At 48.0% G+C, this 287653-nt stretch overlaps 4 protein-coding genes across 19 annotated transcripts in view; 2 read left to right on the top strand and 2 right to left on the bottom strand.

Moving 5' to 3' along the window:
* RAB27B (RAB27B, member RAS oncogene family) overlaps window positions 1–11934 on the top strand; it is an 18279-nt gene extending 6345 nt beyond the window's left edge. The window contains exons 2-6 of the mRNA XM_035560023.2: window positions 3276–3447; window positions 6355–6440; window positions 8659–8762; window positions 9907–10030; window positions 11528–11934. Coding sequence (XP_035415916.1) covers window positions 3295–3447; window positions 6355–6440; window positions 8659–8762; window positions 9907–10030; window positions 11528–11717 — 657 coding nt within the window. The 5' untranslated portion in view covers window positions 3276–3294 and the 3' untranslated portion in view covers window positions 11718–11934. The remainder of the gene's footprint in view (window positions 1–3275; window positions 3448–6354; window positions 6441–8658; window positions 8763–9906; window positions 10031–11527) is intronic.
* Window positions 11935–17593: 5659 nt separating this feature from the next.
* CCDC68 (coiled-coil domain containing 68) lies at window positions 17594–26345 on the bottom strand. 2 transcript variants are annotated; one of them, XM_035560020.2, is made up of 10 exons: window positions 26274–26345; window positions 23602–23744; window positions 21939–22082; window positions 21343–21468; window positions 20930–21058; window positions 20427–20509; window positions 19975–20080; window positions 19248–19331; window positions 18971–19047; window positions 17594–18574 (listed from the first exon to the last, which is right to left on the bottom strand). In XM_035560020.2, exons 1-10 carry the CDS (start codon window positions 26281–26283, stop codon window positions 18508–18510), a joined length of 969 nt encoding a protein of 322 aa, XP_035415913.1. In that variant the 5' UTR covers window positions 26284–26345; the 3' UTR covers window positions 17594–18507. The 2 variants fall into 2 exon arrangements, with proteins under 2 accessions (XP_035415913.1, XP_050572414.1); XM_050716457.1 differs by lacking the exon at window positions 26274–26345 and adding an exon at window positions 25187–25274.
* A 44466-nt stretch (window positions 26346–70811) lies between these two features.
* Window positions 70812–278872, bottom strand: TCF4 (transcription factor 4). 15 transcript variants are annotated; one of them, XM_035560062.2, is made up of 20 exons: window positions 278791–278872; window positions 276340–276431; window positions 274611–274683; window positions 213942–214003; window positions 211780–211876; window positions 174904–174968; window positions 153473–153602; window positions 152998–153047; window positions 109326–109431; window positions 107058–107191; window positions 103598–103730; window positions 94943–95010; window positions 93569–93647; window positions 90854–90930; window positions 88461–88664; window positions 75649–75784; window positions 74642–74804; window positions 72075–72304; window positions 71435–71577; window positions 70812–71163 (listed from the first exon to the last, which is right to left on the bottom strand). In XM_035560062.2, exons 2-19 carry the CDS (start codon window positions 276409–276411, stop codon window positions 71441–71443), a joined length of 2016 nt encoding a protein of 671 aa, XP_035415955.1. In that variant the 5' UTR covers window positions 276412–276431; window positions 278791–278872; the 3' UTR covers window positions 70812–71163; window positions 71435–71440. The 15 variants fall into 15 exon arrangements, with proteins under 15 accessions (XP_035415955.1, XP_050572563.1, XP_035415953.1 ...); XM_050716606.1 differs by lacking the exon at window positions 278791–278872 and adding an exon at window positions 278721–278740; XM_035560060.2 differs by lacking the exon at window positions 278791–278872 and adding an exon at window positions 278190–278514.
* On the top strand, window positions 80399–83882 carry LOC118254638 (translation initiation factor IF-2-like). Its single transcript, XM_035560084.2, has 2 exons — window positions 80399–82024; window positions 82143–83882. Exons 1-2 carry the CDS (start codon window positions 81312–81314, stop codon window positions 82624–82626), a joined length of 1197 nt encoding a protein of 398 aa, XP_035415977.1. The 5' UTR covers window positions 80399–81311; the 3' UTR covers window positions 82627–83882.
* Window positions 278873–287653: the final 8781 nt, after the last annotated feature.

Below are 287653 nucleotides of genomic sequence, written 5' to 3'. Positions count from 1 at the left end.
TTAGGCTGATTTATTTGAAGCCTTGTCTCTCTATTGAGAAAACGCTCTCTGGAGCATCTGCTGACAAGTGCCAGATTTTAAATGATCTCTTACCCTGTAGTTAGAGAACATTAAATAGGGATGGGAGAAAATAATCAGTCAAGAAACAGGATGCTGCTTCTGGTCTAGATGGGAATCTTGTCTGCCAAGAAAGCTGGGAAGTGTTGTTAAAATCAGGCGCTGTCTCGACGCACAGCCCGGGAGAACAGCAGCAAAATGGCACATTTATCATCCTCTGGCTATCGGCCACGTTGCCAGGAAGGCTGGGGAGGAACGGCTGGGAGCTCTGTTGGGGTTCCGAACGATAACGCCACCAGAGCGAGAGCGGGGCTTGGAATTGGAAGGTGAGGTGGGTGAGTCGAGTGGCAAGCTGCCTTTCGTCTGCCGTAGCTTCTAGTACAATTTCAGACCCGTGTGATGCTCTCAGGATGGTGAGGACTTGAAGGGTAAGATGCCAGGATCAGTTGGTGGTGGTGGTTTGGGCTGTTTTGTGTTTGTTTGTTGGGATACCATTATGGAAAACCATGAATTAAGTTGTGTTGTCTTAACTACATGAGACTTGTACATTACAGCCCGTGGGTATTTCTTTTCAGGAGCTCCATTTATCGAGCCATTTACAATTACAGTTGAATTAGAATGAAGAAAAGTACATTACACTTTTCTTAAAAAGGCCTTGCTAATTTCTTAGTGGAAAATTTTGATGTGTTTTTCAGATTTTCGCAAAAACCCTTGAAGTAAAGGCTTTTTTTTTTTTTTGTTATGAACCTCAGATATCATAGTTTGATTCTTATACTTCAGTTGTAGGTATTATCTAAGGTAACATTTGCCATGGAGCAAATCGAAACATTCAGAATTTTTAAACCCAGTTAAATCACAGACACAGTTAAGAGCAAGCTTAGATGTTTTACTTAATAGTAATTACTAGTAACCAGTAATAGTTTTCACATTTTCATTCTAAACGAAGCGAAAGTCTTCATGGTAAAATTTCCCGTGGAACGAGAACGCAGTTTGCTGTACTGCAGCATTTTGCGAGCATTAAGTCGGTGATGGAAATGGGATGGAAGAGGACGGGTCTGGTCCGTGAGCTCCCCCCCGGCAGCTTTTCGTGCAGCGTGCTCAGCCGGTCTCCATCAAAGAGCTCGCCAAGCTAGGAAGGGTTTCTTAGTGGCTTCAGGTTCCAGTCCGAGGGAATAAATAGGCTTCGTCCTACATGTTATGAACTTACTTTCCTAAGGAGTGAGGAGAATGAAGAGGGCGAAGCGAGGAAGAGGGTGAGGCCGCCAGGATGCCCTGGGTCTGGACGCGGAGAGGACCGTTCCTATTAACAGGCAAGCATCAGGGGGGGAAATCATCTTCCTTTTTTCTGGTTTTTTGAATGAATTACCCAAAGAAGAGTTACCGCGTTGACCAGAAATAGTTTGATTTTGATCATCCTTAAACATCTGGGCAGAAAGTAGTCTCACCCTGCTGGTAAACTTGAGATATTGTGGGAAAGATTAAAGGTACTGAATTAATTTTGGTGACGGTGCTGCGTTGGTGCTCTGACCTCCGAAGAGCACAGGACGGAGGCAGAGTAAGGCAGAGCAAAGCATGCAGGTGAGAGCCTTTTCCTCCGATTTCTTTAAACCCTTGTCATCTGCAGATGGATTTCTCACAAGCTTGTCCTGCCTCTCTGGGTGGCTCTATATCTGTCAGAGGTAGAAGGCTCATACAATGGAACGGCTTGGTACGCAGCCGGCTTTTTTTTATCCTTAAAGCTGTTGAAATACAGGGTAGTCAAAACGGGCTGAGATCTCTATTTCAGGCGAAGCAGGTCAGTGCTTGCTAATTTAAGTGCTCAGGAATGTAGGTTTTGTCCTGATGGAAATTAAGGGCTTGCACCGAAAGAAGGAGGAGGTTTTATGAATGGAGCGTGACCCCGGGTCTCCCGCTCCTGGTAGCACAGCAATTAATCTCAGCATAAAGATCCGAACGGAACGGATGTGTTCATCTGGGCTCAGGATTAACAAAACGTTGGAAAAGGCGAGGGGCTTAAATCACATTGAGGACAAGCGAAGAGGACGTAAACCAGCTGGTGTTTCGCGTAATTCCAGTTTTCTCCTCATCAAGGCATTTCAAGCAGGTGAATAAATATTTTATAGGCCAATTCCTTGCGTACGTCGTCCCCTTTCCTTCCTCTGCAGGGCAAAACTTGGCAAAGCCAATACAATAATGGGATTTTCCCTCCCATATATACCATGTCGCTTGACTCAGCAGGTTGGGAAAACTCAGGACGTGCTGTGTGGGGCCGTGAAAATCTCACGGGAATCGTTTCGGTGGCATACATTTAGCTCCGGGAGCTCTGCCTGGGCTGGGAGGCAGCCTGGCAAAGAGGAGGGAGATTTCCCCCTTCCTGGGAATTTGTCTTACCCTGTGATTTCCTGATGTATTTGTTTTACAAGTACCTAATAGGGCAGGCTTTGCTGGTCTTGTTTGCAGAAAATAGCCTAAACCAGGGGCTGTTTGTGGTTTCCTCAGGACATCGCCTAACCCGAAATGCTTCCTCCTGGCCTGCAGGAAATAAATCAAGCTGCAGTCAAAAAAGCAACTTCACTGTGGCAGAGCTGAGCCCACGCTGCGGGTTTGCCATCTGGTTTTCGTTCTTCTTCACTCCAATTAGCATCGGCAGCATTTGATTAGGGTTTTGTTGCGTGTGTCGCGGAGCGAGGCAGATGTGCGTGCCTCTGGTTGCGCTAGTGAATAAACTGAGCGGGAGAGCCCTGCCCTTATTAACAGTGACCCCGGGATGATTGCTTACTCTGCTGCTTAATTAGTTCTTTGAGGGAAAGACACGTTTCTGTCGAGATAAAAATACGTAGCCCTGATAACTTCATGCAATGCTGTTAGTAGCCTGAGCCCTGCAAGTCTCGTCCTCCAAGGCAAGTCTTTGCAAGTCTTATTTCGTCAGGCTGTGTGACACTGACCCACATCCACAGAGGAGCAGCAGCAGAACCTTTTCTAATGGATGAAAAGCTGCTCCTAAAGCTGTTGGATGGTTCCTGGTAAGAAGCCCACCGGGAGGAGTCAGCCGAAGGAACAGCCTCAGAAAGCCGTGCAGCTCCAGAGGACATAGTTTTCAACCATGCACACAGGCCAGCGGCATTTCAGTGACCAGAACTCTAAGTGAGGCGAAAACAAAGAGAAAGGGGTAGGGGTCGTTCTCTTTTTAAAACATTTTGTTTCTTCTTTTTACGTAGGTTCCTAAAAATTAGCACTATGACTGATGGAGACTATGATTATCTGATCAAACTCCTGGCCCTTGGAGACTCTGGGGTTGGAAAAACAACGTTCCTCTACAGATACACCGATAACAAATTTAATCCCAAATTCATCACGACAGTAGGGATAGATTTTCGGGAAAAACGAGTGGTAAGTTGTCTCGTACGAATGATAGCAGCTTCCTTTTATCTTTATTCGTTACTGCTGAGAACAAATTTGACGTAGAAGTGTGCTGCTTCTCTTGCTGTGGGATATGACATGTTGATAACGCTTTTCCTGGTCTAGCTCTTGGCTTAAGCAAATCATAATTAGGAACTGGATAAAGGAGAAAAATGCCACTATCTTTATCCCGATGCGGGACTGGTAAGTGGTTTATTGCATATTTCCAAGAACAGGTTTCCATAGTGCTAGTGAATGAGGTGTGCTTGCTTATGACTAGAAATAACTCTGGCCCCAAAACATAAAAATTTAAATAGAAAAGATGGAAACTTTCAGAAACGCAGCAGTTTCAGCTCGCTTCCAGATCAGACAGTAAACTAGCGAAAGGGCTTGCTGCTTCCCTGCTTCCCCGTCAGCAGCAAGGCTGGCAAATGAGTGCAACCAGTCTGTTATCAACAGTCCTTGTAGGATTGATGTAGTTCCTAATGCAAGGCGTGCAAGCCTCCTCCACAGTGCATTTATTTCTTTATCCTAAATAGAAGATGAGAGTCTTCTGTAGCGTCAGTCAGACTCTTCAGGAATATGAGAGCATGCTTGCTCTGTTTTAATTTCACATGACTAATATATCTGCTCGTACATCCTGATACCAGATACAAGCTAAATATAGGGGACAAATTCAACTTCCTAAGAGGAATCGTTCCAGCTTGCTTGAACAGTAAAACCATGATAAATACAAGACATTACACCCTGGAGGATGATTTTAGTTATTTATTTGATAAAAAAGATGTAAATACTTGCCCAGTTCACATATGGAGACCTCTTTAAATTTGCATTTTTTTAAATTTAAATACTTGAAGGATTTTGCATGCAAAGTCCTTGGAAGTCTTGACAATGCAGAGATGCTAAAGGGGCAGGAGAACCACTGCTTGTGGAGAGTTTTTCAGCCTGGAGAGGGGCAGACCCTTTTTCCTGAGAAGTCAAGTTCTGACAAAACTTCCCACTACTTACTTTCAACAAAGCCGTGTTTCTCAGCCCCATCAGGTCAATGTAAGAGTTAAAAAGCATTTAAAATATTTTTCTTAAAAGCTTTCCCAGTTTTGAAGTAGTTGAATGAGAATGAATGCGTTGGCAATATAAAGTTGTTCACGTATTGCCATTTCACGTGTTTTCCAGTCCCTATTACTGTGCAAAAAGGTGAGCTTCATTCCCCCAGACACCCAAAACTTCCCTAACAACTTTTTTTTTTTTTTTTATGGCTGAGAGCATTTGTGGCTGTGGTGTTGAGTTCGGTGGTGCCGTTGTGGAGGGTACATGCCAGCCCCACTGAAGAGAGGGCCCTGTATGGGTTTTAGGGGTAAAACACACGTTTCTTGGTCCCCTGCTTGAGCCATAGCAGCGCACGGGTTTATAGTGTGGTCAGGGCACACTAGGTGTATTTAGGTCCGTGGGGAACCAGGCAATTAGGAGGTAACTCTTGTAAATCAGCAGTACTAGAGAATTAATCATTAGGCCTGAGGTAGATTAAAAGAATCAGGGCTCTGGATTATGTCTTAAATTACTCCTAATCAGCACTCCAGCAGCTCAGACCGGTTAAGCACGATGCACAGGTCGGAGGGGAACCCCGGTGCCTCCACCGCACCGCTGGATTCCCCTGATAGAACGAGAGGAAAATATTAAAAGCAGTTTTATTGCAAGGAAATGTCTGAACACGCAAATTGCTGGCGTGCTCTTTCCCTGCCTGGTCAGACGCTCGTTAGCGTGTTTTGAACACGGGTGCTGGCTTCCTTCCAGGGGGCTGAACTTTTCTGCGAAAGGTTGCAGACAGATTTCTTCTGTAATTTTCCACTGCCGTACATTTTGGGGTGAGATGGTTTTATAAGGATGGAAGAAACTACGCCTTACGTGCAGTTACGAGCTTGAAAACATCTGGAAGGTCCGTCTGAATAAAACGTCCTTTTAAGAAGGAGATCCAAAAGGTTCAATACGTGTGTTCTTCTGGTGCGCAAAAGTCATATTAAAAAATGACCCTGTGAAATTCCCTGTTTATAATGCTGGGTATTGCAGGAACATGCTTCAGTGAGCCTATTTAATTCGCAAAGCGTGGTGTGTGGTTGATCCTGCTGGTTCTTCTCAGATTCTCAGGTCTGGCACCTGCCACAAAGGAAAGAAAAGCGTGTTCTGGTTAGAAGCTACATGTTGAAATTACAGCAGTTTAAATAAATCTGTGGAATCACAGAATAATCTAGGTTGTAGTGGGCCTCCCGAGGTCATTTAGGCCAACCCCCAATTAATATTAACTGGGTTGCGCAGGAAAGCTGAACGCTGTATTTTACAGCCCAGAGAGAGCAGGTGAAGAAGTATTCCTCTTCCTCGAATAAGGTCAGTGGAGCATCTGGATAAAGACATGCCCAAAAAGTCCATATCTTCTTGCTGTAAATGCAGGGGCAACATTTCCCTGCTTTTAAAATTGCTGAGAGTCTGCTGAGCAAGTTCAGAGAACAGAAATGGCTCGTATTTGTTTTTTTTCCTTCTGTCTTTTACTGTAACGGTTAGTGTACACATTGTTTTTGTTCAATAAGGAACTGAGCCCCAGGAAAAGGTCACGGTGCTTTCTTTAAGCGCCACAAGGTTACGGGTGCAGTTGGTAAGGAAGTCATTGATGTCTAACAGGACTTAACGAATCAAAAATAGTTTTAGTAATAGTGGCTAACGCTGTCAGCCAGCTGCAAATTTTGCAAGAACAGCAACGAAACAGAGCGCAGAAAGCTTGCTCAGCACAGAGCTATACCAAGTTTTACAGAATTGGGATCTAATTTGAAGTACTAAATGTGACCAAATAACCTTCCAAATGAAGGTTTCGTGTGATTCATGTGTTTACTGATTGCACTCTCTCGTTAGGTATACAATAGCAGAGGACCAAATGGATCTCCAGGAAAAGTCTTCAAGGTGCATCTCCAGCTTTGGGACACCGCTGGACAGGAAAGGTAAGAGTTCAGCTCGTTAGAAATCAAGTCTGAGTTTTTCCACATTTGTGGGTAAACCATTAGCCCATACATGTGAAGAATCTCAAAAATCCTCTTAATTTGGGACAAGAAAAGTATTTTCCAGAAGTAAAGCTTTTTCTGACACTTTATCTAGCACTTCTGAGGCCACATCTGGAGTACTGTTCCCATTTTTGGGCCCCCCAGGATGAGGTACTTTATACTGATAACTAAAGTCCAGTGGAGTGCCCTTAAAACAGGTCAGGAGGCAGCGGCACATGAGGCAGACCAGATTCTTTTCAGCTTCACGGCTGGAGGACCAGAGGCGACAGCTCAAGCTGCAGCAAGGCAAATGCCTACAAGGTAGAAGGAAAAAAAAGCGCTGACAGCACGAGCGGTTAAGCACTGGAGCAGCTTGCTCACACAGGCTGTGCAGTCTGCATTCGTGCCGGTGTTCACAGCTCCGATGGACGAGGTCCAGAACAGTGTGATGCCTTCCTTAAGTCCTCTCCAGTTTAAGTGCCCCTGACTTGCTCAAGCTTTCCGTTAGGAGCAAGTTCTCTTCTGTATTGCCCTGGACTGATGTCCCTTTCATCACCAGGATGCAACGGGGTGGAGAGTTCTGGTTCAAGTCTTACCAACGCTGACTACTTGCATGGTTTTGGTCGTGTTTGCCCTCTTTGCAGTAGCACACTGTAGTTGATGGATGCTAAATTCGTGAGTGGCCCAAATCCTCCTTTGCAGAAGAGTTCCTTAACCGGTTATTCCCCGTCTTCTGTTTGCAGTGATGTTTGCTATTCCCAGAGATCTTTTCCACTTGGCACTATTGAACTTGATCCTGTTGGGGTTTTTTGAGAGGGAGAAGTGTGTGTACTGCTTTCTTAAGCTTCCCCTGGCTGGTTACACCGGGTTTTGTGTGTGAGGTTGCCCTCAGCATGATTGCTGATACCATCTGTTGACAAGGGAAGAAATTGCACGTCGCACCTCTAACAGCAGCTGAGGAGTAGTGGACGAAAGCGTTCGCCTACTGCAGAGGAAGCAGAGTAGTGATGAGGCAGATTTCAGGTTTCTAAATAAGCAGTGCCAGTACTGTGTGGGAGGGGTTATTGCCATGTGAAAAGCAGCAGAAAGCTGAAATTTTGTTTGCATCTCTCCTGCTTACCCCCAAACACCATCTACGTATTAAAAGTTAAACATTTCGAGGCTATTTCTTTTTGCTGAGAAGAAATACAAAGAACGTGTCAGGGTATCTGACAGATTTCTGTGGAGAGCTTTTGTTTTAATTTGCATGTATGTGTGTCATGAAATACCCGTTTCCGTTTCTGACACCGTTAGTTTCTGCAGGATTATGTAGCGCTGTTTTGGGATGGGATCGATCCCCGCCATACACAAAACACCAGAGTGCCGTTGCGTGGTTTGCCAGCACTCTGAAACATGTAATATCGTTTGGATTGTCCTCACGTTTCTGATTTGAACAGTGTTGTGACCTTCTGGTGACAAACGGCTGCAGTTTCATGGTTTGTACTTTCGGCCAGCTCCATGGCTTTGCGGGAAGCCTGTAGGGGAGTGTAAATGCACAGAGCACACGTGTGGCCAGAGGTCTGCAAAACCAGGTTACCTTTCCTTATTGCTGAGCTTACCAGTAGAAAATTGCATCGAACAATCAAAAGCATGTAAACAGCCAACTACTCTTATTTTCTTTAATATTTACTATACTAGGCAGTGCAAATCCATCAACTAAGTGCATGTAATCTCACCAGAAGCATCCGTGTCCCTGTGATCTGTGATGCACTAAATGCTTCTGTCTCAGCTTATTTACGTTAGCCAGCTCTTCTCTCTCTCTGTCTCCGTCCCAGGTTAAATCAGACAATTTGAGCTGATACATTAGTCACCGACAATGTTTATTTCTCACGTATAAGCTTCCTCTGGCCAGTTACTAACACACTGATTAATATGTGTTGACTGATGTGATGTATCATAGCTAAAATGAAAATCACATTTTATTTTTTTTACTTCCAAGGGAATGTACATCCTTTAAATCACGCAGACTTTTCTGACTGGGATTTTTTTAATAGTTTTTCGCAAGTGATTTGGAAAACCTTTCATTTACTTCATCTCTTTCTCCTTACTCAGTTCCGTTTTGCCAGAAACGTGCTTACCTCGAATCTTAGAGCTCACTTTGTAATAGAGCTATGCTCTCTTTTTTTTCTTCCTCCTTCAGATTTCGAAGCCTCACCACAGCATTTTTCAGAGATGCTATGGGCTTTTTACTGATGTTCGATCTCACCAGTCAACAGAGCTTCTTAAATGTCAGAAATTGGATGAGTAAGTAGAACTATATAGTTTGCATTTATTGGTTGACTTGAAGCTTTCCTGCTTGTATTTTATGCTTCTAGGCTTTATGTGTATCAGTGTTTGTGAACTGGAAAATTTTCAAAGGTATTTATGTCTAAAGCAGCCATATGTGAGGTACTCACAGCCTGTGTGCTCTAAAGCACCGCTGCTCCGGGTCAAGGTTTGAGGTGCACATGAGATGTCATCCTTGCATGCACCATTACAACTGAAGGTCTGTCAGAGGTAGGAGGACGTGGATTGTGATCCCGTGGAGCGTGGCACCCTGTTGTGACTTACTTTGGGCTACACTGACTTGCCTCGAGCAGGATATGCCCTTTGATTTGGGGTGAAAGTTTCATCAGATTTGAAAGATGCACGCTTTTCTTCTATTTTTTTTTTTTTTTTGCATGGTAGACTTCTGAACACATACTTGATAATCTTGTTTGGATTTGGTACAATCCAAACAAATCTGTCGCCTCTTGAAAATTTCTGGTATTTGACACTTCTTTGGCCAATCTCCTTATTTGAGGTGATACAAAGGAGCTTGGAAAATGCTGTTTAGTTTAATGGCGTGATTTGTATTAGCAAAACAGAATGAGATTCCTTCCTGTCTTTGAGGTTTTGATTAAAATTGGTCTTTGAAATTCTTGTTTGAAAGCAGATAGTATTTGCCTTAATAACTGAACAGCTGAATGTATTCTGACCCTTAACAAGGCAAATGGAATTACAGCTGGCACCTGTAGGTAGTTTTTATTGGGACAACCACCTGACTAAAAGTGAAAGAAAGGTTAAATTCTTAAAGTTTGTTTTTAATTGAGGGTCTTTAGAGTTCTGGAAGGACGGAGGCCACTGCTTTTCCAACTGGTAGCTTTCCAGCCAGTGAGCTGAAGTGGGGATAATGCAAGAATCCAGACAGATTTGTGAAAACAGCTCCATCAGATTTTATGTACTAGCTGAATTTCTTCAGAGATTCCTCCCACTAAAAGGTTGGTGTCATCACAATCTTCCACTGCTTACCAAGTTGAGTCCCTACTTTCTTCTGTGTTGCAGGCCTTTTGAATTGTTTTGTCAGCCGTCTGAGTCTCTAAGGCACTACCAGCATTCTCTTAACTCTCCTGTTTATTTTTCCTTCTAGGTCAGCTGCAAGCCAATGCGTATTGTGAGAATCCAGATATCGTGTTAATTGGTAATAAAGCTGATTTATCCGACCAACGGGAGGTAAATGAAAGGCAAGCAAAAGATCTGGCAGACAAATACGGGTAAGCACATCATGGCAGAAGCAAAATTTAGTGTTAAAATTGTTGGAAGTATAGCTAATGACTGGCTGGAGACTCTTGCAAGAAAGAGATACTCTAAGGTATGTAGTCAGTGCAGTATCACACGCCTTCTGTAGTGATCCTAGCTTGTCACACTTTCAGATCAACTTGTTTGAATAGGAAATAGCACGAAACACAAAAAACCATAAAACATCTAGATCATGATGATGTGATACAGGCGTCGCCTTTACAGGAAAAATAAGCGTCACTTTAAAATAGTGGACATAAATGCGTCTGTTGCCTACGTGGGCTTTTCAAATCGTGTTTTGGCAGAGGTTCTGTGTAGGAAGCAGCGTTCTGAGAGAGAAGGGAGGTGCTGGAGCTGGGTAGGTGCTCACGTATGAAAAAGGAACACAGGTTTGGTGTGTTTTCAGAACAGGCAAATGCCTGCATTTGCAGTAGATCGATTACAACCCAAGGTGTGAGTCAGAGATTTGCAGGAACTGTGGCATGCAGGCTGGTGTAGGAGGTACGTCTTCGCTCAGACACGTGGCTGGGTGCTGGGTGAGCTGGCGCTGGTGCCTGGCTGCGTTTTAGCTCTGCGCTGGAGCCAGCGCTCAGTGGGTTTAATGCTTGCTAAAGTTGGAAGGCGTAAAGACCGGGACAAAAGTGGCAGACAAAAGAGGGGCATCTCTGCGGTACTGTGCCAGTTCTGGGTTGGAAGGAAATTGGTAGGAATGGAAAGTTTATGTGAAAGGATTCGGCATCCAGAGAGCGTATGAGAAAGGTGTAGAAACTGTGCTTACCTCGGCATTAAAATAAGAAGGCCTCCGTTTTAAATCTGTTAAAGAAACTTGCCTATAGAAATTGTTCTCAAAGGGAGCGAAAATTAAGGACGTTTTTGATGTTTTCTTCAATACCTGGGGGAAAAAAAATCTCCACCTTAAATATGGGAAAGATCTCTCCCTGTTCTAAATTGGGAAACAGTTTTTGCCTTATCCATCCGCTGTGGGTCAGGAATTTCTGAACAACTGAAAGACATACTGTAATTTTTTCTAAATATTTTGATAAATATGCGTGTTAGAGAAACCACACAGCCTGCAGTGATACGCTATGTCGTACGGTCCCTGAAACTTTCTGTGACGCAGACCAAGGTTTCTCTTTAAAGCAGACATCCTGGTTACCTGCAGGACTTTCAGCTGAGGTTTGTGTTGACGTTCTTACTATTTGAAGTCAAAATGTCAGGACAGATTTTTTTTTTTTTAATTAATGATTCTGCTTTGTGTGCATATCATCATACCACCATGTGCTAGGAACAGGAGTTCGGGTTCTGGCGAGCAGGGAAATAGAGTCCAACAACCCCAAAAACCTCTCACGCTGTTTTCATTAACGCTAAACCCACCGCCGATAGCTGGGCCAGGAGTTTTATGAAGAGTTCAGTCTCCATTGCCTTAAAATGGAGTAAGTACTCTCCAGTAAACCTTTTCCTTTTTGCCCTAGCATCCCCTACTTTGAAACAAGTGCTGCTACCGGCCAGAATGTGGAGAAGGCCGTGGACACGCTGCTGGACTTGATAATGAAACGTATGGAGCAGTGCGTGGACAAGACGCAAGTCTCTGACACAGCCAACGGAGGAAGCTCGGGGAAGCTGGATTCAGCAAAGCCGGAGGAGAAGAAGTGTGCCTGCTAAACCTCGCCTCTAAACTGTGAGGACCAGCGAAAATATCGCATCAGAACATGGCTGACCTACCACCCAATTCAAACCTGCTCCGTCGAGCCGTGCACAGAAGCAAAGTTCCATCGTGTTAGTGGGATCGTGCATTTTTTTTCTCCAAAGAACTGGTTTCAAAACCTAAAACCTGTATTGCGGTGAGGCTCTTGTGCTGAAATAATTATTCCTGATACGGTGTCATCGTCCTGAATAATTCTCCCACCTGCTCTTCCCCGCTCTCCCATTCCCTCAGCCCTCATCTTTATTTGTTTTGTGATCGGGATACTGAACAGAGGAAAGTAGCTCTATTCAAAATATATATTTAAAAAAAAAAAGGGGGTGGGGGGGAGAATATATTGTCTACATCAGCTGGATATTGAAATTTAAATGGAGGTGGGTGGTTTTCTAGGTCTGTGCCATTTTTCCACGGAATCTTTTTTCTTTACGGTTCTTAACCTGCATCAGGGCCCGCGTGTTTTCGAAGGCAGAGATACGAAAGATTGTGTGTGGCCTCTTCAGAAAAACTTTCTCGCTTGCACGGAGTGCAGTGCTGTGAAGCTGTCCCAACCGAATCACTGAGAAGCTGCTTGGGGGTGGGGTGTGTGTCTGTGTGCGTGTGTTTTGGGCTTGGGGGCAGGAAGAAGGGCATTTAATTAAAATAAAAAATAAAAAAAAATTATCAGGGAATTGTGCAGCATTGCTGATGTTGCCAATAATCCAAGCAGGGATTGGAGCGTTACAGGAAAAAAATGTTGTATTGAGAGGGATTCTGGCACTGCAGGGACAGTTTATACAGATGGGAATGTAATGCATGGGAACAGATATCAACTATATTTTATGAAGCATCTTTTGAATCTTGCCATTAGCAAAAAATAATTGTCTCCCCCATTTGAGGAAACTGTCCCGTTTCTTCCTTTTTTTGGGGGGGGGCGGGGGGGGGGTGTATTAACTACATATCCCAGGTAGGATATGGGAACTTGTGAATGTGTTGCACTGCCTAAAAGGGAACTGCAAATCGTGCCACGCTGAGAGATCCTCGAGGTTATCGCTCAGGTTTGGTCAGGTCCTCTGTACACGTAGGTTTTCAGCAGGGGACGACAGGACAATTGTCTCATACTCTTAAATTCTGTACAGAATATGTGACTGGCTCCGGGTAAAGATGTGTTGCATAGCTTGCCAGATATTTTGGGACAGAAGTTGTTCTGCTGGTGTGCTGCAGCAGCGGGGTGGATTGCGAAGGATTTCTTCTAGGGGTGAAAACCACTTCTAGTGAAACAGCAAGCTGCTTGTCACGAGCAAAGATAAATACAGGAAAAAGTAAAGAAAAAAACCTATATTTATAAGCGAAGAGATCATTTTCTAAACCAGGTTACAGCATAGAGTTTATCCTGTCCTTTTTTATAGAATAACAGTTTGGGTTTTATACAGCTGGTAGTTAAAGGTCTATTTGTGGTTATTGCGCTTTAAGCTACTTAAAAATCATTCAGGGGAGGAAGGGGCAGATCTCTTTACAAGTCAGGCTTGGTTGGTTGGGTTGGCAGAACCGCAGCCTCTCATTTATGTAAATGTTTTCAGCTTTGATCGAGTCACAATTGCAAACTTTGTGAATAGCAAGCTCATAAAGTGTTTCAGCGCTTCCCAGAAACGGAGGATTTACCAGATTCACTGCTGAAAAAATGACAGGTTCTTCCACCCAGCTCATCAAATGATGTTTAGTGGATGATTTGGCGTGTCAGCGGGGGCAGATGGTACGTCCACAGGAGCAGATCCTTTGGGTGAGTAACCAAATCGCTGCAATTACCAGACCACGAATCCCACTTGGAGACTGTAAAGATTATTTAAGTGACAGGCTGTGCCTAAAGTACGGTGAATATATATGTGCATATATGGTGAATAATATACAGCCAGGTGTATGAAGCACTCCTGTGCTCGACTGAGTTAACTTACGGCCAGCTGTTGCACTGTTTATTACTCAAGGGATCCATATAGGAATGAAAGGGAAATGACTCTAGCAAAAGTTTTGTTCCTTGCTAATACAGGAAGCTAATTATTATTATTATGTGTTTTTTAAAAAGACGAAGCAAATGAAACTATTATTCCAAAAGGATTTTGCCATCCAAACTTTGTTTGCAGGAAAAGGGAGAGAAATGGAAGTTTCTTATCTGCTGCAGGTAGGTTTTGTGTGGTAGCTCTCAGGTATTAAAGTGAGGAAAGAGGAGCATAATAAGTGATTCTAAATGCCTGCCAACAGCTTTGTTGTTTATTAGGTTAACCCTCCTTGCAAAAAAACAGGTAACAGACTTATTAAAAACCCTGTCCTGTCCCCTCTCCATCTACATTTGGCTCTTGCTCCCTTTTTTTTTCCCCTGCTAAGCAGCTGCAGCCCTGCACGGACGCCTCAGAGCCACTCCTTGGCTCGGGAGCAGCTCAGACTGAAAGCGAGAGCAGCGTTAAAAGTTCCCAGGTTGTATGTATGTAATGTCCTGGAAACAATGGCAACCGCAGGGAAGAAAGGCCACACCTGAGTCATCCGTGTGATGGATGGTGCTGTCCCGCAGGAAGCCTATTGTGGAGGGCTGAAAGCCCAGCACGTTGGCACAGCACTTTATTTGCTGGTTCTGACCCTTCTGATTGCACTCTGAACTCCTGAATGTATCCCTCCCGGGTGCCAAACCCTGCCGTTTTCCCCCTTTTTGCGCTCCCGTTGGGTGAAGTGTTTCACTCTACCATGTTCTGCCCTAGAAGTGGCTCTGGGACAGTGGCCTTGGAAATGAAGTTGCTTTCATTTAATCTCGCTGGTTGGATATGGCCTTACCCCACCCCAGCAGATCTTGGATTTGAATCCTGCTGTTGCAGAACCTCCTTATAGGTATTTGAATTGGAAGTATTTGCTTCTGAGGACAAGTACAGCTTGTTTGCAAGCCTGCTAGGCATCCCACGCGAGGGTTGGAGAGGGAGAGAGGAGGTCCAGCGATGCTTTGTCCGGTTCGATGCTAGGAATTAAGTGCACGTATTCCGACCCTGTTGGCCTGTGTCTGGATTTCAGTCTAGACATAGTGCTTTTTCAAAGCGTCTTTTTGTGTCCCTTTAGAAGCATCTTCTCGCAGCTTTTCAGCAGCCATCCAGTAAGTGCTCTTGCTGCAGGCTTTATTGTGCTCTGTGTAGTAATTTCCTGACTCAGTAGCGCTGTGCGTCGACAGAGGTGACGGCAAGGCCAGTCCTTTAGCGGTCCAACCTGCAGGATCTCACAGAAAATAGAATTTTGTTTCCTTGTCTCTCTGTATAGTTGTTTTCCGTGTCGCTGGCAGCTGTCCAGGCTCTGGTGTTCACAGGACGGCTCAAGTTAGCAGACTTTATTGAATCTGTTCTGTTGGAAGGGGTCGGGTAGCTGGGGCAGCACAGGTATGAATGTTGTGGGTTGTTTTTTTTTTGTATTGTTGTTGTTTAATAGTGTCTAGCGATTTAAAAAAAGAAAATTAATCAGCTGAAGAATGCTAGGAGGGTACTACTGACTGTGCTTCAGCGCAGTTTTTAAGACACTTGAGCATACGCTCTCCAGAAGTCCTTACAAGTTGGATCTGTTGCTCGTGGTAGGGTTAGCTGCTGCGGGGGGTCCAGGCACTGCTTAAAGGCAGGCTACAGGGTATGGCAAATCATAGGGCTTAGGCTTTGCAGTCATTTAAGCTTCCGTATCCATTTTACGGAATATTTTTATCTGGGATTAGCTTTTAGCATGTTTTTCTCGTTCTGATGTGCCACGTCCCCATGAAGCAGGCTGGCACGGTCAGCAGGATTCCCTGCGGGTACCAGTGCCCCCAGCTGATGCGGTTTCCCCACTCCACATTTCCCTGTCCAGCTGGGGCCACTGCCCCTTCTCACCCCCAGCAGGCTCTGTGCCTGCTAAAGGTGGTGGGAAACCAGCAACAGGGGCTTAAGTAACTCATCTTCTCTATTGCCTTCGCTTTCAGGGGCTTTCTTGGGACGTTTGCAAGAGGGAAAAGCAGTTAAAATAAAAAATGGTGGGTGCTTGAAAGACGCTTTTTTTTTAAAAGCGGAAGGGAGGGACGGGGAAGTTGCTGGCTGCTCCTGCAGCTGCTTGTGGCCTCAGGAGGGTGTGATGTGGCAAAGGATGGAGCTGAGAGCAGGAGCTGAGAGCAGTGGCTGCGTTTGCTGGCTTGGTAACTTTATAAAAACCCATTGCCTTAAACTGGTTTCTGAAGGCTAAGCATTCCTTTTTCTGTGTAAAGGGTTGTCACACCTCCATTTACATTTTAGAGGCTGGGAGCCTGTAAGAAACTTTATTAAAAGTTGTACAAGATGTGATTTTGATACCTGCTCCATAGCAACTCCTTGGGACTATTTCAAGGTAAGAGGTTTTTATCTCCTAGATCTATTTCAGCTCCTGGATGTAACTAGTTTTTTTCAGCCTAAACGTAAAACAAGATGAAAAAAAAATTGAGCTGTTACTTTAAAATTTGTATTCCCGTCACTATAACCCTAGAAACGTAGGAGGTGTAAAAAAATAACCTCCAGTGACTGCTATTTTTACATGTGCAAATGCTGTAGGCGTTTCAGACCATGCTCTGATATTGCGCAAAGAGGAGGAAAGGGGGAAAAAAAAAAAAGCAATGTCTTGTAACTGACATGAAAATGTTGAAATGAGTATTTTTTTTTTTTACCTGACTGCTGTGAGACCTGGCTTGAGACATCTTTAAAGAGAGAGCCAAATTTTCACAGCTTCTTTTCTGTCTTTTATAATTCTTTTACATTAAAGAAATCAATCCCTGCCCCTCTTCCCCCGAAAGAAAACCAGAAGCGCACCCCCCATACAGGATGAGTTTTGGTTTTGTTCTTTTTTCCCCAAGAGGATGCTATCTGGCTTAGAATTATGCTCTTAGATGCTGGGCAGATCTGTTTCTAACTTATTATTATTTCTATCTAACCTCGTTAAAGGCAACAGAGGAAGTGATTCTTTGCTTTGTGCTTTTACAGTTACCTAGTGAAAACATAGCCTTAGAAAATAAACCCTAAAGTCGTCGCTCCTCATTGTGCGATAGGGCTTTGATGGACAAACTGTGTATCACAAAAAAAGCCTGGTGTTACCTTACCAGCTTCCTCATGGACGTCGAATTGCTCTTCGGTTTCGTTGAGGTATCTTTCATCTTCCAGACAAAAACACTAAGGAGCCTCTGTCAGTTCCTTTCCAAGTGGTTTCTTCTGTTGTGCTAGGGGGCAAGCATGTTTTACGGCCGGCTGCGGCAGATCTGTGCGACGCCTAGTGCCGTGAGCGTGGTTGACACTGGATCTCGAACACAAGTAGTATTTTTATTATAGCTGCCCCCTCGGTGGGACCGTGGCGCTTGCTTTTAACAATGTTACTGTCACTTTTTTGTGCCAAAGCACCTGTGGCTTCAAACCATGCTGGCAGCTGATCCCCCGGTGTGTGGGTCTGTGTAACACAGCTGAGGAATGTATTCCTGTGATCCAGTTTCTGCACTGTTATTTTCAGAATAAAAGTACATTTTTAAGCGGCTGGCTCAGTTGTCTGGGGGGAAAGCGGTTTTTTTTTTTCTTCCTGACCTGCAGTTGAGCTGAGTTTCTCCTGAAGGACCTGAACACCAGCTCACCACCTTCCCCCGTACCACGGGCACTGCGCGAAGCTCTGCAAAGCCAGCACTGGTGTCAGGATAACCCCAGCGGGCACTGCTGCTCACCTGCGCCTGGAGGCCCTGCAGCACCAGGCCTTTATCTGCACCTTAGCAGAGGTAATCCCCAAGCGACGCTACCTTTGAACAGCGCTTCTGAAGGGAGACAAGAAAAGAAACAGACAAACTGGGTATATTCAAGTCTTATTTAAGGATCAACACTTTTTTTTTTCTCCAAAATACTGCTATTTGTGACACAGGTGAGAAAAACTCCAGACTACGCAACGCTTCGGCTTTCCTTCCCCTAACGCGCGCAGGAGCCCGGTGCAGAGGTAAAGGTGCACGTGCACATAGTGTCACTCACCTGGGGGACACGAGTCACACCACGAGGTGACATCTCAAACAAGGGACAGCTGGTCCCCAGCACGCTTTGGTGTGAGAGCAGAGGGACCAGCCTGTCCTTGGCACAGGGTAGGATGGACGAGGTGTTACCTGCACCTGGGCACCAGTGCAGAGAGCAGGGGCTGCTCGTCACCCGTTGATGATGTTGGATTGAAACGAGGTCATAAATGCCAGAACCCATCCAGGAAACGAGGCCAATCCCACGCAAACGGGATTTCGGGTGAAGGGAAGGAGAGGCTAAACGCGGAGCTTCATCCTCGCACCGACTGGGGCGCAAAAGCCACCACTCACCGTGGAAAGTGTTCAGGAAAACAGCAGCTGGTTTAACACCGAGGGATCGGCTCCGTCCTCGCCTGAGGACAGCACAGCACCGTGCCCAGGGTGCTGAACGCCACGGGGGCAGCCTTGGGCACCGCTGCTGGGCTCGGCAGCTGCAGCACGGCACCGGGCAGCGACACGCTTACTGTGAACAGCCGCTGCTCCCGCTGGGTACAGGATTGATGCTCCGCTGCAGCCCGTGGAGGTGGGGGAGCCCCCGTGTGCAGCAGCCCCCGGGCTGTCTCGTCACCTCATGCCTTGTTTCCAGGTTTATCCTTCCAAGAGCAGCTCCGCGGCACCCCTTCTGCACCACGTCTCGGAGAAAAAGCAGCACGTGTCCAAGGTGCGGTGCAACACAAGAAGTCCTTCTGCCAAAGGCAGGAGATGCGCGCCCGGTAGTTCGTTTAGCTGTCCTGCTTCTTCATCCTGGTCAGCAGCAGGTAAGGGGATGCTCTGTAGTCCCGCAGGGGGCTGCGGAGTGAGGCAGAGAGAAGCAGGGATCGCTCAGAAACCTTCCCACACCTCTTGTTTTTCTTGAGAACCCATCGCAAACCCACCCCTCTCTACACACCCACGCTCACACCACCAGCGACGTAGAACTGCTGCCCTGCGCGTGGGGCAGCTGACCCCAAACCTTGGTTTCCCGCGGGCGGCTCTGCCCCCAGGCAGCCAGGACTCCCGTGAGCCCCAGCAGAGCCCCGTGCTGAGCCTGACCCCTGCCCAGGACACAGCGACCTGCCTCCGTCCCTCAGGCTCGTGCGTCCCCTTTCCTGCAAAAGGGAAGGATCCTCTGCAGGCTGTGGATCTGATTCCTTCCACCGAGGCCTGGATCAGTTTGCCCAAACCTCCGCGGGCAGAGGCACTCACTCTGCCAGGACGGCTTTTGAAACTTTCGTCTTGGGCTGGCCGGACCATAACGCCAGTCTGTCTTTTAGTTCTTTATTCTGCAGGGGGAACAAAAAAAAAAAGGATGTAATGCAAATAAATAACAGCCAGGCGCTGCCCCCAGCTCAGCAGCCTGCAGGGCCATCCCTGCTTTTTGCTCCCCTCTCTCCTGACGTTTCCCTACCTGAGAAACAAGAGGATTTCACGGGACCACTTCTGATCTCTCCCCTTAATGCCTCTTCCTCCTTCCTGACCTTACCTGAGTCTCAAGCGCCGTCACCTTTTCTGTCAGGTCTTCTATTTTTTTGTCCTGGATTTTGAGTTCTTCGTTCAATTCCTCCACCTAGGAGTTAGGAAGTTTGTAAGAGATCCGAAACACGAAAAACAAGCAAAACCACAGCGTTAAACGGCCTGCCACGCCAGGGGAATTGCAGCCACTTCTTTCACCAGAGGAAAAACTGGAGCTAAGTGATTGCCCAATGTATAAGAATTTCCCAACACACGGTGTCGCATTTTCCTTAGGCTGCCTCGCGTTGGTGTATGTGCAGAAAGGTGCTTGTGACAGCTAACTGGTGTGGGGACTTGCCTTAACTGGCTGGGAAAAGACAGGCCAGCACTCTGTGAGGAGCGTGCAGCGGGAACAAATATATTTTAAAAGTCAGCAAGTAAAAGCAGTTCGCGTTGTATAGTTACTTGGGGAAGGGGGCTGACTGCTTTTAATTTTGCTGGAGGCTTTCTAGGATCTAGGCCTGTTTTGGGGAGACGGACTTTACCAGGGAGCGACATGGCAAGGGGTAATGGCTTTGAACTAAAAGAGAGCCGACAGATTACACATTGGGAAGAAATTCGTGATGAGGGCTGTTCATGACAGCAGGTTTACAGCCCGAGCTTGCCCCATCCACCCCAATAATCCCAATTTTGGGGGCGATGCCTGCTCTGCATTAATCACAGGGCCAGGCCTCCGCTCCGCTGTCACACGGCCTTACCTCCTGGATGACGCGGCGCAGGCTCTGGTGCTGTGCCCCGATCAGGCGCTGCAGGTGGCCGATCTGCTCCCGCAGCGTGGCGATGTCCTGCTGCACGGCCAGGCACCTGGGGACAGGAGCACGGGGGGAGCGCGAGTATATACGCGTATAGAGGCTTCTCTGCTGAGCAGAGCAAATGAACCCATAAAATAAACCCCACAAAATAAAGCAGACTGTGGGGCAGGACCACCCACCAACCCGAATCCCTGTTGATCATTAAAATCATCAGTAACTCCACGGGCTGAAGTCGCCAACGAGTTCGTAAGCAATAAAGCATTATCTGGTATTAAAAAGAGTTGTAAGGGGGGGCTGCAGAGGCTCTGGGAGCCCCATGGGGCGGGTAGGTAGCGATACCCTACACCGAGTCACCCCCCAGAAACAAGGGGAGCACTGCACCATGTGCGTTTAATCACCGTTTGCTGTCTTCATTCCTTGACATCATCTGCAGAAGCATCTTCTCATAGGACATTTTCTTTTCTATCAGAGTTTTCTTTTCCTAAGGAAAAGGAGTTTTATGAGAATGGTATTAACACGCCCTGTCGTTTCATTACGAAGAGAGATTTGGCTTTAGGTCCGACCGCTCTAGCCGGTCTCCAAAAATTCAGCAAGTTACCCACACCAACCTCATCAGCTCCAGCTGTAGATACAGAACAGTCTGAGCTCTCTAAACCAACCCAGAAAGGGATGGCAGCGTACTGATTTACTGTGAGAAAATTCACTCAGTGAATTCACAACAGTTTTTGCCATTATTTAATTAGCAAAAATTTCACATCTTGAGAGTGGCCATGCTCAGCCGCCAGTGGGTACCACATAAGCGCTACAGCCAACTCTCCGTACAGGACGCCGTGTTACCAGAAGACCACAAATCCTTCAGAAACACTTTTTCCAACCGCCTGCCAAACCTTGCGGCGCCCACCTCCTCCATCCTCCGCACGCGCTGCTCCATGCCCGCGATGCGGGCGCACCTCTCCTCCACGTCGCCGGCGAGCCGCCTGGCGTTCTCCTCCTTCTGCTGGAGCTTCTCTTCCTGTTCCCGGCTGCGGGCCTGCGAGCGAGGAGGGCAGCTCAGGGTGTGCAGGTGCGTGGGCACCACTGCGATTTTGGGGGCTCCAAATACCTGCAGGCTTGACCCACAGTAGGAAACATCCCCCTCTGTGGGCAAAGAGCTGCTAAATTCACTCATTCCAAAAATCCATTTGTATCTGGGCCCCAGCTTTCCCACCCCACACCTCAGAGCAGCCGCAAGTTAACTGGACATAAGAAAGACCTTCCTGTAACAGCTTGGTATCTGAGCAGGACCGTCGTGCCCCCACACAGGGAGATCTGTACCTGTATTTGCTTCTTCTCATTCTCGTGAGCTTTTCGAAGTTCTTCTGACCGAGTCTGGTAGTTCTCGTAGAGTTTTTGGGAGGCAGCTCGGAGAGCCTGCACGCCCGCTTCTCTTGTGGCTTCCAGCTAGAAAGGGAATTTCACGGTAAGCATATATGGTGCTTTAAAAACAATGTTATAATCACATGTCAAAACACAAGCACTCTATAAGATCAATTTCCAGTATTTTCCCTTGTCAAAAAATAACAATCCTACCCACCTGCCAGTAACGTGCAACAGGCAGTTCAGTTTCTAGACAAAGGCAGATTTATTCAGCACTGAAGCACCCCTCCTTGACAAAGGACGATGGTTTAAGAGGAGCGAGGTGCTTCGAACTGCTCTTAAACACCTCTGCTGTCAGCTACCAGCAGCACTACATTGTCTCACCGCCCAAAAATTGCACGTGTGAAGCAGCTTTAACACAAATTTCATTGTCTGGTAGGACAGAGCAGCTCGCACCAGCTGGTGAAGCAAAGGCAGCTCTGCCTCTTCCCCAAAACCAGTTGTCCTCTGGGCCACGAGGCACAGGTGAAACCTCGGGAAGCCCCAGCACGCACCTTGATCTGTAGCACCTCGTTCTCCCTGCTGACCAGCAGCAGCTGCCTCTCCGTTTCCCTCATCTTCGCCGCCACGGGGCTGCAGCTCGAGCCCCAGCCGCTGCTCCTGGACTCTGGGCTACTGCCCGGCACCGGAGGGTGCTGCTAAAGGAAACACACGTGGAAAGCACGGTCAAAGGATCAGAAAAACAGCTTGAGCAGTTGATGCTGATGACTGAGCCCCTAAAACAGGCTGGTTTCTTGCAAGCACCCCTTTCCTTTCCCCGGGAGCCAGCTTTGCAGAGCAGCCAGCTCTTCCCGAGGGCCAGCAGAGCTCCCGGCTGTGCAGCTCTCCAGGGCTTCACGTTTTAAAGCCTTAGCACGTCAGTCCTTACAAATAGCTGCCTTCTGCTCCCTGCATTGTTACTCCGCAAGAATAATTAGCTTTTAGATGATCGCAGCACGCCTATGGCAGGTGAGGCTGCGTAAACACACGTTGGCAACTGCTGTCCAGCACTTCCCATCCAAAGAACTCCTTTGTTACTCCGTCTTTAAGCTGTTCAGACACAGCACCTCTAAACCTGTTTGCTTCCTAAGAGCCACCACCTCTTCGCTCAGAACCACTTGCTTGCAGTGCTTTCAACTTGCTGAAACTGCTCCCCTCCGCGAGGTGTTCACAAACGCGTGCTCACCGCTTCCAGCTCTCCGCTTTGAGACCCGGTTTGTGCAGGAAACGTGACCCGCAAGCGGTCAGATTTCTGCCAGAACGCGCTGGCATTTTTACACGGCCTTTCTTACTTTCCGCCGAGTTCGTTTGTTAAAAATAAACCCCTAAAAACAAAGGGCTGCCTGTACATTTCCAGGAGTTCAAACCATAAATCACTTTCTTTTCACTTCTTTTCTTCCACCTCCTTCCTCACCTGAGCAGAAAAAGGAATAAGCATTTTAAAGAACTTGTTGTGATCAATTATTTCTTAATGAGCACTGTTTCAGCCCAGTGATCCTTCCCCTTACTCATTCCTGTGCTCCTTCAGGCTCAGCTAGGATGCAGAAAAACAGCTTTCACATTTTATCACCACTGTGCTCTGTTGTTTGGAGCAAAGAACTAAGACATCAGATCTACTGGGCTGAGTCCCACTGCTCACAAGATCTCTTAGGGAAAAAAAAGAAGGAAAAAAAAGCATGTTCTAGCTATTTGTTGTGGTGTTGGCAGCAAGCAGAGCACCCCTTCACAGACCCTGCGTGAGTTGATGTCACCACCACAGAATATATCCTTTTCTGCAGTAAGGCTATATCCTTATATCCTTTTATGCTTTTATTTTCTAATGCATCAGCTCCCACCTTACTCTGCTGCTGTCACCTGTAAAGCACAAGGCGCCCATCCTAAACACCTTCTTATCGCAAAGCATCCCCAGCTGTGCCTCGCAAGAGCTGCGAGTTGGGTGGGGACAGCACAGAAGCGTCTCTTGCAACAACCCTAAATGAGGGGTGGAAAAACCTCACGAGTTTCAGAGTGGTTTAACCAAGACAGCGCACGCTATAATTAAAGCAGTGCTGCAGAGAAAATAGTATTTCTAGTAAACAACCGCATACAGTCAGGATTTTCTCTTTCAGCAGCTATCACAATTGCTCACCGTGTTACCAAGCAAAGAAAGGAACGAAACAACAGCAGCTTCACAAATACCTTTTTCACATATTCAGCTTCTTCGGTGATCTCGGCACAGGAGGACCCGTACAGGACGTAGCTCCCCTCCGAGCCCCGGTCTTCCCGCATTACTTCTTCAGTGAGCAGCAGGGTGGTGGTCACGATGCGCGCGTTCCTCTGCTCTGCACAAGGACAAGAAGAGGGGCTTGTCTCATTACACCAGGGCAGCGAGGCCATTTCTCCACCCCATTTAATTCCGTTTCAGCTTCAGGCATTGCAAGCGTAAAGAAGTAAAGACTGAGAACCACTTATAAAAACTTGTAAGAGCCACATAAAAATAAGTGTAGGCACTCCCTCTTTTTTTTTTTTTTTTTATAGATGGGAAAATAAATGCATTCACACGTTATTTTCATTGAAGATTTCACCGACTTCTCGCTAGCAACCTAAACCACCATCCTACATCATTTCAGAAAACACTTGGCCAGAGACTCCGGGCAGAAAACACGCAAATACCTCACACAAACCTGCAATTTAACAAAGGGCAAAACAAAACTTTTGCCACTCGTCTGAGAGGTTTATCCACCAAAACCAATTAGAGCCTGCAGAGCGGTCCCACTGCCAATTACAGCAAGTCCAGAGGACTGATAACCTGTCCTGCTCAGATGCAAGGAGCAGCACAAAGCCTGAATCATAGCACAACTCTCAGGAGAGGGGTTGGAGCAAAACTACCTAGGGGGAACGGATGGGAGACAGCAGATAAAGCTTGTTCTTCCCGTGTCACGCACTGAGAGGAAGGTCCCAGCCGCCTCGGTTCCATTTCTCTTGTACAATGGTGACATCCAGTGTCAGCTGCTTTACTCTGAAATGAGCCTGAATTTCTCCAGCTACCTGTTTCCAGCCTGTCCCAGGCGGGGTCAGCAAGCTTACAGGTGCCCATCAGGCAACCTGGTTTTTAACGAGCACGTTTGAAGCATCTGCAACTAATTAAAGCTAACACAGAAGATTAATAACACCACTTAGCATGGTGGTGGACAGGCTCAAAACAAAAAATGGTTGAGTTTTACAAACCTTGCAGATAATTTACAATAAAAGTTCACTTAAAAATGCATTTATTTAAAAACACTGGAGTTCAAGGTCTTAGTTCCTGCGGGTTAAGCTGGTGACAGCCATCCCTGCATGGGTTGCTGCAGGCAAACCCTCATGTTCATTGAGTCACCCCAGCACAGAGTGTTGCAGCACTACCAGGAAGATCACTCAGGCTAGCACATTTCTTAATTCACCCGTTTTCTAGTAAAATATAATTAGGCGACTCGAAATATTTATTGCTGCGGTGGAGGAGGAATCGCCTTCCCACAAAGAGCTGCGTGGAGCTGGTTGCATAACTGCCCCGCTGGAGCAGCGGCCCACGCCGCAGACCTTCCCCATGTTCTGTTAACCTGTGTCCCAGGCAGACAATACAGAAGACTAAATCATAAATCAGCCATAAATAAGCATTAAAAAAAACCAAAAACAATACACGAGCCCCACGGCTGTTACTCAGAACTCCAGTTCCTAGGTGATCTACAAATTCAAGAGCAATAAAACAAAGAAATAGCCTCCCTGCTTCCCATTTCACACTTCTTACCCACTTCTAAAAGTCGGGAGCGTCAGCAGATGTCACAGCCCCAGCCAGCACAGAGCTGCTCCACTTTGGATGTGGGAGATGGGAGGGAAAATCATGACGGGAAGGCTGTAAAACGAAGAGCTCCCTTTCTGCCCATAATTCTCATGTGACTGGCAAGGAGGAGCTGGAGATCCAGACACAACCCTCAGGGCTTTGACCTCAAGCAAGCACACAGGTTTCCATAGCTCCAGAGGACGGTTCCCTGCCGACACGAAGTCGGGTCTCGCTCTGGGGCTGCTGTTTTCCTCCTGCCTGCCCTCTGGCTGCCAGCTCGCCCAGCACAGAGGCACCCCGCACCAGTCTCCCTCCAGCCTGGGGAGATTCAGGCTGAAGCCTCCAGGCCCCGTCCCCTGGGGGCGGGTGGGATGGAAATGCCTTTTAGCCCTGAAGAAGCAGAGCCAAGAGAAATAAAGAGTGGGCACAGCTCTGCAAGGTGACCTGAAGGTCCCCAGCTGGGGTGGGAGGTGCTCAGGGCAGTCCTCGTCTGTCGGGGACTCGGGACAGGTTTTTACCATAAGCCCCAAACCTGGGTCTTTGCCATGAGCGTCTTTCCAGGTGGGGCAATGGGACCAGCAACAGAATGAAGCGAGGGCTGGAGCCCTTCTAATCGGAATTAATGCATTTAATTGCGACTATTGGGGATACTCGGATAAGAAACCCCGGGCCAGCCTCCAGCAGAGCGCTGTACCCCCACACCAGGTCTCTCCCTGCCCATGCTCCCCATGCACCCCCCAGGAGCCAGCTGCCAGGTAAACAACCACGGCGCTCGTCCCACAGCCGAGCAGGGACTTGGACAACCTTCCTCCCCCTTTCCATGCCTGCCCGAGCTGCTTGCTGAGGCTGTTCTCACAGCTGTTTGACAAACCCTTGTTAGAAAATACACACAAACACGATGCTTTCTCCCCAGGCAAAGGTGCCCCCCCGCCGCTTGGGCAGGCTGCGGTGCCCCCCAGGACCCACCCAGCCGGGTCCCCCTCTCTTCCTCCTCCTCCTCTTCCTCGGCCACCTGCCCCCCCAGCCCTTCTCCCCCCCGGCCCCTCAGCCTCACCTGCGGACATGGCTCAGCCCCGGCAGCCAGGGGCTTCCGCCCCGGGGAGCCCCGAACATGGCCCCGGGCCCCGCCCGGCCCCGCCCCGGCCCGGCCCAGCCGGCCCGGTGTGAGTAGGAGCCTCCTGCCCCCCGTCCCTCACAGCCCTCCCCCTGTAAAGTTCCCCCCTTGGCTGCGGGGACAGCGGGTGAAGTGGAAACGGGGGGAGAAAAACGTGCAATAAGCTGCTGCAAACACAAGAGCCCCGTCAGCAGGTCCGCCCCGCAGCAATCCCTCCACATCCGTAACTCCAAAATACATCACTTTGCACCCAGTTCTCTCTTTTCCAGCACCATTTTGAACCTGAGGCTGTGTGGGTCCAGGACAGGCGCAGCTGCTGGGCACCCACCCGCCACCATCGTGTCCCCACACGGTGCTGTCCCCCCATGGTGTCCCCCTGCCTGGCCCTGTACCCCCGCGCCGTTGGGGCCGCAGGACCCCAACATTGTGCTGGGCGGAGGACCAGGAGCTGCTGGCCCCTGCGAGCTGTCTATTCTGTGGACGGGCAAGGGGGTTGTCTTATTAATTATAATCAGAAATAACAATAATAATAAAACATTACTCCGCTTTTCTTCTGCTGCTCCTTTCTCGCCTGCCCTTGGACGTGGAGTGGCGCGGGGGCAAAGTCAGGCTGTTTCCAGCCCCGTTTGGAGAGCAAACAGTGGCACGGCAGCGCCCAGCTCCAAAGTCTGCTCTCACCAGCAAGGACGGGAGAGGCTGGGAGCACCCCAGAACCACCCTGAGCCCAGTTACCACGCAGCACATCCCCCAGGACTGCTTCTTCCTTAGCTCTGGAAACTCTCAAATCTCTAAAATGGGGTCACAAGAGGAGTCTTTTCTTCTTGTGATACCCGCCGAAGTAGCTAGCCACCCACCGGCGGTTAATCTTTAGTCCCCAGTGAGCCTTGCAGCTGGCTCCAGCTGCGCTCAGCAGCCCAGGAAGGCAGAGTCCAGGCTGGTGATTTCATTTCCATTTACTGCTTAAGGAAGGTGAGGCAAAATGCAGCTTGGTGTGTCTTTGAAGCTGTGTGTAAAATGGTTTGCAAACACCGCTGTGCTTTCCCCCAGGAAATCTCTGAGGGTGTAAGATTTAGCAATTTAGTGGCTAGCATTGACGCGGGTGATGCCTGAAGACCTCTTTTAATGGGGAAGACATTTTGAGGTGACTTACAAGATACTGCAGGAGCTGACGCCTCAGCTATCAGCGTACTGCAGTGCTCCATGCAATCTTGTGTAAACTTCAGCATCAGCCCCTCACTCCAACACAGCAATATTTCGGTAGGCAGTGTGGATTCCTGCCCAAATGCAAGAGGTAGGCTGGGTCTCTCAAACCAGTGATCGCTAGACAATTTGGACTAAGAGATTAACCAGTCCTCAACACATGTAGCACCCACGAGGCAGGGGAGGCTGATGAGCCATGGTAATTTAGGTTAGCGATTCGGACTTGCCCTGGGATTCATCATTCCTCCCTGCTGCATCCTGTTTTGATCCAGCTATTGCAACGCACACAGGTTTGTATGGGATGAGCAGGGAGCTGAGCCTATGAAGGGAAGGTCTTCCAGCCCCTGGAGCTTGTTCAGTTACTCATCTTCTTACTGTCATTATTCAAATATCTGAGTTTTACCTCCATAAAAACAATTATATCCACAAACTTATTAAAAAGAGAATGGAAAAATAATTATGTCACTATGGGTTTTCCCACCAAACTTCCATTATGTGCTTTGATGAGTAAAGCATTAAGCTTATTTGCAAATTTTGAGGTCTGGAGCAAAGCCTGTTGAATAACATGGAAAGAAACTTCATATGTCTGTGAAAGAGTATTACGTATTTTTATTTCTCTATTGAAAACACAAGCAGTAATTCAGCTGCATCACTCGTTCTCTGAAAGTATGATGGCTCTTTCATTCAAAGAGTACCAAAAACGTCACATTTTTATGTCTAAGCTGTGGCAACACTGGACAGGGGGACAGATTTAGCAGAACACCAGCGCTGGGGTACAGGGAAAGCCCTCGCCTTTGCTGTACCTCTGCAGCCGTGTCCAGAAAATTGCAGTGTGATGCAAGGGTGCTTCGGTCACGGTAACCTCCGTTCCTCCAGGGAAAAGGAAACAGAGCGTCTCTTTATTCAGCAAAATCTCATTTTACAGAACAGTGGGCTGTTAGGCATGTGATGTGAAACAGAAACGGCTGATGACTTTTGTGATGAGGATTTGTCTTCACGAAGGCGTGCGTAACACCAAATGTACAGAACGGGGCGAAACGTGTGATACTGAGCTCACTCCTGTGCTTCAGTTCTGCATTTTCAGGTGCTTTCAACTAGGAGAGAGCCAGAAAGGAGCAGAAAATATACAAATCACGTGCACGGATCTAAAACTATGTTTTAGAAAATGTGGGACGAGTTGTCCTAGCAGCTTGCAAGGACACAAGTGAACAGCGAGAGCTGTCACGGTGAGATGTGGGAGCCTGCGCTGCAGCAGGGCGCATGCAGGGCCAGGTGTCCAGAGCAAGGTGAATGCTTCCTTTCGCTTCCAACCAAAAAAGTAAAAGTAAAAGGCAGTGCTGCGAGCACAAGTGCCTGCAGTGCTGGTCTGCAGAAGTGCCATTTCGCGGAGCTGGCTCCTGAGCTGCCCGCGGAAATGCCATCCTCTCCTCGTCCCAGCTCCGGCCTCTCCTGCCCATGTACCCTGTGGGTGTAACCGCAGGTTTGCCATCAGTCACAGTGAGCACTCAGTCAGCAATTTCCTCGGTGGGAGGATCGCTGATTAGCGAGGCAAAGTGCATTCCTCGTTGGAAACCCATCCGATCCCACTCAGGTTTTTCCACTCACAGTGCAAGGCCGGCGGTCCCCGTGCTGCCCCCACTGATGCTCGGCCCCATAGCTTGCCTTGCCCTTGGCTGCTCGCAGCTCCTGCACTGCCTGCTCCCCAAATACCTTATCCGAAGCCAGCCTTCATGCCAAAGTTGAGGAAGATTAAAGATGAGGACTTAGAAATTTTAATAAAGATTCAAAGTTCCTTCAAGCTGAGCTCACCCTACAAAAACAGCCTTTTATTGATGGCTTTTGAACCACTTTCCACAGATAAACACGGTAAGAAGTTATTCAAACAAAGCTTTAATGCTGGGATTTCTAGATAAGAATGTCAGATTATGTTCTGGCTCTGACAGGCCCAGCAGCTCAACAAAAGCCGTGAGTCATCTGTCTGCTGCCTGCCGGGAATCACCCTGCGCTTGCAGGCAGCCAAGGTGTGTTCGAGCCATCTCGATGAGATGTCAAACACGATATGTGTCCCAGCACCATGCCCGTGTGTCCTGGCACACTGTCCGTGTGTCCCAGCGCAATGTCTGTGTGTCCCTTTATGCTGTCCGTGTGTCCTGGCAGAGGTATCGAGCACCCAGGCTGAGCCCCAGGGAGGGAGCCGTGAGCGAGGCTGGCCTGAGGTCACACCGAGATGACCCCAAAACTTCAGGGTGTGTTGCAGGACATCACGGCCATCGGGTTACATATCTGTTAGCAACACCGCTTCAGCAGCCTACGTGTCTGCAGGTAGGAAGCGTTTTGTGCCTGCACCAGGGAAAGTGCCCTAACTTAGACGTTGAAGCTAATGTTCAAACCAAACAGCAATAATCCTGCAACAAGGAGCAAAAGACGGCTCTTTTGCCTCAAGTGTTTAATAGTCACCAGGGAAGCCTGGTAATTAATTTATTGCTTTAATTATACAGTGTGTTAACTGTTCCTGTCAATGTCTTTTTAAGATAAGAGTTTTGTTGCATGAGTAGTTTGGGCAAGAAGAAAAAGAGTTCTTCTTATCTCGCCTGCGCTGAAAACATAACATTAGCAGGAAAATGAAGCCCTCACTCTTCCCCTAGTTTATAGAGACATTTTAAGAGCGTTTAACCAAGACTAGGCAATGCCTGCTTACTCCTGACTAAATAGGTCCCCTCGCAATATTTGTTATTTGCAAAGGAAATAAATATTTGTGCCTGGTCTACCCAACCACGAATTGGAATTAAGTAAATAGAAACTAAAGCTTGAAACGTGTTCCTTCCATTTCATATGTACGGAAGAGCTTGTGAACCAAAGAGCTTGTTTTTTTGTTTGTTTGTTTGTTTGTTTCCTAAATAGATCATTTGCTCTAAAAAAATCTCTCTCCCTATAAAACCCACTTCACTGGCATTATAATTGGGGGTGGTTGCTGACAAGATTTATATGCTCTGCTGCTACTGAAGAGTCCCTCCAGACTCGGCCTACCCACCTAGGCAGCCCTGGGTTATTATCCTACTGCACCTTGAAATCGTCTCTGTCGCTCCTCGGGGCAGGGGTGGGCCTGGGGGCTGCCATTTGGCACGGTGGCAGCGATGGGGACAGTGATGGGGACGGTGACAATGATAGTGACAGTGTTGGTGATGGTGATAGTGATAGTGACAGTGACGGTGATGGTGACGGTGATGCTGACGCGTGTGCTGCCCTAGGGCAGGGGCTGTAATTCAGACAATGGACTGTCTTCGCTCAAAGAAATTCACAGCAGGCGGGGAACGTCTGACACAGAGCACCATGGTGATGTTTAGGCAAGCTGCTGTAAAGCACTGGTGCTCATTTTCGGCGCCTGGTGATGAGGAAAGTAAGGCCTGGAAACCGTGACTCACTTACCTCCACCCTGATCTCTGTGCCACGCAGCCCATAGTTCCTGAACTAGGTCGCGTGGATATAGCCCTCAGAGACTCCTTTTCATACTGAACTGCTCTGCGAGAGGTTGGCATTAACAGTGGCTGGGCTTCCGCATGTATAGGACGGGACACCAGCCCTGTGGTGAGTGAGACGTTGGCACGGAGGGGGAGAAACCCCGACATGTTGAAGCCAACGCAGGATTATGGAGGGAATGGTTACTGCACGTACCTTAAGCCATCAGTATTGCTTCTGGTCAAAAGAAGTTAAAGGGCTGGCCCTTCCCATGTCAGTACGGACCCAAGGCTGATGCTCATGGACACCACTGTCCTGAAGGGTCTCTTTTTTGGCAGTTTTATGCTCAGCACTGATGGCAAATGGATCCTGTCCTAAGCACCCAGAGGTGAAGGCTCCCTTCGTTCCGTGGGAAGTTCCCTAGGGGATGTTTTTGCCTTCATACGTGATTGCTTTTAGAAAATAAAACTGTTTCCATGCTTTTAGAAAATAAAACTGTTTCCACGGTCTGGTGCTGAGGAAGACTATCCAAGACACGTTTTCTTGCCTACGTGAAGAAGATAAGTGACCCACTGATATTCCCTTACCTGCGTTTCTTAAAGCAGCAGATGAGACATCTCATTCTTTTCATAGCTGAGCCTTCAGGCATTTCCTGGCCTTGCATCACAGGAAAATACCAGTTATCCGAGCATTATTCAGTGTCTGAAAAGTGTGCCTGCAAGTGCTTTCTGGGCTGCAGCTGCTGTGTACAGACGGGTTTAGGAGTGCTGCTGTGTGGATGCGGCAGTTTTGGTTTCGGGAGGATGAAACCATCGACGTAACACCATGGCCCTTCTCTCACAGACCTGCAGTCCGACAGCACCCGCCTGGATCACGGTATTTCTTTGGGATCAGGGACAAGGGAGATCTCACCGAGTACTTACGGCACTTCATCTCACCAACAACCAACTTTTCCCACTGGCTTTCAAGCAATTATTTCACCAAGTGCTCAACCAAAAACACTGCAGAAGCAACATGACCATGATAGATTTGGACCCCTACTAACCCTCCTTGTCCGTGACAGGTTCGCTGAAGTCCACAGTTTGAGAACTACAGTATTTAAACACCATCACTGACGTTATTTCTCGCGTGGCGGTTCGCCTGTCACCATCTTTTTGCTGCTCGGAACTGATTTGCCTTTCGTACCTTGGCATTATGTTCAGGGCTCTCATGCCAGGAAAAACCGTGCCAGCAAATGTCAGATGGAAAATGAGAAAGCTACTCAAAAACCTTGCAAAGCACAGCGAAAAGCTGTTTAAAAATATAATTTCAGCGTGTTTTTATAGTACTTCCATTTATTTTGATAGGGTTGCAGTAGAGAGTGGAAATGACATGTGTACGAACATGTCGGTTTGACACCTCTGAAGCCATCTAGACACGAGTGTGAGAATCAACTCCCAAAGGGGGAAACCTCAGCGTCTCTCCATGCAGTGCCTTTGGCTCATGGCATGGGGTTAACGGCACTATCTGGGGTCCCATGGGGTCCGGGGTCCCATGGGGTGCGATGCTGCAGGTCTGGTGGCCGGGTGGGGGCTGTGCAGGGGACACTGGTGCTGGGTTGCTGGTACCTGCCACGATGCCACTGCCATGTCCCCAGTCTCAGCAGTCACTTTGTTGCTGGTGTTAATGGGGTGGGAGCTTTGCTGGTGATTTAGGGCCACGAGCACCGGCCCAGGGTCTGCAGCATCGCTCACACAAACCACCCCTGCCACGCAATGGGAGCACGTGCACGCATGGAAGCACCAAGTTTCAAAACAGAACAGCTCTTGGAGATTTAATTCTGCAAAGCCCATTATAATTGGAGTTCCTCTCCAAAGGTGTCTCTTCTCGCAACACACACATGAATAATGAAGCCTCCCAAACCAATCACTCAGCGCCGCCTTGCTCGAGCGGGTTCAGTGAATCGATCACTTGTGTTTGGAGGTAGTCATTTACGGTCCCTTCTGTTCCCCTGCTTCCCCCAGGACTGGTCTGCTCTCCCCGTCAATCTCCTTCTCCCCATCCTACAGCTGCTGCTCTGGGTCTTGATTTTGATAAACAATCTGTTGCCTGCAAACGGAGCCCCAAGTTACAGCAGCTAAATTAGAATTATCCTACTCCTCAGAAAACCCAGGCTTAGAAAGAAGCATATTGAAAAATGACAGCCGGTGATAAATTTGGGGTTTCTGTACTAACAGTTTTGAAGATGTGCCACTTCCATTCAACTCGGCGCTCGTGCGGTGACAGCGCCGCTCACGGCTCTTTACACGGTCCCAGATTTTATCTCCTAGCCACGGCGTCGCGGAAGCAACGCGATGAAATCGTCCTGGCTGGCTGGGAGAAGCCCCAGAGGTGTTTAATGCTCAGCCCGCACAGCACCACAGGGCCACATCCTGCCGGGGTGGATGTGCCAGCAGTATTTTCTTGTTTTCCTTAGTTTTCCTACTGATCAGGATCGTAAGGATGGGCCCACCGTGAAGGGCAGGAGATAAGGCTCAGGCCATACCCATGCTCAGGACATCCTAAAAGCTTCACTTTGATGGGGATGTAAATTTTATGAGCAGTGACAGTCCTGCAGCACTGGGACAGCACCGAGGGTCCCACGGGGAAGGGGCACAGCCCTCGCTCAGGCATGGGTACGGGGTGGGTGATGGCACAATGCATGCCTTTTAACTTGGGAGGCTACATGGCTGCATTCGCTGCCACTGAATTAAATGCAGCTAATTCATTTTAAATTCATCATTCTGGACCTCTGTGGCTGATAGTGTTTCGCATCTCAGCTGAAGTTGATCCTGGTTTTTGCTTTGCTAGGAAGTTTTTGCCTTGCTAGGAAGTTTTTGCCTGTTAGAAGGACTTTTAAGGCTCTTCGACTTCCTGCGGGGGAAGCTCTGAGACTCCGAGATTGCCCCATCCATCACCTCACTTCCCAGGAAACTGCAGAGATTTATTATTTATTTTTTTCTCGTTTGCAAAGGCAGAGGAAGAAGATTGAGAATTCAATCATGGAGGTTGTTAATTAAGCACTCGGAGCTCGATGAGCTGGTGCGGTTTCCAAGCCTGACAAGTTCAGAAGCTGCTGGAGCTGCTGCCCCGCTCCCAGCCAGCCGGCTGGCACAAGGCTTGTGCTTGTGCAAGCAGGTGGCAAGTGCTGCGAGGCAAGAGAAGAGCAGCCGAGGGGACAGCTTTGCTCTATTTTCTGTCTTACTTCAGGAAGAGGACAATTTCAGGCAGCTTTTCAGCACGCAGGGGCATGTGCATGCTTGCCTGAGGATGGGGGACCCCTCTCAACAAAATCTAATGTCTTTGTATAAATATGTGTGTATATATATATGTCAGTTATAGGGTTATATATACGTGATGGTATATTAGTACCATGCCATATATTAATCTATAGTATGTGGTGTTCCAGTGCAACATCCCAATGTGTTACACATGTGCAGTGTGGCAGAGAGCAAGCGCTGTGGGTGATGCAGGGGATGCGGGTGATGCAGGGGGTGTGGGTGATGCAGGAGGTGCAGGAGATGCGGGAGATGCAGGAGGTGCGGGTGGAGCAGTGGGAAGGCAGTGCCACCTAGTGCTGCCACCCAGCTCTGCCACCCAGCTCTGTCACCCAGCTCTGCCACCCAGCGCTGCCCGGGGGCAGACACGGCCCAGATTTGTAAAAACCAAAGCCACCCTGCGTGGTCCAGCAGGCCTGAAAATCTGATGGTCTGAAAATCAAAGAGTTTTGCTTTGTAGATTCTCACCAAAGGAAAAAAAATAATAATAAAAAGTTCATTTCTCATTCCTTCACTGTGGTTATTTATTTATTTATTTATTTATTTATTTTTAAGAGGAACTCAAGAACAGTTGCCCTTTCTCAAAGACAACTGTGACAGGCTAACGTGATAGGCAAAAGACTCTTTCCACGTATTGCTCAGTTGAAGCAAGAGACTCCAAAATGTGCCAAGAGAAGCCTAAAGCAGCACCAGCAAGGCTGCAGCATGAGGGTGTAAGGCCCGAAACACATTGCCGTGTGGGCATTCCTCTCTGCAACACACGCCTCTCATTCCAGCTGCCCTAATTGCGTTCAGTAACTTGTTCCACATATGCAGGAATGGAAACTTAGATCAATGCAAGTCGTTTATTTGATGGTAAAAGAAGCTTACGGGGCCGATGAAAGCGCACAGCATCACTCACAGCACAGAGGAGTTGCTGCAGGTGTCATAGGGCACGAGCACGTAGAGATCTGTTATACACCCTGCGTTTATTCTACGCTTGTGGAAGCTCAGTATAATGAATACAGGCAATCTGTTATCAGATTAATTTTTATTGGTGTATTTCTGGAGTAAATGTCTTGATTTCGATAAACTTCTCGGGTATTTGAGTCCCTGTAATCGGGAAACGGGGTCGAGTTTTGCAGTGCGGATCAGCCAGTACTGCTGTGCTGGGAAGGGGAAGGTGCCTGCTCTCATGCATTAGTCCCCAGTCTGAAAACATCCCACTTTGATTACTGCCTTTTTTTTTTTTTCTCCCCTCTTTTCAACTTAACGGTACTGCAAGTTTCTTCATTAGTAAAATCTCCGAGGGTAGACGGTCTTTTCTTTGTTCTACATCGCGACACCTCAAAGGCGGCTCTCTCCTTTCTAATGTATCAAGAACTGTATTTGTAACAGATGAGAGATTAGTAAAGTAGCCTTGAAACAGACCTAAATAAAGCAGGGAAGAGTAATAATGCTGCTCCTTTCCACCCCGGATTTCAGCAAATGTTCCTTCCCTCCTCAGAACAAATCTTGTGTGTGTGCCTGCCAGAACTCCTAAGGAAGACAACGCTACCTTAATACGAGAACAGAAGCTGGAGCCTCAGCAGGGGTAAATGAGTTTCCTGCAGGTTTAGAAAGATTTCTCTGATCCAAAGTGGGGTGCTTGAACAGTTCAGATAATGAAATGAAATGAATTTTCAACTGCTATAGAAATGCTGTTCAGTGGACCCAAACCCGGATCACAATTGCCACTTGCTGAGTAAAATAAGCCTGAGCACAGATGCTCATTTCTTAGGAGCGTCCCATCCCTTTGATTTTAAGGAGCGTGTGCTCCGTGAGCTCCCCGCGAGCGTGCTGGCATCCCTGAGGCCTGGACCCGACCCCGCTGAGCCGCAGGGGGAATTCGGCGGGCAGCGGGGCAGGGAGGGCAGCTCCCTGTTTTCCAGCTCAGCCGTTTTCCTGTAGCTAAACGCTAAGGACGCCCACGCGAGACCTCCTCTTTCCAAGCAGAGATGCTCCATCACCCCGCAGGCACCCAGGTGGCTCCTTTCTGAGGAGACACGCTGAACTTTGTCGGGAACCGAGCCCTCCAAATAGCAATGCCTTTCTCCCTCAAGAAATTCAGCATATTAGCAGTTATTATTATTATGATTCCTTCTTTTTCTAATCAAAAAGGAGCTAATAGGTTCTATGTGCAGGAGGCATACTTGATGGAAAAGAAAAACCCAGACGCGAACAATAAGCACTTCCCTTCAAGGACTGGCCCAGATTGTCCATTAATTGTTTTAATTTGTCTCATGTGGATTCACATCAAATCTGTATTGGAATCACTTAAAGGTAATTGAGGATAATGGACTTCATCGCTCAGTCGCGGCGGAGGCCGCTCGCCGAGGTGCGGCGGCGCTGCCCCCCACGGGGACACCCTGACCGGGGGCACCCCAGGAACAGCCCTGCCCGCACCCAAGGAGCACATTTTGGGGCCAATTTGGCTTTCCCAAGCATTGCTGCTTAAAATACAATGATCCGAAGTGTTGTCTTGTTCAGAAGTTTGGTTCAATTAAGATTACGTGCAAATATATTTTTTTTCTTAGTGAAACAACTGTGCTCATATAGATAAAGTTCCAATATTATTTCATGAAATAATTATTGTAATTAGCCTCACAACTTGAATTTAGAAACCATTTCCTTCCCCCAACCCTCCTTTATTTTTTTTCTTTTTCTTTGTCTTTTTGAAAAACTAAATTAATTCCCTGGGAAACTGATGAGAAATTTTCAAACTAGAAATAAATGTCTGCAATAAATCAAGAGATAAGGGAACACACAGAGATTATTCTGCAATTAAAGTTTACAGAATTAATTCTGCTTTCAATCCGTGGAGTTTAATGCGATAAAGTCCACGTCTTCCGTCTTCTTTTTGGAAAGGATCATCTCTGGAAATCTGGGAGGAAGGAGAGCCCAGCGGAGGCTGACAGAGCAATCATGATTCCTCCAGCCACCAACAGCCAAAGAGGTTTCAGCACTTCTTGCACATTTTGACATTCGAAAATATAAATAAACATAAGGCACAGCAAACACGGGCAAATTGATTGGAAATTTGGACAGGTGATTGGAAGTCGAATGTGAATATTTGTTTTTTACCCAAATGAATGTAAATTTCATTAGTTGATAATTAAAAGGAAATTATACAGACATTACAATTACTGCCAATGGCATAAATTATGAAGCTATATGGCAAAACAATTTAGGAATTCACATTGCAGTTCTTATTGTCAATTTGGTTACCAAAGAAACCAAGAATAAATAATATACTCAGTGACTATGCAAATGAAGCCTTGATGTGTTGCTAGGCTGTTAAAGCTAATGTCATTGTATAAAACAATAATGTTAAACATTATTAGTTTTTTAATTATGTCAGTTAATTAGAATTGTTCCTGTTAATTGCCTATGATTCATCTCTAGAAGAAAAATGTACAGCTAACAGCTTTGGGGTGTTTTTCCTCAACGTATCACCTCGAAAAAAGAACCAGAGGTTTGCAATATCGCACCAAAAAATAACAGTATCCCGTATTCAGCCTCAGTAGGCAGTGTGGCAGTAAAGGGATGTCAATGGAAGGTGAAGGAAGAGGAGGGATGATGACAGTGTGGGGACACCCGGCAGCAAGCACTGACCCTCGGATACAACCATTTGCTCGGCTCAGGTGGAGGGACAGGAGGAGATGCTGGGGACACCTGCCCAGGAGGAGCACCAGGGCCCTCAGCACCCAGGGCCCGAAGATGTTGCTCTGAGGGCAGTGTGGCTGCTGCAGCTTGGCTCCGAGCCTTTGGTTCGGTATTTTGGCATCGTGTCTGACCCTGTGTGTCAGCTCCCCGGGCACAGGAGGTGTCCTCAGCCCAGCCCCAGAAGGGTTTTCGGGCCCAGGAGGAGAAGCGCGGCCTTGCTCTCTGCCCTCACCCCACGCTGCCACTTCAGGCCCCACTTGCTGCAGGTGAAGCAGGTGAAGCCCTTCAGAGCAGTGGGAGAGGTGATACCTCTGTTGGTCCTGCCGCAACACTTCAGGCAGTCCGGTTCCTGCTGGTAGCAGGCCTTGGAAGCAGGCAGCCAATGTATTTGCAAAATAGGATGAGCTCTGTGAGCTTTGTTTATCGCTGCCGCCATTCCCTGGGCAACTAAGGGAAATGATTCGAAGCACCTACTCAGAGGGAGCAGGGGCTATTCAAAAATAAATCCTTGTTGCTCTCATTCTCCATCTAGAAAGATGGAGCCATGGCCACCAGAAGATGAAAGGGGCTCTGAACTTGTGGGCTAGGGCCGTAAGGCTGCCGTGCACCCCTCTGGGCAGGCAGGGAGAGCCGTGCCCGTCCTCTTCCCTCGCCTCATCCCTCCTTCCCGGTCTGGAGAGGATCCCAACAGCTCCAAGTGTATCCCCTCGTAAACAAAGCCGTCTCTCAGCGGAGTTAAAATCATCAAGAAAGAGGAAGCTTTAACAAACAAAACTGTCAGTAGTTGATATCACTTGCATTTTGTCTTCAATTTTAAGATTGCTATCGGAGTCTGCATCCCTCAGAGAGAAGTTCTCACGATCTCTGTGTACGTGCGAGTGAATGGATATTCACAGCAGAATTATCAGACTCTGGTCTCCTTCTTTCATTATTATTTTTTAGAGCAATTCTTTTTTTCTTTTACTCATTGTTCTTTTATCTTCTGGAACTGTTCCGGTAAGCATGCCTCATTCTGCCCCCGTCAGCACCACCTTCAGTTTCCCACTTTGCTTCCATCCATTGTCACAATCCTTGGAAAAAAAATGGGTGATTTACTTTGCTCTACATCTATGTTTCAGTTATAATGTGATGGAAAACGCTTACATCGCTTCTCCCCGGTTCTGGGCTCTAGAACTGGCTCACGGAGGGCAACCTCCAATTGTCACGCTGAAGTTGCAAATGCATCATCGTTGTTTAAACAAAGTTAATGCACATAAACGCATTGTATGGAAACAGAATGCAAATAGTATCTCACATTTACAGAAGACTACAACACAGCTTTCTTAACACCAGAAACGAAGGGCTTAATAAGTCTATCAAATTATAGCACCATCTTTCTGCTTTGTAATGCTGGATCTGGCTTGTTAATATTCCATTCCCCCTCTGACAGCCCCATTTCCAAATGTTGGATCTGCAATTTCTCTCTTTTTTTCTCCTCGTCTTTATACCTTTCAGTCTAAATACAAACAGAAACAAAGATCCTAATTATGATCCACAATCATTATTCTCTGAAGAAGTTCCCAGTAATTAAATTTTAAAGAAAAATATATTTAACGAGCTTTTTACAGTTTCATCCAAGCGATACGTATTCAAGTAGATAGTGATTAGAATGAAACAGCTCTAATTTGAATGACTTGATAAAAGCTCCTACTTCACTCCTATGTTTTTAATAATTGTGTAATTACATAGAGAAGTATTCCTGTAAATAGCACTTGTTTTGTACAGAATGGGTGACATAAAAATGTCAGGGGGTTATCTAAATCTTCAGTACTTTGAAATGGCATTTTCCAGTGTCAGCTAAAAAGTTAATGTGGGTATCTCAACGTTAAAAATATAGGGCAGCGTAGAAGCCTACGTGTGTATTTTTTGTTCAGAATTTCAAAAAAATAATTTCCAATTTCATTTTGATTTAAAAATTCCAGTCACGTCCATGTCCCAGCCACCAAGCACTCTCCGCAGTGGTGGAGGAGGGGGTGGAGGTGGGATGCTTCCCATTTCTTGGAGCCACCGGCAGCTCCCCAGTGCCCCGTGCCATGGGCTCGCCATGGGCGGGTGCAAGCAGAGGTCTTGTTATTGGCATTATCTAGGGCTGAAATCCTCCAAAACCCCCGTTAGACCCCAATGGAGGCTGCCCAGCAGGAGCACACCCCACACTCCCCCTGCCCACGCTGCGCTTCCCATGGCACGGGGTCCTCCCGCGCTGGGGTCAGCATCCCGAGCCTCCAGCCACAACCTGAAATACTTCAGCAGAAGAGATTTAGTAGAAAAAGCCGCAGTCGTATTAATCTGGGATACTTTATTTTTGAAGATGACTGAGAAGTAGATACGAAGAAGGTGTGAGATACATAAAGCTGTGAAGCATCAGAGGAGTTTGCAATTAAGAGGAGGTTGAAGAGCCTACGGTACATCGAGTTATCGAGCTCGATGCTACAATTCACCTTGTGAATGAGACATTAACAGATGAAAATGAAAGCAGGAAGCCTTCAGGTGAAAGATTTGTCAAGGGCTCATGATAGATGGTGCAGCTGTAATTTTAATTGCATTTTGGAAATACAAAAAAAAAGAAATACAAAAAAAATGCAACAAATAAAAAGAAATACAAAAAGAGAAATACAAAAAATCTGGTTGGAGCGTAAAACAAGCGATTCAAAAATACAGAACAGAATGAATGCGTAGCTCAGCCCATAGCTGAACCGAAATTAAGACCTCAGTGAGCCCTCTCTTGCGCTAAGCTGATGCTGTGCCGAGGGCTGCTGCAGGGCTGGCAGCAAGCGGGTATATATATATATATATATATATACACATGTATAAAATGACTTGTTAAACTTTGGAGAACAAATTTTTTATTTTCCATAACATTCTTCTGCATTTTCACACTCTCAAACACATGGTCTGATTTTTTGGGTGGTCCTTTGGGGACCCACGAGTTGGACTTGATGGGTCTCTTCCATATGATGGGATATTCTGTGATTCTAATCCCTGAGGGAAAATCAGAGGGACAAGAAAAGGGCCAATTTCTATCACTCGGGTGGCAGTCCAACAGAAAAGAGCCCGTGAACCCCGTGCAAGTGCTCCATGGATTTCCATTTACCTCTGTCCCACCAGGGTGTCAGCAGCTGAGAGCCAGCTCCCATGGGCTGAAGCCTGGCCGGGACCAACTGCACGATATTTTGCAAGTTTTCCCAACTTGGAGGAGCAATGCTAAATGGAAAAGCGATTTCTAAAGCGGTGTTAATTTGGATTCACTCATACTACATTTATCTACATCATAAAGATACTTCAGCTCATTTGAAAAAACCAAAGCACCACCTCTCCAGTTCTGTTCCTAGCACGTGCTAAGCCTCAAAGTGGTAGTTTTCGCTGATTGAGTTTCCTAAGTAGGTTTTAATAATGGTGGCACAACTAATTTGCTCAGATATGAAACTCAATCTAAGTGATATTATCTGTGAGATAATTAAATAGGAAAAAATTTAATGTAACTCGGAATTTTCAATCAAGGCTGCAGGTGACTCCCTAAACATCTCTTTTCCCGCTGTGTGGTTATGGTGGTTAGCAACTCCCTCGCCACCCTTTCACAGCGTATTGCTCTTTGAGATTATCTAGCAGCACCGACACCGGGTGATGCTTCGGGTTTATTTCAGCTGGAATTAAATCCCTGCCCCCGGGGCACGGGCTCACCTCGTGGTGGACCCACCTCTGCCCGTCGGGCAGACACAAACGGTGCCCAGGTGAGAGAGGCTGTGATAAACTGACAAAATACTTTTGTCTTTATTTGCAAACGTGCTGCTCTGCTAAGGAACACGCGGACAACACTGAAATCCAGAGCAGATGTGAGGCATTAGGGCAAATACAGTATGTTTAAATGCTGACATACCAACCTGGTGTCCAAGAGGTTTTTGCACCTTTGCCGGGCACCCGTCCCTCGCCCCGGGTCCCCGAGGGCACTGACCGGACCCCGCTGGCCCCTTGGGGACACTGCTGCAGGTGGCTGAGCCTCCCCGGCCCCAGCACAGCACATCACCGAGGGCAGAGCCCATAATCAAGCGCCACGAAGAGAGAACCGTGCCACGTGCTCGCGGGGCTTTCGTTTTTCATTAAATCACAATAAAACACCATTGGCCTACGGTCTCCTGCGAGACCGCTTTTAATGATTCATGCGTTCGTTTTCGCTCGACAGCCAGCCGTGAGAGCAGGCACCGCTGATCTAATAGATACAGATATAGGCCCGCTCACCGGAAAAGCAGTGAACTACAAAGAGAAAAGTCGGTGTGAGCAACAAAACCCAACGGAGAGCAGGACAAGCCCCCATGCTGCCTGGTCTCCCCCCGCAGGGCAGGCACCCCAGCACGGCTGGCAGGTGCCTTGGCTTTTATTGCACTTGGGGGACAGCCCTGGGGATGTGCAGGGTCCCCAGCAGCCAGGGGGGACCTCAGTGTCCCCAGCTGCTCCCAGGGGACGCAGGATGGCTCCCGGCAGCCCACTGCAGGGCCGGGGACACGAAGCCTGGCGCGTTGCACAAGAGCTCCTCTCTGAACTTAAGTCGTTAACCAAACCCAAAGCAGATTTTTTTTTTTAAGCTAATTCAAAACAAAACCAAACCAGATTTCTAAATGGACTAAAAATACATTTCCTCTCTTTTCTCAGTCACTTCTGATGTGTTTTTTTTTCTCCACTTTCCAGGGCCTTAGTGCTCGGATTTCTCTTTGCCCCAGGCGGAGAAGGCTGTTGTGCTGATACCCAGGGAACTGGTTCCAGCTTTTCCCCAGCCCCCTTCCCTTCTCGCCTGTTTTTTTTTTTTTTAATCTTCCTGGTCCCTTCTGACAAGGTGTCCCGGGATCTGCTGCTCGGGGACACTTTGCACCGTGCCGCAAAGGGGGGTAAGCGAACAGCGCTGGCACGGGCTGAGTTAATGGGGGGATAAGGGGGAGAATAAAACCTTTGCAACCTGCTGAGCGAACCCAAACTTGCTGAACTGCTGGAACATTAGTGAGCGAGAGATCTTAATTAAATTCTTTGTAATTAGCTCTCCCAGGAGTGAAAAGAAAAAAAAAAGAAAAATGCCAAACTAGTGACTGCAAACTACCTGTGGCGCTCAGCCAGGGCGCGCTCCTCCGGCAAACTCTGCTCCTGGATGCAGGGAGGGCTCGGGGTAGGCTTGAAGACTTTGGGTTGCTTTTAGGGTCACTTCTCTGCCCTGCTGCCACCTTGGTGGGCCGGAGGACTCGGGGATCTCCAGCCAGGATACTGGCTCGCTGGAGGAGCGCTTGGGCAGCGGGACGGCTGCCCAAGGGGGGAGCAGCGGCGGCACCCTCCCTCGCCCCGGCCGGGAGGAAGGAAGCTCTCCCCTTGCCTGAAGGGTGCCCTTTGATATTTTCATTTTTGTCATTTCCAACATATTTTTTTGGGGGGGAGTTCTTGTTCTTCTTCCCCGTTTCCTTCCTGGTGGGTGTCACAAGCCTTTTCTTCGGTCCTTTTTGCGGTTTTGCTTTCGACAGCTCGTCGGCTCATCCCCGTTGGTTTCGCTGCCTGCTGGCTGCTCCGGGACGCTGGAGCCGTGCCCGGCACAGCCCCGGGACACTGCTGACCTGCAGGCAGGGCCACCACCAGCCTGCAGCCACCCCAGGCCTTCAGACCACCCATTTTCCCCAGAAACCTCGTCCTCCCGCAGCCCAGATCCTTAGTTAGCAGTAGGGCCCCTTCTTGTTGCCTTCCAGTATCCACCCGTATAAACCCCACGGTCCTTCTCGCTCGGAGTGCTGAAGACAAATGCAGAGGGAGGTGAGGGGTGCTCAGTGCGAGGATTAGCACACGTCCTGAGAGCGCCGTGGTGGACATTTCGTTTCCGCGGGCATTGTTTTTTAACAAAATAATGTATTCCTACCGCCTCGTTAGCTGTCCCGGGCAGTTCCTTTCTAACAGAAATCCCATTTTTCATTCCAGATGTTCAAAGCTGGATGTCACAATACCTTTCAAGTTAATCAAAACCAGCTTTTGCAATTAGCTCTCCACATCAGACAGGGACGGGACACCCTTTAGAAACAGGTTCTGATAATAAAACCATTAGGCGGGTTCTGTTTCCAGTAACGAAGATGGCCTGCAATTAATTCCCCTCCTAACAGAAACAAGGTGAGCAGATGGCTCGACCCCAAAATAGAAGCACTATTTTTGCACAATAGGAGACCGTAACAGGCACCCTGGGCCGGGCTATCAGGCACAGTTAGGGCGCAAACATGTTTTCCCATACCTAACCCATTGAAGGCTGAGGATGGGATCAGGGTGATGGAGGCACCGGGTACGCACACGCGAGCACCGCAAGCTGGCACGGCCGCGTCTGCTGGTGTGTCACCTTCCTGGGGAGACCCCAACGTGGTGGCAGCCAGCCCTGCCCCTGCTGAGATTTCGAATCTCTTTCTGTCCTTGGTGGGTTTTGACTCAGTTTTGCCACGTTTTCCTGATGCGAAGATGTGCCAAAGTGCCAGGAGAAGGCTTGGGGAGAGGCGCTCCGGGGCTTTTTCAGGGGAGGGAGTTTAGAATGGAGCATTTTGTATGGGGATGGGGCCCATCCATGCAAACACCACGGTGTTATCTACCCATAAACCCAATTCCAGCCCCTCCTGCCCCTGTGTCCCCTTTGCAGTGGCAGCACGCCCCAGGTTGCCCAGTGCCCTGGCGTCCCGGGCTGCCAGCCTGCCTGCTGCAGCGGGGACAGGGCTTTCTGGTCTCCAGGGTGTGCAGCGTCACTGCCGCCCTCCAGCTCCCTGCAGCCCCTCACCATGCTGCAGCACCCCTCTGGGCTTCCCCTGCGCCCAGGTCAGCCTGTGCCCCGCTCCTGGCCTCAGGCTTTGAGGTCTGTCCCGAATCTCCGCGGATATATGTGACACCGGGAACAAAACGCCCATTTTCCGGCTCCCAGTGCAGCGGCGGGTGCGAGGAAACATTCCCGGCTCTCCGTCCTGCGCTGTCCTTCGGTGCAGCAGGGGGAGCTGGGGAACCTGAAAGCAAATAAAAATGCAGTCCAGGAAGCGCTGGTGGGGCGCGTTGCGGTAGGATTGCACGTTCACATTCCTCACCTGCTCCCAAAACAGACATCCGTGCGCATCCCCCAAACCCCAAACTTAAAATACACAGCCGCGAACACATCAGTGGGCATCTCCCACCAGTGAAAGGAAAAACAATGGGTGCGGACTAAAACACGCACAGTTCCACTTTAATTCTTTTTTTTTTTTTTTTCTATTTGTTTTTCCGAGGCTGGACGAGCCCTGGCACAGGCTGCCCGGCGAGGCTGCGGAGCTTCCGTCCCTGGAGGTACTCACAGCCGCCTGGCCGCGGTGCTGGGCAGCCGGCTCTGGTTTTATCCCCTGGAGCAGCGGAGTTGGACGCAGCGACCCCAGAGGTGCCAGCCCCGGCGACTCTGGCATTCTGCAGCTTCCATTTGGACATACATGCATTAAAAAGGACTGCGTGCATCTGGGGTAAAAAATTCGTGGTGTAAGCGTATGTGTGATTAAGAAACTGGTTTGCGGCTGCGGCCAGAGCCTGCTGTAGGTGGCCAGAGGGATATTCTTTTTTTTGCCGTTCTCTGAAGCTTCTGCACATGGCGTTATCTCAGCGCGCAGCAGCAGCAGCAGCTGCAGCCCCCCCAGGGCCGGGGCCGGGCACCGAGCAGCTCTGCTGGGGCCGCACGCAGCCCTGCCAGCTCCCAAGCAATGGGCTATGGGGCAGCCCTTCTCCTCCTGCTGGCCTGATTCTGCCCCTGTAAGCACGTAAACAGCTCCAGGAAAGTCGGGAGGGATTCGGAGAGGTGCTGGGGAGCTGCTCAGGGAGGCTGAAGCCACTGGACATGGCAGGCATGGGGACCGAGGGGTTTATTCACCACATTCCCTGCTCCAGAGCTTTCAAAGCTGCCTGCCTGGCACAGGTGAAGCCAGGGAAGCAAAGCACGGTGCAGGGCCCAGCACTGCTGCCCACGGGACGGACAGACAGCCCTGCCCTCTGCGTGGACACCCCACCGAGCCTGTGCAGGACAGACACGCTGTTATTTGCAGTGTCCCCCCTTCCTCATAAATCCTTCCATTAATCCCTTTTAGAAGTGCCTTTGAGCTTGTTCTCGGGTCGAGAGTAATGAAGGTAATTAGGGACGGATTCTGAGTTCTGACATAAAACAAAAACCCACCAGCAAGTAATCTGTCGATTACGCATTTCTATTTCCATCCTTTTTTCCACGTATCCCCCTTGCTAACCCGGTTATCAGAAGCCGAGTTCACCGGATTCAAGCGCGGCCAAAGCAAACAGGCCAAGAATTTGGAAAAGTCATTCATCTTAATCCAACAATCAGGCGATAATCCAATTTATTGGCCTCGAATGCTTTGAATTTTGTCAGCTAAGCGGGCCCTGCGAGGCGGCGCGGCGCTGCCTCGGCGCCAGCTGGAGCCCAGCGGGCAGCAAGCGCCACCCAGACCCCCCCGGCCCCGTGCTTTTTGGGGTGGCGGCAGCTTTCCTATTAACGGGGCTGACACCAGTGTGCACCCCCATAGCACCCTGTGTCCCAAATGTCCCCCAGGACGGATGCAGGTTAGCATCGCTCGTGTGTATGCATCCCCCACGCGGCTTCCTCTGGGCGAAGGGGCAGCGGCCGAGCCTGTAGGGGGGAATCGGGTTCAGGATTGACCTGGGTCTCTCGGGAGCTCTGCCCCGTTGGGCCTGCACCCCACCGCAGCCCGTCGGGAAGGAAAATGTCGGCGCCGTCACCGGCAGGCTGCGGCAGCTGACGGAGCGGTAGGTAAACAAATCCCCCCAGCACCCAAGTTGAGGCTCTAGTAATTAGCGGAGAAGTGCGGGGTAATAAGCACAGCAGGACGTCCCTCAAGGTACTTTGGGCTCCCACTGCGTTTATTTGCCAGTATCAGTATGGAAATGTCTGCCTGACTACGTTTATGGCGGCTCTGAGAACTGGAACGCCTCGGAGAGGTGGCAGCGACCCCGGAGAGGTGACAGAGACCCCAGAGAGGTGGCAGCGACCCCTAAGAGGTGGCGTAGACCTCAGAGAGGTGACGGAGACCCCAGAGAGGTGGCGGAGACTCCTGAGAGGTGGCAGAGACCCCAGAGAGGTGACGGAGACCCCAGAGAGGTGGCGGAGACCCTGGAGAGGTGATGGAGACCCCAGAGAGGTGATGGAGACCCCTGAGAGGTGGCAGAGACCCCACAGAAGTGGCGGCCCCTCTCCCTGGCAGCTCTCCTCCGGCCATGCCGCGCTAGGTGGCACTGTGGCCTGCTGGCTGTCCCCGCTCCGTGCCGAGCCGCGCTGCTGCTGGCGTCTGTCCCCAGCAGGATTCAGCCCCTCGTGCCCCCGCTTCGTGCTGCTGGATTTTTCCCTACCCCCTGCCAAAGGGCTGGGGCACCGCAAGCACAGCTGCCACGTCCCAGAGCGTCCCGAGAGCCTTTGAGCATCCTCGGGGTGTTCGGCATCCCGAGAGCAAAGAAGATGCCGTGAGGAGAAGGCAGAAGGTGGCAAGAAGAAAGGAAAAGGCCGCTAGTATGGTCATCGTGAGGCTGGGCCGCAAGTGTACGTAGGATTCCATCAAAAGCTCAGCACAAGAACTTTGTTTCACGGGGTGTGGGGTGCTGGGGGTCCCCAGCCCGCTGCCCGTGCTCAGCCCCTGACCCTGGGGCCGGGGGACCTGTGCCGCCCCCCCCGGGCCCTCGCCTCCCACATGGCTCCTCCGAGCTCAGCCCCAGGCCCCGCACCAGGCTCCTAATCGGTCACAGGTCGTAAATCAAGGCCGTAATAATGCGCTCTCGGAGGAAAAGTAGCATCATGTTGTGACTGCAGGCAGGAGCGCAGGGCGGGCGGCGCGTTTCCAAGGGCAACAGCAACAACAAATAAAACCAAAAGATAGAAGAAAGCACGCTGGAGTAAACGACCCATCCGTAATTGGTTTCTTATTGTGTTTGATCGCGGTGGAGACGGTCGCGAGGATTGATCGCTCCATATACTTAATACCTTTTATTTGTTTTGGGGGGCAAGGTAGGAGACGGATCCGCGCAAAGAGGGAATACAGAAATTTTAGCTGCAATGAATAAGCAGAACAAATGTATTTCCCCTGGTTCTCTCTTAATTTTATTTGTGTCAGTCTATTTGCCGTGGGAAGTCTGCCCGAATCCCAAATTATTTTAGTTAGTTAATCTGCCAGTTTATTCTGCAAACAGTCTCTGTAAGTCCCAAATAATTGCAGTTAATCTGGCCAGCGCCAGCCTATTCTGCGGGCAGCCTATGCAAATCCAGAGAGCCATCAGTTAAATTAGGTCAGGGCGTTTTAATAAGCCGAGGTCAGGCTCGGCTCCGGCTCCCGGCACAGCGGCAGCGCCTCTGCCCCCGCATGTCCCTGGGGCTGGGGTACTTTTCTGGGGCAGTCTCGCTGCATTTTGCTATTTTGCCATTCTTTCTTGCACGCCTGGACATGGCGGCTGCAGCAGGAGGATGCTGTCTGGGGACAGGCTGCAATGTTTTCTGTGGATGCAGTCCCCGTGGTGTGACTTTGTGCCCACAAACCACAGGTACCCAGGTCTTGTGCACATGCTGGCTGGATTTTAACTGTCCCAAGAGGATATAAGGCCAGGATAATTCTGGCAAAACAAGTGCGGGACTTGTTATTTTTTCAGAAATTTCACCTGAGGATTTAGTGAGTATTTACGCTCAAGAAATCTGGAAGTTCCTGGAACCCCCCCATTGGAGGTGGGATAGGAGAAATGATGCACTGTAACAAACGAGGTGAGAGCGTTCAAGCATCGATGCTTGCAGGATTTACAGAGCCATCCTCTAAGGCACATCACACTCTGGTGGAGATGCCCCTAAATGCTCAGGACCCGCTGGGCTGCATGATGTACTTTAGGCCAGCAGATTTAAAAACTCTCCCTTTTCTGACCTGCCCCTCTGGACGTGCTCACCGCCTGCAAAGTTCCAGCTCTGAGCCTCAATCAGGGCCAGGGCTGCTACCGCAAACCCGGGCAGAGCCTTCGCCTGGCTCAGAAATGAAGGAACATTTGAAGAACCGAACAAAGCAATATCATTTGCAAAATGACTTGGCAATTGGCATTAATCCCAACATCTCCGAAAGAACATGACCATGACAAGCCCTTTCGACTTGGCTGGATGGTCTGTTTACTTGTAATGAAACCAATTGGACTAAGGAGATATTGCAGAGCTGGAACATCTTCTTGTGCATAGGTAATTGGGCAAATCCAGCCCCACCAATTATTAAGGAAACGTTTGGTGCCATCTCTCCATATAATGCCACGGAAGTTTGCTTTGAGAAGTCGTAGGAAAATGCATGTTTATCTGCCCAAACCCACCTTCTGGGGCTAACAAAGACCCCAGAAGAGATGATGCAGGGACTCCGAAATGCAGGGAGCACAAGGGGCCGTTTGCTGAAGGGGGGCTTGGGGGCTGCGGGCGCAGGCACGAGGGAGCAGGAGGGCAGGGGCTGGCTCCAAGGCCAGGCAGATGAGGGAGGGCAGCGAGCCAAGGCCTGGAGCAGGAAGGAAGTGGGAGGAGGGAACCAGAATATTAGGAAGCATAACTGGAGCAGGAAGGGAAATGAAGGGTGAACGAGTTCAGCAGAGTCACATAAGGTTGAACCTGGCCCAACATAAATTAAGATGGAGCTTCGCTCCAGCTGCTACAAGCTCCAAATCTTGTATTTCCAGAGCTGTTAAATGAAAATACATAAAAACACTACTGGAGTCACTCTGTCCATAAATTATGGTTGTAATTCAAAAGCTATCTAAGGTGACTAGGATTTCCATTACAAAACCAAACCACAAGGCTCTTCTGGGAATGCTGTCACAACAAATTCAACCAGGCCTTCTTGGGAAACATTTTATAAGGTCCGAAATCTTTTGTTGTAACTGGAAGGAAAAGTGTTTGCCTTTTCCTGACACAGAACGAGCTTTTCAAACCCAAACTTCAGCAATTTCATCTGAGACTCGCTGCAAAACTCTTTTTTAATTTTAATGCTATTAAAAATCCATCCAAAAGCTTGCAGAATGCACCATCCCTACGGTGTCCACGTGCTGCGGGGCATCCACTGCATGCTTCGCATGGCTCATTGGCAGCTCTGCTCTTTTCCTGTTGAGGATTTTTGGGGGGACTGTGGAAGTAAATATTGCTTATCAAGAGAGGCAGCTACAATGAGGAGGTGAAGCTGGCACCAGCCCTAGCAAGCCCTATGAGGATGAGCCACAAAACTCACTAATAAAGGAAGAAGGCTGCAGCTCGTTCCAATGAGGAAAGCATTCTTCTTTTTAAAATTGTATTTGGATGGCAGGCAGGGTCCCTCTCTGGTCTAACTCAGAGAGACACTGGAATGAGAGCTGGGAAGAGCCCGGCCAGCGCTGCGCCTGCCTCCCCACGCTGCTCCCCCTTCTGCCTGGTTCCACCAGGCCCTATTTTGCCCCCATCCCCACTGGCCATGTCTCCTGACCCTCGGGACATGGCCTTCCTCTTGTTTTCCTCATTTCTTCTCCCATCCGCACTCGCCAGGGGCTGCCGGGGCGTCTCTGGTGGGTGCTGGCCGTGTCTCGCAGCACCAAGCCGTCGCTTTACCTATTTATTTGTTTATTCCTCCCCGGCTTCGACGAGGCCTCCCCTCCATATCTATAAGGAATTATCAAATAAAACACACTTCACATTAAATCAAAGGAACATTTCAACGGCCAGATTTAATAACATGAAATAAAGTCTTGTGGAAACCCACACACAGCTGTGGAAACCCCAAAATAAATCAATTTTCAAGTGGCTGTACAGGAGCCAGGGAGCAATTTTTTCAAATTGCTTTTTTTCTAATATAACAAACTCCTGCCCAAGGTTGTGCTGCAAATGGGAAAAGAACGTGCTCATTTTCTTATCAATACACTATTGTAAAAAATAATAATCAGCCACTCCGACATCACTATCACGGTTTTTACATCTATTCTTCTGCCTCCCCTAAGTAGAAGGCAAGTGGAAGAATTAATTAACACAAGATTGAATTAGGGCACATTGATTTACAATGTATTTCAGACAAGTATGTGTGATCAGAGAAGAAGAACATATTATAAATAAAAGTAGGGATGTGTCATTAAGGCATCTGATTTTCTTCTGAAGCTTTCCGTGTTAACCCTGAGTAGGCAGAGGCACTGCAGGCACAGCGAGCCGTATCCGCATGGCCACAGGTCCAAGGGCCATGAAACTATTTCATATGAAAATATTTGATGTTGGATCCTTGGGTTAGGATCAGACCCCATGCACCAGACCTGCTTGTTGTGGCCTACTGACACCTTCAATCGTAGGGAACTGGCCAGGGGGACGGGCTGGGAACAGGCGTCCTAGGTTCCCTGAAGTGCCAGCACACATCTTGGTCGGTCTCTCCAAGAATTCAAGTCGTAAGAACTGGAGACGTACCAAAAGTCTAGGAAATGGAAAACAGGGTCCCTAGCCTTAAAATAGACAAAAAGGAAAAGAAAAAGAAAAAAAAAAAAAGAAGAAGAAGAAGAAGAAGAAGAAGAAGAAGAACAGAGATGCTATGGAACTGTCAGCTTAGCATCAAGTCCCAGAAAAGTACTGGAGCAATTAATCAAAGAATTTTTAAGTATATGGAACAAGGAGATGAGTAACAACTAATACGGCTTTGTCAAGAATAAATCATGTCAAACCAATCTAATTTCATACTACAGCAGGGCAACAGGCTTTGTGTGTGTAGGAGAAGCTGTGGATGTCACATGTCTGAGCTCTGGCGAGGTTCCTGATTTAAGCATCGAAGGGAACTTAGTCTGGATGAGAATGCTACGAAGTAAACAAAGCCAGAACTGGAAGCCCGTACCCAAGGATGATTTCCAACATCGACCTGTCGGAATGGGAGCGTGTATTCAGCAGGGAGCCTGACTGTGGGGAGCCCAGAAGGTGGTGAAAATGCTGCTCACAGAGTGAGCTGAGTGATGGGCTGAATGAACCTGACTAGGCAAGGGGAAGGCGTGCTGCTTGCTTTCGTGTTTGTAGAAAGTCTGCAGAGAAAAAACAAGATTTCATCTCCACATGGCAAGAAAGAAAAAAAAAGAAGAAAAGAAAAAAGAAAAGAAAAGAAAAGAAAAGAAAAAAAAAGAAAAGAAAAGAAAAGAAAAGAAAAGAAAAGAAAAGAAAAGAAAAGAAAAGAAAAGAAGCCAGAGGCACAGGCTGCATTGGGGGAGACTGAGAACAGAGCTATTTACTCTGGGATCTGGTCTGTACAGCTCCCACCTATGTTTCCGTGCCTAAGGAAGCAGTCGTGCCTCCCAGTGAAGGGGGTGGATCACTGGGATATCCTCAAGGAGACCCTGTCTGCCACCAGTAACCCTCCGGGCCTGCACCGTCCCTCACGCTGAGCTCCGTGGGGTCGTGGTTTCCCTGCACCAGTCCCTTGCCACCCTCCTGTCCCGTCCCGCGAGGTGACAGCTCCCACTTTTTCCCTGCTGTCTCTTTAAAGGGCCGCAGTTTCTCTCCCACGCTGTTCTCCTCTAACCCAGCTTCCCAGGAAGTCTCCCTGCCGCCCAGCTGAGATTAATGAAGTCTGCCTCCTGCAAATCCCCTGGCTTTATTCCGCCTTCCCTCCCTCTTTCAAGGCACTGGAGCGCCGCTTTCACCCGCTCGCTTTCGCATCGGAGGCCGTGATGAGCCCCGTGCTGCCGGGCCGGGCACAGTGCAGGGACATTTCCCCTTCTCCGGCTCTCACCAAGCCTTGTGGAGCAGTCACCATGCTCAAGGCACCCGGTCCGTGCCGTGCCGTTTCCCCCGACCCACAGAAACCCACACGGACAAGGCCTGTGCTCCGGCCGACACCGCCAGGAGCTCACCAAAGCTCCATCCGCCTGCTTTGGCCAGCTATAGCAGAATCACAGCACCATCTACGTTGTAAGCACATGAGGAAAACTCCTCCACACCGTGCTTTGGACCTCCCCTGGCAGGCCTCAAACTCACATTTTCCTCCCGAGCGTCCCTGCCCGGGCCTGGTCCCTGCTGTGTGGCCACGGCCGCCTAAACCCCCTTACTCTGCACAATTCCCCGGAGCTGGAGCGCCGCACAGACATTTTTCTGCCCAGCTGAAGACCGTGGATCACATCCTGTGAGACTGCGGCTGGCACTGGGGGATGCCTCGCAGATGACATAATGTACGCCCAGACTTGTTTGTTCTTCAGACCTTTTTTTTTTTTTTTTTTTTTCTACATTCTCGGTTTGTCTCCCCTCGCACAGAATTTATGTATTTATTTTACACTGTTTTCTCAACCGTATTTTATTCTCTTGTTTCTTTCAACACCCATTGTCTCACTTGAACATGCAATTTCGTGTTGGGCAATCAGGCCTTTTGCACCACAGGGCTTGGGCAGACTTGGAAGGGAACCACAGCAACCCGGATAGCCTTACGCTGGGTCTGCAAGCACGGGCTGCTGGAGGAGAGCCCTGTGGGATGGACTGGTGGCTGGACCTCTGTTTTAAGGTCTCCTGGCATTCAGAGCCCCCATACCGGTGTTGTCACCAGGGTACGGTCCATACACCCATCAGCATCAGGTTTGGGCTCTGAGGACATCCAGGACTAACCCTCCTGCTCTGAAGGCACCTTCCAACCTTCATCCACGTTCCTTTGCGTTGTGGTACTTCACCATTTGGTTTTTCTTGTTGTTTGGTTGGTTTTGTTCTGTTTTGTTGGTTTATTTTTGGCAGTTGTCTGCAGTTGTCTTGCTGCGCCTCCTTCCAGCAGAAATGTCCCCATCCCCATGCCTGCACCCAGGGCTGGGGTGGGACCCGCAGTGTCCCCTCCTCGCCCCGTGGGCTCTTCCTGGGGTCCCCTCGCCCTGTCCCGGCTTCCTGCAGCAGGAACCCCCTGGCTCGGGACGAGCCTTTGCCTTTGCTTGGTTGGGTCTCTGAGGGCACGTCCCCAGGGGCTGTGCCGGAGCGGGGCCAGGGGCACGCAGCCACCTAATGCTTCTCATGTGTTCCTCCTCTCAGAAGGGAAAAAAAGGAGAAGAAAAATACATCGCGAAGCGCTTCATTATCCCCCTCCTCACACTCCCACCCCTGGAATTTGTGGTTTCTTTAACTAGGTCTTTTTTCTCTGCATAGCCCACATGGTCGCCAGTGCTGTGATACATCTGTATGGGAATGTGTTAGTCATATTCAGCTTTTAATTACATGATATGGTATAATGCTATTCACATCCCGAGAGAGTTGTTCTTTCTACTATAAATATAGTCTCTTAAATGTTTCATTTATGAAGCAATTTCTGGAGTAAAATGGTTGGAAATAGCCTTATTCATGATAACTTTTTCTGCCTACAAAGCCTTTGTGTGATGGCAGGAGCATCACGATTTGATGTGAAATGCTTTCAGTGCACGACTTTAAAAAAAACAGTGGGCTTTTCCAGCAAAGCCCCATGAGGTGAGTGGCTGTGGGAGCCCGCTCCTTGCCCTGACCCACGGCCTTAAGCCCAGGAGCCGTGCTTGAGTCTTAGCCCGCTGTAATGACCCTAATCCATGAGTGCTGACGACTGCCCAGGAGATGTTTTCTTTCCCATGTATTAGGCATGTGGTAGGCAATCTCTTTCACACAGGGAAGCACGACAAAACAGTGCCACCTTCGTCATTCAGTCCCTAAAATTCAGTGTTTCCACAGCCACTGTTAGATAAGAGACTTCATCTCCACAGCACCACACCTCTGCTTCAATTCAGCTGGTGAGAAGTTGAATGGAAACAGCAAGGTCAGGTCAAGCTCACTCCTGGTTTCTGTATCTCTAGAGGAATCAAGGGATTTGGCCCAGAGGTGGTTGCTCTGCAGACTGAGGATTACACAGGTTGAGTCCACCTGATAGGTCTGCAGGAATTGTGTATAGTGTGGCAGTAGCCACCATTCAAACCCTAATGAAAATTAACTTAAAAAAGAATTATATATGTATATATATATATAGAAATGGTGTGTTTTAATGTATTGTCTTTCAAATCTATCCCTGCACTTAAAATATACGCTGCCTTTGCATCCTGACCAGGTGAGTGCCTGGCTGCAGCAGGCGGTTTGAGGCCTCGGCCCATCCTGGGAACCTCCCCGGCCTCAGGCGGTGCTGGGAGGGGGAATTACAGCCCCAAACCTGGCTTCATCCCCTGCCTATGTTGTCAGTTTCTGACAAATATCGCCACTTTGCTGTTGTCTGTTAGCATGAGTGTATGGCCTGCACTCAGACAGCACGGGCTGCTGACGGTGTGCCCTCAAAGAAGGCCTGCAGGCAGACGTCAGTGCTTCACTTCAAGTGAGGTTCGATAATGGTTTGCATTCAAAACTCAACAAAATCAAGATTTGCAAGAAGATTTTTTCCAGGCCTGGTTGAAAATCTATAATAAATTGCCACTTTTTCAGGGTATTTTAGGCTTAGAAGACAAGAAAGGTACTCTTGACGTGCATTAAAAACTCCAGCAGTTCATCCAAAGCCACAGGGCCCTGGTACCTCAGCAGCCGGCATGGGGACGCTTGGTGTGGCAGGGATCAGTGTCCTCTTCCACTTCACCTTCGTGGCTGTGCCGAGAGATGTCCTTTTGCTTTACACAGGTGCCTGCGGGACAGTGACACACAGCTTTTCACCTTTTGGCCCTCTGAGGAACAGGGAAGGCATCAGGATGTGGCCCGAGCCAGACATGAAAGGGTTTCGCCGTGCACCAGACGAGGCACTTCTGCGAAAGCAAACGCACTGGGCGCGGGTTGGAGGGTGCCGGGGAAGCTTTGATTTCTTGCCGTGGACAGCCCACATGCTGGTGCTGCTCTTTGTGCATCCTTCGCGCTGTATTATGCATAGCGCTGCCGGAAGCCGACGCTAATTTGTACCAGACCCTAATGGCCATGGATGGCTGGGGCTGATGTGTCGGCAGCACGGCTCCTTGGGTCCTTTTCTTTACAGAGAGGGGACAACTGCGGGGACACGGCTGCCAGGACACTGTCACCAGCCACCAGACCAACCTGAGAGCCACCGGCCCCAGCTGAAGGCCGGTCGGTGCAGGTGCTCCACGTAGGTGAGACGGGAACCGAGCCCTAAGCTGGACAAATCCCAGAGCTCTAGGGACTAAGACCAGATTTAGATAAAATAGGAACAAGCTGGGGTGCAGAGCCAGGAGTTAAGACAAATGTGAGACAAACCCTTTGAATCCAATTCTGACTTCCTTGTAAAACTCCCACTGAAAGCCAGGGACGTTTGGGGCAGAGCATTTGTTTCCCATTAGGTGGAATTGTTGTCAGTGTCCCTGCGTGCCTCGACTCCAGCCAGGACGGGGCTCAGGAGCTGCTGGGGCTGCATGTGAAGCAGTCAGGATTGGGGCTGCCCACGTCAGAAACAAACCTGGTCAGGGCACAGACGCCTACGGACATGCTGGGCCGATGGGCACGTCACACCTATCTCTCTCTGCTTTCAATCAACCTACATGGGCTTTTTTTTGGCCGTTTTTAAAATCAATGCTGAGAAAATTAAGTATTTGGGATCAGGGATGAAAGGAGAAAGCTGCCAGATGGTTTAGGAGAGCCTCACCTCTAGGGCTGGGATATTTCCTCCTGGGATGGCAGCAGTGTTTGACAGGAGCAGGGTCTGTTAGCAGCTCTACTCCTTCTGAGCCCGAGTCCAGTCCCCGATTTTATCCTGCGGTGGCTCCTGGCTTCAAGAGCCCTCGCCTGAGCAAGCGGTGCTGGCAAGTGGCAGGGTCTGGCTCTGCTGTTAATGACTGCATTGGCCCTAAACCACAAGGACTTTTTAAAATTTCCTTTGAACCTCCCTCCAAATTAGCAGGATGTAACTAAAGGGCATTTTTTGTTCGTACTGATTGCCCAGAGACCCAGTCCCAGCACCACAGGGTGGCAGCGGCTGCTCCCCTTACCCCATGTGCCCACATCCCCCTGCCCGCCCTGCCCAGCCCCTGCTGCTGCCCCGCACCACCCCTGAGCCCCAAGCAAACTTCTGCCTGAGTGGCGATCTCCTGGCCTGATGTCTTCCCTCCTTTTCATTTCCTGAGCTGTTTTAAGAACTTGCACCTGTGCAATAACTGAATACCAGGTTAAAATTGATACCAGCCTTCCAGGAGGCTGCTTGACCCACCCGGGCTTTAACTGCGATCTCTGAATGGATAAATTTTAGACCTTAACACATAATTTCTCCCGTTGGAAGTACACCATGTGTTACTGACACGTATGAAAATATAGGGGAAAAAATCACCAAGGAATAAATGTGTGCCACCATCAGGCTTCCTTAACAGAGTATTTGCCAATAAGTAGCTGAAAAAGGGGGTGAGGAGAGGGTAAAGGGCTGGAGGAGGAGAAAGAAGAGACTGAAATGATACCGCACCAAACATCCACCACTAAATTTCACTGCGAAATCACACCAGAAGCGGTGCTGCAGGAACACAGGCTTGGGGGGGGCCTTCACCTGGCCGGAGCAGCCTGCACGCAGGTGGTCCTGAGGCCTCCTTGGTGTGAGGCCTCACGGGGAGCAGAGCTCGGACCACGATGAAGCTGGTGATCCATCCTGGTATGAGGATGTCCTGAGAGTGCTGCTGGGCTGGCTGAGCACCAATTGACAGGGATGAAACTGCTGGAGAGCTCAGGACCTCTCAACCCATAATAATACAAAAACTACTGCCTGAAAGAGAAAGACCACGGGATGGGGACAGACTGCCCCACCGAAGGAGAGGCATTTGTGAACGGGGGCAGCTCTCAGATGTTCTGGTGGCTTTGAGGTCCCTGCTGTGTGTCACGGTGACCAGCAGCAGGGACCTGGCACTGCAGCAGAAACCTGCACGGCCGGCAGGCGTGGGTCCGTGCCCAGCACCCAGCCGCGGGTGCAGGATGTGTGCCGGGAGCGGGGGGAGCTGCCCCCTCACCGCCACGAGCCCATTATAGGACCTTGATATCCCCAAAGGGAGGCGGATGAAGAAACTTCCTTATTTTTCAACTTTATTGTTTTTGTTGGTTTTTTGTTTCTTTTCCCCACGAGTTTTCCCAAAGAATGAGAACCGAAGGACGCGGGCGCTCTGCCGGGGCCGGCCAGCTCCAGCCGGTCAGAGCCACCGCCGAGACAATACCCGGGGCTGCGCGGGGCCAGCCCGGGGTGGGGGGGGTGGTCCGCAGCCGCCCCCGCACGGCTCCCAAAATAGCAGCCCCGTGGTGTGCAGCATCCCGGGCTGCCAGATCTCAGCCCCAAGGCACCGCCGGCCAGAGGCACAGCCCCATTCCTCCACAAAGGGGTCTTGGAGTTGTCACCCCCCCCCCCCCCAGCCCCGGCCACATATCTGGGCCGAGCCCCCGCCACCCAGAGCATGAGAGCACGAGGGCCTGGCAGGCGGTCTGCAGCTTTTTGGCGTGCCTCCATCACGCAGCCCCAGCTTGATTGGATAAGGCTATTTAAAAAGAGCTAGAATGACTAAACACAAATTAGAACGAGGATGATATAATTTCGCCTGCTAACAGTGCATCAGAGGGATGCGGGAAGATGCTTGCTCAATACATAGGAAGGAATGTCTATGAGAAATTAGTCAGCAGCAGCAAAATGAATACACAGTTTTCTCAATAAAAGCTGACTGCTTATTTACCCATCTGGGATGAATTTATATGCTTTGTGCAGAGGAATGAGCAGCAAGGGTCTGATTGGAGCCTGCATTCCTGTGCAATATGTCTAATTTAGCTTTCCATATTAGTTTGCCCTCATGGTCTGAGAAGGAGCTTGGAGGTAGAGCTACTGCGGCAGCGCAGCAGCGGGCTTCGCCCACAAATCAGGGGAATGGAGCGAGACAGAAAGGTCTGGGTGGGCCGAGCCCACCGCGCCGTGTCTCCGAGGGGACAGCTCGGCAGCCACAAGCTCAGCGGGGGTTGCGTGTGTCCTGGGGCAGACGTGGGGACGGGGACCTGCTGCCGGCAGCGTCCCCAGGTGCAGCAGGGGCCGGGGAGGGAGCTGCCTGAAGCAGCCGGTCCTCGCCGTGTGGGTGCCCCAGGTCTCCGTGCTGTCCTGTCCTCAGGCCCCGTGTGCCTCGCTCCCAGGGCCAGCCAGGCTTTGGCAATCCCCTCCCTTCATCTGGTTAGAGGCAAGTTTTCAGACGAGGGGGAGAGGTGGCGAACATCTAAGGCTACATTTCCGAGCAGACACAAGCCCAGTTGTGATGCTGCACAGTAAAAACACTTGCTCCTTCCCTTGGTGGAGCAGCATCCTCTGGCATCACTGCAGAGCCTGCAGGAACACAATAATCAGCAGTGCGGGGGAGAGATGAAAAGTCTCCGTGTTAGCTTTTTAAAAATTCTCTTAAAAAAAACAGTGAGATCTTTATTTTAAAAGTTAAAGCTGGTCTGTGACCAGGTGACTGTCATTTTTCACCTTTACGAACATGTTGGTTTGCTAATTAACCTCTATAATAAACAACAAATAACCAATAACCTCTATAATAAATAGCAAATAGCTATTTATTCAGCACTCCTGGTAACCCCCATCTCCGGGCCCTGCTGCTGAGTAACCCCTGCAGGAGATGCTGCATTTCGGTTTGCTTTTCCACTAGTGCTGTAGCATGCGATAATTTCCCTTCCCCTGTTTGATTTTCATACTCTCAACCCACGGTAATTATTTGGGATCCAATATTGGCTCCCAAGGTAGGGGAGCAGTATTTCTCACAGCATTTCTAACGCAGGGATTTGCCTGACCAGGCGAGGCCGATGGTTAGTGTTTGGGTTGTAAGAATGAATAACTGACTGTAAAAATCCAACAGTTGTTGGCAGATCCTCAGCTGGTGTACGTTATCATACCTCTATCGACTTCAAAGATTATCGACTTCAATGAGGCTAAGACAATTTACAGCGATGGCAGATCTGCCTCTAATTACGCCGGCTCTGATGCTGTAATATCCTGAGCTCCCTCCGATCCGACTGACTTCCGACTGACAGCATCAAACGCTGCTGGGGGCCGGGGCCGGGGCCGGGGCTGGGGCTGGGGCTGGGGCTGGTGCTGGGGCTGGTGCTGAGCAGGGACCACGGTCAGCACCGTCTCCTCCTGCGCCTTCCCGCATTGGGGCTGGGAATGGCGTTGTGCAAAGCCCTGCCCCACCGCCTGATTCAGCTCGTTCCCAAGTGCGTGGCTGTTCCCCTGTGATGTTTCAAAAGCAGTATTAATTTTTTATTTATTTTTGTTTAAGCCTAACTCTTTTAATCCGAACCACATTTTTGCAAACAAGCCGCTACATATTTGCTGTGTTTTTTCCTGAAATAAATCCTGCGTGCCAGACCCTCTTCGGATGTAACTCATTGTAGCTCTCTCGCAGCTGAAAGGAGCTGGCCCAGCTCGCACCGGCCCAGCAGGCAGCTTTTGTGCCTCACCCCCCGCCAAAACCCGGCCCCTTCCCCCAGGGAGCAGCACGCTTTTTGCTGACAGGCAATGTTTCTCCAAATATTATCCTTCCTCTGACAGCAGAGAAGTGGCAGGGGCGGCTGGGACAAGGGACCCCCAGGGTCCCAAGGCTGCCCAGGGTGGGGGCACAGACCTGTAGGAGGTCACGAAAGGGCTGGTGGCTCTGGACGGGGTCTCTCCAGAGACTGAAGAGATCTCATTTATCCTTATCATTCTGCTCCAAATCTGACAGTCTTATTTCTCAGCTAAAATAAGTTCAATTGACAGCAGATAACACTGGCTCAGCAGTCTCGCTTCAGTTAATCTCTGATTAATTTTAATGATCTTTCAGCCCCTTTTATTCTACATAATTCAGGAATTTCGCATAATCTTTGCATCTAAGTGTGTCTCTGCTGTCTTTAATCCACGCCGATATTTTTTTTCTCTTGGCTTTGCTCCACAATTCCACCAAAGGCTTTGGTTTTCACCTGTTCATTCTGTGTCATGCTGTTTAGGTTTTTTTTGTTTGTTTGTTTTTTACTATTATTAATTGGTGCTGCAAAGTTGTTACCAGACGGGGCAATTTGTGATGGTATAATCCTGTGCAGTTGCAGCAAGGTCAGGTGTTATTTACTAATTGCAGGTATTTAGCTTGCAGCAGTGTGGTGGTTTCAGCCCACAGGGCACAGGATCTCTGTGGGGCTCAGCCCCCGACCCCTCCATCCCCAGCGCCCTTCCTGCATCTGCAAAGCATCTGATCTGCTTCCTGGAGGGGCTCGTGTTGTGTTCATTCTTTTTCCTTTCCTTTCCTTTCCTTTCCTTTCCTTTCCTTTCCTTTCCTTTCCTTTCCTTTCCTTTCCTTTCCTTTCCTTTCCTTTCCTTTCCTTTCCTTTCCTTTCCTTTCCTTTCCTTTCCTTTCCTTTCCTTTCCTTTCCTTTCCTTTCCTTTCCTTTCCTTTCCTTTCCTTTCCTTTCCTTTCCTTTCCTTTCCTTTCCTTTCCTTTCCTTTCCTTTCCTTTCCTTTCCTTTCCTTTCCTTTCCTTTCCTTTCCTTTCCTTTCCTTTCCTTTCCTTTCCTTTCCTTTCCTTTCCTTTCCTTTCCTTTCCTTTCCTTTCCTTTCCTTTCCTTTCCTTTCCTTTCCTTTCCTTTCCTTTCCTTTCCTTTCCTTTCCTTTCCTTTCCTTTCCTTTCCTTTCCTTTCCTTTCCTTTCCTTTCCTTTCCTTTCCTTTCCTTTCCTTTCCTTTCCTTTCCTTTCCTTTCCTTTCCTTTCCTTTCCTTTCCTTTCCTTTCCTTTCCTTTCCTTTCCTTTCCTTTCCTTTCCTTTCCTTTCCTTTCCTTTCCTTTCCTTTCCTTTCCTTTCCTTTCCTTTCCTTTCCTTTCCTTTCCTTTCCTTTCCTTTCTTTTTTTTTTTTTTCCTATTTCAGCTTAATAATCTACACTGAAAGTGATTTTCCCTGCCGCTGCCCCATATCATTTGATTTACCCCCAAAACACCCATCAACTTCAGCCTCCCTTGAGCCCAGCCGCTGACCCAAGCACCGTCCGGCCCCGCGGGACCTGCCTCTTCTCCACTTCTCTCTCCTCCAGCTCCAGTTTCTAGGGCTAAATGCTAAGCAGAGGCCTTGCTGTTAAACACAGTGTATGAGTTGAGTGTGACAGCTCAGGTCACGGCTAAAGCCAAACCTTTAATCGCCCCCCTTGCTCATGCTGACAGGCTCCCTGTGAGGCCTGGTGAGCCCCCTGTGCCATGGGGATGCCCTGGGGGTCCGGCCCAAAGGACTGCACTGCCTTTTTGTATTGCCTAGACTGGCAATGGTCCCAAAACTCTGAGTGTTAAATACCTCTTCCTAGACCTACATGTGCAAAATTAAGGATTTGCCTTGATTTAACCCCAGCATTTCTATCACTTTTTATCCTGTGGTCCTGCTGGGTGCTGCACTCTCCTTAATTCAACCGAGGAAACAGGAGAAAGACTCAGGTGGTTCTTTATTCTTTGTGGTTTTGGTTTTAGGACAATGACTCCTCAAAGGATGAGGACACACAGCGTGAGGGGATGTTTCGGCCCCTCCATGTGCTTCTGTTTCAGTGACTTTGTCACCAAGGTCACTCGGCCTTGCTGGGGCTGAGCCTCTGCCTCTGCTGGTGGCACCAGAGCCGGCACAGGGCAAAAGCCCACATGAAATTCCCCACTTCAGCTTCAGCAGCAGTGGGCAGCCTGGGATCAACAGCTTGCAGGCTGCAGCGCAGTAGATGTTTTTTGTTTTCACAGGTTGATTTGTGTCTCTGGCTTAGAGTCCCCGGCCTGCCCACGCTGCGGGCAATGCTGCGGCTCCCGCCTGTGGCTCTGGGGCCTCTGGCGGCACCAGGAGCTCTCCGGCCTCCTTCTAGCCACTGCTGCCTGGACAAAGTTAAAAACTGACAACAACAAGGCAGTTCTGGCCTAGTTTGCACGATTTAATCCTCTTTCGACTCCTTTGAATCCCAGGCTTACAGTTACTTAGCGCGTTTCAGTGAGGAGCACATCTGTGTGGAGCCTGCGCGGCCTGCCCGGTCCCACCTCAGGGACCTTTCCCCTGGGCGTCCTTTCAGGGAAGAGCGAAATTTAATTCCGGCGCCACCTTCCAGATGCTCTTTCCTGAATATGTGAGAACAGAGAGTTGCTTCTATCAGCAAGAGGCTCTTACACGGTGGTGTCACGAAGGAACGCTGCTCCCGCTGGGCGCTGGCTGGGTTCAGCCCGTGTGGCGGAGCCGGGGCGACGCTCGCGGTGCTGAGCTGCTTCAGCACCCCGGGGCTGCACCTCCTCACCGCGAACCCATGCCTGCAAGGCCTGGGCCTCGATTAACATTTTGTTCTTTTAATCATTCTCACAGTAACAGAGGAGCACGAGGCTGGGCAGAGCTTTGTGCTCCACCACAAGCCTTACAACGCCCGCGATGGGCAACGTCCAGCCCAGATGCGCTGGGAGGATGGGTTTGGAAGGAGGCCGCCGGTTTTCTGTTATAAATAACAATATTGGCTTAGCAGAGTAAAGAAGATAAATGAGTTCTAGCTAAGGATATACCAAAGGTATTTAGCACTTCTGGAGGGATGCCAGGACTGCAAGTAGAAAGCCATAAAGCAGAGCCTGAGAGATGCTTCCTCCCCAGCACACACCAGCCCCGCTCGCTGCTCCCCTGTGCTGCTCCGTGCCCCGAGCAGCTCACCCCCGGCACACAGGATCTCGCACCCGGCCACTAAAACAGCCTCTTTGCTGACAGAAAGGCACCATACAAACACTGCAAGGCTTTTAGGCTGCCCTGCAGGAAGGATTCCCAGCCTCACTCGCACACTGGGTTATACGAGGGACATCTGACTGCAAGCTGATTAACACTAGATTACAACAGAGTGGTTTTTTACGGGCTTAAACCCAGATCATGCTATAGAAAGCTATCTGATCGTATCAGCGGCAGCATTTGAGAGAATCAGCGCCTAGAAGCAAACTGAGAGTTTTCAGGTTTTTTTGTCAAAATTGCTATTTACCCAAAGAGAAACTTCTGGGCATATGTGGGCTGGAAGAGGGCTGTGGCTGCAGCAAGTCCTGCGGGGCAGCAGCTGCCTCCAGGGGAGGGTGCTGGGGAGCTCTGGGTTATTTCAGGGTACTTTGGGCGAGGTTTTCATTTTTCACCAGAAAAGCTTCCAAGTTTTCCCCGCCGCCGTCTGGGGGCACAGCCTGAGACAGGGGGCTCAAAAACCACGCAATTCCCTCCAGGCTGGGCGAACTCGTCTTCAAAGATGGGTCACGCATCTGATTTGTGAGGGCTGGTGTTTAACCCGGGAGCAGCCGGGCTCCTTGCAGGTGGCATCCCAAAGGACAGACGTGTACGCAGGGCTTGGTGCTGGGGTCACCTTCTGTCTGCACCCACGTGAGCAGACCTTAAGGTACCAGCACAGCAGGTGAACAAGAGCTGGGGCACTGCACTTTGGCCTCAGCAGCGATGTTAAATAAACAACCAACCCCCCCCAAACCAACCCACCCCCTCCCCAAAAACAAAACCCCCAGCCAGCCACAGCTACACGTCAGTCCTGTCCATCCCTCGGTGGCTGTCAGCCCTTGTGCACAGAAGATCGTTGTGGGAGGATTTCATAGCCGAGTGGTGCAGAAGGGGTCCCCCCTCACTCAGAGAGGGGCTGAAGCCCCTGCCTCCCCCCCCCAGAGAACCCCCCGGTGCCATGCAGCACGCCCAGGCCCCTGGCCTGGGCTCGAGCCGTGGGGACAGGGCGCTTTCCCTCCCAGTGCTCCCACTTGTAAGATTTACAAGCTCCAGACACTTGAGATGTATTTACTGGCTACCAACATAATGAGAGCATAATTGCATGTGATATCAAGCCAACTTTCCTAGAGCTGTCAGCGACAGGACGGGGTGGGATGTCTCTTCATCCAAGCCCTATCTATACAGAAGGCAGAAGAATAAAAACCATTCTTCCAGCCTTCAGCTCTTCTATTCATTTCGCCTTTCAGAAGAACTGCGGAGTCCCGTTGCTTTATGAGGAAACAAACAAACAAAAAAAAGCCCGAGCTCCTCGTAAATGAATTACAGCATGAATGTCCTGCTGAAAGCCCTCTCGCACCGAGCGGCTGCTTGCTGCTGGCGGCCGCGGTCCCAGCCCGGACCACGCGCCCTCCCGCACGGCTCCTGCAGGCGGCGGTGCCGACGGCGCTGCAGGTGCTGGCGGACGCCCCCCGGGCATGGTGGGACCCAAGGGGGTGCACGGAGGCTGCGGCCATCAGGTGGTGGCCCTGTGGCCTCGCTGTCTCCACCAGGGATTGATGGAAGAGTATTCCTGCCCCTGCCACTGGAAATGGCAAAGAGGCGCTGTGCTCGGTGCATGCAGCGACTGACTGTCCTGGTTGGGAAGAAAACTTGGTTAAACACATTGCTTCGGGTGTAACGTTCGAGGAGACCAAGCTGCGTGGTTCAGCAGCTACGGAGAATCATTGTACAATGGTGAACGTACTACAGCTCCATTCATTGCCAAAACGAACGGTGTTACCACCGAAAACCTTTGTGAGAGTCAGGTATGTGTTATGTACAATGCTTTAAATCGTGTCCTCACATTTTGCTACCGATGGCCGTGAGCGATGGGCTGTCCATGTCCCCCTGGTGAGCAGCCCAGCCCCACAACAGGAGCATAAACCATAACAGAAAGAACCCCAAACGCACCACACAGGTAAATAACTCCTAAATGCAAACCTGCAATGGCTTTCATACACATACACGGGTGTTGTATGAAGGTTGCGCGAGCCAGGCCCCTTCACTCCTCCAAACGCCACCCGAGGCCACCCGGACCTCGCTCGCGGTGCTGCACGTCCCCGTCACCGCTGGCAGGCCGTGGCGCACGGAGCTTGTGCGGTTTCCGTCTGGGTTGAGCAGGTCCAACAGTGCCGACCAGCAGTGCATTGTGCAAAAAGGAGTGTAAATACTGTGACACCATGACGGTGGGTTTGCAACAATCACACATCTCAGCTCTTCGCTCCGGCACCAACCACAAAATCACAGCAGAGAGAAGGCCACGAGCAGAGACCGATCTGGCCAAGGCGAGAACACGGCACGGCACGCACACAGTTTGTGTTTCTGCAGACACAGCCTCAGGTCTTACAGATTTAGTCTGCCTTTCCACAGTTTTCCGCCTACACGAGGCTGCTGGTTTGGTTTGTGCGCACACCGGTACAGCCCCATTTGTTCTACCAAGTGCTTCCTCCAATGGCTCAAGCAGTTTTAGGGTGCGATACAGATGGTCTCCTTACGGAACACAAAGCTCTACATGGAAATGAGAATGGAAATGATCTTGCCTTTTTACAGAGCCTTCCTCCAAGAGGGCTCCAAAGCGCCTTACAGCTACACCAGCAGGTACAGAAGAGGAGGGGAGCAGCTCGGGGAGCAGCGGGGTCGGGAACGAGCACGGAGCCGACCCCACACGGCACAACCGGCGCTCTCCGGGGACACGCACGCGGGACGAGCGCGCCCGGCGTCCTCCAGGCAAGCCAGAGGCAGAGCCCGGCCCCAGCCCGGCGGCAATGGGGAATGAAATGAAACCAAGGTGTCGGAAACGGTTTATAAAAATGGCACATTTATTGCTACAGAACGGTCATGTACATGACGGCATCGAATAACTACAGATGAGAAACAGGTAATGGCCTACACCAAGCTGTGTTTGTTTTGCTTTTAATCTTCTTGAAGGAACTCCAGCACACAACCTGTTTGGACACTTCTACAAATCAGAAATACACCAAAAACATGAAAAAATCGAGGCACTCAGCCACACATTGAAAACAAGGTGTAACTGTTCATCTTTTTTTTTGTTGTTTTTTGATCTTTTTCCCTTTTTTTCATTTTTTCCCTTTTTTTTTTGTTTTTTACTGCTGCAGCTATGTGTATAGTCGCAAAATTCCCCCGTTGCGACCTACAACTAAAAAAAAAAAAAGCTACCATACAGTTTCATCTCAATAACACATGGTAAAATAACATCTTTTAAATAGTAAAATAAAGTAACAAACTTTTACTCAGAATGATTCCAAAAATCTACAAAGAAGAAATATTCAGAATCTGACAATTTTTTTTTTTCCGTAATATTCATGGTATAAAAGGATTGCTCCTGTGAAAAATAAGCCAAATATATTTTTTATTTTTAAATTTAGTTTTTTTTTCCTACTAGGGTGTACTACAGTCTATTTTATAGCAAAAAGAGCACTAGACAAACGAAGCTTTATAACAAAAAGCCAGGCACTGATACATGGTAAATCTCTGCTTTTTTTTTTTTTTTCTTATCTTCACTTAATTGCATCACAAGTAACAAGAATGAAAAAGGCCACAGTTCATATATTTTCACCATTACATAAGTCTATAATACTTGAAATGAGTATGGTCAAACCAGCACTGCACAAATATGAATCAACTTCAAGTCCCATGAGAAAGAACATGTTCTTAAAAAACAAACAAACAAAACAGAAACAAAACAAAAAGGTAGGGCCCCCCAAGGGCCCTGGTGCCCCGTTGTGTTGGAATTCATCATATTCCACCTCTAGGTTTTTAGTTTTTTTTCCAGTCAACCAGTGGACTAATTTTTTTCTTTTTCTTTTTTTTCTTTTTTTTCTTTTCTTTTTTTTTCATTTTTTCTTTTTTTTTTCCTTTCTTTTTTTTCTTTTTTTTTTCCTTTTTTTTTTTTTGTGCTTGTTTCCGCTGAAATCTCTTCATTCCTGGCAATGTACTGTATTGTTCACTTTTGGACACGGATCATATTCTGCCTATTGGATACAAAGATGAAACCCTCCTCTCCCTGACCACCCATCTTTATCGCCTTCCCCCCCAACCCCGAAAGAAAACAACAACAACAACAAAAAAAAAAGAAAAGCAAAAACAAAAGCAAACAAAAAAAAACTCGGAAGACTGAATCAGTACAAGTTGCATCACTGGTAGGACTGACAGTTGTATAAACATTAGTGTTCCTTGCAGCTACACAGAAGACAAATGGTAAAAAAGTTCTAGATGAACAGATTCCCTATTCAGCATATTCATAAATTACTTGAATGTGGAGGTGGATCATTTCGTTAAAAGCTGCTATTTCGGTATTTATTTCGTAGCGAGTTTCTTAGCCCGGTTTGTTACCACAGGATAGAGCTTTCTAAAACCTTCATTGCTTTAAGTATCATCAGCTAAATCTCCCCTGACGAAGGCAACTTGAGATGCACATACCTTACCTGCTTTGGGAAAGAATGGAGAAAATTCAGGAGTACACACTTTGCGGTTCGCTTTTGGGGTGGTGGTTTTTTTTGGGGTCTTGCCTCATCCGGAGTGGAAGCAGGACAGGATCTTCAGTTCTTCAATCTGAGAAGGACGAATGCTTATCCTGCATAAACTACGGACCGTTAGCCTGAAAGTGAAGTTCAGTGTGCAATCTACTTCTCACGCGGTGGCCGCGCACATCAGAGCCGTCGGACACAACCTGGAGCTGCTCCTCAAGTTAAGTGAAAGCGGACTGCGAGCGGAACAACAAAAGCGTTTTCTTTCTTACACGTTCCACAAACTACACTTGTCATTTATTTTCTGTCCACAGATTGTTTTAAATAAACATGAAGTTGGTCTCGTAATTATCTTTTTTTTTACATTGTTTATCAGAAGCACAGTTCTTAAAATCTCCGTGAATCGAGAGGCTCCTTTCAGGTTCCTTACAAGACCACATTACAGACACACACTGAGTGGGCTCCACCGGGTCTGAGATCTCCTGGAAAAAAAATATGGCTTGTTCATCGTCATTTCACTCTCAACACCATCCAGCGTGACAGTACACACACGAAACGGAAGCCTCCACCCTGCTGAGGATACCAGTGCTCAGAAACAGCGGCTGCCGCTAACGTCGGGTGGGATTCGTCTTTATTACCCCCACTTGCATGGAAACCAGGCCTGTCGAAAGTCCGGCGTTCTCAACATAATACGCATTTGTAACTCTGAATCAAACCTCAGTGCATTCTCCTCTACTGCTTTTTGTTTTTATCTAGTGGTTTAATCCACCTCCACATTTGAGAAACTTATCGACAAATCAAAACATTTCTCAGTTTTATCGCTACTGAACATATTTACAGTTTTCAGCACGCACACAGCTAATCAAAATGTTTATGGGTATGTCGAAGGTGATCACATGGTAGCTATCATATTTGTTCTTTACGTCTTCAGAAACAAACATAAAATTCAGATTCTCGTATCTCACTATTTCATTTAAATGAGACTTTTTTTTCAACCACACAGATTTTTTTTATAAACAAAAACTGATACAATGTATTAAAACACATAATAACAAGAGTCTACATGTAAAAATATAACTTTTACATACACAATTCCAAAATAATGATACGTTTGCCATTTGTTGCATAAAATTTACAAATGTATTTTTCATTACTATATAACTGGCAAAACAGGAGAACAGATGGAACATTTAGACCGTTTGATGGATTTATGGCATTTATTCAGTGTTGATAGGTGGAAAATCTACTCGAACAGGGAGATTTTATTTAAAATACATGCCAGGTTTGTGTGGCTGTAAAAATAGAAACTGGAATTAGAGACAAAAGGATGCTGACAAATACTTAACTAGGAGCACTATCTGTTAATTGTACTGTACACCAAAGTCAATCATTATTAAAGATTCACTATGGAAGTTGGTTCAATTGTGCCCAGACTTCAAAGCTAGTTATCTGATGAGTTGCTGTGCCATAGTTTGATCTATGTTACTATTAAATATGTTAAGTAAAAACTTCATTCATACTGGCCAGAGAAATACTGTACTACCACCCCTCCTCGAGAAAGTGCAACTTAATGCTTTAGGACTCATAAGGCTTGTTATAATGCTGCATGATGACTGAAATTGGCATCTTACAAATAAAGGAGGAGGCAGCAAGTGGTCTACACTTAAATAATCCACTTAAAAACAAGAGAAGAACAACGCAAAGAAGTCAGTCGAATCTGTCACACTACTTGCAGTTTTCCCCCCGGATGGTTCCCCCCCTCCCGCCCCCCCCAAATCTGACCATGTATTCAGAAACGCCTCACTGCACACTATTTAGGCTACACACATAGGTAACACTTTTAATCGGTTCGTTAAATCACAGCCACTTTGATTATGTTATGCTTCTGATGATATAAACATTGGAAGGCACAGTGGTAACATTGTAGCATTCTAACCTTGTACCTCTGAAAATCCCAGAAAAAGGGTCAACCAGAGCAACGTCACCATGCGACCAGCTCGCCTCGCCGGGCTCGGTAACGCTGCCTGTAGTATCTACACACGACGTGACTTTTTAAGTCCTGTGTTCCCAAAAAGACCGAAGAAACAACTCTCTACTTATTTATGAATGAGAAGCAACGTCAGGGTCAGCGTTTCGTTCCTGCACTACCCCTCCAGAGACAGAGTTGGCACTACAGGTTACAATAACGAAAACAGGGGAGAGGGACAGAAATAAGACAAAAAAATCCTTATTTACAGTAAAATCTTCTTTTTAAAAAAGTTAATCAGTACTATTTTTTTACAGGAGCAAAAAAGTCTGAAACAAATGAACAAAAGCTTACCATATTCACTAAATTTTTAATATATATTTATATATATATTTATATATATATATTTGTCATAGGTCTATAAGATCCATCTGTTCCTCCTACCCTAAGGAATGGCTAATGTCATCACTTCAGTTTTCATTAGGACGTTTGCTGGTTTTGTAAATATCTGGGCAGCAAAGCTTCCCTTTTAATATCCAGTAAGTATAAACACTAGCTGTCTAGCACACCAACAAAAACGCTCATTTTTTTCTTCAGAAGTACACTTTTTCATTATTGCAAGTTTACAATTTTTAAATTAAATATTTTTTTCAGACTTACAAATTAATTATATTTTTTTTTTCCAAAAGAAGTTTAGGCACAAATGCATTGTCCCACAGTGTGGAGAAGATTGCCATTCAGTCTCTAGGCTGTGCACTTACAGCTCGTAACATACTGCGTTAGACATTCTGAATGATATGTTAAAGAGAGTCGTCCCTCAAGTTGCACTTTTTGTTTGTTTTTTCTTGTTTTTAATAATCGGGAATGCTGAAACCTCTTGCGTCTGTGATTCTTAACTACTCAGACTTGTCTTATATTACAAAAAAGGGGTTAAGGAGAAGTGTTTATGTGGGTTTAAGATAATACAGCTGTTAAGGAAGTGGTCTCTTGTTTAAATGAAGAAATGTGGCAACTTGGACCTGCGAAAGAAGTAAAAAAACCACATCAGTCAAGGATAGCGGAATACGCATCACTATATCCTCTCTAACCAAATGATCTGAACGTGCCTTTGGCCATCGGGCCTGCTGGCAGCATGACCTGACGACCAGTTTATAAGGGGTGCCCCTCGCCCACCTGCCCGCCCCCAGCAGCCCAGGGGACGCGCAGCTCCGTGCCCGGGGCTGAACTCCCCGTGACTGGCTGTCTGGGGGAAGGTTCCCAGCACTGGGCGCTGCTGCAAACGAAACTTGCCTTTTTTTACATCTGTCCCATGTGATTGGAGGCATCTCCCATCCCAGGGTGGGGTCCTGCCAGGGAAAGTGGAGGAGGATCTGAAGAGACTTTCTCTTCTTCCCTTCTTTTCAGACAGGCTGCTTTAGGATTCAGGTTTCTTTCTGTTGAATTGAAGCAGAACACGATTTCAAATATCCACATTTTTATATCAGGCTGGCTTTGACATTGCACGTGCGTTTAAAACAACTCTCAGTGACTCGGTAAAGTCAGGCTGCAGGAATTCAGGGGGCTGAAGCAGATGATGCAGCCCGGTCAGGTCAAGTGCCGAGATGCAGGCAGAGCAACTCGGTACACAATCTCTGCAAATCCCTTCGTGTTTGTGCTTTGCTAAGGAGCGGCCAAGCTTAATATTGAATTTGGAGCTTGCTAAAGAATGTAAAATGTACCGAGACTGCCGAGGATCGCCGCCAACATCTGCAGTGCCAGAGCCACAGGCCAGTGCCCCACTGCGACTCTCGGTGCCCTGTGGTGCTCGGCAGTCACCGGGGACCAGGTCCTGTCCCCTGTGTGTCACCGGGTGCCCCTGGGCAGCCTTCCCCAAGCTCAGTGTGGTGCCTTTTGTCCCAGGAGGGGCGTAAGGAGCTAGGGCGGCACTCACCTCTGACTTGCTGCTCTAAGCTGAGGATGACAGCCACAGCCTGGTGCAAAATCAGGAGCTTCGTCTGGGGCTTGTCGCTCTTCAGGTGGAGTTGCACCATCCGGCCCAACTCCTTGAACGCCTCGTTGATGTCGCGCACGCGCAGGCGCTCCCGAGCGTTGTTGGCCATTCGCCTCTCCTTTTCTCGCTCGGCTTTCTGCTCGGGTGTCAGGTCCTCATCGTCGTTATTGCTGGGAGACAAAAGGAATACATTATTTTCTAATGACGTGGAAAACAAGCAGGGGAAAGATTTTAAGCAGAGTTTGTCCAAAACCAGGGCTACGAATCAGTCAAACACCTTACAAGCTATTCGTATTTGTTGTTCCTCTTCCAGTGAACCTGGGCAAAATTCAGTCCGCTTAAATTTTACACTGAGTAAAGCTGGTGACCAACCTTTACATTCTGCAAGGAAGATACCTTAAAGAAGTGAAAACGTACTTTTTCAATAACATGTTTTATCACGGTCGATACCTCAACTTTTTAAGTCGTGACACATGTTGAGGGCCCGTGTGGTTGCTGCTGCAGTGACATACTTGCTGACAACGAGGGAGCATGCTCGTTGTCATCTAAAACAAACAGCACTCCAGGCACTTTCTATATTTCTGTGACTTTCTTCTATGCCGAACGTAAGACTTGAGATCTATTCAGCTCAAGTTATATAGCACGGGGCCCTTGGGGTAGCAGAGGCCCCAGCAGACTGCCTGCAGGTGACACGGACAAGGACCGGAGAGAAGGTCAAAGCAGAAACACTAAAATATAAAGAAGCTACAGCATGCGTGCAAAGGCTCTTGTGCAGCTCGTACTTTTTGCAGACCGCCTTTAGAAAAAACTTTCTCCGCTATCAGCAGCGACGGTGGCGGGGGCGGGCAGCCCACCAGTCGCTGCGCAGAGCCCGGGCACCGAAATGCCTGTGGGCAAATGGCCACAGGAGGAATCGATGGCTGCGGAGAGCCCTACAGTGAACTTGTGCATCATTTCTGCAACAAAACTGCTTTCCAGCCAGATGAAATAATGATTTTAAATTGAAAACACATCAACTACTGAGTCACTGCCACTAAGCAATTTGAACTGGTTATGCAAATAGAGTAATAAATTTTCAGCAGCCCTAACAACACGGATTTAGATATATAACTAAATATCGGGAGTAACCTTTTAGAGCCGCGAGCATGTTAAAAGCAAAAATGTTAGCCTACAAAAGCATCAAAGCACGTATAAATATGCGTAAGCGGCAGTGTAATTGTTGAATTAACAAGAACTACAACCACCTTACAGCAGCATCAAGGTCCTTTCTCCTTACCATGTTGGAAACGGACATGAAAGCCTCACTTATGCTTATGGTTACTTCAACACATTTATTCAGAGAAAATCTCAAGTGTCATATGTTTTCTCCAGTCGTAAGAGATGTGAATGCGACTAACAGTTTAAAAATCAGTGTGTGCAGGCTTGAGAGGTCAGAACCTCGGCGCTCTTTCTGTGGCAAAATGTCTGCTCAGATGTTTCTTACCTTGTCTCAGCCTTTACACAGACAAGCAGACATGGAAGGAGAAAAGGCAGTAAGACATGGCCACTCACAATCATTAAAAAAATCCCCTAAACAAAACAGAATTTCAGCCTTATTTGCAATTTGGCTGGGTAATTTGGGACTCAACTGATGATAAAGAGTATCTGCACTCCTGAGCTGTACCTCAGGTGTGGTGGGATGCAGGTGAGACAAGGGAAATTTAGGATAAATGGGACAGCTGTGGCCTGCCCCGTGTTAGGTGGTCCGTGTTTGCTGTGCCCATAGACATTGCTCAGGTTCACCATGGACACGAGCTCCCAAATGATACAATACAGCTAGGATTTAGCTAATCCTTTCCAGAAACGTATAAATAATATGCAGCACAAGCCTTGTCCCACTAGCAGTCCAGATACACTCCTGCCTTTCCTAAGCATCTCAGCCTCAAAGGAGGAGAGAATCCTCCTGGCCCTTCCCAGGGCGAGGAGGCAGCAGAACGCCCATCTTCTTCCAGGAACTACGGGAGGGCCAGATCCTCATCTGCTGTAATAATGCCACTAAATCTTCCAGCTAAACCTACACAGCTCTAGAGATTTACAGAAATTGAGGACATGGTATGACGAATTTATTTTAAAGGTAAAAGAAAAGAATACGGTTTGTTAGTTCAGATGCAGGTGTGATCGACTTTTAGGCACGTTTTTAAAAAGATGCCAATCCACACTGTATTCCCGTTTGCAAGCAGAGGCAGAGAGGAATAGCAGTATAATTAACGCATTTTAGCAAAATACAATTTCTTTCGAGATTGTGGAGAACTTGGTCAGTGTCCAAATTTGTGAATTGTTCAAATTTGAGGAAGTCCTGGAGTACAAGTACCAGAAGCGTACTCGGTACTGCCAGAACAGCCGTTCTGTTCCACTTAGGCTGTGGTTTTACCTGCCAGGAAAAAACCTCATAGTTTCCTCCTGTTCTGTTCACTTCATCAAAATCCAGTAAAGGAATTAAATGAAGCGACACTATTATATACTGTTACCTAGATCTTGACCTAGTAATTGATTTGATATCCTTCTTGTCATCCTCTAGTTTCTTGTCCTCAGAAGATTTTGTGTCCTGGAGGTTTTCGTCTCCCTCGTCGTCAGATTTGATTTCGGAGCTACCTGAAGAGACGCTCTGCCCTTGCAGTCCAGCTGGCATGCCTGGGAGAAAACACACGGACGAGCTGTCAAACACTGGTTACGCGAATGTCAGAGCGATCTGGGTCCAAGTCCTCTGTCTCTGCTGCCCAGTGAAGGGTGACCTGTGCGTGCAGCCCCAGATAACTGGCACTGAGCGAAGCGCGAAGGCCCTAAAACCGGTTTCAGTGATGGCTCAGGCCTTGTTCTGCTCCTCAGCCTTTAGGAATAGTTCACTGACGCCTAGCTGCAGCTCCCTTTCTTCTTCTTCAATCACTACCTAAGTTTTCCCTCATCTTAAAAAAAAAATAAATCTTTAATATGTCATTCCTCCCCAAATACACTAAATACCTCTGCTGCAATGAATGAGCAAAGACCTTGTAAGCCACCACAATAGAAATTTTGGACTCTTCCACACTTCGGCTGGAAGATCAGCAGCCTCTACGAATAATGACAAAGCCCAGATGTCCTAAGATGGGTTCGCTTTGCTCTGAGTCTGCTTTGCAGCAACCCTGCAGGTGTGCACGAGGCTGCGAGGCTGATGACAGCGCGGCACATCGTGCGAGCCAAGGGCAGGCACTCTGCTGATGCCCTTCCCACGGCCGGAATCGTAAACTTGGTGGAAATTCTGAGTTTCACCTTAAATCCACATCTTTCTGATGGGCACCCTGCAGCGCCTTGGATACTTGCCAGATTTGTTTGGTAAATTTGCAAAATTATTTTGGTAATTGGACTGCTTTTACGTGTCCCTGCCCGTGGCAGGCGTTACCTTTAAGGGCCCTTCCAACCCCAATCACTCCGCGATGCGCGGGACCGAGGCAGGGGGGCCCGATCCCCGCGTTGTGGGGCTGCTGCCGGCGGTACTCACCCCTGTAGGGGTCCTGGGGCGGGTTCAGGTCCGGGGACGTGGCCGACTGGACGGGCAGCTGGGGCACCGGCACCTGGTTTGGCACGAGCGAGTGGCTGCCGCGGAGGCTCACCCCGTCCTCGCGGTGGGCGCCGACCTGGAGGCGGAGGAGAGAGGGGCGGTGAGAGGAGGCGGCGGCGGCCTGCGATGGGCCACGGGGACCTGTGGCCCTACAGCCCTGGGGTCCTGCCGCTGCCCCGGGGCCTCGGGGCCCTGGTGCTGCCCTAGGGCCCCGTTGGCAGCCCAGCCCGGGCTGGGTGCCTCGCCAGAGGGCGCCGTGAGCCCGCAGAGCCGAAGCCCGGCCGGGCGTGCAGGCGGCCGAGCGGCTCAGGCAGGTAAAACGTCAAATTGTCTCCCGGGGTGCCGCAGCCGAGCGCGCCGCTTCGCGCCCATCTGTCTTCCATCATGTCCGCCAACAGATCTGACAATTATCTTAATGCCCATATGCTTAATTGCGGGCTTCTCGATTCCCCCATCGCTAGCGGAAATCCTGCAGGAATTTCAATTTGGCATCCGACTTCTCGTTTCGGGGATCGGCTTCGCGGGCCTGCCATTTTTCCCCGTCCCGCCGGCGAAGGCTCTGACAGCGGGGGCCGCGGCAGCGCAAACGCAACGCCGTGTCCCCCGCCACCCGAGGCGGGCAGCCTGGTCCAAATTAGCCGTATTTCATTAACCACCGAGTCCCAAAGCCGAAGGGGCGCCAGGCCTGCCAACGCCGTGACTCCGGGTAATATCCCCATGAAGGTTTTATTAAACACTCCAGCAGTGCCATCGTCGGAGCTGACAGCGCGATGGAAATCCATCCATTCCTCCCACCCGCCTCGCTCACAGACGGAGCGGGGCCGTTACCTCCCTAAATAAAGGAGGCTGCGGAGAAGAGCTGAGCAGCCGGCGAGCAAAGCTGACGGAAGCTGGAGGAGAAAAGCTAGAAAAGAGCCAGGAAGGGGCAACGTTGGAGCTATGAGTGGCACCGTTTGGCTGCAGGTACACGCCCCGTGTCCGGAGCTACAGACAAGAAAATTTCCTACACGGGAAATTTCGCACACGCTCCGCACTTCCTCAGGTGTGCGCCTCCCGTAACACTGGTGTGAAACGGGTTTCCGTGGCTGATAAACTCAGCAGCCAACCGTAAATCTCTCTTTATTCTCCCAAAGTAAAGTGCTCGGGCAGATAAAAAAGATCGAGGAATGTTTCTAATCAGACTTACAAGATAATATAGTATAATTGTTAACAGCAAGTCGAGACCGCAGTAGGAAAGATAAAAGGGAATCCTGCCAAGGGGAACTTGAGAAAATCTTTTACTACTAGACGAAATGCAAATAACCAAAAGCAAGTGTAAAATAGCACAGACAAAAACTCTCTCCTCGTTGAGACGCTTTAATTTTAAAAACATGACGTGCTAAGAAAAGACTGGAACCGGCATTACTTGGTTTTAAGGAAGAAAGACTTGTGAGAGGGTGTGCTCGGAGGTCTGCACTTCTCCCTCCTTAAATCTCAAATGATTGAACACAGTACAGTCGGAATGACACCCTTTTGAGGAGAAAAAGTGTTTTTCCAATCTGCTGTGACACAAACGTACTAGTGACAGGGCTGTGCTCCCCCGTCCCCAGCGATCCATGCCCTGCCGGGCCTGACCTGGGGCCACCAGGTCTACCCAGGGGGTCGGACCTGACTTCAAAGCGGCCCCACGGGGTGCGGGGATCTCACCCAGGTGACCCCCAGCAGCCCCCTCCCATCTACATTCTTCTGCGATTCTACAAAAGACGAAAACCATTTCATTTTGAGGTCGACAAAGAAACACATGACAGCACTTCTAGTTGGAGAACAACCACCGGCCTTCAAACGGAGCTCCAGAGAGCGACTGGAAGCTGTAAAGGCACTCTGACAGACGCAATGTCTCGCTCCGGATCCCTCCCTTTTCCTGCAAGCCTCTCTGGGCTCCAGCCATGCTCTGTGCAGACAGACAGACAGACCGACCGACCCGGAGCCTGCCAGCACCCCATCCTGCTCCTGCTCCTGCCCCTGCCCCGGAGCAGCCCGCCTCCTCCTGTGGACCACTGCCACCACGGGACTCCCCGAGATGCCTCAAGCTGGGTGGTCCAGCTTGAAGTTAGACAGCCTGGATATCTTGATTATTCAGCCTGGCTGCTGGGAGACGACCTCTGATTTATCACATCAAGAAGCAGAAGCGGCAATAACGATCGAAGGCTAACAGTACGGACGATCTTTACACTGAACTGTTGAATTCAGACGCAAAATTAGACGCCGTAAAGTCATCATCGCTGTACCGCTCATGTGTCGACAAAGTTTTATTCATGTTTTTAAAAATAGTTCTGATTAAACAAAAAAATCCTCAAATTTCTCCTCCTCTAGGTTCTCAGATCTAGAAGGTAATCACGAATGTCATGTCTCACAACTGACCGCTAAGAGCTATCACTCCTTTTCTTCTTTTTTACCACCTACTATGTGGTCAGTCTCACTTGCTGAGGTTTGTTGCTTTTTTGTCTTGCGAACTGGCAAATTTCAGGCTTGCTTAGGGAGGAAGCCCACCCTATCACCTTGCAGCAAAGCCCACCCTTACACTAAGCCCACTCTTACAATAAGAATAAACATTTCTTTTCCGCTGTGACTTAGTTCGAGCAGATTTTCCCCTCTCCGAGTGGGAGACACGGTTTCTGCCAAGATATAGGATCAACCTCCAGGCTCTAGTACTCGTCTCACTGCAGTCCTTCCTGTGCTGCAGCAGAGGGGGGTGCTTTGCTCCAAAATATTCATGCCTCCTACCTCCACAGCCACAAAAACACCACTGTGCAACTGCCTTTCCATGGAGTATTCTCCTGGATATTTTATTCTTCCCATTTCAGTTGCTCACAATCACATCGTTATCCATACGCAATGTGGTTTTTGAGATATTAAGTCCACCAGCTACAACTCTACCAGGCTACGGATATGTTTGCGTATGTGCACGTGTGTAAGTGCACACGCATATATTTGTAGCAAAAGACCAAAATTAATTAATTTATAGCAAAAAAAACCCCGCAAAATTAACCTCGCCTAGCAAGTACTTCCATGCGCAGAGGACAAGGAGGGCTGCTTCCCGTGCGCGCCGGGGGGTCACCATGCCACCTGCGGGATGCCCAGCCGCCCTGTCCTGCGTGGGTACCCAAATGACTGCTAGGACAGGAAAATTCAGGCCTCTGATTTCCCCCCCAGAAGGGGCTGGACGTTTACTTTTCTCCTTTAAGTGTCATCAGCCGTTTCCACAAAGCCACCAGCAGCTCGGTACCAGTAAGAGCACGACCATGCCACCCAGTTTGGCTGAAAACCCCCAAATGGGAGGGAAGGGACAGCACTTACTGAAGCAAAACCGGCCCTATCTGAGACCTCAGGGGCTGAAAGCAGCCAGGTCCATGCGCTGGGGGCGGACACAAACGCTGCCTTTCCTGTTTCCCCTCCGCAGCCAGCAGTGCCCCGGTTTGTCTGTTATACAAGCAACAGTCTTGCCCTGAGGTGGAGCAAAGATACGCATCGTTCCCCCCAGCCCAGGAGTGCAGACCTATAAATAATACTTATCTTCAGAGAATCGACCTCACTTTGAAGTTCTATTAATATTTTATTTCTTTCCATCTCCTTAAACAGCCCCTACTGCAACACTCAGCAGATCGGAGTGGAAATAAAACCCAAACAAAACGAACAGCAAATCCAAAAACGCGCACGGGAGGTACAAACAGGCCGTGCTGTTGATGTGCAAATCTCTGCCCTAACTTCCTCTTTGAAATCCTAACCTCACACGCGCGCAGGCAGCAGGGCCCGAGCGTACGTGTGCATGCTCAGAGATGAAGTGCAGTATGCTTGAGATAACCCAGCCTAAGGGAAAAAAACATGAGAAACCTCAGTCTTGTGGTTTTTTTGGGGGGGGCTATTTAAGGTCAAAAAGGGTTCTGAAAGACAAAGAAATGCAAGTAGAGAGAAGGCTGATCCCAGAGGTGGGGGTACGTAAGGATCAAAATCGTCCCGCAGGACTTTCCAAGGCCTCTTTGGAGGCGCTCACATACCAGGCTGACAGACACGGCAGGAAAACCTGGCCAGAGCGATGTCTGCATTCACGCTTGATTTGTCTTTTACAGCATTTTTCAACTCTTCAAGAGCTGGAAGAAGGCTAGACCTTGTCTCCTTTTAACTCGTGCTTTCCTTTTTATATATGGTAAAAGACATTCAGCACAAATGCCAGGTTCTTCTGGTTATACTGGTCTGTGCGGATTTCGGATTACCTGCACTATCTCCATCTTCATCGCAGATGGGAAGCTCTTAAAAAATGCTTGGAAATCCATTTGGAGTACTCAGCATTTCATGCTAGAGATGGATATCAGTAGTTAGCACGGATAAACAGCACGATACTGGGATTTTCAGAAGCATATTCCACGAGGAGTCTGAAATGGAGAATGTTGTCTCTCCGGATGATGCCCCCCGAGCCGGCACTGCTCCTCCGATACCTCGGCCGTGAACGCACCGTGCGGTTGTGCCTCCTGAGAGCGGAGGGGCTGGCAGCCGACAAACCAACCTTAGCCTCTTCTTAGAGAGCAATTGCTGATTTTTCCTGCCGAAGGGCAGCTTCCCAGCTCCCTGCTGCAGATGTATACCTCGCCTCCTCAGAAGCAAAGCCCTTCTCTCCGAGCACCCCTCCCTGAAAGCAGCGGGGCAGGCAGGGACAGGCGGAAAGAAACCAAGGACGGGGGCGCGGAGGGGCTGGGGAGGGGACATCAGGCACCCCGGCTGTGTCACACACCTCGTGTGCCACCACGCCTGTGGGCTCACCTGTGAATGCAGGTTTTCACGTCCCCATTCTTCGGTGAACATATAAAGAGAAGATGCGATGTGCCTGCGTGGTCCCCAGGTGCCCACCGACACAGAGCGCTGCTCTCGGAGCTGTGACCTCCGCGAAACACCAGCTGCACCCGACAGCCCCGAAGTGCTGCACCTGATTGTGAGTTATCTGGAGCTCTCTCCCTCTGTATCTCTGTCGTGTAGATGAAGACGGAAACTTTTATCCTCCAGAGCAAGAAAAGCCACCATTTGCCCCAGAAGCGAATCCTGAGGAGTGCTAAGAAATGGTCATACAAATGTTTCTTTTATTGCTCGCAGATGGGCTTTGGAAGTTTGGGAATCGTAAGGAGCAGGCACAAGCTGTAAAAAATGGGGAAAGGTTTCCTATTATGAGCGCTGCACCCCGTCCCTTACGGTTAACCCTTGTCGTGCTGAGCGGCACCGTCACACAAGTATTAACTTTCTGAACACGACGCCACAAAGGAAAAGCAATCACCTGCCGTCAGATGCTCTCCGGATCACAGCTCCAGGCTACGGCTAGCAAGGGATTACTCCTAACTAGCTCACGTAATGAACGAGCGCAACGAGCAGCGGGCTTTGTACTTTTAAAACTGATGACCTCGTGTTATCCAATTAGATAAATAAAAACATGCGGCAGGAAAGTTGTAAGGTGATGCATGTTAACATGTGTTCAATATTGTCAAAATTTATAAGTCTGACAGAAAGCAGATTTGTGCAAAGCCCTTATAAACCTCCAGCGCTATATTAAAAAGGGAACAGCGCAGGGCACTCTGACACAAATGGTCTCTCACTGTATGTGTGTATTATTGGTCCAAATTATTCACTCTTATTTAACTGCATTGAAGTCTTTCATCTCCATGCTATACAATAATAGTTTCCATATGACCGGTGGCTCAGCTATAAATAAGATCAAAAGCAAAAGAAAGGATTTAATAAAAAAAAAAAAAAAAAAGACATTAGGAGTGGCATTAAATCAGGAAAACAGCAAAGTTCAAAATTTTTTTTTTCTCCAGAAAAAAAAAAAAAAAAAGCAGTGCCGGAGCGCCGCGCAGCTCGCCAAGCGTCTTACGAAAGGGCTTTTTGCGAGCCAGTTGTATGCAAACGCCGTTTCACCACAGCTCCGAGTGGCACAGCCCAAGTTCAACGTTAAAAAGGAGAAGGAGCAAACGAAGCGGACGAGCACCGCGTCCCGGGCCAGGCCGAGCGGTGGCACCAGCACCCCACCCGCGGTCCCCTGCCGCCCCCGGGAGCCCGGCGCGGCGCGGGGAAGTTTTGCTTGGCACGCCGCGCTCACTCGACGTGCGGGGCCAGCTTCCCGGACGGCTTTCCTTCCAGCGAGGCCTGCGGGCCGATCGCCCTCTTCCAGGGCTCCGCGCCGTGCCCGAGCACCCAACGCGAGCGTGTCGCAGCTCTCAGAGCCATCTGGGGGCTGCTCTCGCAGCCAGGCTCCCCGGGCTGTGCGCAGGCGCGCCGCTCTCCCACACGACGTGAGGTAATTGAAGTATTTTAAGGGAAACGGGCCGGTTGCAGCCTATTATGGAGAAAAGTGGGTTGCCACGGCCACTGAAGTGAAGTCGCCGAAATAATCCTTACCGATTTCTTTCCAACAGAGGCGATTATTCACTTAAGCACCGGCTAAATCCGGAGATAGAAAAGGGCCTGAAGTACGGGATTAAGAATATTGACTCTTCTCCACTGACCCGCCGGCGAGGGAGCGGAGGAGACCACGCTGCAAGCGAGTCGCCCAGCTCGGGCACTTCATCGCGGTTTGGCGGCACGTCCCACACCGGGGGGGCCAGCACCAGAAGCCCCCGCGGTGACCCACCGTCTGCTGCTCTCTGCCAGGCACCTGCTTTAGCGGTGACCTCAGCTCTTCGCCCCTGGAGGTGCAGCCATTTCCCCGGCAGCTTTCTAAACAAAAGCCAGCTGCCGCCGGCCGGCTGGGGGCCGCGGAGCGGGGCCAGGAGCAGCAGCGCTGCCCAGGGCCGGCCACGCTCCGGTGCCGCTCGCACGCAGCCGGCGCGGGGCAAGCGGGCAGCCGGCGGCGGCGGGCCGAGCCCCAAACACCACGGTTCGAACAATGAGCCTAATTAGCTGCTGGGGAATGAATGAAGCCCTTGTGCCCGGGCGGCGTTTTCCAGAAAAAGGTGTCGCTTCAGTATCGGTCAGCGGTTTCTCTCTCCCGGCCAGGACGAACTTTACGGCTCGAAAATCGCTTAAAAATACGATAAAGGCCGTAATTTGCGGGGCAGTCGGAATGTCAGCCAATTAGGCAGAAAATGGCGCTATATAAAAACCTTACACTGGAGCCTGTTATGTCAGATTTTATTCCAGTAAGGTCATTCCGCCCCCTTTTTTTTTCAACGTACGTGATACCTGTTAGCTAAAAAACACAGCAAGGCAAAATAAACAACAGATGCAACAGCTACAACGGCGCTAAGAATCGAGAAGATGAAAAGATAATAAGAAAAAATAGCAAAAGCCAGATTTTGCCTTTTAAACAATGCCAAGTTGCTCGACTCTTTTTGTTTATGTATGAATGACATAACTGAATTACTTCATGAGCTGCTACTTTAATTCCTAGGGGTGGAAAATTCCGTAAGTTAATTTAATGTGGATGTAAAAAAAATATACACGAACATGCTCTCTTCCTGTGGGCCCTCATGTGGAGCATGCAGGCGAGCTGATGGACTTCTAAGTACTGTCTTAAAAATAACGTATACCAGTTTGTGTTTTATAATGATTTTAATCAATCCCTTCATGCGCTGCTACAAAAGAAACATGTGTCTGCTAAGATTCCCGTGTAAAAGTTAGCGTTTAAACGCTGGTTGCTCCAATTTAATTTGAAATGTTACAATAAAATCCCTACAATCTGCATAACCTCTGAAATAACAGGAACTACCGAAAGGCAGGAAATTCACAGTTAAAGCCGAAAATATATGCTGAGCTCATGCCCTTGAGAGCTGGAGATGGGCAGCTCCTGCGAAATCGACACAAACTCCAAGTTTTTATCTCGACACGCGACTTCTGCCCTAAAGACCGTTACGGAGGCATAAATATTATGAGCAGCTTGAAAACAAAGCCTACATCACCCGTATCTCTAAGCAACTTCTGCCTCTTCGCAGCCAGTTCACAGAAGCTTCTTTATGGGTGTCCAGGGTTGTTTTGTGCTTGCTTTACAAGCCCGGCGAGCGGGGGCTACCTTCGCTTTAATTACCACGTTTTCAGTCCTGCAAACGCTCACGCGTGTGCTTAATTTCAACGTCATGAATAGTCCCAACGGGACGACTCGTGGCAATAAAGCTCAGCACACGTGTGTTTGCAGAACCGGGGCCCTTGTGGGACGGGAAACCTGAACCTCCTTCTCCCCTGCCAGAGGAGAGATCGCCCCCTTCCCCGTGCGCCCCCCCCCGGCCCGACCCACCTCGCCGTGCCCTGCGAGGGGCAGCTTTGGCAGCTGCCTCCCACTGCCCGTGCACCACCTCCGGGGGTACCGGAGGAGCCCTCCTGGCGGAGCCCAATTGCTGCTGCACCAGCACCAAATATACTGTATTTATAAATGGCGTGGATTAACGTGTGCCGCTTGCCCAAGTCAAAGGAGCGCTTAGAAAGGGACGTCAGGGGCCTGCTAAAAATTAGCAAGTGCTCAAATGCTTTCCTTACCGGGCTGCTAAAAAAATAAGGGAGCGAGTGTGAAGTGAGAGCTTGCTACGGCAAAGGGCTCGCGTAGCTAGCAGGACTCTGCTCGCAGCTACGCAGCTGTAAATCTGGGCTAATTCCACCAAAACCGGAGCACTCCGTGCACATATTTTCAGCAGAAGAGCAGCTTCTGCCCTACCCTCGCCTTCTTTTTGTCTGGGGAGAGGGAGCAGCGTGCAGGGCGCCGGGCATGGCAGGGCCGCTGGATCCCAGCACCAGGCTCAAGTTACTCCGGGGCCGAAGGCAGCAGCCGAAGGTGTACAGTGGGCAAGGAGACTTCCACCAGCACATTCTGTACAAGTTTCCGGTCCATACCTCCCACTGCTACTTTATTTACTGCAGCTGGCCAGCGTTTTATAGCCTGTTTCATGTATTAAAATTCAAATGTGGAAAACATTACCAGTATCCTCCTTGATTTTTTTCTTTTTTTTTTTTGGAATTTTTTTCCCCCTTCAACTTCCTTTTCAGCGTGGAATGTATCAAATGGTCAAAGGCTAACTTCAGACTGACTCTACTCAAAAACTATTTCCTTTGTTCTTATGTTTTTACTTCAAAATTCATCCCAGTTTTCCAAAAGAAATTATCAGGCCTGACTCCTTCACACAAGTTACAGTTTCAGACAGTGAGTAATACTGTTTGGGAGCTCGGCAGACTGCTTTTTTTCAGAGAAATTGTGCCCGTCTTGTTTTTCAGAAGTAGCGCTGCCCTCAAAGCACCGTATCTCGGTTTGAACTCCCCTCCTCAACTCTCTTGCTTTGCCTACGTATTGATTTTACAGAGGCTGCTAGAGAAACAAGCAGCAGCTCGCCTCCAAAACGAGAGCAGCGCGAGCCCCCCCGCTCCGCATTTCCAAGCCAGAACACGTGAACTTCTGAAAAAGCCGAAAATCTGAGCACATTTTTTAGACGCAGGATGCGATCGCTTCCATTTTTCATTGGTGCTGTTTTGTTGTTGTTGTTGTTTGTTTAAATCTAACTTCACCTACATCTGGTATTTAAGCGAGGAGCACATATTTATGGAACAAACTGTCTCTGAAGTGATGCCCTGGGTGCATGTTGCATCAGTTTAACATATGCAAAGCGAACAAAGCTACAAAAATTAAACTATTTTCTCTTGATTGAGAGCAGATATACAGAAACAGTTGTAAGTCACAGATCTGGCTTTTAATAAAGCCAGATTTCTTCATTAAAAGCAGTATTGTTTAAACACTGAAGGAAAAAATAGCTTTGTACAACCTCAAATCTTAGATTATATGTATCCCAAGTGTATTTAACGTATTACCTGAGGCCAAGCTAAATTACAATCTAGAATTTCCTTTTGTGAATTCTCAGCAACTGCCACAGAGAGCAAAACAATGTCTGGTTCATGCTAATTTTATTGGGGAAGGGGAAAGGAGATGGATTTAACTGAGCTGCTGAAAAAGCATCTTTTTACCTCTCGGAGCCTTTTGCCAGACCATTTTCAGTTAACACAACATTATTTTTTTTTTTTTGAATCTGCAAATGGCACAGGCTCAGTTGTGACTTTTAATGATATTTCACCCACGACAGAGTCACTTCTAGTAACGTTTAATTTAATGAGGAGCAGAGCCTATCACAAAGCCGCCCCAATAAAAAATAATAATAAAAAAACTTATTTTAGTTTCTCAGGTATTTAGTTCCAGCAACTGATGTTACATTTTAATAACCTGAAACTATTTCATTCAGAGCTGAAAAACTATGGGCAAATATTTAGGTTACAGCATTGTATGTGGTCAAATATGAAGGGGAGAACTATCAAAGAGTATCTGGGTAAGAATATCTGGAAATTCCACTTTTCCTTGGAGGGGGAAAGCAGGAGGCGGACGGGATATTCTGATTTCCATATGAGACAGCAGATCACAGTCAGCAAGGCCTCGGGCTCCAGGCTGACCCCCAAAATCTTGCCCCTGCGGGTTGTGGGGTGTGCTGGGGGCTGCAGAGCCGTCCCCTCCGCTTGGCTGGGCCGCCTGAGAACAGCCACGGGATGCAGGAATGGCCGTGCTGAATAGAGCAGGGCTCTCAGTAACACTGGGGCTAATTATTTTATAATCACCTAACTGACTATCACGACAGAGCCCGGCACTGGGGGCATCAGCAGTGTGCAGCAGCCTGGAGGACACGGCAATTATCAAATAATTGGCCACCAGAAGAAGCTCCTTCCTTCCCCGAGCAGTTGCCTCATGCTCTGGCATCAAAGTTTTTCTTTCTTTTTTTCTTTCCTCCTTCTCCTTGTGAAAAAAAGGAGGAATCCTGTCTGAATCCTGTCAAATAAAACTCTAAATGTTTGCATTTTCCATATGATGTCTAATCCTATTTGGAATGCTTCTGAACATTTGGCCTTGATTACATCTTGGAGCAATGAATTTCACAGGTCATTGTGTGTTGAATAAAAAGTATTTCTTTTTGTCAGGTTCACTGAATGTCCCCTTGTTCTTTAATTATAAGGAAGGATGAATAGAAGAGCTAGATTTACCTTCTCTATGCTATCCATTATTCTACGTACCTCTATTATGTCTCCTCTTATTCATCTCCTTTCTAAACAAAATCACCACAATCTGTTCAATCTCCCTTCACATGAAAATCCTTCCATGCTTGCAGTCACTCTTGCTGTTTGTCACCGAACTTCTCCTAATCCCACTACACTTTTTTAAGACGGGAAAACCAAAGCAGAACAACTCCAGGTAAGGCATAAAAACATATGTGTGTGTGTAAAGACACACTCGAGGCATATGCTGGCATGCCATCAGTCTTGGTGTCCTTTCTCATGTTCCTTTTCAGTTCGGTAGGTTTCATTTATTCATTCATTCAATTATTTATTTATTTTAATGATTCGTGCACACTGGAGAGAAATTTCCAGGCAACCCTCACAGAGGCACATGCTCTCCTCCCAAATTGAATAGAGCCCAATATGTATATGGTTAATTGAAATTCTTTCTTCTAATCTGCTCTGCCTTACCCTCAGTATGTGGGATGAGACGGGGATCAAGCCTAGTCCTCCCACAACACCATAGCAGCTAACTGGCCATGGATCTGTTAAGTCCCTTCCTACTTCCACATATTTTCTCCCAGTCTTAATTAACCTAAATAGCTTGAACTATCTGAAAATGCTGCCAGCTGACTCCTCGATCCTTTCCCCCATTCCGCATGTAAGTAAGCAACTCTATTTCGAGAATGAAATTTTGAAGTATAAAAAAGTTTGCCCTCTAATCCTGATGAAAATCACACATCTAGCTCAGCTCTGCACAGACGCGCCCTCACCGCTTTCTAATCCAGAACTGCTGTTTCTCACTTCCTACAGGACCGTTAGTTTTTCATTAACTTCCGCTGAGCGACTTTAAGATTTCTGCAGACTCGAATGCATGGCGTTAGATGGTTTTCCTTATTATACTTAAAAAAAAGAGATTGAAGAGACACGATTTTCCTTCACATGAAAGAAAGTTAGCTGCCAGATATTTCCTTTTCCAAGTGCAAGACGTTTGTCCTGGAGATATAAGGGTGCACGTAAGGCCCCGTGGGAGCAGAAATCCCAACAGCATACTCCAGACCTGGTCAGAGGCTTTTGTCAGGGTGACACACGGACCTGACACTATGCACTCCAGCAGCAGTGACAGGGCTGGGACTCTGTAACGCAAAGCAAGAGCCAGTGGCATAAGGAAGGAGCAGGCTGCTGAGCGCTGACCACTCAATGTTGTATAGGGGCTACTTAATCCAGAGTGAACCACAAGCCACAGTGAGCGTGCGCAGCTCGGACTCGGAGCCACCTTCTCTTCCCAGATTTAAGCACAAGTGTAACACAAAGCCAGGATTAGCTCCTACTCTTTAAGTCTTCTCCAGCCCTGCCTGCCGAACGGGGGCCTTACACTGAAATCTGCACCCAGCTTCCTGAACATGAAATGCAACACTCCCGAAACCTTAACAGCAAGAAAGGAAAAGCACTTCCAGACCGGTGTGGGGTAGTGACTCTACATTGTGCAGGCTGGGAACGAAAGAGAACTTAAAAACCCCAAGGTTTCACACCTCCACCCACGGCTCCAAGCTGGCGGCCACGAGGGGCATGGCAAATGGCGGCTGTGCAGGGGGCCTGCGGCCACCTCACACACAACACGTTAACGAACCAGCCCTCTGCCAAGCCACCAAACCTCACACCCCCTCGTTCCTCCCCCCCCCCCCCCCGAGCTGTTCCCCGGTGTGTTTTCTGTCAGAGCTTACCATGAGCGAGTGCCGGTTGGCGGAGAGCAGGCCGGTGCCGTAGCCGGAGCCCAGGCCCGCCATGGCGCCGTTGTGCGAGGGCCCTATCAAGCCGTGCATGTCGGCGTGGCCGCCCGGCATGGCGGTGGCGGGCCCCACCGCGTGGTTGCGCAGCACGTGGATGGCGTCGTCCAGCCTCTCCAGGCGGTCCTCGATCCGGCTTTGCTGTTGGCGTGCGAGAAAGAAAGCGAGAGCAGTGTCAGCAGCCGCGGGGCCCCGCAGCGGCGGAGGCGGGCGCAGGGCTGGGCGCGGGGGCAACGGGGGGCACGGTCACCCGCAGCCAGGCCTGCCTTCTCAACCCCTTTTCTCCTTTCTTTTTGCTTTTCACGTTTTTTTATTTATTTATTTATTTTTATATATTTTTTTTACAGGAGTGGTTTTGTTTCCTTAGGGACATGTTTCAAACAGCGTTGCGGGGAAGGAGAGAGCATGGTTAACACGAGTGCAGCTTTGATTTTCATGGGCAAAACAGGTTCAATGATTCCTCATGAACATAATCATTACAGTACATATGTTGCCCTCTATGTCTTTGAAAAGTTTTAGTGATACTTAAAAAAATAATAATAATAATAATAAAAAAAAAAAGAAGTAGAAGTAAAGGAACAAATATCCCTCTAATTTGAGTCAATCTTTAACTGGGATTTTCCTCCCCCCATCTAGTCACAGGATCACACACAAGGAGAAACGGAGAAACTACCAGGCCACACAGTCCCTCACACTGCTCGGGTTTTTCCCTACAGGTACGCACCCTAGGATCACTTTCCACCTCTGGTGACAGCAGCAATGAGCACTTGTCCTTGGCCAGTACACCCCATGGGCACGGTGACCAGTGCGGTGCTGGGGGTGAGGGTGCAGCCCTGGTGGCAGCCAGGTCTGTGAAACCCAACCACCCCCCCTCTGCCCCGGTAGCCTCCACCTCTCCTCCCTGCTTCTCCGACCATCCCAAACGCCAGCTACGGCATCGGGGAATTCCTTGAAGAAACCTGGCTGCTGCTGTACTGAGTTACTTCCTTCCACTGTCGTCTTTCTGCTCAGCCACAACAACTCCAAGCCATGTTGCAGGCAGGACTAGGAAGGAGAGAAGCAACGGGGAAACAACCACCTCTACCTGGGCTTCCCACTGCCTGCTGCACCAGCTGCTCCATGGAAAGAGTGACGGGCTCCTGCAGGAGCCACCACCTCGGCGTGGGGACAGCCAGCCACTGCTACACGCCCTGCTCTGCTCCGCTTCCTCAGCCCCACCGCTCTCCTTGCCTGTCCCCAGCAGGGCACCTGAATGCTTTGCTCCTGGTTGAAATAGGAGAGGAGCTCAGCAGGACAGTCCCAAAGCTCTGCGGAGCTTCAGCTGCAAAAATAAACATAGCTCTATGGATCTTATGGATCTATGGATCTTACGGATCTCTTAAGCAAACCTCCTAACCAACCCCCTGCTCTCCAAAAACCGAGGTAACTAAAAAACCTCCAGAAGACAGATAGTCTAAAAAATATCACAGTCAATCATGGGAAGGATTTCCATGCTCGGGCAGAAAAAATAGCCCCTGCTAATTCCTGAACCTGGAAATTTTCTAGTGAAGTCCACAGGACTGCTGCATCCCCCAGCACTACTAGGTGGGTTAGCACTGTGCTCTTGGGAATTACCTGCTTTCTCTTTTTTAAGGAAACTTTAAAACTTCAGCACCATTGATTTTACACCCAACAATATGTCAGGCATCTCGCAGCGATCACTGGAACCTTCTAGAGTTCCAGTTGAGACCGACAACCAGCTGCTAAGGTTGAGACAGAGGGTATCGGGTTCGTTAAAGTTCTCCTCTGTCCTAATGTGTGACTTAATCTTTCCATTAAAAAAGATAACAAATCTTATTGATATCCCTTTAATCCTATCTGTCACACGAACATTTATCACCAGCTCGGCCCCTGACTCTTCCCCTCAAGCCCAGCCCTTCGTGTTCTCCCGGTGAGACCATCGCTGCCACGCTGGCCGCTCTCACTTCCCAACTCCACGGGACTGATGGACAGTGACCACGCTCTGTCCTGCTTTCTATTTCTCTGCAATATGTGCCACCTGCCTGTTCACCGTTCCTTCTTTTTGTATGCACTGTTCCCTTTTCAGGGTATTTCAGTACTGCAACCCCTGCCGTGCAAGCAAGCAGGAGATCCTGTCCAGCTGCAGCTCCAACCAGACTACGAGACCTAGAGCACGGGGCACCCTGCTGCGAATTTAGGGGTGGCAAAATCAAGTCCGAGGGCATAGCAGTTGCTAACGAAATGAAAACCTGTGTGAGAAGAATGGATGAGAAATGGAAAGAACAGCAAGTAAAATACTGAGGCAGAGGAGGTCACTAATCAAAACATACCAAAGAGTGTAAGGGACCTTCATAATTGGGAGATGATGACGCTTGACCTCCATTTCTAGACCAAACAGCTGTGCCTGCTAATAGTAAAATTGGAATTACCATTAGAACTATGCAAACAAAAATGTCTTTCAAACTTTTTGGACAGTTTTGTAGACATGTAAATGCCGTATTCCAGATAGACTATAGAGCAGACATATGGAGAACTTCCAAAATACACATGGGTGAAAAAAAGGTATTTTGTAGCAAAGCACGTAGATGCAGGCCACAAAGTTCCCCCAGGCTGCTTCTCCACATAGAGGGCTGCATTGATTCAGCAGCTGTACCGACGAGCGGCTGCAGGAGAAGGAAACGTCTCGCTGGGGAAAGGAGAAGCAGCACTTCCACACGGTGCTGCGGGCAGCTGGGCCTCTGCGCGAGCCCCGGCACATACTAGCCCATTATCCTAACCTCACTTCAAGCTGTAGTCCGTGCCACTGATTACATCATTCCATCATCAAATTCGCAAAATCTTAAAAAAAGAAAATAAGTAAAAGCACTGCACACAACATGCTATTATATTCTGATAAGGTCGGCACTCTCCTCGGCCAGATTATTTGGTTTGGCAGGTTCAGAATGCCAAAGGTCTAACCAAAAAAAAAAATCTGGTTTGCATCCACTGCTCTACATCTGCTCCTGATGCAGGAATAAAAGGTCTCCTCGTCTCCAGCAATGCTTTCTAAAGAAAAAATTGCCCTTGCAAAAGAAGCAAAGCAGACACGGGGAAAAGAAGTTTTTTTTCAAGTATTTTTTTTCCAACAGTGTATATATATAGCACAACGCTTAGACCATTTATAAAGTTCTTTCTTTTAAATGAGTCATCTTCTGAACGATCTTATAAAATGGGCTTAAGAGTTTGAGATGGAAATATTAGGATTTTAATCTTAATGTCTACATTGAGTGGCACTTGCTTGGACTAAGATAGGCCAGGGTGGAACTCATGGCACGTTTTTTTAGGCTCTGACAGCATGATTACTTTTTTTCTCATAAAAGTAAAAAATTATGTCACTTCTAATTAAAACTTAAATCTTCCCTTTTCTGGTCCCCATGGAGTTTTTATTTGAGATTTTGCTACAGCACTGAATGGAGCAATGAACAGCAATCTTTACTTTCAAAATCATTTTTAACTAGCCCTTGATATCCTTGAGGGAAAGTGTCTCGCATGCTAAACACTTTCAGTTCTTATTTAAATGCATTTGTACTCCTTATTTCTCTCTATTTTGACACTTGGTTCTTTCTATTCATTCACTAAAACTTGCAGGAAGCAAGGCAGCCCAAATTAGCACAATATTTTTCCTTTTGGTTCGGACCCTTTCATGGGGAACAATGGCAACGCCTCGCTAGGAGAAATGCGGCCCGGAGTGCCGGGGCGTTGCTTAACACCTCAGGGGTGATTTCAGGCCAAAAAAAAGGGCAGAAAAGGGTTTTCTGAAGCCCCAAGGCTGTGACAGGGCAGGCAGTCCTGCTGCCGGTCTCCTGCCAGGGGTGGTTTTGGAGGGAGGGATATTTTCTGACTGAATTCCACCCCGACGTTAGTGCTCCTTCAGAGCAGGTGAGTGTGATGGAGGTGGCCATGGTGTCTTCCTACCCCTCCTCACGGACCCCTGCCTCCGGAGGCCAGGCCATCACCTAGCTCCCTTCTCCTTCCTTTAGACACTGCCATCTAGCACAAGCTTCCCTGCCACCTCTCCTTCCCCAAGGGTCTCATCACTGCAGAGACAGGTTAGGCCCAGGCCTCTGAGGCGGTGTCGCCATTTTAAAGGAGCACAGGAGGTGCCTGCTGTGGTGCTCGTACCCCGCCGAGAAGGAGCACACCTCTCGCCAGCACTACCCTACACGAACAGCCTCGGCTGCCTTTTAGGATGGCCTGAACATGATGCAGGGCCCATACGGAAAGGAGACTGGAGCCTTTGGCTACTGGTGATAAAGACCTCGTCACAAAGACAGGGTGGAAAGGTCTTCTCCAAGGCATTAGTGTGGGTGCATGGGAGGAGAAGCCTACTGCTTTAGTCGAAAAGTCTCAGGGTTTATGAAATCTGAATTATATTCAGATAAATATTTAAAACTCCCGATGCTCATGAGAACTACCCTGGGCCTCTGGATCTTTTCAGTTTAGGCTTTTATTAATATGAGTGGGTTTAGTTAAAATATGTCAGCTTTATAAACAGAGTATAAAATAAATCAATGGGATTCGTGGGGGCTCGGTTTGTCCAGAGACACGTTTTATGGACCAAACTCCAGCCAGCATTTGCTTCAGCCCCGGGCGGGGACAGGGGAACGTCCAAGGAGATGCACTTGGCCCCGGGGCGAGGCTGCCATGGGGCATGGCGATGGCACGGGACAGGCTCCGTGCACGGCACAAGGCACTGGCCACAAGACCCTGAGGGCACTGCTGGAAGCTCAATAAGGACGCATAAAAACACTGCTTTACTGTACAGGCATCCACCTACGAGCTGCAATGACTTTATCTCTGCACTGGCACTACAGCATTTGGGAAAACTCTCTGCTCGTCTCTGGGGGACCACCAGCCACCTGCGTGTGCTGCACGTCGGTGAAACACTGGCCTGGTGCTGCTGGCTGGATGCATGTCGCACACCCAGTACCGTAGGAGCTCATTTAGGCATCTCCTACCAAAAATAGGTTGAAACGTTCAGTAAAATAGAATTGTAACAACAATACCTGAGAGAGAAGGGGGAGAACCAACAGGAGTTGAAGGATTTGATGAAAAGCTGTTGTTGGTGTGATCTGGAGAATAGATCTTTAAAAGATGATACAGAATTAATCTAAAGCCATCACAAACTGATGCAGAAAGAAATATGGAATTCTTATGCATTCAGTTCATTTAAATGAAAGCAGGACAGGTTAAAAAGCCTCTTATTCAAATATTAATATTTCTATAAAGACAAAACTGTATTAGATGCAGGAAGCTAGACAACAGACCCCTTTTGATGGGAACAGACACTAGCCAATTAAGCGATGGTTTCTGATTGTCACACAGATCTGCCACGGTAGATGTACACATTTTCATTGTATAGACTACTTTACGAATGACTGTCATTGACAGGCCTTCAAGCAAGCCTGAAAATTGCTTTTTTGTTCTGCTGAAATCCCTTAACGGCCAAAATAAAGCAAAGGGCACAGAGCACGTCGCCCTGGCACAGCGGGGAATCTGCAGCAGCAAACTCCAGCTACTCGGCCACTGCTCCAGCGAGAAAGCCCCTGCCTGCCCCGTGCCCAGCGAGGGTGCCACCGCCCTGCGGTGTCCCTGGGGCCGCTGCCATGCACCGCTCGCCATCCGTGCCATTGGTCAGGGCACCACTTCAAAGTGGATTCTGTACTGTATCAGTTAGTTCAGGCAATCTGGAGTCTGACTTTTCGTCTTTTCAATGAAGCATCGAAGAATATGCGAAAAAAAATTAACTCTCATGAGAACTCAATGGAACCCACTCTGCCCAGAAAATAACTATCGTGGTCCTTATTAACAGTCAGTCCGTGCCAACAATTACCAAACACCGAGGCACGGCAGTGTTTCCTTCTGCTCGAGGTGGAAAACTGCCATGCCCCAGTTACCCCGGTAAGAGCTGGGAACTCCTGACTTTAACAGCAACCACAGCAACTGAATAGGTGGATACTGCCGTGAAAAATATAAAATCTGAAGGCAAAGGAAATTTAGAGCGAATCCTGTTTGCAGATCGCTCGGTAACACAGAAGTAATCCTGCTGCCGATTTCTGTTCAGACCTCCCTTGCCCGAGTAAATGACGTGTGTGAAAGACTGAAAGACACAGCTCATTGTCACCCAGTGAATGGGAACAGGTCAAGGTTTCCACTCTTTCCATTTCTAGTCTAGCATAAAATTAATTCTAGAACTTTGTAAACACCATTTTGCACTGATTGTTAAATATCTCAGTTGGCAGTGACTCCCAGTGGGTGACCTCTGAGACCAGGTCTCTCCTGTTTGCTGCTCATCTTCTCAAACTCCAGGCGTCCAATTCTGATTAAAGTTCACACTTTGAAAATGGTAAACGTGTATTCCAAAGTAAATATTTCCTTACAGAGGCAAGTGCTTTCCCCAGCGCATCACCAGTCTGCGAGCTGCCTGCCGCCCCACTTCCTCTGTTTGCTGAAAAACAAAAGACTCAATGTAAAAACAGACAGAAAGACATCATCCGTTTCTATTCCTGGTCCACTTACTCATAATTTAATTGCATTTTAATGCTAATTACATCAAATTAATCTTTAATTGCCATTAATTTGTTTGCTAAGGTAGATATCAAACACATTCACGCTCCATTTTTTCAGATAAAATATAAACTCGAGATGTTGTTTTTATAAAAAAATATATCGCGTATTTGATAGTACTCGGCCATATGGCTTTATTTTTCTAAATAAAAGGTTGCTAGTCGAAGATGCTCAAAGGCATGGACATTGTGCAAGCTCCTAACACTAAAGACCGGGCTCAGGAGTGGCTGCCCGCCCTCCATCGCGTGCTCAGCCTCGGTGCCTGTGCTCTGGGCTCTTCGAACTTTGCTCCAGCAAGGGTTTTCTCTTCCAAAACTTATACGTAAGGGCAATGTTCCTCGTATAAACCACCAGAAGCTACCACAGAGGAATATTACAAAGGCGGCAGAGATAAACTCCCCAGAGCCGGGGATGCCAGAATTCAGTCTGCCAGTGGAGCCTAATTTCTCTCTTCTGCGTCTGTACCGCGAGCCAGGCATTAATTACACGATCGCTTACTGCTCCTCCACGCAGCCCCAGCCTCGCTCAGCACACGGGAAGGACAAAGTGCTGGTAATAAGCAGCTACCCAGGGTTTTGTTTTCTCCCCATTCACTCGGTGACCCTAGTCCTTTGTATACGTTTCAAAGCATGTTTTAAAGGCGTTATTAATTTCCATAGACTTCTCCGAAGCGCCCCTCTGACTGTACTTAAAACATTGCACGAGCCTTTAATTAAATGATTTTTTTACCATGTCTCAAGTGATAGGATCGCACCTTTCATATAAGCAATTTAGGGAAAGAAAAATCGTGGTGTAACAGTCCACCAATTTCTCACCCTCGAGTGATAGGACTGAAACGTCGCCGTTCACAGGAGAAATTGAAGGCAAGAAAAATGAGGGCAAAATGTTCCCCAGCTTCAGCATCTCTGTGTCCATTTATAAAGGCAAAGCACCGCTCTGACTGACTGCTGTGCGTGATCAATACTCCTGCTTTGGGCCCCGCAGACTGGAAGTCAGGCAAAGAGAAAATGAGAAGCAAGCGGCCAGTCACCACCCATGGAAAGGCCGGACTGGTATCTGGCATCCCGATTAATGCCACCCTTCAACCTTCGTGTTTTGTAACTTCTGAATGACTGATGCTGCAGCTTTTTTACTGAAGGGATGCACTTGTGTGTGTATACACTTTTTGGGCCATTACAAGAAAAATAACCGTCCCCTCCTGCAGCACTATGCCGTTCGAAGATCAGGGCATGGGAAGAAGTGTTGGATCCATCTTACAGCTCTTTGATTTGGGCTCTTAGAGTAACTACAGCTGAATGTCACTACCAGCTGAACGTACTTGGCCCAGCGCTCACGGCAGATGAGATCTGCCTGTGCATGCTGCAGCTCCACAGCAGCACCAGGGAAATGTGGCTTTTGGGGACCTTTGCACCCTGGCCCAGGTGTTATTGATCCTCCACCCTGCTTAAGCCCAAACTTTCTAGTAGCAGCTTCAGCCAAGCCTAGAATAAAGTAGTTCAGCTGGAAGGGAACTTCAGAAATCATCTAACTCCAACTGTCCGACGTCCAGTTAGAAAAACTTAAGGGATGGCACAGGAGAGCATCTTCCCTCTGTATTTCATGTACAATGCACACGTTTTCTATTAAATGCAGTACCTGTACATTTAATTTGACTGCATACAACCCTGTTTCAGCACTTCTCCTACAGCAGAATCATCTAAAGAAGCCCCAAATATTACGTGTGCCCCTGCCTCTTTCACCTCTTTTACATGAACTTACACATTCTTATTAAATTCTTATTTAAACTTTTATTTTCATTATTGTACACCTGAAAATATGCTCGTATGGCAGTGATGGCCTATTTGTAATTTCATCTTAGTTTGAAATTAGGTATCAAGATATAGAAAGTTTTAGGATTTACTCCGCTGAGCTGCCAGGGAAAGTATGAAGTTATTACAGCCCCAAATACTAACACAGAAATGCGAAAGCACACCAGCAGAATACATGGCCTCAGTTAGAGATACAACTCATCAAGCTAATTTAATGTTGTAAATCACAACCTACAGGTTTTGCAACCAGGCAGATGTCCAGAAATTCAGTTACTTCGCTCTAAAGTGAACTGTGAATCTAAATGTAAATCATGCATTGTTTTTTCCTTTTTCTAAGTGACCCTAACTACATTATTCTAAAATTAAGTCCTACATTTGTCTGTCTGAAGGCTGGTCTCTCCTAATGAGATGAGCTGTACCGCTCCTGCGGGAGAAGGAAGCGCAAGGACTGCAGCCCTGCTCCAGCGTGAGCTGGGCCACCTCTCCTCTTTGCTGTCAAAAACAAAGGAATTCCTTGGATATGTTGAATATTAGGCTTTTCCTGAAAGATTTCGAAGACAAATTACTACAAGAGGCCCGGAAATCATACAGGAAGAGCCACAAGGATGGGCAGGAGTGTGTAAAGTTTCCTTTTGCAGACAGGGTGCTGCACGGGGAAGAGGAGCGTGAAGAGCGATGCAGCTGAGGTTCGTGACACGGGGAAGGTAAGCTGGGCACGACCATTCATCATTCTCTGCACAGAAAAACTGAAAGGCACCCACTAAAATAAAACAAAATGTTTTTTTTTCACCGGTGTTCAGCCAAATGGGAAAAGTCTTTGTTTTAAGGAATGCAAAGACCAAGTGTGCAAATAGGTTAAAAAAGAACTGGGCAAATTCATGGGGGAAAACATCCATCCGTGGTTATTGAACACACGTCCAGGTGCACCCCCAGCTCAGGCTGGCTCTGAGCTGCAGACTGCAAAACCCCAGGAAAATGCCAGAGGACGGACGACTGCACAGATGGGAGAAAACGGGCAAAGGAAGGTAGCTGAGGCACCTTCTGTGTGGAACACCAAGTTAAACATAACCAGACAGAGATCTTGTAGAAGTCTTCGTGTCCCCAAAATAACCAGGTTTACTTAAATATAGCTAACCTTTAATGGATGTGTTTATTTTTCACATCACTGCTTTGCACATAAATTATGTTTTTTAGTTATTCTGGTAATAGAAGAGACATGACTGAAACCTGTAGGTGGTTAAGAAAACTCCCTATTTGAAAGATTAACAGAAAAATATAGTCTTAAGAAGAGCAAGCACTGTCTACTGCAAGAGCCCAACTGCTTCAGAGGCAACAGCACCAAACATCATCCCAGGACGTGGGACTACACGAAGAGAAAATGGACGTCAAGTGTATGGAAGAGCATGGATTCACTGCAGAGAAAAGTAACATACAGTGGTGCTTGAGGCAGCGGATGGCTACGGAATATAACCAAGGGTTTCTATTAATATCTCACAGTTGTTGGTCCGCCCTTTTACCAGCGGCTTCAATGAAATGCTATTTAAATACAGCCACCAACGCCGTGGGGGCCGAGCGCAGGCTGAGCTGGCAGTTTCGGTTTGCACAACGACAGTCATGTTTAAATAACTGGGATGTTTTCCTGAGCTCCACATCGCTGGTGCCCAGAGCAGCACACTGAATGGGAGAAAATTCCTAGGAAAAGCAAGGAAGTGTATTTGGATGAGGCCAAACATACCTTAACAGAAATATTTTAATGGCTTGGAAGCTAATATTAAAGCACTTTTTAAAGCTCATCAGATGATGATGCAATAGCAGAACACAAGGGAAAAAAAAAAAAAAAGGTCACGGAAGAAATGCTGAACTGATTATTTTCATCAGCTTTGTCCACAGGATGGATGGTATTTTAAAAGGGATTAGTCAGAAAAATTGGTTCCAACTGAGGTGTCAATGTAAAGGCTTTAAAATAAATCAATAAAAAGAAAAATAAAGAAGAAAGAAATGACATTTCTATGACCTCTCAAGAAACTCAAACACAAATTTCTCTAACTTTTACCGCAGCGTAAAATGTGCTTAGACTGACCTAGCACTGGAGTGAAGAAGGTGCACAACATCACACCAATACTGAAAACAAAGTTCTGTGAGTTCAAAGAGCCACCCAATTTCAAATCTGACTTCCCCATGAGAAGAAATACCAAAGAACAATATACAAATGGATAAATACACTACATTGCAAAGCCAACGATGCTTTGTGGGGGGAAGCCATGTCCTGCAAACCTAAATTCTTTCCAACAGACGAGGAGCACAGTGATGCAGGGGATCCTGTGAATATGACGGATTTGTGCTCTCAGAAAGCTTTCAACAAAGCCATCTCCCAAAGGCTCTTAAACTAAATGGGTCTCAGATAAGAGGGAACAGAAGATATTCTTGCGGATTAAGAAGTGATTAAGGGAGAAAATACAAGAGTAGGAATTAATAGTTAGCAGAGGAACATTACCCCCCAAATCCCCATTGTGCAGATCTGTACTGTTCAACGCACCCGTATGTGGCCTGGGGAAAAAAAAGTAACACAGGCTGAGGTTGCGGCATTTGGTGAGATCCTGAAGATAAAAGTACTACTGGGGATAATAAGACAATGTTGCCTGCAAAGAACAGCTCTTGTAACAAGTACGGGGGAAAAAAGCCTTATGCTATGAAGGGACATGGGTGGGTGCTTGGTTCCCTCAAACATGCTCCAGAAGGAGAAGACCTGCAGGGACACGAGTAACTCGCTCAAACCCTGGCCTGGCCATCAAGCAGCCCCTTGCCGCCCACCAGGAAGGCCCAACAGCCAGCAATCGCTGGGCAAAGAGCAGAGGCAAAGCAGAAACCTGTCACGTTGCCCCACGGACCCAGCCCACAGCTGTGGAACAAAGATTTGGGGAGTCCGAGAATGAGCCTCAAGGCCTAGAGAACAGCAGGGCGGTGGGGTGGTCCCTCCAGGGGATGACCACAATAAATGTGGATTCTCCAAGAGCCACAGCAGGGCACGACAGGCCACAGAGTCACAAAGAGGAGGGAAGAAGGGCTATCTGGTACTTGTGACAACACGAGAACGTGGGGGGGCCACGTCGGGCCTGGAGGGAGCAGGGTCAAAGTGGTAGCGGAGGAGAGCCGAGCCACCACACGTCACCGTGCCGGGGACCTCTCCCAGCTGAGCTGGTGCTGAGAAGGTTGAAATTCCTAAAAATGTTCTGTGGCATGAACAGGTTGGGGCAGTGGTGGTGGCTGCTGGTGCCCGCGGGGGAGCTGGGCTCATGAGGGGAGCCGGGCAGAGCTGGTGCGAAGCCATGGCGGGTCCTCGTCCTGCAGCAGGCCGAGCGGGGCCATGCCGAGCTCACACGGGCTGCACGAGGGGCTGGGACACTTTGTGGGGAAAAAAACGCTTCAGATTTCTAAATACTCAGCACAGCACCCAGCTCTGGCTGGAAACGCCTGTGAAAATATCACATGTGCTCACTCCCTCCTTTTATACCCTTCCCAAGGAAGTGTCCTTGCCGGAGACAGGCCCATGGTGTACAGCAGCTTTGGTCTGAACGAGGACAGATGTTTTCAAGTTCTTATGTAAAACACTGAGAGACTTAGTGCTAGGAATGCTACGAAACTCCCTCAGAACTGGAAGGGCACACTTTATCCAAAACATCGCCGCAGCAGGCTGTAACGGGATGGAGTTGCCAAATGCAGGCTTCCAGAAAGGTTTCAATTAATGGGGGACAAAGGTTTGAGGGAAGAGCTAGGGAACACTCAGTGAAAATTTTAGGGAAACAAACCAGGTCGGTAAAGCTTGCCTCCACACCACAGGCAGTGAGAATGCAGGCATGGGAAGCCACACTGGCAGTTTTGGCAGGTTCACAGGAGGTTGAGAGCTTCAGGAGCAACAGGTCCCTAAGCAGGTGCCTGCAGAACCAGGCAGGGATGTCCCCTCTGACACGACAGGTCTGGGTGCAGGTCTCCACCGACACAAGGCATCAGCAAATTTTGGCACGATGCAGGAGACAAAGATAGCTTGGGAACGGGACTGCACGGCAGGACTTGAAAATGTATTGCAAGAGCTGTCACCGGTCCTTGGGAGCTATTCCCCGCTCACCAAACTATTAATGTACCGAAGACATCGTGAAAGACTGCAACCTTTGATGGATTGGTTCTAACGACGCTGAAGAGCGTGTTTATTGTTATACTTAATCTCCTAAAACTTTCTCAGCATGTTTCTGCGAAGAACAATTCCGCACTGGAAGGCAACCGGACAGGATGATGAAGTACAGCCTTTTCCCATCTTTCTGGTGGGACTCGGATTGTAAATCTTAGATTATTGAATAAACTTCCAGGAATCTGTATCTCAACGAGGATAATTATATCGAGCAAAGTATCTAGTGTAACAGATAGGCTGCAGCCTTCCATGAGAGAATTCCAGCCAGACTTTTTATAGGTTCAACTCTAGCACAAACTCATGCTGTTCCGATGGAACAGTGCTTTCTGAAACAGAGGGCTGGAAATTATGTTTCTATGTAAAGAGGAGTGGAAAAACTTGCACCATCTTGGTATTCACAGCTGATGATCTTCCCAAATTATGGGGAACTGACATTGCTGGGTAGAAGTCATATCCTTCTTACGCTGCGCGACAGTTCGCCACCCTAGTGTAACTGGAAGCTTAACATTCTTGTAAAATATACAGCGCAGTATTATGTGACTGCTAGAGTAATAAAATTACTGTGAAACCAGTGCCTCAAGGGGAAATGCACATAATGTTTCTCCTGGAAAAGCTGCATGTCACAGTGCATAATGTCATACAAACAACATGTCATTAGAACTGAAAGCAGTGAGCAGGATTAATACGGGCATCAGATGGATACGATGGAGCGCCTTTAGCATACGCTGTACGAGTCTAGCTCAATAACTGGTTGCCTAAACATTGCACTGCTTCAGACCTTTGAAAATAAAAGCCAACACTTTGCATAAAATTAACCACTGCTTTCTGTCGATGCCATCGTGCAGCCTCATGAAAGAACCTTCTCCCTGGTGCCTTGTGAAGCTGCACCACCATCAGGGAACGCAGCTCATCTACCCAAGCCCTATTCGTGGTGGTTTGTGCCCCGCTGCCATTGCAGAGTGTCCCACGGATGACCAGACACTTAGAGGACATCCGTGGCTGTGTCCCTTTGTTGGGTGATGCAGCAGTCATCCAGCCCAGGCAGCACGATGGGCCAGCCCAGGCTGCTTGTCTAGGAAAATCAGGGCACACAGGGGAAGAACAGCATGCACACAGCCTTCAGGGCACGTTCACCGATTTGGGAGGAGGACAGGACTTGCATCCAGACCCATCAAATATTTTTGCTGCCCTCAGACATGGCTCACCAGTACTACTTGATTAATATTTACAACTGCTGAAACAATTTGCATGTTTGGATTGCAGCTCTTCTGGCTTTTCTTTGCACACTGGATTTTCAGGAGAGGAATCCAGATGAAAGTCTGGAGGAATTTTTTTACATGGGAAATTCAGGCACTGAGGCATATGGGCAGGAGACAGGATTCTCGCTCCTGCCCGTTTGCATCCCTCTGCAAAATTCTGCATCCCTAAACGTTATCTGTAAGGCGCCTGCATCATGGCTGTAAAATGGCTGAATTAAGTTTGGCTCTATTAGGCTTCTTTTGAGGGAGAAAGAGAGAGTGATTTTTGTGTGTCGTGCACACAGAAGCAGCAATACATTGTAAAGGAAGAACTCTCAATGGAATGGCAAGATTGAGCACAGAAACACTATCCTGAAACAGGATATGTTTTTCTCAGACAGTGACAAATTAAGAAGAGACTGTATTTAGTTTTTTCTTTGTTCAGAGACCTTGAAAAATATGATGCCCATGTGTTAATGTTTGAACCCACCCTCCATTCTTGCTGCATTAGTCCTGCTCCCAGTCATTCAATACAGAATCATGTGTGTAATCCGAAACATGTGTCCAGCGATGTGTTCCCTATTTACCAATTATTTAATTAGCTTTATTTGTTCTTTGAAATACAGGCAAAGCAATATTTTTTATTTCCTGTATTGAAGTCTGAACCGGTATTTGCCAACTATTTAAGAAAGTACACAAATGCACGCTCTTTATTTGCAGAGCGTGTCAGAACAGTATCAGCCATGTCAGCGGAGGCTCTCCTCGCTGCAGGGACACGCTGCCACCTCCACGTCCCCCGCACCACGGGGAAATCAGGAAAACACTGAAGGGGACGACCGCTGTGATACACAAGGTGTATCACGAGGTGTTCCCGAGGTGCTGCAGGCAATTAGATCACTAAGGACACTAAAGCCAGACTTCAAAACTAGCCAGAGCAGGCACTGGGGGTAACATACCATCTTCCATGCCATTTTTGAAGCAAACACTTGGCTGCAGTTCTACTTATTTCACCAAAAAAAGTAATAGTGTTCAAATACATGCGCAAAGGAGGGCAACGTCATTTAGGATGTACTTATTTCCATGAAAATTCTGCTATCTCCCTGAGCCTACTGAACTCAATACACTTCCCCACCTTGATTTCGGCTCTCTGGCATTAGCACAGTGCCCTGGCGCAGAAAACAGAGGCAGGAGAGAGCGGGGAAGCCCCGGGCAGCAGCCGGAGCGCCCGCCCGCACTCACCCATGATGCTGTCGGTCCCGTTGGCAGGCGGCGTGCACGACGAGGCGCTGTAATGATTCGTGCCACTGCGGTGGAAGGTGGACATCGGAGGAAGACTGGAGTTGATGTCTGCTGAGGAGTGTGATGGGTAGCTCTGTGCCAAAAAGGAGTTAAAAAAAAGGGAAATATTTTAAGTATTGAGAACATAAAGGGCAGCAGGCTACTCGTGTTGCTCCAGTTCCAGGTGCTGCTGTGCTTCACCCAACCAAGAAAAGCCATGGGACTACAGGGGGAGCGTGTTTTTCCACCTCAGTTTGACAGCTTCTGGAGAAGATGCAGCACATACCTATCTATCTGCCACGCATAAATATCCACAGAGGAGGGTTCGTAACTGGTGGTGGTACTGTAGAGACGCAATGAGAAGAAACTAAGAAAAAAATGCTTAGGTGACGTACCAAGCAAAGCTTTCTGACAGGGACAGCTCTGGGTTGGAGGAAAAGTCTTCCAAGAGAAGAGGCAGAAACCTCATAATGCTTTCAAACTTTACAGCAAGATTCGACTGCGAGGCATGCATGCCTGGTTCTACAAAACTTGCTAGGAGGAAAGACGCTGGCACACCGGGTATCGGCCGGGCCAGTCCTCCCTCCTGCTGCAGTGTGTCTGCGCAACAGATGACCAAAAATGTGATGGATCACACTCTCCAAACAAGCCTGGGACAAGCGTCTGGGCAACACACGGAAGGCTTTGGTAGCTGTGTGGCTGGATCGACACAAACCTTCATTACTGTGAGACAACACTGCTGCGGTTGCACTTCTGCTGGATTTACATTACACTAACCCCAGCTTACATTCGCGCTGTTTGTCACTGTTAAATAGTTGTTTTTTAATCAGCGTGAGATCCTGCGTGCAGACAAGGCCTAGAACACGCCCAGCTTTTATCTTTACCATAGCCATGCCCCCAGCAGAGAGAGGTCCTGCAGAAGACCTCTGGGTTTTGGGGACTGACACAAAGCCTCCCTGGCAACACAGGTGGCTGCAGACAAATGACAGGACCTAGCCCAAAATCGAGGCATTCAGATGCCACTACAAGATCATCCTCATGCCCTCTGTGTCCTTAGGTTGTTCTCAGTAAGCTGGCTAAAAGCATCCTTCCCTTCATTTGCACTATTTAATTACTTTTACAGGTTACTCATAACTAAGTGACAAGCGACCGAATATTTGGAAGTTTTCTCAAAGAATAAAATAATATAACTCAATGCCATTTTTCTTATCTATGGAAAAAAATAGCTTCAGCTCTGGCCAAAGTCTGAATGAGGTGTTCAAGCTTTTTTCAGGCTCGCCTGTAAACCACTCCGGGACTTCAGCCACAAATCCCGTTGGCACAGCTGAACGGAATTTGTCCTAGGATGGAGGCACGAGTCAACGAGGATTGCTTAGGTCCATAGTCTAAACATCAGTGACTCCATCTCCCCTGCTGAACTCCTGCTCCGTGACACGCAGGGAAGTGCTGTTGCGTGATTCTCTCGTTTCTCAGGGGAAGACATCAAACCGCTATTGCTAAATATCTCAGGAAAAACGTGGGATCTGAATATAGCTTAGCCAGGAACTCTTCTCTGTATTGAGAGCATCTATTTAGAAAATCACTGATATGGCTCAGAAAATAAGAATAATAACAGCTTTCTTTCTTCTTTTTGCTACGTGCAGTTTCTCTACAGGTCACCGAGAAGTTAAGGACATTTGCAGGGAACTGAACTGAGATCATCCAAAATTTCCTCCCCGGGCTTTTCTTAGAGTGAAACTGCTGACCTCTCACTGATCCCCCACCAGAAATTATGCAAAGTGTACTTAAACTATCAAAGTCTTTCTTCTGTCTCAATTCTGCTAAAAATATGGAAGATTCTGCCCGTCCAGATGCCCAGAATGGACGATTAGTATGAGCTTTGCCAGCCCTGAGCACCTGCAACTCAGCCTGGCACCAGCGAGAGAGCTGGGTCCTCACTGTCTCTGAAATTTAGGACAAATAATAGTCTCTATTAAAAAAAACAAACAACATTTGGGGGACTACAGGTGGAATATCTGTTCTCACTTTACACTGTAGAAATATTCTAAGTCTTCGTAACCCCCCCTACATGTTACAAAACCAAGAGATTCAGAATCAAAGAAAACTTAAAAGAAATGCGAGAATGTTTGCAGACTTGCCCAGCGAAGGCACTCAGCTCTCTTACCTGAATCCTGAGCTGATACCACGGAAAAGCCACCTAATTCTGATGGATGAGTACCAGTGTAGATACCAAATTAGATGAAATTGGCTTTTAAAAGTTACGCTCAATTTTTGTAATATATGCTTGTCACTTCAGAGCAACATTAAGTTTGCTTAGTGCCTTAATTACGTTTTTTATAAGGACATGATTAAGCAGTTTTTGAGGCAATTCCTTTTGCTTTTGACTTCCTATTAATTTTACATAGCAGTGTGCTAACCTCATTAAACGTGAGACTTTAAAGATTTGTTTTGCAAATTAATTTTCAGTTTGCAACGGTGAAGTTTGTTTCTCCTTATTCCTCAAACGATGTTTCTCCCAGACTTCGTGGCAACAGACTTCTCCCCTAAAACCAGTACTCGCTGCTCTTCGTTTTTAATGGTCTTCAGGAGTGAAAAGCACAGGTATAGAACGGAAAAACATAATGTTTCAAGCGTTTTGAGGAAAAGGGCTTCACTTCAGCAGCCTGTTCATTTGTTTATCTCCTCCTTTACTTAAAAACAAAAGCAAAATGAAGGGCTGAATTGATGCAACCCAGTGTCATTTCTACATATCCAATTCAGCCGCGATATTAGGAGAATATCCACTAAGCTGCACTCAAATCAGATTTAATTCCAATTTTGTTCTATTCCAATACAATAGATGGAATCAGTCCCAGCAACTTCCTCGTGTGAGAGATCAGGATGTACCAGAGAAAATGAAAAAAAATCCCTTTTTGAAAACAGCAAATGTATGCTAGACGGCTACCTGTGACCAGCGAAGGACAGCGGCTGCCAGAAATCAAAGGCCAGGCCGCTCCGCCTCGCGCTGTGGGCTCAGCACCAGCCCACGCAGCGGCTTTTTCTGCTCTTTTCACTTCCCAGTTCCACGAGGAGGGGTTGGGACGGGTACAGGGGCTGTGACACGTCAGGACTGCCAGTGGAAACGGGTACGGTACAGGCTGTGAAAACCGTGCGAAGGAGCTAATCGCCAAGACGATGCCTTGGCACACGTGGCCGCTTCCATTCCTGAGGGCTCCCCGAGTTGTTTTACGGCTCAGTGTAAACCCTTTCTTCCCCCAGAAGTGCCTAAATATAATGCTTGGGGGTTTTTTTGCAATGTTTCCAGGCTGTTTTTGGAGAGCCCTCTCAGAGGCGCACCTCGAGCGCGTGCCCGTGCTTCGGTGGGTGCCCGGGCCGCGCTGCCCACCCCGGTGCCCCCCGGCCCCGTGCCCCTGCCCCTTACCAAGCGGTCGTGGGGGTGCAGGCTGCAGTAGCTGCTGGACTGGGGGAGGTGAGAAGAGTTGCCCAGCATGCCCCCGTAGCCGGGCTGGTTCATCCCGCTGGAGGAGCTCCACGGGTCGCTGCTGTGATGGCCATCTGCAAGAGAGGAGGAGGCAGACGCGGCTGTCCCAAGGCTGGAAATCCTCCGAAAGCTCCCGTTTTGTCCTGCTGCAGGCTCTAACGGGGTTACGCGACTACGTGGCTTTGGCATAAAGGCCTACTGTGAAAATACAGCGGAGCTGGGCAGCAGTAGCAGTGTCATCCCCAAATACCTCATCTCGGTGGCAGAACTTCTGCCTGGAAGCTTCCTGCAGCTTTATTCCTGCACTGCATCATAAGCCTGAGTGCGTAAACTCACTTGTAACCAGCTCCATCAGCCAGAAGTCCGAACTTTGAAATGAAACGCTCGGAAGTCTACGCAATCAGGATGGGCTAACGAGCTTTGGAGAAGCCTCGGCTCGATAAATGCTGGGATATATCCCGAACTCTGAACGTTTCCACACCCAGAAAGCTGTCTGAGTTGTTTGGTTTTGTCCTTGTTTCGTGTTTGTTTGTTTAACAGAGAGAGTAGCACCACTCGTATCGTTCCTCCAGTTTCTGCTTCTGCACAGACCGAGCACTGCGCAGCCGAGTTCGCTGCCAAGGTGCAACGCGCACCAAAGGTTACAAAAAGGGCTCCCCAAATTTTATCAAAGGGAAGAGCAAGCTGCACGTTTTGCCTTTAACCAGACGTGCTGAAACGGAATTACAATAACGCAACGAAAATTATTTTCCACTGGAAGAATGCCAAAGCCTTAAAAAAAAACAAAAAACAGATAACTTTTCCCTAACGAGCAGCAGACCTCAAAGACAGGCACGTGGGCTGGAGAAGTTGCCTGCTCTTTCAAACTCCAGGAGTTGGTCTAATAAAAAATTATGATGTCTCACCTACAACCCTGCCTTATTTATACACTTCAAACACCCAGGCAACAGCGGCACTTCTAGCATCACCTTCCCCTAGCTGTTTGAACAGTCACTTAACGGAGATTTATGTCTTCCATGCAAATCTGAGGGAAGGTATCATTTAAAAAGGCAGAATGGCTAAGCACTACAAAGGGTAAATATTTGATGGCACTAGAACCCTATTAACCTCCAGCTTTTATAGCTCTGTTGGAGCTTCCCGGTGCTCTCTAGGCAGTATTTGTTGACGCTGAAGCCAAGAGCACCATTTTCTTTTCAGCCACCACCCATCCTTCCCAGCTCGGGGACTGGTCTGGATGGAGATCTCTGCACCAAAGGAGGTGACAAAAGGGGCAGTGCTTCTGCTGCCGTCCTCATCCCTCCCATCCTCATTGCCCGTCACGGGACCCCCAGGGATGGGAAGAGTCCCAGCAGAGGCCTGGAGACACTGAGCAGCACCCAGAACCTTCAACTGGCTCCCATAAAAAAATCCCTTTTTCGACTCAAAAGGGATTTTTTTTGTGTGGGTAGAAACTAGGAAGTATATATAGAGGCAGCAAAACCTAATCCCGTGCCCTGCAAGTACTTCAGCCCAGCGGTCCTACTGAATTAAACAGATTTACTTGTCCTCTACAGAGCCAAAATCAGAGTCTATGCGGAAGCATTTAAAAGCAAGTTATTCTGCCCTAGATGTGGCAAAAGATGAGTACCCTAATTGTGTGCAGACCTTTCCAAACCCTAAGAATTTTATTTATTAAGTTATAGGGAAATTCATCAAACTTGCAGGTAATCACAGAGAGAAAGACAACATGGTAACAGTGAATACGTGAAAACCATTAACCCAGCCTCAAACGAGAGAAACTGCATCACTTCAAGAAGGTTGCTCTAATTCCACACGCACGCAAACACACGTACTTGTAGCGCTGCATACTTAACGTAAGATAAAATCCTCCTCATTAACTTAAAAACAGCGATGCACAAAGTACACGCCCAAATTTGTGCGCGTTTAGTATACGCATAATAGATGCGCACATGCACTGCCGGAAAAAAACGCTTCAAGAAACTCAGGTGATAAGAAGCTGGTGAGTTATTCATTCTGCCGTTTCACTGCGGGATCAGAACAAGATGTTCACAGGCATAATGGCCAAACGAAGACTTCCAGGTCTTCATTTTCATGGTAATGCTACAGACCACAAGATGATATTGCAGTGTGTCTCGACTACACACGAGCCAAAATACAAACACGGAAAATATATGCAAAACAGCTCGCCTTCTGAAAGCAGCATCTTACCTTGCATGAAGAAGGAGCTAGGAAAAGTGCTGGCTGCTGGTTTTGAGGATGGATAACCTGGTGAATCCCTATTGTAGTCGGCAGTGCTTGCTGACGGGGCATAAACCTAAGGAAAAAAGACTAATTTAGTGTGCCTTTAGCAGGAAGCAGGAAAGAAATATTGAGTTTTTACCTTGCTCAGTATAAATCAGTTCGTAACACCACATAATTCTTCTCTCGGAACACAAAACCCTCAGTATATGTGTGACTGGGAAATAAATTTGAAGCTTCAAAAGAAAACTCCAGCCTGACATTTTCCAGTTTTAAACAAGGATATTTGCAAGGTATTTGTCAAACTATTTATTTCTGTAAATAAAATGAATAAGCAGATGTACATATGTTCTTCCTAGAGCACTGAGGAGCTTAAAATAAACAAGGACTTGAAACAATAGCGATTTTCTCATCTGAAAGCGTACGGACTTAACACGTGTAAAAACAAAAAGGAAAGCAGTGCAAGCAAGTGAAATACTTTATTTCCCGAAATAATAAAAAAAAGAAAATGACGATTTGAAGAGCAGCATTATCAAGAACACTGAAAATTACAAACACATCTTGGGATATTAAATTCCCATGGCCCCAGCCCCTTCCAGAGAAGCTTGAAAGGACTGCTCGAAACCTGGACTGACACAAGACCACCAACACAGCATGTGTACACATCGGGGGGAAGACTCCTCCTTCCCTAGGACTTAGTGTATTTGTGTGTGCAATAAACTCGGTACATGTGCCAAAAGACTAATTTACTTGCATTTGTTTACTAATACACCGGAGGTTTCTGTGACTTGCCTTTTATAACATATCTGCTGTGTTTCTTGCTCGTGTCTAGTTCAACCAGGACAGCATTTAAAAAAAATAACAAATAATAATAATAAAAAAAATACAGAATAATAATAATAAAAAAAATACAGAACAAAACAACACACACACAAAAAAAGCACACACACAAAACAGCAAAAGCTGGTCCAGGCTGCTAAGTGTAATTCATTATTTAGAGCGTGGTTCATTCCCTCTCCACCCCCTCTCCCTATAGCTCTCGATATTCCTCTGCGTTTTGTTCCTGCGCTGGAGGTGCCTCTCTCCAGATGGTCAGGAAGACTGAAGCACTGTCATCTCCTTGATGAAAATGGATACCTTCCTGCCTCCATTTTGAAGCAGGCAGCAGATCACAAAATTGGCAGAGCGCCTACGCCGACGTTCGCAGGTCACGGCGAACGGGAAGAGAAAATCCAGCAGCGAAGCGCAGCGGCACGCGGCCCCCGAGCAGCCCGGCGCCCCCCGGCCCGCACCTCGCAGCCGCTGCGGCGGGGATTAAAGGGATCCCCTCGTTCTAAAATCAAGAGAGGGTTTTAAGAAGGGGCAAGCAGAAGGGCTGCGGGATGCTGAGCCACTTGCCGGCATCCCTTGGGCGGTGCCACCCGTGCCCCTGGGTGCAGGCCGGGGCCTGAAGCGCCGCCCTGCCCGCAACGTGATCCGCACGGGGCAGCGCCAGCAGCAACCCTGTACCCGGAGAAACGGGAGCTGAAGTGAGAGCCTTTGGTAAGGCAGGGCCAAATGGCTCGACCCTGGGCAATGGTGGCTCGGGGGCCCCATGGCTGGCCCCCCTCAGAAGCCGCGGCCCTGACGTGCGGCACCAAGAGCTGCCCACGCAGGGGGAGCTGAGGTAGTGCAGTAGCAGCCAAGGCCACAGTGAACTTCCTACTTTTCTGTCAGCGTCCAGCTGGACCGAAGGCACAAGCACACGAGCGTATGTGCCTGCAAGCCCCAGGGTCCCCCTGTCACCAGCTGTGAGCCCACGGTGCCACCTCTAGCGCTGCCTTCCCCCTAGGCACTGCTCCGGCACACAGTCCCCAGCCATCACGGAGCGCGGGAGCTCGTCACAGAGGTACCCGAGTGCCCGTTTGGTGGTAAAATCTTTATGGATGGGCATGAAGAAAACGGGCGTCGTGCTTCGGTGTACCTGGGGTAACCAGGGGAGGAAAGCAGCACAGGTCAGCAGCAGGAGCGACATCAGAGGCGCTGTGCTGACGCTTTCATCAAACACGTGTCAGGCACTTCTCGGGCTTTCGAACAAAGCGGCGTGCATGCTGATGGCAAAGCAGATGTATTACGCTGCCGTGCCTTAACGAGGTATGATGGTTAGCTTTAAAAGCAGCTTCACCGCGCCGCTGTGTTTAATCCGCAGCAGTTTTGCTGTCCTGCTCTCTCCTGATCCGTCCAGCAGCCCGGGCCTGTCCCCGGGCCACGTTGCTTTCCCCTTGGGAGAGAAGTCATTGCTTTCCCCTAACGGTTGTGCTGCAGCTTACGAGGCATGCATGAAGTCTGATGCAGACTGCTGAGAGAAAGAAAACTAGTCCAAAGGAAGTATTTTCATGTTTTTGAGTTTAAAAAGCCACATGAGCTTACGGCCCTCCTCCTTTTTGCTCATTAGACCTCAGCAGCGAGGCAGCACGGCCGCAGTACCAGGGCCACAGCTCTCACCTGAGAAAAACAGGAGGGGCACGGGTCTGAGAAGAGATGGACAAGGAAAACCCTTCTGCATCCCTTCTGATTACAGATACACGGAGCTCCTGCTACTTTAAGGGTGACCGCCACCTCTTCTTCCTCTCCTGCCTGGCGCTCTCCCTCCTGTGCCCCACGTCGCCCACCCCAGTGCTTCCTGCAGTGGGGTTCAGAAGTCAACTGGATCACATCTGACGTGCTCTGGGTGGCCCTGCAGAAAAGCAGGATGCTCCCCACTAGTGCCTGTTTCACTTAAATGGATGCTCGGACACCCGGAGGGCACTGCTCAGGCTCGGAGGCTCCACGTACCCAGCTACCCGCTCACGGCGACATGCATTTGGCTCAACCCAACGCCGTTTTTTCCCTATATTCCTACAGGCCGATGATGTTCAGATACAACTCCAGTTGAACAAGAAGTGCCCCAGGACAAGACCCCTTCCCTGGCAGAAATTGGGCTTTGCATGTTGACTTTCTTCGGGACCCGCAGAGCGCGAGCTATGAAGGTGGAACAACCACCTGCGCACCACGTGAAGGAAACCAGTCCCTATTCCATGGTGCTTGCTGGCTAAATTCCCTACATCATGAGCTTGGGTCAAGCACATCGGGTGACTCTGCGCCGCTCGGAGCAGTCGTGCAGAAGCGATGAATGAAAACCTTGGCAGCGGTGGGGCGCGAGGCCATGAAGGGAAGGAAACGAAACCATCCGACGGAGACGGGGAGGGCAGGCCGAGCCGAGCTGTCGTGAAACGCCGCGGAAAATAGCCCAAAGAAATGCCAGCACCCAAACCGTCACGTAGCTGGGTGTAACTCTTCCTTGCTAACAGCCGACGCTTGATTTATTTCTCTGCTGCTTTATAGCTAAATTTTCACACAGAGAACGCCACTGGATTGAAGGAAATTAACTCGTTTTGCTGTGACAAGCTCAGTCATAAGAAAGAATTTGAGGAGATGTAAGGAAGCTTTTGAAAAAACTCTTGTATTTCCTGCAGAAGTGTCACTCTTTCAACATAAATATTCATTATTTTCAGATTTTTGTCACAGTGGGATTCTCAAGTTATCATGACTTTGGTTAAGAGCACGCATGGAAATTCCTCTCGTACTGAACTGTACCGAAGTCTCCAGATTTGTTTGCCTTTGTATCATCGGGACTGCAGCATTTTCAGCGGGCAATAAATGGCGCGGAGGAAAAGATTAACGGGATGAACGATAAGATTCTGACCGACCCGTCCCTTTTTGTCATTATTCTGCAAAGCAATGTTTAAAAAAGCCATGATATCACTTTATCATATCAATAATCTATCCATAAGTGCTTGCCAGAGCATTTTACAGAGGAATTGTGTCTATAACCCCATCTAAACAGACACAAATTCTCACGAATAAGCATTGATAAAGGAAACCACCCAATAACCTGATCCAGAAGAGTGAAAGTTAAACGGGTTAAATTTATGGCACTGGTAGAAATGGAAATATGCTGCCTGCGAGAAGAGAGAGTAACGAGATGTGTACAAGAGTGACTTTCTGATTTGACAGAAAACGTATTATAGATTTAAAGATGTTAATATTCTTAAAGAGAGCCTGAATTTAGAAAATCACTCTGACTCATGCTGGGAGGTTTGAAGAGATGATGAATAATGATCTGGGAAAAACAAGCCATTCTGTAATATGACATGATGAAAAAATTATCACATTGTCTCCATTTTTGGGAGTCTGCCTTCGAGTTCCAAACACCTTTTCTTCTTTCATTCTTCTGGAAAGCTCGCTGTCCTGAGAACGTGCTTCAGAAATCCCACATTTTCCAGTACTGGGGACTCGGCCGCCAGCTTGCGGAGCTGCTGACCTGGCCGTGCGCTGCTCTCCGCCCATGGTGACACGTTCAGACCTCAGGAATCCAGGGTCTACCAAACAAACAGCCTTGGGAATGCCTACAACACGTCGCAGTATCGCTGGCTTTTGAGTAAAGGGCTCTGGCTGGCGCCAAAGGGCTTGCTGAGGCGCGTCCAAGTACCGGGAGGTGCCTCCAGGAAGCGCGGCGTGGCTGGGGCGGCCGCCTCCCCAGCTCTCCATCGAGCTGTCCGCAGGCGCCTGGCTGCTGGTGTTTGGAAACTGAGCCTGAGCAAGGCGAAGCGAGAGATCTTCTCCTCCTCTCCCGTCTTGGCTCTGCTCTCCTCCCCTCTCAGGCCCTCGAGCGCCTGGCACGCAGGGCGCGGCTGCAAAGCGCGAGCTGTAAAACACTGGATACAGGGCGATCCACTCCGACAGGTACCCGATAGAAGGAAACGTCTCCGACGAGAATAAACTCAACCATCTGCAGACGTTAAAAGCTCCTCGACGCCAGCACCTGCCCAGGCAGCTCCTTGCAGGAGTCCCTCGCAAAACCCCTCGCGGCATCCACCTCTGGCTCGGTGGCTTGAGGTAACGCTGGGGAGGCTCAAAGTTAAGCGCGAGCCAAGGGCTGACTGCTGCCACGTGCTGCCTTGGACAAGAAAGCTTCCTTGGCCACAGGTTGCCCCAGTTTGTCACCCATGGGGTGCCACCGCCGGGCGGTGCTGCTCCCGTCTCCTTTACCGGTGAGTTCAAGATCCCCGCGAGGCCAAAAACGGGGCCGGGACAAGGGGGCAGTGGCACCGTCCCCTGCTCGAGCATTCGGAGGGGAAATGCTCTCACCAGCAACACTAAAATTTAAAACACTCAATAAAAAAAGAAAAAAAAAAGCATTCTGTCCTTTCTAATCACTCGAGGGCCACCCTCCTTGGCTGCCGTCCTCTGTCCTCCCAGCCCCGCCACCCGACCAGCGACAGCTCTGCCAGGCCGGGGATGAACTTCCCCAGCTTTTAGGTTTTTTTAAAAAACTCAACGACACACTAATTCAGATTTTTAGTACGTGTGAGGAGCAGATGCCCCTTCCCCGGGCTGACCTGCTCCAGGTTTCCCGCAGAAGGACGCCGTTGGGCTTGCAGGTCCCTAATTTCGGCCACATGTTGCTGCCGGGGATGCGAGGGAGAGGAAGAGGGAGCGGGGCGGAGGGGGAGGCGCGCGCTGATGAAAAGAGCAGCTCCACAAGTGAAGCACATTACCAGCCTGGAGTGGAAAGGGCCGGAAGGAAAACCCACCCACCTCACCCTGCGTTTATTCTATCAACCTGCAATTGCAGCAATCAAAACCAGATGTCGGCTCTTCCAGATCTTTCTCGCAGGACAAACACGCCAAAGGCCCAGGGCCTGGCGTTGCCATCAGCTGGTAATTGAGACCAGATGAGCCACGGAACAGCAAAGCACATGCGAAGCAACCCCCGGCCCCGGGAGAGGTATGAAATTGCAGGTCCCGCTGAGCCGTTAAGTGCACGGTGCACCAGGAAAAACAAGTGTACGCGGCGCGGGGAGCCACCTGTCCGCGCACCGCCGCGCCGCTCCGCCGCCGCCGGCGAGCCCCTGGGGCCAGAGGTTGCCCGGGGCTAATGACGGGGCCGCGCGGTGCCGCCGAGGACGGGTGCAGGTGCGGGGCCGCTCACGCCCGTGGCCCCGGCAGCGGCTGTCCCTGCGGCACGTTGCGCCTCGCCCTTCCACCGGCACGGCTCCCCTGCCCGCCCCGAGGGCGGAAAGCCCGAGCTGCAGGCTTTACAAGGGTTTATTTGCAGGGTTTATTAAAAAATGCACCAGGACCTCGCTGGAGGAGCCCCGCTGATGGCAGCCCCCGTCAGCATGAGGCCCCGAAGCAGCGGTTCATGCACGGCGGTGCTCGTCGCCCCGGGCAGGCACAAACATTTTGCGCGGGACTGGCCCGGAGCACGCAAAGCGGCTCCGTTTCCTCCCGCTGCAGCAAAGGCACCGGGTTTCCCTTGGTTTGATCCAGGAGAAACTTGCAGCGAAGGCTGATGGGGATTCAGCAGCTCCTGCGAAGTGCCAGCCTGATAAAGCACAGCTCGTTTGGGGGTGAAACACGCCGAAATCTGGAGCAAACCACTTGCTCTGCACTCTTTGCTCCAATGCCACCAGGAATCGGCACCAACACAAGGAGCTGCCCTACGCTCGGCGTACCCTGAATGTTAGCTGTCCTTTTTTTCCCCCCTCTTCTTATCCCACCCTATACGATCCTCTAAGCCCACAGATCCTGCTCGGTTAAAATATCTTCCAGATGGGACCGCTGAATTCTACATCTTGTGAACGCCCAAAGTTAAAAAGGGGTCAGCTAAATGAAAGACAAAACTGCACCGTGATGTCAGCGCCGTGCAGCGATACGCGTTCTAAGAAAGCAACAACAACAGAAAGAGACCCGGAGGTTTTCCGTCCCGACTCGGTTTTGTCTGTGCCATGCAGCTGGCCCGGACCTCTGCGGGCAGCGCCGGAGCAAATGCCACCGTCCTCGGTCACGGGGGCTGCAGGTGAGTTCTGGTGGCAGGCCACCACCCTGCGGACCTGCCTCCTACCGCCGACGGGTCGCCGAGTTCGCTTGCCAGCATCCTGCGCGGGGCTCTGGGGTGCTGGGCGAGCAGAAGGCAGAGCCCACCGGGGGGTCCAGCCAAGACGCAGCGGCTTCTAACAGCCACTAGGGAAAGACAAGGGAGAAAGGCAAGAGGGACAGCGGGAGGACGCAGAAGAGAAGGCTGAGAGACTGAGAGGTGACCGAATACTGCAGAGGAAGTCCCAGGGGTGGGGAACAACCAGATGGGAAAGCAAAGCAGAAAGAAAAAGAGAAAAAATCATAGAGAGGGGAACTCAGTAACTTGGTAGGAATGCGCCACGGAGACGGGCACAGCACGAGACCTGGATGCTCCCACGAGAGGGCTGCAGCAGGGACAAAGCAAAGGGGATGCCCGGGACCCCTGGCACCGCCGGCGCTGAGAGCAGCCAGCACGGGCAGAACCGAGGAGCAGCGCCACACACGAGGCCTTCGGGACAGCTAAATGACAAGGGAGCTGGACGCGTCCTTGCCATCAGGCTTTGCTTTTCCTTCGTATTGACAGCCACCAGGTGAAAGGGGTGCGACCAGGGGAGGATCAGCCTGTGCCGGGTGGCGGGGAGGTGGCCACAGGAGGGTTTCGGATCCGGAGCCGTGCTCCGAGGGCTCCCCAGGCTTCAGCCCGAGCCTGGTGGCACCTCCGTGGGCCGTCACCCGCTGCCATCAGCCCTGGGACGTCCAGAGCCAACGCCCTGAAGGTAGGCAAGCAGCGCCAGGACAGAAGATACCAGAGGTTGAGAAATGAGGAAAGAGGAAATGACAGACTGCGGAGACACCGAGTCTGTAAAGGCTGACGAGGAACTGGTGCTCAGGAGCCAAGGGACGGAGGTGGCCACCTTACCTGGCGGAGGCAAGACCTACACGCAGCCCTTCGAGTGCCCTGGCCGTGGCAGGGCCCGGGGACGGTCCTGAGGACGGAGAAGTCACCGGAGAGGAGCAGGAGACATGTCCAGGAGGAGAGGCGAAAGAGCAAAGCAGAGAGGGAGTAGGCAGGAAGAGAGGACAAAGAACCAGGGGTGTGACTGGGGAGGAAAGATGTGACAGAGTTAGAGAACGGAGCTGACATCCTGCAGTTCCCACAGCTCCGGCAGTTGCAGATAGGCAGCGAGTCAGAACCAGACCTCAAAAAAAAAAAAAAAAAAAGCAATAAAGAGCGAGCAGAGCAAAAAAAGTGGGAAAAGAGAAATAAAAGTGATGATGAAAAGAACAAAGGTGCCACTTGGCCGGGCTCCAGGGCGAGTTTTCAGATGTGAATTCTAATTCACATTTAATAGAAGATAGCGTGGTTTCAAGCTTTTTTTTCTTTTTTTAGGTGAAGGACTTCCCAGAAGAGGCAGAGAAAGGGACCATTTCATGCGTTTTCCCTCTTTTCGGGATCTGCTTTGTAACTTCCTTTTCTCCCCCGATTTTACCGAGAGCCATTTTGTGCTTTTTTTCCCTTTCTTCTTTTTAAAATTTTCTACGCTCTGCTTACAAACGCGCGGAGACAGGGAAGGCACCAGACGTCTGCCCATATTCTCCTCTCAAATCTCAAGCAAGCAAAGAGTGTGCCACTGTCCTTGGCCATTATCGACCTTGCCCGTCACAATCCCGCAACTTGGGGGTGACCGTCATGAAGCGGACGCTGTCCACTTGCCCAAATCCCCGCAGAAACCCTGCCAGCCACGTGCTGCACGCCCACGGGGCAGCTCCAAGTGCCCCCACGGTTTGGTTGCTCGAAGCACGGGTCCCGACCCAAACCCCGTGCCTCCGAGAGGCCCCGAGCGATGTCTCACGAGCGGTGCCCTCTGCGGAAACGCCTTCGTCGCCGGGAATGGCAGGGAGATGGGGTGACGGCAGCTTCAGGTGCTGAGACACAATAAAAACAATGAGGAAAGAAAATGTTTGCTTTTTGTGTCAGCGGAGATGTCAGTACCCATTAATAAATCTATCTGCTAAATCTACTCTTATTCATGTGGGACACCACCAAGTTAAAGTAAAATAAATTATCTTTAATTAAATGGAATTGTCGTCTTCCTCCTGCTATCATCCCCAATTATTACATCCTAATCAGCCCTTTTGGGAGAAGGCACGAGGGAAGGCTGAAAGGCACATTTACTATAAACAACTTCTCTCTCTGTCAAGAGATGGAAATTTTATTTTAATTATTGTTTAGGACTCCGATTTTTACCCTTTTTTTTTTTTCTGATGAAAGGGATTAAAAGTTTAAAACGCCATCATTCAAAGCAAGAAAGAAATCTGCTCGTGTCATCACTGCAGAGCCATTTCCTCTCGGGCCCTCCTGCAATTAAAGCCCAGAGCGAGGCAGGAGCCGCGAGGAGACACGCGAGTCCTTTGGGTCGCCTTCTTCAGCGTGATTTCCAGCGGGAGATCCCCGTTCGAAAAAAACGTTCTGGCCGAAGACGGGAGGTGAAGACATCGGGAGGGCTACGAAGCCCACCCCGTGCCCGACCCCAGGCGCTGCACCCAAGGCTGAGCCTCCTGGGACCAGGGGCACTGGCACGGGGCGAGCACGGCAGCGCCCGGGAGCCCACGAGGCTCCCGCACGAGGTGCCCGCAGGAAGCACCGAAGGCTCCCAGGCAGGTTTGGGTGGGCTCGATCCGACCCCGCCGCGTGAGCACGGGCGGATTCAAAAGGAGCAAAGGAGCAGTGCTCGAAGGCTGCGGTGAGCTGCGCGCAGCTGTCCCGGAGAAGTTTGGTTGGCTCGTGTTTAAAAAGCACTTTGGACGAAGGGTACTCTCGGGGTCTGGTTTTCAAACGCGCTCGGAGCCGTGGTTGCCCCAGTCCCGTGACTGCATGTAAATGAAGCACTCGTGCCTGCGCCTGGGTCGGCTCCGCGTGGCTGGAACCCTTCGTGCGCAGCCTGGATATGCAACCACCGTAACGGTGCACACAAATGAGGCCCACGAAACAGCCCCGGCACCGCCGGCAGAAGCGAGGAGCACGGGCGTGAGCGGCGCCGCGCGCTGGGACTCGCGCCGAGGGCTCCAGGTAGCACGGACAACCTGCCTGAGAGCGGAGAGAAAACCCCACCCAAGTGCTGGGAAGTTACAAATACCCAAAGAACAAACACCCCCCCCCCCCGCCCCGTTTTCCAATAACGACAATTTAACCCCAAACAGTTTACGGGACACGTTATCAGCACCACGTGAACGGTGAACGCCACGTTCACTTGCCGGAAACCCTCCGACGCGTAATTCCCAAAATAACCCCTCACTAAAATTTACCAGCGATGCACCAAATCTCCTATCAAGTTCTGACCGTCCAAGATCACCAGGAGTTGGAGCTGCACTTTTCTAATTAAACTTCAGAGCCTGCGCAGTTTTTAAAAGCGTGTTCCTCTCCCTGCCAATTTTGTTTTCGCTTGCTCATCGGCCGCGAAGGCCCCGAACACGCTCTGAACGACCGCTGCCCAATTACGGGACGAGATAAATTTCGGATAATAACGAGATTATTCACTCGAGAGAAAATACAGATTACGGCAAGAACTGGAAAAAGGAAGAACCACTCTGTTCCGATTAATTAATGCAACCTTTTTTTCTTTTTTTTTAAAAAAAACGCACTTTTCAGGGTGTAGCACTGTTTTCATTTAACGCTGCTTTGAATTGCCGCCTACAGAAGTTAAAAAAAAAAAAAAGGCAAAGAAAGAAACCACAGCTATACAAGCCTGCTGACTTCTTATAAAAGAACCAGTTTTAAACTTGTTTACACTACTGATTCCAAATGAATTCAAGATGGTGGCTAGTTAAAGAAAGGGAGACCATGCCAAGGATTTTGATCAAAGAACTTCAATTCAACAACGTTCAGTTTTAATTGACCACTAATTAAGCTACATTAGTCAAAGAAAAGTCTCTATCACTTCTGAGTGACGAAGAAAAGAATTCCTTTAACCCTGTCCTCGTCCTCCTTCAGCCAGCTCGCGGAAAAGCAGCTTCTCGAGTATCAGCCTTGGAAGCATTTCCAGTATCAATATGCCAACAACATTTTTTTTGAGCAGAAAAAAAAAAAAAAAAAAAGAAAAACTAAAAAGAAGTGTCGGAGGAGGGCTGGCTCTGCCAGCGAGCATTCTTCCCTCGCGGGGCGAAGCCGTCCCACAGACGGCGGCGTTCCCACGCGGCGAGGAGCAGGCTGCCAGCGGGATCGGGCTCGTGGGCCGCCCGGGCTGTCGCGCGGGTCCCCGCTGAGCGAACAGGCGGAAAATCCAGCGGCTCGCAGCTGCTTGGCACCGCGGGGCCGGGAGAGGGAGAGCCGCCGTGGAACTACTCGCAGACACGTTCTGGGGATGCGCACTTCTCTACGCGCACACGCCGCGGCCGTGGTTTGGACTAGCTACGAGAAAAGCCTCCGCGACAGGGTCCCACGCGGGCGGCGACGTGCGATGGGGAGCGCCCGTCCTCGCCACGCCAAAGCCCTTTATTCATGCACGACTCTGGTTGGAGCACGCCGAAGGAAACCTACGCCTAATGAAAAGTCTGCTGCAGAATTAGGCTCTGGGAACGCAGTAGGGAATGAAATATCGGTGCTCAATTTGGTGTTTATGTCTTTTAAAAGTCTGCAGGATCAGATAAATCAGAGGGAGCAAACAGATGCCAATGTTAGCTTGCTTCGAGCAGCAAGGTCTGGAACGGGAAGGCTGGGAGATGGCACCGGGATGGTCGAGCAGGTTTGAAGGAAGGCAAAACGTTCTCGGCATTCCTGTTCCCCGCTCACGGAGAAGTTTGCACGATGCAGCGAGCAGCACGGCGGCTCTGCAGCTCCACAGCGTCGCAGCTCTCTTTGATGAGGGCTACACTTGCGGCCTTAACTTGCATTATATTTTATCCTAATGATTTTTGGCAACAAACTACTGCATTTCATATAATAGAATTTAATGAGTACCATATCTTTTTTTAACATTCTGCCAAGTGCTCATTAAAATGCACTTGTTTTTGCAATGCAATAGCTAGCTATATGAAACCAAAATATTAATGCAAATTGGCATTTCTAAGTTTAAAGCAGTATTTGCATAACAGGAACCAAACGTGGTGCAAGCTGAAAGCGAGCACCCAACACAAAATGCCTCTTAGCACCGTAATTATTGCAAGGAAAAAATGATGGTTTGTGCACACCATCATGAGCTCAAGGATAAAGCATCTGCCACTTTGCGACACTGTTATCTCCCGATGCCCAGTCTCACCAAGAAAAGAGGGTCTGAAAAGACTGCACTCGCCGGGGCTGATAAACAAGATAGGTACAAAACGCGATTTCAAAAAATACCAACGCCTTTATGCAAATATGACTGTAGGAACTAAAAATTACAAGAGGCAGTTGAATGCACGGCTGCCAGTAGCACTGAAAGATTAGCTTGTTAGTTGAGAGCCACAGGCCAAGCCAAAGGTATTCCTGTTCTCATAAAGCAGTCATTAGCCGTAGTAATCAGTATCTCCAAGTAAATACGGTTATGAACCAGACTTTGTACTCTGACACAGCAATATTTCAAAAAACGTGTCTCTACTGCGAGTGGAAAGGAGCTGTTCAGAAAGCCAATTACTCCCTACCTATTAGCAAACGGGCGTCATCAGCCTGAAGGACATCTCCACCGCTGCAGCCAGCACTGGGAGGAACCTTGAAAGCCTCACTTGGGGTGCAAACGGGCAGAGAAGGGGGCAAAGCCGGGGGTCTGCAACCGTTGCAGCTGCCAGATTGGGTTTTAAAAATAAAGCCGAACATTGCTGTGTCTCCTTCTTAGAGCTATCAGGAAGAACAGAAGTCACTCAACTATTTCTTTCGTGCGCCGTCTGTAAAAAGTTAGCTTTGCGTTGCTACTAGAATGCCTTGTATGCTAGCAAAAGTAAAAATAATGCAGGGCTCGGGGGTCCTCCAGCCCCTGTCAGGGTGACCTGCTGCCAGCAGGGGCACAGCCTCCTCAGGACCAGGCCTCAGGGCAGCGCAGGCTGCACCCGGGCAGCCCATGTGGCAAGGAGCGGGGTAAATCCCCGCTGCTTTAGGGCACCTGGTGCTACTCATCCCTGTGGTGGGGGCTTGCCTTAATGGCCTACGGCACCCTACCACCTCCAGCTAACTCTGTGCAAGGTTACTGGGTGCTTTTGTGGCGGGTCACTTCACTCTGACACAGAGGAAACCAAGTCGTGAAACCTTACAGTGGTTCTGAAGTAAACACTAAAGGAACCGAAGTAAAGGTTTCCAACCTTAAAATGCTCCCACCTTCACGCTGATAGTCGCAAACACAGCACGCACACACACGTGCAGGTGTGTGTTTACACGTCACGCTATTTTTTAGCAGGTAAGAGCCCCGGGGTCTCCTCCAGCAGGAGCTTTAGCAGGCCAAGTGAAGCACACGAACACCTCCAGTGAGGCCACCGCAGGCGTGTGCGTGCTGACGAGATCCCGCTCGGTGCTAACGAAGATTCAAAAAAAAACCACCAAAAAACCCCCCCACAGTTCCCTTTTCTGTACACGACAGCTCGACAGAGGCACCCGGTACCTCCCAGCACCGCAGCGGGTGGCCTGGCCGTGAGGCCGGGCCCGGTGTCACGGAGCGCGGGCCCGTAGCCACACCGACCGTCCAGGTGGCCCAGGCCGAGGCAGGAGCCCCGCCACCACCATCCCCCCATGGCATTCAGCTCCCCGATCGGGCCCAAGCACCCCACACCAGGGCCTAGCAGTGCTCCGAGGGCTCTGAGGCCTACTCGTGAGCCCCCACTGCTGCCCCACGGCCCTACAAGCACCGCGATCGCCCCTGGGGTCGAACACGGAGCCACGGGGCACAGCGAGGGTGGTTTCATGTGCCTGGAGTTTCTCCACTGGGTCTTTCTTCTCCTCTTCTTTTTTTCCTAGCTCAGTAAAAGTTGCTCTGAAAAATGGGTAAAGCTATAAATAAGGCACTGAGACACCGACAGCAAATTACCATCCTATGAGTTAATAGCATACCAAATTAAAGACCTCAGTCTCGAGCTTTTGAAGACGTACAAACTGCGACCTCAAGATTTTGGCAGATCTCTGCGTGCAATCAGAGCAGCCGAACTTATTTTGCATGCCGACTTCCACAGATCTGTGTGTGTGGCTCAGGCAGCGAGAGGGATTATCAGAAACAGGCTTCTGCCAGCAGTGATCAGTACGGGGCTGTCTCTACATGGGTAATTCTATTTTCCCCTACAAGGTGCCCTCTCTTGGCTTTGGCAGAGCCAGCGGCCCCTCTCCACGAGACAGATGTGTGCTGGCACCACGCTCACAGGCGCGTTCGCGGGGGGACGGCGCTCCCCGGGAGCGAGCTGGGATATTTCTCTCTTCTCCGTGCTGGAGAGATAGATGGCCATCCGTAAAAACGTCCTCAACACTAGCTCCTGACGGTCCTGGAGCTGCGGGACGGCGACAGCCCCCAGCGCCTTCCTGAGCCGAGTGGCCCCCCGACACGTGCTGCTGGGGCGAGAAGGGGCAGACCGGGGGGAAAATAAAATAGCAATGATAAAAAACAAGAGGTGCGGGACTCGTTGCTTCTTTAGCCAGGAGGAGGGCTGCAGGCCGCAGCCTCCCGCTGTCGGTACTCGGGGCAAGAAGACACAAAGCTGCCTCCGAGCTGGACATGGCGAGGGGCTGGGAGCTGGAGGGACTGAGATTCCCCCAACGCACTCCCCGTTTGAAGCCGATTAGCACCAAAGCGCTGTATTCTAACGAAGCGCCGCAAACAACGTGTGTTCAAGTTCAAAAATGGCGAGCGGTTCGTAAAGCGCTCGCTTAGGAAGCCGAACCAAAAACGTGCGCGCCGTTTGTTGTCGTTATTTTTCCTGATAAAAACCGGGGACGGTGAGCTTCATCCCAGAGCCAGCCTTCACGCACCGGCCGGGACGGCGGGAAAGAACCGCTGTGTCCAGCGGCTGAGCTCCAACCGCGGCGGCTGCCGGCACTGGGGGGCACTGGGAGGCACTGGGGGGCACTGGGAGGCACTGGGGGGCACTGGGGGGCACTGGGAGGCAGTCTCCTGCAGGGTGTCCCCGGTTGGCCCACGGACCCCGGCCGTGTGATGCTGCCGGGGATTGCTGCAGGCAGGCAGGCGCCCCACGCTGCCGTGCCTTGCCTCATTGAAGCTCGCAGCGCTAGCCGGCTCTCTCTTTCAGGTGTTAATAGAAAAATCAATTTTGCATCCCGGCAGCTGGATCACTTGGAGCCTCGCAGCTGTCCGCATTCCAAAACCGCTCATTCGAGCGCGCAAGGACGTGCTGCAAACGCGGCGCCGTGCGAAGATGGCTGATCTGTCCCCGCTGCTGCCTGTGCCAGCTCCGCTCCTGGCACGGCTGGCACCGGCACCACGCGCGGCCCCGGCACCGCTGCGGCAGCGAGGTTGTGAACGGCAGGAAATACGTTCTGCTCGCTGGTCGTGCTCCCCCTCTCCCGTAGCTGGAGGGGGTTTTTAAATTCTGGGAATAGCGCTAATTCGGAAAAATCTCGAGTCAGACAGCCACTGCGAAACTGCGGATGTATTTATGCAAACGTTTCGCTGTGAAGCTGGAGGGGATGTAAGAGAGATGCGGGCTGTATCAGGTGTTCAGAAAGCACGGGGATTCAAGTCGTTCTGCGACTCCGAATCTGCAGTCGTCTCCGCACCTCAAACCACCACCACTAAAAAGACATCTCCAGCTTCACCGCTCCTTCTTCGGCTCTTAAACCCTACCTATCCTGCATGGGAACGGAGCAGCCGAGCCACGAGATTTCCTTCTCCCCATTTCTGACAATTAAAGACTGGGAGAAGCCGGGAGCACGACGACGGCGAGCACGGAGCCGAGGCGGAGGACGGGCAACCACGAGGCGCCGGGGCGGGGAGGTGCCGATGGCAGCGGGCACACGAGGAGCATCTGCGGGGAGCAGCACTCGGCAAAATTGCATTAAAGCGGCTTCAGCGTTACCTAGCCGGGACTCGTGCCTACGGTAACGTTCCCTGCTGCTCGTAACCCTTGGGAAAAGAGGCCCTTGGTGCTCATCGCGGGACAGGGGCGTCCGTCCCCACGTCTACCTGCCACTGCATCCGCTGGCGGGGACCTCAGGCAGCAGGTACCAGAACGCACGACTTCTCCCTGTGTTTGCATCGGTTCTCCGATGGCGTAAGATTTCCGAACGCCTTTTCTGCAAGAGTGAGCTTCTGCAAAGCAAAAACTACGCCGCAAATACGTCGGCGCGCCCCTTCCACTGCTCACAACGAGAGCCCAAGGAAGCAGCCCCCAGCCCGAGCTGCTCCTCCGCGAGCTGCACTGTAATAACAGGTGCAGCAATAATAATATGCTGGGCAATCAACTTTTTCCCCTCTGATTTGTCAGTTTAGCTTAATAATGCCATTAGGAATGTAAACATTTCGGCAATTTCTATTTAAAAGTCAATAAAATAATGGGGTGCAGAACTTATCCTTTTTAATTTTTTAAGTAATACATCTGATTATTTTAATCACGTCAGCACTTAGCTGAATGGGTTTAAATATGCATGTTACATCGATTGGGTTTGTTTTATTCATCAGAAAGCCATTGAGCAATTCGGCTTTATTCTTTTTTTTTTTTCTTTTTCCCTTTCAGCTGGCTGCATACGATGCACGAGGCCCTTTCCGTGAGGCTGCGGGCTGCGTCTTCCGGGAGGAGGGACCGCGCCGGGCACGGATTTCCAGGGCAAAAAGCAATCCAGCAGGGCTCAGAGCAAGGCTCGGCCAGATGCTGCACGACAAACTCCTCCAGCTGCAATGAGAGGGCCGCCGGGCGAGCAGGGAGCTGCTGTCACGGCCCCGAGGCTTGCTTGCGTCGTGGCCACCGACTGCCACAGGGTCCCCGCTGCTGCCCGCGGGGGGACGGAGCCGGCGCTGCCGGGACCCCTCTGCGCCCGCGGCCGCAGCAGCAGCAGCAGCAGCAGCAGCGGTGCCCTGCCTGCAGCCGAGCCGGGCTCCCCGGTGCCGCGGTGCTGCAGCTCATGTGCTTCTCATTACAGGCTTTGCAGGCGTTTTAAAGAACAATTCGATCCCGCGCACACATGGGTTCTCACACCAGCCCCACTCCTGTTCAGACACCTAATAAAGCCCTGCAGGTGCACGAAATTGCCTCCGCCGCAAGTTTTTTTTTTTTCTTTTTCTTTCTTTTTTTTTTTTTTTTTAATGTTATTAATTTTATAGGCAAAGCTCGGGTCCTTGCAGGGGAAGGAACTGGAAACTTGGGTACCAAAGCGCACGCTGCAAACTGCAGCCGGAGGATATTTGTGGCAGGCAGGTTTCAGGTTGAGATGCTGCACGCTGGATTTCACGGGCTGCTCTGGGACAAGCTGAGGGGATGTCGCCGGTGGAGCTCTGCCCCAGAGGAGCGGACACGCAGCAGCACGGGAGGACAAACCCCAAAGGCTCGAGGGCTGATTCTGCTCCTCCTGCAGCCGACCTGAAACCTCCCTTTGGCTTCCAGGAGGTAACGCCGTGACAATACCTCCTCAGAAACCAAAACCAGAACCAAGTAACGCGCACGGAACTTACAAATGAAGAGGCACGAATTTAGGAAGCTTCCCAAAACGAGGCCTATCCTAAGGCTGGGGGCAGAAATACTTCCCAGTGAAATCCGTGCTTTGGGATTTTTGAATGCCAGGAGGAAAGCCGTATGCTCAGTATTGCCAAATACCTGCTCAGGTGAGGGGACGCGTTCCCCCCGTTAAATCCCAAGAGATTTAAATAAAACTTTTTAATAAGCCCGAGCTTTTTGCACCGTGAAAGAAGCACACAAGGGAACGGGGAGGTCGCTTCTGACGGCGTGACCTCAGCTCTCCGTGGCAGCCTGCCTTCCGACCAGCCCAGCTGCAATAAACCGCTGAGATAAAAACGTCGGGGCCGGAGTGGCCACCGGCAGTCCCCTGCAGCGCCCGACTGCCCGCCAGGTGCCTGGCAGCAGCCATGCAGCACGATTTGGTCAGTGGGTGCTGGCACTGGCACACCGAACTACACATCGGTGCTGCTGGATTTGTGAAAGGCGCATCTGAAACTCGCTTTTAGCGGTTTCGCAGAAGCCCGACTGGAAAAATAGCCGAACGGTTAAAAAACAGCTCCCCCGTGCCCGGGCAGTGCAGCAGGGAAGGGAGCTGGAGGCTGTGCATCACAGACAGCGACCCGAGAAACGAGCGCGGAACTTCTCACCTGATCAGCTTCACGCAAACCTTACCCCCCGCCTTTTTTTTTTTTTTTTAATTATAAAATAATAAAAAAAGCAGCAGGAAGGCAGGCCAGCCCGGAGCAGGCAGCTCGTGCCCCTCTCCTGCCACCACGTCGGCTGCAAAACTTCAGGGGCTGGTTAAAAAAAAACCAACAACAAGTTCCACTAGCAATGCACCGTCATAAAATGAGAAAGAAAGTGGCCGAAACGTTCCCTTTTCAAAAGAAATTCCCTGTATGAAATAAGCAAAGCCCATGTCTCTAAAGTGCCACGGCAATTTTACAGTAAACCAAGTTTAATGCAAACCAGATTTATGCTGAAACAGGAAACAAACAATTCTTCTGCACAATTTCCTGTAGATCAATCGGAAAGGTATTTAAAGCCTGCACCAGCTATTAGATCTTTTGTTAACCCCCCCAGCCCTGCCCACAAAAAAGCAGCTCGGAACACACACTGTTCGAGGATGTCAACACCAGGCCGTAATTCGCCGTGTCTCCCATCAATCAATAGCCGAATAAGGTTCTATTTATAATTGCTTTTTTAGAAAATAAATAAATAAATTGGAAAAAAAAAAGAAAAAAAGAAAAAAAAACCCGACCACAGTCATTTCCAAACTGGCACAGCTGAGGACGTGCAGTTCATTTCTGACCGGCACATGCAAAGCGTATTTAAATCCCGGGTCCAGCCTAACATCCTGCAAGGGCTTTAAGCGTCAGGAATTCCTGAAATGTTTTCGAGAAGCCCAGCTTTGCCACCGTAAGGCCGCCTCAATTTCTAGCGTGTACGACGGGAAGAAAGCGACGGGATCTGTCAGAGCCAGTCTGCGCTGCCCGGTGGGGTTTGATGAGCCTGAAATCGGCGCTTTTAAATTGGTTTTGGTTCTGCAGGCTCGCGGGTTCCGAACAAACTTGCTCCGTCCCCCTGCCCTTCCTCCTGGATGTAAGGCGCACAAGCACCGCTCCGGTCAAAACCTCCCAGATTCGTAACTCGCACAATTTTTCTTTTCCCTCGTTCTCGGGAGGGAGCTTCCAAGAACCTCTTGATTTACGAGATAAACGCGCGGCCTCGCCGCGACCCCCCCAGACAATGGGCCAGCCTTCCAGCCGTCCTGGCCTCGAACCGCGGCCCCGAAAAGCGGCGACCGTCCTGCCACGCACGCGGCCACCTCCACGCACGCGCCCGCACGGCCCGCGGAGCCCGAAGCCCCGGCCGCCTACCCGGGTCGCCGACGGAGGCAAAAGCTCTCCCCGCGCTTAGGAACCCGCTTGGAAGTACCTCGTAACTTTGGCCAATAAATATTTTGATACATTTGTTTGTTTGTTTATGATCCGGGTGTCAGCGCTCCGGTTACTTCCAGCGAACCACCCCTTCAAACAAAGATGACTCGTAAATATCGCGCCGCGCTGAATTACCGCAGCTTTATTCGGGGCGAGGGGGGGGGGGGGGGGCGAACACAAAAGGTCTCTAATTTGGATTTAGAGATTTCTTTCTCCTCGTGCTCAAAAAGACAACTTTTCCTGCAATGCTCCCAGGATGACACTAGGCTCACGCCATTCGCAAGTTCGCACTTGTCATTATTAAGCGTGGCACATGGAATTATTACACTATTTGGCCTGGCCCATTAGCAGGAACGATACCACGGAGCATTCATCTTCATCTAGGAACTTTATGGGGTTGAAAAGCTTTATAATAAGAATAGCAGACAGAATGTAAACAGGAAAAACTCATTAGCATTTACTTTTTGTGATTTGATGACTTGACAAATAACTATTTCAAAACAACTAGTTGGAGAGATGGTTTGAAGCTTGCTAGGATAAAGCAAAAAGAGCAATTACAATAATTATAGGTTTCCCTATATGATTTAACACATGCGCGGGGTGGGAGCTGATGATGCGATCTTAAGATACCATTAAAAGAAAATTTTGCCACTTTTGTGTTTCATTTCCATTTGCAATAATTCCTTCTTTATAGTCCCCCGCATTTAAATATATTGTGTGTATAGGGCCAAATAATGCTTTATTAAAACCTCCGGGAGAGGAAATTGGAAATAAGCAATTGGGAAAATCAGATTTGGAAAGCGATCCTGCAGCCATCCCCTCCCAGGTAACGTGCACGTCCTAAAACATTGCGCACACAGCCCGGGTAACGGGGAGCCGGGCTTGGAGAAAATGGCTCGTGTCTCGTTTCCCTGCTTCCGACGGAATCAAAGCGTTCCTCTGGTACAACCTCGTTAGACCTCTGCTGAAACTTCCCTTCGAAAACATTTTCAGGGGAAAAAAGCGAACCGAAAGCTCTCCGTTCGTACATCGCATCACCAAGGAAATCATCGAGCGCTGGCTCGCGTTCACGTTTTATTATGTGACGCTTCCACTTTTGCTATTGTTTGAAGATTTCCTAAAAGAAATGCCCTGTGCTAGCAGGCACGTGAGGGAAAACATTTCTTACCGACGGACACGGGGAAATAGTTAAAGGCAGAAAGTGCGCTCCCCCGGAGCGAGCTCTCCTAAAATGCCCCGTGAGCGAGGGAAAAAAAAGCAGGCTGCAGAAAAAGCCTGCAAACCTTGCGTCGACGGCAGGTTATTTTTTTTTCGGTCGTTTTTTGTGGCTCCTGTACCCAACCGTGCTCGTCTCCCCAACAGCAACCGGGATTCGGAGCGCCTGGGAATGATTTTGCATTTTTCGGCTTTTGTTTATTCCCAGGGAAGACCTGCTTCCGCTGCCTGCGCTCGCTTCAGGGAGTTCAAGCCGAATTTAAACAAGTAATTGACTTGTCACTGGGAAAGACAAAAAAAAAAAAGGGGGGGGGAAAGAAAAACAGCGAGGGAGGAATTTAGGACCGTATCTTTTCCTCACCCGAGGGCTCGTGCAACAACTAGCAGCCCTGCTCCGCTCCGGCGAGCGGGAGGGAGATGCGCAGCCCCCCCGCCAGCGAAGGTCCTTTCGATAAGGCGTTCGGAAGGCTTAATGCGTGGCATCCCCGGGCTCGGCGAGACGCCTGGCACCAACTCAAGAGCCGTACAATGCAGAACCCGAGCCAGAACAATGCCGGCCGCATATATAATAAAAAAAAAAAAAAAAAAGGAGGAAAAAAGAAAAAGAAAACGCCACAAAAATCTGTTTGGCAAGTGCACGGCTAAATACTCTCTCCCCCTCTCCCCGGCGCTGCGGTGCCGGCCTCGGCCGCCGAACTCCTGCAACTGTGCGGCCGTGGCTTTTTGCACGGCCGGACCGAGGGCACGGCCACCGCCGGTGGCCCGAGCGTGCCGGCCTCGATGCCCCGGAGCCCTTTGTGCTCCTGCAGCACGGGGAGCCACCAAGGGCCAGCTGTGCTTTTAACAAGCACCTCGGAAGGGTTCCTCTAAGCACGTTTCCCGTGCCGGAGCGCTCTCCCGATTTTTCCGAGTGCCACCCCCCGAAGAGCACAAAGGGGAAGCGGGGAGCCCTCCGAGGGCCCGGCAGCCGAGCGGGGCTTCTTGGCGGGGCGATGGCCCGGGCGGCGGTTTTAGGGCCCGCCGCGACGGCCTCGCTCCGGCTGCGGGCTCTGCAAGCTGGGAGCGCCCCGACACTTCGGAAATCGCCCCGCCGGAGCGGTGGGGAGCGCGGCGAAGCCCCCCCTTGGCCCCACGCCCCTCCCTCTCGCTTCTCGGGCTCTCTCCATCTCGCCCCCCGCCAGAGAAGCCCAGGGAAGAAGCAACTTGGGCGAAGCGGTGAAAAATGTCGAGGAGGGTCCCGGGGCGAGGCGAGCGCCGTGCGTTGCCGCTTCCTGTTTACAGTGCGCTGTCTCGGGGATTTTATTACTTACTGAGGATGAATAGCAGCGGTTAGCAAACTTTTTCTTGCAAAGCTACCGGCGCTGGCCGGCCCCGCCGCGCGTGGGAACGCCAGGTAGAGTTGTCCTTAGGAGCGGTAGGAACAACTAATTCAAAAAATAAAAGGAAGGGGGGGGGGGGGGAGAGAAAGAAAGGAAAAAAAAAAAAAAAAAAAGCGCCTCCCGGTAAATTCACGAGCCTTTATTTTTACTGTTTAAGCGGTTTTAAATCTCGGCTGTTGCTCCTGAGCGAAGCCCCCCGGTTTGCAGCCCCAGCCCCCCCGCGTTCCCTCCCCGGCACCGGGAACAAAAGGCGAGGTCCGCGGGGCTCCGCCAAGGACCGCGCACGGAAAGCGGCCCCCGGCGCCTCGCCCCGCGCCCCGCCGCGGCTCCCCCGTGGCAGCGGGGGCACCTGGGGGTGCTGCGCCCCCCGGGCAGGGCACCGGCAGGCCCCCCCCCCCCCGGGCGGCACGGAGCCGGCAGCGAGTTGGCGGAGCCGGGGCGGCTCGCGGCGCCCGACCGCCCCCCCCCCTCCGCCCTTCCCTGCTTTTCCCCAAATTTTCTCCTTCTTCCCGGCCACGGCTCTCCTCCTCCCCCCCCCCCCCCCTCCGATATTTTAAAATACTTTTCCTCGCCGAGACCCAGCCAGAAAAGAAAAAGAAAAACCAAAAACCAAAAACCAAAACGCAGAAAGGAAAGAAACAAAAAAAAAAAAGAAGGAAAGAAACCTCCAGATGGCGAGGATAAAACCTTCTGCTGGGGTTATGCGCGGAACGCCCCGCGCGGCTCTCGCCTCTCCTTCCCGCGCCCCCCGGCCCCCCCCCCCCAAAGCTCCGCGGATGGGGCCGGGGGGGGGGGGGGGGGGGCTCGGGGCACCCCCGGCCCCTTTGTGCCGCCCGCTCCCGGCCCCGGGGGGGGTCCCGGTGCCCGGTGCCCGGGGTCGGGGGGGTCCCGGCGGGGGTCCCGGCGCAGCGCCGCCTTACCGCTTTGCCATTATAGTAGTACATCAGGGAGTTGCCGCCCATGCCGGGGATCGTGTACGCGCAGTACATGGTCCCGGAGCCTTTTTCCCCTCCGGTTCCCACTCTTCCCAACTTTTATTTCAAACTCGCTCGCCCTGTGTGTTGGTTTCTTTTTTTTTTTTTTTTTTTTTTTCTTGTTTCTCTTTTTTTTTTTTTCTCTTTTTTTTTTTTTTCACCACAATTCCTGCACTTGCATGTTCCCAGATGGCCGGCCCGGGCGCGCTCAATATGCAAAGCAGGGCGAGACCATTCGCGGCGCGGGGGCGGAGGCTGCGCGCCCCCCCCCCCCCCCACCCCTCCCCTCCTACCCCCCACCCCCCCCCGCACCCCCCCCCCCGAACCTCTCCCGCCTCCCCGGCCCCGCCGCGCGCCCGCGCCCGCGCGCGCCGCCCCGCGCCCGCGCCGCCTCGCGCCGCCCCGCGCCCGCCCCGCGCCGCCCCGGCGCGCTCCCAGCCGGCCGCCCGCGGGGCCGCGGAGTCGGGCCCATTAGCGAGCGGAATACAAATGCGCCTAATTGCCTCCCCCCCCCCCCCCCCTCCTTCTCCTTCTCCCCTCTCTCTCCCTCTCCTCTTTTTTTTTTTTCCTTTTTTTTTTTTTCCTTTTTTTTTTTTTCGGTTTAATTTGATTAAAAAGCGAGTGGCAGGAAGGGAATCGTATGATGCACATCTAATAACTCCGCCATCTGTCCGTGCTGCTGGCGCGCTCCCAGCATTGTGCGCAGCTGCCGCCGCCCGCCCCGCGCAGCCCCGAGCCCCCTCTCTCCCTTCCTTTGCGCCCCCCCCCCCCCCGGGGGCAAAAGGGGGCTCCGAGGGGGCCCGGGGGGGTCGGAGGCTCGCTTGAGCCTGCCAAATCGTGAGCATCGCGGGAAAGGAGGGCCCCCCGGGAATGGATCCCAAACGCAACTCGATCATTTGCACATGCCGAAGCAAATGCCACGCGAGCGTGCGGCGCTTCTCCGGGCCCAACTTCAATAATTCAGAGCCCCTCTCGCCTTACCCCGCGACGCGGGAACGGAGCGCACGCAGCGTTCATCCCCGACAAAGGCACGGCGGCGGCGGGCTGGCGGCTCGGGCGACGGCAAAGTTTTCCCTCCGACTTCTTTCCGCCCGCAGCCAGGCGTTGCGGTTGCGTGTGCGTGGCCGCGTAGGGAGGGAGGACCGAGCGGAGCTGTGTCTAACTCACTTGTTCGGCATTTATTCGGGAGCTCCCCGGAGGTTCGGGTAAACAGTCCTTGAATTATAATCACGCATTTCGTTCACATTTCATGCTTTGAGGATTTCTTCCTCGTTAGAACGGCTCGTTGTCAATCCGACAAGAGCGCGTTTGTAACCTTTAAGCCACCCTCGGCGTGCGATACAGCGGGCCAAAAACCCCAACCTCCGCAGGTCCCCGTGCAGCGAAGAGCTGCACCTAGGGGGGAAAGGAAACGCTCCTCAAACCCCAGGGCTCCTCTCGGGGGAGCAGATGATTCACCAGCCCAAGATCTCCGCTTAACGGCACCCATTTCCTACACACGCAGATGGTGATGCTCCGGAGGTGAAAAATAACCAAGCGCTTCGATCGGTCCCTAAAAAAACCCAACGACCCGCCTAGAAATGAAGGGAGTTCTTCCCTCCCGTGTTTGCAAACTGCGAACCACGGCGTTCGCTCTCCCACTAAAAGCTGCGGTTTCACAGCTCCACACAAAGTTATACAACGGGCATTACATTTTAGTGCGGATTTTAGCACAAAATGGGATCGGGCGGACCTTTAAATCGTACACCTTAATCACTTTTCTGCCACTGAACAGTCCTTGCACTCCAGCCGAAGACGCCTGTTCTGACTGGCACGAGGTAATCCTCAAAATTTCTCCTGCTGACGCCTCCAGATCATGCACACGGAGAGGGACCAGGGCTCGGAAAAGCAATCCCTGAATGGTGCCCGGTGTGTCACGGAAATGGCTGCAGATGATTTCGGTTTGTTTTCTGCAACCTCGGCGTGGGGAACAGTCCGACTCCGTTTGGATCCTGTCACATCAGTGCTCTCGTTCTTCCGAACGGGAGAATTTCGGTACAAATGTATTGTACGCAGCGCGATAAGACGTTAATGCGGTTTGCAGGGAAGTAAGCCCCTAACTGAAACAGAATTCTCACCACATGACAATAAAAATTAATTACTTTGCCATATCCTATTTGCATTCGACACATACGTTGAGATAACTTTAATGCATTTTCCTGCCTTGCTCGGGAACCTGTGATTGGCCCGGATATGTATTTTTTGTCCCTTTTTCAGCAACAGGAACGAATATCGGACATCAAATTCCTACTGCTGAGAGCAGCCAGAGCACTAGCGGAGGCGCACCCACGGCCTCTGGGACCCCAACACCGTGACCCTGGGTGCTGTTGGGGTCCCTGCCACCCACCTACCGCATGCCCTTGCCCTCCGGCTTTGGGGTCGCGGGCACGTGCTGGGAGATGGTCCCACCGCCCCGACTGGTATAGCCTGGTGGCCAAGCGAGCCAACTGCTAAAAACACAAGCGGACTTATCTGAGGAGAAGCAGCCTTTTTAAAAAATTACATCTTTTTTGTTGGTGTTTTCACCTCCCAATGCATCTGGAGGCAGCGTACCCACTTTTGGGGTTCCCGCACCGCCCCGCGCTGCTGCCAGGCGGTTGGTGCGCTGCACGCAGGTACTCACCTCAAAGCGAAGGGTCACGGCTGGGCGTTTACACTTTTCTTTCAGGGAAAGTACTGTACCCGGAAGGAATGCCACCACAGGGCAGGGGACGTAATAATGCATAAAACTAGAAAATGCCTAAAAACTCCCGTGATGCGTTAGTTCCCAATTTTCTGCATCAGGTGACGTTCTTCCAGTGGCCTCGAGGTCACCGAGAGCAAAACCATCCACGTGCTGCTCCTGGTCTAAGCATGTTCCCCGTAGCCAGCGAAGTGGGGACCAGCTGACACCGCAGGACACCCCGCCCAGGCGGGTTGCCCCAAATCCATGAGCGGTGGGAGAAAAGAGGGGGAGCTGCCTAGAAATGCCCAGAGTTTCCTAACTCCCGTGGTATCGCTTCAGTGCACTGGCATATTCTTTCCTCACTTCTCTTTTGCCAGAGCCCAGCAGCAAATTCCGGAAGAGGGTGAGGAAACCTTGGAGACACCCGAGGAGGAGAAAAAAAGAGCCCCAAGTGCCTGAGCTCCCGCGGGAGGAGGAGGCGGGGCAGGAAGCCGTCCTTTCCCAGCAGGGTTACCGCAATGGAGGGCACCCCGTTGGCCCCGGGCACGCCTCGGGTCTGCACAAAACACCAAAGCAAAGGACACTGGAAGGAGGGGAAGAGTCATGGGCCTGTGGGGACAGCGCCACTGCTGCGACCGAGGCCCTACGACGGCAGCAAAGCAAGGGAAGCGGTCTGCTAGATGACGAGCATGGCCACAAATTCCGAGGGATAATGGTGAAATCTCAAGTAAGACGACGAAAATAACCAGTATTCCTCTCCGTCTGGGTCACTTGGATAATCTCATCCTTCTTACACAAATCCTTGAGTGTCGGTATTAAAACAGACCCTATGTGCGTGGAGAGGTGGCTCTGCATCCCCAGATGCGATGGCTGCAGGGGAAGGGAATTTTGCCAAGCTGCGCCTTTTTTGCCCCTGATCGGTGACTGGGAGCTCAGCGGAGAGGTCCCACGAAGGCGCCCCAGCTGCTGCCCCGACGGCCTTTCCCAACCAGCTTCTCCCCTGGTTAAGGAAAACAAAACAAAGAAAGGCCGGCTGCAGCTCTTCTCCCCAAAGCCAGGTCTGTTTTATAGGATGCCAGCTCTGAGCTAAAGGTTTCTGAAAATCACCGGCAGAGCTCAGTGAGGGATGTGCACGGAGCTGACCGGCAGGTACACGACCGAAACCACAGCGAGCTCCTCGGGATGCTGAATAAACCACAAGCTGCGTGTGCTAGGGGTGTTGTCTGGCCTTGGTTTTGGGGGATCCCAAATCCACTGGAGATTAACCTGCTCAGCACCCAGAGAAGTAATTTCTTGGTGTCTCTTTCGCAGCTACCGCAGCTCGCTCTGGGCATTGACATTCCCCCTCTCTCCCTGGGAGGAGGTTCGTGTTCAGATCCTCGTGTGCCGCAGACAGAAAGCAGCAGAACTGCCTGATTGTACAGATGCTGTATGAATAAATCAGATCCTAAAAGCCACCGGCTCTGAGAAGCTACTTTAAAACAGCCAAATGTGGATGCGACTGCTTTAATAGGGCTGCCTACCGCTGGCACCCCTAATCGACCCCACAACGCTACGCCTTGTTTCCAGGCCTGGAGGCCGGGGGGACGCGTGGTCCCAGCACCGAACCGAGCTGCTCCAACCCACCGAGGGGACAGAGGGCTTGGGACTGAGATGGGAAGTACCTGGGCACACTGCACGAGAGCTGTGGTTGCAGTCATTTCAGCGAGACCGTATTTGCAAGCTGATTTCCAGGCAGCAGTGGCCAGCTGCAACTCGTAGGTATCACTGTGAGTGCTGCTACTACCAAACTCTTGCTCTGTACGTTTTTATGTATTTCAAATGTCAGCCAGGCACATCTGCCAGATCCACAGGAGTTCTTACACAAGTTGCTCTTTCGGTGGCACAATCGCACGCACCCAAACGCGAGGTGAAGGGCTGGGGTGGGTGCTGAGGCAGAGGCCTGCAGCCCCACCGCAAGCTGAGACTGCCAGAACGAGCCAGGGGACGTCTCGCTAAGCCACGTTTAATCGGCCCAGCATCAAACTTTTCTTCCTTTTAGCTCAAATGCTCTACGGGCTGTACCGACCAGATAGCACATGAAGCTAATAACGCCACAAAACCCCAGGCCAACCGTCTGCGCGTGGGCCTGCTCCGCGCCGAGCGAGGCCACCTGGTTATTCTGCCACTCTCCCTAAAGTGCACCTCATGAAAGAAACCTCCGGCATCGAAGCCTACTTTACAGCTACTCTATTTTGAACAAAACTGTCTATCTAAAATACCCGTTTGCCACTCGGTCTATTTTTGGCTACGCTGCTTGCGAAAAGCCAAGAGAGAAACTTAAAACACATGGGCCAGGATTTCTCGTCGTGCAGAGGCACCAATGCCAATTTTTACCATTTTATCTCGAGCGTCGGAGCGTTTGGTGAGCTCTTCTGGAAAGCCAGAGCTTCTCCAGTCACCGACTGCAGGGTGATCTCAGATGGCACGTTTTGAAGACTCTGATAGCCGAGGAGGAGAGCTGGGAAATGGGGACTCTGAGGCATCAAACCCAGGCTTTAAAATCTCATGATTTCGTCTTTTTGCGGGTGGCAGGGCGGCTGACTCGGGATATTTGAACCTCTGAGGTTAGCAATGCTGCGATGGCTTCTCCACAGCCCTCTGGCAACGTAAAGAGGCCTGAAAATGATTGTACGGTAGCAGCGGGGCTTCGAGGCCCAGTCAGAAACAGTGCCGGCACAGGCTGCAGGCCGGAGCGTCCCACTGGCCTCGATTCAGGATTCACCACAGAAATTAACAGCAAAATTGTTTTAAGGATCATTTCCGACCTTTTCTATGTGTCCCTAAGGCACTGGGGTTGAAGAGGTGGGAGGTTTGGATATTTGGGAATTTTGGTGTCATTTGTCCCAATACGAGATCCAAGATGTCCTGTATCTACCCTACAGTCTGGAACCCCCTGTGGAGGTATTTGGCAAAATAAATCAGCAGTGATGGTTTTTTCACATTTCAAAGAGTGCTGAGCAGTTCACTGACAACAAATCTGTTTGGATTGTGAGGGAAGTCTTTGCTCTTGGAGTAAAACACAACCTGTAGCCATCGGTGTTGTAGCTACTGGTCCTGTTCCCTCACTGACAGGTTTCCCTAAGTCCTTGGTCAACTGTTCCCCATCAGCAGGAGCTGCCAGTACAAACTAAATGCATGTTTTAAGCACAAGGCAATCAAGGACGTGATCTTATATTTGGTCTTTAGGAAAAGAAAGCATGCTATAACGTTAACGATTTTCATTAGGAACAATAGATATTCCCCCACGTGGGTTCAGTGTTTTATAAACGATAAAAGACCTACTTGTACCAGGACTTGGAGAGGGAATTTATATACGTTATGCTCTTGCACAACTATTTTTTAAAACAATACAAGAGTTCAGTGTTCGTATACTCAGAGCTATTAGTACTAAATACAACCGAGAGCATTTCCAGAAAGTTCCCTGGCTGCAAAGTGCCGCGGGTCAGGCAGGGCCGTGCCTAGGGCTGGAGATGCCAAAGTCCCTTCCCCAAATCCCCTTCCCATGGGATGGGCACCGGGGCTCTGTGCCTGGTGCTGTCCCCATGGTGCTGATGTAAATGGGATGGCAACTCTCTAGTAAAAGCTGCAGCGTAGGCCAGTAAGGAAAAAAAAAGTGGAAAGAAAAAAAAACAAACTTGTGGGCACCATGCAAATGGCCACATGGCTAATTTTTATGGACCCAAACTTGGTCTTTTTTTAAAAAGTCACATGCAGCAGTTTGTCTACATAGTAAAACGCTAACAGAGCTGATCAAAGCGTTCAAAAGCGTTTCTCACTAGCCTGCTCTCTGCTAAATGATCTGCAGGACTGAACATAGATGTGGGATCCTGCAAACTCGTATTCTTTCCCACTCTGCCACAAGAATCTGCGGAGGGAGAGAAGCGCTGCTTCTCATTTATTGCACATTGCCATATGGAAGGCTTTTCAGCTGTTACATAGTTAGGCCTCACAGCCCCTCCATCTAGCAGTTAAATATTATTCTGTCACTATTTCCCTTTGTACAGACGGAGAAGGGAAGCTCGGAGGGGTCAGGGGTTGCAATCCCAGCAGGGCAGCGGCGCGTGGGGCCGCGCCGGTCCTAGGCACTTGTCACCTCGGAGGAGGACGAGCGCTTGCATGGTGGCACCTCGTCGCCAAACCCCTGCTGTCATCCCCACGGAACCCAGTGCCGAGGGTGAGGAGCCCGTACGAGGCGTTTGGGCTGAATTTGTGCCTGTACATTTTTTGGAAAAAAGGGTAACTCTTAGTTTGCCCACCCATGCCCATCACCCTCACTGCTGAGCAATCCGGTTTGGTTTTGCTGCTGGCTGCCAGGAGGAGCATTGCAAGCAGAGATAAAAGGGTTGGTCCTCAAGACCTCAAAGAAATAGGATGCAGGCAGATTTGAACCCTCTTCTGGGAAAAGACCCAGCGAGGTGGAAAGGGAACGGTGAGTGCTCCGGCTTCGGGTCTGGATCTGGCCAGAGGTGGAGCTCATGACACTGCGAGGCTACTCAGAAGAAAGCAAGGAGGGCCAAGTGCAAGGCTTTCTTTAAGGCTACTGCTCAAACAAAGAAAGAAAGAATCCAGAATAATGGATATTTAAGGAAAGGATCCAGAATAATGGATATTTAAGGAAAGAATCCTGAATAATGGGTATTTCAGGACCCCGAAGTGTCACTTGGTGATTCCACCCACCAGCCAGAGAGTTTCCTGGTGCCACCAGGAGGACCAGGGCTCGGGACTCCCAGAGGCACACACCAAGCCCGGTTCCCTCTGCATCCCGGACTGCTGTGGCTGGGTTTCTGCTGTGCTGGTGCTCACACGACCCGAGCAGTACAGAATCCGAGCGCCGGCACCGAACCCGCCCTCGGTCTCAGCGCCAGCCGGCCGCGCCGGACCGGGCTGCAACCATCGCTAGCATTTTTGTTTCTCACGGTCTTTTTTGTTCTCCCTTTGCATAAAATCATTTTGTGTCTCTTTTTTTTTTTTTTTTCCCAGGAACATAGCCCGGAGGAGGGAAACTGCCGGGTATCCATCTTTTCTTGGAGATCTTCAAACAAAAGATGTTCTGTGCAACATTTAGCGTCAATTTTCCCATTAAACATGAAGAATTCAGCTTTCCGACTGGATGTTAACCCTTCGGATAGCACAGCTGGATTAGATGTGACAGTGATGTTAAAGGCAGCGGGCTGAGGCGCACGGGCAGCAGGTGCAAGGGCCGTGCTCCTGGGCCACCGGGCGCTGAGCGTGGCTCTTCCACGACCCAACGGCCGTGATGGGGCTCGGCGGTGAAGGTTTGGGCGGCTCGCTAAATGAGGGCACGCTAACGAAGCAGCTCCTAAAACGGCACGGGGGGGTTGGTGTAAGGTGTGCGCGGGGCAGGGCCTGAGATGGCAGCGCACGCCGCACCCGCTCAGCGCCGGGCTGAGTTTGCCGAGCTTGGCCGGGCCTTACGATATTTCTTTCTGTAGATTTGTCCCCTAATGGTTTTTGAACATGCTTTTGTGGTTTCATACCGAATCGCACAGTGCGGGAGAATAATTAGGGGTAAGTCTTGAGCAGTTTGTGTTCTTCTGTGATTAGAGGAGAAGTCTGCGAGGTCTTTGGGCGCTCTGTGTTTTATTTTTACCATGTAAAATCCTTCGAGATCCTTTGGGTGTTTGTACCTCTGGTTTCACTGGGCTTTTCACAGCAAATAATGTGCTAAAATCTATCTCGCAAACTGACTGGTTGGACTAAAGACGCCAGGATGCTGGGTCTTGTGAAACAAAGTACGGGATTTTGTGAGCACGCGGGGTCACGCAGAGGTTCTGTTGGGTATTTTACATCAAATGTGCAGATTGTTTATTTATACCTAAAATGCACGCGCTTAAAACACGCAGCAAGCCAACTGCAGACACACACATATTACAGAGCGAATCTCTCGCTGCAATGACACGCGCGCTTTCCCCGCGAACTTTTCTTTTCAGCAATCCTAATTAATACTCAAAAGCGCGTTCTCAGCGGTGAGGATCCAGATGCCGTACTAAAAGATGTATCCTCCTCCCACAGCCCTTCCGAGGAGCCTCTGCCATCCTGCGCTGCGCCAGCACGGTGCAGAGCCAGAGCCAGAGCCTGGCCCGAAGGGGTTACAGCCTGGGCAAACAAAGACAGCCAAAAAGAAGAAGGGAGCTGAGGCACGGAGAGGTGAAGGGAATCGCCAGCAAACCCTGCATCAAGGAGCCTGGGGAGCAAGATCCAACTTCCCCGGTTCTGTTTCCTAACACTGTGCCATATTCCCATCGACTGCTCAAATTCACACTTAAATGCCTAACACATGCTAGTGCCAACTTCTATAACAAAATATGGTTATTTGGAGGGCCTATAAAACTGCTGCTGCTTGAGAAGTGGGTAACGTGTAGCCAAACGAAGAAGAAAATCAATTGCTTGCTGATAAATACTGCATAGGCAACTCTTGGGATTTTAGCAGGAGCCCTGCGCTATTTCCTGGGTTTTGGTTGCTTCTTTTTTTGTTTTTCCCCTAACGCCTCATTCCAGAAATTCTGTAATTAGATAAAAATTTGGACTTCATTAAAAATTTTAGTTTCAGGCCCTTGTAGCTGTGGGCAAAACCTGAAGGTGTGATCTGAGCAGAGCTACAAGTTCAGGAGGAAAAAAAGAGAAGCAAACACAAACCCATTACGTTTACAAATGTCTGCTGAATTCGGCGTGCCAGGGAGCCAGGTCAGGATTTTTGACACGCATCTGCAGGTCGGCAACCGTGCCCTGGTCCTTTCCAAGCCTCGTGGAACCAAAACCCCCCGCACAAGCCCTCTGCGCCCCAGAGCCCCGGCTCGGTGGCACAGACCTGGCAGGGGCAAAGCTGTCCCCGAGCAGCCCCCGGCCGCTGGAGCAGGAGGGCTGGCAGCCACCAGCAGGGCTCTTCCCTGCCCACCCGCTCCGGGATTTTGGGCAGGGCTCAGCAGTGCTTTAGGGACTGCTGCGGTAGGCATTATTTTTGCTCTTGGAACGCCCTTGATTATTTACTGCAGTAGCCCCAGCAGAGGAGCCTTCAGCCATGAATTAAGCGCAGCTCGTTTCTTCAGCCCGAAGAATAAACCACAAAATGCACCTAGCGTTTGAAACTCTTCCTCCAGATATCACCCGCTAGGAAAACCCGAGGTGCTGCCTAACGTTGGGGGCAAAACAATTCGGGAACAGTCCCTCCAGTAACACAAGTTGTACTAGAAATCCAGGCGCTGCAGCCCAAAGATTGGCAATGAAGTGGTTAACAGACATATGCTGTATAATTAGGAGATGCATTAATGATTATGAATAGTAAATGACTTGGTGCAAGGAAAAAATCTAGTCAAAAGGGACATGCACCTATCTTACATGTTTATTAGAAACTGCATATAACTAGAGAATTCTGCTATTAAGAATCCTGCATTATTGGTGTAAATACTTCCAAGGGTACATCAAATTGTAATCTTTCATACGACATCCATCAAACCAGGCTGGAGATTTTGACAAACATTAAACACAGTAAGGAGGCAATTATGTATGCATGATTTAATCTGCAACTAATTAATATGCAAATTTATTCATATGTTAGTTACTAAATTAAAAATGCAAAGAAGCCCTTATGGTGATTCTCAAAATTTTGCACAAACAGAACATTTAAAATATAAGAAAAAATGAAGTTTTTTGGAAACCTGCGGCATACTTTAAATCTTTGGAAACCTGTTGCACCGAGATGGTTCAAAAATATTTACTTAAATACCGGAGGAAGACAAAAGGTGTGTTAATTTTGTGCTCGAACGTGGTGGCACAAAGGTTAACCAGGAATCTCGGCAAGTCGGAGGAGATGTGCACTAATTATCAAACAAACTGTATTCCAGACCCAACTCCCACAGCCTGCAAAAAATAAAAAATAAAAAAAAAAAATCAGGCTCGGCACAACCTGGTCATCTCCCTGGCGTTTTGCTCCGTCGGTGGACGGCTGGGTGCTGGGCACAAATCCACTCGGACGCGGGCTGGGACCACGGCACCTGCACCCCGTGCTTCCGACGGTCACCGACACAAAAGCCCCCGCTCCTTGTTCACCTGGGTAGGCTTTCTGTTTCAGAAATGCTCTGGAAAGATTGCAAATAAAGGGTGCGAGGGAACTAACTGGGTGAAGGCGGGCAGAAACTGCCTTTAATTCTTTTCCAGATGCATCTTCAAAGCAAAACAAGGAGGCAAACAAGATGCAGGCATTTCAAATAGCTCCTAGAGCACTGCTACAGCTATGATTTGGGAAAGCTTCTACCCCCAGTAGGTAAGCGAAGAACAACAATTAGGTGCGTTATTCGAACATGCTCTGCGTTTTTAAGCTGGATGTAAAGGCGCACGTTTAACGTGCCAGAATTTCCTTTCACTCGCATTCCCAGGGAGAGCCCGGTGCTTTGGGCACGGCTCCGAGACGAAGCCGGGGCAGAAACCTGCACAACAGAGGCGCAGGTCACACACACAGGCTGGCCCCTAAGTGCTTCCAGGTGCCCTCCTGGGCCACTGAACTCGCCCTGTGGCCTCTGTTAGCCCTGCTCAAAAGCCAGAGGTCAGCAGTGCCCGGAGGGGCTCTGCTACAGCCCGCCGCCGCCCACCCCGGCCCTGCAAGCTCTCCCTGCTGGCGGGCTCCAGAGCTGCCAGAGGCCACCCCTTCCCAAAAGAAGGGGGAAAACCACGAGGCTGGAGTGGGAAACTGCAGCAAAAACGCTCGGAAAATACAACCAGATTCGGCTGCACGTGTTTAAATCGACTTCGTCGCTCCTTGATAGGTGCCTCTTGATTTTTGTTTAGGCCAGAACTGAATGTAAGGCTTTTAAAAGCTTAAACGTACACATTTATGCATTCATTACACAGTGTTAAATCTAATTTGTTCTTTTTACTGTCACAGGAAGCACATGTTTAAAGCAATCTGTTTCCTCATATGAATGCTTTCCTGTCTGTTTGAAAAAAATTGCAACACACTTTACCCCAAGTAACCAAGAGGTGATCATAAATATCCCTAAATAGCATTAAACAGATATGAAAGACATTAACACTTCCAGAATGCCAAAGTAGTATTAAAAAAAATTCTAACAGATGCTCCTAGGTCAAAAAGTGAAATGTGTGTTTCCTGAAAAAACACTCTCATCAGAATCATAAATGAACTGTGAGTGGAGAAATGAGGTGTTGCAGAGCAAACGAGAGGATCCTTTTGGTTAAGGACTCCAGCACACTGGTGCCAAAGTGTGGTTGCAATAAAAGAGCCAAAATGAAATGGAAGCGAGCTCCAAACCGACATCCTCTGCGCTCCACCAGGTGGCAACGGCGCTGGCCGGGGCCGGGGCCGGGGCAGGGGCAGGGGCAGGAGCGCGGTGGCCGCGGCCGGGGAGCGGTGGCGGTGTGGTTGGCCTCCGACCAAGCCGTTGGACTTCTCCTCGTCACTTTGCGGCCTGCATTTGGCAGGGAGAAGATGCTCTCATCTGGAAACAGGCTCAAATCATGTGTAATATGCAAACGCGGCCTAAAATACCGACGTTACCTAAGGCCTGCTTGCGGCGGAGCTGGTGGGTGCCGCTCCCTGGCTGCGGCGCTGGGCGAGGCCTCGATGCGTGAGCACCACGCACCCAACGGGCCTTTGTGGGCACCTGAAGTGTGCAAGTCTTCTGTATTTGCCAGAAAAAAACGCAAAAATGGGTGCCTTGAAGCCTTTGACTATTTATAGCATGGGGAGGATGGCCTTGCGTGGATGCTGCCTCTGAGACACCTCCCACCGCATGTCCAGCGTGCGGAGGTGTCCTGTCTGTGTCCTGTCCGTGTCCTGTCTGCGTCCCATCTGTCCTATCCTTGGTTGGGTGGGCTCAAGGATCTCCAGACCCCATGGGCAGCTCTGCCTCCACGGCACGGACAGAGGCACCAAACCCGTGACACGCATTAAATGCGACACGCAGCGCCAGCGAGTGGGCACGTGGGATCACCTCAGCGTGGCCGCAGGGAGCTCTGCGAGGACTCAGAAAAAGGCCGTTTGGGGGCACTGCCATTTTTGTCTGGCTGAAGCGGCTGGGCACAGCTCAACAGGGCAGGGACACCCGTCCTGCTCCTCCTGGAGGAGGCCCACGGGGCCCGAGGATGAGAAAGCCGAAGGCAGCGTCGGGCACGGCCCCGCGCCCCAGCGTCCCCTCCGCGGTGTCCCCTCAGCTCGGGTGCTGACATCGAGCGCGTGTTTGGCCTGTCGAAATGCGCTGACGGCCATTCAAAATAAAATAACAATAAAAAAACAACCAGCCATTGTAGGCCGCCTAGGTTTTGTGCCAAGAAACTGTCAGGGGAGCTTTGCTATGCATTTAACAACGTTAATAGTTATTGGAGCTCTCTATGCCATTTTTTTTTCTGTTTTCGCTATGCTGATTTTTTTTGCACGTTTACTGCTTCAGCGTAAAGGCAAAAAATACTCCGGAGCAAAAAATAAATGTTCCTTTGATAAAATACACAGACTCGGTTAACAAATGCCCGCGAGTCAAAGTGCAAACGTATCAATCCTGACAGATTATCTCAAAGTTCCCTAGATAACTCCACCACCGCCGTGCTCTCCCCTCCGCACGCTGCATCACCCTGACCCCACGCCCAATCAGTTCTAAAATGGAAGAAAAACTTAAAGCACATCAAATAAACAAACCCCCCCAGCCCAGGAAGCCGCCCTTCCCTAAAACCGACTTGGAAAGGCCTGCTACGAGATAGGGTTTAAATGCTTTTTTCTTAAATGCTGGACTGTGCTAATCAGAGATCTGAAGCCACTGCAGTGCTTGTAATGAACACCATCTAGAGATAATATTTAAAGAAAAGCTACAAAATCAAATCGCTGCATAGAGATTTTTTTTTTTCATCTCTGAATGCCTTTTACTAACAATTAGCCTTGAATTCAAACAGAAAAAAAATTAAGTGCTGAGTTTTACACTTGTGAAACTCGGCTTAATTTCCAAATGAAAAAAAAAAAAAAAAAAGAATTACAAATTACATAGCTGTATAAAGGAGGAAAATAGAAGGCCGGGCAATTTTAATTGTGAAATTAAAAATGTGTGTGAAGTTCAGAGGGGGGTGAATGGTGGTAGGCTCCAGCACACACATCGGGTTTCCTCCCCAGAATGGAGCCCAGCGCCCCGCGAGCCGGCCCCGCTCCAGGCGCCCCTAAAATCCCCCTGCACCAAGAGGAATAAATGCTGCTGTGCAGAAGCAGCAATTTGAAAAGAGCTGCTGTAAAAACAGTGCTATCTACCGTGTCTCGTTTTGCCCTTTTTGGAGGCACACAGAAATCATCTGGATCTGTTGGCCAAAATGCTATGTCCATGAAGGAAAATTGCCTTCTGCACTACCTCCAGTACTCTGAAGAGGGAGTCTATGCTCAAGCTAAACAAAAAACCCCACTAATCCCACACCTCTGTTACCAGCTGGCCAGCGCTATTCAGTATGGGATTTTTTATATTTTTTTTGAGCCCAGGATAGTTAAACATTTAGAAGTGTGTGAATGTTGCAATAAAAGTTTTGCCTTTAAATACAACGTAATGCCGAGGCCTAAGAAAAATACCCCGATCACACAATTCTTCCCAGATCGCTTTCTCATGTTCAAGATATCCTGTGCAATTTGCCAGAAATTAAAAACTAAGCAATTTTTATCTGCATTTCACTGCATTGTAATCCATTTAAAAACACCACCACCACCACAGCATTTTGTCTGCAAAATGTCTTAGTCCTCCAGGGTCAGCGAGCAATTTCAGGTACAGTTTGCAAGAGAAGCTCTTTTAACCCATCCCCTGACTGCTCGACAGTAGGTTTTAGTAATTGTCTTGGTTTGACTTCATTGTGCTATGTGCTAAAGATGCATTTCCCGATTTTATTTTTTTTTTAAAGCAAAAAGCAGAGCTTGGCCATAGCTGGAAAATAGCTTGGTGGAGCTTAACACGGTGATATTTCTCATATGGACAAAGCCCGGCCCATAGGGTGGTACGATTTACGTGGCCGGACAGCGGTGGGAAGGAACAACAGCCAGGGAAGGGACAGCAGCCAGGCCATGGCCCCAGAAGCCAGGGGACAGAGGGATCCCCTCAGCCCGATGACACCCCGGGCACAACAGCCCCAACAGAAGGGCGGCCGCGGCCCGGCCAGGATGGATCAGCCAGGGGAAGGGGCAGGCTGCTTCTTACACAGGCCGCTCCTCACCTCCGTGGGCTCCCAGCCACCAGAAGTCGCTGAATTACGCTGAAAGATTTTCACAAAAGTGCCCGGATCGGCTCCTGTTACCTCCTCAGGCCATCTCCTGCCCCTCTCGGCTCCTGTTACCTCCTCAGGCCATCTCCTGCCCCTCTCCCTGAGCTGTCAGCCTGTTCCCAATGAATCCCCCAAATCTCCACAGATTCCTACTTCAGGAAGGTCAGCTCCATCCATGGAGGCCTGGCCGCAGCTGGAAGACCTTAACATGTCTCCTGGGAAGCTCTGCGGCACCCGGGGCTGAGGCAGGGCCCCAGAGGTGCTGGCAGCGGGGACGGTGCTGGCGTCCCACAGCCGGGCCCACCTTCTGGTAAGGCAGGTGGCGGCCAGAGACACGGGGACAGTCAGGGACGCCGTGTTTGTTTTGGAAAAGTCCCCATTAAGCTGGATGCTCGAAGGGAAATTCTTAAGGTTGTGTTTTTTCGCTTGAGGTAGGAAGCCTGCAAAAAGTCCGCACAAAAAGCACAAAGGGTGCTTCCTCACCTCCCAGCTACTCCAAGGCTTCTCCTGTGGAAACCAGAATAAAGCCGTGGAAAAGCTCCAGGTGGCATCCCAGTAGTGTTTCTCTTTCCTTGCTTTTTGGAACAAAGCAGGTGTTTCCTTAGGATGTACAACTGAGTCATACACTTCCTTATCTGTCTGGTTAGCAAGGTCAAAGCCGGTACGCTTCTAAACACACAGCACAGCAAGTGCAACGAGATGGCTCCTGCCCAGGGGGGGACATCTCGAGTTAAGATGGAAGAGAGGCTGCTGCCATTACAAGTGAGGCTGGGGAGATTTTACCTGCTGGTTCTTCAACAAAAACAGTTGTTCAGTTCCTCTTTTCTGCTTTAACACAACAGAGATGACATTCAGCTTGTCCCACCCTTTATTCTGGCTGTAGTGTCTGCACCGCAAGACTCCCCCATCACCTGCCTTCAGGACAATGCCAGCCCGGCTCAGCCATAACTTCCCTGTCCTCTCCATTTTGCAACCCTTTGCATTTTGCTCCAGGGGCAGAGCAGGGCACGGGGTTTCACTTCGGGCTGCAGCTCCCAGGCCTGCTGCAAAGATCGAACAACCGCAGCCACCGACGCCTCCCGCGGAGCTCAGGGAAGAGAGCGCCCGGTGTGGCTGTAAGGGAAAAGAGCGTCCAAGGAGAAGGAAAATTGGAAGTGAGTGTGTTGTGCCATAAGGACTGTTTGCACTCCTTGCTAGATGACAATTGGACCAAGGGAAAGAGGGCTGGCGATGGAGGAAACGCACAAGCTTTAACCAGCCGTGCCCCTGGGAAGCCTGGCCCCAAAGAAGAGCACCTCAGGCCGCAGAAAGCTTCATTCCCAGGCTGCCCACCTGCCTCCACCCTGCAGGGCTCGAGGGCACTGTCACAGCCTCCGCTCCCCTGAGCTGCTCCAGCCCCCACGGCCCCTTGGTGCGGCAGAAGGCAGCCACGCGCCGCCCCACAGCCATCCTGCTCGGGATTCGATGCTCGGTGCCCCTTCAGCTCCGAGCAAAGCCACCAAGCACTCGCACCATGCCCACAGATGACTGCCGTGCCAGCACCAGAAGCTCTCCACGAAGGCTTAATTTCTGAGTTATCTTTATCTATCTGAGTTATCTCCGCTGGAGCTCTTCAGCCTGTGACCCAGCCTGGACTCTACCTCTTGCAGCCAGGACGTCTGCGAGAAGTACCAAGGTGCTCTCCAGCACAAACGCCAAGATTGCTGTAACAGAAATACCCATTTCAGACGGACGGTTCCCAGTGGACTCACTCTAGAGCTGAACTGGAAAATTATTTTCACTCCACAGCTGAAATTAAACCGCTCAGCCTGTGAAAGGCTGGCCTTCGGTGCCTCGCGCTGCCTGTGCACCTTCCCTGCAGTGGCCAGCAGGAGCTGCTGGACCGAGGACTGAAGCAGGGCTTTGGTTTGTGCCCATCACAGAGCCACGCAGACAGCTCCCACCCGGTCCCTGGTGGCTCTGGAGGCCAGTTGGTCCAGGGCAGCTTGCTCACGCACGGCTCTCGCTGGTCAAGGTGAGAAAATGCCAGAGCACTTTGCAAACACTTACTGTGAAAGGTCAGGTGTGATTAAACCATCAGCAGCCAAAAGGGGGTGAAGGCGTCAGGTTAACGGTTAAAACAACAGCAAAACCTTTGAATGAAGCTTAAGGGGAGAAGATAATCGTACAGAAGAGCAATTCTGATTGCACAACGGCGATGGCAGCAGCTGACACTGTTCAGAACATTTTACCAAATGGCCGCACAGCTCTTCCTGAAGGAGCTGCTATAGCTGCTCTGTGAAGTTAGCTCCTGCCTGCAGGTCCACGCCTCAACGTTCACATGCCCTCAAGCTCCTTGCTGCATAAACACACGGGCCAAACCTCGTCTCTTCCTAGGAATACAAATATTATTGTTGCACCTACCAGCCTGGGTACGGAGGCACAAAACACCACCATGCCAGAGCTCAGCAAGCCACGCGGGTACTCAACGAGGAAATCAAATTTAACCGTCAGTGATCATTTTTGCCTATATAGCCACGCCTGTGTGTCACCTTCAGGGGGCTCAACCCCAAATGCCCCAAGCTCGCCACCCTCTTTGGGTCCCAATTTTGGGAATTGGAAGGGGCGGCGTGGGGACAACCACCCGCACCCACCCCACGTGGCTGACGGCGTCGGTTTCGTGACACCCGGCGTGGCTCCGATCCGAGTAGTTTTTAAATGCTGATTAGCTCCCTAGTTTAATTTACTTTGTTTGCAAAACTCATAGCCATTTCTTATCGTAAAGGGGAGCTGATACAACGTATTTATTACCATTTATCATTGAAATTTTTATAAGACTACTTATGAATTAATCAACAATAACTGCTTTCTCCAACGCTGCTGCATTAATCTCCATATCCACTGCATAAATCACACAGAGAACAAGTTAATATACATATTTTAAGAGAAATACGGCAATATTTCCACCCTATCAACTAAGTGTATTATCATCTAGTTAGTCAATTTATAAATGCATATACTTTATCCAGCATCATAAATCCTGGCAGTTCAGCGTGACACGAGCTATCAGCAAAACACAATCTGACCTTTTATCGGATACTCGTGCCGTTTGAGACACCTAGGTGTGCATTGTTTCACGGGAAATGGATGATTCACGATGTAACAGAGACGACCTGGCTCCAACACGCATCTGTATGGTCATGTAGGAAAAGCTGGATTTCTTTCAGAACCAAACCATTCCCATATTCACATTATTGGACTTGCAGATTAATTTCCTTATTCTTGGAAGACACACCTACGGGCGATCGAAATATTGGGGCGTGCCTTCCTGCGTTTTATTTTCTCATAAATTGTACATCTCCCTAAAATGGCTTCAGATATTTAAAGCGCATGCTCTACTTGGAGATAATTGACTGAAAAATAAAAATACTGTTAAAATAGTTAAGGAGTATTGAGCTGTGGAAGTATTTCCGTTCTGTACAACAACAGCATTCAGACAAAATTAAAGGAAGCACACATTTGAGACTAATCTGTGACAAACACAAATTGCATTTCATTCTTTTGAAGCAAGAAGCAATCCATAAAAAAACTTTTGCGGCAGTTTCAAATCCCCGAATGTTGACATTTCCAACATCAGTGTCATCACTCTTACTCACAGCAAGAGCAGATAGCGGGTACCATTCTACCAAGTGTATCTTTTGGAACACGGATGCAAAAATATTCACGTACATGTCCTGAGATGGTCACCTCTCCGCTGAGAAGTATTGTAAAGCATAAAATAAATGTGTACGCTTGTCCCTGACGATGCCTGAAGGAAAAAGCAGCGGTCCGGCACGCGGTTACGGAGCTAGCACAAAGAACTGCACAACTCAGCCCTCGACGGGGGCAGGCAGCCAGGGCGCTGCATCTTTAAGTGGTCACAGAGCTCCCCTGCACCGCCAGGGCTCCGCTGGATCCTCAGCGCCACGGGCTGGCCTCGAGCCGCAGCGAGCTGCGAGGGACAGGGCATGTGAGGCTGGCAGGGCAAGCAGGGCAAGCTAAAGTTTCGTCTAAATGAAATCCACCTCTAACTTCAAGCGTAAGGTGCCCGTAAAGGCCTTTGGGGGGGATAGGAGCTGTTGCTGTAAAGGGCTCCAATAAAAACCCAAACCAAAAAACACACCGTGAAAGGCATTTAAAATATGCACGTGGGAACTTATTTCTAATTAAAACAAACCAGTATTATTGCTTCACCGGAAACTTTCACTTGAGAATTTCCATATTTCAACAACGATAAATAGATTTACGTTTGTATTGTTCACTGTGATAAAGCTTACAATAATCAATTATTAAATCGCAATTAAATTAGGATTTTCCTATGTATTTTTCTCTTTCAGACTGCAATTTTTTTATTTATAAAGTGACCGGTAATGAAACTACTGCTTAGCACATTCACTGCAGTAACTGAAGCTTTAAAAGTATGCTGGTTTGCAAACTGCAAATTTAGTTGGATTTACGGCAAAAACAGAAAACCCATCTGAGATTAATATGTCAATTTGTTATATATTCTGCAGGATTGATTGCCACTCGGCTCCTCCTAATAACCAGATTTATAGATAAAACAACTACAGTTATCAAGTATGAAAAGGACGCTCTCCCCTCATTAGTGTTTTCTTTTCTGTTTGCAGATATCGACAGGAAAATACGTATTATGTATTTTTAAAGCAATGGTGGAGAAAAAATTAGACTAAAAATAGTAGAATGAAATGCAATGCTAGAATGAACTGTAATAGTGAGTAGAATGAAATTTAAAACACTACTCGATGTTTTATTTACTGAAATGTCCTACTGTTTCTTTTAAAATCACTATTTTACATATATATATATATATATATTAATGGTTTTAAAAGCAAATGCTCTCAAAAGATGCAGTCGACCATGGTACGGCTTTTTCAGTAAAAACCAAAACGAACCACAAAGGTTTTACACCGTCACGAAGAGATGAAAACTAGGAGGACGGTTGTGTGGAGCGGGAGACAAAGGGCTTCACCCAGCCACGCAGAAACACCAAGTCCCGACCGCGCGGCGCGAGGATTTCGAGACAAACACTGAGAAATCGGCACTTCATATGGACGGCGTCCATAGCCCTCCTCACAAAGAGGTATCAGAGAGATTCTTTCAGATACCTGGGAAAGCCCTGGGTAATTAGCAGCTCTCTCATTATGCCCTGAGCATCCCCCAGCGCCCCGGCAGCAGCTGGCTCCCGCCGGCGGACACCTGGTGCCAGCCCAGCAGCGCCCGCTGCAGGTACGGCCGCCCGCTGCCCTGGCGCGGGAGCGAAGGCACGGCGTGGGCTGAGACCACGGCCAGTTCTCGCGGACCCTCCCCGCGCACCTCGCTCCGCATGCGAGCCCCTAAATCATCCTCGCAGCGACAGCGCCGCTGGCCGGCACGTGAAGCTCGCGCCCGTCCCCCCAGGCGCGCGGCGGCTCGGCGCTTCTGCCTCCGGTTCGCGCCACTCACAGGCAACGTGACCCACGCACGCTCGTCCCCGCCGTGTCGTCAATCGCCTCGCAGGCTGGACGAGGCCGTACGACGAGGCTCAGTGCCTCTCCTCACCTTGCCCACCACCTGTACCGCCCGCTACAAGCGCCCGCGAGCGGCGTGCCCGTGTCTGCCTTCCCCCCAGCGAAGCGATGGCGCGGCGGGCGGGCGCGTGGTACTTACTGAGGACGGCAAACCTGGAGGAACTTTCCGAACTTTCTTTGTTTGTACTTCTGAAAAGAAAAAAAGAGAAAACGGTGTCTTTGTAAAGACGGGCTTTTTTTTTTTTTTTTTTTTTTTGCCAGCGAGGTTTTCTGAAGAGCAAGCCGGCTGATCACCCTGCCCGCGGCTCCCTCCCGGCTCCCAGCGGTTTGGGTACGGCGGAGGGGTGCCAGCCTCCTGCCCACGCCAGCGGCGCTGCGAAATCGGTCATATTTTCACCTCGAGCGCTAGGGCCTTTGTTTTCGCCTCACGCGGGTCTGCTTTGAGAAAGCGACTTTCGAAGGCCCCTCGCGTGCCCCACAAAGAGGAGCGGCGGCGGCGGCAGCGAGCGCCGCGCGGCCCCTGGCTGCGCTGATCTCCCCGCGCCGTCACGCGGGGCCCGAAGCGCTGCGGTCCGTGGAAACGGGGGAGAAGCGCCGAGCGCGAAGTCACTCACCCATGGAGGTGCTGTGCAGAGGCCTCCGGCGGGGGTTATTGCTGGAGTACTGGTAGTACTGGGAGCCCGGCTTGCTGGGGGAGAGCGCCCCGGGGTTGCCGATGTCCATCTCCCCTCCCAGGAGACTTTGCTAAAAGACGAAAAAACACACGTGTGTGCGCGTGCATGTGCAAGCTGCCTTTCCCCATCATTAGCTATTTCTCACCCCTAAAAATAACAGGCAAAGAAGCCTTCATAAGCACCCGGAACCCCGAAACCAGGACCTGCCGACATTTTAAAGGCGACATGGCAAAAATTTCCAGCTTAGCATCTTTACTTTTACTGGGAAACCGCAAAGTAATTAATTTAAAAGACGATTATTTACATTTAAAGGAGACTTATTGCCTACTTATTCAAACGCAATCAGTGTTTTAAAAACTTTTGGAGCTCCGTTAACCAATATATTTGAAAGTCGTTCAGCTTCCTCACTGCAAACAAGACAGTTAAGCGTACAGATTTAGCCATAATAAAACTGAAGGGAAGAAAAAAAAAATCCTGCTGTTGACAGTGCGGTTGGTTCGGAGTGCATGAAGCAGCTTCATTGTCTGTCCCCACGTAAGGCAAAATTCGTAGCGGAGAATTAAAGGGATCACGTTTTGCAAGATGAAAATCTATACGGCAGGCTGTACGTAAAACGCGAGCAATGCGTGAAAATAAAACTGCGCGTTAATAATATTTTTTTGCAACGCTATCGGAAAAGAAAAGCACCTCTGAAAATCCCAAACAATTAACGCTATTGTACAGCAGCCGCAGTAGCAGCAGCAAAGGACTTTCAATATATCCATTTTATGCCTCTACCATTAACTAACAAGAAGCATCCCGGCAAACGCAGAATTTCCTCGGCTACGAAAGGCGCCTGGTTCCCCTGAAAGAGCAGCAAACGTTATCTGACCGCCACTGAAAGAAAAATTACACATCTTTAAGAGACTCCGGCAGAAGAACAATTTCCTGAGTAATGTTCTATTTGCTATAAACTACATGGAAACTTACCCATAATATATAAATCCCCTGATTATACTCTGCATTGAACACATTGTTCTTTTAATTATTCTGATACGCAATAAAACAGGTGTAGATACCACCATTTATATTAAGAACAAATTTACCATTTAATAAAGAAATTTTAAAATTAAGTACCAAAAATCTAACTTTATCGTTACTTGTAATCAACTTTTACTGACTGAACTAATTACTGTACTTGATAAAGTACAGAATGTGTTTTCCCTAATCTAAATTCTAATCACCATGTCACTCACAACAGACTTAGTAATGCTTCACTAACACACTATTCACATGCAAAATACTCTAAATAGGCCAATTATGACTCTGCCCCTGTTCCCTGGTTAACCCGCTGAGAACTGAAAAATTTCACAAGGCAGTCACCAACTAAAACAAAGGCTCCTTGTTTTAAATTAAGACAGTCTTTTTGATTCCTAAATAGCTCAACAAAGTGGCATGTCTTCTGCTGAAAGCAGTTGGTCAAATATGAGCCATGAGCTGGAAAATCAGAAATTAAAACATCCTTCTTCCTTTACTACGCTTCTAAAAACAGTCGAAGATAACTTTTGCTTCACGAAAACTATATTACTTTTTTTTTTTTTTTTTCCCAGAGCAGCTAAACGAAAATCGCCGCCGAGGTGTGGGCAAGCGAGCCCTGACGGATGCGGCCCCAAACCCCTTCTTGGTGTGCAGCCTAGCGTTTGGCTCTGCAGACCCCTCAAAGACGTCAAAAATGCAGGCACGCGAGTCAGAAACGTACTTTTTGCTAATATCTTTACGTTTAGCTCATGTCTAATATACACCTGCAATGACTACGCTCCTTTTAATAAACAACACCTGCACCGACAAAAAAAAATGGTTGCAAGTCTATTGCATAATGGCAAAGAAATATATGCAAAAACTCTTTGGGGAAAAAAAAAAAAAAGGTTATCAATTCATTGTGAATATCCTCTGAAAATAAACGGGATTTTATTGAATGTCTCGGAGCATTTCAGAATGAAACAGTGCTAACCACAAAAATCCTATTCAGTCATATATTTTTATCACGTATACGTTTTAACATAAAGACAGACCTGCTAAATCTGTGCATGGTTTATCCATATGTCGGGTAGTCTGAAAGACTTACAGCCATCAGCTGTATAAATTCCTATACCCAGCCTACTAGATTTAATTTGATTTAAAAAAAAAAAAAGTCTATACGACAGCGTTTGCAAACTATTTTAGATTAAACAAGATTCACTTTAGGAGCAGAAAACACACACATACCCTATGTTGTTTTTGTTTTTTCATCCAAACATTTCTCTCTCTAAAAAGATGCAGAGGTTTCTACGGGGGAAAAAAAAAATAAATCCCAACCTTGCATTATTACATTAGGAGTAAACAGATGCGCCAGTCCTACAGGCTGCCCGCCTTTTGTCTGTTCAGCCATCGAATACTTCTCGTTGCCACTAGTTGCACCTCACAATGACCATTCATTCCTCTTGACCTAGCAGGTAGGTGCTGAAATGCGGGCGGCGACGGACGGGCTCACGTACCTGCGGCTCGCCACGCGGAGCTGACGCCCACGGGGGCTCGCGGGACGGGCACGGCGGTGCCCACGGGGCTCCCCGCGGCCGGGCTGGGCGCACGCAAGCGCCCGTGCGAAGCCTGCTCCTCGCTCATGCTACACGTCCGCCTCCCGCCAACTTCGGCACGGGTGCTGGGCTACAAGCAGCGTTCGCTGCCGCAAGGACTGGGTTTTCTCAAACGCATCTCCCGAATTTTCCATCCGCAGCGCCGCGGGCTAATTTCTTCGTCGGCTCTCGAAAAGCGCCCGAACCCCCAGATAGCCCAAACCGGCCAAGCACCCTCCTTCGTCTGGCACAGGACAGCCAGGCACGCTTGCTTTCGAGGTGCAAAAAGAGGTGGGTTTGCGCACTTAAGGGGACCTTGCCGAGCGCCCCAGGGAGGAAAACGCGGGTAAAAACCTACACGTACTTATTCCGCGATGCTCCTAAAAGGAACAATGGGCATTTATTACAGTTCAGCCTACGTGTCGCACTGGTAATGGCCTGCAACAAAGAGAACGATAAAACGTCTACAAACCACGGTGCCATAGATCACGTCGCTTTTGGAGCTTGCGTTTTCTCCAAACTGGATCTCAGACGCGGCATGAATTACTAGGCATCAAAGTTCATATTTACCATTAGGACGGGATGAGCTTGAACCCAAAGTGTTACATCTGTCGAACTCCCCTGCAGACTTTGCAGAGGGGCTTAACTAAGCGCGTACGTATTGGATGTAGGGGAAGCGGGGTATCTTTGGGTGCAACCGGTGCAGCAGGCGAGACACAAAACATTACAAACCTTTGAGCTGTACAAATCCTGCAGGCGGATGCTGGCATTATAGCGCATACTGTACAAACCGCCCCGTCCTGGCGGACCTGTACAGTTGGCGGTCTATTTGTTTTATAATAAACAAAGCGAATAATGTGCGGGATTTGCCAGTCGAATGGTAGTTTGAAGCTAAAAACAACCACAGAAGAAAATAAATGCAACAGAGCAAAATCGCATTGAGGCACGCAGCTGTATTTTTCATCAGTTGCAATGTTTTTGCTTTTGTCGTTGCTACATACAATCCTGTCTTATTTCTAGTAATTTGTAAAATAAGTCACTAACAAGTGAATCCTGCCTCCAAAATTTGAATAACTAGACAAAGAATTAAAGCTGGATGGGGAGGAAAGACGCGCGTACTATGACAAAGTAAGATCCATATGGATGCGATATTACCCCTCCTGGAAAACCACAAACGTTGCTCCATTACAAACCTGGAGTTCTGCTTCTCAAACGAAAATCACACGAATGCCAATACCCATTTCACTTAAATTTCTGCTTCAGACCTATATAGGTAGGAAATAGATTTCTAAAAATTATTTTCTATTTCCTTTCTCGTGGAAGCAGGTGAGATTAGGGTACGACAGAGCGCTGCCGTTCGCTAATAGAACATTAATTCAGATTAAAGGGAAACGTCCTTGAAGCCCATAATCCAAAATCCTCCGATAAAACTGATCAGGAAAAAATATTTCAGAAAGGGCCTTTTTTTTTTTTTTCCTGACAACCTGGATAGGTTTTTTTTTTGACGTCTCCACGCTACATCGTGATCCAGTATCAAACGCGCCATCACGGGGATGTTGTAAGGAAGAGAAAAACGGGCTTAGAGGAGAAGAGATTAAGCTCCTTTTCTGAACGACTGCCAACCGTTTGTGCGCTGCGCTCACGGCGGAGCAGCCCCGCGCACACAGCTGCAGCCCCGCTCGCCGCTCCCCAGCCCGGCGGATGGATGGGGACTGCGGGACATACGGTCCCCGCTCCGCACGGCGCATGAGACCGCGAGCCTCGGGGAAGCTTGGGAAGCAAACGGGCACGCCGCGGGCATCCCGCCAGCCCTTCCCCACCCGATGCGGTACGCGCGCTGGGAGAGGGCGAGGAGGGTGAGGAGTGGGGACGAAGGCTGAGGCTGCCAGCGTCGCCCTGGCCGGTCCTCAGCATCGTCAGGGCAGGCGGCAAATCCGCCGAGCGCGGGCTGGGGACATCCCACCTCTGCCGCCCTGCTCTGTGCTCGATCCGATGGCAAAAAGCGCTCAGCGAGCGCGATTCTGTGCCCGCACGTCCGCACGCTGCAGGGCAGGGCTGTGAGCTGACACCAGCATTACACACATTGCACACGCTTTGCGTAACTCTATCGGCTACCTTGCCGAAATGCAGCGCTCTGAAAGCTAGAGCCTTTTGCGATAAACTTCCTACGCACGCCAAGAATTCAGGCGCTTCATCCAAGAAGAAGAGCCCTGCTACCTTCCTGATGTTGCAGCGCTCCTCGCGTCAGAAGGCTGTGCGCTGTTGAAGACCGAAGCCTTTTTGCTCGCTTTGCTCACCCCGTGCCCACCACCTCTGCGCGCCCTACAGCCTCCCTCTGCCGGGGGACCCACGTGTTACGGGGCTTTTCTGCCATCAAATTACCTTTTCCTCCAGAAAAAAGAGCACAAACCCAGATGGATGCAGTCACCCTCGGTGCTGAAGCCCCCCGTGCGCCGCACACACCCGCCACAACAATTTGGGGTGCCCCCACCAAACACCGGCCCAGAGGACCGTGGCCCAGGCCATTCCCCTGCCTGCTGCCTGCGCCTCCACCGCCTCGCTTGGACTCCTCCACATCACATCCAGGGTACTGCAAAGGTGCGACCAAAGCAACCCGAATTTGATGAAACCGCATCTAATTTATGCTGCAACAGAGGAATGGGAGGTCTCTTTTTTTCCTTCTTTTCAAACGTCACCAATTTCTAACTGCAACTGTTCTGTTTTCTTTTCCTCCTGCAAAATCGCAGGATGCAGCATTACATCTCATCATCCAGGTCGCAGCTCCTTTTACATGCCCTACCCTCGGTTTATGAATTTTCACTTAAGTCAAGTTAACTAAGTAATGCCGCATAGACATCTGAATCATTTCTTGGTTATTTCCTTCTGTGATTTCAATCCTCTGTTTTTAATCAAATTATGAAACTAAATTTCCACTTATCATGTGACTATCAGGGCATCTGTTCATAATCTGTCCAATTCCTACAAATACTCCTTTCTTTGGCTTTTGGAAATTTGGCAGCTCTCTGTAAAATCTTCTGTGTGTCATTTACGTCCAGTGTTTCTCTCTAATGCCAAGTGTAAATCGCAAACCATTGATGGCAAACACAGAGAAACAATTTCCTCCGGTTTCACTGAGTATGTTTTCAAGCTAAGGTACCGTTTTCCTTTTTTCTCAACCAACCATAATTCTTAAAAAGTATTTACAGAAAAATTTTGACTTTTAGAGAACAAAGGAGCTTCTCGCACCGAGATTTCATTTCTCACCGAGTTCTGTTTTTTCGTGAACGCTCACAAGCACGAAGCAGGAGAAATCTTCCTGTTTGTTTTCCTTCCTCCATCTGATGGCAAATAACCTTTTTGTCTCGTTTCTTCTGCCTTCCAGGGCAGCACCTTCAGATGGCTGCGCGCAGTGTTCAGCGCTTTTCTTTTGACTCTGACCTTTTCCACTAAAAAATGCTTGCAGGTATTATCAAATAATTTCTCACGTTCAACCAGCCCTCGTGCATTAATGTCATCGGTATCAGTTCTCTAGGTCTTGTTTTATTATTATTTTTTTCACTCTCTCTTCATCTGCGTGATTTAAAATTGCTCTTTAGGCTTACACCTTTCTGGAGTAATTTTTCCCAGTTGTGTTGTTCTGGGGACCGCCTGTAATACCAGCACAACAGCAGGAACTTCCCAAGTTCATTCAGTGGTTTCAGCAGCATTTCGTGGACACGCAGCTGAACGGAGCGCTCTTAACTATGCCTGAGGCTCGGCAGCCTCTGACAGCAAGGATTTCCAATTTCTTCTCCACTCGTTTTCCTCATCTCTTCCAGGTGAGCAGGAGGAAAAAAAAAACAGAAAACATTTGTAACTTTTCCCCTCATTTTCCCCACATTTGCTCTTGTATGCTTGCTTCTTCCTCTGCCTTTATTCACCATTATGCACGATGACTCAGATGATTATACTGCTGCTTGATTATCACGAAAGGTTAGCTACTTGTCTGCATTAACGATCCCAGCTTTCACATTTGCAGGGAATGATTTCACCATCAACTGCACAGTTTTCAGTGTTTTTCTAAAGCTTCGGTAGAATGAAAATATTTCATTTCCTCGCGTTCGGGGAAAAATGGATAAAAAGCGATTCAGCTGAACAAGTGCGAGGCACAAAAAAAATCAAGGAAAGAAGGGACTTCCTCCTCCACTAAGGAGTTTTTTAAATGCAGCTTTGCTCTGTTTGTGATTTTTTTGCTGTGCAGCTTCTGCTGGAAGTGCTTGGAGTTGGAGATAGCTCCTTTGCCACAGCCCAAACGGCGATACCAGCGGGTTCCCTGCTGCGAAGAGCAGCAAGAACGGCCTTATAACGGCCGCATTTAAGGGGGTGCCCCGTGCCACCTCTGGGGATGATCCCGAGAGCGCCCAGCGCGTGAGGGTGGCAGGGGAAAACGGGACCAAAGAAGCAAGCGGAGACTTTGGTCAAAGTCCGTGGGCAGCGGTTCACGGTTGGAGGGCCCTCGTGCTGCTGGCTGTGCCCAGAGGGGACGGGATGACGCTTTTGGTGACTCTCTGGTGCTGCAGATGGCCGAGGTGCCAGGGCTGGCCCCGTGCCACACGGGACAAAAGCCCACGTCCTCACCTGCAGATGTGCTCCCCGAGCAGGGAAATACTTCTGGAAACAGCAGCGCGCCAGAAAGGAGCTGGACGTAGCCGAGGGCGTGAGGCACAGCTGCCTGTGCCTGAGAAGATCCAGCCCAGAACCATCTGCCACCAAACACCGCGGAAATCCAGCGCCTGGGATGTTCAGAGCGCTCCCACCTCTTTGCAGACTGTAATACCACGTGATAACGTTCAAAAGACTTCACAGCCAAGGAACTGAAGCTTGGAGCTACTGAGGGATTGCTTGTGCACGAGGAAGCGATTCCTACCCGAAGCGCGTCGGTGGAACCGCTGTCCAGGGCAGACGACTCGGTCAGGAGCTGCACAGCCCCGGTCCAGACCACGCCAAACCCTCTGAAGGCACCGGGGCCTCCCGGGTGTTAACGAGGGAAGAATTTGGCCGGCGGTCAGCAGCTGGATGTTCAGGGATTGTGAATATAGCGCAGCTTTGTCTGCAGTGCTTTTACGGAGCAACACGGCGACGCGATAAAGGAGGCTTGCCGCATCACGGAGAGCCCAACTGATCTACGACATCTTTCAAAATTATCAAAAAATCCATAGTCCGCTCAGAAACATGAGCTTGATATATATTTCAGTGTTCCTAGATGCGAAAAAGTGTGCTACATCAGAGTATTGGCATGCGGCGAAAGCAGGGTACCATAAAAAACCCCCCACTTCCTGCAGGGTTCAATAATAATCGGACGAAACCAGTGCCGTCGGTTTGTGCACTGGGGCTGCTCACTAAATCTGAAATGCGTGTCCTCGCTCCCCGACTTTCACAGCACCTCCCAGCACCCAAGCAGCCGTATTTCCGTGCAGCTCCGAAGCTCCCAACATCTCCAAGTGCCCACTTTTTCAAACATCTCCGATCCTATACCATCTGGTAAGTATCAGCATCACGGTCACTTGTCGGGGGGGAGACGGATAGGAGACAGGGAGGATTAATGACATGCAGAAACGAACGCTGTGCAGAGAACGACATTTTTGCACTATTTTTCCCTGAGAAAAAATACTGAAGACTCGCTGGCAAGAATTCCTTAGCCGGGCTCTGCTTTTTTTCAGTTCAAGTAAGCACTTCAACATGATTCAGTAAGGATGTCCTACCACTACTCGCTTCAAAATGGTTCTCTCTGGCAAATTATTACAAACCCTAAAAAAAGCCCCGTTAACCTAACAAGGCAATTATCATCACTCTTCCCCGTGTAAGCATTCGACTACAAACGGCTTACAACAAAAATCCTGGCTCAAGTTGTCTCAGGCAGGGTAAAACACTCTGACACGCCTCAGTCTTGAAAAGGTGTTTGGTGGCTGAATTCCCATTTTTAATGATATAATTATTGTTTTCCCTTTGAATAGGAGAACACAGAAAAAGGCTTACAGAAGTTCAAATGCATGGGAAACGGCCTTTTTCTGAAATTATGTTAGTAATATTTTTAACCAAAGAAAAGTTACTGTAAAAACATCTAAGAGACCGAAGAAACTTCCTGTCCAAAGAAATAACAAAACCCATGCTAAATACTTTAAGTGCCTCGGAGGATGTGTGGGTTTTTTTTTTTCAGGCTTATTACTATTCATCAGCCTGAAAGATAAACAACGCCCTCCCCCTTTTTAGGGCAGAAGCAAGATCTTGCAGGAAAAAGAAAAAGCTGTCTACAGACTAAAAGCCGTTTAAAGATCCCCAAACGATCCTGCGTGTCAGACACGAGGCCTGGGACTCGGAGGGGCTTGGGAAGGATGCTTCCATCCCCACGCTCCCATCAAGAAGCGTGCGCTTGCCTGGGGCGAGGCGCAGGGAAGTGAAACCTCAAGCACACGTTGGAAAGGAAGCGGGGGGAAGAAGTGGGCTTTGGACCCAACGGTACATGACAAGTTGGAAATAAATCACGTTCGTGGCGTCCCCATCAGTCCATGCACGCCGCAGGCACTGGCAAGGGGAGGGCAAGGGTGGCTGGGTCCCCCCAGCCTCCTCTCGGAGCTACAACATCACTTTTTTTTTTTTTTTTTTTACCTATCCATGCAAACACACATAAAGCCAACCGATGACACGAATGTGGAACTTAAACTACAGGAACTTTCCTTTTTTCTCTTTCAAATTTCCCTCTGCTCCTCGCCGTCTTTTTTCATGTACCTAAAACATTTGCTTCCCAATGGAAACTGATCCACCCGTACACGACGTATAACTGCGGCTGAACAAAATGTGAAAGCTTCTTCACTTCAAGCAGAGTCTGCAAAGCTTAGGTCACCTTGTGCTTAAGACAGGACAAAAAAAATTAGAATTGCCCTGCGACAACAACAAAATTGGCAAATTCAGCTGCTCTGAGGAACCGGCAGGAAGAAAAAGCACCTTTTTGTGCTGACACAGGTGAAAGGATAACAAGCTGGCGTTTGGGTGAGTCAGAGCAGAGCGTGCCACCCGGCCAGCTCTCCTCCAGTGCTGCACGCTGCCCTGCAGCTAGCTCAGAAAATGCACTTTCAAGGGAAAATGAAGTTTTGCCTTCTTGGTGCCACCGAGGGGGCATTTGGGGCAGCTAGGGAAGAGCAGACCTGCTGAGCGTCCCGCTTGCTATCACATGGCTGCGTTTCCTCCTTCCTTTTTGCATGGAAGAGGTAGTGAGGATCTTCTCTGTTGTGGAGGCAACATTTTGGTTTGCCTACGCTGCAGAGAGAGGCTTTGCTCCTGCTCTGCAATACTGCTGATTTCGGGGAAGCCAGCACGAGCCATCCACTCAAGGCAAGTGCCTGCACGGGCCGGTATCGATGTCCATAGTCAGCAAAGGAGTGCACGTGGGCATGTCCCCACCTGGGTCTTCTCTTATTTCTTTACAAAGTCCAACTCCCACCATCAATACAAGGTTTAGTAATGCTTTCAGAGCCAAAAGATGCAGAAAAGAGCTGGCGTGGAGCAGAGCTGGCAGCACCCCTTCAGGCTGCCATTAAGGCCAAACGTCACAAAATGTGGAATCAGTTTATCTGAAAGACATTGTTTACAAATAAATCAAAGCCACTAAGCTAAGCTACTTGGCAGAAAGGAAACACCAGGCCAAACAGAAGCACTGCGGAGAGCAACGTTTTACAGGCACTGCTTTCTTCTCGACTGCACCTAGCGCCCCGTGGAGACACACACAACGTGCCTTACAGCACGGAACCGATAAAGGAAGGCAGCAGAAAAGAAAGCAAAGAGCCAGCAGAAGTTACATGACAAAACTTTTAAATCCCGACAACTTCAGAATGAGATTCTAGAAACTGGAAAACTAAAGGATACTGGCACAGCATCGTTGCTGCCCTACCCAGGCCCAGTAGCAAGAGTAGGCGAGGAAGAAGCCTCACTCGTCCTTGATGGGCTACTTCAAAATATGCATCAAAGACGATTTCCTTTTGTTCACTTGTAATCCTGAAATTGTCTGTGCTGCTCCACATGTGGACAACCACACGAAGTCTATCATATGATATCAGGATGTGCCCATAAATCACGTGAGCAGTAGAAATTTCCATGCGTGTTGTGCCATGGTCGCACCAGGGATGATGGACGCTCTTCTGGTGCTTCTGGAAGAGCACGAACTGCAAATGTACTTTCTCACAAGTCTTCCAAAGCTGGGCTACAAATCAGTCATTTTACAAAGCCTGCCCAAGATTGGTCATCACGGAATAAAACTTTCAAAAAACGATTAAGAGGAAATACATATTGAAAAGAAAATAGCAAGGGCTCCTGGAAAATTCTCACTGTTCAACACCAAAACTTTCCAAAAAGGGGAGCAACGAACCAGGACGCAACTACTGGGTAGTGTTTGGGACAACGGTGGCTGGAAGGGCACTAGGTGAAGGCAGAGGATCTCTGCTTCCAACAAGACGTGGGGCAAGACACAGGTGACTCTTTGTGACGATGCAAGATGGCCTCATCTGAGGCCATAAAGCAGGGGGGAGTTTGTGGCTGATTTTCTCTGTAGATGGCTATGATGTGCTAAGCAGTTAATTGGCATTTTTTTTGCATTACATTAAAGAATAAAAATCTCTGTCTAAAAGCTGTATTTGTCACAGTACCTTGTTATCCAATGTCTATGTCGTAAAGGTAATCCTGTATATTACAGTGGTATGTAAAAAACCAACAGAGGAATACCCAAGTGAGTTATATTTTCAGTGATTCCGTTGGTTTTTATTAGACTTTATATGCATTTTCCCCAGATTCTTTTGAAAGACAAGGATGTTGGAAATATCCATAATTCTACCTCTCGTGTAGCTTATACCTTTACTCTTAAAAAAAATAATAATCTCCTGACAGTCAACCAGGATCCATTTTCAAAGAAGGAAAACAGTTAAAAAATAAAATAGAAAGACCTATAAACATGCAGACAGATGGCTATATTCTGTCATTAACTTCAAAACAAAATAAAAATATTAACTTCTCCATTGTTGCTAAACATACTGCAGCAAGACTTGAATGCCTGGCAGACATGCACCTCATCTGCTGTGAAGGCATAAAGACATACCTGGCTTCTGTGGTATTATTATTTATTATTTGTTAAGCACCAACAATGTGTTCAGCACTTTTCAAAGCCAGAAGGGGCAAAAGTATACTTTAAAAATGCTGCACCCGAGGTAAATAAGACCACGGACACGGGAAAGCAGGAGGGCAGTATGAGGGAAACCCATGCTGCCACGCATCCGGCCTAACAATAACAGGTCTGAAATAAGAATTTGGAAAATATCCGGCTTGTAACGCTGGCAGGTGTAGAGATAGCAGAGTTTTGCACTGTTTGACTGGAGGAGAGGACAAAGAGGGTATTTTGAAGTTTGCCTGTGAGCAGCGCGGCCTGGTTAGCAGTGGGCAGGTTGGCTGCCGGGCTGGGCAGGTGCGGGCCCACGGCTCTTCGCTGAGCTCGGCTGACCCCCCACAAACACCAGCGTGTGGCTGGCACTAACCACCTCTTACTGATACCTTCAAGAGCCAAAAACTGAACTTTGCAAAAATGTCAAGATTTTGGCGGGCTGTCACAGAGCCTGCATGCACTGTCCTGCTGACCCGCAGGCATTAATGTCCCACAGGACTGAGAAAGAGGGAAAAAAATCCCACCCCCTTACACAAAAAGTTTGATCATTTGTGTAATCCACTGAACAACGTCCATTTTAGAGGTGTGACGGGGCTCAAGGCCTACTCCTCCACCTGCGAGGAACACGTCCAGCCCCTCGCACAAAGCCCTCCTCCTCCTCCCGCTGTGCTCACACCAGCCACAGACTGCAGCAAAACACAAGACAGTTACGGGGGAAAAAAAGGCTGTGAAAGGGGAACAATGAAAATCAAGCAAAACAGGAAAGGGGAAGCGAGAAAGACACACCACAAGGCCTTGCTAATTCGTTGGTCGATGGCCCCCAGCCTACAGATGCGGAGGCCTGACTCAGGCACGGCTGCACTGAAATGGGGGTTTCTGCTCCTGGGGGGTGATTCAGCGAACCCAATACCAGGAGCCGATCACCACACGGGGAGCAGAGGGGCTCCCCAGCTCCGACCGCCCCTCTGCCTCGCATTTCTGAATGGCCCCACAAGGCCCAAGAAAGGCCTTTAGGAAATCGGGGGGCTCCTAAGGGTCATAGGCAGCATAGGTGGGACTTGGAGCCTGAATCCCATTTCCCTGGAATGCACTGCGCTGTGTTGCCCCGGGCAGTTTGTCATTCTGTCCTCTCTTTTTATGAGAGTTACTTTTATGCTGAATTAAAACAAGCTAGAGAAGCATCTTCAGATGTGAGAAGACAAAGAATTTCCTAAAGAAGTAGGGAATGCTCCATGACAACTCTAAAGCTGTTTGATGGCGCTTGTGTGTCTGAGGTATCAGCGGGTTTTCTTTTTTTAGGCAGGATGAGAGCACAACTTAGTCATTGTTTTTAATTATTCCATACATAAATAGCTCCTAGGATTCATATCCTCATACATACCCTGAAATCTCTACTTGTCAGAAGAAATTGCTCCTTTTTTTTTTTTTTTTAAGCCAAGAAGCAAAGGAATAAATCACACAATAATAGAAGCCCGGCCAGAGCGTCATCTTCTGTCACCTCTAAGGTCACTGCTGGTGAAGGCTGGCACCAGACACCGAGGGGGCAACTGCAATGCTGAAACACGGTCTTTCAAGGGGGATGTGAATATCTTTCTTTCTTTTTTTTTTTCTCCAGTTATTACCAAGGAGGAAGTTAAAGAACTTTCTGTGAAAATCAGGTGGTGAGAGTTTACTGGAAAGCTCTTAAAAATATACAGATCATGGGCTTGTGTTTATCTGGACCTTCCCAAGGAGTATGCATTGAAACAGGTGAAAAAAATCTAGAGCCAATGCAGCAAGAAATATCTGCTGAGTTTATAGCATCGGTTTGTTAAAACACTGATTTATCGGTGTTTACATGTACCAGACTGTTTACTGACTGATTTGAATGACTTAAAATATAAATATCAGCCCATGCAAAGCGTAAGCAAAAGAGATGCACTAGGTTTCGAAACTCGGGGAGATCTAGACAACTTGCAGATTGTCTGAATTGCAACTAGAAATGCTGTAAAGAAGTTTGCAAAATGAGAGAAATATTACTTATAAATGTGAATTAATAGCTCTCTTAGAAAGTACAGATCCTGACTAGATTTTGTGTAGCATACATTTTGAAAATAGTGTTTATTTTAATAATCAGCATTCTGTGTCTATCTGTGCCTGTAAAAGATCTCGTTTCTCCATCTTGAGCTGTTCTGTATGTGAAGTTCCTGTCTGCAGCCGCATGGTAATTAAGTGTGATTAAAGATGCTATTCATTCCCCTGCAAAGCAGCAGGTAACCACATGTCAGAAGGGGGTGGTGGAAGCGCGGAGTAACTTCTGGGCAGTAAAAAGGCTATTGGAAATGGTCTGTTGGAAATGAGCAATGCGACAGCGCGCAGCAAATGCTACAAAAATGGCCACGTGGGTTTGTGGCAACTACAAGAGATCGACGCGTTCCTAAGCGTTACAAACCCCAAGAAAAAAATATTTAAAATCACCTCTATTCCTGTGTGCACTGGGAGCTGCCGAGAGCCCAGCTGCGGCCTAGACACGACTAAGAGAAAGGCACACAGGAAAAGCCCGCCAGCAACCCAGCCCCGCAGTAACAAACAGAAAAGGGAGGTTGAGAGGAGTCGGGGCTGGAGAGAAGGCTGGGGGCGGCCATGGGAGAAGGCCGAGCTGCCTCCCAGGGCCTGGCACATCAACCAGAAGGGTACTTCGTCTGAAAGGTGTCAGAAATCAGGTCAATAGCAGCATGGCGAAGCTTCCCCCCAAAATCCATTTCTCATAGCTGTCACGATCCTTTGAAATACCGGCGTGCGTGCTGTTTGTGTACATGCACACACGAGCTCCTCGTCTCGCCGTGATTCCATAAAATGGCCAGATAGAGCTGGAGTTTAGCGGCCCGCAGGCCAGTAATCCAAAAGGCTCATTTAACAGAGGTAATGGGCACAACTGGAAAGAGGGGAAATTCCATGTAAACACCAGCAAACGTGTTTTTACTGGGGGGGTGGTGAAAGATTGGAAGAGGCTGCCCAGATGAACTCTGCCCTGGGAGAACTCTGCCCTACTCGAAACCCATCTGGGCATGGATGGGTTGGTGTTTTTTTTGTTGTTGTTTGTTTGTTTCTTTGTTTCTTTTTCGGTTTTATGCATTTAGATTAGCAGAAGTTGCCAAACCATACCTTATATGCCAAGGACAGCATCCTTGGCTGTCAACCTTGGACACACCAGGGCACTCACCAGTCAACTCTGAGCCCTGCAAATTGCCAGAGTTAGTCAAAGCAGACTGCCTTTTTGCTGGAGGTCCTCCATCAAGCCCTGACCAGACGTGAACCAGCAACGTGCCGTGTAGCGGGGTCACAACTTGCTGTGGTACCACCGCAGGCGAGCATCACTCCCCTTTTTATCGCATTCACGATAGCACAGAAAGTCAGAGTGCAGTGACTGCAAAGGCAAACCAAGCTCCTATTAGCACTCAACCACAACATAAACCTATTATTGCACATTACAAATAGCAGTGCTATTCTGTTGCCAGGTTATAAGCTCCAGAAAGGTGCCCTTGGAATGCTCACTTCCAACAAAATAGCCCTCAGCTTAACATTTGATCCAAAGGGCTAAGAGAAAAGCACTTCCTTTTACCACTAAATTGCAGTGTTGGGTTTTAGCATTTCTTCAATTATGATATGGACAATGAAACCGTGTCTTTCTGGATGCATGAGGAATTCTGCTAAATGAGCCATTCAGACATCTGAACTTAAGTCTGTTCCTTTAATACATTTGATTAACATGGAAATTTTATCTCTTATGTCATTATTTTAGTGCTGTAACATCAAAAACATTAGTCCACAACGTGCCCACGATCACAGGAGGATAGTTTATGGGCGCTAGAACTAATTTCTGGAGCAGAAGCAATGATTCCACCTCCCAAAGCAAGATGCTCGAGCACAAACGATGACAGAGGTGAACCTTCTCCAACTATAAATCACCACAGAAGTTAGCAGGAGAAACACTGCTTCCCAGCCCCGCTGAACACAGTGGGACTTTTGCCACCGACCAAAATGTTATCTGGTATCGAAGTATCAAAGGCTATACTTACAGTGGAGCATAATTTTATTTTGCACCATATTTCTTGCGGGGCATATCGCATCCCCTCGCAGCTGTGGCTGGTAAGCACATATTGCCCAGTCAAGAGGTCGGAGCGTCCAAATATTTAAAAGCAAATAAACAAAGCGCCGTCACGTTCGTTCAGGGCACTGGCGCTTCACATCTCATCACAAAAATGGATTAGCAATAGACTTTGTAGGACCTACATTCCTTGGTACATTAGGTGTCTTTTATCATCTTAGTATAGCTTTTGTGTGTGTTTTTATAGGGATGGAGAATGAAGGAGGAATTATTATAGGTAAAGGAATCTTGCCGTCAAAATGTGAGGAAATCTAGTTATTTGACTAAGCAAAAAAGTACTGAGTGATTTGTAACACAAGAATAAAATGAACTCGCTGTGTCTCCAGAGGTCTGCAATATGATCTTCAGAAAAGGTAGCTTGCCAATTTAATTGAGGTAGGAGTTATTTAATTTTTTTTTATACAGGTATAGTTTTCAATAAAACTACATATGCCTATAACACTGCAATGGCAGATGTGTCTCGATTATTAGAGGTGGGCTCTAGGGAATATATACAATGGATCTTGAAATCCGTAAGCAGCTGTTTGGAAGGGAGGGGTGGAACATTGCAACACACACACATGTTCCTTAAGTGCAGTAATGTTTTGTTATTTTACTGCAGGTGTATTACAGAGATGAAATTTAATAACTTATTGTATACAATACCAATAAAACCGAAAGATTCTTTGCCCTGACGTTCCTGAACAAAGTACAAATTAGAAGCAGCTCTGAGCCCAGCAGCGCTGTGCACTGACACGCACACAACCCCTGCTCACACCTTCCCTGGCTGCAGGCACAACGCTGCCTTTTTTACTGTTTACTAGGAAAATGTGGTCAGGCCATAAAAAAAAAAAAAAGGGGAAAAAAAAAGAAAACAAAACCCCAAAGTGCTCTGCAAGATAGTGAAGAACGTGCTGCTGAACAGAAAAAAAAAAGCAAAAGTATTTGAATGCATGGGACAGCCTTTGTGAGTTCAGCTGTGAGGTCTCCGAGATGCCCGAAGCCCCTGTGCAATGCTACCAGAGTTATTTTTCTAACAGTTATTCTGCAGTGGCTTAAATCGGAAGCCTGATTTCAGAATATGCATTAGTCTCAATCTCACGCTGAATGAAGCACTGAAGAAGGACCTTTTAAAAGTACATATCAGATAAAAAGATAATCCCTCTTGCTTTTTCTCTTTTTTTTTTTCCCCCTTTCTCTCTTTGCTGGACTCCTCTTAACATAATTAGAGATGTTGCAACAATTCAATAATTCACAGCAGAAAAAGGAAGTCCCAGTACTTCTGGAAGAAAAAAGAAAATGGGCAATCGCTATTTCTGTCCATTCCCTTCTCAGCATGAGAACGCTATTATGCAAGGATTTACACACTTATTGGGCACACAGGCACGGGCAGCTGGGCTGAATTAATCCATACGCACTTGCCACAGAAGCTGCCTCGGTCTTTCATTCCCATTATGCTCGTTTTAAAGTTTTCCAGCAATATTTCCATTACCTCTATACAAAATCCCTGTCAAAGGTATGTTATAAACACCCCCTAGTCTGCTCAATGAGCCTCGAACGTTCAAAAATTAAAATCCAAGGCTTGACAGACGGGGGACTGAAGCCCCATCGTGTGCCAAGGACTCCTCTCGGTCTCGCCAAGTCCCGTGGAGTCTGGACACGCTGGGATCCCCCTCGCCCACGACGTGCAACCCGTCTGCCCCTGCCACCCTGCCCCAGAGGGATGGGGGAGCGAGGGAAGGCGGCACGGAGAGGAGAGAGGAGCCCGGGCACACGGCAGGGAGGTCAGGAGGGAGCGTGTGATGTCGCTGTAGACACTTTTTGTGGCCTTCCCTTCGGCAGCCTTTCCCTGTACCACGGTACCTTGAATCAAGCTGAAGTCCAGCAGATGTGATCTCATTCGGGATTAAGTTTATAATATTTTGGTAGCAGGTATTTAAAAACAAAACCAAAAAAAACAGAGAAAAAACTGGCGGAGCTTGTGTAACTCTACTCACTTTTACCTTAACGCTTTGTTCCAGACCCAGCTTTTGACATGGGCTGGTTCCAGCTAGCCTCAGAGTATTTCTAGAACACCGAGTAAATCAGCACAGCCAAAAACAACATCGAGGCTCGCTTCTTAATAGTAAAAACAAGTCATCCTAGGACTTGGGGATTCTGCTTGAAGTTAAACCACCTTAAAAGCCGAACGTCCTTCACTCTGCACTTGCCAAAAAGGCATAATCCAAATCGTCAAAGAACTCTAATTTATTCCCACACACCATCTCATGCGTTGCCTTGGAAATCTATGGTGGATGCTTTCTGGCCATCAAGCTCACTTTACAGGTCTCTTTATTCATTGCTTTTTTGAATTAACCATTGCCCAGAAAAGCACGGTGGCCCTGGATTATTCAAAGTCAGTCTCATCAACTATGAACTGATGAGTGGATCCTCGCTACGCCGAGCAGCACGTTACCAATAGTCTGGCAACCATATTCTATACATCCAGACCCTCTTGCAGAAAGGCACATCAACGTTTCACAAACACTGCACGAGTAACACAATTTTTTATTTTTAAATTGTGTTATTTAAATGACGTTTTTATCTGTCACGTGGGAAACCAAAGCGCGGAACCAGAATGAAGTTAGATGAATAAAGTAGGAGCGTTTTGTGAAATACTACTGCCTTGCTAATGCCCCCCAAACCAGCCCAATAAGAAAAAAAAACGGATCTTTGGGGAGATGGTGAGTAGCACAGAATTAAGACAACACACAAAATCCTGACTTAACTGAATGAAATGAGATTTTTGTCGTTAACTGCAATGAAGCCAGTATTTCAAAAGTGCCTTGACAACAACTTCGGTACATGTTTCTTCGATGGCTTCTCTCTAATGGAATTAAATGGTTCCCAAGATGAGCTTTCCTCCATTCCCACTGTAATCAGCGTTGTATCTGCTACGGTTTTCTGTGAGAGCAGAATTGGGCCCTGGGCTCGGGACTAAAACCCATCCCGGAGTAAATGTGTGCCTGGCCTCTTCTCCGTGGTGTGAGCAGAGCACGGGAAGGAAACCTCAGATCGCTGCTGCTGTCTGCACGAAGAGGGGTTGGTGTTTTTTTTCGTACCAGAAGATTAATAGGTAGCAAGTTCAATATCGTTAGGTATTTAGTTTTCCTTAATTGTTCCAGGAACTCATCTACAGAGAGCAATGCATCACATCTGGAGGTAGCAATTTACCTTTCAGAAATCAACAAAATCTGCACGCTCCTCCTGGGTCTAGGAAAAAGGACTCCTCCCGCGCGACTCCTCCCGCTGCACAGGGCCCTCTGACAACTCGAAGCTTCGGGGTGTTCTCAGCTCTCTGTAACATCACCACCGATGTTTTCTTTGGAATTGACCAAATATCCTCTTCCTTAGTATCTCCTGTCTAGGTTAGCCAATCTTTGTCAGCACACACGAAAGCACGACCTAGAAATCTTGCAGTAGACTTGTAGTTTTTAAATTTTCTTCCCAGCCTGAAGGTTCATGCTTGTTAATAATTTGGTGGATCCTGATAGTTCTGCAGCCTGGAGAACAGACAACAGATGGTCCAGCCTTGGCATTCAGCATTATTCCTTCTGTACCTTTCAGGAATTCAAGAGATTCTTATTTTAGAAATAGCTCTTCTCCTTCACGTCTGGGCATTGGTCATCTGCTTCATCCCCTTCTCCATTACACTTCAACAAAGTGGATGCATGCGGCAGAAAGAAAGATCCTATTCCCCGGCTTGGAAATTCTGTTATTCGTATTATTTTGCAATATTTACCTAATATTCTTCAAATTTTCATGAGTTGAAACCACAAAAAAAGGAGGGAGGGTAGGCAGGGCAGTAAGTTTTCTCCATCAGTTCTTCACTGACCCTACACAACCACAGAGCACTCCGTGGAGGACACCATGAGACGATCTGCCCAGACAGCAGAGCTATGTCTGCTCCCACTGAATCCTGAGGAAATTCCAGAACTGGTCCACGGAAGCGTGGGCAGTGATTACTCAGTGATATCATTCAGGAAAAAATTGCACCGACTCTCACGTTACATTGGCTTGCTTACTGGAATCGGCGAGGTTTCGGTTCTAATGCCTGGACAAGGCACTCTGAACTCATTTCTGACTTACTTTCAGTATTACAAGCCCTTTCCAATACAGGAAGACCGAAAGAAAACCAAGAAGCGGCGAAGAAAAGGCGCGTTTTGAGATGAAATCTGAAAGCCACGTGTGGACAGACCCCGCGCCCCGTGGGAGCGCTGGGGGCAGCAGCACGTCCTGCTGGCTCCGAGCAGGGCAAAGCAGAAGCATGGGGGGATTTTACAGCAAAAAGTGGCTCCTAAATTAGTTAAGAGCTACTGCAGTTCTTTTGGACCGGGTGAAGACAGAGTTAGGCGTGCGACCTTCTGTACTCACCTGTTCTGGCTAGTGCCACTGAAATCAGGAGGTCAGTCACTTGCTGAAATCGATCCATTTTGCTACGCAAAACAAGCCTTGTTTTCAAAACACGAGAATAGGCCGCTTCCCCATATTACTGATTTTTTTTCTCCTGGCAGATCTGAACAGTGGAAAGCTCTGAATATTAAGGAGGCCATTAAACTCTTTCAATACTTTCCCAAAGTAAGAAGCTGCCGCACTCAGAAAAAGGAAGCCTAGCACTCTTCGTGAGCAAAATGAATTTAAACACATGATTAATATTGCTACTGAAATTAAAAAGAAAGTGTCTTTTAAAAAAATCAATTGTCTTGAAACAAAGCACAGACTTGAGGCTATTGATAGTATTTTTAGACTCAGACTTTCTCTGGAGACTTAAAAGTATGCAAATGCAAAGTGCACAGAGGCACACACACACATGCTATACCTTTGTATTACATTGGCATTTTATTATTTAATTAAACTACTCTTATTTTTCTAGCTCACGCATGCTTCCCTTGAGACGGCTTTGCTGTTAGCCTGCTGGCCTTGACTTCCAGCCAAAAACAATTCAGAAACAAAAAGGGACAACAAATCATATTTTCACAGACATTTTTATCCCTCAATACAACCTTGTTTTCACACAACATCATACAGATTCTATGAAAACTATAATTTATTGCAGTAGCCATCCAAAGCTAGGGGCTGACACGAGCTCTGCGGTGTGTTTCCACTTTTGCAGTTCCTGAAGTTGTGCTGCCAGGAAGGAGCCGCTACGCCGAAACACTGCAGCATTGTTGCGGAGGACAATAATCAGTAGTTTGCAGCAGCTTGGACCGGGGCAGGATTAGGTCAGCCCAAGTGCTAGCAGTAGCCAGTAACCGTATCCTGGCTAGCACAGCTCGGGCAGGAGCTTTAAAAGAGGCACTGGCAAACAGAGCCCACGCTCGCAGCCCTCGCCGTGCGTGGCGGAGCCTGTCTCCAGGATGCCCAACTTTAAGACACGAACCTCGTTTATCAGAGTATTTATCACAACCTCTCTGCGGAGCAGACTTCCACTTACCTGGTGGCAACCCTGTAAATTCGAATCTCTTCCATACGACGAGTACGAACCCCTTTCTGTTTTACCTGTTAATAAAAGAGAAGACAGATAGATGTGTAACGGATACAAACAGATACATACAGCGTCTCTAAGCGCTTTATACGACGCTCCCCACGTTCCCCAGTGCTGTTTACATATGTAAAATAGGCACTGCTGGCTGCGTAATGTATGGAGGCAACAGAAAGGGATTAAGGCTTCCTCCAGCTGAGGGTGGCAATGTGAAATAAACTTCCTAACCCCCGCTGCACTGCTCCACGCACCTCCGGAAACCGGGATGCGGAGGGCCCCCGCTCTGCCCCATGCCGAGTGCTGTCCCTTCTCGCCCCACGGGGCACCTGCACGGCCCCTCCATCGCCCCCTGGCCCGGGGAAATTCCTTCCCCGAGCCGGCCGCCGATGGGTCTGGCACCTGGCAGCCGGACACCGGGCTGGAAATTCGCCATTCCCTGCCCACGGTGCGGCCGCCCCAGCGGCGCGGGGACTTGAACGGGGGCCCAACGGCTGCCGAGACGTTCTGCCAGCCCCAAGCAGCCCTTCCCTCTCTCTCCTTTTTTTTCCTTTTTCCCCCCAGGAAGACTTTAAAACGCAGCTCTGATGGCCTGACGTGCAGCACTGGTATGGTTATGCCGTATTTACAAAGGAAAATAAAGGGTCTTTCAGGTGGGAACGGCCAGGCTTGAGCAAAATCGCGAAGGAAAGAGGTGGTTTCTGCAGAGCATTAAGTCACGGCTGAGTAGCACTACACCACGTGCTAGTGAGACAAAGAGCAGTCAAGAGGGCTGATACAAAACATATTGACACTAAAAGACCACCCTTATGGTGAGGATAATCACGGCGGGGGGAGGTATCATCTCACAAAACGCCCGTAAAAAATCACTCGTGACATCAAAGTTGTTAGGATAGGCTGGAGCACCAAGGGTGCCCCGCGCCGGGGCAGGAGGGCATGCTGCCCCAGTGACACCCCATGCCCTGGTCCAGGCCCTGACGAACCCACGCCCCGAGACACGGCCCTGACACCATCGTGTCACCCGCTGAACGTCTTCAGGAAGCCTCGGATGGTCACAGCAGCAGCAATTCCCAAAGCCAGGGGCACGGGGGACGGAGGCAGCCCAGCGAGGGGACGCGGGGCTACCGGCACACCCGCGCCCAGGGCTGGCGGCGCTGCTGCTGGGACTTCCCAGCGCCTTCCCCCTCTCCTGCAGAGCCCACGGGGAGGCAGACCGACAGACAAAGGCCGGGGCAGCTCACGGCAGTCGTTCCCAAAACGCCGAGCACACCTCCTAGGTGGCCGAGCACACCACCTAGCCGGCCGAGCACACCTCCTCGCTAGCCACACCAGGCGCTCGGCTGGGGACGGCCACGAGGCTCGCTCAGAGCCGTTCAGAGGCTGAGAAAGCCTGGCTCTGGGGCTGGCCGGGAGCGAAACCCTGCCGTTCCCCCACAATAATCTAAGTCTGGAGCTTCCTTTTGTTGTTTGGCCGCTCCTCTTCCCGTTGTTTGGTTGTTACTGCTTTTGTTGTTCGCCACATAAACTCCTCGCTTAAACGCAGGGACCCCCACAATTTATTTGCAATTCATAGGACGTTTGCACCCGTAATAACTTTTGAAAGCACTTGTATCTGGCTATAGGAAAATGATGGATCGCCCACTCCACAGCCCCCCTCGGGTTCCGAGCACTGGAAGCCTCCGCAGAGATAATTCAAGCTGGAAATGACAACGAAATTTTAATCGTGAGCCCGATGCCGAGACCTGACAACAAAACGTCTCGCTGGCACGCCCGCCGCCCCGAGAGGGCCGGGAAGGGGCGGCGAGGGCAGGGGGAGAAACGCCAGCCCCACGAGGCGAGCGGGGCGAGGGGACGGAGCGCACGCGGTCCCACGAGGGGCTCTCGCCGCTCCTCTCGCCGCTGCCCGGCTCTCGGCAGCCCCCGTTCCTATCGGATCAGACACAGGCAGCCTCGTCTTAATTTCAGTTGTTAAAAAATATTTATCCCGATACAAAAATAAACCCGCTGCAAATTACAAGTTGTCAGGGTTAAAATCTACTTCTATTTGTGTGGGGGAGGATAAGAGAACAGCATAGACATGAATCATTCTCAGTAATTTGAGTGTTTCCATGACATCAATGGGCACTCGTCCAGGACTCTGTCGAAGTCTGTGAGGTACCAAAGCGGCACAGCAGCCAGCAGGAGATTGACTTTTTTTTTAGGATTATGCTCCTTGTAAAGATTTCATCTCTAGCATCCACTTTTACCACCAGACAGATAGCTTTGGAGATCATGAGTGAACACATTTCATTCCGCGAGTGTAAGCCTTTAACTTTATTACATTTTGTTGTTGTTGTTGTTCCCGCATGCAGCTAGAAATCTGCCTGCTCTATTAAGAATAAATAACTGAAATTCAGGAAAAAGTCAAGAAACCGTTAAAAAGATACACACACACAGATTTTCACCATCAACTGTAATTATGAAATTATCATACTTTTTGTACCGACACTTCATTTCGGGGGGGGGGGGGGGGGGGGGGGGGGGAGGAATATCTTTTGTATAAACTGTCCATTTCAAATTAGCTACAGTCTTGATGTTGATTTTCTGCTTAAAATTCACTGGCACATTTGTTTCAGATAATAAAATTTGCAAGAGTGCTGATAATATGCAAGAGTAGGCTCTTTAAGCAACTATTTGTGCTCACAGATACAAAAGCTTCCCCTGAATTTCTACGTTTACTGTACATTATGCATCATTTTCAGTCGCTTGAGCACCGCAGCCTGCGCTGTGCGTTTTCCGAGGTTTGCGAGAGCTAAAGATTCTCTCTCCCCCTTTCTTTTTTTTTTTAATGTTTTAAAAAAGAGAGAGCGTCTACAGCGATGTAGACACCCGACGCATTCACTGCGGAATTTTCGAGACAACCCTCTAGTACTAGAATGCGGCAGCCGCTGCGGATATTTTTTGGCACAAAGACAATGGTGGCAGTGCCAAGCCCCATGGCTAAAACTACTCAAAAGAGGCATAAGGGTAGCATTAATCGTTCAAGTCTTTTACTGCATGGAGTACTGTTGTCCATATTTTAAAACCTAAAAGTACCCGTTAGTAATATTTGTTGTAAGCCAGGAAAGGAGAAGGGGGAAAGAAAAAAAAGGAGAAAAAAAAAAGGAGCTTGAAATACAGACGAATAACGAATCTAGGCAGACGTCTGATTAATTTTTTCTACCTAGAGGACCAAATGCTAAAATGTGCCGTTTGTTACCAGCACTCCACGCGTGCAACAAAACATATATCCTTGCGTGGCTTTATGATCTGACAACTGAATCAAAGCTCCATGGAAGAAGTTGACCTACAAAGGGTGGTTAATAACTTCCAAGTACACACTTATTCTTTAGGTGATGCAGAAAAGGCATTTCCGTTGCCATCGGAGGTAGTAACTTAGGGTGTGTAAATATATTTATACATATATATATGCAATTAATTGACACAATGCATGCCAATCACGGGAGAGACAAAGAAAGAACTCCATGCAGCTCCTGGTTCCTGACAAACACACTGAATCTCACGTCCGTGCTCTCTCACTACTTCAAGAAAAGAACACTGCTTATCTTCACTAAACTAAAACGACTGCTTCAGAAATATTTCGCTTGCGTTTTTGTTTAGCTGCAAAAATAAAATAAAAGCAGCCTGGGATTGCCAATCAATCAATAAAGAAGCCACCCGCCTTTCCATGGTGCACTTTGAAAAATTAATTAAATTAAGTAGAAAATTCAAGCAACTTCCCAAGCACAAATGCCAGTCATCTGATTCCCCGCTCTGCTCTCCCCTGCCCTGGGAGATAGGGCACCTTGTCTTTTTTTGGCTAGGCAGAATGAGAGGCATGAGGCAACTCTTTCCATCTGCGGAGAAAAAGGAAGTGAAGCTATTTCTATAAATGACTTGAATTCAATGTTTACATTGATTTCATGTTTGACATATTTTTTTAGAGATGAGTTCAACCAGAATATTCTAATTCAGGTTTCCGATGCCCTACATTTGGGGTTTAGTTCTTGGTTAGACTGAAGAATGAAAACCTGTCTGGAAAAAAAAATGAATTAGAGATTGAAATTTTAATGGCTCCAAATTTGGGTCTGTTCAGATCTGCGATTTTCCTTAACCTATCTCATATTTTACTACTGCACTTCTAACATTATTCAAAATTAATTCTCATTCCTTCTGATGTCCAAGGGTCTCGGGTGCATCCTGAAGGAAGACTGACCGATTCCCTTAAGGGAATGACAAATTCAGGGAGCACTCACTGCTGAAGCGAGACCAAGCATGAGAAACACAAAGCTTGGAGCAGATTTTGAAAAAAAAAAAGTTCTCAGGAACTGAAGAATGGGCTGAACTTTAGAGATCCGCATTTGTCTTTCTCTAATGAACAGATACATACCATCAGCTGGAGCAGGGCTTATTTGCATTATTACGATGATCGTGAAACAGTTGACTTCAGCCTGTATCTATAGCTCTTGCATTCGGCATTCTCCTATGCTTGTTGAAAGTTGGTTGCACAAGGATGGAAGGGCTCGAGCACTAGAGAGAGGAGGGCAGGACTCCTCTCCGTGCTCACGCGTGTGCGAGAGGACCACCTCTGGTCTCTGAATTTGCCACGAGGACTGGCTCTGCACAGCAGCTTTTGTCTCTGATATCCACATTATCAGGATTATTGGCTTTTTTTTTTTTTCTTTGGTCTCTGAGGTTTGAAATCAAGAAAAAATCAAGCTTATAGAAATCAAGCTAAAATTTGTATTGCATTACAAATTATCCTAGGGAAAAAAAAAGAAAAAGAAAAAGAAAAAAAAAACTCTGTATGAGCTATTGTACATTATATGGCCACACACACCTACGAGCACCTCACTCTCAGAGAAATACATACACGCACCCTGTGCCCTCCAGGAATATTCTCCTGGGCTTTGCAATCTTTTGACCTTGACAGAAAAACTCTCTTTCCCACGTTATCTTTTGAGGAGCCAGCAGGTCATTTCTTTATTTTTTTTCAGAACTTCTGCATCCTCTGTTCTTTAAAAGAAAAAAAATACGCAAATTAAAAAAAAAAAAAAAAAAGAAAAAAAGAATGCTTTTAGTATTAAATGAGGGTTTTTTTGGACTCAGTTTCAGGCAACCGGGGCTGAGCAGTAACTGCTGAAGCTGGGGGTACGGGCACAATCTCTCCTCTGCCAACATTTACACAGCAGAGAGTTACTTAGCTCGGCTCAGTTAGTAACTCGGGCTTGACCTAGGTTATGTACACATATTTCTCCAACAGTAATGCGCTTCCTGGTATAGGATATACAGTCAAAATATCCTATTTATTTCAGTGAGGTTCTGAACAGCGTATTTTACATCACAAAGAATCTCACCCGATGGTAATGGAAGTATCATGTTAATGAGCTATTTCTGCTTTGTGCTCTATGTGAAGTACAGACAATAAGAAAGGAATCTAATAGATTTTAAACAAAGTTTGTGCAAGAACGTGCGCGATATAGCCCAAATGACACGGCAACTGATCTAGGGAAGCTCCATAAATTAGATACAAAGCTAAGGGAAGGTATTAATCCCAATAATTTTAATGGCATCATACCCCAAAACGTAGCACAGTGCTAGGAGAAAGAGGTCTGTTTGACATGAAAGAGGATTTTTCCACTTACACGGATGTGCAGTAAACAGTAACGGTTTTTAAAGAGACGTTACGATGCCAGAGCAAGTGCTATTACAAAAGGAGATTTCTTTCTTTTTTTTAAACAATACCATCAAAATGCAAAGGAAATTAAATCCTAAGACCTATACTAAAATAATGCTATGGATCTGACTTGAACAAGCGAATAATGGAAGGAGATCCAGAGCAGAAGTGGTGCTTCGTCTCCGACTCCCCTCACTGCCCTAGTGCTCCTGCTTAAATAGGCAGGGTTAATTCCCAAACACCCCTAGGGCCAAACTCCTTCCTCTACACGGCCCTAGACGTGCGCTCGTGTGCCCGTACGTATCGCTTATTATATTAACAGTGACCATCGCTGGCTTGAATTAAGCACTCAGACTTGGCATTACGGCCCCGCGCACGCCACCGTGCCCCCCAGCTGCGCTCCCCGTGAGCTCTGCGCCCTGGGACAGGGCAGCCCCGACCCCGCCGGCCCCTCCGCGCTCCCCTCTCTGCACATTCAGTTAGGAGAGCAATATTTTTTTGTCACTGATCTTGGTTCATGAAATGTTGGCCCCAAATCAAAAGACTGAGGCAAATTGCTCAGTCTATTTCTGTAATCTACCAAATAACAGCATCTATTACAGGGCAGTATGTGATTTCTCTGTTTGCGTGCTTTTAAAACAAAATAGCTGCGGCAAAACTATATTTGAAACAATAAGAATGTGAAGACCGAGTATCTAAGATCGCATTCTACCAGATATACATAGAATAGTCCCTACCAGTCCTTGTCTAGTCCCACCAAAATCAATGCAAAGGTTATCGCGCTGTCCTACAAAAGAAATGTTTGACACTGATACCGATTTGCCTTCACGATACGGCTGCATTACAGGGACCGAATGCGGTCTAATCCAGTAATACAAGCACATCACACGCTCTGCAACAGGTTTTCAGCACCTTGAAATTAAAGAGAGGGCACGAAGGTATTGCCATTTCAGAGCCATCAGTACACTTGGGCAACTGATGAATAATATTGCACTCTGTGGGCAAGGAGCGTCGCCGTCTTTCACAACAAGTGCATGCACTAATTGAGACCAGAATAATAAATGTTCATATTTAAAGTCGGTGTTTAAACAAAACAATGTTTATTTCAATGTTGTGTGAAGAAATATTTAACGAGTTAGGGAAATCTTAGAGAATCCTCCCCATCATGGCCACCGTTTGTGTCCCACAAAGACTAGGCTGATCCTAACCGTCATGCTCGGCAGTGAACGACTGGGCACCCAAACCCAAAAGCTGTGGAACAGAAGAACATTCACTGGAAGGGATCCTTCATTTAGCATGAAGATGCATCTGACTTCGTAAGCATCCCTAGCCTCCCTTCCTTTTCACCTGTGCACGGAATTTCAGTTTAGAGGAAATAATTATGATCATCTAAGCCTGAACACCTGTATAATTCTGGAAATAATAGGGAAATTTATTTTGTAAAGAAGCAAAAATTCTAAGAAAACCTACTCACCGTGATTTACCCTTCTCATTCTTGGAGCATGCAATAGTCAAAAGATGGGCAGGGGATGAAGGCAGGCATTACAGAACCAAAAAAACCCAAAAGCGTTATACAACACTGAAGAATCAGAGTAATAACGAGGGGCAGCATTTTCGTAAAGACATAAGACAAATAGAAACACATTGCAATAATGCTCCAGACCTGAAAGCAATACCTAAGAATTGAATGTAAAGCGCTGGATATTGTTTTATCCTAAGTAAGCCTCCCAGAGCTATTTCAAATTGAAATATACCGCGGGGCGATCCCTCATCATTTGTTCAGGGACCGGTTCAGGAGATCCTTATCGGGTATCTGGAAACCTGGGTTTTCACTCAAGCATGAAAACAGAATCACTTTAAAACAAGTTAGATAAGGATCTGAGGCCATGAAAGACACAGAATTGAAAGAGGACAATAAACCTTCCCACAGCCAAGTCTGGGCTCTAAATCTTTGCTCTGTAAACCACCCCCTATCTAGTAGCGTTTATTAAAAGGCTACTAAAACAAACTATGTTGGACAAGAGCAAGGATAAAGAGATCAAAAGCCTTATCTTCCAGGCTGGGGGTCAAACCTGCACCTCCCCACGATAAACAAAGGCCCCGCTCGTCAGGCGGCTGCGTCCCTCCGAGTATGGGGGACTCGGCGTCTCCGTCCTCACACGGCCCAGCGCCAGGACACCGCGCTGCCCGCTCCCGGCACGGCCGGGGCCGCGCTCACCACCGCAGCATCCTCTGCAAGCCCCACAGGAGGGCACGGATGTCGGCCACGAGCAGGCCCTGGTCCATTTCAAAAGTCTGATCGCAAAGATGAAGGGCGACTTGCTAACATAGATGCCTCTGCAGCGGTTATCGCCCGTTTCTCCCCCGTTTTCCCAGGCTCTCCGCATATACAGGCGGCACTACCTGAGGCTGTAATTCCACATTAGACTATTAAATACTCAGTTACACATTCCCACTTAAATGTTATTCGTTTGTAATATTGTTCGGTACAGGAAATTTAAGGAAAAAAAAAACTCAAACTTTTATTTTTTCTATAATTTTGATGGTTTAAAACCAATTTGGATGGGGTAATTTGGGCTGGTTAGGAAGGCAAAACAAACCACAAGCTTCTTAGGGTATGGCAAAACACTACGTGGAATATATGTGCATGGAATGAATGGGAATGAATGTGGTAAATAGATTGCAACATTATGAAATACCCAACAGTCTCCAGTCGGTAATATCCAGCAGAGGGCATGCATACCCTAATAAGATTGTTACACTTGAGACCTAACATTTCCTCAACGTTTCGGGAACATTTGGGGCTGAGAATACAGGCAAACTCATAGCATCAGTACACACGCTCTCCAGCAGTGCCAGATCAGAAATGATAAAGCTGTCTCAGGCAAACTAATCCAGAAAGGGTGATTCCTATGCTGAAAAAAATCCCGTGAGAGAGGGATTTCCCCCCACTCCCGGGTGATGATTTAGCTTCAAATTTTCCACTCCTAGAGGCAAAGACAATAACATTCATGAAAAAATTTATTGTTCCTCAATACAAACTTCTCATGTGAAAGGAGTGCTATATTGAACAGCAAAACTCAGACTCACAAACATTTTGTTCTCTACAGGTGAAATACTGGCTGCACTAATACTAAATGAAACTGAGCATCTTGGGTTAGATTTTTATCCTAGATTCTTTAATTACTCCACAGAACTGGAAAGCATTGCTACCTACAGTTTCACTGTTTTTTATCCCACTGAATTCAGATAAATTAAAAAAAAAGAAAACAAAAAAAAAAGATCCAGGGCAGAATTTGTCATGCTTGTTTCCGAAATCACTTGGTTAAGTTTGCGTTATAGAAAACTTTGTAGTGTCTGCTCCTGCTCCAGATTCCTCCCGTGGAAGCACTGCACGCACAGCTGCCGAATCCGGTCCTTCTCCCGGAGGTGGCCGAGCCCCACGTCCAGGTGGGTACAACGGGAAAAACGTCCATTTCCTGCCGCAGGACCGTATTAGGGCAATTAACTGCTACGGGGCCAGCCGCAGAAACGATCGCTTCCAACCTTAACCTCTGCTTTACAGCCCAGAGAGTAATGGCTCTTCGGGTTCCTTATCAGATAATATATTTTTTTAAGTTTCAGTAGCCTTGGGAGATGAACTTAATTTACAAGGTCTACAAGCCAGGCGGCTTAGGTTACATGTAGGTCACAATAAATAATACTCATCCCTTGGCCATCGCGAGCTGCGCCGCCACTGCCTAAGTTGAAATGACAAGCCTTTATTATTCCTAAGCACTCGATTCTGAAACATTTGCACAATCTGTTAAGTCCAGACAAATTTAAATGGTTCTGACATGCAGCCTGCTAGGGTCAGTGACAGGGATAATGCCTCTTTACGTGGGTAAAATTTTGTGGCATATAGGTCACTCTCTTAAGGGGAATCAACTGTGTGTCTCTTCCTTGCATTTCCACCACAATCCTTCATCCTGCAGCCTGGAGCTGAGAGTGAAATGCAAGAAAGGAGCCGAACGCTCAAAGCAAAAATCTGCTTCCAGGACAATCCATTATATCTGACAAGTTAAATGTTCCATGGTAGACCATATGGCATCAGAGCGGGGCCGACGATGGAAGAGGGAAACTCAGCAAATGCATCACAATTAAGGAGTTTGACTATAGACTTTACTTTGATTTACTTTATTTTTTATTAAATTTTAGATATTGTAGTCTTTCAATTTTGATAGAGCCCTGCCAGAGCCTCTACCTTGTCTACCAAAATAGCTGTACGTGAACAGGTGGTTCACCAAAATTATTTCCTCCGAAATCTTATGGTCTTAGTTATTTTAAATAGCGCTCCTGAGTAAGCCGGTTTTTATTCTTGGTAAATTTGCTAAGTGCAGGACATTTCTATTATTAACCAGCATAAATGTTACTAGTAGCTTGCTAAAGACCAAAGAAAAATTAAATAAGACAAAAAGATGAAAACCCATGCCTCCAAAGCCTTAGCGTTGGGTTCTCAATGGAAATGTCACCCCACAGAACAACTCGGACACCTGACGGCGAGTGTTAGCAGACAGCGGTCATCCTACTGAAAACCACCACGTTTCCGTGTTTCTCACCAGATTGGCCCTTATTTGTCAGGAGAATTCCTATATAGGCAAGATAACAGCACCACTAACCTAAAAGATCGTTTCCATCTTCAAGGTCCGTGACTTATGATCTACGGTGCCGAATGGTGGAACCCTACACACCCTACACATGTTGGGCACGACCCAACCTCGTGGCCATGCTTGCTCCACGCACACCGGGGGCCAGACCCGCTTCGGAGTGGTTACCAGGTACGAGCCCACGGCTGCCATGGCCCTTTTTTATCCCGTTTTGATTACCAAATCATATTCACGGATTAACCCTTTCCGTAAGACGCTCACCGCCCATAATTACCTTCGTTGGAAGCGACAAATTCCCGAGCTCTGCGGAAGCAGCAGATGTAACTAACCTGCGCACCAGTGGATTGGGAGCCGCGCATTCCCATGAACTGGGAATACTTGCCTTGCCACACCTATGGGTCTTCACTGCCATAAATAACAAATGGACCGCTTAGAAGAAAAGCGATGCAAATTTAGTGTGTATAATAAAGTTCCTAAATAATTTGGAAATACGGTACCGACAGCAGTAACTAGTATTTCCAGAAGTCCTTGCAAAGAATCTCTTCTGTACAAGATGACAGCAAAACTTCTATGAACTTGACATTATTCTGTTCCAATATCACGCAGGTCTGCTATGGTTCAGAAATAAAATATGCAGAAATAACTGCGCAACCATTTTTGGGCAATGCCCTGGGGTCACGATGCAAAAATAAAGTAGGTAACCTAGAGCTACGTCCTTATTTAGGCATTTAACTAAAGCCTCGTAGTCAGGGGTATTGTAAATCCAAGCCAGTGTCACTGATGGTAGTGGAAGCTGCTGGTGCACGACTAACCAAAACAAACCACGTACTTGGGCTCTGGAATTGGGAACCTAATTTTAAGCGCTTATTTTTGGAATCCTGTTGTTGTTTTTTTTCAATTTTGACCTTGTAAATGCTGAGCCAGCTTTGCTACCAGTAAGGGCCCGTCCTGCCCAGTGCTGGGATCAGCACAAATTTCCCAGAGATGTCCAGAGGGATCTCATGGTAACACAGCAAATGCTTTCACCGGAACCACGGGGAGGGAAACGCAAGACACCGGTGGCCAAAGCATCCCTTTCTGAGCCCAAAGTAGTACTCCCTCACTGTTTAATGGTGATTAAACCTGTGCCCCAGGTGCAACCCAAACGGACTCTGGGGGTTCCCAACACCCCAAAATGACCAGGAGGGGCCAGCAGCTTCGTTCCACCTCCAAACACCCAGCACAGCAGCAGGTTTCAGACACGCAAAGCCGACGGGTTATTGATGGGACTCGGAAGCTCCCATTGAGAGCATCTCTGTAGGAACCCGACGTCCTCGCTAGCTAAACGGCGATACGATCGTCTCTGAAGATCAAGAATAGAGCTATTCACATATACTTGTTTGCTAAATTTAAGTTCAAATGCACTCCTGTTTTCAGATTTCAAGCAGGTGAGACTAAAACAGTCCTTAACAGGAATTCTGGTGGTCACTTAACTGAAGCAGTCGTTAATGAACTTGTAAAACACCAGTTTCAGTAGGAAGAAGAATGTAATCTTTCAAAATATATCTGCATTTTATATTCCTTATGCAAAAATGGTTTTAGATGACTTTAAACGTATTATTGTTAACTCTGTGCTTTTGTGAAACCGCTATTGTTCTTTATACCATGAACAAATATTTAAGCAGAAAAATTGTAAAGATTTCCAAAAATTTTAAAGCCTTTTTTCATAGATCAAGCAGTGACCGTTTTGAACTCAATAGCTCGGGACTACCCTGGCCAGAAACACACCGTGAACGGAAGACTGGAGTTCTGGCATGCCGGCAGAACAAAGACCATTACCAAACCAATGCTGAAAGAGAGGCAGCTCCACAGCTCTGGTGCTGTAGTTCTTCACGCTGATCTCAAATTTATTATTGATTTAGCATTTCGTACTGCAGGCGCTGAAACAAAGACCCCTATGATTATAAATGCATGCTTTTGTGGCACGTGCTTTAATTTTCAAAAAGGGGACTTTTTTTTTTTTTCTCCCCCCCGAAGATCCTGCATATTAAAAGGACATCAACTTCTCAAAAAGTCACACATCTTTCAGAATGTGTTTTTACAATTTAAGGTTACTGTCAGAGACGACAGGGAGGGATTGCGGGGCGGGTTGGCGGGGGCTGTCGTGCTCCCAGGGGCTGGCATGGGCAGGAGCCGGAGACACGGAGCCACAAGAGCCACCGGGGACACGTGGCCAAGCCTGCCCGAGGTGCCCTCCCTGCACCGTGCCTCATGCAGAGCTCTTGGAGGAAAGCTAATTTTGCAAGTAATCTCCCCGCTTTGCCCTTCGGGTTACTCAGCTCCAGAAAAATCACCCTGCACCATCACAGCAAGCGTATGTGGGTTTCTAAACTATTTCTTGGGCATATTTCACTTAGAAAATGGCCCTTGACCACGCTCCTGGCGCTGGTGAACCATGAGGATCCCACCATCAAGAAGGCAAAAGGTTTCAAATTGATGTTTTCCGTAACGCAGCTCTACAGGATGCTCACCTATATATGAACAAACTCATCACTCCATGATGGTACATCCTATAATATTAGAGGATCCCAGAATGGGTTGGGTTGGAAGGGACCTTCAATCTTGAATTTTGTCCGGCTATCGGCAGCAATAGAGATACACGCATAAATGAAGCAAAGGTAGACAGAAAGAGAAACACAGCTAAATTCACCAGCAAACGAGGCAGATATTTGCGCTTTGCAGATTCCACTACTAACCCCAGATCAGCATTGTTATTACTAATTAAACCCTCACATGGTAAAAGCAACACCTGATCCAGGGAGATTTTAAATACAATTGCCAGTGCTGAACTCCTACCTTTCGTTAGCAAACCCGAAATTTTAGCCTGGATTTATTTTCCATACGTTTATTTTCAATAGATTTTCAAGCGTGCTGTTTTCTCAGCCATTCGTGAAACAGAATAAAAATTTTAGCAAAGTAATTACTTTCCCTATACCATGACCTTTGGGAGGGGTAAAGAGAAGAATGAAACGTTTGAAAGAAGGGAATGCAAAGTTAAAAAAAATACTGGAACTATTCATTGTTTCCTTATCAAGAAGTTAAGCCTATCTGCTACAAAACTTAACGCATCTATGAATAAGTCCAACTACAAGCCTAGTGTGCTGTTACTGCTCCGAACTCCACCAGTGTCATGAGGAAAGTACTGGAGACCCAGCAGAGAGAAGACACCACGGCCAAAACGCTCGCAGGCTCCTGCTGACGGGCTGCGGTGCCTGAGGCACGGCATCGCGGAGCGCTCCGTGTCCCACCGCCAACGAGGCCGACCTCTCCCCGCCGCCACATTGCAGGGAGCCAAGTCCACGTTTTGCAGGTTTGGGATATCGGGAAAGGTTCGGGATAGCAGGGAAGAAAAATGAGTTGTGCCCGATACCGACGGCATGCACCGCTGGCTGTTATCTGTCTTCTCAGTCCGGCTGGCAACGTCGAGCAGCAGGCACAGGACGAGAAGGTCAGCCACGGCATCTCTAGGGACAGTCTTGTTTGCTGCAGAGCAGCTGAAAGCTGCACTCGCCCTAAACTCTGCCATCGAGCAGCTCGGCTCCGAGCATCTCAGCATCCAGCACGCCGGCCACGCACAGCTGCGCCGGCAACCGCGGCGTTCAGCAGCCTGCTCCTCGGGCTGCTCACGGCCATCAAAACGCCAGGGTCTGCCTTGCAGGAAAACGAACCTATTTGTTGTGTGCTTCACCTGCACTAAACACATTTCCTTGGGACCGTACAGGGGAGGTGGAACGGTCCTGTGGCTGGAAAACACGCAAAGAAGTTCGCGGTTGATCTAAATGGGCACTAGAGCCCTACGAGCCCATTTGACTCCAGCAAGAGCAATTTTTTCCATTTTTTCTTCTGAGAAATACCAACTTATTAATTGCACCCCAATATACATATTTATTACCAAAACGCTTTGATTTTCAGAAACTTTGAGTTCTCCTAGCTCCTACTGGGGGCTATCAGGCATTCCGAATTATTGCCGTCCTGAATCGTACTGAAGACATCTTCTTTCCGAAAATTTGCTCAGAAGGGTTTTGGTGGGCTAACTAGTAACTGGGCATCATTTTCACCCCCAAAAGAGCTGGACAGAAGGAAGCTGCAAAGATTTTAACTTCCAGCCATCTTTAAAACCCTTCGAACCCAGCGCTGTGATTTCTGTTACTAGAAACAACCCCGGTCAGAAGAGGGCTGATTCATACTTAGACTTTCCACTTTCTGCCTTAGCAACCGCAGCAAATATTTCTACTTCTGACAATAAATTATCGGCTGGTTTGCTTTTCATCCCCAGGTGAATTGTTACTGGAACGATAACACTCTGCAAATGTAAAATCTTGCACCAGGGCAGAACTTGGAACGAGCCTCGCGAGCGTTCGAGCACTTGCAAAGAAATGGCCAAGGCGTTTTTTTTAGGAGGTGGAGCAGAAATCCCAGTCAGATCAGGACTTTTCCTTGGATCAGAAAAAGAAGAACATCCTTCATAAAAAACAGTAGGATTTCCCAGAAAAAGAGAAAAAATATTGTACAGCTTTCTGGAATTAGAAGCTTAAAACGTTCAGGTTAATTACGAAATTTCTATAAAAACAAAGAAGATACTAAACTGGGCCTGAAACAAATTTTTCTGCAAAAAATCCCAAACTCGAAGGATAAGAGGACAACCTGATCTTTCCAGCTTCAGTCCTTTACCACAGTTTGCAAAAGCCAGGGATAATTCCTCCTCCTCCCTCCCCTGCAAAAGCGGTGAGAAACCGTGAGTGCTTTGTTACAGGCAGTGCTCCCACGGCCTGCGAGGAAGGCTACAGGAATGGGCTTCTCAATAGGGAATATTGCAATGATGAAAAAAACTACCCTTTTTTTTTTTTTTTTAAACGCAGCTGAGCTGTTTATCTCTTCTAATCCACTAAATTCCTTTTTCCCCTTGGAAACAGTCGCTAATTTCAGACGCATCACTTTCAGGCCTGGTTTTCAGCGAATGAAGTATTCATAACTGGAAATAAAGTCTATGGGAGCTCTCTGGCCTCCTGAAGGAGCCAGCGTGTCACCCGGCACACGCTGCCGTCAGCAGCAACTCTGAATAGTTCCCCCCAAGTACCCCGGGGATTTTCCACCATCAAATAAACACATATAAAATAGATAGCAAGCTTACATGCAAAGGCTTCTCTTCCTTCCCTCCAAGAACAAAACCATCCCTCTCAGTCCATTCAAGATCCTGTTGCTTGCCATTCGCCATAAATTTAAAAAATAAATCTTTTATTCAGCTCCTCCCCACAGATAAACCTACAAACACGGCCTTACAGAATCCCCCACGATTATTTTTTTAAGGAGCTTGTGTAGTAGAAATGTATTTAAGCCTGATAATACGTCCAGAGTTTCCCTGCAGATTTCTAAATACGAACCCATCTCCTCACCCTATTCCTGCCAGCGGCCCCACTGGAGTCGAGGGGACTGTTCGCATGATAATACAAGCAGGACCTGGCCTTTACTAAAACAATCCCTAATTCCTTATTAGTTCAAAATTAACTAATTTGAGGCTTATCTAGAGCAGCCCCGGTTCGGACCGTCAAGACCTGTATTAACGGAGGTCCCACTGAGGACCAGGACTGAGGGCCAGCAGAACTGGGTTTACAAAAATTGGTGGCAATTAAAAGACGTTCTTTTTTAAAGTAGATTTTTGTTTGTTTTTAAGCAAATATTGAATTTACAAAATTAAAACAGCGTGTCTCTGAACAATTAAATGCGTTTTTGACTTATTCTATCCTTCCTCATTTACACTTTTTAAAAAATGGGCAAGCATTTCCTGTGATGTTGTCTCAACAATACCGGGAAAGTTTCTCAAGTCACAGATTTTTAGCTGAGCCCAAAACCAGAGACTTCGGGGCGAAAGAAAAAGACCCGATCACTGCTGGAAGCTCTTTAAAAGGAAACAAAAAAGAAACACCATCTTGAGCAGGCTCCCAGCGATGGCTGTACCGTATAGAAAGGAAATAAAAGCTCTCTAAAACGTAAGAATGAACCTATCTATTCAGCTTGCTTACAGGTGACATTACACCATCTGCTTGGGCAGTCTGCCCGCACAAAGGGAAAGTACAGGGAAAAGTAAAGCTTGATGCATTTTAAAGAAATAGTTCTGCAACGAAGCCGTGTGATGTTATAGGGAAGTACAAATTAAGTCACCCCGCACGGCGCCGCGAGTTCCCGACAATCCCACGACTGCACAAAGCTCCAGCAGCTCGGGGCGACGACGGCGGCACGGGGCACGTGGCGCCCGGCGGTGCCGCGGGGACAACGCGCGAGCACGGGACCGACAGGGGCAATGGCATTTCAGCGAGTACCCAGCAGGCTGGGAGCACGGGCGGGTGGCGGCTGGGTGCCCAAAGGGCCACCTGAAGTTTGCCTTTTGCTGCCCCGAGTCCTCGCAGTAATGCTTCGGTTCTCTGCCGCCGTGCGTCGAGAGCGTCGCCGCCTTCCCACCACCGGGCCCGGGATGCGTTCCCCGTCCCTTCCTCCGTCATCTTGCTGTCGAACCTGAGCTTGCCATGCGGCGAGGCGAGGTGTGACCGGCACTTGGTGTGGCCATAGTGGCCCGGCTGGATCCTGGCTGCTGCCACCCCCAGCCCCGGAGCTGGGCTCAGCGGGACCAGCCCCCAGCCGCAGCGGTGGGAGCGCTCCCGACCCAAGGGCGGCCGCTTCGCAAAACCAAAATAAAAGCAGAGAGGAAAAAGGGAGCAGAGCAGCGCTTCTGCGAGGCCTTCCAGGGATTCATACACACCCATGCGAACGCTGGCCTCTAAGGAGCAGGAAATAGCAGGGCCATATCCTGCACCGCTCGCCGCGCGGCCGTCCAGCTGATGCCACGGATCCGCTTAAGCACTGGGAAGCCTTGGACGGAGAAGCAACTGCAGAATTAATTAGAGAAGGGCAGGAGAGAACAGACCTTTTGAGAAGCCTCATTTTCGCAGAGTTTATTAGTACACAGGTATAAGGAAAAGGAAAAACGGAGAGGGAAAAAAAAAAAGTTTAACAGAATTTCTGTATTCTGGGAAGAAAGCTGGAGTTACTTCTAAAAGACCCCGAAACTTGCGCATCAAACTATTTCTGCATGGGGATTGCTGGTTTTCTTTCACGTTTTTCGGGGAGGGGGGGGCTCGGGGGATAAGACTTTAAAGAGTTAAAGGCTCCCTACCATTAATTTGCATCTGGTGCTTTTAGTGTGTGTGTGTGTGTTTTTTTCTTCCCTGAAAAGTTGGCAGAGCCGCCGATTTTCCATAATGCAAGCATTTGGGAATTGTGAGCGGAATGAAACCGATCCAATCTCCTGACTGCGACATGAATTTTCATTAATTACAACCTTGTCAGCAAAAGCATTATCAAAGCTGAATATGAAAATGCTAATGAGTTCTCATTTGCATATTTTTCTTTGTTGGAATGTCATTAATTATTACATTTTATGATGATGAATGCAGCTGTCGAAGCTCTCCGATGCATAATTAGCCATCAGAATGCCAGGAGCCGATCAGCATTTTTGGGTAAAAAAAAAAAAAAAAAAAAAGAAAAAAAAAGAAACAACCAAATTTCACTCCAGCCTCTCCCACTCCCCTCTCGCGCCGCAGCCCCCCGAAGTTTGTGCTGGGGACGACACTTCTGCCGGCGCCGCGCCGCGAGCGCGCCGGAGCGCAGGGACGGATTTCTCCTCCTTTAATAAAAAATTATTTTGTTTTTGCCGATCGTGCGCTTATACAATTGGAGCGGCTCTTAATAAAAAAAAATCGTTATTCCAGCTTAATTAATGCCACGCTTAATTATAACACCATGATGTCAGCGGTTTTAATTAAGTATTGGCTCGGTTACAAAAAAACTCCTCGCTGCAGTAAGAGTCGCTATCCGCAGATTTGTGCAAACCGCTTCGCTCGCCGCTTTTGGGTCTCTCCTGGTTCACGAACGAGTCAAATATCAGTCGGGATTCAATTCCACGCGGGAGGGAAAAAAACGGCCAAAAAAAATCAAAAAAAAAAAGAAAAGAAAAAAAAAGTATTCCCGCTCCGTGCTGCCTGGACAGACTTTCGAGCTTACCTCCTTGACCACTTTTTTGAGCTAAAGTGTAAGTGAAGATGACAAAACATAGCTCATCCTCTCCCAGCCGCTGGGAACGGTGTTTATAAGTAAAAAAAGAAAAACAACACGGAGCAGATGGGACCATTACACATGACCAAACCAATCAATCACAGATGAAGGGCCCAGGTGCAGCGCAGCCGCGCAACAACGCACCATTTCACAGTCTGTCAGACACATACACATGGTCGTACATGAATGACCCTCCTCGGCTCCCCCAGGACCTCATCTGGAGCGCGGCTCCCCTCTCGCCTGCCTCCGCTCCGACTGACGTCTTCATAATCGCCCTGTCTCGGCGCCGCCGCGCGGGGAGGGGGCGATGCGGGGACGGGGGCGAGGGCGCCGAGCCCTGCGCAGCCCTGCCGCCACGAGCTGGGCTCCCCGCGAGCCCCCGGGGCGGAGGGGAAAGGAGGGGACGGCTCCGAGCTCAGAACCGATGGCGAGCACGGCAGCGGCCAGAGAGAAGCATGGAAACGCTGCTGGACATCGAGGCTGGTGCCCGGTGCCCACGGCATACGTGGGGACCAGGAGCCGCGATGCTCCCGGAGGGGCTCCAGAGATGCCTGGAGGAGCGCACGGACACCAAGGGGTGCCCGGGTCCCCGTGCCACGCCGGGTGTCCCCGTGCCACGCTGTGGCCCCAGGGTGCCCGGGGCACCGCTGCGGGATGCAGGCAACAAAAGGAGAGCTTCCACCTATGCACCCGGGGAGCGCCGCTCACCGAACGCTGCCTCGTACTCTTCCAACTAGAAGGAGAGAGAAGGAATTCAAGGAATCGCCCCCTGATAGAAAGCTCAGCTCCAGCATCGTCTGCCATCGCGCAGCGAAGCCACCTCTGTGGGCTCGTGCCTCGTGCTAGCAGAAATTGCTTCCCATCTACCAACGAAACCCAAGAAGAGCAAGAGGAATCCTAGCCAACCTCGGCCAAGTCGTACGGGCTACCGGAGAGGGAAGGAAAGATGACTTGTGCTGGTAAACTCAACGTGGAGAATCCTATTCCTAAACACGGGGAAAAAAATAAAAAAGAAGCCTCAAAACCCTTGTGCCAGCCAACGCCTCGGGTACTTGCCCACGTCTCCGCTTCCCACGGCATCGAGTGCACCCAGAACCCAACACCAGCCCTGTGCTGGGCCAGCTGCGCCCCCGTCCGCGGCCACCACCCCACCCAGGTACTTCAAGAGCAAACCTAAAGCTCCAGCACTTGAAACCAAACCCTCATTTTTCCACCGTCGGCCAGATTTTGCCTTTGTAACGAGGCTGAACCGCAGTACAGAGCTGTGCCGCGGTACTAATATAAAGGAAAGTGCGATTTCTGGAAGGACACGAGGAAGGAATAAAGGAATAAAAACGTCCAGTTGTTGAAAGCAAGCTCAAGGCAGTCGTCCTATCTGACTGCACAGACCTGAGAGATGCTCTCGGTCCAGAGACGCTCACCTGACGCAAGGTCTTGCCCAGGCAAACACCTAATGAATCGCATTTAAAACCTGAAAACACTCTTCGGTCGCAAAGCACCAAAAAGGGCTAATTTCAAAATAAACAAACGAAACCTTTGGGGTTTATTTTAGCTCTCTGCCGTCACACAGACCAATCAGGGTTTCTTCACATATGCTTCAAGATATACATTCTCATTTATACGGTATTCTTTCAGGCTGACCAAGCTCCTGTTTGGCAGGTTTTGACAGGGAGTAGGAAAAAAAGGTTCCGAGGGGAAATTCTGATGGAACATCTACTAGAGCCAAGGTATATCTCCTACCCGCTTTGCTGTCCAACCCGTCTTTCCTGGGTTTGTATGCAAAGCCTCGAGAAACACAAGTCGCATCTCTTAGGTAATGTTTTGAAAGTGTCTACCTTGAATTTTGGATCCCGTTCAATTTGCAAGGCGCGACTCATTCTCCAGCACGTTGGGCATCAGCAGAGCAACCGAGCGCAAGCCCCGCTCCCCAGTTCTTTTTTCTTCATTTTTTTCTTCAATTTTTCCCCAATTCTTTTCCTTAGCACCTTGCAACTACTCACATATTATATCTCCCAGAAACGTTTACGCTCCCAGAAGCGTCCTGCCATTTTCTGCTGTCTGCTCGCTCCCCCAAAACTTTGCTATCGACTCCAGAATGCTAGCACCCGTCACGCCCATTAAGATTTCCTAGTGCTAGAAAGAGAGTCAACTCGTGTTTTGAACGGGCTTCCTTCTCTTCCGACAAACAGAACCCGCGCATTGGCGTTAATAAATTTCTATTTTCTGGCTCAAAAGAAATTGCGGTACAAAAAGCAGATGCGTACAGCAGAATCTTTCAAATTGAATTTCCAAAAGCCGAGCTTATTCCGGCTCGAGATCAAAGGCGCTAAAACGCGATCTCCTCCGCCTTCCAGGATAATTACAGAGATTTCGTGCCTTTTGTTGCGCTGAGCACAACAGGTAAATCTTAAAACCGGAGAAAAAATGATCGCTTGCCGCTGCGCGGCTCCGCACCCCGCGGCTCCAAGCGGCGCGCCGCAGGGGATGGGAGGTATCCACCGGGGATCTGCGCTCTGCTCCTGGAGGTTTCTGCTCCGCCCGAGCCTCGTGCCAAAGCTGCCGAGAGGAGCACGCGAGGTTACGCGCCGCGTTGTGGCAGGAGGCTGGGGCAGGGGAGAAGCAAAGCTTTTAGCGCCGCTAAAACGAAAGGCAGCGAGGGAGGGCGCGGGAGTCTTGCGAGTTCAGACGTTGTCAAAAAGTTATGAAAACGTAGCAGCTTCCCACGTGCCTCCGAAGGAAGAAGTGAGCGGTCACAAAAGCGCACAAAGCAGATCCCAAAACGATATTAAAAAGAAAAGCGCGCCACCCCTCTGAGATGTTGTGCAGCACCGGCACGGAGAACGCGGGGAGCCAAAAGTGCGCAAAGAGAAGAAATTTCAGGGCCCCGGTGGTTCTGACCGACCCACTGACTGGTTTATTGCAAGTACCAACACACGCCCGTTTTTAACTGGGATCTGGTCCTAGCGCTGGCCATTCCCGTGTCCCTATATTATTTTCGCTGGCCGAGAACTTCTGCTTGCAATTCCTGCCACATCTGGCCTCTGCTCAGCTCAAGGCTCGTGACCGATTTCACATTTGTCACCAGCTCAAATAGCCTCGCAGATCCCTTTCAGAAGGGATCCTCTGCAACCCTGTCTGCCCCAAAGCAGCCCCTTCGCCTTGGGAAATGGGGGAATTCTCAAAGTTCATTTTATCTCACCCCACTGGAACCTTCTATATACCTGCTTTGTTTTTATTCTGATAAATCTGTGCGCGTTAATCAATGAATCATCGCTGAAGCCGCAACCAAACAATTCAGCAAACTGGATCCACCCATCGCATGCAACGTGTGAGACAGATAAGGATCTCCGACCAAACCCCACGGGGCCCCAGCCTCCCCGCGCTCCCACACCTGCAGGAGAGAGGAGGAGCAGCAGACGCGTCTTGTGCTTAAAAGCTAAGATTTCGGTGGTCTCAGTCGAAACCCTGGCTCCCAGCACAGTACGACCACAGATGTGCACTGAAGACCGGTGCTGCCTACAAGCAGAATCAGCGCTTCTTGCTCTGATTGTTCCCAGGGTTTGTTCCAGCTTTCCCTCTGATTTCCTGGGTGACCTTGAGGAATTTGCAGCTCCTCTGTCCACCGTTCAGAGACGTCACCAGCCACCAGCCCTGCCCACCGGGTGGAGAGGTTTGTCCGTCCCCTGCTCACACTCCCGTTCTCTTCCCCATCCCCTCGTCCGTTTCCCCAAGAGAAAGATGCCAAAGGCGAGAAGGTGGCAAATCTAGACCTCTCCCCGGCACTACGTTCCCAGAGAAAGCAACCCTGGGCTGCTCTCGAGTGCCCTGAGAGCGGAGGATGCCTGGCTGCTCTGGGGTCTGCTTTCACAGGGGCTGCTCGGACCACTCGGATCCAATTCGCTGCCCTCGGGGAAAGCAGGTCCTGCAACCTAACCCCAGCAACACGGAGAGGAGCCCTTCCAAAACCCCTGCGGGGATTCCCAAGGAGCGTACCTCTGCCTGTGCCGCCCGGCCGAGGTGTGGGATGAGGTGACACGAGCAAATCACCTCTCCCACCAGCGTGGCTGTGAGGCTCCATTCGGGGATGGGAGCGCAATACTTCTCGAGCCTTCGAATTTCAATCCTGCTGGTGTGCGAGCACATCAAAGCGTCTGCGCACCAGGACGGGGTGTGCCGAGCAGACAAACGTTCACAGCGAGCGCATGCACTGAGGGATGCCGGGGCACAGGAAAAGAGCTGAAGGTGGGGGAACAAAAATTGATGAGAGGGAGGCTAGGGAGAAGTTTGCAAATTAAGAAAAGACTGCGAGAGCGCGAGCAGAGCAGAAGAGAGGGGCTGGCTTTAGTTAATTCTTCTAAATTCAAAGAGAGCAAGACTGAAGCAAGAACGGGCAAAGAAAAGCTACGTTAAGGAAGGGGTGTAATGAAGGTAGAAGAGAAGGAATGGGCTCCATATTCCTTTGTCTCTCTCCTCTTTTTCTAGTTCCTTCCTTTCTTAGCTTTCTGCTTTCCTGACTCCTCTGTCCTTCATTATCCTCTTTCCTGTTATTTTGCTTAAAACTGGCAAAAAGTACAAACTGCACAGGCGTTAAAACTGGCCTGAATTCCAAATACAAGCCCAAATCTAGGCCAGAGGTATATTTGGCAAATACAAATCCTTGCCAGATTTACACAGCTCTAATAATAAGGTGACAAGAACCGTGCACAGGATTACGGATGTGGCCTCACTCGTCCCTCATAAAGTGCCAAAATAGTTTCCTTTGACTTTTATTCAACCTTTGCTCACGAATCTCAGCCTATTAGCTCCAAAAAAAAAAAAAAAGGAAAAAAAAAAACCCTGTTTTGTATGTGGGGGAAGGTTTCGATGGGCTGTTTTCCATCAGCCCTCGGACCTGTCTCTCCATTAACCGCCACCACGAGCCTACACAGAACACGGAGCCGCCTCACCTTGCGGTCCCTCACAGCTCGAACAGCACACGGGGACCAGAGCCTGCTCCTTCCTACCTGCAGCGATGCATTTCAAGAACGAGTCCACGCGACAGCCCTGAGAGCTGAATCTGGTTTCCCTTTCACTTCGCTGTTGGCATCGCCTCTCTTCTAATGGATCAGAGGAAAAGCAGGTTCACGTCACCCCCTCTTTCCCTTCCGCATCAGCAGCTGAATGAAAAAAGACTTCTTTATGTTTTTAAACCTCCTACGGGTCCCCTATCAGCCTCGCTCCTATCCCGGGCCCGGTGCTGGCTGCTCTCCATCTCTGGTCGGGAGAAGAGCGACATCCCCTCGCCCCTCCTCGACAGCTGGAATAATCTTACAGTCTCTCCCCGAACCACCAGCTTTTTTCAAACGCAGCACATCTTTCCTTTCCTTCCCTCCCCTCCCCTCATCCTTCTACTCTCCCTCCGCATTTCAGTAATTATTTTACTCCGTGTTTTAAAGCGTTAAAAACAAACTACCGCAGGAGAAACCAGCGAGGGGATTTTTATCGCTTCGCAGAGCCGTGTGCGAGCCACCAGGGCTCTGCACCGGGGCAGGGCTCCTCCTGCACGGGTCCAAGCGCAGGACCGCGGCCAAAGCTGTATTTTATATTGCCTTTCTTTTAAGTGCAGCTTGCTCCCCTCCGTTTTGTATCATCAGCAAATCTCATTACATGATGGAAGAAATATGCGGACTCTTATGAGAGAACAAGTCGAGCTTCAAAGCCCGGTCCGTTCCCAACATGTTACAGGTGTGCGCCACATGAGCGGGCACGGGGATTGCAACTGGTCGGGGCGTGATGACAGCTCCATATAACGTGATCAAAACCATTTCGCATGTTAAAAAAAATCAAAGTTAGACAAAGAATGGTTCTGCCGTACAGAGAGGTAAAATCTAGGCGACCAAAACACGCTGCAAGGGACCGGCCATTTCAAGGAGCAAGGCTCAGCTGGGTCCTCCCCGCTTCAAGCATATTCTGACCCAAAATAAGAATATTCTGAGTGTAAACCAAGGGTTCTGGAGGTGATAAAAGGCTTTTATTCCCCAGAAAAGCAGAAACGTCTCAATAGTGAGTTTCTGGTAATTCTTCCAACTACAGGAGGAGAGAAGCTCAAAGATGCAAAGGCTAAAACGGCATTGCCCTGAATCCAACAGCAACAAAAAGGCACAAGATACACTTAACGATGGCAGGAATGTTGGGTGTGTTCCACGTATGGAAAATGTTGTGTAGGGGCATGGAAAGCTGAGTACTGTATTTACTGGAGAAGGTCAAAGTGCCTCTATAAAAATCACCCTGGGGCAAACACGCCCAAATATGTCACGGCAGCATAACCTGACCATGGTCTCTCTGTAGAAAAAAGCAGAAGCTGTTGCTGTAGCCGCTCGTGCTTTGACAGGTTGTGGCTTTCTGCAATCTCCATCAACTCTGAACTAAGCCAATATCGAGTGGGTTTAGGACACTGAGCAGTAGGGACGCTATTTGGTCGCGGCCAGGAGGGTGGCAGGGAGCTCTAAGAATTAAAATGCAGATGGGTGGACGGCTGCAGGCAAGAGGCTCAGTCTCTGGAAGCATTTGAGATTTTTCCATCCACAAAGCAGGGCTTAGAGACAATTCATCGTCTACTCAAAGATTCCCCCGCAATCCCTTGCATCCCAAGAGATGCCATTTCAGCAGCTGGTGGGATAACCGAAGGCTGAAGCCAAAGCACAAGCCCATCATGGCAAACACGCACACAAAGCAACATCCAAGCTACAGCGCACCTAGGAGATGGTTTTACCGTTCCAGCAGGAGCCGGGAGATGATCCCTAAAAGGGGAGTCAGTTAAATTCACTCAGAGGCTGCCGACCCTTAGGAAACCTACCGACCACAGCCTTCAGCTAACCATCTCAAATGCCACCAAAGAGGATGGGTGGAGGTAGAAGGCGTCTCCTCGGGAAGACCAACACAAAGCAAATTGGCAGTCTGTAGGATGAGGGGGGAAGATGAGATGAAGGCAGAAGGGGATCTCTGCTGCAACCTTTGCCCTGCAGCTGCAGGGACGAGAAACCAGCAGAGGAAATCTGCCGGCAGCTGCCTTCGGGAAGAGGGTAAGACTCCACTCGGGGGACAGAAGAAAGGGTTTGGTCTTCTGCAAAAGCTTTCCAAAGGACTGGAGAGCAACTTCTGCTTGTGGGGAGGGCGTGGGGGGGATATGTGAAATCTTGTTTGATCTGGATTCTATTTCTAAAGCATTACAAGGTTTTAAAAATAAGTGTTTCGCTGAATCAGCTTGGTATCCAAATGTTAAGGATCTCCTCTGCCAGATGGACACCCTAAGTTCAGTTTCAGCCTGCATTGTTTTTCTCCCCTCAATCCAAATATCTGTGCGCTTTAATTGCCGTTCTTCTAACACTCACGCTGAAGAAGACCACAAGCGTACGACCTTGCAACAATTTAGCTCTGTGTTAAATATTCTACCCATTACCTCCAACAGCGTTTGCACGTTTGCCTGTTGAATGGAAATTACGCATCTTACTTTGTCTCCAGCTTCAGTAACAGCTACTGCTGGCCATTTAGACTTCGTTCCTGAGGATAGAACTAAACCTAATGAATAAAATAAACCAATGAATCTGGACCAGGAAGAGGCATGAGAACCTCTGACAGCAAAAATGCCTCTGAAGAAACATAAGACTCAGGAGCAAGGCTGGCAAGATGGCTCATCACGACAGGGAACATTTCGGTTCAGTCATTCATAGACGTGAGAAGCTTGTACAGCGAAGACTGTGCCACAAGAATATGGCTGTTCTGAATATGGCTCTTCCACATCATTAGGAGGATCACGAAGAAGAGCATCAAAAAATTAGTATTTTGTAGACCCAGGTTCCGTCTGGCTGAGCGTCAACTGTGAATGTCGGGATAAACGCACCACCAGTCAGATCAAGGGTAATGTTTCTTCTGGCAGAACTAGAAGGTACCAGTGATTTCCTTGGAGGAGGCAGAGGCCTCCAGATGGCAGAAGCCCCTAGGTTCAGCTCACGTTTGAAGACCTGCAATGGTTCCTGTAGAGAAAATCTCCTGACCCAACTGAGCTACTCCTTTCAGGTGGCCACAGGTTCAGGGGCGCCCTTTCCACACAGGACTACACATTTCGTGGAGACCGGACTCTTTGTTCCAAAAAATATTTCAAGTATTTAAAACTACTTTAAAATAACTGAAAGAGTCATGCACAAAACTCGTCGATAAAGTCCTTACGGGACAAAAACATTGTGCCCCTACGGAGAAACAGAGCTCCTCGATGGTTACCAATGGGGACAACTAAGGACACCTTGGAACAAAAGAGAGGGTTTGTTGGTTTTGTTCATCCCTCCTTCCCCCTGCCCCCCAACATTAGATAGCCCTTTCTCTTTTCTTATTTCAGAATTCTGTGATGGCTCCTCTACAGGGTTTAATCCATCTACTGATGTTCTCACCCACCGTGCGATCACCCATTCTGGAATAATCCCTATTTCCTTCAATATTTCTTGACTCTCTCCTGGGAAATTTATATCTGATTCTGGCATCTGTTCCCCATACTCTTTTGTGAACACTGAGGCGAAAAATCCATTTATTTTTCAGCAGTGTCTACATCATCTGTCAATAAATTACCCTTTCCATCTCTAAGAGGTCCTAAAATCTACTTTACTGACCTCTTCTTCTTTACGCATTGCAATAATCTTTCATGATTATTTATCCTAACCTCACCTACAGTCTCTCCTTTCTTTATCTTTGCTTTCATATCATTATTTTTTAACAGTCAACCTCATTCCACACATTCTCTGAACAGTACTTGATGTTTCCCATCTTATATTCTTGCCTTCCTTTCTGATGATTGCTTTTTGCCGTGCTTGTTCATCTATATTAGGCTACTAGCTTCCTTCTCACCGTAGTATTTATTCTCATTCTCTGTGTCGAATATGCTTGCCACACTTATTTTTTTCAGTAGGTACCGATTCCCCTTGATGGTGTGTATTTACACGGTATCGTCTTTGCTTCTCGAAATGAAGACCGATTAAGTAGATTACTGCCATTGGGCCAAATTTTGTGGACGCTTGCAAACTCCTTCATATAGTAGTTCCTAAAATAAGCTCTTATCCTGTCAGATTTTCAGTTATCTTCCAGGTGCCGCTTCCCATGCCACGGGGGATTTGTAATCTCAGCCAATTGCAAATCCAGGTCTAAACCGGCCTTGGAATAATTCCCTATGAGATTTATGTGAATGGTAACATTTAGGGAAGGAAAAATTTAGTCCTGGAAGTATTTGGAAAAACAAAATTTGCTGTCTGTGAGAACCAGAAGCTGGCATTTTCAATTCTAGTGATATGTAACAAATGAAAATACAGAGAGTAGGAAAGGTATGAACGTTTGATCTAGATACCATAATTAAAATGTATTTAAACGACAATTTAAAATGCTTGTAACTAAATTCTTGCTGATCTAACTACACAGCTTCCTCATCCAAGAATTAGAACGGTTTTTTCCAAATAATTCACTTGCAATATTTGATAGTTAGCCTAATTTCTGCTTTAGCACATCTAGTCAGCATGTTTGCTCCCCAGAATACCCTCCTTTATCGCTTTTCATTCTGCACTCTTTTTAGAACTATTGAATGTGCTTAAGACCACAATCACATAGTAAAAGTCTGCAAAGTAAAGAAACGGATTGGAGTACTCTGATTTTAGTTAAAAAGAAATATAATCTAATTAAAGTACTGATGGTTCCTGTTAAATGCATGCTCCATATCTTTTTATTTCACATGGTACAAGGATCAAAGCACGGACCTAGTATACCATCAGCCTCGTATAGTGTGAGAACTGGTGCTGTCCTTAATTCAGACCATATGGCAAGATGCATCTATTGGCATGATGCTGCAGAGAATTGCTGTACCCTCCTGTCATACCCTTTTTATCATTTTCATCGGAGCTCTTTTATATTTGATTTTATATATTCTGTGCATCTGACCAAATGCGCACAACCCAGAGCAGTCCCGGAGACTGGGGACAGGAATAGAGACGCCATTACACGAACTGTCAGAAGTAGCCTTGAGAGAGAACTAAAAATGCAGCTATGAAAGTAAAAATGACTTTGTTACAAGACAATCCTGTCTTCCTGCAGAAGCCAATGAGATACGTTTCTCTCCCGGACGTGCCCTAGGTTACAGACAAAAAGCTTGGAAGAAATCTGCTCCAGAAATACACACGGCAGTTAGCTCTGACCAGCAACGTGCTGCCAAAGCTCTGCCTTCGAATCAGCTCGAGTGTTGTCTAACATAAAGGTTCAGCCACCTTTGAGCCCCGGCAGTTGCAGCTTTATCTATTTTTCGGAGGAGAACACGCCAGGCCCTAACAAAAGAAGTCGACCTCATTTAGCTGATGCGTTATTCGATTCAACGTCTCTATACGCTGCGGAGCTCAGACTTAAGGTAAGAGCAGGCTCAGAATCATCATTAATTATCCAGCTAACTCCGCATTGTTTTACACATTCTGTGCCTTAACTAGAGAGCAGAACAAAACCATTGTTTTTGCCTGTTTAACGGACCATGACTGGAGCAGCTATGTAAATGACCTAGTAATTCAACAAATTTGTTTTGTTTCACAGATTTTCCCACATGTATGCTTTCCAGCTGTAATGCAAATCTCTTCCACATCCAGGCCAGCCGTGTCCTCCAGAAGCACGCCTCTACCTTTAAGTGTGTGCTCACCGATTACGTGACTACCAAACACCCTGGAAAATATAAAGATTTAAAGTAATTCACAAACCAAAGCCAGCTTTTTGTTGTTGCTGATCCCCCTCCCTCTTTAAATGTGCTTTTTCATGCGATGTTTTTCCTGGTGGGGTAGGACCTTCTAGAAATTGAATTTTTTCCTCTCCATGAATATTTTAAGGAAGTCACTTATAGGTTTCTTTTAATGCTCAAACAGGTGTGAGCTCAAATTCCCTCTGCCACTAATATCAGCTCAGCTGGAGAAGAGCAGCAAAGGCTGATTTGAAAGCCAAACTAAGTTCGTCTATAAAAAGGGCAGAAGCTCATTAACCATTTAGGGGGCCTTACAGATGTTCCCTTAAAATCTAGTTCCGTTCCCAAGACAGAACTGGGCTGCCAGCACGGGGACTCTCCTCGCCGTTCACAGGGAGGATAACTTCAGCCAGCATTTTGCAGACTTCCAACGCGCTGTAATTTGTACCCCAAAGCCCGATCAAACACGTTTGCAGCTCAACGCAGAATTTTCACACAGCTCTAGTCTGTGCCACGCTATGCAGAACACAACTGTCGCACAAAATAACTTATTAAAAATGCTTGGGCTTGTTTAAGAACAAAATACAACGGAATGTAAACTTCACTGAAACTATGTAGTACAAAATAATATTTCAATTCTTTGCTCAGTATGCAGACATTAATTGCCACAGTCTACGGTTTCTATTTATACATCTGCTGCTCGTTCCCCAAATAAATGGAAATGTCCTTGCAATTTCTTTTCTTCGGGACTGTACGAGAGGCTTGGGCTGGATGCTGGAGCTGAGAACCCTGACTGGCAGTGTAGCAAGTCACTTTGCAGACAAAATGCATTACCTTGTGCTTAGGAACTGCGATGTATTTCCATCTTCATCTACAAAATGCTTTTCAGACAGATCTTTGCTGTTAATTTTGCTCGTATACAAGCGAAGCATGGGAGGAGCAGCAGGTATACTGCATGACAAGAAGAGGTACGTGAGCCCCTGCCCTCCACAAAGCATTTTTAAGGCCTCTTTCAAGGCCCCTGTGGACAGTAAATTGTGTGATTTCCATTGTGGTTATCTTCGAAAGCCAAAATGCTACATCCAAGCTCCTCAGGCCTCAGCCTTGACGCCCCGCATAGCTAAACTCCGACTGCTGCTCAGGGCTATCCAGAAGCACTTCTGCTTTGTTGTGCTGAAACCACTAAAACTAATCCAGAAGAAAAGGCTGGGAGAAATCCTGTACAGCTGCTCCCACGTAACAGGGAGAAGGAACTGGGAGCTGTAGCTTACATGTAAATTTAGACATGTCCACTGAAGAACAGAACAGACCGTGCCTGAAATTCATTACCGTGTTGTAATTTGGTCCTGAGAGATGCATTTACAGCGCCCCACACTTGAAAAGTGCTCAAGGGGGTGCAATTATTTCTCAGATTAGCTTTGTTTTTGAATGTTGGAGACGTTGAGAAACATTGATTGGTGAAGTAACTCCAGATTTGGCCAAAAACGATTCAACACAGCTCTCTCTGATCTTGGGTGCTATTTGAAAGCTATCTCAGACCTTCCAGATGCCTCAGCTGGACAGCCTTCGGTAGTCACAAGCTGCAGAAGTTAGGTTGGTGAGCACGTATAGCCATGCGACATTCAAAGGGGTGGGTGGAAAGAGAGTTAAGTGGGTCTAGAGGTGAATAAAACTGCCAAAAAATGAGATGCCAGAGGCAGATTTGGAAGCACATGACAAATCAGCCCAGTAGTTCAAAGGTGGTGGCTGAACCCAGGGTTTCAGCCCTTTCTCCCACCTCTCTTGCAAGCACAAGCAAGGACACCGCAGTCCTAGACGGTGGGACCGGCCTTCTCCAGGTCATAGCTGCTGTGGATAAATATAGCAGTGCTGCTCGCATTCCCGGCATGTTTTCCATCCACAAACACCGGACCACGTCAAAGGTCTCCTTGCAGCCCAGCCACACCACACTTCAGCTTCCTTGGGGGATTTGACACTCGTCACACTTCAGCCTATGCCCTCCCCAGCGGACCGGGGCTAGGCTCCAGTGCACCCACCTGGTGAAGCCTTCCCCAGCTGGACACGAGTGGGCTCACACCACTCCCCACAGCTCCCACCCAGCTGGGGAAGGCCTGCCTGCTCCCTCACGGGGAGAGCCCTTGGGGAGCCAACACGGCCAGCCTTGGAAGCGCTCACCCCGTGTGCAATTCCTCCTAAACCTGCCGGTGCGGTGCTCTGTCAGCTGCACCAAGGCAAAATATTTTAAGTGAAAACTGGAGCCCGGGATCTCCAGTTCTTTGGTTTCTGAAGGCCTTTCTTGGCCTTTTAAGTTGTTAGATTCAGTTTTTCTGTTGCTGAAAAACATCTTAGTTGATGTTAAAGCTAGCCAGACAGTCACAGATTTTTCTGGAAAAGATGCTGCTTGTCATTCCTGAAGATTCATCTTTAACTGCTATCCAAAAAGCAATGTCATGTGTTTCTGTCCCTCACATGGAATTTATTTTTTGCAATTATCATAGTCGCGTCTTAATTTCTATCCACTGTAAGTTGTCTGACGCCTTTAACAAAGACCCTCTTAGTAATACTAATAAATTGCACTGCATTGAAAAAGTTTTAAACAATACAAAAAATACAGTAAGAAAAAAAGCAGACAACACTATGGTACATAAGTGGCTGCTGAATGCGTGTTCTCATTATTCAGATGACCAGTATGAAGCAGCACAACCACGAGAATCAAAACCTTCTGCATTTCTGAATTATTACTAGACAGTTTTTGACGTTTCCCTCGTGCTTCTTCACGTACCTTAAGTTCTCCAGCTGCAAAGGGGGACCCAAAGCCACCTGACATAACAGAGGTGGTGTGAAAAAGAATTAATGTTCATGACATGCCAGGCACTAACTGAGAAAATCAAAAATCTGCCAGGATGAAATGTAATCTCATTTTAGGAAATGTTGAAATCATTTCTGCAGAAGGTTAAAAAAATAATAATCAGGCTGAGTCAGATACACAGCATGGAAAATTTCATCCCAAATGTTTATAGTTTAGCAATTGAAAGCAAGGCCTTATAATGCTGTGTTGGGTAAACTTAACTAATCTGCAAAAATTCCAGTTCTACTTATAATAACAGTAACAGAATCAAAGCTGTACGGATTAAAAGCAAATACCACAGCAATATTCATACGGAGACAAGTGCTATCACAGCATTAAAAATAATATTAAAATTTGGCATATACACAGAGTATCCAATGAACTCAGGATGTTTTCCAGACAGTAATTTATCAAATCTCACAATATCCCTGCAAAATATACACTGCACATTCTTCAGACAGATAAATAGGAAGGCTCCTCCGAGTACAAAGACATCCAGCAACTTGCTAAGCAGCAGCCGGGCAGTGGAGCCAAGCTGCTGGGAACACCAGCTGGGAGCAAGCACCACTCCCAGCACCAACCACCCCAGCTGCACCTCCTGGCATGGTCAGGGCTCGGTCACTTAACCGCGAGAAAACACCACCTTCTCAGAAATAACAATGCAGAGAGGAAAATTTCGACTTGCAGGTTTTTCAAAGGAGGGGAGAAACCATAGGTGAAAACATGTATTTTGTGATACAACTGCCTCTGGAAAATGAAAGTGCCAGCCCTCCTAAAAGCATGGCAAGTGATTGTGTAACAGCAAAACCCTACACCGTGCAGGATCAATTCGAAGTAGACAATTAGGAGGGGGAAAAAGTTGAACTTCTTCATTTTGCATTTAGCAATAGAGATTTGTCTTCACATACCACATCACTAACCAACTCCTATAAAAATTGAGAGGTACATTCAATGAGCTTATAAGCCTTCAGTCTCTCAAAACAGTATCAGAGGTAAAATACCCACCTTCTAGCACTGCAGTCAGTGAGTGGGGTAGGACCTTTTTCAATAAGGTATAAAATTCACTGCTTTGAACACCAGAAATATTACAGGTGGAGGGGAAGAGCACACAAACTGTTCATTCCGCAAAATATTTTTCATCTTTTCTATTTTCACGTCTATTTTCTATTTCCATATTTTCTATTTCCATAAGTACTATACTTAACACTTAATCAAGTCAGGGACAGTTCTCTCCTGGAGTGTTCCCCATGCCCTCAGTCGCTGCAGCTGAGAACATCCACGCCATGTCCCAGCACACCGGGCTGCTGCAGCTCGAAGCGGCACAAACCTAAATACTCCTGGTAGGCAAACCAAGGAGAGGAACTGAATTACAATGACCCAGCAGCTGTCATAATAGGACCACAGTAACCAAATCATCAACCACTAGCCCAGATGAGACTCAAAGGTCACCACGTAAGCCAGCAGCTTTCTTCGACAGCGCCCAAAACCTCAACGTAATCCTTGCAGTGAAATGCTACATTAAGCTACAGGGAGGTTAGAAACAAGTTACTGTACATTAGTAAACGATATTGATATAAGGTACTAGCAAAATATCCAAAGTAGCAGGATAGAAAACGCTCACCAAGGACACACTTGGAAATGGAGAGGCAATACGAACCAACGCCATGCCTGCTGCAGCTATCAGCCCATGCACGTTTCGTTTCCGGGCCAAGTGAGTACTCTTCCGTTACTCTTAAAACAAAACCAAAATACCCAGCAGAGCACTTGGACTTCGGAAATGCACAAGACAAGCTGTGTTTGAAAACACACAAGCAGTAGTTTGAGGAAGGGCTTGAGAAACTGTGAGCAACACGAGGAGCAGGTGAAGTTGCAGAGCTCCTTACCACCGGGCCTGCCCTGAAGCCTGAGGCACAGGCTCCCCGCTAGATGCCAGCCACGGGAAAATGTATGTCAAAAATAGGCATCTGGAGAATAAAATACAATGTAAGCCCTCATTTAAGCACAACCCCTCTCTGCAGACGCTTGTGGTCCACAGATTTTAAGCAATAAATATCCCAGCACGGTGAGTGTGAAAGGGAGGCGCTCATCTGGCCCAGCTCTGAGGGAAAGCGGGGCCTGGCCACCAGCAGCCCCGTCCTATTCCCACCCGGGGCTTTTGAGGCCTTTTGCCGTGCATAAGGACAGCACCAGGCCCATCCCCACCACTGCCTGAGACACAAGCAGGGGTCAGCAAATGAAAAGATGCAAAGATTCAGAGGCTGTTGGTGTTAACAGCACAGACCTGCTCTAAAACCAGCACGTGAACAGAAGCAGCAGCACATGAAATCAAATAAACTGCCATTTGTGGTTCTTTTATGTAAAACAGATATTAATCATATAGCTATCTAGCCTGTTTCTGATTTAAGCATTAGTAATAATTTCTTACTCGTAAAGACAAGTAAGTCACATTTAATCAATGTACCAATTATGCTATTTAAAAGCAATAAAACCAGAGGTGACATGAAGGCCTCACTGCTGCCACACCCCTCAAGTTAGGAGCAGCTTCGTTCAAGTCAGGAGCGTGCACCAGTATGAAACCGGTTCAAAATGGATGATAATCAGGCTGTATCAGTTGCCAAGAGAAAGAAGAGCATGAAAAGAAAGTTACTGCCTGCTTGTGGAGGTGCAGGCCATGCTATACCAGCAGTTATGGGGACCTCTCCTTCAGGGGGGTTCAAAAACCTGGGGTCAGGACAGCTCTGTTAAACAGTAACATGCACTGTTCATCACAGCAATATTTAGAATGCTCCCCAAATCACAGATGCAGGCGATCAGCATGGATTTACAGATGTCTTCATTAGGGCAGCACTTCACAAGTGTCACCCATCCTAGCAGAGGTACTCACAGCCCCATCTCCAGTCCCACACCACACAAAATGAAGATCCTGGCCAAGGATGCCTCAGCAGCATTTCCACTGGAGGGAAATGTCCACATCCCATCATCCCCACCTCCTCCAGATAAATGCCCCACACATCCAGGAACGCACCAACACCACGACATAAAAGGGCATGGGCCCTGCTATCTCTTCTGCCTGAAGAGAACAGATTAAGAAGAGTTCACCCCAATTACCAGACAATTATGTTGAACTGGGGCTGCAGGAGGCAGCTGATGGCCCCAGCAGCACACATGCATTTACACACAATAACACAGGCTTGCACATGTAACAACTTGAAAATTCCAAGTTGTATAAGCAGACAAAAGTTTCAGGGTGCTTCAGGAACATGAAATTGTAGGACTCTGCCATGCTCCTAGCTCATACCAAGGGCAGGAGAAGACATCTCGAGCACAGAGCCCACAGCTGTGCAAACCGCTCTGCTGGGGACAACTGGGACTTGAACAACACAGAAATGAGGGATCCAAAATTTCTAAGAGTCCCACATGGCTTAATTCACTGTGTGCCTCTGAACACGTTTCTGGAAAACAAATGTCTTAAACCAAGCGAAACCAGTATTTTCACTAAGATTGGCAAAAACAATCAGACAGGAATGAGATTTTTCTGTAACCTAAGGGCAGGCAGAAGTAAGAGACACTTAAGTTCTTCAGATTCAAATTAAAGGTTAAACTTGAAAGCATCCCACAGCCCAGTGGGTTTCACAGAAGTGTGTGGCTATTTGTGAAGTGTCTCTGTGCACTACCTAAGCCCCATGGTGTGAGTTAAGAAGGGAGTGTTGAAATTTCCATGCTTTTTTTGGCTTATATTAGACCCTTTAAAACTGTTGTAACCATGTTTTGTACGTGAATACATACAAATGACTACAAGCTCCAACATTGTCCCATATGTTAAACAACTCACAAATATTTCCCAATATTAAAAGACAAGGCATATTTTAGGGACATATATTAGAGCTGAAGAATGATATATCACAGTTACAGCTCCACGTTTTTTTTGGCTTACATTCAACCCTTTAAAGCAAAGCATTTGGTTAGTTCATTGACAACTGCAGAAGAAGGGTGTGATCTTGGCCAAGCACAAACATTACTAATATTTTTACATCATATATTTACTTTAACCAAACTCATTTATCAACCATAATTAAAGAAAGTAGCTATCATTCACTTACAAATAATTACAGCCTCGCTTCATACTGCTGTGGTGTTTGCTGCTAAGCTAAACGGTTATTCAGGGGTGTCAAAACTTCCTATCATGGGGTGTGGGGCAGAAGGAGGGTCTCTGCCAAACGCCCTGGGCAGATCTCGCTGCTGTGAGCTGAACATGCTGCAGCCACCTTCATCTGCAACCCGGGAGCCTGCAGCTCACAGGTCCCAGCAGGCAGCGACCCATCACGCTCCAAAACAAACAAGGGCTTCGGTGTCCCTCAGCAGCTATCTATCTGTTCCCTTCTGTGAACATAGACTTCTAAAGTTTTCAGGAAGCCTTTTCTACTCTTCAAGTCCTGCTCAGAGCACATCCCTATCTTCTCCGCCAACTGGTCACATCTTTAAAAAAGGAAAGGCCGTGCCTTAGGACGCATAGATTTACCTCTTTCAGCAAATAGTCACCACATCAGCAGTCATATCCCCCTTACCAGAGGAAAACAGCCCGTTCAGTAAATGCAACTCATGTATATTTTGTAATCATATGGTAGCTTTAAAAAAAATCCATGTTCCCACCCTTATACCAAGTACAATCACCCTAAGAATAAGGATAAGGATTTTATACCCTCAGAATTTTATTTCTGGTTCATTAATTCCACTTTCAAAAATACAGTTAAGTTAGGAAATTGTTTCTTACTTTGTATTCTGGAATTGACAAAAGGAGGAGAGAGATTGTCGTGTGACCCGAGGTCTCTGCTCGCCATATGATCGTAGTGAGTCCCATCTCCATAGTTCTGTTAACAAATTGGGAAAAAACAATTTCACACATTTTTACAGCATTTTTCAAAACCTACATGCCCATATTCCCCTTCTAAGTTTTAAGCCATCTATAAGAAATATTAGTCCTTTTATTGTTTTCCTCTATTGATTCCGCTGGAAGTGATGTGTTCCAGAGCGTTTTTAAAGCTGTTTCAAATTTTTATTTTGTTAGCAATTGACTTTGGTTTGCTCTGTGGGTAATCCTGAATGGGCAACTGAGATGAGGTTCCTGGAGTTTTCTGCTGTGTAATGCAGCAAAAGGCTCTCTTAGTATGAAAGTCTTCTTACCCATAAAGTAAAAAAAAAAAGTATTTCTTTTAATGTTTTGGTTTTAAAATTTATTTTTATGTAGAAGTTTGCTCTCTGAATCACTTCACTGCTATATGCGTGCAATTGCCTATAAAACAAATTTCCAGGTCTGTTAGACAGGGGGTGTGGAAAATAACTTTTCACTGAAAAATACTCCTCCATAGTGCTAGTGTTTGTGCACACACTTCTGTAAGTGACCGGTGAGTACCCGCTGCCCCTCCTGTGCTGCAGTGCTGGCCTGTAAGTATTTTGGGGGGGGGGATCAGCAGCATCAGACAGTACCCACAGAGGAATGAACATATCAAACCTTGGCAGAATTGGGCCCCTAACTTTCAAAACCGTCTTAGAGTAACCTTCCACTCTCAGTCAGCAGATTAGCCAAATCTTAAAATTAACTGCAAATATTGGCCGGGCAGGGAGTTATGTAATGTTTTGTTTCTTGGGTTCGGAAGAACGCACAAGAAACTCATTCTCCCAGCATGGAAACAGCAGCATCACTTCACAAAAAGGGAAACAGAGGGAGGTCAGGCTGTTTGGGGTGTAACTCTGCAAGTTAATGCACAGCCTTGATTGAAACTCCAGAATTCTCCCCAGGCTCGTGCTCTTTTCTTTATATCGCAAAACTTAATTGTACACTCACATTCAAGTTTTTGCATGCATAAATAATTGTGTGTGCAAATTTAGAATTTACTTTTCAAAACATTTTTCCCTGGGAAGCAATACAAGTGTCAAGGAAAAAAAGGGATAAAAATAAAACTGACAGACGTGAGCGGTAATGACGTAATGGATGCTAAGCGGGAGGGAAGAAAAGGTGTCGGGCTTTCCTCCCTTGGTGGCAGGACCAGGGTCCCCGCCGGGCAGCACCTGGGGACCCCCTCTGCATGCAGGCACCTACCAAAAACCCACCCCGAGGGGAAAGACGGGCCCAAGGACGAGTAGCGAAAGCACTCGGGGGCACCGAGCAGCAGTCTGCACTGCTCACCAGCCTGGATCCTTCACGTTAATTAGAAAACAATTAAAAAGCAATTTAAACAAACTGGCTGAATAAGGGCGTAAGTGAGAGCTCAGCCACTTTTTGCCCAGCCTAAGAGTACTTCATGCCTTTGCAGGAAGTAAACAGAAATAACGATCGCGACGCTGGAGCACCACGCGTGCAGGGGGGCTCTGCACGGAGCAGCGCTCGGCCCCGCTGGAACCCGAGATGCCTGAAGGGTCTGCATAGCTAAAGGGTCTCTAAAGGGTCTGGGAGCTGGCCAAATCCAGCTGCCTTGCAGGTGCTGTGAACACCTTGCTTGGCTGCCCCGTACCAGCCCAGCACCCAGCGGCTGCCTGCCCCAGGGGTCCCTTCCCCATCTCCTCAAGAAGCTGCACTGCCTCAGCCCTCTTTGGGGGCATCAGCACCAGCCACCCCCAAAAAACCTCACTACAAAAACAATGTTCAACACCAGCATTCACTGCTCCACGTCCACGGCCAGGTGGCTGCTACCACACCACGCAAAATGATTAATTAATATTCTCACTACCTGTTAGCAGTAGCGGAGCAGGTGCCAAATTCAATCACGGGATCAGGTTTGAATGTTTAAAAAAAAGGCAATTTTAAAGGGAACACAAGACCACTGCCAACTTTGCATGCCCATTTCTCTGCACAATCAGGTGTAAAACTCGTATTTAAGATTGCAAATTTACATATGCAGGATGTCTGGTTTGGGGAAAAAGATTAGATATACTTACCCTGGATGGACTAGGATGTCCTGTATTCCCCCAGGACCCTGAGCTAGTTCTGTCTTCTACATCTAGGGACAAAAAAGTTCTTTAGGCTTTATTGCAATAATTCTTTCCTTTTGTATAGGCACTTTTAAATTAATGTTTCAAATTAATCTCCTGTTGCCTTTAATTAAGAATCAGGCACAGGGCTACTACGATGGTAGTGGCTTCTGACCCACTGCTTAAATTAACTCATTTAAATTCACAGCAGAAATGAACCGGACCCTCAGGAACCCGAGGTTTGAACATAAAATTACTCCAGTGGCTCAGTGCTCCTCGCCACTGAGGAGTGGCTGCATTGTACCACTTCGAGTCCTGCCAAAGCCTCCAGCACAAAGCCAGGTATGGTCAAACAGTAAAAGTAAAATATGAGGAAACAGGAGCAACTGGGAAGTTCAAGTAAGGCGTATTTAGGGTAAGTAACTCTTACCACCCCAGCCAGGCTACCATTTTAGAAAAACATTTCGGCAAAGAAAAGCACATTCCTAAAGCTCAGCACATAGCAAGTATCTGTTTTTTCCTTCACTGTTTAATACAAAATTCACTGCAATCATTAGGAGACACACAGTTTCAGACAGCCTGACAAAAATCACATCAAACATTTTGCATAAGGTGCACTCCACACTTCATATTTCCCAATATTTCTTCTAATGGTGGTATTTTTACTGGGAAAAACTTGGGGAAAGTGGAATAAAAAATAAGGTATTGTCAATGAAACCAATTTACTAGTATTAAAACTTCCTTGTGACGCTCCAAGGCTCCACTTTTGTGGCAACAGAGAAAAAAAGACATAGGACCTTCTTCACTAGATACCCCCGCTGGTGCCCAAAGGTGCCCAAAGCAAGGCCGTGCACCTCAAGGCCGCACTGCGCCGGAGGTTGCCCCACAGCCCAGGAGAAGTCACTGATGTCCACCTCCTGCCTCCAGGCTGCTCCTGAAGGCCTGGCACCCTCTGCCCAGGAGATGGACGCTTACACAACCACGGCCATCACGAAACCTCTACCAGAGAGAGTTGGGAGTCTCATGAGACTTTCCTCTGGCCTAAAAAGTGGATGGATAGAGGTACACCAGCGAGGCACCTCAGCACACGTTTCATGGAAGCCTGTGAGGAATTCCATCGAAACCCTAGTTCACTCTGGTGTTAATTCAGCTGAGATCACTCACGCTCAACATAAACACATCCTTGAGTGTGCTGATGGACCATACTGCTTAGACTTTTTTTTACTTGCTGCATGCTAAATATCAAGGAATGTGACTGGCATTGATCTATAGCATTACTGCACATTTCAGTGCTATTTTCTAACTTACTCCTGTGTGCCCACCAGCACCCTAATGAAATAACCTTGCTTGCCTTTTGCCACGCACAAACAGTAGCTTTAATTGGAAAAATATGCGTTTGGTTTTGCAGGTTGGAGAAACTCTGAGTGCTCCCTCAGACTACAAACACAAGAGCTACCTTTCCACCTGGTATTGCTTCAGCCACTCCTGGAGGAGTAGCGGGAACTCGAGTCGCCTGAGACACAGATACGGTCATTAGCACTTACAAATACAGGTGCTGCGACCAAATCTGGTTGGTTTCCAACATAAAAAAAAATGTATAAGTTTAATACTTTCCCTCAATTACAATTCCTATTATCTCAATAACAGATGAATGTGTTAATAGCACAAGACACTCTTAGGTAAATATTTAATTAAGCTCCAGAAAAAGAAAGAAAATGTGTATCATTTACCTGACAGATCAGATCAACCATTCTATTAGGTTAATTAGGCATATTTTTAAAAATCATTTGTGTTATGTAACAGGCAATTAACTCTGTAGAGCCCTGATCCATTGCCTGTTAAAAATCAATGGATATTATCCCATTGACTTTGATGGGCATCGTACCACCCTGGAGCACAGCTTCCAAAATCCATATTAAATCCATTAGCAAAATTAGCAAGAGAAACGCACACACAGAGATGCTGACATCACGCACATCCCTCAATATTTCCTACACCTCTGCTTCATATGTCTTCGTGTACCCCAACACGTGTGCTAGGAGCAGTGCCGAGCAGCCAAGGCCCCTTACACTGGCTCATGGTCAGGGCTGGGAGCACGATTTATGTGCCAGTAAAGCTTTTTGGGCTGCCATACTGTACATTCCTATTTATATTTTAAGAATACAGATGCTGTGGTCTTGGGGCACTGTAACGAGTCACCTAAGCAAACACCTGAGAACTGTGTTTTGGGATCCTTTCACACCAAGTGGCCCTAAGAACAGCAGCAGGAGGGGGATCATTCACAGCCCCAGGCACTTTTCCCAAGAAGGGAAAGGTCACTTATGGGCTTACAGTCAAACAGATGGTTCTGGGGAGAGGTGAACCCTGCCCACTTGTCCTTTCTGGTGCACTTTGCTCTGTTATTCCCACTCCTCCCTTGAGCCAAGGTGCCAATGGCCGGAGGGCACCATCAGATCCTTAAAATGACCCGGGAAGAACACATGCCTCAGCACTGGGTTGCTTTTTGTCATTTGCTTTGCTTTAATTTGAGTCCATATAATGCTCCAGTTCATCCACCAAAGTTAAAAGTTCTGGACTCTGATTGGAAAATGACAAGCAATGGCTCTTGTGCCTTATCTTCAGGGGTCGCGTCTTAGCTTTCGACCAATTTTCTTTGTATTTAGACTTAAATGTGCAAACTACACTATATTACTCTGCAAAACATCAATGAGAAGGCTTAATTAAGTAACACTGACAGATAAATCCATTTCTTTCGCAGTAATCAAATCAAAGCAGGTTGACATAACACAGGAACTTAATACAGTTATTCCCTTGTAATTGGAAAAAGGCCCTTTACTTCTCATTAAAGCAATCTTCTGGGTATTGGCATAATAAGAAGGCTCAGGGCTTTAATACTGCCCTATAAAAGCCCCAAGATACAGACCCCTTGAGCAAACATGCCAGATTATCTAATTCCTTGATCACAGTGGAACATGTAGTTATTGTTTTAAACTACTAATTCTTTATCTCAGCTACAGTCAAAAAAGAAGAAACTTGCTCTAAAACACATCATGGAGCCCTATAAAAACATAAGCCACAGCTGAGGAATAAGATGTATTAAGATGTATTTAAAAAAAAAGAACACTAGCTCTTTAGCTGGGAAATCGAGAGCTTACTAGGATGAAAACTAATGTTAGAAATAGAAAAAAATAGAATATTTCTTGGCAAATCTACAAATAGAGTAAAATTATTTTTTTCCTGCATTTTCAAGTGGAATTGGCCAGAGCATTCCCATTTGCCTGCGTGATACACCTAGAGCTCTCGGCCCTTCCATCTGCCTGTGCCCAGAAAGGGGTTATACGGTGGGGCAAAACACTGGAGTGCTCAATAAACAGATGGACATCTGCACCTTGCCTCTCTATCTCAGTTAAAAGTATTCTTTTAGCATGATCCAACCAGCTATCGACAGGCCGACCCAGCTAACTTCTGTCCCCCCTTTAAACAGCGCTCAGATCAACAGCACTTCTCCCTCTGCAGAGAAGAAAAAGCCTCAATAATTGCTACCTAGTTAATCTAGCCTGGTTCGCTAATAATTTAGCACGACAGATCTTACAAACCTTTCTGCAGTCCCCTAAACCTAATGCTGGGAATTTATTATGTACCCCGTGAGGACTGCCACTTAGGTAATTAGGACAGCGAAGCCCTAATGCCACCAAAGTCACCGCAGAATTCTCCAGTGACTTATTCTCAGCGCTTGGGTTTATCCCACAGTGCGCAAACTTGAACACATATGTAATTTTCTCCAGAATCTGGCTCCTGTAAATTAACCTCACTTAATCAGAAGCATGAGGCAATGTGACGTTACCAAAAGCAAATCATCACAACCTGGGAAAGCAAATTCTGCCGATCCTAAAAGAGATGCTCAGCGCTGTGGGCTGAGGCTGGCTGGATTCAAGCCGTGCCACCTCTCTCGATGATCCTGAAGCACGAAGCAAGGCTTCTTGACCTTGGTTGTAACACCCAGTTCCTTCAACTTTCTTTGGTAAACGTTTCATTCCCTTAAGGACTTCCTAAAGAAAGGCTTTAGGCTTAGAAATTAATATCTGTATATATAATATTTTTCTGGAAATACACCCTACTCTCAAAAAACCTTCCTTTTTGCAGGTATAAGCCAAACATACTTGGGAAATCATCCAACACTACAGCAATAACACAGGACAATAAATTAGATGACTCTGGAAAATAATTTCGTTTGAGCCTCCCACCACTTCCAATAACAAATTTGAGCACGTACATGAAATCCTAAAATCACAAGCTAGAAAATAATATTCTCATGCTCTACCCCAGTAACTGGCAACACAGATATCACAGAACCAGAACGGTTTGGGTAGGAAGGGACCTTAAAGATCATCTAATTCCAACCCCCTGCCACGGGCAGGGACACCTTCCACTGAGGCACTTACATATTAGAGGCATTCTGCTCCTGGTAGGAAATGGAGGGGGGGGGGGGGGGGGGGGGGGGGGGGAAGAAAAAAGAAAAAAAAACAGAAAACTCAAGACTTAGCAAAAGTAACTAAGAACTTAAACCGTTTCATAAGAGCTGTCATTTGGAAAGATAGGGATGAAAAACAAAAGGTAAGAAGAAATACATACTTGATGCTCAAGTAGCAAAGTAACAGTAGTCTAGCAATTAGGTGAGAAAGAAGAAAGGAGCACAGTGGTCGATCCTGTTAATTTTGTAGCAAATGTGATTACAAACATTGACTTCTCTACCATTCATGTACATACATGCTGCTTAGCCATGTGTCCCAGAAGAGCAAGCTTCCTGCTGGAGGACAGGGACTGCGAGGCTGTTTGCACCAGGAGAGCATTTCTGGTTCCCACCACCATTCTCAGCAGTATTTCAAATAATTTTATAGAAAATAGGCATTAAGCTATCATTACTCAATCCGGTATTATTTGAGGGGGACTGAGGACGTGCATTATAAAGCACACAGGTCACCACCTCAACCTTTCCACATAAAACTACATCATGCTCACAATCTCTTGCAGCAGAACCAGGAACCCAAGCCTCTTCCCACCCTTCTGATGCTGTCATCCCTACTTCTGCCCACAAATTAAGTAACCCGATTACTATGCTTATGCAAGTAAATAGAGAGGCACCCATTATACATATACATTTGTTTTGTTTTTTTTTTTTGTTTTGTTTTTTTTAGATGCTCAAATAAAGAGAGCCCAAAGGGCAAATTCAGTTTGTTTTCATTGGCTAAACCTCCTTGCTTTGAAAAGACACGGGTGAAATTCTGCTTCTGTGGGAGTTCGATTTGATTTGTATTTGATTTCAGTTAAGTCTGAAATTTCATCTTTAGTATTTTTGTTCGCTGAATCCAGAATAAATAATATTGCATGTTTAAACAGCAATACCCAGAGAAGCAGCACAATCGAAATCGTGACTTCTAGTGAATGTAGTAATACAGTAGCTGCATGAGCAGCCTGAACTCAGAAGCATGCCTGTGAAAAATCTGGCCTTTACCCATCAATTTCAGAGCAAGAAATACAGAATTGTTTCTTTAACTTAGTGCTAGGGCCATATATTCTTTTAAAGGAGCTGAATAAACTACATAACAAGCCAAAGATAATTCTTGAAGACCGATAATATCATGCAAGTGCAAAATAATATTGATATAGTTACTTGTGTTAGAGACTCAGAAATAGAATTGCATTGTTATAATTCCAAAATCCTGTAACAAATTTGGAAAATATTTTAACACTCAAGAGCACAAAAATGCTTGAAATGACATTTTATCCTTTGTGACCAAGTGGAACATACATTTCACAGATGCTAAGTGCCGTGCTCTTGAATTTACCTATGCAGCAAATGGGATCAGTTATGGACGACTAGAGCAAAAGGAAAGTCTCCCAAAAAGTCGTTGGTGAACACAAATTATTTAATATGATTTCCCAAAGTCAGAAGGTGACATACTGTACTCAAAACGAATACATTTGCTTAACCTCCCTTAAAATGGCGTCGTGTGTTTGCTCTGGGGGAAGGTGCCAAGGAAAAGGGTGTTAAAAAAGCAGTGCTCGTCCTGCACGTGAGGAGTGCTCGGGTTGGGTGTCTCTATTTCAGTGCTGGGGCTGGGTATGTGCACCAGCCTGCTGTCCTCCCCTGGATCCTCCCAGGCCATTGCAGGAGGCCTGGCTGGCCTTCGCGGCCTTCACCCCACAAGCCTCTCAGCCTTCGGCCTCCACACCCATCGCTCCCACCCACACATTCTGGATTCAGGGAATCACAGAATCACCTAGGTTGGAAGAGACCTCCAAGACCACCGAGTCCAACCTCTGACCTAACACTAACAAGTCCTCCACTAAACCGTATCACTAAGCTCTACATCTAAACATCTTTTAAAGACCTCCAGGGATGGTGACTCAACCACTTCCCTGGGCAGCCTATTCCAATGCCTAACAACCCTTTCCGTAAAGAAGCTCTTCCTAAGGACATGGGAAGCCCAGGCCCTCCAGAAAACAGCTGAAGATTGGATGAAGAGGTAACTGGAGGAAACCTAGCGAGGTCCAAGGCCTAGGCCACCAGGAGGACCAGTTGAGCAAGGGTTGGTGGGTCAGACCATTGTTTCATTCGTAGCATCGTAAAATCAGAGTAACATATTATATACACCGACCTCCCCAAAAGACAGAGGGCAAAGACGACACCAGAAGGATTGCAAAGGAAAGTCTGGCAGTGAAGCTGCCACAGAAAATGGCACAGAAACACAAAAAAAGGTACCCAAGGCAGCTAAGAGGAGCAGGTAGCCCATGCTTTCTGGGGAAAGTGCATTCGGAGTTATGAAAATCCCTCCCTGGTTGGGCTTGTGTGGTGCTGGTTTTGGAGTGACAGAACAGAAGAATGACAAGAGCAGTTTGGGTGAGCGGTATGAGCTGATCTCTGAGGGCTTCAGTGCTAAGGTCCTTGAGGAAAGGAGCTTGATTTTCTATGGTAAAATTGTAATAAAAAGGCGGTTGTTTTGTAGTCCATACCCTTTCTGTTACTCCTTTATCCAAAGACACAGTTTATTTGCTAAAAAAAAATAAATATAAAAAGTAATAATTATGTCCATACATTGAATGTGTATCACAAGTGGTCTATTTGCAAAATACACATTTCACTTCTGAAGTCAGCCAGTATAACTTTACCTGCATCAGAAAACCCTTTCATATGCTAACCCTGAGTATTTCCCCTGAAGAGCCTGCCAACTGGGTGGATTTGCTAGCGTGATCTAAAATACACAGAACAGTGAATGAAGAGACAAATATCTTAAAATTCCACTTTTATCTTCAAGATAAAAATAGCATATTAATCAAAAGTAATTTTATAAGGGATTTAGCAGTCAAAATATCTTCAAACTAGAAGGAAGAGGACCACGATCTCTACACAAGAGATTTTTGTATACGCACCATACTAATGTTTGATTAGCATTTCCATTGTATGAATTACAGTTGTGTCAAAAATGAGAAGGGTGGGAAAAATCCTAGACTCTAATTATGATTACCATCCACAGACAAGTCTGATAAACAGATACCTCGGGATCGCTATTACCTCTTTGTGCTCTGAAGCACCTTACAAACAGTATGTCAGATACTGCTAATACAAATTAAGTTAAACAAACCCATTTTGTGGATTGAGACCTTTTCTGCTAAGTGTTTTATTTTCCAAAAGAATGTTTTTTCCTCAGAGCGTTATGGCTTAAGAACTACATAACAAATGAGCCGAGTGGAAAATGACAAAGAACAGAAGGAGGATTAAAGACCAGCAGATGAAGGGAAGAATAAGTTGGTCACCTGGACATTTCGTATGCTAAAGGACTGGCAAGTTTAAAGTGCATATCCATTGATCCAAACCTTTTTGAAGATTCTGAGCTGAATATCATCAGGATGTGATAAATAAATAGACGGGGGGGATCTGGAAGAAGGGCTGTATGAATCTTGAAGGTGACTGAAGAAGTCAAGGACTGATTTCAGCGAGAGAAAGGAGCCAGGAGATGGAGGCACAAACAAAAGCACAGACTGCAGGGCCCTGGAAGCCAGTGAAGGAAATTTAACTACGACATGGGAAGCAGCAGAGGATGTTGACAGACTGCAGCGCAGGATGGGGGAAGTTGCACAAAGCTCAGGCAACAGTTCAGTGAGGGAAGAGGAACACAAAAACAGTGACTCTGTGCACCTCCAGCATCAAGTTGCATATAATTATCCTTTCCGTGACAGCAACGTAAGGAAAGCACAGATTCAAAATAGGAAAATTCTACTACTTATTTGATAAACAATTTACTATTGGTTTGCTCAAGGGATTAGATACAAAGCTTTAGTTTTTTTTTTTTTTTTCCAAAGAAGTAGGACCAGCTGCCAGATATATACAATACACTTCAATAGCTTCTGTTAAAGCCACAAATAATTGGAAAATTCATTTGAATCAGATGGTCATTTTACTTTACGTCTGGATTTTCAAAGTCTATACAAATACTCGCGGACAGTCTGAGGCACCACTTGACAGCACTTGCTATAAAACATCAACAGGGTAAACAATCTAAACTGTTCTCAATCTTAATATTCATAACAAAGAACTGCATTATCCCGCCTTCGGATGAGGTCATAAAACCTCACATTGTGTTTTCCAGAGTTACATAAGCTATTTTCTAACACACATATGACAGACTTTCTGCCTGTAAGGACAGCCGACTTTCACGTATCCATTCCATTTGCATAACTCCAGCATCTAATCAGTTTCTATCAGATCTGATGAAACTATAAGCAGACAGTACAACAAAGTATAAGGTACTAATGTACAAAGTGTTGTAACGCCTTTTTCAGTTCATCAGGATACTCAACATTTGATTTTGTCCTGGTTTTGGATCAGTTTGGGGTTGAGAGTGCTGTGGGGGACACAGGGTCCAAAGCAAAACATTTTATTTGTTTTAACCTGAGAGGAGACATTAGTAGGAAAGCATCCATTTCTTAGGACACTTTTTCAGTTACGAACTGAACATGGTTTATAAACTCCGGCTATTTAATTTGTATGTTCATATATAATCTATATTAAAGTACATAATTTTACTTGAACCCAATAACCTAGAGCACTCCCAAATTATGACAGTCAATCCCATTGCTCCAAGCAGAGTACATGCATTCTACACTGTAGCCTAGAAGTATTTAATTTAAGGGCAGATTACTTACTCTCCTTGTATTACCAGGTCACGAAGGTCTCGGTATGAAGCAAGCGGGCATTTCACTTCCAAACTAGCAGTCAAAGCCAAAAGGTGGTGGCAGACATTTGATTAAAACCTAAGGTGAGGCCACTTAGGAAGATGGCTAATTAAGAAACAATTGTGGACTTCCCAGAGGGCTCATTATAACCTCATCCTTCTCCATCTCCACCTTCCACACCACTTCCCCCCGTCTGTCCGCACCCACCTCCTGTGTCAGCACCCCCTGGAGCAGCCCAGCCCAGTCCCAGCCCCTCTGCACATCTCCAAGCACCACAGGCCAGTCAGAGGGACTGAGCACTCGTCTGTAAATATCATTGCCACTTGCACTGTTTTTCCATCTTCTTTTGCAAATAATTCCCTTCACCTGTACCTCATGCACCCAAATCCGCCCACCAAGCTTCTCTCAAGACCTGCTTCCAAGGCTGGTGCAAAACTCTTGCATGAAAACTCTGGCATGGAAATCTTGCACGGAAACTCTTGCACACTGGCCTCAGCTACAGAGCGCTGAGAAGGGCCAGTAACGCCCAGCATCAGAGGTTACCCCCTCTTTGTAACGTTGCCTTTGCTCCCTTCCTCAGGGAGCACTGCGTTGAGTTTAAATAAACGTTTTTGTTTTGTGCATTGGTGCAGTCTATGGAAGGATGGGCTTCGCATGGAAAGTCTGCATGCAGCTAGAACATCCTGATTCTCTGGGAGACAGCCGTGTGTTAAGACACTCTGTAAACAAAGCACACGGACTCGTGGAAGAGAAGAATCACAGAAATACAGCTTCGCGGCCCAAGCCAAATGAATGATTTCATGTTTAGCCACGTAAGATGACCTCTTTCAAGAGACCAAGCTTCAATGAGTGTCATTAGCCTAATATACAGATGACATTTCTAAAAAGTTATGTGTGCTTGTGTAGTAACACTCCAAGTTGTTATACGAATAAGCTGGCACTCCATATCTGAAGTTTTTCCAGCAGAGCAGTAATACCACGATGCACATTTTACTGTGCCATGAAATACTAGGTTAGCCTGTGCTTTAGTCATGAAAACCAGACAATTCCTGAGGTTTACATCCTTAGGATTTATTACCCACACAAGGACCCCAAAGCCTTTTGACAGGGCAAAGACAGGCACGGAGGACACGCGGGTAGTGACAGCTCCAAGCGTTGGATTGAATTTTGCTCCTAATTAACAAAAATACATGAAGAGTTTGATTTACAAGGAGCACCCCTCTCGCAAATTGCTAAAATAAGCTGAATAATTGTAGGGAACAGCATCTAATAACTCGCTGCACGGTTCCGCTGCGTTAGCAATCTCGTTAGGCATCGGCAGTGCCGCTGCCATACATCACACCCTTCTGGGGAGGGCTCCGGGGTTCCCCCCGAGCACAGGAAAAGAACCACCAGGTTAAAGCCCCGCTCACATGCATCGAGGAGATTATTTTACGGAATAAGTCAGTCCAATCATTTATAGCATCGTTTAGACAATGGCATGCTTCGCACGCAGTGGTTACTTGCATGAAAAGTATGTGCCCCGATCTGAAGAAGTGCCGCAAAATAGGTTCCTGAAGTATGGTGGCAATTAAAATATGCAATGGTGTATTTAAACGTTGAGGAGACCCACTGCCTCCGACGGAAAGCAGGGGAAGGAGCTGGAAGCCGAGCCTTCTCAAAGTCAGGTAATGTTTAGGTACTGAAATAGATCATTAAAAACTTAATCCAGGCACCCTCAGCTTAATCCAGAAACTTCTGTAAAAGCCAGGGTCCTGGCATCTAAATAGGGCTGGATGAGGTCTGGCTCAGGAGATCTCCCTCTGGGACAGTTTTATAGGAACTCCAGCTCACCCTGAGACCCGATTCTGCAAGCAGACCGTGCAGGAAGGTTTATGGTAAAGGCCTATAGGTGCAAGGTGCAAATAGGGATTTTTCCTACCCAATAATAAACGATGTAAGTAGCTGTTTTCACTTGTGCAGTTCCGCTTTGACCCAAACTGTCCCTAACTACTAACTGTTAAAGTTGACTGGGGGCTTTGAGGTTGCAAAAACAAATAAATGAAAGCCATAATTAGCAGAGGCAATCCAGTGGGCTTAAGACCCCTTTTCGGCAAGGTCTCAAGGCAGAAGCAAGCTCAGAGGGCCCTGCCAGCACCACGGGGAAGGGGTTGGCTCCTCACCCCTCTGCGCTGGCAGCTTCCAGCTCCTCGCCCACCGCTGCGGGGATCACCGCGTCTCCAGGGGGACCCCTGCCCCGTGATGCAAGGGGCGAAGGCTGGCTTGGGTCATTACACAGAAAAAAAACCCTAAAAACATGCAAACTTCTTTCCGCTTTGGGTGGGGAATAAATTCAGGGATCGCTAGTTTGTGTTGAGCGGATGGCTCAGGATCGCGACCGCATCTGCTGGGGCTGTTTCTGTATACACTTCGCTGCAATACTGTTATCTAAACCAGATTTGTTGCAGAGCACACCAGCAGCTGGGTTCTGTACCTCTCTGGCCAGTACATGACTGGTTAATTCCCAATATTTATGTTTCTTGGAAACAGAAAGATTAGTGAGGAATGTGTAACTGGAAAAGGCTACGGTTAAAAAAAGGGAAAAACAACCAAAAAACAACCTCCACCAGTCCAGATCATCCAACTGGCCGTTGCAAAAGTCACAAATTATATGGACGACAGAATAAATGACACCGTACTGATTGCAAACCATGCAAATCAGATGAAAGGGAAATTAGATGGAGACAGAAGAAAAATCTCTAACGAAACTAAAGGACATTTTCTGCTACACTTGTAGTCTTTGGAGAACAGTGCTTTAATTTAAGTGTCATATAGATGAAGTCATTCTAAAGTAAAATTACATTAAAACAACTGCCCTGGATGTATTTGCATTTAAAGTGTATTATGACAGCCTGCAGCAAACACTTGCTATTTACCGGACACTTGCTATCGTAGGACAAGCCGCGTGTTTCTGGGCAAAGAATATGAACTGACAAGGGAGAAATCTATCAGAAATCAATGCTACAGAAAATTTTAAGTGATCTATTGCGCTGTAGTGCGAAAGGATTTTCCAGGCAAGACGAGGTGAGGGAGTATATTAGAGTTTCTTATTAGAGTTTCTCTTATTAGAGTTTCAAGGCCATGCTGTGACTTCACCTGACTTAATCCGCTCCCTTCCAGGCGGCCTCTGGCAGAAGGTCAGACCGCTGGTTTGACTGGGAACAGGCTGGGGATGGAAACCACGGGCACTCGTGCACAAGCGGTGCTGTGCTGCTACAGGTCCGGGCTTCCAACAGCCACCGCCTCCCACAGAGCTTCTTCAAATGCCATTTGACATCAAAGCTGGAAACTGGAACAGGATCGATTTGATGGCCAAGGAGGGGCTCTGGCTATGGAGGTACCTGAGCAAAGTGCCGACATGTGGGAATTTTCTCTTTCCACACTTGCAGACTTGAATTTGCAAGGAGAGAACGTACAAGATGCAGACTCCTTGGTCCCAAGGAAGATCTCAGACTGAGCCTGCAATTTTGCAACTCCACAACGTTTAAAGGTGGAAAACATGAACCCCCCCCCCAAATGCACTGTGTGTGTGCCCCACTTATTTCAGCATCCTGGCTGCTAGAGTCCCTCACTAGGTGGATGGAGGCACACCCGGCAGCCCCAAAAAAGAACCACTTGTCCTTACACTCATACCCACACACCTGGCTGAGTCTTGGGACATGTCCTGCAGGGGCTGATGAGCCCCAAAGTTTCCGTGATAACTTCTTCAGGCTTCCTCCAACTGTGAGGGAATGGCTCCTGCCCTTCCTCACGCACCCATATGCAAAGTCACAGAGAACCAGCAAAAACACGAGCATCTGAACATGGGTTTCAAGCACCAGACATCAAAAAGACTGACCAAAAACATTCCCTCATTGGTCAAGAATCACCTCTGTGCTGTGTCGTTACACTCGTGCAGTGGGCTAGGCTTTGGACTGAAAAGCCCTCCTAGAAGACATGCTTGCGTTGAACCAAAAGCTGATACAGGAATTAGGTCATACTACATAATGCTGAACCCCAACAGCTTAGCTCATGATCAGGAAAAATGGAGCTTCCTTTCTTTGATTTCTGTTTCTAGTTTTCATGGTGTATTGAGCTCAGCTCATGGGTTTTGTTTGGTTGGGTTTGGGGTTTTTTTGTTGGTTGGTTGGTTTTTGGTGTGTTTTTTTTTTTCTTTTTTTTTCTTTCAACTGCAAGCAAGAGTTAGAAGTTCCCTTTGATTAAGGAGAAAAAATAAATGCTGGGATAATTGCATCATTTTTCCTCTGGCCCAATCTCATGGTGCAATGTCAAGTTGGCACCACTGCATAGGAGGATCATACTGCTCTGCTGACTGCAACTCATTCTCTTTCCACTGTTTGTACCTTTTCAGACCCAGATCACTCACAATTACGCACTTCATGAACAAGAAATTCCAGGTAACAGTGCCGTGTGTAAGGCACCTCCTCACAGGATCTCTAGTGAGATTTCCATCTTTTGTCTAAAGTCTTAATGTACGTTGTACACAACTAAATACGAGAGCATCCACTAATAAAACATGCATCTGCTTAAGGGCTTTAGACTCACATCAAGGGAGTGGTTCGTCCTTTAAACACATTTCCTGCAATAGCAGGACACCTCAAGTCAGTTTTGAACCAACTCCAACAGTTTCAACTCACCTCCGGGTCTCCCAGTTAAGCTGAACCACTTTGTAATGGAAAAGAAAATGCATGTGCAGTCAAACTCTTAAAAAGAGAGATATATATCTATGTTATCTTCACACATTTGGGGAATAAAATACAAAGAAAGGAGCAAAGGATTATGCTTCGTGTCACTTCCACTGTTCAATATTTATGAAGGAAGTCTATTTTTCTTCAATTATGCCACTAATTACTGGCGATGCATTTCGATTTGGGCACTGCATAGCAGAACTAAGCTCCCTTTTCTCACTCCAAGCTGTCTAGGACCAGCCACGTATTTCCTACACCCCTGTAGTTCGATGTAGTTTGCTCAGGTACTCTAAAACAGGAGGTCAGGAGAGGAAAGGCAACTCCTGAACGCCTCGCTGCTGCCACATCATCACTGTAACCAAGACTTCCCCGCTGCCACCCAGCAAGTCTTTCTCCAGAAAATGAACACAACGCACTTGCAACATCCAGACAAGGGAACAGTATAAACAGGTTATGATGACAACTGAATCGGATGTGTAATGCTTTAAGTGTCTACTAATTCTGCATTGTAATAGAAAAAGCTTCAAAAAAGCATGACATCCGCATGAATGCCAAATTAATTCATTATGATCAGTGCTACCACAATGAACACCAAATTAATTCATCACTGCAGAATACACAGAGCACTACCCACTTGTTATACTTGCTGACGAAAACACAGGGAGGACAATCCTCACTGAACAACTGTAGGAAGTCACAAGTACCGCTGACTGGGAGACTCATGAGGAAGCTTGCACATGGACACAGATTTCACCCACCTGCCGCAGTACATGGGTTGGTTTTAAATAGACCATGAGCATGGCCAGTCTCAGCCAGCTGGGGAGCCTACCACCTCCAGCACACGTTATTCCCTAGTATATAAAGAACCAGCAGCAACGCTTCCTTTCTCTGAACCAGATCATTCCAAGAACTCTCAAGGCTTTGTCCTTTTTACAGGATAATAAGGAATACCCCAAATAAATCTGCTCCAATTCCTCAGCCTTCAGCATCTCTTATATAGCTTCTGATATCAAATGTCACGACTGTTAGAAGGGTCTTCTCACTGGACTCTTGAGGCAACATAAGTTAACTGCATTTGACAAAACTCAAGTCCGAGAAATTATTTCGCACTTCTGGAACATTTCCACTCCTCCAGGAACAGCTGAGGCATGACTGCAAGCCTTGAAGCTTTTGCCAGGGATAACTTACATAATGGCAGCATTTGATTTTGAACTGCAAGATCACTGAGAGAGGGGCTCTTGAAGCCTTCTTCATCTCCTACCTTCTGAGGCACTGCCCTTTGCTCAGGCAGCATCTGCTATTTTTCAGCCTGGCCATATGCTCGGAAGAAACTTACAGGGCTTCGAGTCTCTCGCTGTTCCCAAGAAGGCCGCAATTCCTTTGCAAGGGAACTCATTAAAAAAAACACAAAAGCCACCTGTAAGGAAAGGATGGAAGCTGTTTCTGCATCTGGTCCTCCTTGCTGGACTCAAGGCCCAGACGCCTACCCAAGATGAAGCCACTCCTCCCAACGTTATGGAAAGCAGCAGCTCCAGCAGGGAAAGATGCCAAGAGGAGAAGTTCCAACATGTTGCTGGAAATCCTGCCTTTAGCTCATCATTCAAGTCTCCTGTTTAAATTACAGGGACTTTGGAGAATGCTGCTGAACCTGTGAAAGAGTCCACAGCTTTCTGAAAGTTGTTTTTAGCAAATTCTCTCCTCTTCCATTACTTTTTCCACCATTAAGAAAGAAATCGACCTTAAAGAACTACAGTATCCTTTGAAATGAAGGTACAGCATCGAAACCTGCAGAGATATGAAATTGTTGAATGTGTCCTCGATGGAGTGATGCAATTTATTCAACGCCTTGGTGGAGCATACAACACCGCTCTGATAAAATCCTTTTTGCTGTTACGTTCCTTAAGGTTACAGAGTGGAAAACAACCACAACCTCAAGGAATGGAAATTTTACACCCACCATGTCTGGATAAGAGTTCTTCTCAGGACATCCTGCCTCTCTCTTAGCTTCTGAATTTGTTAATAGAAGGGTTTTTCTAGAAGGGACTTTCCAGCAGAATTCAGGGGAGAACTTTCATCTGTCCTCCCCCTCTCCCTTCATAGCATTTTGCTAAGCTGAAGAGCAAGAATGCAGCCATCACTTCCAAACTAAACCTGGATATCTCTAATGGTAGCAATGCCAGCTGAGCTTCTCATCTTAGAAGAACTGATCTTGAAACCAGAGCATTATGTCCTTTAGAGGCTCCAAAGATTATTTTCAGAAGTGCTGATACCAAGCAGACGTTTGTTGAAGAGACCATTGCAAGGGAACGGAGTGCTAGTTCATTTCAGCACATCCTGTTTACAGCCTGTGCTACTTTCTAAGTCATTCAACCATGACAATTGTTGTCCTTCTGAATATGTTAATTGTGATATTTTTATACAGCTCCAGAACATATTTACAGGCCACAGCAGACTTTCAACAACAATGAAACTTGTAAGCAGTAAATATAGGACAATCTCATCCAAAAACAACCAGCTATCCTTCAACACATCTTGGCATTTGGGACACCATCGCCATTCAAAACATATGTTAGAGAAAGCTTTACAGCACAAACCAGCCGAGGTGCTTCTCTCCCTTCTGCTTTCGGTTTCGTTGCCGTTTCGGGACCTCGTTGCCATCTCGGGACCTGCCGCCCTCCTCCAGTGACATCGTCCGGAGCTCGTCTTGGGGTTCCTCTGCTTGCTCCCCATCCACCTGGGCAAGGGAACGGGTGGGAACCCACCAAAGGGTTTCCACCAGCAGCAACCCAACTTATAGCTGCCCAGGCACTGGGGAGGACAGCTTGGGCAAGAGCCCAAAGCCACAGTCTGGTTCCCCCTTTGACGTTTTACCTTAAAATTCAGGGCCCCTCTTCCACCGACTTGTTGGCAGCACTTTAGGGTATTTCCAACTGCGACCAGCCCGCATTCAGAACCAGAGCCGCAGAGAGAGGCACAATATATTTTAATTATACATGTTTACTTTAGAAGAAAGTAAACAAAGATCAGTTTAATGAAAAGAGACTAACGTAATGGAAGCAGCTGGAAGGGTTTTTTTTAATCCAAATCACCATTTCTTCCATTATTTAAAGTTACTTGTGTCCCCAAGTTTTTTTTATTTGACAAATCGAAACCTATTTTTTGTATGCTAAACAGGTACAAATGCAGTATTAAATACTGCCTAAAACCCTAAAGTGTTAGTCAGTATATTTTCCCCGTTTAATTTATTCAAGGTTTCTCTTTAAAAAAAATCACTATAAATTTTCAGCTCTAGTGGCAAAAGGTTTATTGGTCTTTGTACTTCATTAAAGGTTTCTTATAAAGTCATGTTTGTTCTTTTGAGTAGCAAATAAAACTACTGAAAAGGGCAGGTTGGTTTTTAAGAGACAGATATGACCTAAAGGGAACACATTTTACTGTAGTGAAATAAACTGAGGAAACAGTTTGCAGATTAAAAACCCCTTAAAAGGAAGCATCATCTTTGGAAAAAAAGTCTTTGCTGAGGAAAACAGCTGGAAACAGGAAGCTTTTGTGCTTTCATCCTGCCTGCTTTGATACCACCGCATCCCCATATCATAAAAAGGCAAAGGGACTGTCGTCAGCTGCATCTTATTTCAACCGTGCAGGATGGGGGGAGGCTTTGTGGAGTGTAAGCAGGACTGTCCGTGAATTCACACACGCACGTACATGTGTATATACACACACGTGTACGTTTAAGTCTTTCCTTGAATAATTAATGAGGAAAATGAGTGCAGGTTCATTACCTCTTCCAAAGCAGAGTACAGCACCTCGTACGCTTCTCCTTTGAAATCTCAACGCCGCCGTGATTTTTGTGGAGAGCCAAGTCATGTGGTGGTGGTGCTTCTCCCGTGGTAGCCTGGTGGCGTCTGCAGGCCTCTTGTCACTCTGAATTCAGACCAAGGGACAGTGACACTGGCTGTGTTTCCCAACAGCATCTCCAACTCAGAACTGCAAGCTGTCCTTCTGCTGAGCGATGCTACCAGCTTCTGAATTTTAGGGTTTCTTGCTTGCAGTTTCAAGGCAGCTTCTCACCAGCAGCCATTGAGAAGCTGTTTGTGTTCTTCTGCACGCCTCATTCCCAGACACGCTCCGCAAACTAACCGTGTTATTCGTACAGAACAACGAAAGCATAGCAGGAAAATATGACATGAAGCCTTCCAAAGCCGCTATAAGTTTGGGCAAGGCAGCAGAATTCTCTTACTCTTTCCAGGCAGCTAACCAAGCGTATTCTTCTCTTAATTTTTTAATACTTTCCTGTAGAACAGTGTTCCGATACTCTGCGTGACATTTCGTAAGAAAACGAGAGGTATATACACAAGGACTGACAACCTTCAATTTGAAAGTTTCCATTAATGGAATTAATCATGTTTACACAACTTCCCGCTGTTAAACTTATTTCATATCCTCATATCTTTCATCCAAGCTATTTCCCCTACCAAGAAAAGAACAAAAACTTCCCCAAGGGCACGGGATCCAGTCAATTGTTAGCAGTAAATGCTCTCTCCTGCTGTCTCTTTGTCAGCCTGCTTCAGGCTCTCCTGGCTGCGGCGAGCGAAGGTTGCTGCTGCCTCACTGCCTACCTATTTCCCAGTCCGAGGCCAGTTTCTTCTGCTCTTTTCTCCTGCTCTAAGCCAGACGGGAGTGGGATCGCTAGGCAGAGGTGGCTTTCTTTCCCAGGAGCAGCGGGGCAGTGAATCGATGTGTACGGTGCTCGTTTCCCAGCTTCTCAGATGGGAGACAGTTCTCCACGTAGAGCTGTGACACCTTCCACTCCGGGAAGGGCAGGAGCATCCAAAGGAAGTGGATCTTCAGCTGCTTCTCTATGCAGAAAATAGCACTAAGCAACATCAAGTCTTCTCCCTTTCACATACATCTACAGCTTCTAGCACAGGACGTGCCACCCTGATGCCAAAACCAGGCGAATAAATTTCCCATAAGATGCCATAGCAGCTTTCTGAAGCTCAAAGCCTTGGGTTCTGTTTTTTCCTCACTACTTGCGTACCATATATACCCTTAATGGAAGAACATGCAGATGTACATAAAAGTATATGAAAATGCACACAGAGAAAGACTATGGTAAATCCAGGTGATAAAACCTAAGTGCATACATTGCATAACAAGTCTGCTTTACGAGCACCGAGTTTGCAGTATTCTCCCCTAAGAGCAAGCAATTATGAAGGTGAAGAAAGGTAACGGCTTTAAAACAACACGCTAATCCCAATATTAGTGCCTCGGAAAGGGAGAACTGCCAGGAATTTGGAGTAATGCCCAGTTATCTGTCTTACCTTCAGTAATAAAACCGTGCTATAAACATGAAGAAGATAGGATACACGCTAACCTTGTTTGGGTAGGGGGGGGTTGGGTGTTTTAACTGTTCGTCATAACACAAGCGATAATCTACCGGCTTTAGAAAGAACTAGAGATATTCATCAACGTGCCAGCATGAAGTCTTTTATTTAGCATATAAGTTTCAGAAGCCTAGTTTACTTCCCTCCTGTGAACGACTGTTTAAGTCTTGATTCACTTTAGCTACTGAAAAAAAAATAGTGAAAAAAACTGCTGGAAAAGGCAATAGTTGACTTGCTGTTCCGAGACCAAGCAATTTTGGGCCATGAGCTGTGTCTGACGAGATCTTAGCAGTCATCTACACAGCCTGGGGACTCCTCAACCCCTCTTCGCATCATGCTTGGCCACAGAAGGTGGCACCGGGCCGTCCCCAGGAGGAAGGGGTGCTGTGCCCCTGCTCAGTGCTGGCTGTCCTGCTGGTCATGCCACCGCCACGTGGAAGCATGATGTGACATTTGGTGTCCAGATCTAGTCCGAGCCTGGAAGTAAGACATTGCCCTGAAGATGCTGGATGGTGTTACAGCCCGAGCGCTTGCTCCGAGCGTGGGTTGTGCTAAGGAGTGGGGGGAGAAGAGCAAAACAGCCACCAAGCATGAATAGGGAGAGAAAATAAAAGATTTACAGCAAAAGATTAAAAAGCCAAGTAAAGAAGTACTTTTAAAAAAATAAAACTAATAAAACCATTCACTGGCACACTGGACATCTAAGACCTCAAAATTTGCTCCTCTAGGTTTAGAAGTGCTGGTGCCAGCACTCCTCCCAGTCAGCACCACCAGTGGATTTAGGCTTCCAGCCCTGCTGATATCGTGTCGCTGACCAGCGCTTGTTTTACAGAAGGTTTCCCACTACCTTGTCATTTCACTCCGTGCCCTGTGCTAGGGTTCGGTGCAGCGGACAGCCCCCAGCACACAGACCACGCTTCTCCCACACCTCCAAGCCCTCCGGGCAGGTGAGCAGCTCTCAGGACACCGCGTCTCACACTGAGCTTCCTATTCCACGCAAATCAGACGCGGCACTCGTACTCGTTAATCTGGGAGGTAGCACAGCTGATGTATAGCAACATAAAAAAACACAAACAACAAGAAGCCTCGGATGCCTGTTTTCTCTGTGCCCAAGCTACCCTTCAATAGCTGTAAATAAAATTATAGCAGCAGTTTGTTTACAAGCAACATCACAATTGGAACAATAACAGACTAGTAACAAAACCAACAAAAATAAAATATGAGTCAACTTGTGCTTTGCCAGACTGAGGTCTCAAGATGGGCTTGTGCCGTCCCTCGGGAATCCCAGTGCTATAAGGACAATAACAGCAGGACATGCCTCATTTCCTTCAACTGCTCGACATGGCTCTCTCCGAGATGTTTGTAAACTTCCTTCCTCTACGCATCAGGCTGTCAAACTGTCGTCAGTTCGGGGGACTAATAATATCCTGTTGATGCCCACGCAGACCGACTTCTGAACAAAACGATGTCAAATAATGCACGGGCCTTTGTGCACATACATGTTGGTTAGGGGAATAACCCGGGGACAGAGCCATGTAACTCGCTCGAGCCGACCAGCTCTGAGGATCGAGCCCGACAGGAGCTGGAAATAACGGGGGAATTTCACCACGGAGAGCACGCACAGCTCCCGGGGAACCCAGCTCAGAGGGAAGAATATCGACTGGCTGCACCTCCTAGGCAGCCACACGAGAGACCCAACTCCATTTCTGCACCAGAAACCTTCAGACCCTCGGGATAAGCAGAGGAATTCCTCGGGGCTGGGAAGTCAGCTCCGGCTCCCCAGAAGCAGCGCTGGATTTCACAGCTTCGGCTGGATCTGGGCTCAGGAGGAGGAAGCGCGCGCACACACCGCAACTCGGAGCCAAACAAAAGCCATTGTGTAGGGAGCAGCACTAACGAGAACTAGTATGGTTTAGATTAATTGTTAAAACACTGAGGCAGAACTGGGATTGGGATGTGAGGGGGAAAATTTGTTTACAGGAAAAATGAAATTGATAGGATCCGATTTCCCCCTCGATTTAGGGGAATCATGACCTCCTCACCCCAGCCCCCACACCAAACAATAGAAAATAATTTTTCTCCTCTCTTTGGGGAAGTGGGTCTGACTTTATCTACACAGGAATTAAAACCAAGAGTGGCTTCAAGAACAACGTGAGCCTGCGTGCTCCGTCTCTCTGAAAACTACATATTTCAGTGCTCACACAGGGATTTAGGCATCCACGTAGATGTCAGCATCTTTATGCTAAATAACTTGTCTGCAAACACCCAGTAAATACATGTACACGCTAGGACATAGTGGACTACTTGAGATCCCAGTATTTAAGATCCTAAACTCATAAGGCCCCTCACATCTCAGCATCTCCAGTGCCTCTGAGCAGATCCTCGCGCCGGAGCTGCCCGACATGCAGGTAGAGGGCTCAGCACCCTGCGCCCAGCACCCTCAGAGCCCCGAGCCGTGCACCAGCCCAGGACAGCAGCCCCACGGCCCCGGCGCTGCCCCCAGAAGGCTGGAGCCCCCCTTCCCTCCCGCACGCAGCACAGAGCGGTCACAGCCGGACACCACGCGCTGGCTCGCTCAAACACCCTAAAAAGATCCCAGCTATTCACCCGGTAATCCTGCAGGCAAGGAAATAAAGCGACAGGAAAGTCCTTGCCCTGTTAGAACACATTCGGCCACAAAAAGCCAGAGAGGAGAAATAACCAGACATTTAGACAGTTCCCAGGGAGCAATAAAAGAGGCTGGGGTGTGAAGTTTTACAAGTTCGTAGCGCATATTTCTATCTCCCCCGCTTTCCTCCTCCCGTGTGTTGTTCGCAATTCTGGGATGAACAAATTCAAAGTGGAAGGGCCAGCTCGAGAAGGGAGAGCTGCTGCCCCACGGGACAAGGGCATCCTCATCACTCCAGGACACTCAAGTCACCCACGGCAGCAGTGCCCAGACCCAACTTGTGTCCGAGTTACCCTTCCAAGACACGGGGCTTTCTACTGAAGAATTAAAAAAAAAAAGCGGTAAGGACTCCACAGGTAAATAAAGAAGCAGGTGCTCTGCTTCGGTTTTACTGTCGTTTACAAGGCTTGCCGGCGTTTCTTTTTCAAAGCCCTGTGAGTTTTACAGTACAATAGACCCTTCATATTTCGTATTATAAAAATTTGCAAACTTGCAAAGTGAATTAATGATTCAGTAAAAACCTCAGCCCGGTGTAATCTAAAATAAGCAAGTTCTGCAGCAGCGAGCAGCAAACACAGCCATTAGTTTGCTGTGGCAACATTTATTTTTTATAGGAAATCTGTATAATGGAAAACACACACAACCCCTTGGAATTTTCCTATAAATATCTAAGTACTCCCAAATCGCTGAGCAGAATGCAAATACGCTCCTCTTTTACTTCTTTCAGGAAATTCTCAATGACTTCCTGTCATAAAGTCCAATAATCACTGTCTCTTCTCTAACGTTCTGTAATTGCTTTGCCGCTAACATGCGTCTCAACTTTCTTTCTAGGATTAAGTAAAAAGTCTTCTCTTCCCACCCGTAAGCCGTCTGTGCCTTTTAGCTAACACTTCTTCAGCAGGAAGAGTTGCATTTGCTATTTTCCCAGGGGATTCCGTGTTATTTTATTTTACCGTCATTAAAGCGTGCTTGAGTTTAGGCTCATCCGAGGAGATTTACACAGGTATCGTGTTTTTGTTGTTCAAAGGGAATCCATAGGTGCGGGTAAAAAATACAGCCCCCTCTCTGCCCTCACGACCTGCTTCTGGCACATGCACGGCCGTAGGAACACCTCCACGTCGGTACCACACCGTTCCCATACGCCCTTCCCACACTTCCCCCCTTTATGGCCACGTCGGGAACGCTTGGGATTCCCAGCGGTCCCTCCCATAAAAGCTGGCTCTTCACCCTTCCCCACCTCTTGACCACGTACCGTGTCCTTTTCATTCACGTCTGCTTGTTACACCTCACAGTTTTTATAGGTTATTTTGAAAGACAGCAGGAGCATTCCTAACTATAGGTATGTGTATATCTGAGGCTATTGTTCAGTTACGTTCCACGTGCCTGGATGGCAGAGGAGGAAGCACAAAGCATTGTTTTCAATATTTTAAATGAAGCAGTCGCACACCACTCCCTAATCGTTCCTCTCCCAGTTTTCAGTACCGTGGCTCAACACTGGACTTCGCCCCTGCCCTGTCCTCACAGCCCTTTGTGAGATCCACCATAAAATCTGCTTCTTTTGCCACAAATATGCTACTAACCCCAATATTTGGGGGGTGGGTTCACACAGAGTGAACTGCAGAGGTCAGTTTTACTGACCCGTAACCAATATGCACCTGGATGGAGGAACCATCTGTTGGCTCCCACTTTGCTGCAGATGCTCTCTGCAATTCTCAAGATCCAGAGATCTTGGAGGAAGGGACCAGAACTGGGGAATAAACCCCTTCTAGGGTTATGCCTTCCAATAAACTACTTATAGATTTTTTTTATTTTATATATATATATAAATAAAAAATATAGCTATATATTATATATACAGCGGGTGACCAGGGCACCAGCGAGCCCTGCAGCCACCGGGGGCTGCCCCCGGTTCCAGGCCAGCCCTTCCCATCAGCATCCAGAACCAAGAGCCATGACCAGGCGTAATTTGCAAGCCAAATCCCATCTCGCACAGACACCGGGAACTTGGAAGCCTTCCCCCACGTAGGTTTGATCAAAAATAAAAAACAACTATTGCCTTCTTTACGCTTATGATGTTCCAGACCAGCCTAGCCCGTAATTTCCCTTGCCAGCTCAATTTACAGATGTTGCATAGACCAGTAGAGAAGGTGATGGATGTTGCATACTTATAACGGGTTTTAAATCGATTTGCAAAGCTTCAGGTCCCCTCCTGCTCCCTTAGCCCAGGGTGCTAAGGCAGTGCCCTACGACAGCAGGGGCACCGTGCCCGCCAGCCGTGCCCTGTGCATGCCTGGCATCGGGGCTGCAGAAGCTGCTTTCAGACCCTTGGATGGGGCTGACAGAGGGGCACACATCTCTGCTTGCCCAAAAACAGCTGTATTTATTACACACAGTGACCTTAACTCGTCATTCGCTTGCCTTTAAGAGCATAGGGTTTGTAACAGGACTGATAAGTACATGGTTGTTACTGGACACCAGCATCGGAAATTCATTGAATGAAAAAAGATAAAGATCTATTCGACACTTAAGGACTTCCCATAGATTCCTCCCAATTAATATATTTATGCATTTCCCAGGTGCACTCAAACGGCAATGGCAACTTCGCATGTTCTCCTGTGGAGGAGCAACAATTCCTAAAAGACTCCAGCCTCCTGCCCCTGTTGTGGCCAGGAGGAACACCAAAATACTTCTGGCCGCTCTTGAGAACAAGTCAAGGGAAAAAAACATGTTGTTTTGGTCACATTAAAAACAATGACAAACCACTACTGTGCTTACGGGATGGGCAGAGACAACATCTGGCCGTAGCAGGGGCCTGTGATTCAGGGATTTACATAAAACTTCGCACATAAAAAACCCTGTGGGCTTAAAAAATTATATACTCCCATACACACAAAGAAATTAAATGGTGTGCCTTCCTCACATACACCAGTACGACACATCTGAATATACGCAGAAGCATAGAAGCAAGGATTTCTCTGTAATACAGACAAGCCACTTAGAGGCAGCTCCTCTTAGCTGCTAATTGCCCATGGGAAATAATTGGGTACCCGGTCTGGGCACGCTCCTTGCATTGGCAGATCATTACAGATTTCTCGATAGTCTAATAAAGTACTGCACAAATGCATACAGTTTGTGCAAATTGATCAGAGGACAAATGGAGTTCCTCTTGCCCTTCGTGCCGTTCCCTATACTTCCTCACCGTTAGGTAATTAGCGAGCCTACCTCGGCTATAAAGGAAAACTCTTCCCAGCCACGCTCTGATCCTGCACTAAACTCATTTGAAATAGCTCTTTTAATTCGAAATTAACTGAATTACTGCTTGAATTACAGGAACTACATCAGAGTGCTTTCCTGGGAAGAGAGGTGATGTCATGCTCTGGGCTATTACTTCAGCACAGGAAAGGATTACGGGAGGAGCTGGAAGAGAAATGGCTTTAAGAAGCAAGAGCCACAGACCGCTTGGGGTGGGAAGGGGCGCCTGGTCCCACCTCCCTGCTCAGGCAGAGCCAGAACCCGCAATAAAATTAGCGAAAACACACATCTAATTTTGTCCTCCCCCCCCACCCCCCACCCCCGCCGCCCCATAAAGGAAAATAACATTTAAAGATCTGAGACGGCTGTGAAGCTCCTGCAATTCCCGAGGCAGAACCCTCAGGTTAGGGCGCAGCGCAGGCACCCAGCAAGGCACTTCGTCTTAGCCAGCAGCCCCAAACCCCGCTGGGGACCCACGGCAGGACCTCAGGGGATGCTGATCGTGGCCAGACACGGGGCTGGAAGCTGCCAGGCGGTGCCCCGGTGAGGATGCTCGCTGCTCAGTGCAGGTGGTGCTGGACGGAGCGGGCTGCGGAGGACTCGCTTCAGGCAGCGGTGCCCAGAAGCGCCTCTCCTGCACGTAAGAGGATTAGGACGCTCCCCCCCCCCCCCCCCCACCTTTGCTTGCCCAACCACCCAAAGCTGCATTAATGAGTCACCGCTGCTGCTTATGTCAGCATCGCCCCTCGGCTCGAGCGCTGGGTCCTGAGCGGGGCCGGGGAGAGGAGCTGGCCCCGCGGAATGAACCGGAGGTTTCTGCGTCTCAGCTCCCCCGCACACAAATTTGTTTTCAATTTTCTGAAGTCCAGGTATTATAAAGATCGACCTCAATGTAGTCTTTTAAGCTCGCTCCGGAGATTTAGATATGGTTTATGGGCTGCAACGTGACTAGTTAAATCAAGCCTTTAATAATCTCCTCAGTCCCAATACATTCCGTTCTCTCTCATTTAGAATTTACACTGAGTACGGGTTTTGATGCTTGAAATCTGTTCTGTAGAGAATAAACAGAAGTGCTTTTTATTTCTAGCAATCCTTCTACCGTGGTCCCTTCCCAGCACACCGGGGACAGGGAGGATAAGGGGAAAGAACCAAGGCGGACCCGCAAGTTCTGCACCCAGCGCCTCCATCGGGCAGCTCCTTTCACTCCACCCTCTGTATTTTCACCCCCTGATCCCGCCACCTCCCCAGACTTCAAGGGATGGGAAAATTATATTCAGTTCCAAAAAAAAAAAAAAAAGATACTGAATAATGCGTTAGATTCAGCATGCCAAAAATCAAGGCTGGTGCACGCTAGCCCTGCACCTAGCCCACCCCTCAAAGCACTCCGTCTGAAACTTGCTTTCCATTGAAAAATGAATAAAAAAGGCTGGCCTCTCTTGCCTAGCGGAAAGAAGCCTTGCCGCACGGACTCCGACCTTGTGCTAGAGCATTTACCTTGAGAGCCAGCCCCGCTGAGGACGCAAGGTGAAGGACGTGGCTCAGCACCTCTCGCAGCACCGTGCCTGTGCCCCACGCGGCCACGCTCTAGAAGGGACCTGCAATGGTTGGGCTGAATCTCTAATGGCCGTATGAACTGTAAGAACTTTGGGACCCCAAACGAAAATCGGCTTTGCGACGGGTTGCTTTTACCACCAGTATGAGCCGTTGTCAGCACCCCGAGACGCTGAGGAACGCGAGCAGCAGACTTCCTGCGGCCCCTGCCAGAACGAGCTACATCATAATTGCCATATGTTGAAAGAGCCATTCCATCTCATGCAGAACGCGGCGTTTCGTTCCAAAATTGTTCTTTTGAGCTGAAACATCTTCTGCAGAGTTTCAGCACAAACATGACTCTTGGACAAGCTTTAGAATTACTGGCTGGGCCGCGTGATTTACGAGCGCGTATCAAAATTATGATGCATTTCTAGGCTATGATAACACAAATGTTCTTCCTAAACAGCCAAATTAATTTCAGAAAGCCAATTCAGCGGAGTGAAAGGTAAGACACCTGATCACGGACCGGCTGGCAACCGCTCCATTTTTCAGATTAAGCTTTCCTATTTTCGGCAGTTGCTCTTTCCTACGTGTGCCCTGTCAAAGCGGGGATTGCCAGGGAAGAAGTGAAAATAAATACAGAAAATAATCTCAAATATACAAACACATCTGAGATGCTTCAATTTATTTTTTCCCTGACCTTTGTCAGCTATAATTTTATACGAAACTAATAATGAGAGCTGGCAAAAATGTCTTGACACAGATGCATTTTCATGTTCCCAGTGTGAAGTTTATACCCTGTATTCTGCTCCAGTGGAGGCGTGCAACATTAACATTTAAATACGCCGATTCACAAATAAAAGTGTAAGCCGCTGTAAAACGCTTGGTACTCCCTTCTCACTACTGCTTTACAAAGAACAGTTAAGGCTCCATCGCTAGGCCACCTTGCATCAAAACGCACAGATCCTTAAGATGCTTTTTCACTTAAGAAATTTCAGCAAAGGGGGGAACGCTTTGCAGCAAAAAACAAGCAAGGAAGAATAAGGAGAACAAAAACCGTGCTTGCTACCACGGTGCTAATATTTGCATTTATTAGGTACTGACCTAATACTCATATTTGCATTTATTAGGTATTGACCTAATAAATGCAAATTAAAAAAAATCAGACTGGAATTTTTAAGATATCAGACAAAAGAGACAGATTAGGCTGGGGTGTGAGGTTTTTTTGGTAGTGATTTTGTTTACAGGCTCAGTAGTTCGGAGAAATCTCTCATTTGGAGAAATTACACGTTTCATGTAAACTCCTATAACCTCTACAACTCTCTGTATATTTGAACTATCTGCCATTAACTTTCCCGGGTGCAGAAGCAAGCCACGTATATAGAAAATATTCTGGGACTAATTTGCAAGTTACACACAATGTATGTTTGTAAAATTAATATATTATGTATACATAACCTACACATGCATTTCTATATTCTAATACATACATTTATATAAATATTTATAGGAAATTTCTGGGACAGTTAATGGAAAGCTCCAAACTGTCTGCTTTAATAGTACTGAGTTTGGTCACAATCGATTTTTTCTTATTTGAGGTATACAACGGTGCTATGAAAAAACTGCATATAGCATTAGTCAATTGGGGGGAGATTTTAGTCTCTTTGGTGCTGGTTTTTTTATTTATTTTACTTAATCTTTCAATATCTAGTATCTTAAAGGAGTTCTCGCTGCCACTGCCTCCCCCAGCTTCCTTGGCTGCACTACAAGACCGAAAACCAGGGACTCTAGGGGAAAACTAACACAAGGGTAGGGGAAACAATTACTTTTATCAGTCAGAAATCAAACCGCAAACATGTTGAATGAAATATTTTCTTTTCAAGAGAATTCAAAGTACATTTAAAAACTTTGGCTTCTTTTAAAATCTGAATTCGCAGGAGTTAAACAGAGACAAAAAGTTAATATTCAAGCATTGCAAACATGGTGTTTGTATTTCAAGAGAAATATAAACCACTAACCTCGTGGAAATAACGAGCCAAATCCCTAGCACTGTGGCGTGTAGAAAAACAGCACTATTTTCAACATCACCAGCCTCTTCCCCTAACACACAGGGAAGATTTCCTTCATTTCCATTTGTTCTACCAGTACAGCTCAATGGCTGATCTGTTCAAGGCTACAGTTGAAAAATGGATGATAGCTTATCCTTTATTGCAGTTTATCAATGAAAATAAAACCCCAAAGCGTGAGATTTGCTAGTTCTAACACACTGAAGGATGCCTTAACCAAAAACAATCAATTCAATACACCAGCTAATACAAATAGCTAATAGTTTGTATTTTTAGTGCTTCTGCTCATTTCAATGCAGAACAATTTCGCAAGCTTAGTCATCAAGTTACTAAACACTGATTTAAACTGCTGGATTTTGCCTATTATAATTGAAATCTAAATTTCATCCAAAAGCAAAACCTGCTGGAAACCACATTTCAAAATCATGCCTGAATAAATAATGAAAGTTTCATTCACCCTTTTCGTGCAAGACAAATATAAAGATTACCTACCTGAGTTAGTGACACAACTGTTGAAATGCAACTGATACCTAAAGGATCGCTATTTTCTAGAAAAATAATACACGGTATAAATGGCAGAGCGCTGATGCCTGTCGTTCAAACACAGGATTTAGCTCCCTCCCTACCAAACCCCTCCACCTGGACAGGAGCATCGCCTGTTCGTGCTCTGCAGAGGCCAGGCTCCAAGGAAATGCCCTCGGGAAAGAGACCCCTACAGCGTCCACATGGTGATCTCGAGGTCTAAGGGGACAAAATGTAGAGGGAGAGCAGCAGATGAACAGAACATGAAACCGTGCAAGGGATGGCCGAATGCGTGCTTTCAAGGAGGACCAAGGGCCAGCCAGCAAAAAAGGGCATCACTAAGCACCTCACAAGCACAGAGGTTCAGGTCAAGTCAGCATCCAGAAATGTCAGGTGCTTACTGAGACTGCTTGGGTCTGGAAAAGCGAGTGGGAAACCTCCCGCGAACAGCCTGTCTCGTGGCATTTCAGCACTTCCACTTCTGGCCCTGGCCAAACCAGGAAGCGCAGAGGCGTGCTCAGAGCAAAACACGGGGAAGAAATGCCATCGGAACACTCTCCCGCCAGCTCGCGAAAAACATGGGCTACATGCGAATTTCGGGCAAGGCTCTGTAGTAGCTCAGGCTCCTTTATTCGCCCTCAGGGCACGCAGCAAGCAGGGCAAGTTCCCTCTTCTTCAAAAGCCCCCGGCAGGAGAGGGGAGATGTCCGGCTGCCACTTGGCTGCTTTTCTGCCAGGGAAGGGAGGGACCCAGCAGAGCCGACGGCTATAAATAAACTACAAACAACCTTGACTGGAGAAGTGCTCGGTTTCTCCAGTAAAGGGGGGTCTGCTGGAGAGCAGAGAGGTACAAAGGGACCCCCAGCAGACCCCCAACATTTGAAGGGGGTCACGGACGGCGGCAGGCACGGCACGGAGCCGCGGGCGGGCAGGAAGATGTGCTCACCCGGGCAGATGCCTGGGCTGGAGGGAAATAACATTACGCGGTGATAAACATGGATCATGAGGCCAGGAAGAGGAGGGTGGGGAACGCGAGAGAAGAAAATCAAGAGAAATTAGCAGATTAGGAAGTTCCTCGGAGGAAGCTGATTATTTAACCCATAGACACTGAACCTTAGGTGAAGGGAGACTCGGACTTTCTTTTGTAATATACAACAACCACCATGGAAGCTGAAGAAGCTATTTAAAATTGAACGAGCCGTGATAAATTATGAAGAAATGAACAAAAAGATGGAGCTTTCAAGGGATTAAATTAGTAATTCATCCCCAAAACGCAACTGTTGAGGGAAGAGTAAGAATCCACGAGGACCCACAGATGACAGCAGTAAGAGGGTACGAACCCAGGCACATCTGACCTCCTGGAGACCCAGTGCAACCACCGAAGAGGCTGGAATGAGCGCAGAGAAGTAATTTGGAAGCCATCTCAGAACAGATTAGTTATTGAAAGGAATTAAAATAATTAGGAAAATAAGGTACACCAGGACAAAGCATGACATATTTGCAGCTGAGTGCTTTCTAGGCATGTTTTCACCTGTGATGCTCATCTCTGAGAAGACGAGCAGAAACCCAACACCAACCACGTTGCAGCACCACGTTGTAACCTGCAGTCCCTGTGTGCGGGGATAACACGGGGCTCCGAATTGCACAGCTTCTGCTTTTTGAGAATAGTACCTGGAGCGACTGACAGCCTACACCCACTGAGCTATTTCGTGAGCTCTGAAACAGAAAGCTTTAAGTTTCAGACTTCTGATGTTTTCATTTTGCTTGTTGATATCCAAGAGAAACAAGACAATTTCTTACAAGCGTTTTAAAAATCAGTCGAGCGAGTGGTCAACAAGGGCATTAAATAAGCAACGAGTAATAACTGATTAACTGTGGCAACGAGAATTTACATTTTCTAGCAACCCAGCAGCTGTGAGGAGTTGTCAGGACACACTGGCTGTCTACAAGACGCATCCAACTGCCAGCTCTGCGTGGGTGACAAGACGGCGTCCCTGCCTGGGACCTCCGTACACTCTTACCCATTGGGTTTTTATTTTCTCCATCACATTCGGTCTCGTGCCAAAGTCAGCAAACGGAGATTTTCTGTTTAGAAGAACTTTAAATAGTTGGTCAAGCCTCAAGTTTTCGCTACCCCTTTTGTATTGCCTCGAACGCAGCTGAGCCCTGGAGGGCTCTGCCAGTAGCTCCCAAACTTCTGCAACTGAAATAACCAAAAATATCAATCAAAACAAAGCTACTTCAGTGCAAACCACCCTCCCAGGGATGGAACAGCTGTGGATCCGGCTTAATAACCCACATGCCATAACGCACTCTGCCATCATCCCGCAGTTTGGATCAGGGTCACTTCCAGGCTACCCGGGCGCTCCCGTTTCCCCTCTTTATTCTCAAAACAGGTGCCCCCGCTGGCAGCAGGGCACCGACCCTGGCAGGTTGTGGCAGAAATGTTTCCTCCAGCTCCCACGCCCACTCTTCACAGTTCTAAAATTTGACATGAGATGGAGATGGAAGCAATTTTTGGTTAGAAAGGTGTCACGGGTTAGTTCCCCCCCCAGCTCCAACAGCACTGCATGGTGAGGCCAAACCTAAAGCAAACGAGCTCGTGGGCCTTTCCATTGATTGTAACGGGGAGAATGCTGTCTGAGCATTTGAGAAGACAGGCAATAAAATGTATTTCTCTCGCAGGCAAATCTTATAACAGATAGGAAAACAATCTTAGTCTCTCGCTAAAGGCACACTCGCTAATTGAAACAGAAATAAAATGAGGAATAGGAAAGAGATAAAGCTCCAAAGTTACGCCTAGGTCCAATTAGTAGGTAGGGAGTTAAATTATCAGTTAAAGACATTCTACAAGTTCCAATGTTGAAAATTGGAAGGGAAAAAGCCTGCTGTAAAACTGCTGCCACCTGGTCTCGATAGCACAACCCAGAGCCTTTTCTACAAAACCAATCCTTTGCCTCTAGACACAGTCCAGTGACAAACGCGATTAAAGCCAGCCAGAGCCGTAAGAAGCCCTGGTGGGTCATCCAGCCCATTTATTCACCAGGGCAGCAAAGCTCTGACAAGCTCCAAGTACTTGAACTCCTTGATGGCACCCCACTCCTCTTCCCTGTAATAAACAGGCCTTCCCCAGGCTACAGCTTGCCAAAATTTGCCTAGAACTTGCCTACAGGATACGCCCACCAGCCCCGTGTCCTGCCTCACCCCACAACCCCCATTTTCAGTGCCCCCTAGGACAGAACCTCATCGCCTCGCTGCACTCGTCCTCCAGGGTTTGCTTTTAGGGCCTCAAAAACCAGTACAGATAACCAAGCTCCCATTTTAAATGCACTTTTTTTCTACTGCTACTGTGGGTTTTATTATTATTATTTAAACAGTACAATAACCTCATCAAAATTGTTAGGCAGATATTTTAAGTGATGGGTTCTGATGTTCTCTAGATGACAGCGCATGCATGGATTTACCACTTAGCAGCAAAATAAAAAATAATTTGCATACTACACTGCACACTGCAAAGCACTTCAATACTAATTTTAAAAGCCTGTGAGGTAAGCAGGTACTGTTATAGCCTGGCAAGGTCCAACCCAGAAACTGAGTTCCTTCAGTTTTTATGGACAAGGGCAGCCCTATAGCCTCCGATTCAGGGCAGCCAGAGAAGTTCACCAGCAGGACGGCAGCACAGAGCAGCAGGAAGAAGCACAGAGCACGCAATAAAACCTCGCGGGCAAGCATTTGAGGGCAGGAACTTCTCCTGAGCTTTCGTGGTGGGAGCAGGACGAAAGGCACCAGACCCAGTGGGCTGTTGTGGGGTCACCTCACTGGCACATGAGCCACCCCATCTATGGTCTCCATACATGCAGAGGGCCCGGAAACCTGGTAATTTGTGTTGTCTTACACGCCAGCTTCTTGAGCTGATAAAACATGAATCGACAAAACGTGAATTAAATGTTCTTCGCTGCCAGCCCCAGTCACCCAGTGCCCAGCCGGCACCAGACACGGGGACAAAGGCTCGTGCCCATGGAAAAAGGGCCCCGTGCCCACCAGCACTCACACCGTGGTGGCAGGATGCGGCCCCCCCAAGGGACCCAGCCCATGGGTGCTGCCCTCCTCTGCAGCCCCGGCACAGGGCAGCAGCGAGGCTGATCTCGAGCTGAGCGCTGCACGAAAGCAAAAGGAACTACGTTCGCCTAGTGCAGCAGAAATATGCAAGCGTGTGAGTCAGTAGTTCCAAAAATACATTTCATAAGCTGCAAAACAGATATGTATGTTGCCATGGCACTTAAGCAAAATTAACAAGTCTCAGGCTTGTTTCATATATGAATAAAAATCCAAGGGATCGTGGTTTCCCCTATCCTCAGCTGCTTTATTGCTTGCACACTAAGGTCAGTTTTGCCACTGATTTCATTTGTTTTTTCCCCGGATTTGGCTTTCAGAGCAAGACAGCTGAAGGGCATTTAAAGGTGCAGAGAGGTGCTTAGCAGGATTTTCCCGAGTGCCTGGATACCTGATTCTCAGCGCTGGCTAGATGTCTCTGTGCTTCTTAAAATCCTATTAGGTACCTGTCTGCGAGCCCAGGCACCCAAAGCCCGCACAAATCCGGCTGTCAGAGCCTGATCCCACGCCGTTACGGTAACGGGAGCTTCCCCACAACTCGAGGAGAACGGAGTCAGCCCTGAATGAACGCGTTGATTCAATTATCTCCCGCACACAAAGAGCGAGGTGCACTCAGGTGGGCGTTCACAAAAAAAGAAAGCCGTGTTGCTAATCTGGGCCCTTTTCCACATCTGCTGAAGCCTGGAGCCGCGCCAGACTCAGGTGCGCCCAGCCATGCCCCCACGATGGTTCCCATCGCTTCTGGGGACCGGGCACACATCTCCCACCACGCGCGCACACGTTTTTGATGGTGCTGGCCAGGGCCTCAGCACAAACCCCAACAGAGGTGGGATATATCAGCCCCTTCCCTCTCCAAGGGGCTGGAGACCCTCGCTGCTGGAAGGGTCCAGCTCCTGCTGACCGGTGCTGGTGCCTGCCCGCAAGCCCACCCAAAGGAAACCAAACCAATCCCACGAGCAAATCCCACCGATTTTCCTAGAACTAAACATGGCACGATCCCGTTCCCAGTACTCTTTTCAAGATATGTTTGTGCTGGTTCATTTTTACTTAAATCTTTCCACGTATGAAGGTGCTAGAGCTTTCAACACGCAGCGTGCAGCGATGGGAACCCAAATACATTCCCCATGGGAGCTGAGCTAACAGGGTAAGAAACCTTACTACGCATAAGATAAGGCCACCTTTTGCTTGCACAAGGAAGAATGAAAGTTAAACTCCTCACAATCTTTTGTAGCTCTGAGGGTTTCAAATGAAAGCAGAGAACCAGAGGGGTGGATTTTTTTTTTTTTTGGCAAACGTTGAATTTCAAGTCTCGAAAAATTTTCAGCAATATGCAAATAATTTCTCAGCAATTCACTTGTTTTTGAAGATGTGTGTCACTATAATCATGCACCAGAAATCAAAATTAGGTGAGAAAAATAATAAATTAGCAATTTTCAGGGATTTAATAATCTTGCCTTTACAATTCACTCCAGCACCATTTTTTACATTAGCAGCCTTACTTTCAAAAATAGACATAACACTATCATAACATTTCATGCTTTTAGGGTTGTTTTTTTTTTTTTAAAAAAGGATGTCAAGAAACAACTCCCAGTGAGCATCTCCATCAATCATAGATGAGAAGTGGGGAGGAAACAAAGACAAAGGGAAGGCGAGCGGGTGCTGTGCGCTGGGCTTCCAGCAGGCCAGTTACCTTAGGAGCACAGAATATCACCCCTGTGTTTGCCCAAGAAAGTGGGCAAGAAGCCTTCTATCGACTTCTCAAAGAGCCCACCAAATACTTTTTAAGAGCCGCCAAGCCACCAATAGCTTTTATATTTAACTTTGAATCGGTGCACGTTCAAACTTTATTTTTACTGACTTGCATTGAATTACACTTCCATTCAGTTCACTGCAGTGAGATAAAGGTGTCTCGAGCTGCACTATCACTGTAGGAGCCCTCCAGGAAACTGAGGGGGTGGATTTTTTTCTGTGCATATTATGTTAAGTCACCGATTTCAGAAAACGTGGATGAATGTTTCATAAGCGGTACGAAAACAAAGAAGATAAAAACCCTTCTGCTTTACGCATTACGGAGCGAGAGGTGTTTCAGCAACCTTCTCCATCACCCCAGCCTCCTCTGGGTCCCACCGACCTCAGGCCCTGCAGTTCTCTGGTGGAGACCCGACAGCACAAGCTCAGTTTCAGGAATTTTGCCGGTCCTCCTCGCTGATTCAGCAGAGCAGGGCTGCTCACAGCACCGGGGCACAAGGGGCACAAGGGCATTTACTTGCCGGGGCTGTTGACATTTGAGTATTTCTGGAGATAATGCACGGTGCTGCCTTTGATCCTTTTCCTTTGTTTTCTTCTGCTTAATGATAGTGGCTTCAGTGGGTGTGTGAATTTCTCTCTGGAAGGCGGCAAAAACCTAGAAGTCAGCTGAACTGCAAGGCGGATGGGGGAAGCGCGATTACCTATGGCCACGGATGTGGTTGCTATTGACTAAAATATACTTCACAGTAGGATTTCAACTATATTCAAAACTCAGCTTCTACATAATAGCACTCTTAATAATAAACCTATTTTTTCCCAGCGACACTTCTTCAGCTCCCCCTGCGTTATCACATCACCGCTCTCCAACCCCCGCGGCTTGATTTCTTCCCTCGATGTGACATCTGTCCATGCTAGATTGCAATATCCTTGGGCGACCAAACACGTCCCCATGAAACTCCTAACGCAAATAGGGCGCCATCCGAATAAACAAACACCAATGAATACCCGTGAAGGCTCTCGAGGCCGCCCGAGCCAGCGGGGGCACGGCTCCGCTCCCCCCGAGGCCAGGTCCGCTCCCGCGGGCCCGGCAGCCGACGCGGCGGCCACGTGAGGTCCCCCTCAATGCATAAAGGCCTCCTTGTCAAATTAAGTTGGTTCGTGCTACAAGCCCAACGCCACATCTGGTGCTCCCAGTGACCAAAACATTCCTTGTTCGCTTCCCAGTAAATAAATTATTTTCTACAGAAACACTCCAGTGACTAAGATGAAAATAGTGTGGAAAAGGAAATGTGCCGGACCATTTAGACTGTTTTTATACGTCGTTTAATGGGCAGGGAGCTGCTGAATACCAGGCTGCAGTTCAATTGAAGTGTTCCACTGTCATCACCAGCAGCTGCAGAACCCCCGAGACTGCAACACAGCCCTCCCATTCAAGCTCATTTCATCCATTGTTCCTTATAATGCGATCTAACGGAACATTTGCAGGATTTCATAGGAAGTTTAAATGTTGTTTGATGAGAGCCATTAGATATTTAAATCCCAGATGAATGACATACAGCAGCGAGAGGAACAATCACAGCACACCTAAAGTGGAGCAGGAAACTTCGTGGCCATCAGCTCCGCTTGTTCGAGGCCGGCGTGTGTGGCACCGCCGCAGGAAGGAGCCCAGCCCGGGTATTCTTCTCCCATTTTTAAATGAGCAGAGCGTAAAATGCAGAGAATACCAGATGGAGAGGCTCCTCTCTTCCTTGTTCAAAGGCCTCCCATCGCTATGCAGCAGCAGGTTCCTATCTGAGGAACGAGCACCGACTGGCACGTTTCGCTACCTGGAAGACAGCACGCTAGGCTTGCAGCACTGCTCTTCTCGTCACTCCTAACACGTGTGTCTCTGGGAAAGGTCCTGTCCCAGCAGCACCATTATACAGGGAAAGGGGGGCTCCACGCAGGTATAGAAAGGTCCCAGGGGCTCACAACCTACCCGTGCCCTATTCCTCCCAGCTCTCACACAGGTCTTTCACCAAGCTACCTTTGGAGACATCTGCTCTTCCCTGCCACTCTGCAGCCCAGAAAAGGATGCTAAAGTTTTCCTACCCCATCTTGCCCTTCCCAAACCCTACCTTTTATACCTCCCTACTCTTTAAGTTGAGGAATTTAACTTTTTTTCACTTTTTATCTCTGTGCCTGGTCTCTACAACTCCTCAACTTTTTCCTCTCCATTTCTTATTTTACTTCTACTCTTCTCTGCATTTCTACACTTTCGGGGATTCAGGAGGTGTTTTCTCTCTCTTCCTCCCCTTATCAGCCCATGAAGCAAGGCCGTTACCTGCTGGCTCCATGTGGCAGAGCAATAGCTAGGCACTTGGTAGGCAATGCCTATTCACTCCTGGGCACCAGAGTGAATCATTTAGCCTTCATCAACCCCCTACCCAACCCCTTACCCACCTAAATCACGGTGCCACCCGTCCCTCCTCCATCTCCCAACTGGCCAGACACCTTCAGAGGGGGACACTTCTGCCTCCCCTCTGCTTTCCATCCCCGCACGTTTCCATATCTTCAGCCCACGAGTGGACGACTGACCTGTTCTCATTGCCCTTCTCCCTCATCCTGTCTCAAGGACAGTTCTTTCCCAAGCCCAACACCTTTTTTGTCCAGCCCTCACCCATCCCCACTACCCATCTCCCCCCCTCTTCCTCCGCTCTGACCCTACACCCTGCCTTCCCCCCGCTCCACCCCCTGCTTTACCCTCTCCCAACCCCTCACACAGCCAAAAGCACCCTTGGCCACCCTCCCTCCTTGCATCCCTCTCACGGTCTCCCAGTCTCCATGGGATCAGCCCCACATTATTCCCCAGCCCCCGGTTTGGCCGGGCTGCCGGGACGAGCCCACCGCAGCTATTTATGCCGAACAATGCCGTCTCTTTGTTTTCTCGTGCTCCCCAATCTGTCCATCCATCTGTTCTCCCTGGGTTTATACTTCAATTTTAAGCTCCTGGGGAAGGTTCCTTCTCTTTGTTTGGGGCTTGCTCAGTCACAGCGAGGTTGCAGTTCAGGACCAGACCACCTCGGTGCAAAGATTTTTTTCAGATAAATAAAACCTAGATTTTACTTGCATCTAACTCCTTAAAACCTTTTTTCTTTTGAATTTTAAGCAATAATTCTTAGTCAAAGCAGTGAATTTCCCAGAACTATTTTTCTCAACCTACTCAGAAAAATCCAACATTGATTCCTGGGCAATTCTGTCTAAAATGGGGATGGAGGGAAGCAAACCATTACAAAACGTAGCAAGACATTTCCTGGACAAAGGCAGAAGGCCAGTGATATTATTGCTTCCTGGTTTTCACATTTTTCTCCAAATGTTTTGAAGAAAATGTAACAAAGACAACACGAATGTTGACGAACAACATTAAGAAAAGGATTTCCTACCCACTTCGCCCTACTTCTGATCTCAGCCCCCTCCGGACGAGCGAGCCAGCCAGGGCCGCCAGCCCCGTGCTGACAGCACACACTTGTCAAACTATTTACACCTCAGGGGGTGCGGAGTCATCCTCTGCCTCCCATGTGCCAGGAAGCGTCCCCATGTTAATGCAGATTATCTGGTAAAAGGTCCAGGAATCGTTAAAAAAAAAAAAGCAGTGCAGCAGGAAAAGGAGCAGGCTGACCCACAGGGAAAAAGGACTTAATTTTTTTTCTTGGTTTTTGCTCAGAACACGTGCTTGGACAAAAAATACCTGTTCTGAAAAGGACCTTGGATGTTGCTTATTATGAGGAATAAGGCAGGATAAAGGAGCAGAAACCTGTCTCAGGGGATGCTCACAAAGCCACAGACTGCTGGCCTAGGAGCGATGCTTCAGAGGTGCTGCCACTGCACACCGTGAGCTGCATTTCGGGACGTGGGTGCACAGTAAGCCCGCAGCCTGCGCTTAGGTCTTGAAGCATGCAGGAAACTCCATTTTAAGCCCAACTACCCAAGTATACCCAGCGAGAGTAAAGGGAACCACTAGACGGTCTGGACTCAGCACTAACAGCCCTCCAATTCAGAACGCCAGCCCTAACAGCTCCCAGCTTTAAAGAGCTTCGTTTTTGACCATGATTTTCAAAGCCTGTGTCAGGCTGACCTACAGGAAACCCACTGCACAGGAATTAGGGATTTTTAACCCAATATCATTGCCCTGTTCTTTTTTCCCAAGCCATGATGGAAGACATAAGACAAGGATTGAAAACTGTATTAAGAAAATAAAGCGTTCTCTGTACAGAAATGTAATCTTTTCACAGCTCAATTGCTTTTGCAGGGTGTTTTAGCGTTTCACAGACAGGTCGGTTTGCTTTCCCTCCTTTCATAATTAGCTTGATTTTAATTAATAGAAATAACATACCCTGAGTATTCCAAAAACTGGCAAATATTGCAAGAACAGCAAATGTATGGGGAAGAATTAAGTACATACGGTTAATTTTCAAAATGCATTTCAGGTATTCGTCCATTTTAAAAGCTGACCCCAAATTAAACTAGCCAAAGAATAAAGCAATGTGAATTAAAAGGCACGTGATGCATTTTAAAGGAAATACCTGCTTCATTAGGACAGGGGTTTTATTCAGTCATTTCACTGGTAAGAAATGTGAACTATTTCCTCGCACATGCCAGAGCGCAAGAGATACTCGGAGGTATCTAATCAGGGCACTTTGCAGTGGTTCAAATCCACGATTTAGCTCACAGAGCAGAAGACTGACAACTCAATTACGTTGCTTATTATAGGCATCCCCTAACCCACTAAAAATGTGCTCTCCATTCACGGTGTCACCATGTACTTATTGCTGCCATTAGCCAAAAGGAGGAAGGGTCAGGCAGCGTCCTCATCACAATTACACGCTACGCCACAATTTGGGATATTTTTTTAAAAGTAAGAACTTTATTTCAAAACCTTCTTATTGTTTGCAGTTCATTTAGACTTCTCAAAGTTTTTCCACTGTGAATCATTCTGCAGCAATTTTATTTATTTATTTATTTATTTAAGTCTCCCAAGATTCAGAACAGGAAAACCAAAAAACATCCTGATTTGTTATCAACCTTACATGGACTGCATGAAAAAGGCAAAAAATCCACAGTACGGTGTTCTGGAGACTTTTTTACTTCTACTATAATACTGTAGTAGATGACAGCAGCATTTTCCTTCATTTTAAGTTTTCTGCTTGATACCATCTCATTAAGTATCACCGGAGAAGAAAAACATCCCATTTGCAGGACAACATCCACTTACGATTAAGCCCCTTCCAGGCTTTAAACCAAAGGCGCTGCCCAAGAAAATACCGATATTTATCTTTTTCTTCCTGACATTACAGAAAGTCCTGCAAGATCTCTGAGCACTGGGTTCACAAGCCACGGGCAGGTCTGTGACTCAACCCAGAGCCACTGTAGAGGCTCCCACCTTTCTGAGCATCCTTCCTCTCTAGATTACCACTGCCCCAAAATAAGAAAGGTAACCAACTGTGTGCAAGGAGACAAATTACAAAGGTGATTTGTCATTTCAAATGACAAAGGCAAATGAGGAAGGCCAAGCTCCAGCTGCCCCACCTGAGCACCCCAGCCCCTTCCCCAAGGGCTGTCCCACAGGTAGACCAGCTGGCCTCCAGCTGAGGGCAGTCACCTCCGAAGCACCCCAGAGGGTTTCAGAGCAAGCAACGAGTTGCACCTGCTGAGGGCTCAGCCCCCAGGGACCTCAAGAGACCTTCAGTGAGGCATGACCATGCCAAGGAGCACCCATGGCCCTGCAATGGCCAGGAAACCTGGCCTGGCCAGGAAGCGACGCGAACATACATTTGCAGAAAAATATTTTGAAGCTCTCCTAATATTTATATCACAACCCAAATAAAATCATGCTGACCATAACACACCTGTAGCCCAGACCACATTCCCTCAACCCCGCCTCGTGCCTCACAGCTGAGGGATCGGCCCCAGGAGGAGCCCCCGAGGGCCCTGCAGCACCCCACGAGGGGCAGGAGCAGCCCCCGCGCTCCCCAGGGACCCGCAGGGCCTCAGCAGGCCCAGCACCCGCACAGCACCAGGCCCGCACCCCGGCAGGGCCCACAACATTAAATGAAAATGGAATTTAATCTCGGACTTTTATATGAGAAAGGGCAAGAGAAAGAAAAAAAAATCCCAGTGCTTTTAGTCCCTTTTCAATAAGTTATATCAAATAATGTCTTTTGCTAACTACATTAGAGAGCAATTATGACTTAATGGCTGTCTAAATCCATTATCAGTGTACATTTAACCTTTCAATATTTAAAGATAATATTTAATTTGAGCAAATTAATGGACTGCCTGTGAGACCAAGTATATCTATTTAGTCTTTCTGGTTTTCCATCAGTGATATTTCTCTTTAGATATCAACTTCTGTGACAAGCAAACTGGTAAAGTTGTCCCTTGCATTCATACTTCACATAAACATTAATGATATGCTACAATGAATGAAGCAAGAAGTAAAATCTTGAATAAATACTAGATTTATCTGATATCACTGTTAACATTGCTTTCATATCACTCCACGGTTATTTTTGATCCTCTACACAAAATATATTTATAGTTGCCCATTTTCTTTCCATTTTCACAATTACTGTTACATTAACATTTCAGTATAATTCCTTTATTTTAATCTCTGGCTTACAAAACCATCACAGTTCATATTTTCACAATGCACAGTTCATATTTTCATACAAGAGTGCAGCGGGGTTTATAAATTTTCGAGGCTGCCTCAGCACAAAATCTGTATTTCAAAATAATTTAGGCATTGAAGAAAGACCACTGCACAGAAGTTGGCAGTCCAGTGGCCTATTTTCCCGAAAAACCAAATGAGCAAGTAAACAAAGCCTGATTACCTAAAGACCAAAGGATTCATGAAAGACCCTGCTCCTTTCATATCACAGTTGCCATGGAGTCCTCCTGAAATTTCAAATTAAAATGTACACTTCTCAATCCCAATTCCTCTGCTTGTTTCAGGGACCAAAAAACCCTCGTTATTTGAGACAGCAGATTTAAAGCGAGTATTCCACACCTTTATTTCCGCTAGCTAAATCAATGGCCGGGTTTTCAGAAACGAAAGCCATCTACTTCCAACTCACTGATAACAATGTGAAATCCCAATCACTTACTTAGATGACTAATTACATAGAAAGGAAAGCTAAAATTGTTTTTGTAAATACAAGATACAGAGATAGAAATTTCAGTTTAAGGAAAAAAATTGTCTTAACTCCATGGATATTGCAATTCAATTTCAAGAAGGAGAGGAGGAGGAGTAGGGAACACTTTAAAATACACGCATAGACAGTTCCATTTTGAAGAGCATGATGCTCCCATGATGTCATCTTCATACTCTTTTCTCTTAAATAAAAAGGTGATAACATTCAAAGTTTGCACTATTTAAATAAACATAGGCAAATTATTGCACTTCACCAATGCAAGCCTATAAGTGACTGCAAATGCATTATCATGTCAAAACCTGGTGGAGTTACAGAACTAGGTTGACATCTTATTCACATATTGAAAGGTTAGAGGTGTTCCTCTGCGAATAAGGCGCTTTAAATATAGTTTGACTTTGCACATTGTGCGCACTTCTGATTCCATGGTACTACTTATCAGGTTCTGTGACAAAACGCAGAAAAAGTTTTTTTAGTTGCACGAGCATGAGTCTGGCACAAATCCACTGAATTCAGTCAAGCTACGCCCAACTCGAGCCATTGTGTACAAGCAGAACCCAGCTCAACGTTACATCGCTAACGGGCGCGATCCTTCTTCTAGCGAAGCCAGCGGGAGGCTTCCTTGAGTAGAAGGCCTTAGGATTTGGACCACAGTTTAGGAAAAATCCCACGCGTGTTACATTTCAACCCCTGAACAATAAAGCAGGTTTAACAACAGAAGAGCTGCTTGTGCTATCATTTACAGAACTTCAGACACACAAACAACGCTTATCTCAGCATCCCCAGCGGACAGAAGTCCAAACAGCATTAGTGCAAGCAAAAGGACTGTGCTAGTTTGCTGAACTGGGAGAGCACAGAAAGCCTTAAAAGTTACTGGGAAGAAAAATAAGGGGGGGAAAAAAAGACACACACTCAGGTTAGGCATCTCATCACCGATACCCAGGCAGATTTCTTTATCGCTTGAGCCTCTACAACCACCACGGCGAGTGCCAGGGTGCACGGACCTGCCTCACCCTAGAGGAGGGCAGCAGCACAGGTGAGGCACAGACACAAGAGGGGCACCAGGGTCCTCTCACCACAGAAGCAGAGGAATCCCACCCTATCAAGTCCACAGGGGCTATATTTTGGGTCATCAGCTTATTTCCAACCAGGAGGCAGGATTTAATTATTTTAGCCCTAATAATGAAAAGGGTTTTAATCTCCTGTGAATAAAGCTCTCTTAAAACACCAAAACTATAGGTTGGGTAAGCAAGTTAACTTATTTTAGTAATAAGATTTTGAAAACAAGCAGCAAAAATCAGCTACGTAGATGTACAGACACATTTGCACACACTGAGTCGCCACAAATACACCCCACCTTAACTCTCTGTACTAAAGGAAAGCAGAAATTGTCAATTCAGAAATCACAAGGGAAGAGTTCCCAAGAGAAAAACAGTGCAAAACCCTGAACTCCCACAGAATAAGAGCATGAAGGACAGGGTACACTAGTCTCCATGCTGTTCTTTCCAAAATATCCCCCTGGACATCTCCTGCTCGCCCCTTCTTACCTTCAGGCAGCAGCAGCCTCCCCAGCACCCAGCGCAGAGCCCCACACACCCGAGCAGCCACCTCCAGCACCCAGCCCTGGCCCCCTCCAGCCCTCCGTGCTTTAATCACTGCAATTAGGCAGCCCACCGGCACCTGGGGTGCCTCCATGCCCTGGGGGAGGCTGAACTCACCATGGGGCTCTCAGCTGTAGCGATGATTTGGATGGCGCTCCCCTGCATGAGGGGAGATGGCACCTGTCATCGTGGCCTTGCTCTGCTCCCTCCCGGGATGGGAACAGGGCAAAGCCAGCCGGGACAAGTGCCTGCCTGCATCTGGGAGGCAGAGATGCCTCCTGGGTGGCTCTTCCCATCGAAAAAGGCACGTTCCTGTAGAGACGTGCCTCGCGCTGGGGGAGGGGGACAGATGGAGACGGGAAACATGCTATCCGAGTGCTGGAACAGGAACCAGCGAACATACACTGGCCGTGTTTAATTTTTGTCAAAACATTACAATAAGACTTCTGGCCATCAGGACTGAGATGCTGGAACGCTATTCCAAGACAACGTTTGGATCAAAAACCCTAACGATTTTCAGACAGAACATGACAACCTAATCAATACCCGGCACCTGGACCTACGCGTCCAAAGCCTCCCTTCCAGTCCCGACTTCCTTCTCAAACACTAATGGATGGCATTGATACCGAAGCTGAAGAAGCACTCTGCAGTATAATATTACGAATTCCAATGGCTGGCAACAGAAGACACAGACGTGGGAATGATTAACTGTGAGTGGCCAGCCAGCTATCTAGGGAGAGAAACTGCTCAGGAATGCGGGATTACCTGTTTTGAACAAATCCATTAGATAAGAGAGGGGATTTTTTTCTGCTGTTACTTGTGAGATGCAACAGGAATCCCAGCTGTTCATGGACCGTACGCAACAATATCTCACAGCGCACACAGTGCACTCCAACATACGAGGGGATGGGAGAGCCATTACAGCACACACCAGCACGGCACTGGACAGAAGAGGAGCGTAATTCCTTCTCAACCTTCTTACGGGAGCTTGGTTTGAACCAAGCACCAACCAAGCATTTTAAATATGACCACCGACAACTCTTTTTGCGTATACATATGTATATTTAAAATAGTTGTTTTACTCCAGTAAGGATATTGTAAATAATTTGCTGAGATACCCCCAAGAGCAGAAAGGCAATAACATGTGGACAGGAATGGTTTCCAGTTTATTTTGCTGAAAAGTGTTGTCTGTAAGCTAAGAAAGCCTTCTGGTTAGAAATTGGCATTTCTCCCAAGAAAATAAATGCCTTCTCCTTTTACAAGCCAGGCAGGACAGCTTGCGGTGCTCCAGAGGGGTCTCTATCCCTGCCCACAGCCTCCCAGACCCCAAGGCAGCAGGGGTGGCTGCGACATTCCTGCCTGAAATCCCCCACGAGCCTTCGCAGGGCCCTCCTCATCCTACCGGGCTGGTCATCGCTGACCTCTAAGGAGTGCTGTCCCATCTGAACCACTTCCTCAGGGCTTTTCTGCATCCTTCTGGGCGGACAGGAATCTGTATTCCAGTTGGTGGGTAGGTAATTCTGTTTGCAACACAACATTTGCTGCTGACTACAGCGTAGACAAAGGGGCTTCATTATTATTTTGTGTGCGTGTGACTGCATTGGGACAGTGAGAATGATGACACTTAAAGTTAACTTCAAATGCTAGGGACTGGCGGAGGACGTTTCTTTGCTGGGCAGCACACAGCAGACATGACACCAGGTCTCTCCCTGCGCGAAGCTTGTCTGTAGCTCAGCTCTTTCCAGGGGAAAATACCACCGAGGCTCAGTCAAAAGGGAATTACTGGTAAGCTTCTTAGGTGCAAGCTCCGAGCCAAAATTAATCTTGAGACAATTAGATTCAACTCTATTCAGCAGAAGACAGTTAAGCCCAGAGCTGTAGAACCCAACACCAGTGAAAATGAGCTTTGTCGATCCGCGCAGCTACGGGAAGGAGCTGAGTGAGTGGATGCTTCACGGAGCAGGTACTCCGCAGGAGCTGAACGTTGGGAAGATCAAGTTTACATTGGGGCCCTCTGGCAAATACCAGAATCGGAGAGAGAAAAACAAACAAACATTGTTATGCCTTAGCAAACCTTATTAATTTCAGAAATTACAACCTCTGAAACCAATGCCAACGATTAGGAATCAGAGATTGTCCTTTGGTTGTCATCTTAAAAGCTCATAGAGGACTGTATCTACAGACCTGAAAGAAGATAATTGTTGGTTAGACTTCTGTTTGTGACCATCAGAAATGTTACCTTAATTTGGCCTTAATGACCTATAATCTCTTTTAGCATATGGCTTTTAGAATGGTTATTATTCAGCTTGATCTATGGCTATAATGGAGCAGAACAGAACTGTGGGTATAATTAAAATAAGTTCCTGTAAAAGTGGAATATGTAGTACATTGCTAATGTGTAAATGACTAAATAACTTAATTAGGTGAAATGAAGTGCACTTATAACCACAGATGCTTAAGCCGAATCATGATAATGTTGTGTATGTGAATATATTTTTTTAAATATGTTTATAACCCAAACAGTAGGACAAGGAAATACAAAGCACACACTAGTTATAAGGACGGCAGTGAATCTTTTAAAGAGAAGTTTTCATTACAAATTAATGTGGAGCTGGTGGAGAAAAAACATTTTCAAATCACTTTAAAACGCTGAAAGGAAACAACTTCTCAATTGGCCGTTCCTACCCTGGCATACGTCTTCTTCCAGCAAAATCTAAAGCAGCGTATATGAGAAAATAATTCTTCTGGGCAAGCCCAAAAGAATAAATAAATGACTGGAACCCTCCTTTTCCAAGCCCACCTATTCATATCATGCCTTGCCATTCCTGTACCTATCTCCTTCATTAGCATGAGTATGTAGGGCAATGAAATGTAGAAATCTGCAGAAGCCAGGCAGACAAAGAGCCCAATCCTTCGCACAGGGAAGTCAGCAGGAAAATTCCCGTTGCTTAATATCCAAAAGCCCGGGTTCCAGCTCAGGGGAAAAAGCACATAAAGTGCACTTGACGATTCAAAACATAGGCCTGATCTTGACAGCCTTCCATCTGAGACTGTCAAACTGAATACGAGCAGCTCTAAAAATCACTTACAGCACTTGTATTCATTGATTCATCCATATTCATTCTTCCTCTATCACTGAATCCTTACTGTAGGTGAATGTAACATAACCATGAGCATGATGAGGAGATGAATAAGACAAATTATTGAATGCGCACTTGAAGGAGGCTTCAACCAAATAAGCAACCAGGAAATGTGTACTTTAATTTTACAATGAAAGATGAAAAGGAAGGGTATGAGGCGGCAGCTTCACAAGTACCTAAAGAGCTGTCGCACGTCTTCCTCCCAGAAAGCAACGAGTCTCCCCGCTGCCCAAACTAAAATAAAGATATTTTAGACTTATCCTATTAGTTTCCCAGCAGAACGCCAGATCTTCAGATAGGGTAAAATGGCACAACTTCGTGGGTGTTTGCAGAGTTACGCTGATTTATTCCAGTTGTGGATCTGACAGATTATATAAATCCACCACCACTTCCTTCTGCATGTTATCTATTAGTTTTTTATTACTCCAAAGAAAAGTCAAGGTTACCAGGTTGCAATGCCCAGATAACATTCTCCCAACCGTTGTTTAACTTTCTCATATTTATTAATTAGCTGCCTTTAATGAGAAAGAGAAGTGCGATATTTGCAGTATTTCTGAGTGAGCCAGACACAAGAAGTGTGAATATCCACCAGAAAAACTGTTTCAGCGGGGTTCATAAATCCAGCATTAGGCAGTAAGCGGCCACAATTTTTGCTGATCCTCTGTAAGGAACTTTTCCAGTTTCACCGATCGGTAAATGAGATGTTCTTCCTTGAAGTCCTCTCAGGAAACTCTGATTAAATTAGAAAAAGATCAAAACCCTTTTCAACTCGAAAATAATTTGAAATTGCTACAATGAATGCAGGAGCGCAAAATAGCTCTTGTATGTAAGCAAACCCATTTTAAGGCAAAATTTGGACTGAATCGAGAGTCTTAGAATAACTATTTGGAATCTGTTGCTATTAGTCACTGAGTTGGAAGAAAATCAAAAGATGCTAATAACGGCGATGTGCATTCAGGACTGCATAGACACCCTGCCACTCGGAAGGAGGCATTTTGTAGGACACGCTGCTAAGAACGAGATGAAATGGCAACGCGGGGAAATGTTCCTCTCCCAAGGTACAAAGCAGAACGCACCTCGCGCGAAGGGGAGAGGAGGGGTCTCCTCCTCCCGGGAAGCGTCACCCTCAGAAGAAATTCCATTTCACGTCTCCTCCTTGGGAGCCAACTGAAATCAATTAACTCTGCAACTGGAACCAATTAACCCTCCGAAATGCACAACACCAAACACAGTGGCAGTCTTTAATAAATATAACAAATACATAAATAATAGCACAGAGCACTGCAGCGAGAGAAGGGTTTTCAAGTTTATATGATGTGGGCTCTTGATTCTTCAGACATAAGAATGAAGGATTTTGTGCTCTAAAAAAAAAATAAAAAACAAAAAATAAGGATTCAAGTAGACCCAGGGGACCTTTAAGATTGGATTCATCTCATTTAATTCCAACCGTCTAAAAAGCAGGTGTGTGGTCACCAAGCTCTCTTTACAGTCAGTACCAGGAGGTGGGTGCCTTGCAAAACCCATCAGAAACCATTACCTGAAAAAGGGAAAAGCCTCCCTAGCTCTGCACAGATGCCTGTCCCCCTCCACTGATATCCTCGATGGTCGCGTTAGATGAAGATCCCAGTCTGAGGGGAGTCACGGTAGGGAAGATGGGTGCCATCTGCGAGGGCACGAGCAACCGCGCAGCCTGTCCTCCTCTGTCACGACGCTCCCCTTGCTCCTTTTTGGGATCTCACCCCAGAGCACAAACGGGAGACCAGTCAGAGGCTTGGGTCTCTAAGGCTTCCTTTAGCGTTGCCTCTGTGATTTTTTAAATTTACTTTATTTTTATTCATCGCTGTTATTTTTCAAATCCACTTCTGACAAATTCAATACACAAATTCGAAAACGTTCTGCCGATCACCCATTTTCATTTTGCTTTCAATTTCCTGCTGAAGTAGGTGTTTTAGGCAGCAACGGATAGGGAAGAAGCTTAAGCAGAAAAATACGATTGTCCAACTACTAACAGAATGGCAAAGCGACTCCAGAGCGTGCTTGTAACCCACCCCGAGTGCACCGCACCAGTGCCACGGCTGGCATCCTACCCCTGCCCAGGCCACCCCACGTTTATTGCTTCCAGCTGTGGGGATAGGACTAGCTGAGCAGGAGGAAACAAGTTTATATTAAGGAGAATAAAGCTGCTTCTTTTATAATCCCACACTTTCTATTTAAGCTCTTTCTACTTTGGATTAAGAAAATAACAATTCTCCATTAGGCACGGCATTAGACGCTGCCCTGTTTTCAAACTCACCACAATTTTGCTCAATGGCAATGAGGCAGATGATTTTTTTACGGCTAAGGACATGTTGAAAAACAGATACGTATTTTCAAAAGTTTAAAATATCATACTTCTGGTGTAACAAATATCTCCTCTTTGTGCTAAGACACTCTGGGTGTGATGGCCGCATAAAACACTTGGGTAGCAGAATTTAGAAGCACAGAAATAATCGCCTTGTCTGCTTTCTGGTGAAGTTTTGGGTTATGGTGTTTTCAGTTCCTTCCTCTATACCTGTCTTCACTTCCAAATTTGAAATAAATCACCTCTCCTGAACCCTAAGAAGAGAAATATTGGAATAAAAGGGGAGGATTTGGGAACCAAGGTTCAAGTGGCTGTATCAGACAGACCCAGCCTGCTGTGTGGGCCAGTGGTGGCTTTTTTTCTTGACTTGATGAATCCTAAGAGTTGGCAGAGTGTTCCCTTGCTGTCCCATCTCACACTCGGAGTGCAATGGCAGAGCTCTCTATATGGGATCTGAGCTGCAAAAAGCCTAAATCTTGCCCTACAGAGCTCAAATAATGAGCGTTTAATGGACTGCAGTGTTTTTCGTTTCCTACAGAGCTTGCATTCACAAGTCCAAGGAAAGACTAAAAACAAATAAAGGGGAAGAAATGGTGAAAATGAAACGCCACACATCTGGACAAGCCGGGATGCATAGGAAGGTAAGAAGTGACCGTGATGCTGAAGTAACCCAAACTCAGCTGAACTCTCAGCAGAGACTACCAGAAGTAGCACATGGCTCCTAACATATTTATTTTGAATGTGACAACGTTCTTGTGCTTCAGTTAAATGAGGTTTGTGGTTTAAAAAAAAATAGAAATGGTATTTTCCTGCCAATAATGTTGCTGTTAAGGATTTAGGGAATCAGCAGTCCCATGGGAAGAGGGCACCCACTGACCAACGTGCGGGGAGAGCGTTCCAGAGCCGTGCCCACTGTCTGCTAATCGGTAATTTTGCCATGTTAACTTCCTAATTGGACATCAACACGTTTTCGGCAGCTTGTATACTTCAGTCACAGGCAGGGAGATGCGAAGAAGCATCAGTATTTCACACTGACCAAAGCGCTTAATCAAATCTTGACATGAGCATGAACCTGAAGCACTCTCACCGCCGCACTGCCACTAGTGCCAATTAGCTGCTTCGGTTTTAAAAGACAGAGATAAAAGGAAAAAAAGAAGGAATATAAATGAGAAAATTAGGAGAGGGAGAAAGACAATGTCCATTAGTTAATAAGCTGGTTCATAAATTAAATGCTCTGATTTCTGATGTTTACAAAATATCTAATTTTAGGAACATGAATTTTCCCCTGTTTATACAACAAGACACAGTATTTCCTAAGTAAGTAAATCTTTCCAAAGAGTATAAAATCAACAAAGTGATTAGGCACAGAAAACAAAAGTTAAGCAACGCATTTGCTAACAGCTCCGCTCCTGCAGAATAATGCATTATCTAGTTTCTAATCAGGACCTAACGCACAATTTTCCCCAAAGGATTGTATCGGGCAAAATGATCTTAAATAAAGTTGGCTGAGGAGAGGCCAGATTAGCACAACGAACACAAGCGGTCCCCAGCAGCACGAGGTGTGGGCAAACCAAACCCAGCTGCTGGCAACGCACCGAACCCGGGGCTGACGCCGGTTAGTGGGAGCAGAGGAAGATGGGCTTATGAGGTCTGACCAGAAAATCTGCATCCGTGCTACACGAGCAAAAGGCACATCGGAAATCACCCAGCACGTAATTCATTTACGTGTAAAAGCTCAGGAAGAAAGCATTTTCCAAATCCTTGCTTCCATTTCTGCCCCCAATCTCCGCCGCAAACGCTCGGATAGCATTGAAAAAGTATCCCGGGCCTGACAACTAAAATACCATCTGAAAATCAGATGAAGCCACCCAATAGCATTTGGGGCCTTTCCTCATGGAGCGAGCGTTCACAACCTCGCCTCGCCTGCGCGGTGCTGCCAAGGCTGCATCCGAATGGTTTTCTACATTTCGGGTAGATGGGATTTACGGTACGTGAAGCGACATGTGAACGGGGTTCTGCAGTATTGCTAAGTCCTTGGGGTTAATCCTGGAGAATCAGGAAGGGTGAGGAGACCGGACCCTGCCGTGCACACATCAGGGCGTGCTTTGGGCCGAAGCCAGCACGCAACCACGATGCTCTCCCGGTTTCAAAACTCAATCAAGCTATTAGGCCACTTTCTGCCCTTTCAGGCGGTCTGATGGTGACTGTGCCTTATCGCCAAGCCAGCAGCCTCATCCCTGCCCTTCTCTCCAAATATCCGCAGCATTAAAACAGTTACGAGGCCTAATGGACCACAGTCATCTCGGGATAAGGAGCATTTATTCCCGATGCGGCGCACCTCGAGCAGCGGGGCACCAAATATTTCCTGCGCCTTTCGGGGTCAACCGCCGCGCGGAGGTGCCACAATTGAGACCGCAGACCTACAAGGAGCCCGAAATAATTCGGTACGATTTTCTACTTCTGCACTATGACTGTGCCCCTCTCCCTGCAAGGAGCATCCCTCCGAGAGGCGGCCGCGGTGCGGAGCTGCCCGCGCTGCCCGAGGCACGCTGCCCCGACGGCTCGCGGCTGCAGGCAGCGCAAACCCCAAAGAAGCCCCCTTTCTCGTAGAGGCACCGCAGCCTCTCCCCTCGCGGTGATTTCAGAGGGACGGGAAGGTGCGCGTCGCACCGGGGCGGGCAGGGTTGGCTCGGTGTCGCTGGGCGAGCATCCAGCCCGGCTCCGCCGCTCGGAGCCCAGTCACCAACTTATCAGAAAGGTTTGTAATGGAAATGCTGACGGACCCTTCGGTCTAGTGGCACTGGCAGGTGCTCCCACAATGCGAGGACATAATTCAATCAGGCTTTTGGCTGACGTCACGAAGTACAAAACAACTCAAATGCTTTATGAACAGCACCAGAACCCCCGAGATTCAATTACAGTCCTGATATTCGATCAGGAGTCGTACTTAGCTGTTTTTAATATAACAAAACCTTTGTACCGGTTATTTATCAAACAGGTCGATCGTATTTAAATGTACAGTCAGAAGGAAAAGTGCCCCGTGCCGCGTTAATCCGACAATCCCAAACCTTCAGGAACAAGGCAGCCTTTTAGTTAAGAGAACCAGCACCAGGATTCGGTCAGGAGGGAGTCTGATTTTCATATACCACACAACCAAAAGAACTCCATCCCTATTTTGTTATGGGTTACACACAAGCCTATGAATTAATTCAATGATTTTAATTTTTTTTTTCAATTTCTGGACCCCTAAAACTACCCCGGTGAACATACTGATCCCTTCACGATGAATGCAGTATGCAATAGGGTTTTGGGGGGCTTTATTGTTTGAAGTTAATTTTTCGAGAACCCTTAGAAACAGCCCATGGGCCCCAAAAGGACCTGCAACAAAGGTAGGAGCCTGTGGGCAAAATCTGCAGCTTGGCACCTCCCTGCCCTGCCCTCCTGGGAACGAAACCCGCTCCAGGGACAGGACCCTCAGCACCGGACCCGACACCGTCGCCTTCTGCGGCTCGCTGCAGGCACGGGCAACCACTGGCCCGGCTGAGGGTGCCCGCAGCAGGGCTCCCCTCTCTGCAGGGCCATCGGCACGCTGACAAAGCTCCAAATACAGCCCCAAAATTAGAAAATGATGCCCAGGACGGGGCTGCGGGCGAGGAGAGGCATCTCTCCCACGAGGAGCAAGGTTGAAGGCACCCAGATCCACTACCCCAACCCCGGCAGTCTTTTCCCCAGGTGAAAAGAAAATCATTCTGTTAAACAAATCAACTCTTCGGGGATTAGCCAAATTCCACAAGAGTGCTCTACAAATACAGCAGCGCCTGCGAAGGGTTGTTTCCAAAATAGATCAATACCCAGACAGACAACAATGGATTGCAGCTCCAGATTGCCAGCACTACCAACAGCAGTCTTGAAAGACATCATTAACCGGCAACTGTCACAAGAGCTCGGCGCCAACAATGGTCCTGCTGCACCTTTGCAGGAAATACTTTCTCGCCCGGCGGGATAACCCCAGTTTTAAATCCACCCGGCCGGCTGCTGTGCAGATCGATGGCACCGCTGTCTACCTTGGCGCGAAGGGTAAACACGGCAACCCTTCCCAACGCTTCGGCCATCCTGCGAGTTTGTGAAGAAAAGAGATCAGGCAGCAGTCTTTGGGAACGTGTAGAAAAATGATCTGCGAGCGCGCTCGCTGCCGGGGAAAGCTCCCAGCAGCAGCAGCAGCAGGTGAAAGGAAGAAGCTCTGCTGGCCAGCCTTACCGGAGCCAGGCACGAACCCCAAAACCGCAGGGTTGGGGACCCCCAGGCAGCACAAGTGGCGGTGTCGGGGCTGGGCCGGGTCCCGCGGTGCCAGCCGGGCGACACAGAAGGGAGCGGAGACCCCTCGGCATCTCCTTGCCGTGACGGACGGGCAGCTCGTGCGTGAGGGCAGGTGAGGAGATGTGGTGGGGACTTTTACCTAGCAGCGAACAGTACAGACTAAACGCTGCCAGATTAAGTTATTCAAGGGACTCGTTTTAATCGCCGTTATTCCTTCTGCCTTCCGAGGTACGAGAGGAACTCTACGGACTGCCTACAGACCCTGGCAGATGGCACATACTATTACACGTGTATTAATTTTACACACGCACGTCTTCGGCAGGACGTGTAAAACACACCCGGGCTACGCCGCCTTTCCCCTCTGGTGACCACACCGTGAGCTGGCTTCCACGGGAAACTCATCTGTGCTTCAGCAGCAGGATTTGGCTGGGGTCACCTCACCCAAGGAGGGCCAGCCAAGCCCCCACAGCCCCCTCGGTCCCTTGGCAGAGGGCAGGCACCTCCAGGACGTGACGCGGGGCCCTGGACAGGGATGTCGTGGGGTGCTGCCTCCCCCCGGCAGCCACCAGGAGCCCCAGGAGGTGCAGGCACCTGGCTGCGCTTTATGGGTTTCGGAACAATGGGCTGCCTCGGATTCACGGCATCAAAAATAATTCCCACTTCTTGAAATGTAATTTCTTGCCCTTTTTAGTTGCGCTTTGATTGTGTCCACCTCCCTGGTTATCGTTTATCTGGGAGAATTTGGGTACAAGACCTTTAAACCATTACAAACACATCCCCTGCTCCCTATTAAACAATCGCAGATCTGCTATCTCGGCTTATGGGAACTGATCTAAATAACATCGTGATATCAAACACTGAAAACCACAGGCCTGGGGCCACCAGGGCTCTCCTTTTTTCTGGGCCTTCCTAAGACACAAATTGCCAGATCCAAAATGTAGTTTACCATTAGAAGTAAATGTTTGATCTGTAAAGCTTACAAAATGACTTTGTTTATCATAGCAGATGAAAGAAAAAAAAGGAATAATTTTAAACTCAAAACAAAACTGTTTATATGACAGCTTTTAGTGCTCCATGATTCTGTGCATTTAAGAGAGATTCAAGCAATTAACAGCATAAACTTTCATTACATAGTTCTATTATATATGTTTATGTGACTTAGTTGTTCATCTGTTATTTAAGTGATTTCCTCATTACAATAGCATGGTAAAGATATTTGCTGATCTTGTAGAAAAACATCAGGCAGTTCACTCGCTCCACTCCTTGGATCTCAAAGCGCGTGTGTTTGAAAGCTTTTATTTTTTATACCTAGTAGGTAAGTCAAATATCAAAGCGATTCTAAATTCGGTAATTATAGAATCATGGGGGAAAAAATAATGATTTTTTTTTTAAATCACGAGGTATTTCTGCACTAGCCAAAAAATAAGTGTAAGTGGTGAAAGGTTAAAATCTGTGGGACCTGGTATTCACGAGGTGCGCAGGCTGGCCATTATTTATGCCTATTTAATGTTTCTTGGGAATTCAGTCAATAGAAGCCGCGTGACAAGGATCGATATGAATTTGGGAGTGGTAAGAGCACAAACCCTAATGGGAAGAAGCCAAACTATAGCTCACGCTCCCAAATGCCTCTTTTTTTCCGCATCCCTTCCCAAGCGCGTTACACAAGCTTCCTACACCTACCTAATTCCCAGTCAGCCCCAAGTTCACCGGTTTATCAGATACCTCTTTCACAGAGAACTTGTATCCACTGAATCATCTCAAACAGCATTTCTGCTGCTGCTAAATTTGGCTGCGGCAGGCACAAACGTCTCCTCCAAGTGACATTTGGCTGAATCTGGCCCCCGAGCGTTTCAGTCTCCCAGACAGCTAATGTGTACGTTTCTGAATTATTAAATGTATTCAGGAGCCTTGACAAGGTAGACATACAGCGATTAGGACAAAAAGTATTTTTAAAGAAGCAACAGTATCCAAGAGGCATGACTAAACTGCCTCAGATACAGTTATCTTCAGTCGCATCCCCTGCCACCCTTTTGGAGACAATTTATTCAGACCCTCTGCCACTGACCAGGGCTACTTTTCCCCCGACATCAGAAATGAGGGGGAATCATTTCGTCATTTTTTAATTGCCGAGATAGGAGCCTCGCTTCCAGGTTTAGCATGGAGGTGGCTGACTGCCGGGGCCGTGCTGCTGGCTGGCCTCGGTGGGATGCCCTCGGTTCACCACTCTGGTCAGGACACAAACACAGAAGGAACCTCTCTCCTTTGTATCTAAGCGCGTAGGTCCCTCAGGTGCACGCGGAGGTGTCTCGGGCCAATTCAAACACCGCAGCCTGGGTCCCATCCTGCCCCAGCCGCCGAGAGGAGGAGAGCAGGATCGGCTCCTCGCGAGTAAACATAGCTGGGAGGGTGGGAGGTAACGAGCATTCTTCTTCTTCTTAATCATAATTACGAAACAGGGGGGATGAGAAATATGGCCGCGGTCGCCTTTGTGCAGCTCCCTAGCTAAACCCTCGCGTCGTTTCCAGAAGGCGAGGCGCAGCACGGCGCGGCCGGGAGCCGTGGGGCTCCGCAGCTCGCGGGGCAGCGTGCCCCGAGCCGGCGCCCGGCCGCCGGCACCGCTCCCGGCACACGCGCTGCCAAGGCGAGCCGCCCTCCAGTCACCCACCCAAGTGCCAGAGCCGCGTTCCTCCGCTTCTTGTCCTTCGGTACCAAAACGCACGGCGCTGATCCACAGGCTAAACACTTCTGTCCCTACCGACGCCCGCGGGACCCCTGCACGCACGCCGACGTGTGCCCACTCCGAGGGGCTACTGAAACATCTCCAGATGGAGATTACGTTTACCTTTGCTTTTTCTCCCGATCAACTGAGAACAGCAAAATGATGTGCCTTTCCCAAAAGGCCACGCTCCGAAAACTGAACTGGACCTAAATAACCTCTGTTTTGGTATAATTTGCTCGCAGGCACATCGAAAGTAAATAAGGACTTCAAAACCAAGCTGAATTTGCGATTCCCTAGTTTAAGATGTATTAATTTGTAATCACCGTTATTCTAGCGCAGGACGAGCCTTAATCAAACTAATGGCAAAATTAAAAGCAAGTCTTTAAATCCTTTACACTGACTTCGCTCAATTCAGTGGTGTCTGTGCTAGCACAGATTTTCTGTGCAGTAGGAAAGGCCAACGACAGGAATTCGGGCGTTCCATTGCTACTCCCACCCACACGATATTCAGACAGATACGCAGTGGGCAATCTCTAACAGATGCCCCAAAACTTAGGTAAAATTAAATACTTAAAATAGAAGACGCAGAAACTGAGCCTAATCAGGAAGCTGTGGGCTTTGACGAACAGTTCAAAAACCTAAGCATGCCGAATGTGACAGACCTAGCAAATTCTTCAGCATCACAATTGCTGAAAATCTGCTTCAAAATCCGTTCTCAAATCCAGCACCAGCGAGCATCTTATTCAGCAATCGCGCCTTATTTTACAATGGCTCACACTTAGATTACGACAAACGCTTTTAGTGCGGAAGCTAAACTATTCAGAAAATTTTCGAACATCCGGGAAAATTCATTTTATTTTGGCAACTGTCCTAACAACAAAAATAAATAAATCCCTTCGTTCTAAGGGACGTGCATTGTTCAATTTAAGTAACAGGTATTAAATCACTTTACAAATACAGTATAAATTTGAGGTAACTCCAGGGGAGTTTTCTTAAAAATAATTTCAGTCCCCACCAATTCCCCCTGTTAAGGTCAGAGTCTCTAAGCCAGCATGGCTGAATTGTTTTAGTGCTCTCTGCTGAACACCTGCAAACATCAAACAAAAACTCCTGGTCCTTTACTGGGTTGACAAAAGCCTTTCATGTGAAAAATGCTCCATGGGAATGTCACGGCTGTGGCTCAGGTTACATTCCTTTCTCCCTTGCAGCCCTCACCATTTCTTAACATGGGAAGGAGCCATGTTTGTGAAATTAAAGATTAAAAGGAAATGTGGCTTTACTTTATTTTCATTCACACGTTACAAATCACAATGGAGCATCATATATTAGATGAGTAAAAAGCTATTAAGATGACTTTAAGCATGAAATATTACCACACTTCGTAAAGTACAGTCAGTTTCACTTCATTGCTTGGGATTACTTTTTGTTGGGGTCTTTTTTTTTTTTTTTAAATAAGTGAAGTTTCAGGTTAATGCAGAGGAATGACATCTGTGCTTCCCCGTCACAGTAAATATGATTTTTAAAAGAGGACCACTAAGGGATGGCGAGCTCAAACTTTAGAAGGGCATCTGTCCAGGAGGATGAACGTGCTGCGCGCCGATTGCTAAAATTCCGGGTTATCAGGATGCATAGCTAGAATAATAACCTCCGTCCATATATCATTAACGAAGGTACCTTTAAACCTTCCATATAGCTACACAGAGCATCTCTTGAAGCAGTTGTCTGGGCACTGTCATATAAACCCTGAATTTCTCGAGCCCGGGCTCATTGGAGGAACGCACAGCCAATACCTCTAGGAAGCGAGACCACCGCCCGCAGCTGGCCGGCCAGCAGCGCCGTGCAGCAGTGGCCACACTTCTCCCCCACGCACCTCCACCTTCAGGCCACGCATCCGCCCTCTCTCCGAGGATCAGGTCGGGGCGATTCACCGGTACGTGGATTCGGACAACTTTTTGGAAACCACTGACCGCTCACTACAAAAATCCACGTCCAATGCCAAGCACCGGAGATTTACGGAGCAAATTCAAATTGATTTTCCCTCAGATGAACGTACCTTGTGCTGCACAGCATTGAGCAAACAAGCAGCCAACACACAGAATCCATTCCTTTATCAAACAGGGCACTTCAGCCTCTCCCACCAGAGACTGGTGTGTTTGAGCACACACAAGTTGTCACACGGTGGGAGATTTCAGGTGTTATTTAAGGTGGTCCCTGTCTCAATATTACTAGCTGACTTCAGCTCATTAAATTATTAGTACGTCTAAAATGATGTGTCAAAGTTACTTGAACGCTCTCAGCTTTAGAGACTATAAAAACCAACACCAGCCCCTCCATTTCACCCACTGTTTGGCTTTGCTATGTTATTTCTGATCAAAATGACTTCATAGGTGAGGTCTGCGATGCACTGATTAAATACAGCTATCTAGTTAATTGCTGTTAGACCAAGTGTTAGCTGCTGCATTGGCTGGTATAGAAGCATGGCAAATTGATTTGTCTGGCACAAATACTTTTCACTTGTCTCCAGTGAAAACAAATATAGCGAACATTATAAATTTGCTTAAATCGGGCATCTAAACTATACAATTCGGAAAATGACAAAAAATGGGATTAAAATCTTCAGATTGTGAGATACGAGGCAAAATCTATTTGGAAAGTTATTCAAACCTAACAATAAAATTCTCCAAGTCACTATATTCATAATATAAGCAAATTTATGAAAACAAAGCATGTTATTTTGCGAGTCTGGACAGAATAAAATGCCTAAAATGAGTGCCTAATAATTGCAGGTGGCACTTGATACAGTGTCTTAAAACTGTATATTACAGGCTGCCTTCAAATTTGGAAGTCTTTCTTTGGAAATAAAAAGTTAATAATATAGTTGTGCATTTAATAAAAATGGCTATACTGAGTGCACAGAAGAGGTTCCTTTAATTGAGCACAAACTGCAAATACCAGGCATGAAACTATACGCAATGACGTGTTTGTATCTAGATATCCACTGGCAGTTTGCAGTGAAGACTTGTCCAAATTTACCATCTGATTTAGAACAGTACTCTGAGTATAACAATACTACGTACAGTGTGCTGGTATGTGTAATTGCCTGGGCTTTTAAAACACTGCAACTCCCCACCCGGAGATGTATTTGTGTCCTGTCCAAAACCCCACATCCACAAAGCAGGGAACCCTCTTAAAGGAACTTAATAGAAGAGTAAGGAAATTTCAAACGCGTAAGTATCCCCGCTAGTTTTACTTTAATTTGTCAGGCATATAAAAGCCTCTATATAAAACTTCAGTTGCCAGACAATTATTGCACACATATGTTCTACCGCAAAGAACTCGGATATTTCTTTTGTCATCAGACAGGACTCCTGCTTTTATGGAATGCAGGAGTTGCCCATGCAGTCCCACTGCAGCCAGATAAACAAACACACAAACAAACAAACAAATCCCCCAGTGAAATTTCAGGGACTCGTCAAAAGCAGTCAAATATTTGGAAAGAAAACGCCTTACTTTCAATAAAGAAACTAGCCTGGAGATTTTAATTCAACAAAAAATATTTTGTCAGCAAGCCCCGATCTCTGATACTAAAGAGTGCTTTTCCTGGAAGGGCTTGGTGTTTATACTCGGATACTTGCTCATTTATTTATTTAATTTAGGCAGCCTTCATTCTTATTCGCAAAATTAATTCTCACACGAGATGTTTTGATCATCGTTTCTCACATAGAAAAGATAGCGTCTCAAATTGTAAATCAAAATCTCCAATGCTAAATTTAAAAAAAAAAAAAAAAAGGATAAATATTTAAACTAGCCCACCTTGAAGAATTACACAGAGGGAAAGTTTTTAAAAAAAAACAAACATAAATGTCTGGAAATATTGTGAAAACGCCCCAGCCTTGTGGAAATAGCAATAACAACAATAATAATAGTAATAATAACAACAGCCAGCACTTAGGAATAATTCCGCTCAAATCTGAATGAATCTGCTCCCCAGAAGAGATTAACACGACCACAACAAAGGTAATGCCTATGGATAAATATCTAAGAGCATTTCAACTACGCACTGAACAAAAACGTTACATACTTGAGCCAGTAAAATGTCCACTTGCCAAGGAAGTTGGTCCATTTTTGCCACTGCTCACAGGAGGTGAAAACATCTAAAAAAAAAAAAACAAAAAACAAAGAGACATTACTAGTGGAAAAGAAGCGACTCCTGGTCCACCGTTAGCCAAAAGTTCCTTCCACGCTCGCTGTGAACTCTGCTCGCAGTTTGCCTGATGCGAGGCATCGTCCCCCACAGACCTGAGAGCGAACTCGGTATTTCTTACAGCCCCCCCGGCCCCTCACCGCCACCAGCAGCACGTTTCGATCAGGCTCATGAGCTCCCCGGACAATATCTGCTCCCCGAACATTTGGGAGCCCCCCGTGCCCCCGCAGGGCTGGCCGCAGTCGGGAGCGGGGCTCGCTCCCCTCTCCTGCTCGCTCGTTGACAAAGGCGAAAAAAAGTTTGTTGGTCGAAACCTTGGCCATAAAGGTCGCAACGTCCATTTCCAGCCCGCTTTAGGGTTTGCCTGTCATCTGTGCACCCAAATAATAATAATGCAAAGTGCCACCTGCCCTAAATTCTCATTTCGTCTCTAACACGAGAGCAGTTTGAGGCGAGCCTCTCTCCCTCTCCCCCTCTCCCCCTCTCTCTCTCACCCTCTCTCTCGCTAGCATTTATTTCGACCCTAATTGGTTTCTCTCTTCTTCGACGTGTCTAGTGGATAATACGCACCTTCCCTGAGTCAGAGCCTGCAAAAAGCGAAGGAACAAATGGAAAAAGTGCAACAAGCAAAGAGGGGGCTGCGAAGCTGCCTCAGGCTACGTTTCCTGGCCAAACTTCCCAAAGCCATTCCTCCAAAGCAAAGTCTGGAGCAGCAGCAGCAGCAGCAGCAGCAAAAGCCTGGAGCAGCCTCATTTACAAGGTGCTTCGGAGTTTTGCGGGGGGTTCATCTCGAGACACACACGCATCTCCCAGCAAGCCGGTTCCCCCCTCAAATAAATAAATAAATGGAGAGCTACTCCTGACATATCGGGGGGAAGGGAGGGGAAGGGGAGAGGAAGGAAGGGGCCGGGGGGAGGGGAGCCGAGCCTCGAGGAGCCAGACAAGTGCACGGGGCCGGGCACGCTCGGCCCGGCCGGGAGCAGCCGCCGAGAGCCCGGGGAGGGCCCGGGGAGAGCCGGGCCGGGGGCTCCGAGGGCTCCGGGGGCTCCGGGGGCTCGGGGGCGGCTGCAGGCAGGGCAGGTCTCGGGGCAAACTTTCAACTGAGACGCTCATGGATTTCTTTGCACTTTCCGCGGGCCAAAAAACGAAACAAGGGAAGAACCGCAAAGAGAATGGAAGTCGCTCGGTAGGCATTCAGCAGCTCATGTGCCCAGCACGCCGGCCGAGGCGAAGCACGGTCCAAGTGCTCGGTACCGGTACCGGCTCCTGACGGGAAACGGTCGCTTTTAGGGGCGTCTCTTTCGGCAAAACATTATTTTAGGCATCCAAGATATTAAAATAAGCTGCGCACACGACTGCATCTCCCATCACATACAATAAGAAATAAGAAAAAAAGATTCTAATTTTTTGGTTTTTTTTTTTCTTTTTTAAGCAAAAAAAAGATATTTAGCATGGTTCTAGCTGCTGATTAAAAATTACCCAATGTACTCAGATCGCAGTTTGGTTTGGTTTGGTTTTTGCTTTTTTTTTTTTTCCAGTTTAACAGATCAGCTAGAAGATATTTTTTTTTTTACAGCTGTTGTTAATTTCCACCGTTGTTTCTTACCGCACTGAAATCCAGTAAATCACTCAGTTCTTTGTCCGTCCCTAAGGCAGCCATTCGCTGTTGGTGATGCATTTTAGCAAAATCACACAAACCTAGAAACATGGAAATAACCGCAATCAGAAACCCAGTCCCGAGCCTTGCAGGAAACACAATCGGGTTGTTCAGGGGGTGGGGGGTCGGGGGGTGGGTAGCTGAGGAGAAGGGAGGGAAAAAAAAGATGGAGGGGCAGCAAAAACAACAACAACAACAAAAAAAAAAAAAAAAAAAAAAAAAAAGAAAAGGCGATATTGTATTTCCAAAGAGGCGATCGAAACCCGGTAACATCCACTCTAAACCCAAATCCGGAGGAGGAAAAAAAAGAGAGAGCCTCGCTCCCGGAGCATCATTTATGCAACAGGAGGTTCAGCGAGGAATGAATGAGGATCCCAGAGAAGAAACTACAGCCATCCGCTCCCAACTTTTTCCCTTCTCCTTCTTCCACGCAAAGTAGCGTTTAAAGGCAAGAAACGGAAAAACAGCGATTAAAAAATAATAATAATAGTAATAATAAAAATCAATAGATGCGAAGTCGCAGGCTACGGAGGCGCCGGTGCGGAGGGACGCGGGGCGGGGGTGGCGGGGCCGGGAGGGAAGCGGCGAGCGGAGAGCCCTTGACAATTAGCCCCAATTTCTAATTAGTGCCGAGACGGGTGGTTAATAACAACGACCGAGGAGCGGCGGCTCGGGCCTGTGCGAAGTCATCAGTTCCCTCCGAGCGCCCGGGGGGGAGGGGAAGGCAGCGGAGGGAAGGGAAGGGAAGGGAAGGGACGAGCGGGGAGGGCAGGCGAGGCAGGAAGGGAAGGGAAGGGAAGGGAGGGAAGGAAGGGAAGGAAGGGAGGCAGGGAAGGGGCGCGGAGCCCGGCGCAGCGGCCGCCTCCCGCCCCGCGGCCCCTCCGAGCTCCGCGGGGTCGCCGCCGCCCCGCGCCCGGCCCCGCGCCCCCCGCTCCCGGCACGGCCCCGAACGGCCCCGAACGGCCCGGCCCGGCCCGGCCCGGCGCTGAGCGCCGCCTCCGTACCCGCAGATCATGGAGCTGCAGATCCCGGCGAGCCGCCGACTGCCGCCCGCGCCGCACTTTTGCACGGATTAGACTTTAAATTTCCCCAGCTCGCACACATACACATGGCAAAGCAAGTTTATACGAGGCTGCACGTACACGTGATGCGGGGACTTTGCCAAGAGGAACAATATTTTTCCCCTCGTATTATCCAGTCCGTTGTTTGTTTTGTTTTTTTATATATATATATATATATATATATATTCTCTCTTTGTTTTGGTTTGTTTGTGCCCCCCTCCCCCCCGTGCCTCCAGCTAGATTTCCAAAGCGAGGTCGTCTCGATTTACGGGGAGCATCGCTGCAAAACTTTTGCAAAACCGACCGTTTCCTTCGCTTTCCGCTCAAGTTTCTGGGGACGCTGCCAGCCCCCCCCCCCACCCCACCCCCCCCCCCCATACTTTTTATTTTACATTTCGCTAGCGCAGGCCCGGCCGTACTCCCCCGAAACGAGTCCGACTTCGGTTTTTCCAGTAGGAAAGAGAAAGCAGCGAGCTGTCGCGCTCAGCGCTTGCACCTCGGTGTACATCTCACACAGGGAATTACGCCGTGGCCAGAGCCCGGAGAAGATTTAGCCACACAATTACGCGTGCACACACGCCGTGTACCTCTCCGTTTGCATTTACACGCCGTGGAAGTTTGCACCTCTCCTTAAATAGCACATCGGGAGCGACAATTTATAAAAAAAAAAAAAAAAAAGAGAAAAAAAAAAAAAACAAAAACAACACGAGTTACTCTAACAGCAAATTGTAACTTTACCTTAAATGGCCACAAATATGTTCACAATATTCCAAGGGAGAAAAAAGAAAAAATTTTGTAAAAAAAAAAAAAAAAAAGAAAAAAAAAGGAATCTTCTGCCAAAGTGCTTTATTATCTCACACGTGTGTGACCCTCCGAAACCACGAAGAAGTACTGGGGGGGTCAGTGCTGCTCCGGGTACTCCACAGCTTTACAGGCACCCTACACCTGGCTTTGTTGGGTTTTTGGGTTACCGACCGCCAACCGCTCCCCCACCCGGCCAGCCGAAACACCAGCCAGCCGGAAAAAAAAAAATACAAAATTTCAGAAAAAAAAAATTAAAAAAAAGCTAAAAAAAAAAAAAAGGTAAAAAAAAAAAAAAAAAGTCCAGCAACTTTTGCCCCTATTGTTTTTACAGACACATGGTGACTGACAAACTGCTCGCACCGTGGTGGCTCTGGGACTTTCCCCCCTCCGTCCTTCCTTTAAAAAAAAAAAAAAACACAAAAAAAAAGCACGACCCCCCCCCCCCCCCCCCCCAAACACACACACAGAGAGAGAGAGGAGCGGAGCAGCCGGTCCCAAAGTTGTTGTTCCAAGTTTACAGCGCTCTCCTCCTCACCACCACGGCCTCCCCCGCGGAGACGCGGCTAATGGCATGTTTCCCTGGGAGCCCCATCGTGAGCCGCTCACATCCGGGCAATGCCCCGCGCCTTATAAGCGCCGCGCCGCCGCTCGCAGACAATGACGAGGGAAGGAAGGGAGGGAGGCGAGGCGGGCGGGCCGGCGCGGGGCGCCGCGCACAAGATGGAGGGGCCCCGCCGCTCCCCCCCCCCCCGCCGCCCCGCACGCCCCCCGCGAGCGGCAGCGCCCGGCCCCGGGGTGGCGGCGGGGGTCTGTGGGTCGGGGGTGGGGGGGGGGAGGCGAGAAACGTGGGGTTGTGGGGTTTTGTTGTGAGGGATGGATGGGGGGGGGGGCTGAGCACATGGTGCTCGAATAGGTCCTGGGGATGGGAGCGCATGGGAAGGGGTGGAGGGGGAGGACGGGAGGAGGTGCTGGGGGCAGGCTGTGGTGGGTAGGAGAAGAGAGATGGATGCGCTGCCCTGGTCATCAGGAGGGACGAGAAGTGGGGCACTCGTCTGGGCGGTTGGGCTGCGGACCCCAACTCTTCCTGCTCAGCTCACCGGGGGTGGGTGAGAGACCTTCAGTGATGAGCGAGAGTCTCCCTGCACCCACATTTCTCTGCTGGGCCTGCGGATGGAAGGCCAAACCTGCCAGCAGCAGTGGAAGAGAAAGGATGGCACGATCCAAGCCTTTTAGCCAGGGTACGGGAACTGGGGAGGCTGTCCTGGCCCCAGGAGGTGAAACGTGCCCAACACGTACTAGACCGCTGCCCATCACCGCCATGACAGTGAGAAACAACTTTGTGTCACCGCAGACCTGTCGTCCTCCTGGGCCTGCACTAACCACATACCTAGATGCAAATGGCGCCCATGCACTAAGGGATGATGTCTTCCTCCTCCCGGGACAGCTCTGGCATTGTGGTGTGACCCGGCCTGTCCGGGTGCACCCCACTGCGAAACCCCTGGCTCTTGAGATCCTGGGCATTGTTTTCGTAAGTCTGTAGCTTCCCCCCAAAGTGTCCACCATGCACGTGCTCCAGCACACTCAGCAGTTGTTCCTGCATACAGATGTGGCCACCGGCACCCCACAGCGAACAGGCGAGGGCAGAGCAGAAAGCACGTGGGAGATAAGGGCCTCCTCTAAGGGCAGCGGGTGCAGACATATATGATGCAAAAATACCTGGTCACTGACAACTGCAAAAACTTCACCACTTAACACTGGTCGCCCTCAGCCGTGCTCCACAAGCAGGGTGTCAACGCAGAGGCTTTCCCACAGCAATGTCAACAAGGCTGTGCTCGGGCCTGGCCTTGAAGCAAGTGAGGAACAGGGGTGCTCACAGGGCCGCATGGGGCCGGGGATGCCCTGGGAGGTGCTACCTGGGCTCGGCCTGTATGTGAGGAGACCCGGCCCAGGCACGGGGTGTGCCCCTCTCAGCTGGAAGGTGTTCTCGAGTCAGAGCGGCCCATACCCTGCTCCGGTACTCTCAGGAGCCCCCAGGCCGCCACAGCCCCATTTCTCATGGGATGTAATACTTCAGAGGGCGCTCACCTGCTCCTCGTGCATCCAGCTGAGCTGCTGGCCCCATGGAAGTCAAGCTGAAGTCCCAAATAACATCTCTAATGCCTTCCCTTCTGTTCCTAGTGGGTGCTGAGCAGAGCTTCATGTTCAGTGCCTCCAACAACTCCATCACACGCTGCATACAGGTCAAGGATGCCCTTCTCTGTACTGCTTGAGCACATGTTGCCATTACATTGCTGGTACTGCGGGCTACCGAGAGCCGGTTTCAGAGCAGCTTCGCAAAGCTCTTGTGTGTCCTGCCCGTAGGGAAGAGGGGCACAGGCATCCTCCCAGGAGGAGGTGGCACCCGCTGCCATGAGGGCTCCGTTTTTGGGCCCAGCCATGATGTTTGGAAGAGGAACCTGTTCAAAGGGCCTAGCACCTGGTATGGTGGCAGAATATGTAAAGTGGGTGACGCTGCATGGGACGGTATTCACAGAGCCATGATGGGCTCTGCAGGTGTTAGCCATCCAGGAGTATGGGCACACTGGGATGACAAAGGAAGTCCCTGGCAGAGATAATGTGGGCAGTCAGGATTTTGGCCTCAGGGGACTGATGGGAACATTTAAGGGCAGTGTACGCAGCCATTATGACTTAGTGCTTTTAGCATATCAGCTTCAATTTGTCTTCAACGACTGCCTAAGTGACCGGAATACTGAGTTAAGTGAGCCTCACACCGAGACTGCTCCTGAGCACAACTGTTCACAGGGACCTGGTGTGTACTGCATCCCTGCTCCTGCCTTAGACATTGCTCTGAACAAATAGTGGCAGAACGAGTGGGCGCCAGGGAGCAACAAGAGCACAGTGCCCCACAAGGAAAGGCAGGCTGGGTGGGGTGCAGCCCCCTGGTCCCCACGCAGATGCTGACACAAAAGTCCCATGGCCCCTCAGGGATGCGGTCCCATGTCCCCAACTCAGACAATGGCACATAGTCCCATGGCCCCCACAGCAGATGATGGGGCGCAGTCGCACAGCCCTGGCAGGTAGGCCGAGCAGCTGACAGGCACACCATCACCATCAGCGCGGTGGTTGCCAGATGAAGGTCGGCACCAAGCGAGGCCTGAGGGCACCCAAGAAAATCTGTGAGCATGGGGGGCTCGTGCCCCCACATCTGCTGTGCCCAACAGAGCATCTGGCACCCAGCAGCCCCCGCAAGGGGATGGGAGAGGGCTTTCGGGGGGTGAAAGGTGGGGAAACCAGCAGGAACGGAGCGGCTCTGCCTGGAGGTGACGCAGATGCAGGAGGGGGAAGGTTTGGGCGGCGGGGTCCTCATTTCCCATATCCCTGAGGTGGGTGTCACAGGGCCTGGCAGCCTGGAAGGACTCAAAGCACAGTCATTTCCCTGTATTATTAGAGCTCTTTTATCTGTGAGTTATTCCGGTGGCACCAACAATAGCCTTAGCAGTATACATGGTACAAAGAAAAGACAGTTCCAGCGCCAAAACGCTTATTGTTTAAAATGCAGATTTCTTTTTTTCCAAAGTAATTCAATACGCAGAAAACTGGATGAAAAAATGGTGTGAGCCCACAGAGGAGAGGCACATTTACTTTATTATTTAACCTGGGATCTCCAGATACCACTGACAAACTGAAGCACCAGTAGAGATCAGACTTGGAGCAGTTCTGCCACCTGGACAAGGTTCATTCCCCCTGGACAGGAAGAAGCAGGACGAGTGCTGCTAATGCTGACGGTCCCCTCGGTGCTGGTCACTGCTTGCCGTGATGCTGGCCTTTCTCAGCTGAAGGGTTTCATAAACCCTCCCACGGGACAATTTCCCCCCTGGAGCAGTAGGGAAACCCCACAGATTATATGCCTGCATGGCAGGCAGGGTTGTCCAGGTCCCATTTTGTAATTTCTGAATGCTTCACTGGTATAATTCCTGTCTGCTGTGCTCACATATCTCAGTGCAGTGTGTACCTTATTTAAGATTGCCGCATTTCCTGGCCTGCTGCTGCTCTTCATCATGATTATACTGGGCATGTCATTTCAGTGTTTCAGAAGCAAGAAATTGTTAATATAATAATTAGGGATGTAAATTGCACCTGATTTGTGCCTGGCCTGTTCAGATATCAACCATGTTTTAGTTCTGGATGAATCAAGTCATAATTAAATCCATTTTTAATATTAGCAATAACTGAAACATTGGTTGTATTAAAGTAATATAAAAATGCTGTACTTTCAGGGAAAATAGAGGTAAATATAATTATTCACCTCACAACAGTGAAATATTCATAGAACACAAAATGTAAATTCACGGTGACATGTACGACTTCACACATGGTAACACAAGTGCAGCTAGTTTCTGTAGCAAGACCCTGTCTTTCTGGAGTACACTAGGTTGGCAGACTGAAAATTAATGCAGAAGCTACGCGTAATAATAGGCTTTGGGTTTTTGCTTTTAAATTAAATAGGCAAAAGAATAACACAACTGCCATACTGGCCCCAGTATTATTTATTTTGAGATTTTAATCCACTGTATTTTATACTGTCCCCATATGTTCAGTTTTCAATGTGCCACAGAATTTTGTATCGACAATTCACAAGTGCAGATGTTGTTGCGGACCGGCAGGAGCTATTGGCAGTTGGGTCTTTTCCCACCTCTGAAGACATGTGAAGCAATTTGGATCCATGCAACGCTAGCTGAATTGCGCTGTTAACATGATAAGCGGTGTTACAAGTAAGAGCATTAGACAAAAATTCACATCTTTAGGTTCCCGAATGTGTCTGTTAACTATATGTCTCCAAAGAAATTTTTTCACCCTGTCTGCAGACTTTAATAGCACAACAGCAAAGTACTAGACTGCATTTTGTTCAAGTTTGGGACTCTGATTGTGCCCTTTTTCATTGCTATAAAAATCCAGCAAAATCTGGCCATATCGTAAGCCTGCGAAAAGTTGAGTGTGCACATGTTCAGTAGATATTCTCTGTGAATTTGCAGATACACTCTTTGGAAATTTTACCAGGGTATTTTGAAAATAGACCTATTAATGTTATGAAGCGTTGTGTTGCCACAACAACTGGTGCCGTGGCAGAACCCAAGTGGAAATTGCCAGTGCTGGAGCCGTGGCATGCCCAGCCTGCACGCCACGCCATCCGCACGAGCGAGGATGACAAAACAAGTGGCGGGATGGCAGTTTGCTCGGCGAGCACCATGCACGGGACCAAGCAGGGGCCCTCTGGAAAAAATGGCAAGCGAGGAGGTAATTAATGCCTGCCTCAGCAATTTATGCTGAGGAAGCTGGCGGCTGCTGCGGCGTTGCAGCGTTGCTCTCCTGCCTGATGCCACTAGTGGGATCCAGGGCAGGAGGGTACCGAGCCTGCCGCTTGGCCAGTTCCTCGCGTGACGGCTCTGCGTGAGCCGCGTTGGAGCCAGGACAACAGTTATGACAGAGGACTTTTCTGAGCTTTTTTTCTGGTGAGTCATTTTTAGAGGAACAAGGCTGAAACCACAACATTACTGCTAATGACTCCTTCCCTGGGTGTGGCCTTCCTTTGCTTGGGTATGTTTCAAGTAATGTGTGGTGAGAGGTAGTTTTCAAAAACTGGGTATTTTTTTGGCACTGAATCTAGAACACAGCCATGTTCTGCCCAGAGATAACACCTTGCAGTCGATTCCCCCCACCCTTCACTTATTTGCCGTTTAAGACTGAAAATAGACAGAGGACTACGGACCACACACTCCTATAAAATACTACATTTTACGTTATTCGTGATGGTGCTTCTGATATTGAGCGCTAAACCCCCAGAATCAAAAAGCAAGTCAGTAGTTTTCACCAGGTTAGAAATAAGCAGATAAGACCTGGTGAGTTTTTTTTCAAAATACTCTAATGCCAGGATGCCCAGCCTGTGCTCTGCAAAGCGGCTCTGATACAAACTCACCGCCCCTGTGTAACCACGATGAAGGTTCATGGGAGTGTCAGCAAGCCAGCAGTAATAAATTTAGGGACCCTTCACCAGAGCAAAGCCCAGGTATTGTGGAACATTCTGAGGGAAAACCTTGCAAGTTTCTATTACAGATAGAGATGGTAGTGATATGTATTTTTAGGCTACATAACACATGCCTGTGAAAAAGTTACTACTGGCCTTTTTTTGGGAGAAAACCTAACACCCTCGACGTTTGAGATGTGTCAGGATTCACATTGGGTGAATTATAAACTGGTAAAAATTGTTATTTCTCTTCTTTCACTTGGAGCTGCTTAAATACACGAGGATGTTCTCAGTACCCGGAGTACTTCAGAGCTGGGGAGCAGAACCTCAGCCTGGAGACCACAGTGAGGAGGTGGAGCAGAGAGGAGAGGGGACCAAGCTCAGAAGACCTCAGAGCCACTGCTCAGACCCTGTCGGCATCTCACGAAGTGGGAACTTCTCAACACCAAACTACACCAAACTGGATGCTTCTTAAAGCAACTTTCCCCCCTTAAAAAGTGGAAAAATGAAGTGCAGAAAATGCTTATCATTTCCGTGCAACCTCTTCTATATTTCTTTGTGTTTCTTTGTTATCCCCTGCTTCGTTCTCTGAAAACAATGCAAAAGACAGGGGGACAGAATAAGGTTGAGATACTTGAATTTGCAACATCAGTAAATATTTCTATGGCTTAATTGTATAGCTATTTTTTTCTGTAGTTTGTGGTTTATTTTACAACTGTAGAAAAATATGAGAGTCTCTTTTACTTCACAAGTATATGAGGGCTAATTCACATTTCCAAGGAACCTTGAATCCATAGTACACTGTGTAATCAGTAAGTATTTTTAGAGGTTAAATCCCATAGTCATTGTAGCAAAATTCTCAGTAGAATGAATGGGAGGTTTAAGTAAGGGCTGAAAACTTTCACTTCTGCAGACAAAGAAAGAAGAAATTTCCCAAGAACCTCAAAATCCTTGCTGCAAACTTTAGTCTGAGGAAGTGAACTGGAGGAAGAAAATTGGCCTTAGAAGATCGAAATGCTTTCTCTGATGTCTTCAGGAGCATTTGAATTGTCACATAGTGGTCCTATTCACTGTGCTCTTGTCACAACAGTTTCCCCTTTCAAAAACGCAGAGAATATGTTGTCAGTAGAGAGGCATTCCTAGAAGTGAGGGTGAGACTGCTTGATACATCCTGAAGGATGTGTCCAAGTCCTATGAGATACGTGGTTAAATCATTTTACATATCTACTGTTGATTCTGATGGGATTAAAGAGGTACGTAAAAAAAAAAAATCCTATCTGGATGTCAGATGAAAAGCCTGTGAGCCAGTGAGAAAACCACTTCATTGCTGGGAGAGTGAGGACATTCCCCCTCCATCACCTGGGACCTCTAGTATTTCATTTTAAGTTTTGTGACACTTCAGCACCATTGACATTTCTTTGTCTTTCCCTTAACGTTACTCTGCTCTTTATTTGCAGTTGCAATGTATTAGTTTTCCATATGTATTTATCAACGTGTTTCTTCAATGCGAACTGCTCCACTTGGCTTCTTCGGTACCTTTCCACATATTCCACTCTCTGCTCAAACATGATTTACTCCTTCCAAAAAAAATAAAAAAAAAGTGTACTTGAATTTTGGATAGTGATTAGAGATCAGGTTTAAAAGCATGGTAAGAAAACATTTGTCAAGGTCTGCCCTTATGTCTTGTAAGCTAAAGGTTTCATAGATCTTCCTCAAGTCTAACGGAGCACAGAAGAGCCCAGGGCCTCCGAGCAGAGAAGGGTGTACAAGTCAGTGTGGCATTGCCAGGAATTTTGGAAAACATCGCCACTACAGAAAGTTCAAGATAATTGCAGAATCCTTTGATGGCATTTTCTGTCACAGGAGATCTTCACTGTGATATGTGGTCTGATGGCTGAAAATACGAATGTCAGGAATATATAGTGCAAAATCTGGGTATTGTGGTCTGATCAAGAGCAATAGGAATATCGTAGGATTCTGTGCTTTCCTGAGAGGAAGGTACAAAGAGGAAATATAACCAAACCAACCAAATTTTTATTTAACTTTGCTAACTGAAGTTCTGAGTGTAGAGTCAGAATTACAGTTGTGAGATATGCAGCCTGTTTTCCATTGACACGCAACAAGTTGTAGTTGAGCTCTTAATCGGCTCCAAATTTTTTCTTTCTGCAAAACAACATCGTTTTATGGCAACAAGTAGTTGAGGGTATCATCTCTGGATGCAACCAGCATCAGGAGCAGGCAGTGTGTAATAACGGTGTCTGTTTTAGGAAGGTGTTTCAGAGACTGCTTATTCCCTTGCTTGTAGGACTGTAAATTCCTTGACCACTGGGATCTGTGTTGCCATCGTGTCCAGCTGTTACCAGCAGTCAGTGGTTTTCGTAGCACTCCTTTGAAGCCCAGAAAATCCAGAGGTTGTAATTGCTGTGATACCAGCACCTTATCAGCTCTGGCCTTTCTGCAGGCAGAATTCTGATGTTTTGCAGTCCCTGGGTAATTATACATTGGCATCCCATTGCACAGAAACACAGAAACAAAAATTGTGCCTTCACCCTTCTTCTATTCTCAAATACAACCAGTTTTGGAACTGATGGTTTGAGGGTGCGGAGGGAAATTCTGAGAGAACAGTTTTCTGCTGTCCGAGGTATTATGCTAGGATTCATATAAGTAGGAAAAGTTGTATTTTTTGAGCCAAAATCTGGTAGGTATGCACTGTGAAGTTGAGGATAAGTAGTATATTTTAGTAAACATATATCCAGTACAGTTTCATTTCCACAAAAGCAGAGGCACCGAATCAATACCTAATACAACTTCACTAATTTCAGTACAGTTTAACTGAGAATAGGTTTCATCTATTACCTCAAAAATATTTGTTCTTGGATTTCCATGGAAAGATAATATAGGAGGGAGAAAAATATTCTCCTGTACTTGTGTGAATTTCTATTAAAATTTGGTTTACTTTCTTATTCCCTAGCGGAAGCGTGTGTTTGATTTCAATTAAAATGAAATGTCATCATTTTAGGACATCCTGCATCGTTTTAGCGGATATGCATTACGTTAGTCCATTAGGGAGAAGACGGTGGATTTGGAAAAAGGCCAGCAGGTACACAGGTTGCTTCGCGTTCACGGTGAAAATCTTTGGGTTCAGGTATCCGACCAGCACCGTGTTCAGCTGAACTCAGCAGGGGCACAGGATTCCTCTTGCCTGCCGTGCTTTGTAGTTGCAGGTGTTTAGGGGAGTTTTTATTAGAGCCTTCTGGTGATGGATTTCTTAATTTCTGCAGCCTCATCGTTGTTTCCATGGGTCTGAGCAGCCATGCCCGGTTGGAAATGCTGTGTGCTACAAGCACCCACTGTATCAATTGGCAGCAGCAGTAGT

The sequence above is a fragment of the Cygnus atratus genome, chromosome Z, assembly GCF_013377495.2.
Source record: "Cygnus atratus isolate AKBS03 ecotype Queensland, Australia chromosome Z, CAtr_DNAZoo_HiC_assembly, whole genome shotgun sequence".
Classification (NCBI taxonomy): Eukaryota; Metazoa; Chordata; class Aves; order Anseriformes; family Anatidae; genus Cygnus; species Cygnus atratus.
Note: the sequence above shows the minus strand (reverse complement) of the source record. Positions and strands in the feature narration are given on the sequence as shown.

Bases quoted from the DNA above. Each gene is read 5' to 3' on its own strand.
- CCDC68 (XM_035560020.2), bottom strand. The intron at 19,332-19,974 runs GTAAGGCCGTGT...CCTAACTCCTAG, and splicing joins TGCGCCGCGTCATCCAGGAG to GTGGAGGAATTGAACGAAGA. The intron at 18,575-18,970 runs GTGAGTGCCTCT...CTCACTCCGCAG, and splicing joins TCAAAAGCCGTCCTGGCAGA to CCCCCTGCGGGACTACAGAG.
- LOC118254638 (XM_035560084.2), top strand. From the start codon at position 81,312: ATGGTCTCTCACTGTATGTGTGTATTATTGGTCCAAATTATTCACTCT. The intron at 82,025-82,142 runs GTAATTGAAGTA...TCTTTCCAACAG, and splicing joins GCTCTCCCACACGACGTGAG to AGGCGATTATTCACTTAAGC.
- TCF4 (XM_035560057.2), bottom strand. From the start codon at position 277,080: ATGACTTCGCACAGGCCCGAGCCGCCGCTCCTCG. The intron at 174,969-211,779 runs GTAAGAAACAAT...TTTTATTAACAG, and splicing joins TGTCAATTCCAGAATACAAA to GTAAAACAGAAAGGGGTTCG. The intron at 93,648-94,942 runs GTAAGGAAATAT...CATCTTTTAAAG, and splicing joins TGGGGAAAGCACTTGCCTCT to ATCTATTCTCCAGATCACAC.